At 40.6% G+C, this 288358-nt stretch overlaps 10 protein-coding genes, 1 long non-coding RNA gene and 1 other non-coding gene across 32 annotated transcripts in view; 5 read left to right on the forward strand and 7 right to left on the reverse strand.

Annotated features, from left to right (window-relative positions):
- Positions 1-193, forward strand: part of LOC123760044 (collagen alpha-1(II) chain) — a 37487-nt gene extending 37294 nt beyond the window's left edge. For all 3 annotated transcript variants that reach the window (XM_045745440.2, XM_045745439.2, XM_045745441.2), the window contains one exon: positions 1-193. This exon is cut by the window's left edge and continues 620 nt beyond it. The gene's annotated coding sequence lies outside the window, so the exon portion shown is untranslated.
- A 1266-nt stretch (positions 194-1459) lies between these two features.
- On the reverse strand, positions 1460-109807 carry LOC123759902 (uncharacterized). Its single transcript, XM_069325315.1, is given in 9 exon segments — positions 1460-7350; positions 9821-9932; positions 10282-10410; positions 10829-11010; positions 11518-11704; positions 12221-12349; positions 12552-15827; positions 15829-16250; positions 109371-109807. Coding segments are annotated over 9 exon segments (4797 nt in total). The 5' UTR covers positions 109456-109807; the 3' UTR covers positions 1460-7075.
- Positions 25885-25956, reverse strand: TRNAE-UUC (transfer RNA glutamic acid (anticodon UUC)). Its single transcript has one exon. It is a non-coding gene; the product is annotated as a tRNA-Glu (tRNA).
- A 3555-nt stretch (positions 109808-113362) lies between the features above and the next one.
- On the forward strand, positions 113363-118415 carry LOC123760043 (collagen, type I, alpha 1b). Of its 2 annotated transcripts, XM_045745435.2 has the most exons (9): positions 113389-113625; positions 114996-115122; positions 115357-115439; positions 115520-115667; positions 115744-115823; positions 115906-115998; positions 116220-116348; positions 116523-116678; positions 116994-118415. In XM_045745435.2, the coding sequence occupies exons 1-9, from the start codon at positions 113524-113526 to the stop codon at positions 118128-118130; spliced, it is 2055 nt and encodes a 684-aa protein (XP_045601391.2). In that variant the 5' UTR covers positions 113389-113523; the 3' UTR covers positions 118131-118415. The 2 variants fall into 2 exon arrangements, with proteins under 2 accessions (XP_045601394.2, XP_045601391.2); XM_045745438.2 differs by lacking the exon at positions 116220-116348 and having other exon boundaries at positions 113363-113625.
- An 18409-nt stretch (positions 118416-136824) lies between these two features.
- LOC123760041 (OTU domain-containing protein 7B) lies at positions 136825-157264 on the reverse strand. Its single transcript, XM_069325316.1, is given in 12 exon segments — positions 136825-140250; positions 140914-141089; positions 142139-142313; positions 144499-144625; positions 145254-145443; positions 146621-146752; positions 149328-149495; positions 150093-150266; positions 152477-153215; positions 153217-153800; positions 154679-154761; positions 157142-157264. Coding segments are annotated over 11 exon segments (3774 nt in total). The 5' UTR covers positions 154755-154761; positions 157142-157264; the 3' UTR covers positions 136825-139017.
- Positions 157265-159711: 2447 nt separating this feature from the next.
- Positions 159712-184526, forward strand: LOC123760042 (protein ABHD18). Its single transcript, XM_045745428.2, is given in 12 exon segments — positions 159712-159854; positions 162631-162838; positions 164325-164387; positions 164389-164505; positions 165937-166049; positions 167743-167881; positions 171931-172020; positions 172499-172588; positions 174977-175081; positions 177221-177882; positions 180229-180342; positions 181933-184526. Coding segments are annotated over 11 exon segments (1719 nt in total). The 5' UTR covers positions 159712-159854; positions 162631-162664; the 3' UTR covers positions 181985-184526.
- Positions 184527-185938: 1412 nt separating this feature from the next.
- LOC123760040 (merozoite surface protein 9-like) lies at positions 185939-213729 on the forward strand. 3 transcript variants are annotated; one of them, XM_045745421.2, is made up of 6 exons: positions 185939-186212; positions 188770-188962; positions 196637-196785; positions 199703-199936; positions 211421-211510; positions 212660-213729. In XM_045745421.2, the coding sequence occupies exons 1-6, from the start codon at positions 186162-186164 to the stop codon at positions 212771-212773; spliced, it is 831 nt and encodes a 276-aa protein (XP_045601377.2). In that variant the 5' UTR covers positions 185939-186161; the 3' UTR covers positions 212774-213729. The 3 variants fall into 3 exon arrangements, with proteins under 3 accessions (XP_045601377.2, XP_045601380.2, XP_069181419.1); XM_045745424.2 differs by having other exon boundaries at positions 185940-186212; positions 199706-199936; XM_069325318.1 differs by lacking the exon at positions 185939-186212 and adding an exon at positions 186450-186589.
- LOC123760039 (oplophorus-luciferin 2-monooxygenase non-catalytic subunit) lies at positions 213668-224416 on the reverse strand. 2 transcript variants are annotated; one of them, XM_045745420.2, is made up of 8 exons: positions 224300-224416; positions 222373-222453; positions 221432-221666; positions 220893-221058; positions 219090-219262; positions 217561-217709; positions 217195-217356; positions 213668-216644 (listed from the first exon to the last, which is right to left on the reverse strand). In XM_045745420.2, exons 1-8 carry the CDS (start codon positions 224316-224318, stop codon positions 216538-216540), a joined length of 1092 nt encoding a protein of 363 aa, XP_045601376.2. In that variant the 5' UTR covers positions 224319-224416; the 3' UTR covers positions 213668-216537. The 2 variants fall into 2 exon arrangements, with proteins under 2 accessions (XP_045601376.2, XP_069181418.1); XM_069325317.1 differs by lacking the exons at positions 222373-222453; positions 224300-224416 and adding an exon at positions 221987-222163.
- A 2874-nt stretch (positions 224417-227290) lies between these two features.
- Positions 227291-243553, reverse strand: LOC123760038 (oplophorus-luciferin 2-monooxygenase non-catalytic subunit). The gene is made up of 8 exons (XM_045745419.2): positions 243466-243553; positions 242258-242326; positions 237813-238047; positions 234875-235043; positions 234326-234498; positions 233114-233259; positions 228826-228987; positions 227291-227508 (listed from the first exon to the last, which is right to left on the reverse strand). The coding sequence occupies exons 1-8, from the start codon at positions 243482-243484 to the stop codon at positions 227387-227389; spliced, it is 1095 nt and encodes a 364-aa protein (XP_045601375.2). The 5' UTR covers positions 243485-243553; the 3' UTR covers positions 227291-227386.
- A 2980-nt stretch (positions 243554-246533) lies between these two features.
- On the reverse strand, positions 246534-254612 carry LOC123760037 (oplophorus-luciferin 2-monooxygenase non-catalytic subunit). The gene is made up of 8 exons (XM_045745418.2): positions 254501-254612; positions 253292-253384; positions 252401-252626; positions 251618-251786; positions 250165-250337; positions 248332-248480; positions 247604-247768; positions 246534-246850 (listed from the first exon to the last, which is right to left on the reverse strand). Exons 1-8 carry the CDS (start codon positions 254517-254519, stop codon positions 246720-246722), a joined length of 1125 nt encoding a protein of 374 aa, XP_045601374.2. The 5' UTR covers positions 254520-254612; the 3' UTR covers positions 246534-246719.
- Positions 254613-257581: 2969 nt separating this feature from the next.
- Positions 257582-288358, forward strand: part of LOC123760036 (uncharacterized) — a 53984-nt gene continuing 23207 nt past the window's right edge. The window contains exons 1-2 of the long non-coding RNA XR_006773095.2: positions 257582-258911; positions 285538-285632. This is a non-coding gene — a long non-coding RNA (uncharacterized lncRNA). The remainder of the gene's footprint in view (positions 258912-285537; positions 285633-288358) is intronic.
- Mhcl (Myosin heavy chain-like) overlaps positions 266789-288358 on the reverse strand; it is a 402915-nt gene continuing 381345 nt past the window's right edge. For 13 of the 15 annotated variants that reach the window (XM_045745416.2, XM_069325323.1, XM_045745415.2 and 10 more), the window contains 9 exons: positions 282559-282708; positions 280571-280736; positions 280054-280301; positions 279232-279399; positions 278967-279098; positions 277199-277351; positions 276684-277006; positions 275904-276020; positions 266789-268803 (listed from right to left, as the gene is read on the reverse strand). In XM_045745416.2, coding sequence (XP_045601372.2) covers positions 268713-268803; positions 275904-276020; positions 276684-277006; positions 277199-277351; positions 278967-279098; positions 279232-279399; positions 280054-280301; positions 280571-280736; positions 282559-282708 — 1548 coding nt within the window. In that variant the 3' untranslated portion in view covers positions 266789-268712. The remainder of the gene's footprint in view (positions 268804-275903; positions 276021-276683; positions 277007-277198; positions 277352-278966; positions 279099-279231; positions 279400-280053; positions 280302-280570; positions 280737-282558; positions 282709-288358) is intronic. The other 2 variants (XM_069325324.1, XM_069325320.1) reach the window with 1 other exon arrangement.

Here is a 288358-nt window from a genome sequence, read left to right on the forward strand (position 1 = left end):
TTATAAGTGAGAACTGTGGTATTACCGAGACAAAAACTCACAACTGTGTACATTTTGTATAATAATAGCAACCCATAGTGAGTGTTTCGGTTAACCCCAGACACACAGTCGGGATAAACAAAAACAAATATTTTTCAACTAGGAAGATTTATAGGTTTTTGTAAATTTACCAAAAATAAAAAAGAAGGGGAAATGATGGTGTCCTTATCCTTATTAGATAACATATGAATGTTGACCGACTACCTACCCGCCGAAGCCGTAACTGCCAAAATTTTGTTTTAAAATATCCCTAGAGAAGATCAAGGCAAATGGGGGGGGGGGGGGTCCCCCATGTGTTTGGCGGCTTGCGGCTTTGGTAAGCCGCCGGATTCCTGTCCTCGTCGAGGCCACTAGGGTTACTGGCCCTCGGGTAAAACCTCCAATGCCACCTGTAGCAATAGTAACACTACACCCTACACCACCCACAGTAATACTAGTCTACAGAACCCACAGTAATACTAGTCTACACCCCCACAGTAATACTAGTCTACACCAACCATAGTAATACTAGTCTACACCACCCACAGTAATACTACAGTCTACACCACCCACAGTAATACAACAATCTACACCCACAGTAATACTACAGTCTACACCACCCACAGTAATACTACAGTCTACACCACCCACAGTAATACTACAGTCTACATCACCCACAGTAATACTACAATCTACACCCACAGTAATACTAGTCTACACCACCCACAGTAATACTAGTCTACACCACCCACAGTAATACTAGTCTACACCACCCAAAGTAATACTAGACTACACCACCCACAGTAATGCTACAGTCTACACCCATAGTAATACTACAGTCCACACCACCCACAGGTTAGGTAATAATTGTAATTATGAAGCAATAAGATGCTTATCTTAACATACTAAGTAGGTTAGGTAAGGCCGGTGTTTTCTATGAATCTTTTTAAGGGTATCTATTATGTTAAGTATGTCACCTATGCACATATTTAATAAGTCAATATTGACTTATTAAATTTGCGAGAACGGGTTGCACAGTAACACTACATCCTACACCACCCACAGTAATACTACATCCTACACCACCCACAGTAACACTACATCCTACACCACCCACAGTAACTACATCCTACACCACCCACAGTAACTACATCCTACACCACCCACAGTAATGCTAGTCTACACCCATAGTAATACTAGAGTCTACACCACCCACAGTAATGCTAGTCTACACCCATAGTAATACTACAGCCTACACCACCCACAGTAACACTACAACCTACACCACCTGGAGGTTCCCACCACCTTCCTATCAAGGGATGAACTACATGTGAACACTGTAGTTCAATGAAGTGTGCAAAGTATAAAAATATGGAATATTTCTCAAAGAAGATTCTGCCGCTGGTGAAAAAAATAGTGGTACAGTATTTAAAATAATACAAAGTGGATAACTATTTATTTAAATATTCAAATACAATATATAAAAAATACTCTGTACATAATAGCTAAAGATAACTTTATTTACATATGACAATGTCATTTCTTTAGATTTTCTTTACAGAACTTTTCAGAGAAGTTTCTCAATGCAATCATAACTATTTAACAGTTAAATTATTAAGCCAAGTATATGAAGTGCAAAATAAATTACTTAAGTAATTACTTTTGAGTAATAAAACTGCCTACCTTCGTGTTGTTGTTGTTGTTGTTTAAAATTCGCTACCTGGAATAAAAAGTTCCAAGTAGCACGGGTTAAGGCGAGCCCAAAGACCTTCATTATGTTCAATACTTATTCAACTTTATACATAGTGTATATGTTGTCATTACCTTCATATTCACATACATGACTATACTGTATATCATGCTACCTTAAGGAATAATATTTTGTCTTCTCTGAAAGTAGCTGCAAATTTGAGCACCCAATCTGGGATGTGTAATGAAAACAGTCGTTATGAAATAGAGTTCTGATTAATCTCCTGAACACTTTTAAAATGAATTAACATTAGTTATTTAGGTAATCAAAACAGATAAACATAACTTTATGGACAAATCTGGATAATTACCACCATTAATTTAAAATATTCCCAAGTTAATGTTCTGAGTACAACCAATGGCAATACAGTATTCAAAAACAGCAATTATTCAACAAATTAATTTCCATGGTATCTAGAATTGTATGCAATAATGCAAGAACTAAGTATTTGCCATACATAGTCTGTAATAGACCAAATATCACGATAATATGCAAAAAAGGTTGACCTGCCATGAATTTAAGTAGCTGGAATTCGAAGTAATCTCAAATTAATGTATATTCCAGTAAAAATAATATATATATTTATATATTAGTAGCAGTCTTTCTTGTAAACATATGTTGTTGATTATGACCGAAAGGGTAAGATTAATAATTCTTACACGAATCTTCTCAATACAGTATTTCTTACGTTCTTCTTCACTGTCGAGGGTAATTGATAAAGTAACTCTCCAAAATTCATTCTTTTTATTCCTGGTCTGACACCTGAATGCGTTTCGTAATTCCTTATTACATTTTCAAAGACTTAGTTTACACACAATATACATTCATACTTATACTCGTTTTGGGCGAGGTGATATGGCACAAATGTTTTGGGTGAGGTGAAACAAAAGTAAGTAGTAAGCAATTATCAAAAGAAGGCACCAAACCGGGAAGGCTATGTAGCACCATCAAATGTGCGGGATAATCAGAGGGCGCTAAATATCACCAAGGATGCCAATTCGAGAACAGAAACGCATAAGGCAAATGATATCAAAAGTATTCGAGTCACCAAGAATACTACTCGTTTTGGGTGAGATGAAACAGAAGACAGAACACTAAACAATGGGTATGAGAACATAAGAATGGAAGTAACTGCAGAAGGCCTATTGGCCCATACTTCCTCTTGTTGCTTCCCTATTGGTTCGGGGTCTTGAAGTGGGTAGAATATAGTTGTGCATTAAATGGCTGGTGTTGACTTTTTGATGTGTAGTGCCTCGCTGATGTCGAGTCTCCTGCTATCGCTGTATTTATTGATAATTTCTGTGATTTCATTTTTATGACGTCATAAAAAGAAAGGTGAAACGCCATGCAACCTCCGAAGAGTCAATTAACACAACACTTATACCCCCTATTAGACTGTTTTACTGGAACTTCTTTTCGACAGCTCATAAAACTGAGGAAAGGGTCCTGAAAGACATTATTGACAGAAACGTTATCCCTGCAGACAAAAATCATAAAATACAATTGACAATTTACTACAAAAACAAAAAAAATGGCCAACTTACTCATGAAAAACTCCCCAGACACCGAGCAGAACGCCTTGAAGGAAACCAACATCGTCTATGCCTTCACATGCCCACTTGGGAAGTGTAAGCCCCAAAGAACTCAGTATATAGACAAGACAACAATGTCTCTTTCTAGGCGATTAACTATGCACAAACAACAGGGCTCCATCAAAGAACATATAATCTCTTCTCACAACCAGACCATCACCAGAGAAACCTTAACAAGCAAAACAGAAATCATCGATAAATACAGCAATAGCAGGAGACTCGACATCAGCGAGGCACTACACATCACTAAGTCAACACCAGCAATCAACAGCCAATTAATGCACAACTATATTCTACCCACTTCAAGACCCCAAACCAATAGGGAAGCAGCAAGAGGAAGTATGGGCCAATAGGCCTTCTGCAGTTACTTCCAGTCTTATGTTCTCATACCCATTGTTTCGTGTTCTGTCTTCTGTTTCACCTCACCCAAAACGAGTATAAGTATGAATGTATTTTGTGTGTAAACTAAGTCTTTAAAAATGTAATAAGGAATTAGGAAACACGTTCAGGCATCAGACCAGGAATAAAAAAAAATGAATTTTGGAGAGTTACTTTATCAATTACCTTCGACAGTGAAGAAGAACGTAAGATATATTGAGAAGAATTGTGTTAGAATTATTAATCTTACCCTTTCGGTCATATTCAACAACATATGTATATATATATATATATATATATATATATTTATACTGTATATATATATTATATATACACACACACACTGTGTATTTTATTTTTTCAGCAGCACTTGTATAGTGTATGAAGCATACAACTTCAAAATCCAACAGAAAATTAATCTGGATTTTCATATTTTTCCATAGCTGGGTTCAAGTATTTTGTATTCATGTGTAAATACTAGTTCAGAAACAAGGTTGTCAATCTATAGAGCAAATTACCAGATAACATAATAGATCTGGGATCGATGGATTGTTTGAAACATAGTTAAGAGAAAATAAATAAATTATTATATATATACATATGGGAATGACTTTGGGTGGATATAGATACTGTATGAGCATCCTCAATTAGGCCAATAGCCCTTCTATAGTTTTATTTATATGTTCTTAAGTCTTAAATATGTATTTTTTTTTTTCATCACCATGTGTACTTAACTATGAAGAGAAAATATAAATGTCATCAAGAGTGTTCAGAGATGCTGTAAGGGTGTTAAATATTAATATCGCTACTCAGACAACAACCGGCAATTATCCTTGCCAATACAGTATATATGAAACATTTTCAACAATATATACAACATATTTACATAATACAATACTTATCTCCAATACTTGAGATGCAGGGACGGATTAAATCTGTTGTTGGGACGGATTACATGTAGCAGGATACTGATCACATGTATTGCAGGGAAAGATCACTTGCTACAGGAATGAATCACATGTTGCAAACACCAGACTGGTATACATACTAATACTAAAAATGTTACTATTCTCCTGATTATATTAAGCTGGTCATTTCTATTCTCATGACATAAAAAATATAATAATAATTCTATACACATCTGAAGTAGTGAATATACCATGAATAAGAGATATAAGAACTTTAAACAAATGTTTGATGTGAATTTTTTAAATATTTTTAAATACATTTTAGTTTATGTTAAGTATTTATGCAACAAGTTTTAAACTGCTTCACATAATGCAGTTCCTCATGCCCTGACATTACAAAGAATATAAATATTTGAAGATGTTGTATTGTAATTCAGACTAAAATATACCAAAAATTTTGGCAAGAAGCCAATAATAAGTCGAGTGAAACTTGTTATGCATCCCAAACCCACCCTGTGCAAGGCAGTGGAAATATTATAGGCACATACTGGGTCCAGGAGCTGGAATTTTTAAACTCAAAAGTCAAAACTGTGTTTGCCATCTTTGGTTAAGCTTAATTAAATTTAATCTGAATTTTATTATAACTATAGGACAGGAGGTAAATGTTTTGTGTCAATAAAACAAGGGCTTGTGGGGGAAGAGGAATGGAACACATCATATTTGTAATACAACAAGATAAAACATTTTGCACCAGTTGTTGAAGCAGACAGTGAATGACAAAATATATTCATTGACTGATGTTGGGCTTAAGGCCTATCAACCTCCTGAGTTACATTAAGACCACCACAATAGTTTACTAACAAACTAGCAAATATACTTTAGTGAGAAAATCCGAAGGAGCTGTGATGAGGGTTTGAACCTATGTGGTGGGTGTCACCACGCACACGCCCTAGTCAACTAGGCCACAACGTGGTCAAAAGGATATGCATGTTATTTTTATATGGATGTTATTTATATATAGATTTTGTGTGAAAATCGTGGTCTGGCTTCAGTGGAAGCCTCAGAAAACCCTTGTGAGCTCAGTGGAAATCCAGGTTACAATCCTTTTGACCATGTCGTTCTGAATGTGTTTCATCAGGTGGGGTGGCATACTCCAGGCTGGTCTCATTTGGGCAGTGTAAAGCACTCTAAATGCCTCCTTACTTAGGTTTCTGAATGACATTCTAACTTTTGCTAGTGTAGAGTACACTGCTGTCATTATCCAATTTATATGTGCCTCAGGAGTTAGATTTGGTATTACGTCCCCTCCCAGGTCTGTTTCCTCAACTGTCACAGGTAGGTAGTTTCTTTTCATTATGTACTGTCCCTTTGGTTTCCTGTCACCTAGTCCCATTTCCAACACTTTTTACTTGCTCATGTTGAATGCCAATAGCCATTTCTCTGATCATCTCTGCAAGCTGTTCAAATTCTCTTGGAGGATCCTACAATCCTCATCTGTTACAATTCGTCTCATTAATTTCACGTCATCTGTGAACATCGACATATAGGACTTGATTCCAGTAGACATGTCATTTACGTATACTGTACAGTATTAGAAATAGAATTGGTCCCAGCACTGATCCTTCAGGTACTCCACTCGTTACCGTTTGCCAGTCCAACTTCTCGCCCCTTAATGTGTGTGTGTGTATTTAATATTTGTATTTACTATTTGTGTCTGCTGAATCAATGCCTTCTGCAGTTCCCTCTTATGTTTGTGAACAAAGACATTGTTTTTCACCCCCCACCTCATCTCATTCCTTCCTATATATCTATCACCACTGAATTCTAATTCCATTCTTCCGAAATTGTATTATTGAATACAAAAGTACACAGTACTTAAGGAATTTCCTGTCTTAAGCCTTCCTTCGTGGTCTGACACTGTCATATTATTTTATATATATATACTGTACATATATATATGAAAAAATTAAGAATATTTATCAGCTTCATTTCAGAACTGATAATACAGTAGGTAATTGTTTTTATCTTGCTGTATTTATGATATGTTAATAATAATAGAGATAATGATTGTAAAAGTTTATCCTAAAAATAAGATGAAGATGAAAATACGAACAAGGCCTGCTTGTCGCACCTAGACACAGATACTATTGCTTTGGATACACACAGTGGCAACCAAGGTAAAATGAACACACAGATGGAAGCTTCCCACGCACCATCACAACACTTACCTTTATCGTCAAATATCCTTTGTTAAAATACAGTATTATTTAGAACAAAAACAGGATTTGTTCATTTAAAGAAACAGGGTCTTTTAAATTAAAGTTCAAAGGTGAATAACACCATACTGCTTCTAACGAAAAAAATACATAATTAGTTCAGGAATAATATCACTGGTGGTCATTAAATCATTCCAGTTTATCATTAAATAGTCACAACTTCTCATCATTGTTCTCATGCATGGAGTAGTAACTGCCCTCAGGGAAGTTCTCCAGGTCAATGTAACCCGTCTGTCCATGTTCCAAGAGCTGAGCTAAATCTACAGTAATCTCTGAGAAAGATGGTCTTTTGTTGAGATCCTGGTGCCAGCACTTGGTGACGATGCGATAAAGCTCTGGGTGACAGTGATCTGGCCGGTCCAAGCGGTAACCCTCGCGAACACTCCGCATCACTTCCCGTGCTGTCATTCCAGGGTATGGCGTTGAACCTGGGGGAAGCAGAGCAGTTTAATTATATTTTAATCTTGAAGACTGTATGAAACAGTCTGTAAAATTGTGAAAATATGCATCTGGGAGACATACAACGAGTATTTTTATGCGCTTGAAACACTGGAAGACAGCAGGTATTGTATCAAATTAGGAGTTATAATAAGGTTCTTGGGCAAGTTTTGAACCTCGAGGCGTTTCACCAACACCTTGAGGAGTAGGTCTTCCACCCTACAGAAAAACTCGATAATGATAATACAACACTATCTTAGTGGGAGATGAATTGTTTAAAAACTAAAAGGGGAATCTCATAAACAAGTATGTACAGTAATTACTGTATCAAAATAAGGTGACAAGCCCCGAAGACTTTCTAGCAACATCTATGTCCCAGAATAATTGAAAGTGTCATATCTTTCAGGATGTAAAATGAGGGCAAAAGTCATAAGATATGCAATGCCAAAGGCATGTACCCTGTACTTTCTTTTTGGAGTAGAGATTTTCTGGAGAGGAGATTTGAGAAAACAAGCTATAAAATAAACTTCTTTATAGTTTAAACTAAAATACCTGCCATTCTTGTCATTAACTTGTCATTCCTCTTTATTACTTTGCCTGTGACTGAGGCATCCCATAAAACATTTTACTTAACTGTACTGAGCATCCTTGAAGAAGTTGGAATGCTGGCTGTGCTTTCTACAGTGCACACTGATTTAATTTAGGAGAAACAATGTTTGTAATCAACAAATCTTATTATATGGTTTGTAATATATAATTATATTTTCATAGAATACAGAAGTCTACCTTAAGAAAAGCCATTAAAATTTTATTTCAACTTTGCAATATGATCTGCATGAACTCCATATGTATGACCAAAGAACTGGAAATTTCTCCTAAATTTTGAAAAATACAAGACCTTCAATGTGGAAAATAACACTGCTGCATTTATCATATTGACAACAATGCCTTGTAGTAAGTTTGCTGAAGGTCATGAAAAGATGAATAATCTGAACCAACAATATTAGTAGGAAATATTTGTGCCAGAAGGTTGCCTTGTCTAATTTGAAAATGCATTTACCTGAATTTTTACCTGAGGGCCACCATGTCTACTGGCCTGGATGGGGACAGGAAAGTCCCACAATATTCCCAAGGATTTTTTTCCAGCTGAATTTTAAACGCGAGTACTGTCTTCACATTCATAGCTTGGCAGGTTGGGGATTCCATAGATTTATAGCCCTATCGGTGAAAAGCATCACCTGCATTGTCCTACACTGTGGCTCATTATACAGTAATTATCATTATTTATTGAGTCAGGGGAAAGGAAGCCAGAGTTTATGTATTATTCATGCAAGCTTATATTGAGGTCCCCCTTCCCCCCAGATCAAATTACTGACCCCATCCAGGATGCAACCACACAACAAGCTGACTAACTCTAGGGTTACCTACTTAATTATTGCTAGGTGTAACTCGGAATTCTCGATTACGCATTGAGAACGAACTCGACTTGTTCGACAAGCTCAAGCTTGTTGAGCTTGATGCTTGCTGTTGCCCCATGTGTGCATTAGATGGGACCTTGTAAGGAAGTGATCTGGATTAACATCTTCCAGTTTACTCCACATCTTAGAGATCTCGGTGAAATCAGCCCCGTCATGTCTGGTTTGTAGTGTTGTTAGTCATGAAGTCTTCAACCTTTTACTGGTATGACAGTCGATTCAGTTCTGGGATGATTTTGTTACTCTACACTGAACTTCAAAGCTCATACAGTATATACATTTGAAGGCGAGGTCTTGATGCTTGGATACAGTAGTCAAAATGGGTATGCACTAGAGATAAGTACAGTTGAATAATCAATTTATTTTCTGAGAGATTTGTTTGAATATTCCAATGGTTTGGTTGGCTTATTTTACAGCAGCTTCAACTTGCTGAGCAACTTCTAATGACTGGTGGATCAAGTACAAGTATTTTATGTTAAAAGTACTGTATGTGTAAAACCTTTGTAGATATACAGTATGCCCAAAATACTGCATATGAGTGGCTTTAAGCATTGTATTTGTCTTACCTATGAATCCTACACTGTTATCGTATCCTATGTATAAATGTTTGTACTTTTTGTCTAAATGACATACTATTATTATTACTATTACAAGACACTAATCTGAATGCTTAATTTGTTTAAACCATTAGGAATCTTCTGTATTTGGAATATCTATAGTCCCCCAATGTTAAAAACTATTTTAAGGATAACATACACAATGAAGTACAGTATGTTCTAGCCTAAAATTACAGGAACTGTCAAGCATCTGAACTGACCAAGGTAAATTTATTACTGTATTTAAGAAACTCTAAACAAATCAAACTAAACGGAAGAAATAACAATAGATATTATCTTAAACTCTGAAGGCCTGAAGAAAAGCTAAAATGTAGCAAGAGTAAATAGTCTAATCATTTCTGTGTGAGGAAAAAGATCGAAGGCCTTACCCAGAGTGACAATTTCCCAACAGAGTATACCAAAGCTCCACACATCTGACTTGTGGGTAAAAATGCTCATGTAGAGAGACTCTGGTGCCATCCATCTGATTGGCAGGGCTCCCTGCAAGGACAAATGTATGCTTGAAGCAAAGTCAAATTGAAAAACAAAGATAACAATGTATATCAAATTTCTTGTTTTTTATTACAAAAAAGTTTCATACTTTTGTTCTGTTTTATCTAATAAAATCAGCAACTGCTTATCAATTGAAATAAAACAATTATAATTAGTTGTAAAACCCTTGAAAGGAAAAGAATGAAATGATAATTCCTCAGGTAATCTCAGGAATATTGAAGTTAAAAGTCACTAGATACAATCAACCTTCATGTATTAATGATCCTTAGAAAATACTAAACAAAATCCAGACAAACAATGAATCTGCAAAAGCAGAAAAATCTTGCTAGTGACTGACCCGACTCTTCTGCTCATAAATGTCAGTGCCCAAATCCTTCACATTGCGGGCCAGACCAAAGTCAGCAATTTTGCAGACCTTGTTGTGGTCTACCAAGATGTTGCGAGATGCCAGGTCACGGTGAATGATCTGTGAGAATGTGATTATTACTTTCAATTTAAAAAGTATTTCACTAGGAGGCTTGAATATAAAATCTGAGTACAGTATTAAATACAGTATAGAATATATCTCTATTTATTATTAGTATACAGTACATCATATTTAGGCTACCCATTTCAAATGGAGGTCTACCAAATACTGTATTGGTAAATAAATATACAGTTCAGTATATGAATACCAGTTTGACACAAAAAAAAAATGAAAATCATGCTGAAAATAGTAGTACTGTACAGTCATGAAGTAAACAGAATAATAGGAAGTACGTAGAATATAAGAAAAAAATGAGGATGCATTTTGTGCTCAGGTCATACCAATGATTTGGCTCCACAGATTAAATACCACAATGCAGAGAAAATAGCAAGAACTCTATCAGAGAAGGAGTGCTCACCCCACGGGACTGCAAGTAGTCGCATCCTGTGGCCACTTGACAAGCAAAGCGGGTCAGGTCTCTGGAGGTAAGAGCTTCAGTGTCCGAGGAGAAGTTGTAGTAGTTGTGGCGTGTGCGATGGTCGCGTAGGAACGTTAGTAGCTTCCCAAACATCACGTACTCCATGATCACGTAGTGAGGCTCTGTCTCATACCCCACACAACTCAAAAGGTAAGTGATGAGTACAAGACTCGCAGTTTTGTTATCAACAACAAAATTCTTTACTTGTTATGCATATACTGTACATTTAACAGTCCAATATTATAATTATAATGTACTGGTACTGTATATCTTAAAATATCCTTGATAGGTATTTGGTTCTAAACATGTCGGATAAAATACATATGCAGTACCGATATCAACATTTACATTAAAACAAGGTTATATTAAATACTGAGAGGTGCATAAGCTTCAAGATGCACTCAAGAAATGACAGATTCTGTTGGTGTGATGTTTAATCCAGAACATGGCTCTTTTGATGGCTAACATCATGTTTTGCAAGTTTCCAATGGAATATAGAGCATCCAATAAATTGAGGATTGTTTCTAATGCTTATAAACAAAACCAGGCAATGAATATCAAGATCAAATATTATACAGCTGCTAACACTGTTAGTAACTCATACAAAACAAACAAGAACAAGGTCTCACCCTGTTGTGTACAACAGCCAAGGAGAGTGACTACATTATGGTGCTGTCCTAAGTGCTGCATAATGGCAAGCTCCTTGAGCAAGTCGTGTCGTTCCTTCACCCCAGCACCTTCCTTCACACACTTCACTGCCACCAGTACCGTCGGGCCTCCAGGGGCACCTTCACAAGCACACAGCTCTCGGGCCTCCTGCCTTCCAGACCTGCACAAGCAACAAGCAAATCAGGATACTAATACAACTGTCATTGAGGTGTCAGTTAACTTGTCTCACACAAATGGGACATACAGCATCTCACTGACACTCAAAAGTAAAATAAACACAAGTGGAGGTCAACTTGAAAGAAATATCAAAATGCTTCTAAAATGAGCTTCAGTAATAATATAAAAGTTTAAGAAAATGTAAATTGATGAAATCAATACTGGAATAGGGCACATGAAATAATCTGTATTTCTGTTATCAAATTATGTTTTAAGCTTGCTTGCTGATGAAGGTGGAAATATATCTATAAAGTACTTCACACAAAATACTTACCAGCATGAGCTCCAAGATTATCTTTGAATGAAATAACAGTTTTGATCCAGCATGATGTTCACAACAAAAAAATCACCAGTAAAAAATAAGAGTGAGCAAGGTGCTATTTACTAGAACAGAAAGTTCTGGTTCTATGTACAGTTTAACTAAAAGACTAGACTCCAGTATGGTACTCCTACACTCACCACTCCAAAGTTTCCCTCGCCAAGGACGGACACCAAACGCAACTTAGACCTGGGAAATTCCCATGGTGTGTACTTGGCATGTGGGTTCTTGGCCTCCACTGATGATCCATCAGCCTCCTGATGACATAGAGGATATACTGTTATCAAATATTGAATTAATTAAATATTTGTAAGTTGCAATGCAACTTAGAGTCATTATAAAAAGAAAACTTGGAAATTCGGAACAAGCTATTATCAATGCTAGTTAATTTAAATATCATGGGTGCCAATACCACTGGGGCTATAAAAGTTTGTACCTGAGATGTATAGGTGTACTCACCAAGGTGGTAGAGTGGGAAGGCTTCCTGGAGTGATGAGTAATAGGTGTGAAGCCTTCACCTCGCTCCTCACTCTCAGGTAAAGCCTTTTGTGTCTTCTTCAGAAATTTCTTGGCTAGGAAAGCAGTGAGGGCAGCAGCCGGGATTATTCCTATAACACCTATAATGTAAACAGCAGTGTATGATGATGGCGAAGGCTCCGGCAAGTCTTCACTCTTCATGTTTTCTGAGGCATCAGTGAACTCGGGGACAAAGGGGATGACCTCAATCTTCGTCTTTGTCGTCGTGGTCGTCTTTGCGGTGGAGGCAGAGTCCACATCTGTGCTTTTAGTAGAGGTTGTGTCTTGGGTAACTCCAGAAATGCTTGCATCACTGCCAAAAATTCTGACGGACTCTTGCTTGGGGGGTGGCGGCAAAAGTGAAGGCCGGTGATGTGAGGTCGGGTGTATAGTTGTAGCAGTATGTAGATCCTTGGGCAATATAGAATCATTTCTACTTGTAGAATTTTCAAAGGATGGTTTTGTTATAAAATCACTACCATCAATTTCTGATCTGATGTGGGTAACAGTCTCCTCCCTATTAAAACCCACAGGTCTTAACCTGCCTCTTGGGGTGTGCACAAATGGTCTCGTAGCAGGTCTGTGTGTGGTGATAGGGACTGTGGTGGACCTTGTGCGAGTTGTGACACTGGAAGGTACGGTCGAGGTTGCAAAGATTGCCTTTGACGTTACTCCATCTTCTAACTCAACTTCTTTATCACGGTCACCTCGGGAAATGCTAGTTCGTACGGGAGAGGACGTCTCCTCAACAACTGGAGTTTTGGAGGAGCCATCTAGTCCCGTCACATTTCCTACTTTGTCAGCTTCTGTTTCCTCCGCAAAAGGTAGGATTGAAGAGGAGAGAGCTGGCTTTTGCGATTCCCCTCGACCAGGGCTGGCTGTGAACTTTCTGGTGTCAACCGGCTTCGTGGTGGTAAAGCTCGAGTCGTTGGTGGTACTTTGCACTTCATTTTCATTGTCTGTCACCTCATCTTCAATTGGCTTTGTTGTGTGAAATGAAAAGGAAGATTTGACTGATGTGAACATTTGTTTCTCTGCTTTTTCGTCGATCAAGTAATCTTCAACCATGTGCATTTCTTTTTCTTTCACAGGGGATGCGGTACTCACTAAGGGTCTTTCTGTAGTGAAGTCCGTAAAAGATGACACATTAAAGAATGTTGATGGACGGAATGTTGTTGCAACTGGCTGAAGTATGGGTCGAGTTACTGTGCGATTGTCAAGTTTAATCTTCACTCCATCCACCTCGGCATGGATGATATGGATACCTCGCTCCGCTAGTTGTTTGTTGAGCAGTTCTAGGTTGGTAGCGATGCTCAAAACCTTATCCTTGCTCTTGTTATTATTAGTGGCATCCTTCATAATCTCTGTCAAGCTCTCAATCACAATTTGTTCTGGAGATTTATCAGTAGTCAAAGTTGTTGTGGGTAATGTTGTTGATACTACTATGTCTGGTACAGATGGCGAGGTGGTTGTTACTGTAATCTTTTGCCCTTCTGTCTCTGAACTGAAAGTAAGTGTTTCTTCCGGTGCTATGAAGAAATCCTTAGCATAGGTTATCGGTGGAGGAACTGTAGACCTTTGCCATAATGGTCTTCGTCGCCTGCCTCCAGGCCTTATGACAGGCCGAAAAGTTCTGGCGTATTTTCTTGATCCTGTAACATTATGCTTCTGTTCAGCCCCCTTCGTGGTAGATTCTTCCGTTGCCTCTTCTCTACCAGATGCCAAGAGACGAGTGACTGGTAGACTTCTTTCTCCTTCCTCAGTTCTATTTGTCAAATCTTTGTCCATCTCCAATACAGAACTAGATTCTGATACCACATTCTTTGGTACCTCTTCAGCGTTCGGAGAATTTGTTGTAAAAGGGCTCTGTGATGGATTTTCCATCGAAGTTTCTTCATTTTCTTCGTACTCAGAATTTTCACGTTCCTCAGGAGTCTTAATAGTCGTGCTGACATTACTGACACTAGGCATCACCCTCATTGGTGTGGACCTCTCAGGGCCAACAACTACAACTGGTCTATGGAAGGTAAAAAGTGGTGTTGGTGTTGTTGTTGTTGTTGTGGACAAAGTGTTTGTTGCTGTTGTTTGGTTCATTGTGGGTATAGCTGGTTTCAATGTTGCTCGAAGTGGTCTTCCTGTTGTTGTAGACACTGAAAATGTAGCTTCCATTGTATTCGTTGGCTTTTCAGAGGTAGTGTGATTTAGTCCTTCTGTGGTTGGGTTTAAGGGCCTTTTGGTTGTTGTACTGTGCAGCCTGCTAAACAATGCAAACTTCTCTACTGCTAGAGTTCTCACTGTGGTTGATGATGTAGTTAAGGTTGCTGGAGATTCTGTAGATGTTGGTATCCTGGTTATTGGTGATTTTAACCTGGTATGCCACAGAGGGGGATTCCTTTGGGTAACCGGACTCCTGGTTGTTGCAGTAGTGGTCGTAGAGGGTTGTGTAGTTGTGGTTGTTGAACTTATAATTTTGTTCTTGAGAATGGATTCCACTGGCCGTGGGAAGAGAACTGAGCGACGGTCCCACTTGGTGGTGGGAGGAGAGCTGGTTAAGCTGGAGGATGTGTCGTCCACATCAAGAGACATTTTCTTTGTTGCTTTTTGTGTGGTGGGCCTGACTGTCGTCATTATGGCTTCTGTGGTGGTGGATGTTGTAACTGCTGATGCTACTGTGGTTGGTGACATTGTAGTGGCTGTTGTAGGTGACCCTCTTGTAGTGGTTAATTCAAATGTGGAATTTGGTATTATTGTAGTATGGGGTGTTGTAGTAGACAGCATCGATGCAGTCGTGGCAGTAACAAGCACTGCCGTGGGCGGTAGCGGAGATTGAAATAATTTGCCAACACTGAGGTGTTTCTCACCACTTTGGGTAGTTGTAACAGGTCTCTGGGTGGTGGGTGCCAAGGTTTCTAGTTCTGAGGACGTGTCATGCCCTTCATTTTCTGGAACATCAGTTGTGTGAAACCCTTCTGGGAACTGAGTGTCTTTGCTGAACTCATTCTTCTTGGCTCGCTTGATATTCGTGTCGTCCAGATCGTCGTCATCGTATGGAAGGGACTTTGTGAGTGGCACCCGCCTCACTGCCACTAAAGGAGCGGCATGGGGTCCCGGCAGCCGCTGGCCAAATTCAGCCAGTAGAAATGGCGGAGGTGGGGGCCGGACCACAGGATGATCACCCAGTTGATCTGACCTGCGGATCGGGGTTAGTCTGGTGAGCCTAGGTCCTCTGTGGTGGTCGCCAGCCATTGCGTCTTGTAGGGGGTGCTGGTGTTCCCTGGCTGCCTACAGGTCCTATACGCCGGATGAGAACAGAGTCGGCAGCTGGTGATACCTTCATATTCAACAGTTCCACCATGGGCTCTGGAATGCCAGAACGGGCGATACGTGCCATGTTAATGGGCACAGCCCCCTCAGGGATGTAGAGAGGCACCACCAATGTCTCCGATCCTTCATATTCCGGTTCCTGCTGCTCTCCTTCCGTCACTTCTGCCCGTGCCCCAAAGTTGCCATGGATTCGCTCAAGCAGAGACTCGTAGTCGAGGGGTGAGGGGTGGTTCACCTCGGCCAGAGTGTTGGTGCTGAAGAACTCACCGCCGTCAGCCACACTCGGCGCCCCGAGCACCTGGTTTCCCACGCACACTTCTGCAAGAAACGTCACATTTAGTATCCTGCCAATGACACAGAGTATTTTGTGCTCGGTTTAGGACACAAAATACTCAGTTTAAAAACTTAGTCAACTTAGCAAAAACGAAATCTAATTAGATATGGAACTATTCAGTATGAAAGAACATCCCCTGTACCTGTGGTTATACCTTTGTCTTATGTTCTTTGTATGCACATTCTTACGAATGAAATAATAATAATACTAATTATTATTATTTTACTGAAATGAAAGATATCGTAGGAAGTGCAAATTAAAACTAATAAAAATCGGAGTGCCATAAACACAATTTGAGAACACACTCTAAATGCCAGAGCCCCACGACTCTTCCATCTCCTGCCAACATAATTTAAGAAATGTAGCTGGTAAAATAGTCGAAGCTTTCAAGAGAGAACTGGTTGAGTTTCTGCTGGAGTTTCCATATCAGCCTCGCCATGATACCTATGCGAGTCTTCGGCCTACAAATACAAACAGCCTCACAGACCAGGCTAATGACCAGATAAGGCTGCAAGAGTAGAAGAGCTATCGAAAAAGTTAACGGGTAATCAACGAGCTAAAATATAATGGGATGCGAGGCCAACTTCCCACAATGTCTTCCGTTGCTTCTTTATCAGATGTCAAAAGACGAAGACAACCTTCTTCTTTTGAAGAAGGTTTCGAAGGTTGAAAAGACAACCTTCCCCTCCCCCCCCCCTCACCCCCCCCCCTTACCTCAGTCCCATTTTTTAGTTTCCCTTCTCGGGGACAGGAAGGCTGTACTTAGGGTTATCGAGGTCACCCTTTGACCAGTGGAGCGCCCTTACTAGTGGAGAATTCATGCCCCTCACACTCTGGTTACAAGCATTATGTTCAAGGTCCTTCACCTGATAAAAGGTAAACCTGAGTTTACCAGGTAAACTCAATTAAATCTACAATTGTATTATGACTGACTAAATTCAGCGTATTTACCTCAGCATTGCATAATGCACCATGCATACTGCGGTACAGGTTTACTTTCTCTTTTCTTGTGTGTGTAATATTTAAGTTTTATCAAATGAATGTTTACAGGTTGGTACCATGGAGACAATGGTCACATGGTCTGACACACACTGTCACGTGTTGCTGTCGTCACTCTACCATGGTGTTGTTGACAAAACCACTCTCAAAGTCACACACAAGAAGCGTGTTGTTGTTGCCTCAAGTTGTGTGCTTACCTAACTGAAATCTCATAATTGTGCTTGTATTGGTTGAACTTCGGCTCTTTGGTCCCGCCTATCAACCCTCAACCAAGTGGCATGCACTGGTTTCCAAAATTATTATATTGCATACCTACATTAGAACTATGTATGTGATGTTATATCTACATTAAAAGCTGTGCATAAAGTGTTCCTCCACGATTTCAATTTTTAGCACATTCCAGTTGTTTTTTTTCACCACGACTGATATTTTTTCTTCTAATAACTCTATGGTTCATTTGGGAACTTAGTTTACATTTGGGTCCCAATCTTCGTGTACCAACCACATCACACCATCTGATTTGGTCAGTCGTGAGAATTTTGTATATATGGTAATTATGTCATGGCAAATCGTTGTGTCTTTTAGTGATAAGTTGTAGATGTTGTACGGAACGCTGTGGTGTGTGTGTGTGTGTGTGTGTGTGTGTGTGTGTGTGTGTGTGTGTGTGTGTGTGTGTGTGTGTGTGTGTGTGTGTGTGTGTGTGTGCTGGCAGCGTGACACAGCGTGGATCATCAGACACTTTTGGTAGGACGGGGCCCAGGAGGTGGAGCTCGGTGCTTGCTACATTGACTGTGTTAGGTATCATCAGGGAGACCCATCATCTCAAACATCCGGGCTACGCGTGCTGAGCCAAGATGACCATGACCTACTCACCCAGGGAGCTTCATCAGCTATTGTGTGTTGAGAACTCTCTACATCTTCACTCACACGCGCATAGTGGCTGCTGACCCCCCTCCCCTCCAACATCATCCCCCCTAACCCCAACCCCATTTTTGGGGGTTTCCCTTCACGGGGACAGGAAGCCTGTACTTAGGGTTATTGAGGTTACCCTAGGGCCACCTATGATGACCTTCCTCAGGATGCGAGCCACAACTATTGCTCAGCTACCAGGTACCTTCATACTGCTTACCTTCATACTGCTATGTCAACACAAACGTGAAAGGTGAACAGAGCTAGGTTCAAGGAAACGTGCCCAACCGTCTCTGTCCTACCAGGGGAAGCTAATCTGGGTCCCTGTGAGCCGGGGACCACCACAGCGGATTGGAGATGAGGAAGCGATGTATTTATCATGTTTCCAACAACCTAACAAGTCCCACTTTTACGACTTGTTAGCTTGTTAGGCTGAATTCGATATTTTAACGAATTCAGCTTCGACGAAATCGTTAAAAAATGCCAAGTATGTTACAATTAACGCGCCGTAATATTAACACTTACTAGGCATGAGCTTCGATAGGCTCGGTACATGAGTCTGAACGTTTCTGGCTCAGGGGAAGACAGTTGCATTTGTTACGGAGTGTTCCAATCGGGAGGTCACGCTGCTGAGCCTCTCACGGATCAGTGTTGCCAACCAGCACTAATTGCCATGACTCCCCCCCCCTCCCCCTGGTGGCTCCAGTGACGTCATCTCCAGCATGGAAATTACCAGTGTTTTGATGAAATTCTAGAGCGAGTCTCGCGTATACGTGTCCGCTCCCACTCGTGTGGGTCCCCAGAAAACTTGTAAGGTTCTACCAACAAGGTATTGAATGAAAGAAACATACTTGGCTATCAGAACTTGCATATCATGGTCTGAGAGGGAGTGAGGTTTAGCTCGTTATGTCCCGCCGACTATTCGACTATTCTTGTTGTATCTGTGGCGTTAATTGTAATTTAACCGTTCGAATTCTTTGGCTGCCGTTCGAATTCTTTGTCGAATCTGGCCTTCAAATTCCGGATGGAGATGGATGGCTTCCACAACTTCTTTCGGTTCATTCCACTTGTTAATCACCAGTACTGGGTACAAATACCTAGTGGTTCAAGTACCAAGTACTGGGTCAATTGCATTCAGTATCTTGTATGTTGTGATGATATCGCCTTTGTTTCTCCTATCGTCCAGGATGGTGAGATTTAGTTCCATTAGCCTATCCACATAACTTCCCTCTCTCCTCACCCAGGCACCAATATTAATCATTCTTGTAAATACTATATTTTTAAATATTGATATTTTATATATATATATATATATATATATATATATATATATATATATATATATATATATATATATATATATATATATATATATTATATATATATATATATATATATATATATATAATATATATATATAATATATATATATATATATATAATATATATATATATAATATATATATATATAATATATATATATATATATATATATATATATATATATATATATATATATATATATATATTCAATCTCACCTTGAAAACGTGGGTGTTGAGATTAAATAAAAAAGAAAACCACTTGGTAATATATGGCGTCACGTAACTTGGCCGCCATACTGGTGGCCAAGATGGCGGTGGTTGTCAAGAGGGCAAGAGAGAATAAAGGTCCGTCAACACAGCCTTTAAGGGAGTGTCTGAAGATGCCAGTCATCATGTGAAACCTCACCAGGAGAATACCGAGTGACTGCCGCAACGTGCTGGAATATTACTAATTATTAATATTAATTCTTCTCACACCGGCTATCCAGGATGAGGAAGAAGATGTGACAGAGGAGAACATATGAGAAAAAAAAAGGAAAGGAGATAAAAGGAAGACATTAATACAACGGGACCATTTCGACAACAAGAAGGGAAAGTGTTCCCTTCTTGTTGGAGAAGCTAATTTCCAGGATAAAGTTACTGCGGAGTGCCTTATGCCAGGGAGGGTGGCCGGAGAGGCGTTACACACATACACACACACACACACACACACACACACACACACACACACACACACACACACACACACACACACACACGGAAGACGGGACACCACGAGCGTAGCTCTCATCCTGTAACTACACTTAGGTAATTACACACACACACCACAATAATTAACGGATATATTATAACCGTAATGGACATTTCAGTGGAGCATAATAAACAATGCAGAGAGTATTGTTGTCAACAGCACGTGGATCAGGTGATTATAATAACCCGGGTAGTTGACATGCCTGTTACGGGGGGGGGGGGGGGCCATCAGCATACAATAGGAAGTGTTTTTTAAGTGTTACTCAAGGTTGCCCCCTCCCCCCCTCCCCCCCTCCCCCCCCCCTCCGTCTCCCACCTTCCAGGGGTGCTCATTAGCATGTCCTGAGCTTGAGCAGAATGTGGTGTATCTGTTGTGATACAAGCCAAATACACGCAGACATGCACACTTTTACCAAGAGCCAGAGCTCAACCCCCGCAAACACAACTAGGCGAGTACAACTAGGTGAGTACTTAGCGAAGCTGGTTCCCTCATATACATTCTTGTAAAGACTGATGAAAGTAATCAGAATATAAGAGTGCAGAATGCCCCAGTAGAACCTGAAAAAAAATTAAGAGTTCTGATGCGAAAAAAGGGTTACTTGATTTAATTCAAGCACTCCAAGATTTAATCTTCGTGCATTTGACTACTGTTTATGAACTGAGCCGAGTGATTACAATGAGTGAACCTTTATCTTAAACACACAGTATTCTCATGTCATTCATGTATGTTATTTTACACCCAGACTTTAAAATAGAAGCCCGTCCTCAAGTTAGTTCGTAAATTAAAGAACCGAGTACACAGTACATTATGGAACTATTTATGTAACCTAACATGGTATTATGTAACCTAACATGGTTAGGACATAACCTGTCCTAACCAATCATAACCAAACAAAACCTAACCTAACTGCTTAGTTTGTTAACCAATATCTGGAAGTGCTCTGAAGCCCTAATTAAACATAATGCGTTTTGAAACTATCAAGACAATGAAAAACTAAACCTGAACTAAAACTAACAAACCTGAACTAACAAAAACTAAGTGATTACCCCACAGGCACACACACACCCATTGAAAACGGATTGGATTTGTGAGTGCATGACGAGCGCCACAGGGTGATTGGGGTGGACTTCAGTGCCCCTCTTTAAGACGCCCCGGCTCCTATTCCAATCCCAGACGCTCCTATTAAGTATGAAATGTAGGCTTAATTGTCCATTGAGTGGTCAAACTAATTGTATGGCTGTTATCGACGTTCATTCAATGTCGATAACGTTGGTGATGTTTCTTGATGCTTCAGCTTCATTCCGATAAGCTCAGAGACATTAGGGTCATGGGTTAAAAATCCACTCAAGTTCTAGAATGATCTGGGTCATAAACTTACTATGGAAACGAAGTACTCAAAAGCAAAAAGAAATTCGATTCCAGCTCCTCAGCATTACGATGCAGCGAAAAAATGATGGCTGCCTCCTAGTATATTATATTATATTATATTATATTATATATATATATATATATATATATATATATATATATATATATATATATATATATATATATATAATATATATACTATATATAAAATGATGTAATCCAACTCTTCACAATATTTCTTCGGATATCACGTAAAACGACACTTAAGTTTCCTTCTGTACGTTATCTTAGCTGCGAGAGCGTGTAGGCACGCTAAGTACCACCACACGGATGTATATATATATATTTTTCCATTTTAGTTTCTAAAAATAATAAAAATGTTATATTTTGAATAGCAGGTTTTCGTGAAAGTTTTACAATTCTGTGTTTGCAGCATAATTCTCACGTCTCCACATCTCCATTAACGAGGCGGAGTTGCTGAACCAATGGCCAACTTTCACATTCGGTAACATCAAAGAGCCTCCACAATAACAAACTGATGTTCAGCGACCAGTGTATGTCTAGCTTCAGATATGCGACACCACCACAATAGGTACTTGTGTAAAGGAGGAAATGTATATGTTTATCTCTCAGAATGTTTGGTAATATGTTTATAGTTTGTGATGTGTGTCTATGTATGTATTAACACGATGTACTGAACGGGGTGAGAATAGCTTGAGTTACCTCACCCCTTTGTGTGTATTTTATCTCAATAAACTTATTTCAATTTCAATTCAACCACAATAGTGAGCAGTGGCTTAGCAGTGTGACGTAACCACCTCACGCGCGTGTGAAAGAAGCCAATGTCACGCACACTATACGGGCTTCTATGGTACGCAAGTCTATGGGCCAGAGGATGGTTATCTTGAGGTTATCTTGAGATGATTTCGGGGCTTAACGTCCCTGCTTCCCGGTCCTTCGACCAGGCCTCCTTTTTGTTACACACCCGCAGGAAGCAGCTCGTAGCAGCTGTCTAACTCCCAGGTACCTATTTACTGCTAGGTGAATCGGCGCACCAGGGTGAAAGAAGCCTTGTCCATTGTGTTTCCGCCTCCACCGGGGGGATCGAACCCAGAACCTCAGGACTACGAATTCGAAGCGCTGTCCACTCAGCTCTCAGGCCCCAATGACGCCTCAGGTTGTCATTGAGTTTCGTAAAATATGACTGAGTGTGTGTGACGCCATATGAATATATGTTAAAGGTACTGGCGTAATGCCACGAAGCGACTAGAAGACGAAGAAGAGAATAAGATAAAGAATAATAATTAAATGGTAAAGAAAACGAAGAAAGTGCCGTCCTCGGATGTGACGGGGGAATGTTTGTGTATTGTGGGGTGATGGTGGGTACCTGTGTACCCTCCAGCGGGGTGATGGTGGGCACCTGTGTACCCTCCAGCGGGGTGATGGTGGGCACCAGTGTACCCTCCAGGACTCGTCTGCTAGGATGGCCTTCCACAGGAGTCGCCTCCACGATACGGACACACTGCCTGCTGGCAGCTTCCCATCGCCTCCCCCCTTTTTCGTTTGCAACACAATAATAAGGTTGAAAAGGCAAGGGGGGAAATTACCAGGAATAAGCGCTAAATTCATATAACTATATAACATTCGGAAGGTCACTGATGGCGTAGTGGGGGTTCGAGTCCAACCCACGGAGTGATCTAATCGGGCACCAATCAATACCCAACAGTAATTGGGTACCTGTGATTGGTGACCCGGGTCGTGTTTTAGGGATAACAGGTGAGTGAGGCGCACTATGGGACGGCGCAGCTCCAACACCAGTCAAACAGTCGTCTGTTCGTATTAAATAAAAGGGATACGAGGGGAGAGAGAAGGGATACGAGGGGAGAGAGAAGGGATACGAGGGGAGAGAGAAGGAAGGAAGTAAGGGAGGAAGTGCAATCGGCGGACTCAGTTTGGTTTCTACTGCCAACATTACAAGTAGCTGTTCTATCGACCAGTCCATTGCATGGCCAATAAGACTGGTCAATTACTGATCACAATTCCTGTTCAGAACTACGAATTATTATTATTATTAATTACTCTGCTGTATATATTTTCATCAAGTGATTCTTCCAACCCTACAGGAAGACCTGGGGGTTGAAGACTCCTCTTCCCCCCCCCCCTACACTTCCTTCTCTGGTTGACGTGTCCACTTTTACTGTCCTTGTCGATTTGTTTTGTCGCGTGTTGTTCTTCCTTGTCTTTGTTTTCTTCTTCTTACTCAAGACAACAATTACCTTGGGAGGGTGGTGCTGTGGGAGGAGTCCTTCAGATGGGGGGTGTGGGGGGGGTATGGTGGGGCGAAGGGGTAGTTTGTGAAGGGGGATTACCGCTGTGTGTGTGTGTGTGTGTGAGTGTGTGAGTGTGTGTGAGTGTGTGTGTGAGTGTGTGTGTGTGTGTGTGTGTGTTGTGGTAGGAGCGTGTTTGTGTAAGACTGGACATATTAAAAGACAATAATTCATGGAGAAACTTATTCAGGCACTACGGCATTGTAGTGAAGATGAAGAAAGATCCAATATATATGTACAAGTTTATTAAACCCCAAATTTTGAGATGACACCTACAACCTTTCCCACGGTGTTGTATATACAATGTTCTGACTGTATATATACACCATCTTGAGAAAAACTGAACTGAACATAAACTGGATCTTTCCTTCACCTTTACAATAATTCATGCTAATATTAGAGGAAACATCATTCCCATACACATGTAATAAGTTTGATTTTGAGCGACCAGACGCACACCCTTTAAGTGTCAGCATGATCCGTGGGAATGTTGTTTTAGATTTAGATACTCAGAACGAAGTGTCCGTGTAGCACGGGCTATGGTGAGCCCGTAAATGAGCCATGGGAATTAAGAACCTTTGGGGGCAGGTTTATAATGCTGGAACTGTGAGGACAGCCAGCGCAGGGTATCATTATACACTCAAAAGTGCCCGAAATGTTATGCGTACTAGTGGCTTTAGGTATTGTATGTACTATATCTTTAAATCCATCATTACGTAAGTAACTCAATGGATGTACCTTTACCTGAATAAAAAAAAATCTAAAATCTAAATAAGAAAACTAGCACTGTATATTTGTTATAAAACAAATCCACATCGATTAAGGCAGCGTCTGGGATGCTCTCGGACGCAGGTTCGAATCCTCGTCACGGCCCTTGTGGATTTGTTCATTTGATGCATCACGCTATTGTGATTTGTGTGTGTAACGTAGCCCACATCTTTGGACTCTCCAGACACGTTCTTATTTATTTATTTGTTTACATACAAGAAGATACATTGGGTTTATGAGAATACATACAGCATAGCGTGTCTTGTCATGGCACTGTGCACAGCTGTTTTGTTAGCGCCCACATGAAAATGTTGACATTTTAGTAAATATCATTTTTATTTATATGAAATACACTAGCAACATGATACAGTGAAGTATCCATAGGTATTCGTCAGGCAATTTATATAAGGCCACTAATACGCAGAGAGCTTCGGGAATATATACTTTAAAAATAAGGTGTATTACACTCATTAACTGACGAGCCGTGAGCAGGAATATAAAGCGAGGTTCACAAGAGCTTGAAATTAACATTCGTCGCAGGTGACAAACTTCCAACCCTATTATAATAGTTTCCCACCCATATAAAATCATTTTCTTTGGTTTTTGTAGGTTTTCTTTTCTTTTGTTTATGGTTAACTTAAAAAAATATACTTCTATTATTTGTGAGTGCTTTAAGTCTAACACGTCACAATGTACCTTGAATCACACGTAAATGATAAAATACTACATTTGGGAATAAAATAAATTGTGTAAGTTCTGCACCCCAGAATTAAAACTAAATTAATTAGTGTTCTGCAAAGTGATCTATCATTTGTCAGTGTTGGGTGTTCGAGTACGGGAAAAGTGGAGCAGCGTGGGCGAGGCTGCGCTCATCTCTACTTTCTCCCGTTGATGATTTTCACCAACTTCTTTTAATAAATGTTGCTCTGTGTGTGTGTGTGTGTGTGTGTGTGTGTGTGTGTGTGTGTGTGTGTGTGTGTGTGTGTGTGTGTATACTCACCTAATTGTGCTTGAGGGGGTTGAGCTCTGGCTCTTTGGTCCCGCCTCTCAACTGTCAATCAACTGATGTACAGATTCCCGAGTCTACTGGGCTCTATCATATCTACATTTGAAACTGTGTATGTATTGTGTGTGTGCGTGTGTGTGTATGCCTCCACCACATCACTAAAACTATTCCCATGCCGGGAATCGAACCCGGGCCTCCTGGGTGAAAGCCAGGTATCCTAGCCACTAGACCACATGGGACTACCTATATACAATTCACTATGCAAATACATAGAAATGTAAACACTAGCTGCTGAAATTTTAATATTCTTAAAAACTTAAGACAACCCAGAATCAAGAATCATCTTGCTGTGTAATTATAATGTAGAAAACCTTCACTGTACAACTGTGGATAACACACAGGTAACCAAGAGTCCGAGAAAGCACAACGAATGAACAAGTCACAGGAAGGAGAACAAATGAACAAAACTCAGGACGCAGAAAACATTAAATCCCAGAACGCACAAATGAACACATTCCAGAAAGCACAACAAATGAACGAGTCGCAGGAAGTAGAACAAACGAACAAGGTCACATGAAGCAGAACAAATGAACACTCACATAATAACAATCCCTGAACAATCTGAAAATGTGCCATAAATCAAGTAGATCAACTAATCAGACGACAAACACACATGGGACATTATTTTCACATTGAGAGAAATATTTGGACAAATAAGTTTTAAATTAATTTTTCTCGTACCAAAACCTAATTATAATATTATATTATATATATATATATATATATATATATATATATATATATATATATATATATATATATATATATATATATATAAACTGAAAACTCACACACCAGAAGTGACTCGAACCCATACTGCCAGAAGCAATGCATCTGATGTACAGGAATGAGGTGATTTGATAAAATACCATGCCCAAGATTACCAACAGAGTGCCGGCGGGGGGATGGGGAATTAGCCTCGGCTACTATCCTCTTTTGTCCGGTCGTGTTGATCGAGTGGTTAAGGGATCCTGTACATCAGATGCATTGCTTCTGGCAGTATGTGTTCGAGTCACTTCTGGGGTGTGAGTTTTCAGTTGCATATATGCCTGGAGACCGTTCAGGCTTGTTCGCATTTGTGTTCCTCACGTGTGCCCCAAAGAATGAGGTGATTTGATAAAATACCATGCCCAAGATTACCACCAGAGAGCCATACCAACAGCAGTAAATAAGTACCCGGGAGTTAGGCGACTGTTGTGGGTTGCATCCAGGGGAAGGTCAGTAGTACGACCTGACCTCCATACAAGCAGGCTTTCTGTCCCCGAAAATAGGAACTATACAGCGTTATGTATATCTGCTTCTCTGTGTATAGATACTCGAGTTTACTTCAGTCCAGAGCAGTCCATAGTTGATGACTAAAGTAAACTAGCAGGTTGGTCAGTAGGGTAATGTAGTGGCCTTAATAACCCTCCAGAGGCTGATAGTCTTGGGAGACTTCTCATTCATAACGACTGAATTTTGTAACTAGCTCATCAAGATTGTAACTTGCTTAGCTAAATGAATTATAGGGTTCAGTCCCTGAGCCCATTATGTGCCTCTGTAACCCTTTCCACTACCGCCCACAAGATGGGTATGGGGTGCATAAGAAATGAACTAAACTAAAAAAAAATATAACGACTAGATTTGGAGGAGGATTGTTCACGCGTGTCGTGACCGCTGTAACGTGACTAGGGCGGCATATATACATAATGTATATATGCCGCTCAAGTCTCTTCATGTGTACCAAAATGAATGCATTAATTATGCCACCTATTATTCTTAAGCCCCTCCCCCCCTGTAAACAATCTCAAGGTTCCCATTTTCTCTCATCCTTCACGTTTTCTGTGAAACGCTTAAAAAACACTTTCAAAGAATTACAGAGGTCATTTAAGACGGAATACATCACTCGTTACATACAAACATTAATGACTGTTTTAAGATGTGGTGGCGCTGTGCTCTGCCCCGCACGTGTAGGATGTCGCAAGAGGATCATTGATAATTTGAGTCGTAATGGTGAGGAAGGTGAGTGTATGGGAATGGGGAAGGTGTTAGCCATTATAAATACCATTGGTCATAGTTCACACAACACCAGGTGGCCTCACGCGCCACCACCTTCACCAACCCTTCACACAAAATCAGAGACGAGAGAATCCAATTTGGAGTTTTCATAAAATTCTGCATTTATATTAAGCCCTGGAAACAGGGTGGCAGACAAGTTGAATATATGAGAGAGAGAGAGAGAGAGAGAGAGAGAGAGAGAGAGAGAGAGAGAGAGAGAGAGAGAGAGAGAGAGAGAGAGAGAGAGAGAGAGAGAGAGAGAGAGAGAGGAGGGTAGGTAGGTATGACCTCTAGTATGAGTCAAGAGCCTCGCTGAAGCGACCCCGGCTTGTGTTTTTACCATCCCTGAGTGCTTATGGCAGTGAAGGGAGGAGGTGAAGGTAAGAGGAGGGGGAGGAGGCAGATGACACTAGTGAAGAAGGTTAGGTGGGAAAAGAAAGGCAGGCAGGGAGGGGGAAATAGAGGGAGGGGAAAACCTTTTTGTTGGGGGGAGGGGAGCTGAGGGGTGAGGAAGGAACAGGTGAAGTAAAGTTGGAGACATTTGGGCTCCAGCATGTGTGTGTGTACTCACCTAGTTGTGTCTACAGGATCGAGCATCAACTCTTGGCTCCCGCCTTTCCAGCCATCGGTTGTTTACAGCAATGACTCCTGTCACATTTCCCTATCATATCTAGTTTTAAAATTATGAATAGTTTGCTTCCACAACCTGCTCCATAAGTGCATCCATTTTCCACTACTCTCACGCTAAAAGAAAACTTCCAAACATCTCTATGACTCATCTGAGTTTCAGTGTGTGTGTGTGTGTGTGTGTGTGTGTGTGTGTGTGTGTGTGTGTGTGTGTGTGTGTGTGTGTGTGTGTGTGTGTGTGTGTGTGGAACATAAGCCTGCACCTTTCACGAAGTTGCTTTAGCCAGTTTATAAAGTTCTCAAGTGTATTTCAACCTTATTCCTGTATTTTCAATGGTGAGCATTGATGAATGCTTTGCTATATATTCTTTATAGCGTCCTATACTATTATTCTTTTATTATAGGTGTTTTCTGGAAGAGTTCTGTGAGATGATCATATGTCGAAGAGGATGGACCTAACGGGACGGAGAAATGCCCCAGGGAGAGGGAGACATGCCCCAGGGGCAGGTAGAGATGCCCCAGTGGGAGAAAAATGCCCAAGGGAGAGGCGGCCACGAGTGAAGAATATATAGCCCTGGGGGATGAGAAGGGCGGACCTCTGGAAAGGGAGTCCATTGGAAAGCCACGTGGCCTTCCAATCCAGTAGTTCCCCCTCCTTCATTTCTGGGTTAATTACGATACAAAATAGCTAGTGTGTGTGTGTGTGTGTGTGTGTGTGTGTGTGTGTGTGTGTGTGTGTGTGTGTGTGTGTGTGTGTGTGTGTGTGTGTGTGTGTGTGTGTGTGTGTGAGACGCCAGGATGCGCGAGGCAGCCATCTTGGGTTGCGCGCGCATTCTCACGGTCTTCCCACCTCCACATATGCGTTTAACGAGCACCTGAGGTACACACAGCAATGTGCTGCTCTTCTATATGAGGGATTACACAGTACAGGTCAAAGAGTCAGTTACGAGTTTACCTAACTGAAGGAATGAGCTTACTGGCCTCCTGACAGGATCAAGTAATTGGTCTCGGGCAGTGTTGGAGATGCTGAACTTCTCATGATTTTAATGTAGAAAGCTGTGTATAATTGTTAAAAAAATCCGATTACAACCCATGTGCATGCTACAACCCATTCTCCAAACATGATAGTTCTCGTAGCAACTATTGGTCCAGGGTACAAAAATGACCGTGTACCAAAGAAAGTTCGAGTTCTGTACATTTGCAAATATACCAATTGGCATTTTTGTGAGGCTCTACTTTTCATAATACGTTGCATTCAGTACGATGGTTACCAACACACGCCATAACATCGAGTTAGTTGAGAGCTCACCCAACCAAACCGCAGCCATGCTCTCTTCAGCTTAACCCTGCTCTGGGGGTTCAAGAGCAGGAACCCCCTTAGAAAACGGGTATTTGGCGGGAACAATTGAAGGAGCACGGGTACGACCCCGCAGAGAACGGGGTCAGGTACACGCAACAAGGGGGTGACTATTTCACTGCCAAGCCACTTGACACCTACGAACAAGAGAGGCATCGCTCTCATGAACCTCCCATTACGACTCACCTTGATGCTTCGCTCCCAGGGTTGTCTGTAAGTTTAATGCAAGACTAAAGGGAGGCTGAGGAGGCCAGGAAAGAATGATAGTGGCAGTGAATACCAGCAGTATCCTCAGTGCCCGAAACGCTTTGCGTAATAGTGACTTTAGGCATTGTATGTACCAGCTCTATCTATAAACCTAGCAATTTTTGTAAAAATCTCTTGTATGTATGTACCTTACCTGAATAAACATTTATTTATTTATTTATTTATTTATTTATTTATTTACTTTAGTAAGACTTAATCGAAATCCTCAGATTAGGCAAAACTGTAATTAATTTTGTCAATAAAGATGTTAATAATAATAATAAGTGACGGATGATGAAAATGATGAATATTTTTTGTCAGTTACAATGCTAATCAGCGTATATACCTCCATTAACAGGTCTATAGAACTTAATAGATAAGATGATAGTGAAGTTAAGCCCCTCAACCTCTGAAGTAGATTTAAGTGGGTTTACAAGTTCAAGATATGATAAACACAAAAATTTGGTGTTTAGAAGAATGTGGGAAGGGGGGGAGGAGACTGGGATAGGGACAGATGGAAGGGGGAGAAGACGAGGACCGAAAGTGTAGGAAAGAGGAAGGACGGTGAGGAGAGAAGGAACGGATGCGAGTTGTGGAGGGAGGAGGGATGGAAAGGAAGGGTTAGGATGTGCTGGAAGAGAGGAGGGGGTTGGAGTGAGGGGGGGGCCGAGAGGTAACGAACAATGGGTGACGAAAGGAAGAATTACATACATTTATATGCTATTAACAGCTTTCAAAGACACGGAGTTGTGCCTGTGGTTCTTACTGGCACTAGGGGTCAAGAACACACACACGCACGCACGCACGCGCACACGCACACACACACACACACACACACACACACACACACACACACAGTACTTTCAAAGCGTTATATGACAAAGAGTGCTGGGAAGACGGGACACCACGAGCCTAGCTCTCATCCTGTAACTACACTTAGGTAATTACACACACACACACACACACACACACACACACACACACACACACACACACACACACACACACACACACACTCAATGTTTGCTGATGATTCAAAAATTATGAGAAGAATCAAGACAGATGAAGATAGACAGAGACTACAAGATGACCTGGACAAACTGGAGGAATGGTCTAGGAAATGGCTGCTAAAGTTCAACTCAAGAAAGTGTAAAGTAATGAAATTAAGCGAAGGGAGCAGAAGGCTGAACACAAGGTACCATCTGGGAGGTGAAATCCTCCAAGAGTCAAATAGAGAGAAAGATCTGGCTGTTGATCTGGTGATCTGAACACAACATCTTTGAAAAGCTTGAAAAATATAAGCAAATATATGAGATACTTGAAGTAATGAAACAAATAACATGTAATAAATAATTTTATATATACAATTTATATACAATTTATATACAATTATACAATTTTATATATACAAATAACATCTGCCCGAAACGCTTTGCGTAATAGTGGCTTTAGGCATTGTATGTACTAGCTCTATCTATAAAGCCAACAAACTTTGTAAAATCTCTTTATGTATGTACCTTTACCTAAATAAAAATTATTATTATTATTATTATAAAAGGAGGAACATTTATAAAAGCCTTTCCCATAGAAAACGGGACTCGACCAAGACTGTGCCAGTCACGTTCTGCGACTGGAGGAGGACAATACAATTCGTCTGGTCAAGAATGGTACAGTCAACGTACGTTTTATATATATTTTTAAAGCCCAGTGCTGGTTTATATCTAAATCACTGTGTCACGGTGAATGATCTGTCAATATTTAATTTATTTGTTTTTGAAATTTTGCACAGATGAGAATCGTTTGGAGTGCGTTGAGCGTTAGTTCCTTTGTGTAGGAATGGGAATTGACAACTTTTTATTCTTTCAATTGAGGTCAATGACTTTAACGCAAGAAAAAAAACTATTATTCCCCTACACTGTTCGCTGATTATGACTTATAATAAAGTAAATATAAATGGTGATGATAATGATTGATTATACATGAATATTGATTTATGAGCTTTAATAAAACAATAACAAAAAATTAGGAACAGTCAAACGAACCTTTGACTTGAAGAAAAAGAAAGTGGTTATTTAGCTGTACAAGTCCCTGGTGCTAGGTACACTTGGAACACTGTATCCAAGCAGGCTACAAAAAGAACATGTCTGCTTTGGTGAAAATTAAGCAAGTCCCAGCTGTGTCTGGGTACAAGTGACTGGATGAACAACCCAGCGGGTTTTCTTCCTATTGGGGAGTGTTGTACATGCTGCTACGGCGGTGTGTCCACTCACAAGATGAGTGGCGCTGCCCAATAAACTCGGCCCTCGGGGCAAAATTTAAATTTAGATTTCAACACAGAACGACAAAACAACCATCCCAAAACAAAGTCAACTCTCATACCAGAACTCTTGGGAGCCTTGGGACTAAGAACACAACAAACCAGACACGATAGGGCTGATCTTATTAATACATTTAAAGCACAAATGAACGAGTTGGAAGTTATTAGTTCAGACCACTGCTTTAGAAGGTCTAATTTACAGCATACGAAGATTAGCAGCTGCAAGTGCAAGCTAGGGGAATAAACCCATGGCATCACCTGGCCACCAAACCAGTAAATGAGGTGATTTACCTCATTCAGGTGAAAAAAATCCTCAGAAATAATGGAGGACATTTAACAAGCCGCCGGTTTCCTGTCCCCGTCGAGGCCACTAGATATGGTGGTCCTCTGGTAAATGATTATGATAAATATATAATAGATATAATTTATGTAATATGTTATACATAATGTATAAATTATAGACCAACAAATTCCCATTAAAACAGTTTTGACAATGGCTGCTTTTTTGTTGAAAGTCATGTCTTTACACGTTTCTAAAACCCATAACAAAACAATAGTCTGAAAGCATAAAAATATTATCAGACTAGCCGTTAAGTGACTTGAAACACCACCACTATGTTGATCTTTCCCCGCAGACAATACACGCCAGTGTTAGACCACCACAGCCCAGAGCAACACGCCTGTGTTGAGCGTCAATACTCTCAGTGTTACTCCACGGCTGGTGTTACCCTAGCGATAAAGGCCTTCACGCTCGCTTGCCTTTCTGACTAGTTTTCTGGTGCATAGGTACAGCGTGCGGCTAATAGATGGCGCGCGCGTTTGTTTACCGGGTTAAAGGGGGGGCGTGTACTCACCTAATTGTTCTTGTATTATCCTGTGTTGTGAGGATTACTCCCTTTACTTATTCCTCGTAAAAACAGACCTATCACAGCTCTCTAGTCTGGAGACACAACTTTGACATTCCCAGCTTTGTTCGTTGCGTGTTTGACGAGAGATTTACAGTCTCCGTGGTGTAGTGGTAAGACACTCGCCTGGCGTTCCGCGAGCGCTATGTCATGGGTTCGTATCCTGGCCGGGGAGGATTTACTGGGCGCAAATCCTTAACTGTAGCCTCTGTTTAACGCAACAGTAAAATGTGTACTTGGATGAAAAAACGATTCTTCGCGGCAGGGGATCGTATTCCAGGGACCATAGGATTAAGGACCTGCCCGAAACGCTACACGTACTAGTGGCTGTACAAGAATGTAACAACTCTTGTATATATCTAAACAAAAAAAAAAGATGAGCGTGGATGCTACATCTCCAGGATATACATGGGGTGTTAGGCCCTGAATAATTATTTACTGTTATTTCTAAAATGCAGCGGGGAAGGGGGGGGGGGAGTTGTCTATCTGGAAATATGTAGTCTGTCTATCCTTCTGTCTTGTTTTATTGTCGTCTATTTGTCGTATAACTCTTGTACGTTTGTTAGGCATCAACTCCCTTCCCTAAAGCTCTATTGCTGCTATTTTTACAAACGTAATTGTGCTTAAATGTTTTTTTCTAAGCTTATCCTAATTATTAATTTTATAATTGTATAGCAGATGTTTAACAGACGCAAGTCTGTAGTTTAGCGGGACTCGTCTAGTCTCCTTTCTTGTATATTGGTACCACATTTACTGTCTTCCAGCTGTTAGGCAACTCTAGCAAGTGAATAATTAAATATCAATACCAGATGTATGCTCACGCCCTGTACAGCAGCTTATTTCAACATCCATTGTGTGAGTGTGTGTGTGGAGGAGTGTGTGTGTGGGGGAGTGTGTGTGTGGGGGAGTGTGTGTGTGAGGGAGTGTGAGTGTGGGGGGGGGATAGGGGGTTGGCATGAGGGCCTGGCACCCAGCACCTCGGAGGCTGGTATTGGCTGAAAGAAGGAAAGCCTGGTGCTTAATCAGGCCATATTTGTTGTTCGTGCTTGAAGGTGCCGTCAGCTAGTGCGTCTGACTCCTCCAATACACCAGCGACACCAGATTATCTTGCTATAAAAAAGGTGAATTGTCAGTTCTTAAGACATTCCTGTGTATTACCAGCCCTTGACAGACTGGTCTTTAAACAACAATAATCACTGCCCTTTCATCATCGTCGAAGCACACACACTCCAACACTGAGCAACACAATCAGTACACCCTCCCTCCCTCCTCCTACTCCAGCCTACAGCTGGTTGACATTTACACCCGCAGAGCACCAGACCAAATGTAGAGAGCAAGCACATGTGTGCGTGTGGCAGCTGCCACCTTGGTGTTGATGGAGTCGCTGGTGTGAAGGTCCAGCTCGCTGGGCGGGCCAAGTGTCACGGTAACGAACTCTATCGTACTTGATCTCTCCCACAGCATTACTTTCCCACTCTCTCTCCCACAGCGTTACCTTCCCACTCTCTCTCCCACAGCGTTACCTTCCCACTCTCTCTCCCACACTCTCCCCCACAGCGTTACCTTCCCACACTCTCCCCCACAGCGTTACCTTCCCACTCTCTCTCCCACAGCGTTACCTTCCCACACTCCCTCCCACAGCGTTACCTTCCCACTCTCTCTCCCACAGCATTACCTTCCCACACTCTCCCCCACAGCGAGGTCCTCGTCTATATATCACGTGCATATTTGAGTCATTCACATATATATCCAGATGACCTATATATTACTCATGCGTATACTGGTGGAAGCCGTGTACACACGCACGCGCATGTACGCAGGAATGTCCGATGACAGCCGAGCGTGGACATCGATGTCACTAATGTACACGTGACTGTCCATTGGGTGTCATGCGTGCCTTGAATTTCCCGCATACAGGAAGTCTCGACCCAGAAACGCAAGACCGGCTCAGCGTGACAGCCTGGTGGTCACGCTTACCTCCCGACGACCATACTACAGCGCTCGGTGCTGGTAAAAGCCTCAGGGGCTATTCATGCCCGTGCCACCTCTTGGGTGGCTTAATTTTCATCAATCAAATCTGGTAAAACCCTGTATACCCCTTTCTTGCACTTCTTACACACACACATACACAAAATAATGGGCAGAGTTTCTTTCACCCTGATGCTCTTGTTACCATGCAGTAAATAGGTACCTGGGGAGTACCACATGACAGTTGTTACGGGCTGCTTCCTGGGTGTGTGTGAAAAAGTTAGTAACAGTTGATTGATTGACAGTTGAGAGGCGGGCCGAAAGAGCAGAGCTCAACCATCGCAAGCACAACTAGGTGAATACACACACACACACACACACACACACTTCTTGGTATTATGTTGCTGAGACTACAGATATACGCAGGATACTCAAATAGATATTTTTTTTTTTTTTTTTTTTGAGATATATACAAGAGTTGTTACATTCTTGTACAGCCACTAGTACGCGTAGCGTTTCGGGCAAGTCCTTAATTCTATGGTCCCTGGAATACGATCCCCTGCCGCGAAGAATCGTTTTTTCATCCAAGTACACATTTTACTGTTGCGTTAAACAGAGGCTACAGTTAAGGAATTGCGCCCAGTAATTCCTCCCCGGCCAGGATACGAACCCATGACATAGCGCTCGCGGAACGCCAGGCGAGTGTCTTACCACTACACCACGGAGACTGTAGATTATTAACATACTTCGGCAGAAATTGTGGTTTTTGTCTTATGGAACTACACTTACCTAGTGTGTTCAATAATTATACGCCTCTTGGAAGCACCCTTCATCCAGTCTTCATTTAAGAGGCAACATTATAACTCGAAGGATTAATTTATTAATAAATCCAGTACGCATGCCCTTCAGAATAATATAGTGTTTACTCAGATTAAAAGTCTTTTAACCAAGAAAGTACATGTAACAATAAGTGGGAATGAAACATCTCACATGAACAGAAGTCAACTGTTGCCCCCATAAAGAGTATATTTATTGATCTGTTATGAGTTGGCACCGTTAATCTGTCTGTATACATACCATGTATGTATACATACCATGTATGTACACCGATATTTCACTACCACTATTCACTACAACGTCACTATTTGTGACGCTGGTTACCGAAACATACAATAATCTCTCTTTATTAGTAGAGAGAACGGGTTGGGATTATAATGAAAGAAAATGACACAAATCAGGTCAATTAAGGTAAACTAAAATATTTTGGAAGGGGCAGGCGTAGCCCACCCAGAAAACCAACCTCAGTTTCTATTACATACTATTAGGTTCAGTACCCCCCCCCCCCTCCTTCCTCCTCCTCAAAATACAGGTGAGGAGGCTAATCACTGACCTTCCTATCATTAGTGATAACACGAGGAAAGAAAAAAAAAGGGAAAGCCGCGTGAGAAAACTTGGTTATGAATGCAAAATCATGTTAGAAAACGTAAAATTACAGTGAAAATGAATGACCGAAAGTGGGAAATCACGAAATGTCAGGACGCGCCCTCGTGCATCACGGGAAATTCGATAGAGAAATTCTTAAATTATAGTAATGCGGCCTGGTGTAGGACCGGGCCCCGGTGACGTTGAGACCCGAAATCATCTCAAGGCATGTGCTTATGTTCGGGTGAATTGGCGTATAATTATAAATACAGTACTTCGGAGACACAATGCAAGTATTTTCCCCAAAATACACCACAACTGCCATATAACTCTCCATATAGGCCTGAAGCTCAACAACAAACCACAATCCATATTTTGAGGGATTTTTTTTAACATACTTAAAGCCCTAGCCAGCACGTGACCGCATGGCACCAGGGAAGCACGAGGAAACATAATTTAATTAAAGCAAGTTAACATAATTTAATTAAAGCAAGTTAACCCTCGACCACATAAACATATGTTAAAGCATGGGCCTTAAATACAAGAAAGCGCGCGCAAACATCACGACTTTACAAAGCCAGTCTTATCTGGCAGTATGTCACGTGGTTTTTGTTGTTGTTGCTGTGGGAGGGGAGGGGGTGGGGGTAATGACGTAGCTATCGGTATGTACTCACCAAGTTGTGCTTGCAGGGGTTGAGCTCTGGCTCTTTGGTCCCGTCTCTCAACTGTCAATCAACTGGTGTACAGATACAGCCTATACTGGGCTCTATCATATCTACATTTGAAACTGTGTATGGAGTCCACTTCCACCACATCACTGCCTAATGCATTCCATCTGTTAACTACTCTGACACTGAAAAAGTTCTTTCTAGCGTCTCTGCGGCTCATTTGGGTACTCAGTTTCCACCTGTGTTCCCTTGTTCGTGCACCAGAGCTGACGGAGCTCTGGGGTCGTCATCTTTCGATTAGATTCCCGGTCGAGGCAGAAACAAATGGCCAATTTCTTTCACCTGATGCTCTGTTCACCTAGCAGTAAACAGGTCCCTGGATGCTAAACGGCTGCTGCGGGCTGCATCCTAGAGCATGTGTGTGAGAGTGACGGAGAAAAATTTGTAGTAGATATAATAGAAAAACTGGTCGGGATTCGGTTAGCTTTCGGTTAGCTAGCTGTTAGCTTAAAACTAACAGTTAGAAAGGCAGGGCCCAAGAGCTAACAGCCCCATCCTGTAAAGCTCAAATCGCAAACACACACACAAGTACACACACACGAGTCATTAAGACGTGAGAAAGCATTATTTTAATGTAGAATAAAAAAAAAATTACGAATAATACGAGAAGGAACCCGCTCCAGCCTGAACTTCAAGGTACGATAAATTTTGGCGGTTAGAAAGGTTGGGCCCAGGAGCAGAAGGTCAATCTTGCAAGCATACATCCAAGCACAAACAGGCAGACAAAACCAATATAGCATATTGTTATCTTATAGAGCTTATCTGAGAGAAAGACTTCAAGTGGCAACTCAACGAGGCGTGGGAACACTGTGATCTTAACTGTGGGGTCATGACCTCTCACCCGGCACTCTCACCTCTCACCCGGCACTCTCACCCGGCACTCTCACCTCTCACCCGGCTCTCTCCCCTGGCAGTCACCTCTCAAATCCCTGTCACCTTTACATACATGTAAATACACACACACACACACACACACAACACATTTATTCGTGCATAAACACAAACAGACATTTGTGGCCAGGCTGACACACACGACTTTCTGTTCGTTCGTGTTGATGAGCGGGATGCCAGGCTTTCTCTAGTGTGGAGGACACTCTTCCACTGGTCTGGAGAGGCAACAGGTGGTGGAGGACACTCTTCCACTGGTCTGGGAAGGGAACAGGCGGTGGAGGACACTCTTCCATTGGTCTGGAGAGGCAACAGGTGGTGGAGGACACTCTTCCACTGGTCTTCCTCGGCTACCATCCTCTTTTGTCCGGTCGTGTTGGTCGAGCGGTTAAGGGATCCTGTACGCCAGCAGAGTGCTCCTGGCAGTATGGGTTCGATTCACTTCTGGGGTGTGAGTTTTCAGTTATATTTTATATTATATATATATATATATATATATATATATATATATATATATATATATATATATATATATATATATATATATATATATATATGTCGTACCTAGTAGCCAGAACGCACTTCTCAGCCTACTATGCAAGGCCCGATTTGCCTAATAAGCCAAGTTTTCATGAAATAATGTTTTTTCGACTACCTAACCTACCTAACCTAACCTAACCTAACTTTTTCGGCTACCAAACCTAACCTATCCTATAAAGATAGGTTAGGTTAGGTTAGGTAGGGTTGGTTAGGTTCGGTCATATATCTATGTTAATTTTAACTACAATAAAAAAAAAATTGACCTCATACATAATGAAATGGGTAGCTTTATCATTTCATAAGAAAAAAATTAAAGAAAATATATTAATTCAAGAAAACTTGGCTTATTAGGCAAATCGGGCCCTGCATAGTAGGCTGAGAAGTGCGTTCTGGCTACTAGGTACGACATATATATATATATATATATATATATATATATATATATATATATATATATATATATATATATATGTCGTACCTAGTAGCCAGAACTCACTTCTCAGCCTATTATGCAAGGCCCGATTTGCCTAATAAGCCAAGTTTTCATGAATTAATTGTTTTTCGACTACCTAACCTACCTAACCTAACCTAACCTACCTTTTTGGGCTACCTAACCAAACCTAACCTATAAAGATAGGCTAGGTTAGGTTAGGTAGGGTTGGTTAGGTTCGGTCATATATCTACGTTAATTTTAACTCCAATAAAAAAAAATTGACCTCATACATAATGAAATGGGTAGCTTTATCATTTCATAAGAAAAAAATTAGAAAAAAATATATTAATTCATGAAAACTTGGCTTATTAGGCAAATCGGGCCCTGCATAGTAGGCCAAAAAGTGAGTTCTGGCTACTAGGTACGACATATATATATATATATATATATATATATATATATATATATATATATATATATATATATATATATATATATATATATATATATATACACCGTGTTCAGACGAGGAGTCACAATAACGTGGCTGAAATATGTTGACCAAACCACTGAAGAATGGTCCAGGACGGACAGAAACGTCGTCGTCCCTTCACTTTCTAGTATGTGTGTGTTTGGTCAACACACATATATATACAGTACCGTATTCGGCAGCGTAGAACAACACAAAATGAATGGAAACTTTAGGCATAGACGAGTCAATGGAATGTTAGAAATGCCTTTTTCAGCCAAAGAGTCGTGAATAAATGGAATGGATTGAAAGGAGATACAGTTGAAATTAGAATATAATTTTCAACATTAAGGTCAGAAATCAAAGCAACACACACACACCCGCCCGGATGATGATGCTGTTTTAGCAGCTACTGGGGACAAAAGGCTGCAAGCAGCACGGGCTATGGTGATCCCGTCGTACTCACCTGGCACAGATCTACCCCCGATCGGAGTTAGTGCTCGACCGTACAACTAGATTTAGTTGAATATAATATGACAAGTATGCACGCACGCGCGCGCACAAAAATTAGATATGTGCTCTTTGGTGAGGCGGGACCAAAGAGCCGCAGCTCAACCCCAGCAAGCACAACTAGGAGAGTACACACACACGCCACATAAAAAATAGCCAGGATGCGCAACATTGACGTAATTCAATGAATATTACAAAAAAAGAAATTACCATTAGCATCCCAATTGCTTCCTAATTACTTAGTACACAGCCATTGTTAGCCTGAACAAGGACATCCAGTCAGTCGTTACAAAACCAATGATAACATCTATTCTCGCTAATTATTTAATGAATAAATGTGTGTTTTTCACCGTGTATGTTAACCTAATTGTGCTCACCTATAAGTGCCCACTGGTGCCAGCATTAGACAATGAGAGTAATGTCATGACTCATTAAATTTTTAAATTTTGCCCCGAGGGGCGAGTTTATTGGGCAGCGCCACTCATCTTGTGAGTGGACACACCGCCATAGCAGCATGTACAACACTCCCCAATAGGAAGAAAACCCGCTGGGTTGTTCATCACTGCTCATTGTACACCTTACTCGTCAACTCATCCTCCTCTTTAGATAGTACTTTTTGTAACCATGTGCTATATAGTACAAACATTGACGTACTAACCCATTAGTAAAACTTTATACTATTCACTTTAGAGGCCGAAAAAAATGTTAAAAAACAAACTTAAATATTCTTAGGCCTAGTACCTTACCTTGAGGTGTTTTCGGGGCTTAGCAACCCCGCGGCCCGGTCGTCGACCAGGCCTCCTGGTTGCTGGACTGGTCAACCAAGCTGTTGGATGCGGCTGCTCGCAGCCTGGTTGATCAGGTATCTTTTGAATGTGTTTATCAAGTTCTCTCTTTAACACTGTGAGAGGGGAGTAGGCCAGTTATGCCCCTTATGTGTAGTGGAAGGGTGTTAAACAGCCTCGGACCTCTGATGTTGATAAAGTTCTCTCTCAGAGTACCTGTTGCACCTCTGCTCTTCAACAAGGGTATTCTGCACATCCTGCCATGCCTTCTGGTCTCATGTGATGTTATTTGTGTGTGCACGTGCAAATTATTATGTATCTCTCCCGCATGCGCTCAAGAGAATACAGATTTAGGCTCTTTAGTCGGTTCCAATAGTTTAGATACTTTACTGAGTGGATTTACTGAGTGGAGTGACTTCAAGTGGAGTTCCTTATTTTATTCACCTTGACAATGCTAACTCCTTCTCGCAGCCTTTTATATGTCCGTCTGCTCCTCTGTAGCGCCTTCGAGGGGCGCTGTAGCGTCTTCCTAGCACAAAGAGTGCTGGGAAGACGGGACACCACGAGAGTAGCTCTCATCCTGTAACTACACTTAGGTAATTACACTTAGGCAATTACACACACACACATTAATTGACGGTTGAGAGGCGGGACCAAAGCGCCAAAGCTCAACCTCAGCAACCACAACTAGGTGAGTACACCCCCCCCCCTCTCATGATGCAGCACGTAGCGCCTGCCAAACTCCCAGGTACCTATTTACTGCTAGGTGAACAGGCCCATTCGATGAAAGAAACTCTTCCCGTTTTGTTTCTGCCTCGGCCGGGAATCAAATCAGGGCCCATTAGGACTACGACCCCCAAGCCGCGCCGCTGTCCACTCGACCGGGAGAACCTGCCGACCTCGGCCCCAAGGACGTACACGTACACCCACACGCGCGTGTGCATGAGTGTGGGTGTGTGACACAAGGAGAGTACACACATGCCACGTGACGTGTCACACAGGAAGTCTAGCCAAGCTCGGGCGCCTTGACACCTGTCACTCTCCACTCTCACCTATTACAGCCCGCTCTCACTCTTATTTTATATTCACTCTCAACCTCCTAATAGAACGTCGCATTTTGATGTAGACTTTATACCTCATACCTCATTAGCCGCATAAGGCCAAAATTTGTCGTACTAGAAAATGGTAGCGACTCGCGAAATTGACACACGCTGTCCCGTTTTCTGTTTTGGGTCCTCTGGTAGGGTAGGGTAGGGTAGGGTAGGGTAGGGTAAGGGCACTCTAGTACGACAGTTTCTTGACGTTGGAGACGCTTAGGAGGATGAGCTGCACCGTCACAACGCCATGCCCAACGCATCATAAAGCTCCAACATAGACCCAGGCCCTCAAGGTCCGTCACACAACACTTACAAATTCTGTCACATAGTCACACAATTCCCCTCCACAAGATGTGCTACATTCTCTCTCTCTGTGTCTATGTGTCTCTCTCTGTCTCTCGGTCTCTCTCTCTGTGTCTCTCTCTGTCTCTCGGTCTCTCTCTCTGTGTCTCTCTCTGTGTCTCTCTCTGTGTGTCTCTCTCTCTCTGTCTCTTTCTCTCTCTGTCTCTTTCTCTCTCTGTCTCTCTCTGTGTCTCTCTCTCTCTCTGTCTCTCTCTCTCTCTCTGTCTCTGTCTGTCTCTCTGTCTCTGTCTCTCTCTCTGTCTCTCTCTCTACAGGTGCCGTACATTTACTACAGGTTTGTTACATAAACAAGCGGTGTATCATATGTACAGGTGTACATTAATTACAGGTGTGTCACAAGCTACAGGTGTACCACATTAGCTACAGGTGTGTGTGCAACATTAACTAAAAGGTGTGCCAAAGTTGTATAAATGTGCCGCTGCAGTAATAACCAGCTGGGTAGCGGGTCCCGTTAGTGAGCGAGGCCAGACAGTCACCAAGGTTACGGGGTGGGGGGTTGTGAGCCCTCCACGCCCCCCCTCTCTCTCTCCCTCTCCCCCCCTCTCTCCCTCTCCCTCTCCCCCTCCCTTTCCCAAATAGTTGTTACAGGGGTCAAGAATGAGCTACTTAGCCCCACAATTCCAGCTTCCGGTCAATTATCACAATGTCATTCTTCCTGCTTCTTTCCATAATTCCGGTTAAAGCTGCTTACTGAATTTGTCCCAATAACCCCTTTTTTTTATAGATCACTCCAATTACAGGCCAGATAAGACTGAAACTGACCTAACTACAGCTGTATGTAAGACCTATATACACCCTTGTCCCAATTATGTTAAACGCCTGTAAGAAAGTTAATAAAATTAGCGTTATGATAGTCCCTTTAACATATTCTCTGGCAAAATATATATATATATATATATATATATATATATATATATATATATATATATATATATATATATATATATATATATATATATTAGTATATTTTGGTAGCAGTCTTTCTTGTAAACATATATTATTAAATATGACCGAAAAAGTAAGATTAATAATTCTAACACGAATTTTCTCGATATTTCTTATGCTTCTTTTCACTGTCGATGGTAACTGAAAAATCAATTCACCAAAATTCATTTTTATTTCTAGTCTGACGCGACACTTGAACGCGTTTCGTAATAACTTATTACATTTTCAAAGACTTTAGTTTACACACACACAACTATAACCTGCAAACACTAAACAAAGTTCCACTATGCTATAATTGATATGGCTTATAATTTAAATTATAGCATAGTGGAACTCTGTTTAGTGTTTGCAGGTTATATTTGTGTGTGTGTAAACTAAAGTCTTTGAAAATATAATAAGTTATTACGAAACGCGTTCCAGTGTCGCGTCAAACTAGAAATAAAAATGAATTTTGGAGAATTGATTTTTCAATTACCATCGACAGTGAAAAGAAACATAAGAAATAATGAGAAAATTCGTGTTAGAATTATTAATCTTACTTCTTCGGTCATATTTAATAATATATATATATATATATATATATATATATATATATATATATATATATATATATATATATATATATATATATATATATATATATATATAGGGGGGTACCACCACTGGTGTAATTATAGGGACCCACAGCCTCAGAGAAGGGAACACAGAGCACTCAGGGAAAAACTTGACATTTAACTCTGAATACGAAAGAGTGTTCACTTCTCCTACCACCCCCTTTATATATATATATTATATATATAATATATATATATATATATATATATATATATATATATATATATATATATATATATATATATATGACAATGTCAGACCACGGAGGAAAAATGAAACAGGAATTTCCTTAAGTACTTTCGTATATTAATACATCTTCAGAAGGAGACACTCCTTCTGAAGATGTATTAATATACGAAAGTACTTAAGGAAATTCCTGTTTCATTTTTCCTCCGTGGTCTGACATTGTCACATTTTTAATCACGTGTTTATTTTCGTGATATACACACATATATATATATATTATATATATATATAATTGTGTGTGTGTGTGTGTGTGTGTGTGTGTGTGTGTGTGTGTGTGTGTGTGTGCGGGTCTCTCTCTCTCTCTCTCTCTCTCTCTCTGTATGTAATATAATTAAAAACCCAAGCGGTCGGTAATTATACTTGTATTTTCATATTAAAAAAAATAGCCTTTATGGCATAAACTTTATAGTAAAGAAACCGCGGGCAGAGCGGCCCACACTGAACAGTCGGGTGTGGAGGGAGGTGGGGAGGGGGGGGGGAAAGAGTCAGCTACGGATGAAAGTTAGGCTAATCTGAGGAGGCCATCTTGCCCGCCCATTGACTTGACATAAACAACACGCCGAAACATTTGCCACACTCTCCCTTCCACCACAACCACCACCACCAGCGTCACCAGCGTTACCACCATCACCACCACCCCCACCACCACCAGCGTCACCAGCGTTACCACCATCACCACCACCACGTCTTCTCTGACTACTTAAAACAAAGCTTTTAAAAGTTCTCGATATTTGTCACCGATACTTTTTACTCATATTCCGTACACTGTTACCGAGTTTCAGTTTTGAGGGACGCTCTTCCATTCCAACGATAGCAATGGAACGCCCACTGTCAGACTGATTACCGAGTCAGACTGATTACGATTAATTTGCCGTCAACAAATTAATCGTTGTGGTCAGTGATTTGACATTTAGCGAATCGCTCACTTATCCTGTTTGTGGAGAAGGGCCTCGTGTCTCCTACCTCTCTCTCGTTGGTTCCAGGAGCCTGGTTGATACCTGGTTGATGGGGTTCTGGGAGTTCTTCTACTCTCCAAGCCCGGCCCGAGGCCAGGCTTGACTTGTGAGAGTTTGGTCCACCAGGCTGTTGCTTGGAGCGGCCCGCAGGCCCACATACCCACCACAGCCCGGTTGGTCCGGCACTCCTTGGAGGAGTGCCGGCACGAGCCAATGTGGTCGTGGGGACAAGTCTCACTGTTTTAAACTATCCAATCAGGCTGTTTGGAGTCTAACGTATGAATCACAGCCCGCTTGATTAGGTATCCTTTGGAGGTGTTCACAGGTGTGCTTTAAAGACTGAGGTCGGCTAGATATGCCCCTTATGTTTAGAGGGAAAATGCTGAAAAGTCTTGAGCCCTTAAATTTGATATAAGTGTCTTATCATACCCATTATACCTCTGGTCCCGAGATAGTTGTTACCGTGAGCACGTCTGGCACCAGTCCACCTAATATTTTCCAGGTGTTAAGTATTATATCTCTCTCGTCTGCGCTTTACAACATACGAGTTTACACATTTAAACCTTCCCAGTATTTTCTTCCAATTGTGTACCTTACTTGTGGCGATGGCGACAAGCAGTGCCCACTGGACACCACACAGACTGTACAGTGTGCGTGCTGGCACCCATAGCTTGCTCGCTCACCACAAGTTCAATATAAGAGAGAGAGAGACAGACATAATGGCTGGACTTGACTAGCGCCGTCGGAAGACAAACCCCGGTAGTGGGCACACGAAGTCCCCGAGACGTTATAAGACATCAAATGGGCTTCTGGTAAGGCACAGGCTATAATGCCTTCTCTCAACAGATGGCGATAAAGAGTTGTAGAACGAAATAAAGGGAGGGAAGGGGGGTGCTAGGGAGGGAAGGAGGGTGCTAGGGAGGGAAGGGGGGTGCTAGGGAGGGAAGGGGGGGTGCTAGGGAGGGAAGGGGGGTGCTAGGGAGGGAAGGAGGGTGCTAGGGAGGGAAGGGGGGTGCTAGGGAGGGAAGGGGGGGTGCTAGGGAGGGAAAGGGGGGTGCTAGGGAGGGAAGGGGGGTGCTAGGGAGGGAAGGAGGGTGCTAGGGAGGGAAGGGGGGTGGTAGGGAGGGAAGGGGGGTGGTAGGGAGGGAAGGGGGGGTGCTAGGGAGGGAAGGGGGGGTGCTAGGGAGGGAAGGGGGGTGCTAGGGAGGGAAGGGGGGTGCTAGGGAGGGAAGGGGGGTGCTAGGGAGGGAAGGGGGGTGCTAGGGAGGGAAGGAGGGTGCTAGGGAGGGAAGGAGGGTGCTAGGGAGGGAAGGGGGGTGCTAGGGAGGGAAGGGGGGTGCTAGGGAGGGAAGGGGGGTGCTAGGGAGGGAAGGAGGGTGCTAGGGAGGGAAGGGGGGTGCTAGGGAGGGAAGGGGGGGTGCTAGGGAGGGAAGGAGGGTGCTAGGGAGGGAAGGAGGGTGCTAGGGAGGGAAGGGGGGGTGCTAGGGAGGGAAGGGAGGGTGCTAGGGAGGGAAGGGGGGTGCTAGGGAGGGAAGGGGGGGTGCTAGGGAGGGAAGGGGGGGTGCTAGGGAGGGAAGGGGGGTGCTAGGGAGGGAAGGGGGGTGCTAGGGAGGGAAGGAGGGTGCTAGGGAGGGAAGGGGGGTGCTAGGGAGGGAAGGGGGGTGGTAGGGAGGGAAGGAGGGTGCTAGGGAGGGAAGGGGGGTGCTAGGGAGGGAAGGAGGGTGCTAGGGAGGGAAGGAGGGTGCTAGGGAGGGAAGGGGGGTGCTAGGAAGGGAAGGGGGGTGCTAGGGAGGGAAGGAGGGTGCTAGGGAGGGAAGGGGGTGCTAGGGAGGGAAGGGGGGTGCTAGGGAGGGAAGGGGGGTGCTAGGGAGGGAAGGGGGGTGCTAGGGAGGGAAGGAGGGTGCTAGGGAGGGAAGGGGGGTGCTAGGAAGGGAAGGGGGGTGCTAGGGAGGGAAGGAGGGTGCTAGGGAGGGAAGGGGGGGTGCTAGGGAGGGAAGGGGGGTGCTAGGGAGGGAAGGGGGGTGCTAGGGAGGGAAGGGGGTGCTAGGGAGGGAAGGAGGGTGCTAGGGAGGGAAGGGGGGGTGCTAGGGAGGGAAGGGGGGTGCTAGGGAGGGAAGGAGGGTGCTAGGGAGGGAAGGGGGTGCTAGGAAGGGAAAGGGGATGCTAGGGAGGGAAGGAGGGTGCTAGGGAGGGAAGGAGGGTGCTAGGGAGGGAAGGGGGGTGCTAGGGAGGGAAGGGGAGTGCTTGGGAGGGAAGGGAGGGCGTGGAGGGGAATACTGGTGTGTACTTAACAAGCGACAGCGTACCTGGCCGCCCAAATAGTCTTTTTATGCAAAACAAAGTAGAAAGCTCAGCACGTAGTAAAACCTTGACAAATTGCTGTAATTGCAATGTACGACTGAACGAAAACATGTGATCTTTATCTCTAATGATGTGGTTTTAATAAGGTGTGTAATAACACACACACTAAACATATCAAGAGGATAACATCAGCGGCATATGCCAGGTTCGCAAACATAAGAACGGTCTTTAGAAATTTGTGTAAGGAATCATTCCAGACTTTGTATACCACATATGTCAGACCAATCCTGGAGTATGCGGCTCCAGCATGAAGTCCATATCTAGTCAAGCATAAGACTAAACTGGAAAAGGTTCAAAGGTTTGTCACTAGACTAGTACCCGAACTGAGGGGGTATGAGCTACGAGGAGAGACTACGTAAATTCAACCTCACGTTACTGAAAGACAGAAGAGTTACGGAGGACATGATCACCACATACAAGAGTCTCAAAGGAATTGACATGGTAGATAAAGACAGACTATTTAACACAAGGGGCACACGCACTAGGGGACACAGGACGAAATTGAGTGCCCAAATGAGCCACAGAGATATTTGAAAGAATGTTTTCAGTGTCAGAGCAGTTGACAAATGGAATGCATTAGGAAGTGATGTGGTGGAGGCTGACTCCATACACAGTTTCAAGTGTAGCTGTGATAAGAGCCCAGTAGGCTCAGGAACCTGTACACCTGTTGATTGACACTTGAGAGGCGGGACCAGAGAGCCAGAGCTCAACCCCCGCAAGCACAACATAAGTACACACACGCACACACACACACACACACACACACACACACACACACACACACACACACACACACACACACACACACACACACACACAGGTGAAGGTGTGGCAGGAGCGGAGAGCCCGGTACGTGTTCTCTAAACTCCGGTTCTCCTGGTACGTGTTTTTTTTTTCCATAAACAATAGCAGACCCCAATACAAATTATAACGCAACAGGTGCAAAACGTTAAGACGAGGTGGCATTAAGAGCTAGACCTCACGTCCCCATAATCAACAATAGGTTAAAACAAAACAAAACACACAGCTACATGCTCGAAAGAGTGAATACCGACGGACATGGAAAATGTCGGATCCCATTAAACCATCATTTGCATATGCAGCAACGTTAACTATGATGATAAAACTCCCCCTTTGTTGTTGTCGTGAAGAGTGATAGAGAGACCAACGGAGACAAGTGGGAGGGAGCAACAATTACAGGATGACTGTAGTGGTTACAGTACATATTGGATCAAGGTAAGTCTGGTCACATGGAGAGGTCAGACTGGGGTCAGGACCACCTCACCCTCCCCCTCCCCCCAATAAAGCAAACACACCCGACAACGCTACCGCCTCCCTTCCCTCTCCCACGCTATTCCCTCTAAACTCCCACACAGCAAGAACTGACCCTCGCTCGCTTAGGCCTACCTGGATTGCTAGCCTCCTAGGATTACCTCACTCGCCGAGGCCTATCACGGCCTATCACGGCAACTGGAAATAGCTGGATCGCCAGCTATTCAACAGGAAAATATTTCCTATTGTCCATGGGAAATATTTCCTGTTGTCCATGGGAAATATTTCCTGTTGTCTATGACGGCTCATCTCACCACACAAGCAACATTACGACATATTCTTAACAGTGTAGAGGCATCCTACATATACGATAAACATATGCATGTATATATAATTGCAGGGATGGTCGTGTTTACAAATGTAGGTGTTATGCAACCGTCCTCGGTCGGAACAGGTTGTGAATGTGTGTGTGTGTGTGTGTGTGTGTGTGTGTGTGTGTGTGTGTGTGTGTGTGTGTGTGTGTGTGTGTGTGTGTGTGTGTGTACTCACCTAGTTGTGCTTGCGGCGGGTTGAGCTTTGTCTCTTGGGTCCCGCCTCTCAACCGTCAGTCAACTAGTGTAGGGTGTGTTTGTGTGTGTATTTACTATTTGTTTACTATTTGTGCCTGCAGTATCGAGCTATTAGCTCTTGGACCCCGCCTTTCTAACCAATTTATTTTTTATCTATTATGTCTATTACGTATGCTTCTCTCTAACACACACATACACACACACACACGTATAGAGGCGGGACCAAAGAGCCAGAGCTCAACCCCCGCAAACACAACTAGGTGAGTACACATGAAGTAGCTGTAACTCCCAGGTACCTATTTACTACTAGGTGAACAGGTGCATCAGGGTGAAAGAAACTCTGCCCATTTGTTTCCACCACCGCCGGGAATCGAACCTGGGCCATTTGAACTACGACCCTCGAGTGCTGTTCACTCAGCCGTGAGGCCCCACGTGTGTGTGTGTGTGTGTGCTTTCACCTATTTGTGCTTGCAGAGTGCATGATGCAGCCCACAGGTGAACTGCTAGTTGAACAGGTGCATCAGATGAAAGGAAGCGATGCCCAACCGTTTCTGTCCTCCGGGAATTAAAACTCGGGTCCCTTCATTGGGCCGAGGACGTGTGTTAATCGTCATGTTGTCCCTGCAACTGTGAAGCAACAGTCACTATGAATGTTGTGTCCTTCCTGTTGGATCAGGCTGCGAGCAGCCGCGTCCAACAGCCTGGTTGATCAGTCCAGCAACCAGGAGGCCTGGTCGACGACCGGGCCGCGGGGGACGCTAAGCCCCGGAAGCGCCTCAAGGTAACCTCAAGGTAAGGTAAGGTAGCCCCCCTCTCCCCCCTCCTCTCTCTCTCTCTCTCTCCCACCTACATGTCCACGCCCTCCCTCTCCCCTATCACCAGTAGCCCCCCCCCCTCCCTCCCACCATGCCAGCCCCACCCAGGGTGCCGGGGTGAAGGGCGAGACGCTGAACCTTGGTCCCTTACGGGGTCACCATAGCCCGTGCTACATGGACACTGTGTTCTGAGTAGCTAAATCTGAAACAACAACAACAAGCTGAACCTTGGAGTATACCCCCACTCCCCCCCCCCCACCCCCACACACACACACATTTACCAACACAAATATATCACATATATAAAATAGTGAGAATATTCCAAAGGATGGAACTACAAAATAAGTATAATACTAATAAACTCTAATATTTAATTACTATAGCACGTAATTGAGAATAATCAAATGACATTACACAAGGTGAGCGAGATCAAGGGAATCGAACCTCAAGCGACAGAAAGCTCTAACATCTTCAGAACACCTGCAGGGCAGACGGCGAACACTTTCACTAACATCTGCAGGACAGGCAATATATGAGCTGTGCATGACCCATGTACGTCAATATAAACCCAAGTTGGAAGGTGAACAGCAACATGTATACCAACAACAACATGCGAACAAGCCTGAACGGTCTCCAGGCATATATGCAACTGAAAATTCACACCCCAGATGTGACTCGAACCCATACTGCCAGAAGGAATGCAACTGATGTACAGGATCCCTTAACCAACCAACCAACAACATGTATACCAACAACAACATGTATACCAACAACAACATGTATACCAACAACAACATGTATACCAACAGCAACAAAGTGAGAGTCGGCGACCACTGTAGAGCTGGACTCTGCGGCGAAGCAAGAGGGCTGGTACCTTGGTGGATAAGACCAGTAACCACTGCGTTAGACCAGCAGCCTCGCCCCCATCAGGGACATTAACCGAGACAACAGCATCAGAGTACAGTGTTGAGTACACCCGGCCTCCAATCACTGCAACACCGAAAGTCGGGGTCCCAGAGAGAGAGTTATTGCACCAGTTTCTGCTGGAGTTACCGGATCAGCCTGGCTATGATGGCTACATGAACCAGCGAGCTACAAACAACGCATATGCACATACATACATATAACCAGGTAATCACCAAGGAAGGATGGTCCCCCAAGCCCGACTGCGACAAGAGAGCCATCAAAACCGTCAACAGATAGGAGCATTCTACCTGAGCTTCAGGGCATCTCTGATCTTGCTACAGAGTTGCAAAACTCAGTCTCTCAAGGCGGCCCGCTTGTACCCACAGTACATTAGCAGTCAGGGAGAGATCCACCCTCCACCCCCCTGGCTCCCCACTCTCCCAGGGGGGCACCCCAACATACCCCAGTGTTTGGTATGAATGACCACTCTTCCCTCGGTAAAGCGTCCGCACGCCAACTCGGACCGCTGGGTACTACCATCCTCCACCACTGCCTCAAACACCTTGAGAGTGTGTACCTGTGTGTATTACGTGTGAAGTTTGATCATTTCTAGGGGGGCTTGAAAATTAAATAAGTTATGATATAAAAACACTAAAAAAAATGTTGGGGTGGTTCAAACTATTCTCACCCCCGTCCAAGATAACTTGTTCGGATATTTACACATCCAACCCGCCCTCATAAATTGGTTAATGTTAATTAACCACGCAAACCACAAGCGACTATTGCACAGATCCCCCCCCCTTAATAATAGACTAACAATTTGTAATTATGAATCACGTAATTCGTAACTCTTTACGTAAAGCATTTACAAAAAGACACTCCGCACCACTGTGTGTACAACTGGGGCAGTCAGACCACACATGGACTTCAATAACCAATTATACAACTCAACATTACACAGAGTTAATGTATCATAAACACGTGTAAGCTTTCCCAGATTTCCTCCCAACACATACATACATGCATTCATGCATTACATACATACATACATACACACACGAAGACGAATGTGAGCCCTTAAGTGGGAACTATGTTCCCAAATGAGCAACAGTCATTAGAAAGTGTTTTTTTGTGCATGTTTTGTTAGTGAAATGATATGAGCAAGTTAGCCAAGGGGTGAGGACAGACTCGATACACAGATTCAGACGGACATATGCAACAGTCCTCTCACGGCACCTAATGCGCTGCATTTTTAACAGAACTGGCCAATCCGTTAGTAAAAATGAATACCCTATATTTCTGACGTTTTCTATGCAGCGGGCTCGATAGGTCAGCTGGGTTGCATGAGTTAGTACGTTCCTGACTAGGCAAAAAATAATATTTTTTTTACGGTGACAAATCAAGAAAACGAGCTAAGATATGACAGGCCAGAGCGTTCGAAAACTAGTCCAACAACCAATTGAAGATTGAAAGACGTGACCCAAAGAGCTGAAGCTCAATTGACAAGCACATCTCTGTGAACACAGTTTATGGTCTTTTTCTCATTTTATATATGTACACCAAGAGGTGCCAGTGTCCAACCCGTTCTCGCACTTTCTTATAGTCAATATTGACTTATTATATATGTGACATACTAAACATACTAGTTTACCTTGAAAAGCTTCATAGAAAACACCGACCTTACCTAACCTTCTTAGTATGTTAAGATAAGCCTCTTATTGCTTCGTAATTAGAAGGTTAGGTAAGGTCGGTGTTTTCTATGAAGCTTTTCAAGGTAAACTAGTATGTTTAGTATGTCACATATGCACGTATATAATAAGTCAATATTGACTATACGATAGTGCGAGAACGAGTTGCAGCGTCCAGGCCTCGACCCCTGGGCCCCCCACCACAAACTCGGGTACTCAACCCACGTACACCAAACACACCCCAAGTTGGAACGCCGAGTGAGAGTGAGGGAGGAGAGGGCGTTACCAAGCGGGTCTCAAGGATCATGCAGTATTCTTTATCTTAATTACAATATTCTCGTACTTACGTGACGGAGATCCTTAGATTTGGAATACTGCCCTCACCCCTCAAAAATTAAACACACACACACACACACACTCACACACGCACACAGAGGAGGCCAGACACAGGGTACTGAATGGGAGATGAAGTCCTTAATGAAACGGACAGAGAGAAAGATCTAGGAGTTGATATCACCCCAAACCTGTCTCCTGAAGCCTACATCAAAAGAATAACATCTGCGGCATATGCGAGGCTGGCTAACATCAGAACTGCCTTCAGGAACCTGTGTAAGGAATCATTCAGAACCTTGTATACCACATATGTAAGACCAATCCTGGAGTATGCAGCCCCAGCATGGAGCCCGTACCTTGTCAAGCACAAGAGGAAGCTTGAAAAAGTTCAGAGGTATGCCACTAGGCTAGTCCCAGAACTAAGAGGCATGAGTTACGAGGACAGAATGGCGTAAAATGCACCTCACGACACTGGAAGACAGAAGAATAGAGGGAGACATGATCACTACCTACAAAATTCTCAGAGGAATTGACAGGGTAGATAATGATAAACTGTAACACGGGTGGTACGCGAACAAGGGGACAAAGGTGGAGACTGAGCACCCAAATGAGCCACAGAGACGTTAGAACGAACTTTTTCAGTGTCAGAGTAGTTAACAGATGGAATGCTTAGGCAGTAATGTGGTGGAGGCTGACTCCATACACAGTTTCTATGGAGTTTCAGGTTCGGGGTCTTAAAGTGGGCAGAATGTAATTATGTGTTAATTGGCTGATGATCCAGCTATCAACAGCCAATTAACACATAATTACATTCTACCCACTTCAAGACCCCGAACCAACACAGAATCAAGAAGAGAAAACATGCAATGTACCCATTGATTCGTGTTCTCTTTACCCATTGATTTGTGTCCTGTTACCTCACCCAAAAACATTTATGTCCTATAACCTCATCGAAAAACAAATATAAGCATGAAACAGATTATGTAAAATTGTCTTTAAAAATGTAAGAAGTGTCTTGCGAAACGCTTCTAGGCGTCAGACCATAAATAAAGTGTGAAAATGAACTTTGGTGAGTTAATTTTTCAACTTCCGTCGACAGTTAAGAAAAACATAAGAAATATTGAGAAGATTCGTGTTAATCTTACCCTTTCGGTCATATTCAACATATATTTAAAAGAATGACTGCTACCAAAATATACTATTATATATATATATATATATATATATATATATATATATATATATATATATATATATATATATATATATATATATATATATGGGGGGGTACCACCACTGGTGCAATTATAGGGACCCACAGGCTCAGAGAAGGGAACACAGAGCACTCAGGGAAAAACTCATATTATATATATATATATATATATATTATATACATATATATATATATATATATATATATATATATATATATATATATATATATATATATATATGTGTGTGTGAGAAAGTTGCATGAACGCGCAAGACATGGATCATTACGAACTCTATTTGACCAGGCCGGGATTTGAACCCACGCCGTCCAGGACTGGCACCAGGACTGACCAATCTTTATAGACTGGTGCGGTGGTCACGGTACTGTGTACGTTTAGGGGTGATCCTGGACGGCATGGGTTCGAATCGTGGCCGGGTCAAATAAGAGTTCTTAGTGATATATGGATATAAATCAGGGTGGGTGTCAATAGGGGCTGCCTCATATGGGCCAATAGACGCTCTACAGTTTCCTATATTTGTACGTTATTACGTTACTTCTGGACGCGTCAGAAAAGACGCACTACCCACTGGACCATGATGGCCTTTTAATTGCATCAAATTATTGTAAAACATTTAATTTTAATTTAAATACTTGCGATGGCATTTATTTGTATTTTTAAGGCCCTGAGGTGAAGAAGTGTAAAAAGTGCGCCTCGAAGGCAAGAACTGAAGCACTTTTTCCACGAAAATTTGGAACAGAATCATTTAGGGGTCATTTGGGAGCGAGTTCTCTCGGGGAATCAGGAATCCAGAACTGGGTTCATTGTTGGGGTTTTCTGATATGATCACTATCATAACGCATACATTTCAATTCTTCGCAACACGATAACAAGCTTGTAATATCTGGTGAATATATTCTCTTGGTTAGCAGAATATATCCTCTTGGTTAGCAGAATATATTCTCTTGGTTAGCAGAATATATTCTCTTGGTTAGCAGAATATATCCTCTTGGTTAGCAGAATATATTCTCTTGGTTAGCAGAATATATTCTCTTGGTTAGCAGAATATATTCTCTTGGTTAGCAGAATATATTATCTTGGTTAGCAGAATATATTATCTTGGTTAGCAGAATATATTATCTTGGTTAGCAGAATATATTATCTTGGTTAGCAGAATATACTCCTTAGTTGGCATAATCCTCGCTCATTGGTTATATTATGCTCGAGGTAACCCGTGGGACGTAAATACCTACAAGCAGATATTAAGTGAAGACTGGTCGACGGGACGCCCCGGGCTTGCTGTCTCCCTCTGGCGGGTACAAGTCCTCACCAGCTGCTGGGACCGGCACCCCTCACAAGAGCATTGAAACCCATTATTGAAATAAAAAGTTGCAAATACACGCAACTTTACACGTCACAAAACTCGACAGCCAGCTAAATGGCAGCTACTCTGCAAACTAGTCAGATTGCAGAGAGAGAGAGAGAGAGAGAGAGAGAGAGAGAGAGAGAGAGAGAGAGAGAGAGAGAGAGAGAGAGAGAGAGAGAGAGAGAGAGAGAGAGAGAGAGAGAGAGAGAGAGAGAGAGAGAGAGAGAGAGAGAGAGAGAGAGAGAGAGAGAGAGAGAGAGAGAGAGAGAGAGAGAGAGAGAGAGAGAGAGAGAGAGAGACAGAGACAGAGACAGAGAGACAGACAGAGAGACAAAGACAGAGAGACAGAGACAGAGACAGAGACAGAGAGACAGAGACAGAGACAGAGACAGAGAGACAGAGACAGAGACAGAGAGACAGAGAGAGACACCTACCAGAGACAGCCAGCCAGCCAGCCAGCCAGCCAGTCAGCCAGCCAGCCAGCCAGCCAGTCATCCACTCCGCCACTTAGCCATTCAGACACAACTAGTTATCTAGTCAAACACCTACAGCGTGCACCTGTGCAACTTTTCCCACCCACTGAGAGACCAATTTGAATTTCTCTCGTAATTTCCCTGGTGTAGGTGACCGTCAGTGGCAGGAAACACAGCATGTTTGTCGAGGAGAGAAGTGGAGAGTGGGAGGGGTGGAGTGGGAGGGGGAGGAGTGGAGGGAGTGGGAGGGGAGGAGTGGAGGGAGTGGGAGGGGAGGAGTGGAGGGAGTGGGAGGGGGAGTGGGGGTGTGAGGGAGCCGGAAGAGAAATGGGATTGAGGGCTCGGAATACGAGGGATTGGTACAAGGGTGAACGGAAAACCCTTGGGACAGGGTTTATGTGAAGGGACAGAAGAATAAAAGACAGAAGGAAGGGAAGGAGGGGGAAGAATATGATAGGGAGGCTAGGAGAGGAGATGAGGGTGGGAGAGGAGGGAGGAAAACGAATAGGAAGAAAAAGGGCTGGATGGGAAGGAAGGGAGAGAAGGATAGGAGAAAAAGAAGGGATAACAAAAAAGAAACGAAGTAAAGAAGAGAAGGACAGGAGGGGTAAGAAGGGAGGGGAAGCAATGAAGGGGAGGAGGAAAAGAAGGGATTGGAAGAGAAAGCATGGGATTTCTCATTGCTTACATGGTTGTGCATGATGAGGCAGGCATCAGGTGAGGTGTGAGGGGTGAGGAGGGAGGGAGGGAGGAAAGAGGGGTGAGGAGGGAGGAGAGAAGCGGCAGGAGGGAGGGGGAAGGGGAGGGGGTTAAGCCACCAATCAGTGTAAATGATATTGCAATGTAGCTCAAGCATGTTCGTCCGTGTTTACATGATTTTGTGTACTAATCGCTGTCTCGGGCTCTCTCGCACTCTCCCCTCTCTCACTCTCTCTCCCTCCCCACTTCTCTCACCCCCTCCCCTCTCTCTTTAAAGGCTAACTTTTTAATGGCTATGGTAGCGGTTTATTCACAACCACACTGAACTGCGGTGGTTGAGTGTGGTAGCGGCTGGGTGTGCTGGTTAGCTGCGGTGTTTAACTCCGGTAAACGTACATTTTAAATTCATAAACTGTCGTCGATTTTAATTTCAAAGCCCTTTGACTTTTGCCCATCCCTGAGTGAGTGAGTGAGTGAGGGAGGGAGCGAGCAAGTGAGAGAGAGTATGCATGTGTGGCAGAACATAACCTCGACTATAATCCTTCGCCTTGATAATTATCAACTGTCATTTCACCGATCCGTCCTTCTTAACTCGTCCTACAAACTTTCCATGTCCGCTGTGGACAGCAATAGCTTCAGGGGAAATTTCCATAATTCAGTAGACGCGCACGCACACGCACACGCACACACACACACACACACACACACACACACACACACACACACACACACACACACACACACACACACCAACGCTAACCAATACCCCCACAACCTCACCTCTACACCCCACACCAACAACCCTTCATCCCATACATTACAATCTACAAACATCCCCCACCCCTCCCCTGCTAACAGGAACCGATGATTGATTGATGAAGATTAAGCCACCCAAGATTAAGCACGGGCATGAATAGCCCGTAAGGTGGACAGGAACTTCTAACCCCTACCTCATATACCTCACAACCTAACCCGCCCCTCTTCAACCCGCGCGTGCTCCACCCCAACCTAACGAAACACCTCACCCCAACACCTATCATAAAACAAATCAACCAAAACAGTTTATATAAATTTATATAATGGTTAAAAATTACAATAATTATAATTAATTATATGGTTAAAAATTACAATAATTATAATTAATTATAATGCGTACATTTCTCAAATGAATTATTCATCTATTGCCACAACATTGCCTGAACATTCACAGTACTAATCGTACTACAAGTACACACACACAGTACTTAGCGAGGACACGAGGTACTCGTTATTTTGAGATGATTTTGGGGCTTTAGTGTCCCCGCGGCCCGGTCCTCGACCAGGCCTCCACCCCCAGGAAGCAGCCCGTGACAGCTGACTAACACCCAGACACTTATTTTACTGCTACGTAACAGGGGCATAGGGTGAAAGAAACTCTGCCCATTATTTCTCACCGGCGCCCGGGATCGAACCCGGGACCACAGGTTCACAAGCCCAGCGTGCTGTCCGCTCGGCCGACCGGCTCCCTATATCTCGTATATACGATTTCAAAATTAAATCCACACGCGCTGTTTGTGGATATTGAAATACAAAAAAATCCGCTGTTTTGTATGGTATTCGAGTCATACAGGAAGCTTCTAAAAAAATTATTCTACAATTATGGAACATGTTAATTAGCGACGGGTTTGGGACTTTATAGGCTTGTATGAGGCAGCAGCTTCTTCTTCTTGTTGAAGGACGACCAGGAACTAATTAGGATAGGATGGGCTCCGCCAATCAGACATCGGGATGAGGTGTAGCTTGTCATGTAATACGTGTTTCCCTTCCTGTTTTTGTTATTTCTTATTTTAAGCTTAGTTTAATGATGGGAGTGGTCTATATATTATATGTGGGCCAAAAAAATGGGAGTGATCAATATGTATGTCGGTCAGAAATTTAATGCTTCGGCACGGTTGTCTACTCGTAGCCAGAGCCGTGAGATAGCCTTCGGACGCACACCACACCCCACTGGTTCCTCAAAGCGGCTTCACACAGTTTTCACCCCTCAAGGGAGTGTGGTAGGAGGACATTATTCCTCACTGGGGGGAGCCTGACAAGTGCCTTATATGAATACAACGCATGAATGCAGCATAAGGCTTAACTTTTACACGCATCGACGCGGTGGAGGGAGGGCGCTCGCGTCCGGACGCATGACTTCTCTGATGCCTGTTTTGATATGTACTTAGGCAACAGTTGAAATCTCTGGAGAGAGCGAGCTTAAGTTGTTTTTATATATATCTATCTCATCTCTCGATGGAGAACACGTCTGCCATGTGACAAATTCATGAAAACATAAGTTTCCTGACAAAGAAAAACAATTCAATCGCGTGTAGGAAGTCACACATCAGGAGATCCGGACACGCCAACTTTCTCCTCGTGTTTACCTGCTGTTCCTAAAAATGGCGGGACCTTGTACGAAACCTCCAAACACGAAAGGCTATTTAATTTTCGGTAGATCTTATTTGCGACATTCTTATTTTTCCACGTATTTCACCGCCTTCCACTTGTTTGCGTCTCGCCACAATGGAGTTTACTTGGTGATTAAAAATCCACTGCGGCTTGTACACATCGATGGGGTAACGGCGGAGTCATCCTTCATGGTTCCATGACTAGCTAGAAAGAATGTCACGCCAAGACCTTTTTATTTGTTTATTTAGTAATGTTAACACGCTTGTGCAACGTGCATGTATATGCAATATTTGTTATCGTGCACTGAGGAGATCCAGGCGTGTTATAACGAATTGTAATAGATTTCAAGTACTTGAGTTCTAGGATATGGGAGCCGATATTATGACATGGACTATTCTGGGGCAAAGACACTGGCTCTCAATGCAAGGCTACAACCGCGCGCACGAGCAAGTGCTTGAACGTATGCACGTCTTCCCCCCCCCCCCCCACCTCACAGGCACACCCCCCCACACACATACACACACTTACACATACAATTGAAGGGACAAAGGCTGTAAAGATCATCATGGGTGCTAAATAATTATGTACAAATGTTAAGCAAACTTCTCGCCAGGATATACAATAGGTCGCCGGAGGTGGGTAGGGAGGGGCCAAGCACAAGTACAGCACAACGTTACCGTGGTGCCAATATTGACAAGCACTCCCTGGCAGGTAGTAAAATAATATAATAAGAAAGCTATTCGTGGAGCACCTAGAGAATAGGATTCGTAAACAAACAACAGCAGGACATCCCTGAAGGAATCCCTACGTGACGAAATTTGGAGTTTCGTGTTAAAATGATGGCGGCAAGACAGGGAATAAAGGTACATTTATCTTTCTCTTTTTCTCTTTCCTTTTCTTTCTCTCTTCTTCCTTTTTCTGTGCATTGTCTTCTCCTACGCTCCCTTGCTATCCTCTTCTTTTTCCTATTACTTCCCCTTCGGTGGTTATAATAGGAGCTGCCTCGTATGGGCCAATAGGCCTTCTGCATTTCTCATTATTACTACTATCCCCTACACCTTACTTTCCTCCTCAGCTCTCTCTTGCCTATTTATTGCCTGTCCCTACCTGTCCTCATCACAATCGACTTGAGAATGGTCCAGGACGGACCGAAACGTCGTCGTCCCTTCAACTTCTAGTGTGTGGTCTGGTCAACAGGGAATAAAGGGTCTGTATGGGGCAGTCACGTGGCCTTCTTTGCTAAAGAGCTGTACCAGATGCTACTATTGAAGTCGGAAAGGTAAGCTGGCATTGTATTGGGGTAATTACTACCTAACGGGTAAAGAAGAGTGACCGTGAGAGAGGCATCAAGGTGGATATAGTGCGTAGTGTTCCATAAAGGTCAGTTGAGCCCTACAAACTTATTTATGGAATAGGACGTACTACTGATTTTTGGATCCAAGCTCGAAATATCTGGCAATGAAGCGTATTATTCTACTGACCTTCTTGACATCCTCAATACAGCGGGTATTGTAAATAAGTTCAGTAGCCACTATAAGGCCCAGGTGTTTCTTTCCAATTACTTGACACAGACAGAAGACAAACGCAGCTTTCACCAATTACAACCACCTCTTCTGGCTGCCCGTTTGTCGACTACAAAAAACAACACGGCGATCATCCCCGCCTACTCTACCACCTGCCTCATCCAGGTAATTTACATGCTAGTCCATCGCTCTCCCTAACCCTTCTTTACCATCCGTCTCTCATCCACCGCCCTACACACCCCCCCCCCTTACCTTGCGTCCACTCACCCCCGTTCCCATGCCACCAAGTTCGCGCCATCTCCCGGCGGGAAACTGAAGATCAGGTTAACATCCTGAACTGCAGAGAAAGAGAAAGTGATGCTTTTTCTGCTCTCTGTATTCCATCAGCCAGCCAGCCGCTCCCTCCTTGTCTTCCCCCTTGCTCACTCTCACCCCATGTGACTGTCTCGCTCTCTATTCCAGCTCTGTCTTATCTTCTCTTGTCTACACTTGCCCTCTACCCTCACTCAGTCAAGACTCCCTCTCTCCGACCTTCCTCACCCTGCCTATGCACACATCTTTCTCGAAAGTGATCTACCACTCTCTATGCAAGGGTTCGAGAGCCGGATAGCCTCAGATTGAATACTACAAAGGCGGTCCTAAAAGAAAGATTTCTTCAGCTTGTATCCAACGACGGTCACTGGAGAATGACCTGCCTCACCCCTAATTAGACGCAAGTTGTTATAGCTAGCACGCAGCAACACCAAACTCTCAGCAGGTCTAAGTTGCTTCTTGCTTTGCAAGAGAAATTGTTGAATATGGTGAATATTTAAGCGGGTTCCACGAGACGTGTTCATTACCTTACGGGCTCACCATAGCCCGTGCTACATGGACACTTCGTCCTGAGCAGGTAAATCTTTAACAACAACAACAGACGTGTTCAGTTGTTGCGGAGAGTTGGCTGCAGGAAGCTGACGAAGCATATTGTTAAAACATGACATTTATTTTCAGCACAAGGTTCCCTGACGTTCTCAGTCCAGGTGAAAATTTATCATTTTCCATATGATAAATTTTAGCACACATTTGTCCAAATGATTGAAGATACCACGAGTGTCCCGGCTACTCTAGTGAAGGCGGAAACAACTTTATAATGTAGAGAATAATGAGGTTATTAAGATAGTGTTATGAAATTAAGCGGCTTCTTTCATTAACAACAAATAACTCAACACACGCATGAAACTTATGTGACGTGTCCTGGACCCTTAGACGACGTGTCGGTCCGTCCTGGACCCTTATGTGACGACGTGTCGGTCTGTTCTGGACCCGTTTCAAGTCGCCACTTTCACTTTATGAATGTGGGTTGTGTTATTAATTTCCAGCCGCGTTATTCCGACTTATTTTGGAAGGAAACAATAAATAATTAGTTGTTAAAGTTGAGAGTACTCAGAAGCCCATGTGAACAACGAGTAAACTGTTCTTATTGTTCACCACATCCACATGTTCATTCCGGTGTCTACACTGGCATTCACGCGTCTCTTGTGGTTACTAACCACGTCCTTATAAATCAAAATATGGAAAATCTGGACTGTTGGAGCACTGGAGCAACAGGTGACTGGTGTGTTGTGGTACACCGTCACCACAACAACCAGGGGTCAAGCCGCCGCTGCCCCACAGGACCACGCGCCAGGTCACTACGGGGGAAAGACGAAAAAATCAGGGCGGGTGATCTGCCTTGAACTGGGGAGTTTCCTTCCTGGGTCTGCACGCCGCCGCCGTCACTCTGTAAACCCATGTTTATCCAGCCCTTCCCCAAGCCTTTCTTAGCCGCCCCATTTCTCAGCAAGGGTACTAGATAAGAGGAGAAACACGAGGTGTAGTAATTAGGGTGAGGAGGGTAGAGGTGTGTCTACCACGGCAGAGACACGGCTCCCCCTGGCGGACAGTCCCTCCTGCCTCGGGCTTCACCACCACTTGCTTACCACAATACTCCCTCAGACCCCAGACCCCCAGACGTTGGGGTCTGGGGTCCGGGGTCTCTTCCACGCTCTCCTGGGAGTCTGGCCATGACATTTGTCTTAATGTGACCAAAGAAATCTTAAAATATGACAACAAGACTATATAAACTCAATGATTCAGAGGGTAACATGACAGGCGAGGGATTGTTCCAAGCCTAACAGACAAATATATATATATGATTTTCGATGGATATTAATATAAGTCTCACATGGGCCATAAAATTTTCTGCACTTGTATAAATATTATGTTTTTAAATAAAAAAAATGTCAAAAACGTATTTTCGAAGAGATTAGCAACTATGTAGATCTATGGGGACACACGTGGCAACGATGAAGGGTGCACTAGGACACGTGGCAACGATGAAGGGTGCACTAGGACACGTGGCAACGATGAAGGGTGCACTAGGACACGTGGCAACGATGAAGGGTGCACTAGGACACGTGGCAACGATGAAGGGTGCACTAGGACACGTGGCAACGATGAAGGGTGCACTAGGACACGTGGCAACAATGAAGGGTGCACTAGGACACGTGGCAAGGATGAAGGGTGCACCAGGACACGTGGCAAGGATGAAGGGTGCACCAGGACACGTGGCAACGATGAAGGGTGCACTAGGACACGTGGCAACAAGGCAGGTTAGGGTAAGATGAGAGAGCATGACGATAAAGCGGGAGGAAATGTGTGGCAACGTCGCATGGCGAGAGGCGACATGTGGCACCATCGTCATAATTACATTAGGAAGAAATAATAATCATTGTCACTGACGGCGACGCCCTTCTCCCCCCTCCCCTCCCTCCCCCCTTCCCCCGTCCCCCGTCCCCCCTCCCTCCGTCCCTCCTTCCCCCGCCCCCCCTCCCTCTGTGTATTTACCTAATTGTGCTTGCGGGGGTTGAGCTCTGCTCTTTCGGCCCGCCTCTTAACCGTCAATCAATTGGTAACAACTACTACTACTAACAACCCCCCCCCCCCCCAGGAAGCAGCCCGTAACAGCTGTCTAACTTCCAGGTACCTATTTACTGCTAGGTAACAGGGACATCAGGGTGGAAGAAACTCTGCTCATTTTGTTTCTACCATCACCGGGGATTGAACCCGGACCCTAGGATTACGAGTCCAGAGCGCTGTCCACTCAGCTATCAGGCCCCAGTATGTGTGTGTGTGTGTGTGTGTGTGTGTGTGTGTGTGTGTGTGTGTGTGTGTGTGTGTGTGTGTGTGTGTGTGTGTGTGTGTGTGTATATATTATACATACATACACAAATGTAACCAATATATCTAGGCAGGGCCCTCAGCACAACCGCCAACATCCCGTGTCTAAACCACAAAGTTCAAACACATAACCAAAGGTGACTCCAGCGCTTGGCATTAGCCCTAAATAAAATTGAACACAACCCGGGTGACCTGTAGCATGACTACCAGGAGACAACAGGTGGAGAGACACACACCAGTCTGGTAACGTCTGGCTGCGTGAGTGGTGAGAGAGACTGGCCGTGGCTCCTGCACACACTCCTCAAGGTCCCCCTTACTTTCCCACAATAGCAATGTCTTGTATATTTACAACTTTAGACTGGACAAACCTCGCTGCTAGCACCCCGAGATCTGACGGATTAAATGAACAAATCCACAAGGGCCGTGGCGAGGATTCGAACCTGCGTCCGTTCGAGAGTATCCCAGACGCTGCCTTAATCGACTGAGCTACGACATGGTCAAGAGGAGTTGAAACCGAAGTTCTACTCAACTCACTGGATCCTGCAGCCTCTCCGAGGCACAAACCAGGGTTTTACACAAGGTTTTTACACAACAAAACCAGGGTTTTGTTCATTTGATGCATCACGCAATTGTGATTTCTGTGTGATCTGCCGGATTAGTTAGTAAAGTTGATCTCAGTGTATATCCACCTATACCATGCCGCTTACACCTTGCTTAAATTAACTTCAGTCTCTTACCTTGAAAGAAAAGTCTCCACATTAACATTATTTTGGCAAAGAATCAAGGACAGTGGCAGTAATGTATATTTGGCTGGCTAATATGTCTGGCTCTGTAGTTACAAGGCCGCTGGTTCCGTACAAATACGACAGAATATCGCACACAATAAACACTTGGTAACCAGCCACGAGAGCGTAAATCGTAATTAACAATTATTTTTTTTCGGGAACAAGCATCCTGTGTATACATATCGAGGCTTATATCGGGGTATAAGCCTGAGGTATAATCGACAAATGAGCAAAAACCGACATAATTTTAAGAGGACGGGTTGAATACAGAGACGCCTAAATATATTAGACCAGTCTGGGCTTGGCACCCCAACATGAAGGCTCAAGCAGGGACTGAGATCCACCATACAACAGCACCACAAGGCTCATCCCTGGCAAGAGTTCCATAAAATTTACAGGCATGGAACACCATCTTTCCTGAAGCTAAACTTATCCGTTCTTTCGTGTTCTATTTCCCGTTGATATATTATGCACCCAGTTAATATCCCTTTATTATATTATATATGCACACATCCTTCCCGCAATGAAGGATATTACTCTGATGGGGGAAGAGATTGGCAGTGCGCTTGAAGTTACTTCTTATGTCTTACAAGTCCTTGGTAAGACATTTCGAGAGTTCAAGTCCTTGGCAGGACATTACAATTGTGTACAAGCCGTCGGAAAGACCTTACAATTGTGTACAAGCCGTCGGAAAGACCTTACAATTGTGTACCAGCCGTCGGAAAGACCTTACAATTGTGTACCAGCCGTCGGAAAGACCTTACAATTGTGTACCAGCCGTCGGAAAGACCTTACAATTGTGTACCAGCCGTCGGAAAGACCTTACAATTGTGTACCAGCCGTCGGAAAGACCTTACAATTGTGTACCAGCCGTCGGAAAGACCTTACAATTGTGTACAAGCCGTCGGAAAGACCTTACAATTGTGTACCAGCCGTCGGAAAGACCTTACAATTGTGTACCAGCCGTCGGAAAGACCTTACAATTGTGTACCAGACCTTAACATCATCATAAATGTGACGGCAAGCCGTTGACAATCACGTAACCGTTACCAAAGGTACTCAACTAAACATTGATATGACCAGGAGCTTGATATTTGCTCCATGACCTTCAGTGTGGCTCCAGACCCTTGATAAGCATCTGCAAGCTACTCCTGTTGTTTGAAAGAACCGTCATACTTGACAAGGAATGTTGAAGAGTGATAGTCATTGCAGGATCTTGAAGTAGTTCAGCTGAGCTACATTCAACCCCTTCAGAAAGCTCAGTTGAATTACTTCAAATCTTCGAGAGACCATTCAGAAGCGGTTTGTCAGGCTTAGCCGAGCTCCCGACCACAGCCGCCGATAGAGAGTTCTAATGGCAGGAATGTGAGATTGTAATAAAAACTTTTAGAAAGACAAATTTAACTGCAATTCAGAACACGTTAAAAAAAGCGCGTTTCTCTGCGAACTCAAGCATTTACTTTTTTTGTATAACTGTGGTAGAGAAATTTGAAGGAAAAGATTAAAGAACACAGCGATATTACCAGTGTCAGTTTCTACAAATATCTTCCTTAACCACTAATACTGACAGTACTACTGTTGGTGGTGGTAGGTGGGAATGGTTGTTGGTGGTGGTGGTGATGGTGGTACTACTGATGCTTCAGCAACTACTGAACTATTATAACGAAATATTGCATGCTTAAGGTGAGAACTGTGTGTAATTACCTAAGTGTAGTTACAGGATGAGAGCTACGCTCGTGGTGTCCCGTCTACCCAGCACTCTTTGTCATATAACGCTTTGCAACTACTGACGGTCTTGGCCTCCACCACCAGCACCACCTCACCTAACTTGTTCCAACCGTCTACCACTCTGTTTGCGAAAGGGAATTTTCTTATATTTCTGTGTGTGTGTGTGTGTGTGTGTGTGTGTGTGTGTGTGTGTATTCACCTAGTTTGTGCTTGCGGGTGATGAGCTCTGGCTCTTTGGTCCCGCCTCTCAACTGTCAATCAACTGATGTACAGGTTCCTGAGCCTATTGGGCTCTATCATATCTACATTTGAAACTGTGTATGGAGTCAGCCTCCACCACATCACTTCCTTAATGCATTCCATTTGTCAACTACTATGACACTAAAAAAGTTCTGTCTGATGTCTCTATGGCTCATTTGGACACTCAATTTCCACCTGTGTCCCCTTGTTAGTGTGCTTCTTGTGTTGAATAGCCTATCTTTATCTATCCTATCAATTCCTTTGAGAATCTTGTATGTGGTGATCATGTTCCCTCCCCTAACTCTTCTGTCCTCCAGCGACGTGAGGATAAATTCCCGTACTCTCTCCCCGTAGCTCATACCTCTTAGCTCGGGTACTAGTCTGGTGGCAAACCTTTGAACCTTTTCCCGTTTAGTCTTATGCTTGACAAGATGTAGGTTCAATGCTGGAGCTGCATACTCCAGGATTAGTCTGACATATGTGGTATACGAAGTTCTGAATGATTCCTTATACAAGTTTCTAAATGCCGTTCTTATGTTGGCCAGCCTGGCATATGCCGCTGATGTTATCCTCTTGATATGGGCTTCAGGGGACAGGATTTGTGTGATATCAACCCCCAGGTCTTTCTCTCTGACTCTTGAAGAATTTCATCTCCCAAATGATTCCTTGTATCTGGCCTCCTGCTCCCTACACCTATCTTCATTACATTACATTTGCTTGAGTTAAACTCTACAACCATTTGTTCGACCATTCCTTCAGTTTGTCTAGATCTTCTTGAAGCCTCAAGCAGTCCTCCTTTGTCTTAATCCTTCTCATAATTGTGTGCGTACGTGTGCGTACGTGTGCGTGCGTGTGCGTGTGGTGTGTGTGTTGTGTGGCTTTTACGGTGAAATCAACTAGGAAACAAACATGGACCAGATGTAAGTGAAATAAAACACGTACACAAGGAGGGTGGCCAACAAGCAGAATGAGCAGAAAGCAGCAAAAGACACGTTCATCTACAGCTTCACCAACAAAGAATTAGAAAGTTCAGAAGTTCAAACACAGCATGCACACACAACACACACACACACACACACACACAGGTGGAGGAGATCAAACTCCCCCGCTAGATAGTAATAGGCAAGCACCGATAGGTAAGTACCCCCTATTCTCAAACACTTTTATTCGATGCCAGTCCTTCCCCCACTCACATACAGCCCCACTCCTCCCACCATCATAAAACCCCATTCCTCCCACAGTCATAAAACCCCATTCCTCCCACGGCCATCCTTCCTCAAGCATCCCATGCCAATCCCCTCCTCAGCCCCTTCAAGGTAATACACTCCCCTACTCCCCCCAACCCATTCCAGAGTGCTCTCTTCCACCAGCTCTTCCCTCACCACCCACCCTGCCCTTCCCATACTCTGTTCCCCACCCATCACCCCCCCCCCTCCCCAAACCACAGCACAACGTGGGTTTAGTGGACTATCAATGTTGCCATAGAATTGTTTCACTATCGCTTAATGACAATGGCTAGCAAGACTCTGGGAGCCCAGGTCAATTATATTTTTTCCAACTCACCTTATTATGAAGATATACTAAGAGAGAGAAAGAGGGGGGAGGTGAGGGAGGTGAGAGAGGGGGGAGAGAGGGGGAGAGAGGGGAAAGAAAGGGTCCAGAGGGAAGGGGAATAGTCCTGGATAACCACATCACGCCTCACCTGTAAAGGGAAATACAATTTAGCATGTACGTATAATAAATGTTATAATATATGTTATAATATATGTAAATTAAATAAACAAATATAGGAACCTCCAACCCCCCCCCCTCCCCACACATACACAACCCCCGCCCTTACAGCAACGCTGCATTACACCCCCCCTCCCCACACATACACAACCCCCGCCCTTACAGCAACGCTGCATTACACCCCCCCTCCCCACACATACACAACCCCCGCCCTTACAGCAACGCTGCATTACACCCCCCCTCCCCACACATACACAACCCCCGCCCTTACAGCAACGATGCATTACACCCCCCCTCCCCACACATACACAACCCCCGCCCTTACAGCAACGCTGCATTACACCCCCCTCCCCACACATACACAACCCCCGCCCTTACAGCAACGCTGCATTACACCCCCCCTCCCCACACATACACAACCCCCGCCCTTACAGCAACGCTGCATTACACCCCCCCTCCCCACACATACACAACCCCCGCCCTTACAGCAACGCTGCATTACAGTTACACAACAAGTAAAAGTGTCGCCGGAAGGTATTTTCGACCCAGCGACTCGTGACATTGTAATTAAAAATATCTTCCCTCGTATATCATACCTAACCTAACCAGGTACACGCATCGCTTTAGTGGCCACCTAGTGGGTGTAACTATACGGCTTCAGTGCCCCCTAACTGTAATCACTATGTTAACTACAAACCGACAGGCTTGTAGTTAATGGCAAATTGAAACAGACAAGAAAATGAAAAATGAAGCACAGTTTTTTTTCTAAAGCCTACAGAGCCTAAGGCCACACACACAGCTCAGGCCTGGAAACTGAGTGCCCAAATGAGCCACAGAGATATTAGAAAGATTTTTTTTTAGTGTCAGAGTGGTTGACAAATGGAATGCATTAGGAAGTGATGTGGTGGAAGGCTGACTCCATACACAGTTTAAAGTATCGATATGATAGAGCCCAATAGGCTCAGGAACCTGTACACCTGTTGATTGACGGTTAAGAGGCGGGAACTAGATACCTGGCAGTTAGGCAACAGCTGCACTGTTGGGGAGAGTCAGTAGTTCGACAATGGAGGGACTTCGATACAAGCCTAGAGCATATATATACACAAGCTTCCTGACCCTGACAAAACGAACAATTATATAATAAATTCAACAACAAAAAAATAATTGTGAAATTAAAACAAATCTAACTCGGGTTGTAGTGCTGAACTGGGAGCCCATGGCCTCGGTATATTCAAGACACACTTAGTCCTGGCGGTCAGAATTTTAATATATCCCTCTGATGTCTCCAAGGGCCAGAATGTTAACTCAGTCGCCACTGCCTTCTGGTGGTTGGCAGGGGGAACTACACCTATAGATGCCTCTCCTGGTGGTCAGTAGGGGAACTACACCTATAGATGCCTCTCCTGGTGGTCGGTAGGGGAACTACGCCTATAGACTCCTCTCCTGGTGGTCGGTAGGGGAAACTACACCTATAGGTGCCTCTCCTGGTGGTCGGTAGGGGAACTACACCTATAGGTGCCTCTCCTGGTGGTCGGTAGGGGAACTACACCTATAGCTGCCTCTCCTGGTGGTCAGTAGGAGAACTACACCTATAGATGCCTCTCCTGGTGGTCGGTAGGGAAACTACACCTATAGCTGCCTCTCCTGGTGGTCAGTAGGAGAACTACACCTATAGATGCCTCTCCTGGTGGTCGGTAGGGGAACTACACCTATAGTTGCCTCTCCTGGTGGTCAGACTTTGGACTAGTGCCACTATTGCCATTCTTGGTAAAAAGAAGTAAACACCATCCGCAGGTTGGTAGTATGCGTGTGTACCACAGTTCCGGCAGTGGCCCTCTTGGTGCTGAGAATATACTAGAATCCCAACGGCCGCTCCCGAGGGCAAAGATTGAACCACAACCCCAATAGCCTCAACTGGGGGTCAAAAAGTAAACTATAACCCCAGTGGCCCTCCTGAGAAATACAACAGCATGTATATATGAAACTGTGCAATAAACGTCGTCGGTTCTTTGTAATTTGCGGTCCGTTGTAATAGCCTCATGTTGACCCATGTGTCGTGCCCCACTTGAAATTACGACGTGACAGCCTCGGGCGCTGCACTGCATCACGCTCTGCCAATGAGGTTATGGAATTTGTTGGGTCCAGACAAGCTCCACCAATCAAGTTTAAGGGATTCGTTGGGTCGAGATTGCTTAGGTTACAGCAGCTCCACGAGACTAGATGCGCCTCCCCAGTTTAAGTTAAAACGGTAAAGCTGCCTAATGAAATTAGGGCAAGCAGGAGGATTCTGTCAACTGCAAAAATGTATAACAAAAACAATAATAATACAACTTAATAATAATACCATTCCTCATATAAGCTGATATAAAATATCTACCACCAATAGCTACTAATCAAGGAGAAAGACCACACCATAAGGCTGGATCCAGCTATATAAACATTAAATTATAACAAAGGACGAATAATACTGGTCATTGCTAATAATGCAAACAGCAACAATGATCCTATTAATGACCACAACATATACATTTAAACTTAGTTCATATAAGTTATTGAGATGATAAAATACATCTCAAAAGGATAAAGTAGCTTTAGATATTTCTACCCTGGTAACATTAACATGACAGCATGCTGTCTGGCACTTTATTAACTGATCAAATAATACAAATATAAATTTAATCCCTCAATAGGCTTAGCGTCACAAAATTGGTTTAGATATAATATTATCCCTTAAATTTAGGGGGTCACAAAATTGGTTTAAGATATAATATTATCCCTTAAATTTAGGGGGTCACAAAATTGGTTTAAGATATAATATTATCCCTTAAATTTAGGGGTCACAAAATTGGTTTAAGATATAATATTATCCCTTAAATTTAGGGGGTCACAAAATTGGGTTAGATACAATATTATCCCCGAAAAAGTTTATTGTCATACAACTGAGTTAAGCTAAATAAATATATACATTGAAACAAATAACTATCTACGGGCTCACCATAGCCCGTGTTACTTGGAACTTTTTGTTCCATGTAGCGAATCTTTAACAACAACAACAACATTGAAACAAATCGTGAGTCCTTTCATTGCTGGTGTATAATTAAAAATTTTATTTTTTGTAACGTTATATTAATACGAATTTAGAGGTTAATTTTACATAGTAAAATTATTGGGATTTAAAAAATATCCAAATTAAATTTTTGCACAGAATTGCCACCTTGTATCAGGCTAGAAAAACAATTACAGTACAGATTTTTTTTTAAATTCTTAAAAATTAATGTATTTAATACAAATAAAATCTACTTAATATTTACAGGGTTACTCAAAGCCTGTTAATATCTCATATTTGCACTATATTCACGAATTGGCATTTTCTGGACTCACTGTGCAACGAACATTCAGTTAATAGCTAAACACGGCAGGGTTTGTGTGGCAAAGGGAATTGTTATAGGTAATGGCATAACCGTTGAAAGTCTTACAATGGTATTGCTCGAAAATAACGTCCTTTTGTCAAATGCCATTAAGCGGTAAAATCTCCCGCCAATTTCTCCAACATGTGGCAACACTGCACACCTTGACCCTAAATATGGTGTGCTAATTGAAAATCGCTTAAAAACTTTAACTGTGGTGCTGTATTTCCTAGTTACTTTTAACTAAATTATCATACAGTATAACTAACGCTTTCACTATAACATACACAAATTATATCTATTGAGAATTATCAAGTATTGGCAAGCTGCCACATGAGCTCTTATTCAGAAAAGGAAATCTTATAAAATTACTGATGAATTGTGTGATTGTATTGTAAGAGTGTATTATAAATGTATTGTAGAACAGGTTGGTTGCGCACAGCCTGAAGTATGAATCACAGTCTGGTTGATCAGGTATATATCCTTAGAAGGAGTTTATCAAGTTCTCTCTCTTGGACACCGTACGAGGCCGGCCAATTATGCCCCTTATGTGTTGCTGGAGTGATATAATGTCCTTGACCTTTGATGTTGTTCCCTCTAAGCATACTTATTGCACCTCTGCATTTCAGTGGGGCTATTTTGCTCATCTTAACATGCCTACTGGTTTCATGTGATGATATTTCTGTGTGCAGATTCAGAACCAGTCCCTCTAATATTTTCCACGCGTATATTATTGTTTATCTTTCTCGCCTGCGCTCTACAGAATACATATATAGAGCTTTGAATCGGTCACAATATGTTAGATGATTTATAGAGTCGATTCTAGGTAATAATAAAAAAAACTTGGTTAATATACACCTTGACCAATATCAGTCTAGGCCAACTAAAACTAATGTAGGCTAATTTTAGACTTGAGACACGTTAACTTTTCCCCCACACAAAACTAGAAAGTTTATGCTACGACATTTTAAACAATGCTACAATATCTATCTTCATGTACGTGTATAATGTAGTCGAAGTTACCAACATCCCGGAAGTTGACAACAAGATATACTGGCCCTGTTCCACCTCCCCTCCCCCTCCACTCCACTATTGATGTGGTGACTGGAAAGTGGCTCCTCGGGGCTTGCCAGGGGTATAATAATTGACACAACAACAATAATAATAAATCAAAGAATAAATTAGAAGTAAACAAACATTAGATACACGATTTTTTTTTAAAGCATTAACGAATGAAAGCGTCGAAAGTGAATGTGAAAAATAATTAAAGGGCTAATAAACAAATAGAATTAGAAGCGGCAGTAATGAGACTAACACAAAGAGCGGATACGAACATGACAGACAACGTTGCTAAACGGGGAGGTGGTGGGGGAGGAAAAAAAAAGGCTGACACACAAAGTATTGACATAAGAATAAGAGCGAGAATGGAAGGGAATGTACGAGAATAGACGAAAAAGTCTATTGAAAAGAAGACGATGACCAAACAGAAACGGAAGGGAAGTGGTGATTAAGGGGGCATGTGAAAGTCAGGGTGGTTGAGCTGGGGGAGTAAGGTGGAGAGGAGAAAGGAGGAGGAGGAGAGGAGAAAGGAGAGGAGAAAACAAGAGTAAGAAGGTGGCGTAAGAGAAAGAATATGGGGTAAGGAGTAAGAGGGTAAGGAGGAGCAGGGAGTAAAAAAAAATAGACAACAGGAGTAAGGAGTAATAAGAAAGATCAATGTAGAAGGATGAGAAAGAAGGAGCAAAGAGGAGTAAGAAGGAAAAAGTAGTAGTAGCAGTAGTTAGAAGGTGTAAGAAAAACGAGCAAGAGGATAAAAAGAGTAGAAGATGACAAAGACAAAACGATAAAGGAGACACGAAGAAGAAAAAACGAAAGAGCAAGAAGAAGTCAAAGAGCACAAACAAAGAAATAGAAAGGGAGGGGAGGGAGGTAAATAAATGTTGGTGAGTGGTGTGTACAAGACGAACCCCGGGTCGAGGAGCCGCGGGGACGTTGATCCTCGAAATGACTACAAGGTAAGGCAAGGTAACCCACACACCCATGTCATTATAACCACCCACTCGTCATTTACACACACACACACACACATTGGAAACTGAGTACCCACATGAGCCACAGGGACGTTAGAAGGAACTTTTTCAGTGTCAGTTAACGGATGGAGTAGTTAACGGATGGAATGCATTAGGCAGTGATGTGGTGGAGGCTGACTCCATACACAGTTTCAATGTAGATATGATAGAGCCCAGTAGGCTCAGGAATCTGTACACCAGTTGAGAGGCGGGACCTAAGAGCCAAAGCTCAAGCCCCGCAAGCACAATTAGATGAGTACACACTAGCCTTTCCTCTTACCCCAGAAAGGGGACGTTCCGGCATAATTATTAACAATATGTCACGAAAAAAATGCCTGATTACTTTTTATATGCCACTCCCTTAACGTCAAGTCAAGAAAAAGTCAAGAAATCCGTTGTCAGAAAACGACGTCAAAAAACAAACATTCTATTAACGAACCACAAAAAAATAGTTCTATGTTACTTTTCTGAAAACATATTTTATGACGAATGCACATTAAATTAATTGTATTATTATTATTTTGTTCTATATAATATTAGAAACGATTAATTAGCTTATTATGGATTCAATTTTCATCAATGTGGGCGGTTGTGGAGAGGTTGAAATCAATAGATTTAAAAACGAAAACAAATGTTTTTTAAGGTACACAATTTACAATTGTATTGAACTAGTTTTTAATTAGGATTTGCTTATCATGCACCTGACACCCATCCATCCATAAGGACTCCAACCACTTCGACCGGTCGGTAAAGCCTCGCTTCTTGTAGGTCGGCGTTTGATTCCCGATAGTTCAAGTGATTGGGCACCATTCCTCACCTCCGTCCTAATCCACATACTTGTCCTAGTATTCCTTCCAAGTCTTTCAGTCTATATAGCGCTATCTCCTGATGAACTTACCATCCCTTCACAAGTAAACCTAAGCCTGAACACACCAGCATGTCGATATCTGGGGGATGCCGTTCGGTCTGGGTCTCGCACTCTCTTTTTGTACGTGAACAACAATTGCTTCACTTCTAAATGGAGTATCGAGGAAGGAGTCAGAACAAACACTTATCTCGCTTTCACAACCAACTCAATGCATCCTTCCTGCCCCGTTAACGTCTACCACAAGCCCTCTTCCATGCCCCACAACTCACCACAACCGCTTCCCCCTTTCCTGCCCCTCACCAACCACACACCACAACTACGCGCCTTCCCTGCCCCACCAACCACCACCACCACTACCACCTCCCCCCTTTCCACATCCCACCAAGAATCACCGCCCCCCTCCCTCCTCTCCTCTCCACGCGCCACTTACACCAACTATCTCTTCACCAGTTATTAACTACCAATTAAGCACAAAGATCTATATTTGAAGTGTCTGTGATGTTACGAAACCCCACAGTGAACTCTCTCTCTCTCTAAAAGTAACATTTAGCCACCCATACTCATCATTATTTTAGATTATATCACTATCAACAGTACTGATATGCGAGGCTTGGGTAAAACCTTTCTCGCTTGCCAAAACACAACAAATCTCTGGAGAGACATGGTGGCAATGATTTAGTTATTTTACAGATTTAGTTATTTTAAAGATTTAGTTATTTTACAGATTTAGTTATTTTAAAGATTTAGTTATTTTACAGATTTAGTTATTTTAAAGATTTAGTTATTTTACAGATTTAGTTATTTTACAGATTTAGTTATTTTAAAGATTGTTATTTTACAGGTTTAGTTATTTTACAGATTTAGTTATTTTACAGATTTAGTTATTTTAAAGATTTAGTTATTTTACAGATTTAGTTATTTTACAGATTTAGTTATTTTACAGATGTAGTTATTTTACAGATTTAGTTATTTTACAGATTTAGTTATTTTACAGATTTAGTTATTTTACATTTCTGCTGTTTAAAACGACAATTTGACTATCCCTCTCAGGATACATTTATAAGTGTATCTTGCTTCTTGGTGTCTATGTACTAAGTATAATTTACTTCTGGACTAAGTTCAGGACTATAGTTAACTTGATGGCCAGAAAACTACTATTATGGCGGCCTTAATAACCTACCAGAGATTGGTAGGCCTAAAATCCAACACACCCTAAAAACTTCCTTTCTCCAAAACCATTTTACAATCCTTCAGCAGTAAGATCACGGTATTCATTAATGCTCCTCCACGAAAACACATACAAATAAGATTTATCAAATTAATTACTAAAAATACGATAAAAAAAAGCCTGAAGATGAGGCTTTTTTTTCAGGCTGAGGCGATGACAACGGAGAAGACGAAGAAATAAATATTGACGATGACGCGAGGAAGGGAAAGAGGGCGACCACACGGCGAGAGGTAAGGTAGGAGGTGTCTTCCGGGTTGGTCGCGTGTGACTGGCAGGATTTCCACATGGAACCTCCGGTTCTTGCTCCACCAGAACCGCCCGCCACCCCTCCCTTCCCTGCCTGCACCCGCCGCTCCGACGTCGGACACATCGTCGGCGTAGTCTGCGTCCACACAAGCACCCGCGGACGCGCACCAACACACCACCACCCACCATCTTCCATGTCAGATGTAGGAAACTTTGAAGCTAATTCGATTCAAATGTAAATATGATAAAACGCGTGGAGAAATGAGTCGTGGTATTAATCTACGAACGTTGGGAAGGGAAGGCGAGGCTAGGAGGTCAGCTCGACTCTGCAAGCACATCTTGGCGAGTACAGTTGCTGGCGAACGCACGCGCGCGCGCGCACATACACACACACACACACACACACACACACACACACACACACACACACACACACACACACACACACACAGGGGCCTCGTAGCCTGGTGGATAGCGCGCAGGACTCGTAATTCTGTGGCGCGGGTGCGATTCCCGCACGAGGCAGAAACAAATGGGCAAAGTTTCTTTCACCCTAAGTGCCCCTGTTACCTAGCAGTAAATAGGTACCTGGGAGTTAGTCAGCTGTCACGGGCTGCTTCCTGGCGTGTGTGTGTGTGTGTGGTGTGGAAAAAAAAAAAAGTAGTTAGTAAACAGTTGATTGACAGTTGAGAGGCGGGCCGAAAGAGCAAAGCTCAACCCCCGCAAAAACACAACTAGCAAACACACACACACACACACACACACACACACACACACACACACGGGTCACTGGCCAAACACTGGTCCACCAAACCAAGGATTACCACATTTCTCATACTCTCAAACCACACACTTCAACTTTATTATCATTTTAATTATTATTATTGTGGTGGTTTTCGCTGTCTATAATACTATAATTATTATAGTCATCAGTATCTCTGTTGTTATATTACCATCATCGAATTATACCTTACATTGTTTTATATTTGGTATGGAATTATTAATACATATTTTTATATTCTGAACAATTACACAAGTTTCCACCACCAAGATGGTGTATAATAAGACGGTGATGGCGGATACTTGACCGTCTTGGGTCACTACTTGACATTTGTGAGCCTCGGTGTTGGGTGAGGAGTTTTTATGAGAGAGAAAGTAGTCGTATCAGTGCTTGGGTAATGTGATATTTTTACGGGGTGGGGTTGGAAGGTAGGGGGTGAGGAGGAAGGTAAGGGGGGGTGGGGGAGAAAGAAGGTAAGGGGGGGGGAGAAAGAAGGTAAGGGGGGTGGGGGAGAAAGAAGGTAAGGGGGGGAGAAAGAAGGTAAGGGGTGGGTAGTGAGTGAGGTTCAGTAGGTAAACACTGACTGGTACTTCCACTTTCTCCACCACCGTCCGGTACTCCCACTTTCTTCACCACCGTCCGGGAGTACCAGGAAGCAAATTCTTTACCTTCATATATTTCCTTTGTTTTACGAGGAGTTGAGATGGACAAGTTTTTCTGGTGGCCAAGTTTCAGTATTGCACAATCACCTCGCCTTATTCCCCAGGTGTTTTGTGTTGTTAAGCCTGGGGGCCAGGTACTGGGACTGGTTAGGTTACTCGGCACCGTGTGTGTACTCACCCATTTGTGCTTGCGGGGGTTGAGCTCTGGCTCTTTGGTCCCGCCTCTCAACTGTCAATCAACTGATGTACAGATTCCTGCGCCTACTGGGCTCTGTCATATCTACATTTGAAACTGTGTATGGAGTCAGCCTCCACCACATCACTGTCTAATGCATTCCATCTGTTAACTACTCTGGCACTGAAAAAGTTCTTTCTAACGTCCCTGTGGCTCATTTGGGTACTCAGTTTCCACCTGTGTCCCCTTGTTCGCGTCCCGCCAGTGTTGAATAGTTTATCCTTGTTTACCCGGTCGATTCCCCTGAGGATTTTGTAGGTTGTGATCATGTCCCCCTTACTCTTCTGTCTTCCAGTGTCGTAAGGTGAATTTCCCGCAGCCTTTCCTCATAACTCATGCCTCTTAGTTCTGGGACTAGTGGCATACCTTTGGACTTTTTCAAGCTTTGTCTTGTGCTTGACAAGGTACGGGCTCCATGCTGGGGGCCGCATACTCCAGGATTGGTCTTACATATGTGGTATACAAGGTTCTGAATATTTCCTTACACAGGTTCCTGAAGGTGTGTGTGTGTGTGTGTGTGTGTGTGTGTGTGTGTGTGTGTGTGTGTGTGTGTGTGTGTGTGTGTGTGTGTGTGTGTGTGTGTGTGCGTGTGCATGCATGCGCATGCGTGTGTGAGATGTTATTGTGTTACCTGGGAGAAAGAACCCCGAGGTAACGGTCGGAGTTGCTGCCCTTCACCTGTGTGTGTGTGTGTGTGTGTGTGTGTGTGTGTGTGTGTGTGTGTGTGTGTGTGTGTGTGTGTGTGTGTGTGTGTGTGTGTGTGTGTGTATTCACCTAGTTGTGCTTGCGGGGGTTGAGCTCTGGCTCTTTCGCCTCGCCTCTCAACTATCAATCAATCAACTGTTACTAACTACTAATTTACATTTGTGTTAACACAAATGTAAACAAGAATATTTCCTCCAATCAAAGTGTTAAAGTAGAGATAACCCTCCCCCCCCCCCCCGTCACTGACTAGCACGAATTCTTAAACTGCGAGCCAAGACTGGATGCTTTTTTGTCAACTCTATCCACAACCCAGTTCTTGTTCCCGTGACGCCCGTGGCTCAGAGTCCCGCACTCGGGCTAGCTTCATGCAGGTCGGCGTTCAATCCCCGACCGTCTAAGTGCTTGGGCACTATTCCTTTTCCCTCCATCCCATCTCAAATCCCTATCCTGACCCCTTCCAAGTGCTATATAGTCATAATGGCTTGGTGCTTTCTCCTGTTGTTGTTGTTGTTGTTATAGATTCAGCTACTCGGAACAAGTTTCAAGTAGCACGGGCTATGGTGAGCCCGTAGTGGACTTACCTGGCACAGGAGGGGTGCCGTCTGGTTGCTTTCTCCTGATCTCTTCCCTTCCTCTCACAGGTGTATATAAGGGGGTTCATCACTAGCAAATACAATATAAATATACAACCCGTTCTATCACCTATTAGCACACAATTAACTACTTTTTATCAGTGCGTAATAGCTTCTGGATCTTTCGCTCTCTCTCTTATGTTTTCTATCTACCCTCTTTCTCCATTATCTTTATCATCTTTCTTTCCCTAAGTCACTCATCATTTGGAGAGGCGGAAGGCGCCTGTGAAAGGAGGTTTCCAAGACACCTTCCGCCTCTGACTTACGCAAGTGGCCCCCCTACCGTGGCCGTTATTACCCGCCAACGTCAGCTGAGCGTCGCCTTCCCGCCACTCGCCCCTACACCAATACTGCCAGTGACTAACACTGCCCCTACTGTGTGTGTGTGTGTGTGTGTGTGTGTGTGTGTGTGTGTGTGTGTGTGTGTGTGTGTGTGTGTGTGTGTGTGTGTGTGTGTGTGTGTGTGTGTTGGGCTCTCCTACGATTACTAACCATAACCTATCAACTAGCATTAAGCCATAACTGTTACTAAGGGGTTTATTGAAGAGAAAGATTGCGGATTTGAAACTGTCATTTGCATGTAAGAGGTCCGTCAGATGGCAGGCACTGATTGTGGGGTGGCGGAAGCAACCAATCAGTGACTAAGTTGCGGCGCTGCAGGCAGGAAGTGCTGTGATTGGGCTGATTGCTTCACTCAGGCACTCATCGAATTCCACCGTTGGCCTATAAAGGCAATTCAGTTTTCCTGTATGCCCTCGACGAAAGCTTTAAATGACCCACTTATCAAACAAAATGCAGACACGTTTTAAAAAAATATTTTATATTTTTAAAATATAAAATATTTGATCACTCTTCCCAACAGCTTTGAGGCCTGAGTTACAAGTACAACGACGGAACTGATCCATGACGAGACTTGCTCTCGTAAAAGTCACAGGTAAGAGAGCTTGCCCAACTGTGTGTGTGTGTAGGGACCCATAAAATGTCTTATAGTTATAAGACCAAGATATATAAGAGAAGCGCCACCGTGACCTGGTGAAAGGGAGACTAAGGGGAAAGTAAGGGGGGGGGGGGGAAGGCTTTATATATGTTCTCGAAGTTTACAACACTAAGATCTGTAGCAATCTTCCACTCTTCTCGGATGATATGATGCAGTTTCTTGACTGCTTGAACTCAAGAGTTCTTGCTTTATATAAGCCTATTTTTAGTGCATGTGCAAACAAATCACATTAACGTTATGAGAAAAATCAGTTGGCGATGTAAGGAGAATGTGCTTGTGAGTATGCCGAGCACAGGCTCGAATCCTCCTCATTTCTACTGATTTAATCAGTATTTTTAACACAAATCACGCTCTTTAGTTATGTAGACCTTGTCTTCACCTGTGCTTTATTTTTGACAAGTTGAGGTTATAGCATTCAGTTTTTAATAAATATAATTTGTCATTAATCAATAAATTACGAATGTTTGAATTGCTGAAGAACAGCTATGTTTTGGCTGTCAGCCTGATGCCATAACGAGTTCCATAATATTTAGGATGATCCGAGCATTGATATTACTGTGCAAAGATAATTTCTCAATAATAGTCACCTGTGGCACCCCTCGTCTGACAGGTTACTTATGAGGGAGGTACAGCGAAGTGCTTACTTACTAACTTACTAACTTACTTACCGAGTGCTTACTAAAGGCCCAGCTCAGTCTGGGATTTTATCTCTCAACTTCTGATAAGACAGCTGATAGAAGCTCCAAACTGAAGTCGAATTCTCCATGCTGGATGTAATGGGAGTTGAGTATTGTTCGTCTCATTCACTTCTCGATAACGCGTCATCTTATATCAAAATGTTAATTACTTTATGAGGTAACCTACAGTAATGTTTGAAAATATTGTTGACAATTGCAGGCGATGAGTCACAATAATGTGGCTAAAGTGAGTTGACCAGACCACACACTAGAAGGTGAAGGGACGACGACGTTTCAGTCCGTCCTGGACCATTCTCAAGACAATCGACTTTAGAATGGTCCAGGACGGACCGAAACGTCGTCGTCCCTTCACCTTCTAATTGTTGACAATTGTTGGGTGTTTTGTTTTGCTTGTATTCACAACTATGACAAATGTGGGCTGACAAGGCCATTGTGCACAGCTACGACCCTTATGCTCAGCAACCTTTGTGTACTCTGGTGGAAGTAGCAAGGAGTAACTTTCTAAGCAATATAACAATGTAACCTCCAGTAAGCAACCTGACCCTTCACATAATATATCACACTTAACAGCATCGACCAGTCCGTCATAATTGTTAGGTTTTAGGCAGCATTAAAGCGTCTTAATACTGACGTTTGCTGAACACGGGCCTCGATAGGTTAGGTGGGTTCCTTAGCTTTGAACGTTCTTGGTCAGGCAAAGCCAAAACTGTTTTGTTATGAAATGTCAAAATCGTGAGAACCGGCTGAAGAATGGCAGGTAATGATGAAACAGCCAGAGGTGACCTGATGATCACTCTGAACGAGCATGACATATCAGAATGAAACTTTTGAAGCTCTTTGTGAAGAATGATCCATCACTGTGTACTGGGCATACGATAACCTGGTGGAAATAGGAAAGATATATTCAGGGAGGTATACCTGGAGTATATCTGGAGAGGGTTTCGGGAGGTTTTCTTCTGACGGTCTCGCTACATGCAGGTCGGTGTTCAATCCCCGACCGTCCAAGTGGTTGGGTACCATTCCTTTCCCCCGTCCTATCCCAAATCCTTATCCTGACCCCTTCCCAGTGCTATATAGTCGTAATGGCTTGGCCCTTCCTCCTCATAGTTCCCTTCCCTTCCCCGAGCCCGGCCTGAAGCCAGGCTCGACTTGTGATAACTTGGTCCAACAGGCTGTTTCTTGGGGCGGCCCGCTGGCCCACACGATAGGGTAAACCAGTGTAACCAACAAGTGGTGGAAGTCAGGTATCTACATACACAGCTTTAAGAGTAAACTAACACTGCCCGCAAACACCATACAGGTAGAGGTGTGTGTGTGTGTGTGTGTGTGTGTGTGTGTGTGTGTGTGTGTGTGTGTGTGTGTGTGTGTGTGTGTGTGTGTGTGTGTGTGTGTATGTGACTTCATTAGACAACCGGCTAAAGCTCAATCTGGCGAACACAAAGAGGCGAGCACACACACACACACATAACAACACACACAACACTTCATGAGTAACACTGTAGAACATCAGTGTTGTATCACCAGACTCTGGCACCTGTACACAGTTGCGCCCACAGAGTAACCGTGTTGATAAAAATAACTCCGTAACATCACTTACCCAACCCAACTTACTCTTCCACCAGGCTAATTAAACAGTATTAAGCTCCCGAAGTCCCACACATTCTTCAGCACCGCTCCTGTGCCAGGTAAGTCCACTACGGGCTCACCATAGCCCGTGCTACTTGGAACTTGTTCCGAGTAGAGGAAACTATAACAACAACATCCCAAAGTCCGTATAAATACCCTCCTTAAATTGACAAAGAAACCAAAATAATCACTATCGTGAGATTTGAGTAACGTGTGTGTGCTGATGAAATGGGTACGGATACATTTGGATACATCTGGAGGTTATCTTGAGATGATTTCGGGGCTTAGTGTCCCCGCGGCCCGGTCCTCGACCAGGCCTCCACCCCCAGGAAGCAGACTGGGGGTGGAGGTAGCAGCAGCGGTCTAACTCCCAGGTACCTATTTACTGCTAGGTAACTCCTCATAGTTACCTTCCCTTCCGCCTTCACCGGGGATCGAACCTGGAACCTCAGGACTACGAATCCGAAGCGCTGTCCACTCAGATGTCAGGCGCCAGCTACATACGGATTGGGTTTGGATACATTTTATAATTATAACTTTAATCATTTTGTTTACATAAAATACACTTGAAACATGACACGGTAGAATATTCGTAAGTATTCGTAGGTGCACAATACAGGAACTAATACTTCAGAGCGTTTCGGGCCTATCTTGAGGTTATCTTGAGATGATTTCGGGGTTTTTAGTGTCCCCGCGGCCCGGTCCTCGACCAGGCCTCCACCCCCAGGAAGCAGCCTGTGACAGCTGACTAACACCCAGGTACCTATTTTACTGCTAGGTAACAGGGGCATAGGGTGAAAGAAACTCTGTCCATTGTTTCTCGCCGGCGCCTGGGATCGAACCAGGACCACAGGATCACAAGCCCAGCGTGCTGTCCGCTCGGCCGACCGGCTCCCTAGCCTAAGACAAGAGCCTTCAGCAGCTGATAGCGTGAGAGACACGTTTAAAGTGAATCACGAGATGTGTGTGGCAAGAGGATATCTTAAGATACTAACAAGGTTAGGAAAGGTCGTTGTTTTCTATGAATCTTTTTAAGGGTATCTATTATGTTTAGTATATCACCTATGCACGTAGTTAATAAGTCAATATTGACTTTACGAATTTGCGAGAACGGGTTGGAGGGGAGGGGGGAGGTGGAAATAGGAGATTTAGGTACTATAGGCGAGGACGCTGTGAGCAGTGAAGCAGGATGGGGTTAGGGTGTCTCACGCTGGCGGTCAGTCAGCCAGTCAGTGAGTATGTGGGCCACTGCTCGCAGTGACCAGAGAGCCAGATTCACGAAGCAGTTACGCAAGTACTTACGAACGTGTACATCTTTTCTCAATCTTTGGCGGGTTTGGTTACATATATTAAACAGTTTATAAGAATAAAATCTTCCCAATCAACTGTTGTTATTGTTATAAACAGCCTCCTGGTGCTTCGGAGCTCATTAACTGTTGAATAATTGGAAACAAAGCCGCCAAAGATTGAGAAAAGATGTACAGGTTCGTAAGTGTTAGCGTAACTTCTTCGTGAATCTAGTCCCAGGCTGCTGGCTCGCCCATCAACACATGTACACACACACACACGCACGCACGCACGCAAACCATCCCCCTACACATGGACACACACACACATGCACGCATATGATCTCTCACGCACCTACAAATTTAGAAGATTCAGCAGTATGCCACCAGACTAGTTCCAGAACTGAGAGGTATGAGCTACGAGTGTTGGGGGGGGGGGAAGGCAGAGTGGGGGGGGGGAAGACAGAGGGTGGGGGGGGGAAGGCAGAGTGGGGGGGGGAAGACAGAGGGTGGGGGGGGGGAAGGCAGAGTGGGGGGGGTGAGGAAGGCAGGGCAGAAAAGTGCTGCCCAGCAGGATAACAATAAAAATATAAAAAGTGTCTGGTCAGACAGGTGACCAGTTTAGAAAGTGCCCTCCTCCCCCCCCCTACCCCATCCCACACCAGGCTCTATACACGGTGTTCTGGGTCTGCCCTCTCCACCCCTCCCATCCTTAGCTTCCTCTTCCCCACCTTCCCGTCTCTCATCCTCACCTCCTCCTGGCCCCCTTTTCCACCTTCGCGTCCTCATGCTGCAATAACCAGTTTTTCTTCTCCAGATCCTTTGTGTTTACCTCTCACCAACACCTCTCCTCTACTCCTCTCCCTGTGTGCTCTAAACACAGGAAGCTGTAAGCTATTAAACACTTAAGACAGACAGAGTAGACAGGCAGGCATATTAAACACTTAAGCTATAAACTATTATATTAATGGTTGCCATGTTATTCCTATCGAACTCCTGTCTAGGTCTTCTGTCATTTAGTGGAGGGTTGTAAATGACTGCTACTATTATCTTAGGTTCACCCATAGTCATAGTTCCTGTTATGTAGTCTCTGAAACCACCACAGCCCGGAATTTTCATTTCTTCAAAACTCCAGTCCTTTCTTATCGGCAGGGCCACTCCTCCTCCCCCTCTCCATTCCCTCTCTTTCCTTAATATATAGTAGTCCTGTGGAAACACTGCATTTGTTATGACGCCTGACAATTTTGTTTCTGCGAGTCCTGTTACATCTGGGTTTTCTTCCTGCACCCTTTCGACCAGTTCACTTGCTTTATTAGTAATCCCATCAACGTTTGAGTACATTACCTTGAAGCTCACTTTTTTTAAATAAATTTAAATAAAAAAAGTTAATTTCCCCACTGGTGTTGAAAGCCGTTCCATGGGCAGGGGTTTGGAGGGAGGTGAGGTGGGGGATGGAGGGCTTAGATCTTGCCTAGGCCTGCTTGGGACAGGAAGACCAGGGGATGGGGAGGTTGGGGGTGCTTGGGGTGAAGGAGGATGTGGGTGGTATGGTGGGCATTGTGTTGGGGAAAGGGAGGGTTTGGGATTTGGGTGGGGTGGTACACCTAAGGGGTGGCAGGTGGGGGTGTTGCAGTCCCCCTCTGGGGTTCCTGAATTGCTGGTTTGTGGTTCCACACTCCTCTCTGGGATTGTTGGGTTGGAGGCTGAGGTTCCCTGGCTCCCTTCTCTCTCCCTGCACCTTTTCCTTGCATCTGCTGCCTGCGTTATCTTGACTTTGGTCATGTTCCTCTGAAGGAATACCTCTCTGTATTCCCTTACACATTGCAGTTGGCCTTTCTTTACTAGAATGTCCTCTTTGGTGGCCTCGTTCCTAAATACTACCTTTATCAATCGATTTTTGTCTTTGTTGTACTAGCCAAGCCAGAAAACCTTCTCTATACATAGCTCAGCCCCTTCCATTTGTATCTCCTTCAGTTTTCCTAACACTGCAGCTTTGTCCTTAGCCCTCCACTCTTCCTGTCTGGAACCTTCTTGTTGGTTGCCTGGGCCCGAGTCTGAGGAGAGCATCTTTTTAGGGGTTTTATCTCCCGTGCTGCACTCAGTTACATTTGTAGTTTAATTATCGTTTCCCTCAATTCCCCACTGATTTCCCCTCCATGCCCGAGCGATCATCTGCATGTGTAACTCGCTCTGTCCCTCTCCTCCACCTGTGTTCTGTCCTACCATCATGCTTGATTTCTTATTTGGTACGTAGGGTTAGCGTTAGTCTATAACGGTCAGAGAGACGAAGGTAGAGTGTGTGAGTGAGATGTATATCTCCACAACGCTTCTTGAAGAACCAGACTAATGGTATACAGCAAGACATTAAAGGGTAAGAAAATATCGAGGCTGTACCGATGGAATCGGTACAGCCTCGGATGGGTTCGAAACCGAACCCAGAATCGGATGGGTTCGATTCTATTGTACAGCCTTGAAACTTTTCTCATTAATACATCACGTTGTTGTGGTTTGAACTGTACATAGAATGGTAGTCTGCTATAAACTATGGCTGGCAAGTATAAAAAATGAACAAGAATAGAAAGAAATTAAGAGAGCGACAGATACACGTAAGTTCTATACAAGTTCTGACTGCGATCTTGACGTAAATATGATGAGGTACCAAGATATCTCCAGGCCTAATCAACTCGAGTTAGCCCTAATCTAGCACCCGCAGGCTAGTAATCCCTCCCACCCACAGAGCGCCCTCTCCATCACAACAACCTTATCCCCCATCAGTATCTTCGAGGGAGAGAGTGAATCAGTAAGAAAAACTGGTCTATCCTCTCCCCACCCCACCCCACCAACATCCCCCATCAACCACATTCTTTCCTAAACTTCACTGTCTCGCTTGTTATTATATTTTATGATTGTTTCGACGAGTTTTATACATATTCTACTCGGCTTCTTTCCACATTCCTTTCCCTCTACGAATTCACACCATCCCCGTGTGGTTCCTTCACCATCCCTATACACCGACAACTGTCCACCTATCACATTATCCCATATGGCAACTTTCTGCCTTTATCCACTGCCCGGCTACCTCGTCCCAGCCGCCCACTCTCTCTTTCTCTCACTCTCTCTCACCCCCTACGTGTGTATCTCTATAATGACGGTGCGTGTGGCAGTCTACTGACCCTCCACCGTCCACAAGCGGCCCGTCCCAGGTAACTTCATCCCAGCCAGCGGGTTCCCTGCAGACGAAGGCCGCAGCGCCGGCGAGATAGCAGAACAGCTCAACAATATATTGTGTCGCAGGCTCGCTGAGGAGGGGAATTACATCATGGAAGATAATATGAAAAAGGGAAATGTTGGCAAGTGAGCAACGAGGGGGTGGGAGATACTGGTAGAGAGAGAGAGAGAGAGAGAGAGAGAGAGAGAGAGAGAGAGAGAGAGAGAGAGAGAGAGAGAGAGAGAGAGAGAGAGAGAGAGAGAGAGAGAGAGAGAGAGAGACATGGGTGTGGGGTGTGGAGGGGGGAACAGGTAACTGAGAGGAGAGATAAATGACCCGCCTACCATATAAGATCCATCCATTATTTTTTATTTGCCCTTTCATGCGACATTCCAAGTAAAGGTGCACTTCTCTACCCTTTCCTGATGTGTACAGCAATATTACCAGCTGTCACACGGGTGAAATTATTAAGACAAAGAGAGAGAGAGAAAATAACGTAACAAAAAATGGACAAGACTAAGGGAATAATACGACGCAGGCAGGCAACAAGACGCAGCCTGGACCAGTTACTGCTCTCGTTCACCTCCAGTCGCCCCAAGGCCCACACCAAGAGGGCTGAGTGGGGCTACATGTGCGCACAGGTCTACACGTTTACTGAGTGTGCATCATGTGCATCATGTGCAAACTCCATGTTAGTGGTTGTACAAGAATGTGAGAACTCTTGTATATATAAATCAATAAATTTATTTTAGATTTGACTTTAAAGTCAACTCTCCCCCCATCCTGAGACTACGATTATCCCGTATTAGTGCCTGTGTGGAATGTGTAAATTTACTTAAATGGCAGGTAGTGACAGTGGAGGGCACATCTCCTGTGCCTGGTAAGTCCACTACGGGCTCACCATAGCCCGTGCTGCTAGGAACTGTTTGTTCCCAGTAGCTGAATCTAAAAACAACAACACCAAAAGGCAGTGTAGCTCGCTAGCGGGTGGTGGTGGTGTGTGATCATTCCTATTAGCCAAGACGACCAATAAGAATGCAGAGCAAAAATACACTGTTGAGTTGACTTGAGAAAACTTGCCCTGTATGGAATATATCTCCCGCTGCATCTGCTCATTTTCTTTCACTTTCCATGTCTACGAAGATGCTTAGGTGTGCTTTATCGAACTGCGTCCTTTTGGGACATGAAAATTGTAAACTTTATCAACTTAATTTCTCAAGTTCCTTCCTAAGTGAGGAGCATAATAAAATACAGTAAAGCTCTGTCCGAGGATCAATTATATGACCCATGCACTCAAATTCAATAACATTGTATTTATTTATTATACGTATGTACAAATCGTCATGCAAACATTAATTTTCAAAACTGTATAAATACACTAAAAACACGTATATATATATATATATATATATATATATATATATATATATATATATATATATATATATATATATATATATATATATATATACATATATATATATATATACATATATATATATATATATACATATATATATATATATATATATACATATATATATATATATACATATATATATATATACATATATATATATATATATATATATATATATATATATATATATATATATATATATATATATATATATATATATCGTACCTAGTAGCCAGAACGCACTTCTCAGCCTACTATGCAAGGCCCGATTTGCCTAATAAGCCAAGTTTTCCTGAATAAATATATTTTCTCTAATTTTTTTCCTTTGAAATGATAAAGTTACCCATTTCATTATATATGAGGTCAATTTTTTTTTATTGGAGTTAAAATTAACGTAGATATATGACCGAACCTAACCAACCCTACCTAACCTAACCTAACCTATCTTTATAGGTTAGGTTAGGTTAGGTAGCCGAAAAAGTTAGGTTAGGTTAGGTTAGGTAGGTTAGGTAGTCGAAAAACAATTAATTCATGAAAACTTGGCTTATTAGGCAAATTGGGCCTTGCATAGTAGGCTGAGAAGTGCGTTCTGGCTACTAGGTACGACATATATATATATATATATATATATATATATATATATATATATATATATATATATATATATATATATATATATATATATATATATTTAACCCTTCTGAAGATGTATTATTAAATACGAAAGTACTTAAGGAAATTCCTGTTTCAATTCTTCCTCCGTGGTCTGACACTGCCATATATATATATATATATATATTTAAATATATAGGTCAATTCACAGTAAATCAAGGGGACGTGACTGTACATTAGCACGCTCGAGAGGGGCCCGGTACTCGCCTGAGGATGAAAGAAAGAGGAAATAAACAATCTACCCAAGGCAGCTTTAATTATGCAATAGCGTGCCTGTGTTATAAATGCTTCCAGTTGATAAGTTGTTACGGCATATGGTAAGCGTCGTATATACAGGGTAGAGGTAGAGCACAGGAAGAGGAGTGTAGCAACACCAGGAGAGGTGTGGTACACTCACTTATCGCCAGGTGAATACCAGGAGATCCCGACGCGTCAGTAAGATGTGAGCCAAGCAGTGTTTAATTTACTATTTTCAGGATCGATCTGTTATCTTTTGGACCCCCCCATTCTAACTGTCGGATGTCTTATATATATATATATATATATATATATATATATATATATATATATATATATATATATATATATATATATATGCGAACAAGCCTGAATGGTCCCCAGGACAATATGCAACTGAAAACTCATTCAGGCTTGTTCGCATTTGTGTTCCTCACGTATGCCCCAAAGAATGAGGTGATTTGGTAAAATGCTATGCCCAAGATTACTATCCGAGTGCCGGCGGTGGGGTGGTTCAAATAGCCTCGGCTATCACCTCATTATGTCCGGTCGTGATGGTCAAGTGGATTAAGGCGTCTTGTACATACCAGTTGCGTTGCTCCTGGGAGTATGGGTTCGAGTCACTTCTGGGGTGTGAGTTTTCAGTTGCATATTGTCCTGGGGACCATTCAGGCTTGTTCGCATTTGTGTTCCTCACGTGTGCCCCAAAGAATGAGGTGATTTGGTAAAATGCTATGCCCAAGATTACTATCCGAGTGCCGGCGGTGGGGTGGTTCAAATAGCCTCGGCTATCACCTCATTATGTCCGGTCGTGATGGTCAAGTGGATTAAGGCGTCTTGTACATACCAGTTGCGTTGCTCCTGGGAGTATGGGTTCGAGTCACTTCTGGGGTGTGAGTTTTCAGTTATATATATATATATATATATATATATATATATATATATATATATATATATATATATATATATATATATATATATATATATATATATTATATATAAATATATATTATATATATATATATATATATATATATATAATATATATATATATATATATATATATATATATATATATATATATATATATATATATATATATATATAATTGTGTGTAATGTGTGTGTAATTACCTAAGTGTAGTTACAGGATGAGAACTACGCTCGTGATGTCCCGTCTTCCCATCACTCTTTTGTCATATAACGCATTGAAACAACTGACGGTCTTGGCCTCCACCACCTTCTCACTTAACTTGTTCCAACCGTCTACCACTCTGTTTGCGAAAGTGAATTTTCTTATATTTCTTCGGCATCTTTGTTTAGTTGGTCTAAATCTATGACCTCTTGTTCTTGAAGTTCCAGGTCTCAGGAAATCTTCCCTATCGATTTTATCAATTCCAGTTACTATTTTGTACGTAGTGATCATATCACCTCTTTTTCTTCTGTCTTCTAGTTTTGGCATATTTGATGCCTCTAACCTCTCCTCATAGCTCTTGCCCTTCAGTTCTGGGAGCCACTTAGTAGCATGTCTTTGCACCTTTTCCAGTTTGTTGATGTGCCTCTTAAGATATGGGCACCACACAACCGCTGTATATTCTAGCTTTGGCCTTACAAAAGTCGTAAACAATTTCTTTAGTATTTCGCCATCCATGTATTTAAAAGCAATTCTGAAGTTAGAAAGCGTGGCATAGGCTCCTCGCACGACGTTCTTTATTTGGTCCTCAGGTGATAGTTCTCTATCTAGAACTACCCCTAGATCTCTTTCTTTATCAGACTTCTTTAAAGATTTCTCACATAATTTATAGGTTGTGTGGGGTCTATGTTCTCCTATTCCACATTCCATAACATGTCATTTATTCACATTAAATTCCATTTGCCAAGTGGTGTTCCATATCATATGTGCGAACAAGCTTGAATGGACCCCAAGCCAATATGTAACAGAAAACTCCTCACCCCAGAAGAATTCGAACCCAGACAGCCAAGGCTCCATGCACCTCGGCGTATCCAATACTTTAACCGCTAGACCACACTGATTGTTCAAAGGAAGCTTGTGGAATTGTCACACAGTTGGAACTGGTGACCGCGTGAACACCGGGTCCCACCACCTAAACTGTACACACACACACACACACACAGTTGGTGTGTGTGTGTGTGTGTGTGTGTGTGTGTGTGTGTGTGTGTGTGTGTGTGTGTGTGTGTGTGTGTGTGTGTACTCACCTATTTGTGCTTGCGGGGGTTGAGCTCTGGCTCTTTGGTCCCGCCTCTCAACTGTCAATCAACAACCGTTCCACGCATTTACGCCTCGGACCGAACAACTGCTTCCTGACAACAGACTCGTCTGCCTCCAGTTCCCAATGTTGTCCTCTCATTTTACTGCTTCTGAGTGCATGTGTGTGTTCATCATGAGTGCCTCACGGGTTGTTCATCATGAGTGCCTCACGGGTTGTTCATCATGAGCTATACTGCTCCCCCTCTCCACTAGGCTCTTGCTACTTGTATCTGACAGCAAATAGATCAATAACCAACCATACCATTACCATCACTACTATCACCAAACTAACCACAATCAACGTCAACACACCCACGACTCGCCAGTACAACTACCATCGCTATCTAACAACAACAACCACCACCACCACCACTATCACCATCCCCCCAATACCGCCAACGCCACAACTACCAACCTCCAACACAACCACCACCACTATCACCATCCCCCCAATACCGCCAACGCCACAACTACCAACCTCCAGCACAACCACCACCACCACCACCACTATCACCATCCCCCCAATACCGCCAACGCCACAACTACCAACCTCCAACACAACCACCACCACTACCACCACTATCACCATCCCCCCAATACCGCCAACGCCACAACTACCAACCTCCAACACAACCACCACCACCACCACCACTATCACCATCCCCCCAATACCGCCAACGCCACAACTACCAACCTCCAACACAACCACCACCACTACCACCACTATCACCATCCCCCCAATACCGCCAACGCCACAACTACCAACCTCCAACACAACCACCACCACCACCACCACTATCACCATCCCCCCAATACCGCCAACGCCACAACTACCAACCTCCAACACAACCACCACCACCACCACCACTATCACCATCCCCCCAATACCGCCAACGCCACAACTACCAACCTCCAACACAACCACCACCACTACCACCACTATCACCATCCCCCCAATACCGCCAACGCCACAACTACCAACCTCCAACACAACCACCACCACTACCACCACTATCACCATCCCCCCAATACCGCCAACGCCACAACTACCAACCTCCAACACAACCACCACCACTACCACCACTATCACCATCCCCCCAATACCGCCAACGCCACAACTACCAACCTCCAACACAACCACCACCACTACCACCACTATCACCATCCCCCCCCAATACCGCCAACGCCACAACTACCAACCTCCAACACAACCACCACCACTACCACCACTATCACCATCCCCCCAATACCGCCAACGCCACAGCTACCAACCCCACCACCACCACCACAGCTACTAATAATAGACATGAAGCGGCTGGCTACCATATAAGCATAAGAGCGTTGATGACTATGAAGACTTTCACCTGGTCCAGCAGTGTTGTGGTGTACCGGCAACACCGCACTCAAACATAATGTGATGATGGTGATGATGATGGTGATGATGATGGAGTAGCGGTGTTGATGGTATAGTGTTACTGATGGTGGTAATGTGTTTATTCAGGGATATTCCTGCTCCAGGGGTCAGATTCACGAAAGCACTTACGCAAACACTTACGAACCTGTACATCTTTTCTCAATCTTTGGCGGCTTTGTTTCCAATTATTAAACAGTTAATGAGCTCCGAACCACCAGGAGGCTGTTTATAACAATAACAACAGTTGACTGGCAAGTTTTCATGTTTGTAAACTGTTTAATAAATGTAACGAAAGCCGTCAAAGATTGAGGAAAGATGTACACGTTCGTAAGTGCTTGCGTAAGTGCTTTCATGAATCTGGCCCCAGAGCCCTAACTTACTCTGGCAGGCGACATTAAAGTGTTGTCGTTTCAGTCTTAGAAAGCGATTGAGTATTTATGACTTACGTTGGCCTCAGGAAGGTTACGTCCAATGTGTTTAACAATAACTTTTTGCCTTGTTAAATATCAGTGGTCTGTTTGGTCTGTAACTCTGCACTGTGTTAGGATAATGTTCCGGTGGTCTGTTTAGCATTTCTGCACAAGACTGACATTTCGTCTCTTCTAGCGGATCCTGTTAGCCTATTTCCCCATGCACATGGGTATCCAAGCCTGATGGGGGTGAAAGTACACTTACAACTGTTCTTCCAATGGTGGTAGTGTTGATGTAGGCAGTTGTGATGGTGATGTAGGTGGTAGCGATGCGTAGTGGTGGTGGTAGAGTGATGGTAGTGGTGGTGGTAGTTTAAGCACCATCATCGCCGCAACCAACGACAGACCAACCACCATTAACACGCTAACCGTTACAACCTTGCTGGTTACACTCTCGCGCGCGTCCACACACACACACACACACACACACACACACACACACACACACACACACACACACGCCCACCCACCTGTTGATTGACGGTTGAGAGGCGGGATCAAAGAGCCAGAGCTCAACCCCCGCAAACACAACTAGGTGAGTACAACTAGGTGAGTACACACACACACACACACACACACACACACACACACACACACACACACACACACACACACACACACACAACCTTACTCACAAGCCGCCGCATTAAACATCATTACAAGACCCAAAACTTGAACCCAAACACGCGGGTAACCCAAAGAGTCGTGCCGTGCTGAGCGGGTCGTACTGCACTTGGTCAGCCTTCGGTACACAGGCAACACGTCTGCTCATCTCTACCAGACGTATGACTTCGGTCAATAAAACATTTAATTTTCTCTCGTTTCTACATCATATATTTTTATTAAAGTAACCTGTCCCCATGTAGTTCCTGGTAGCCTATGATGGCGCCCAGCGACCTCTAATGACCCTTGAAAACTCCTCTTGACCTTTATAGTGACTTTTGATGGGTTATGACTCTTCCTAGCGACCTCTGGTGTCCTATTCGCGATAACTAATTATATCCCCTAATAACTTATATTAATATGTGATGGACCTAACAACTCCCAATTACTTTTAATATCCCGCTAATTACTCCAGGGTAGTTTTAATAACATCTAACAACCTCCAGAAGAATTTTGATGGCCCATAACAACTAACGATCTTTAATGATTCCCCAAATCTATTATGATCCAAGATAGGGTAATCATCAGGAGAAAGCGGTAAGCCAGTATGATTACAACACCCGGTGACCTCAAATTGGTCCTTGGGCCAATGACCGACAGTGACCTATGATAACTGTACTTTATAATCCTCGATAACCACTTCTTAACTCTCGTGTTTCAGTTATAATTGTTCACTAAACTCTGATTATAATGACCCCTGATAACTACTACCAGTGACCTCTGGTTACCAGCGACATCTTTTGATGATGACTGATGGCCCAGAACCATTGGTGGCGCCTATCCCTTATTCCCCGATTAGTTAGGAACGTCGGGGTGAACCCTTAATATAACATTCCCCTGTTGTTTGGTGGTCATCTGTGTACCCCAGCGAGCCTTGGGGTACACAGCCTTGTTTAACCTTGTCATGGTGCTCTCTACACTCTCTCCCTCTGCCTGACTGAGGATGATGACCCCAGGAAGGGGTAAATGTACCCCCTTCCTCCTCCTTTTCCTTCTCTCCCTCCCCCATCCCTCCAGACGAGGATCATATTGCATTCAAGATTTCTGTCACGTTTTCAACCTTGTTTATCTACCCTTCAACCTCCATCCTGATACCTAGAAATAGTGTTGATCGAACAATATACTTCTGAAATTTTGGGTCAGCTATAGAGGGATGTATTAAGTGGTTGCTAAATGAACGACCTCCCCCGGACGAAGAGTTATGATGCAGGGGCGAGCTGCAGCGGGAACTATGCAGTGAGGGTCGTTCACCTCCCTGGCTGTGCACAGTCTCGAACTAGTGACTCGGAATGGTACACTGTGGCCGACAAGAGCAGCAGCAGCAGTGCCTGCACCACCACCATAAAACAGCCACAACAACAACAACAATTCAAACCAACAACAACAACAGCCCCACGTTCACCAACAGCATCAATATGGTGGTGAATATAATATAGCATCATACTACTATTATGGTGGTGTTAGCTAGTATCTTGTGGCATTATGGTGGTGCTAGCATTATCCTAAAATTGGCATTGCACTATTTATAATGATGGCGTTTATCATCCCCCTCTCTCCCCCCCCCCCTCTCTCTCTCTCTCTCTCTCTCTCTCTCTCTCTCTCTCTCTCTCTCTCTCTCTCTCTCTCTCTCTCTCTCTCGGATGGGAAGTGTGAACAGTTCCACACACAGAACAAGAGTAGGAGAGGAATGAGAGCAGGGAGAGCGGGAGAGGAGAAAAGTGTGGGTGGAAGGGGTCAACCTCACAGGCCGCCGTCAGAACGAAATGGGAGAAGAAAGACAAGAATTACGAGGAGGACGAAGGGGTCAACCAAAAAAAAAAATAAATGGGAAATATAATCCCAGGAAAATATTTACCTGAAATAGAATATAATAGTAAAATAGAAGGAAGAACAGAAGAGTGTAATACGCGCGATCGCGACACCCGCGGCAGACACACCGACGATCGCGACACCCGCGGCAAACACACCGACGATCGCGACACCCGCGGCAGACACACCGACGATCGCGACACCCGCGGCAGACACACCGACGATCGCGACACCCGCGGCAGACACACCGACGATCGCGACACCCGCGGCAGACACACCGACGATCGCGACACCCGCGGCAGACACACCGACGATCGCGACACCCGCGGCAGACACACCGACGATCGCGACACCCGCGGCAGACACACCGACGATCGCGACACCCGCGGCAGACACACCGACGATCGCGACACCCGCGGCAGACACACCGACGATCGCGACACCCGCGGCAGACACACCGACGATCGCGACACCCGCGGCAGACACACCGACGATCGCGACACCCGCGGCAGACACACCGACGATCGCGACACCCGCGGCAGACACCGACGATCGCGACACCCGCGGCAGACACACCGACGATCGCGACACCCGCGGCAGACCCCCCCCCCCACCCCCCACTTGACCACGCGGCACCATGATACCTGGTTACCTGGTTGATGGGGTTCTGGGAGTTCTTCTACTCCCCAAGCCCGGCCCGAGGCCAGGCTCGACTTGTGAGAGTTTGGTCCACCAGGCTGTTGCTTGGAGCGGCCCGCAGGCCCACATACCCACCACAGCCCGGTTGGTCCGGCACTCCTTGGAGGAATAAATCTAGTTTCCTCTTGAAAATGTCCACGGTTGTTCCGGCAATATTTTTGGCCATGGGGTGTAGGGGTGACCGTGACAGCAGCGTGTGACCATGATGGTGGGGGGGGGAGGAGGGGTGTAGCGTGCCGTGACTCCCGGCCACCAGAGGGGGGAGGGGGGGGTGTGATACTTTACGTCACCGCCGCTGGCACAACGTTCACGCCACCTAACTGCAACCCAACACTTTTTGGTCAGCCTGTCGGCCTCACACTTTTCGCAAGTGCATGATAACTGTTTTTGTGTCAAACTTAAAAGAAACGTTCACGTTTCGTTTATATCACTAAGAACTCTTTGACCCGGCCAGGATTCGAACCCATGCCGTACACAGTACCGCGACCACCGCACCAATGATCGTCTACGATCATTGGTGCTACGACAGAGACGGGGCAACAGTTACGACAAAGACTGACCAAAAGAGCCAGCGAGGCAGGTTCAGTAATCTGCTTCAGTACCCCCCTAAAGTCTGAGCGACAGTTCTCAAGACACCAGTAGGACACGGGATAATTACAGCGTCATCAGTCGTGCCATATAACTGCCACCAGTTGAGGCACTCTTGACACACCAGGGGAAGAGTGTGGTTCATATGGGGGGGGGGGGTTCAAACCTGGGTGGCAACAGTGATCGCTTGAGCGGCGGTGCGCAGTGCAGGACTTTGAACGCTGGCTGGCTGGCTGGCTCACTCAGTGTTTCTGGGTTGCATAAGAGTGTAGTGTAAGGGGGTGATGCACCAGCGAGGGTTACGAAATAGCTCAATGTTTTGTCTGTGTGTACTCATCTAAATGTGCCTAAGGGTCGTGCGAGTAGGTGTGAACTCGCCTTGGCTATATTACCTTCGCGTCCCGTCTCCCCTCTTTCTTTTGCCCCTCACAATTTACCTGAAGGATCCATTACCTGAACCAGTTATTGCAATTTACATCAGATACTCAAACGTCATTCCTTGAACGCTCATTCCCAGTGGACCTTTAAAGTTTACTTCCTGATGAATACGGATTAACTATTCGGTCAGGTCTAGCTCATTCATCGTCCAACCTGTTCTCCCGTCGCTAAATTGCTGTACTAAATTTGCCTGAATCCCAGGACCCACGGACGAAAAACGGCACTAAATAAATTTTGCGAGCCGCTATCATATTTAGTACATAAGGTTTTGGCCTTAAGGGGGGAATTATACGTCAAAATACGATGTGCTATTAGGGAGAACGGGTTACACCGTTGCTCTTCATTCTTGTGGCTCCCATAACATAGGAGAATTTATCGGGTCTGTGTCCATTAGTTTTTCTCTCCATGTATAAGTTTCTCTGTGGGGTGTCCGTTCTCGTCGTGTGTACTCGCCTAGTTGTGCTTGCGGGGGGTTGAGCTTTGGTTCTTTGGTCCTGCCTCTCAACTATCAATCAGCTGTGTGTGTGTGTGTATGTGTGTGTGTATGTGTGTGTGTGTGTGTGTGTGTGTGTGTGTGTGTGTGTGTGTGTGTGTGTGTGTGTGTGTGTGTGTGTGTGTGTGTGTGTGTAAGATATTATCACGTCTGAAGGAAGAGGAACACACATGTGTATGTATAAACTAGGAGCTGCGAGTCAGTATGTGTATAGATCCTTGCTACATTTTCCCAGGCGAGAAAATACAAGAGAAAGATCTGCGTCAGTGACTGCACAGATCAATGTCCGTAAAGGTGACGAAAACCGGATACCTGCGTATATAAAACTGAGACGTGTGTGTGTGTGTGTGTGTGTCGATGCGTACGGCTGCCGTCAAACTCTATGCGGAAAGGAAGGCTTTGCGTAAAACGGATGATGTACACATGGATATCAGAGCTCGGAGTGTTGCGTAATGCTTATGAGGAAGTGCTGTCGCTGCCGGCCATTTGCATACACATACACACACACACACACACACACACACACACACACACACACACACACACACTTTCATTCTGGAAAGTGTGTGCAGAGGCACTTTGCTTGCCACTCTCTATAGTGTATAGTAGGTCACTGGAGACGGGAGACCTACCAGAAATATGGAAGACGGCTAATGTGGTCCCAATATACAAAAAGGGCGACAGACAAGAGGCACTGAACTACAGGCCAGTGTCCTTGACTTGTATACCATGCAAGGTGATGGAGAAGATCGTGAGGGAAAAACTTAATAATAAAATATCTGGAGAAAAGGGACTTCGTGACAAATCGCCAACATGGGTTCAGGGAGGGTAAATCTTGCCTTAAAGGCTTAATAGAGTTCTACGACCAGGTGACAAAGATTAAGCAAGAGAAGGCTGGGCGGACTGCATTTTCTTGGACTGTCGGAAAGCCTTTGACATAGTACCCCATAAGAGGCCTACCTTACCTTGAGGTGATTTCAGGGCTCAGCGACCCCGCGGCCCGGTCGTCGACCAGGCCTCCTCGTTTGTGGACTGGTCAACCAGGCTGTTGGGCGCGGCTGCTCGCAGCCTGACGTATGAGTCACAGCCTGGTTGATCAGGTATCCTTTGGAGGTGTTTGTCAAGTTCTCTCTTGAACACTGTGAGGGGGTGGGCCAGTTATGCCCCTTATGTGTAGCGGAAGCGTGTTGAACAGTCCCAATATAGCAGCATATATATATATGGTATATATATATATATATATATATATATATATATATATATATATATATATATATATATATATATATATATATATATATATATATATATGTGTGTGTGTATATCACGAAAATAAACACGTGATTAAGAATGTGACAATGTCAGACCACGAAGGAAAAATGAAACAGGAAATTTCCTGTTTCATTTTTCCTTCGTGGTCTGACATTGCCACATATATATATATATATATATATATATATATATATATATATATATATATATATATATATATATATATATATAATATATATATATATATATATATATATATATATACATAATATATATATATATATATATATATATATATATATATATATATATATATATATATATATATATATATATGGTATATATATATACCAGCCTGAACAGGTTGGTACATAAGCTGGAGAGACAGGCAGGTGTAGCTGATAAGGTGCTCCAGTGGATAAGGGAGTACCTAAACAATAGGAAGCAGAGAGTTACAGTGAGGGATGAGACCTCAGATTGGCGTAAAGTCACCAGTGGAGTCCCACAGAGCTCTGTACTCGGTCCTATCTTGTTTCTGATATACGTAAATGATCTCCTGGAGGGTATAGACTCATTCATCTCAATGTTTGCTGACGATGCCAAAATTATGAGAAAGATTAAGACAGAGAAGGACTGCTTGAGGCTTCAAGAAGACCTAGACAAACTGAAGGAATGGTCGAACAAGAGGTTGTTACAGTCTAACCCAAGCAAATGTAATGTAATGAAGATAGGTGTAGGAAGCAGGAGACCAGATACAAGGTATTATTTGGGAGATGAAAATCTTCAAGAGTCAGAGAGAAAGACTTGGGGATTGATATCACGCCAGACCTGTCCCCTGAAGCCAATATCAAGAGCATAACATCAGCGGCATACGCAAGGTTGGCCAACATGAGAACGGCATTTAGAAACTTGTGTAAGGAATCATTCAGAACATTGCATACCGCATATATCAGACCAATCCTGGAGGTATGCAGCTCCAGAATGGAGTCCATATCTATTCAAGCATAAGACTAAACTGGAGACGGTTCAAAGGTTTGCCACCAGACTAGTACCGAAGCTGAGAGGTATGAACTACGAGGAGAGACTACGGAGTTAAACCTCACGTCGCTGGAAGACAAAAGAGTTAAAGGGGACATGATCACCACATACAAGATTCTCAAAGGAATTGATAGGGTAGATAAGGACATGCTATTTAACACAAGGGGCACACGCACTAGGGGACACAGGTGAAAACTGAGTGCCCAAATGAACCACAGAGATATTAGTAAGAACTTTTTTAGTGTCAGAGTGGTTGACAAATGGAATGCATTAGGAAGTGATGTGGTGGAGGTTGACTCCATACACAGCTTCAAGTGTAGATATGATAGAGCCCAATAGGCTCAGGAACCTGTACACCTGTTGAGCAGTCGTGTGAGTGTGAGCTCCCCATAGTGCGCATCCCTGGAAACACAAACCGAAACTGTCTCTATTTTCCGCTTGTTACAACCTGTAATAAAGTAGTTACATCTTGGCTTAACGTGTTTATGACGTATTAGAACGTTGTTACAACTTGCTATATTGGTTGTCATAACTGGTTAGGTGTTAAAACTTGTTCGAACGTAGTACCAACGTCGTAGTTTCGGTGTGTGTTTGGCGGGATCTCTCTCCTGTGTGCTGATTGTGGTTATGAAGCCGTTCACAGATGGCGCCCTGTTCCCACCACTGGCTGCGTGCTACAACCCGGCTTCTCACCAAATATATCCGATTTTTTACAGATTCTGTCAATCCGTTACAAATGTGGCGTATTTGTAACAATGAAAGCAAAGTAATATTTACGTTTTTTGTGCATAAGCCTCGATAGGTCGGGCGAGTTGCTTGGGTTGGCGAGATCCAGAGCCAGGATTCATCAAGGAATTGGTTATCCACTTACGAAACTCATACATCTTTCCTCAACCATTGCATCATCGTTTATATTTAATAACCGGCTTGTGAGCTCCGAAGCTCTATGGGTTTCATAAGTGTATATGTAAAAGCTTGATGAAACCGAGCAGACAGCACACTGGACTTGTGATCCTTTGGTCCCGGGTTCGATCCTGGGCGCCGGCGAGAAACAATGGGCAGAGTTTCTTTCACCCTATGCCCCTGTTACCTAGCAGTAAAATAGGTACCTGGGTGTTAGCCAGCTGTCACGGGCTGCTTCCTGGGGGTGGAGGCCTGGTCGAGGACCGGGCCGCGGGGACACTAAAAAAAAGCCCTGAAATCAAATCATCTCAAGATAGGCCAGGTTAGACAACACAGTTGCAATTTTAACGGAGTGGCAATTCCAGATATCGGATGGAAGGTGTGCCGAGAAGGGGGGGGGGGGGTTGCAGAAGCAGGATTCCAGATCTCTTTTCATCCCTTCACTTGCAATACCCGTTTATTTTAGCTGATATGTATGCGTCTTGGTCACTCGCTGTGGGATTGGAAAACTTTCATGAACTTAGTATTGTTGATCTTACCCATATGGCTGAGCCCCACTAGGCCAGCTGGTCCTAAAATATTGAGCACGAACCGATGGATTAAACTGAGAAATTTGGCTTCAGAAAAGAAATAGGTAAATAATGATTTGTAAATAGGCTTTCAGAGAAGATAACAAATATCATTATGTAAACACAAATAAGGATTGAATAAATCCACAATTTGTTGGTTGTTATAAATTAGAGCAACCTTACATGAGCTGGTAGGCTTTCTGCAGTCTTTCTTCTTATGATCAGTTCACTGTAATTCTCTCATATCGTTAAGACATTATTTATGGAACGTCTTTCAACAAGGTGCATCCACACTAACCCATATTGAATGTTGAAATTTATTGTATCACTAACTCATATTCTACAACCTTTCTATAGCACAGCCTTCACTTATGAAAAATAAAACCATCATTCAGTTTCTTCAACAAATTACTTACATATTGATCTAAATTACTTTTACTATTGCTTGTGTACTAAATTGCTTAATATCATATTTTAAATCTTGACAATTAATTTTGGCAATTAACTTATTTAATTTTGCAATATCATTTACAGGGTACGAATCTCAAGCTAAAATAACATTAAAGGTGCAAACAAAAGAGCACAAACAATAAAACAATGAAAACATTATCCAAACAAGACTTCAAAATATTTAATGAAGAAATAAAATACAAGTTTCGTGGATATAAATATTTTGTAAGAGGAGAGTTCAACGCTTCAGTAAGTAGTGTCCTCCTCACTTCCACACTCCCGCCGCTGCCAACCCCTACCACCATCTTGAGGTTATCTTGAGATGATTTCGGGGCTTTAGTGTCCCCGCGGCCCGGTCCTCGACCAGGCCTCCACCCCCAGGAAGCAGCCCGTGACAGCTGACTAACTCCCAGGTACCTATTTACTGCTAGGTAACAGGGGCATTCAGGGTGAAAGAAACTTTGCCCATTTGTTTCTGCCTCGTGCGGGAATCGAACCCGCGCCACAGAATTACGAGTCCTGCGCGCTATCCACCAGGCTACGAGGCCCCCAAGACCATACCTGGAGATCAGCACACATTGAGAAGATTTCGCGAATACTCCTCGAGCCCGGCCTGGTGCTAGGCTCCATGCCAATCTATCCACCCCTGCCCCATCTCCAGCCATGCATAATTTTATCCCTCCATACCTCTCTCCCTGCCTTAAACCCTACACGACTGGCTCCATACCTTCATACCTCTATCCACACATGAATACGTCCCTGCCTTCCACCCTCCAAATCTCCGTCCTCCCCACCTTACCTATTTCCTCCCTAATTCCTTACCTCTGCCATTTCTTGTCCCTAGTTAAATATATTTAAAATAAAGCCACAACATGACCTGGAAAGGTGAACGGATAACTTATATGGCAATAAAATATTCTGGAAATATTTCTTTGGGATATTTATTAAATAATTCTGTATAATTATTATTATACCCACATAGAAGTAACTTATTTTGCACTCCCATTGTGTTCATTCGTGTATATTTTCATCCATTCTCTCCCTCTCCTTCATTGCCACTCAATCACGCTGGATTTGATGGATTGTGGATAAAGGGTATGGTTGGTACACGGAGGGGCGCCTATTAAAGATAATGATGTCGTTAATATCGCTCAGGTAAGGGGCTGTTTCATCTCCTGACCACCAAGCCTCTGCCAGCCTCCCCATCTTGGATCACTGTATAGGGCATCTTCAGATTCGCTTTTGTACAGCCGCTGATACTTGCATGATAGGTCAAACTCCTTCGTAGTATTTGCTAGTTTCGTAGTAAATACATATTTTACAAATTAACTATTACACGTATGCCCTTAAAATCTGCTCTGCTTTACTGCGCCTTGCGTGGCGAGGCAGATGTAATAATAATGTGCGAACATTTCACAGCTACTATAAGAGAAATCTTAAACAATAAAACAAGCTCGAGAGAACTGGTCACGTGTTGCACTTCAGAAGAAATACCTAACCAATTATACTCGACTGATTTTTCGCTGACATTTAGCAGTGCAAACTGCACACAGTAAACATTACAATTCTAAGATAACCTTCAGTTTACAGTATTGAGTTGCTACTTGCGTATTTTGCTGCACACGTAACTCAACAAATGAACGTACAACAGAGTGCAGTCGAGTAATTTGGAGATCATAAAACTAATAAGAAAATAAAACTTTTCCTACATAGTAAATTAATTAAACTTTCAAGTACAAGACTAAGATACACTAAATCTAGAAGTCGATACTATGCTATTCTATGAACACTAACGAAGAGTGCGCGTAGTAGGCTACTCTATGCGCTACAGGTTAGTTAAAAACACTCAAGTCCACTAATGCTGCACTGTAACCAAAGCAGAACAAAGTTCGATGGAGCATGCATGCCAGAGTGTGGACCTAACAATCAGTGACGCCTAAGCAGAATGGACAAGCCGTGGACAACACAAGCTAGGCTAGACAACCGGTCACCTAGATCTTATGAGGGCGCTGGGCAGAAATTCGGATGAAGCATTTTCCCCCTTTCGCTGGCTCACCTAGGGTATGACCTTATCGTTGAACACCCAGACCTTACGCAGCTTCACCCCCTTAACTAATGGTCACGTTTAGCCAACCAAGGCGATATTTTATGGCCCGTTTCCGCAATAAAGCCCCAATCGTGAATTTATATGAGTAGGTTTTTAACACTGAGGATCGTATACTCAAATTACTGTATACACATGAGGGAGAAAGCGAAGTAACTAAGAGAACCATGTGGTTACACAAGACTGATAAATCCTATGATGATGCCTGCAAGGTTCTCTCGGCCACTGACTTTGAGCTTGCATGCTTCAGGTGATTTGAAGAAATTGCCATCAGAATATCCGAGGAAGTCTTAAAACAGGCATTCTCAAGTATTTAAGTCACATGACAATGATATATGACTATATATATATATATATATATATATATATATATATATATATATATATATATATATATATATATATATATATATATATATATGTGTGTGTGTGTGTGTGTGTGTTAATCACGAAAATTAACGTGATGAAAAATGTGACAGTGTCAGACCACGGAGGAAGAACTGAAACAGGAATTTCCTTAAGTACTTTCGTATATTAATACATCTTCAGAAGGAATGATACTATACTCTACTATGTATATATCTTACTATACATGCATGAAAGCTATGAGCATATATATGCTCATATAGGGGGGGGTTCCACCTCTGTTTGTAGGGACCCTTAAGCCTCGAAGAAGACGATATGCAGCACCCGGCAGAGCCTTGTCAGGTTCTCGTGCACTGGTACATATCGTCTTCTACCACCCCGTATATATTTGTATATATAGGGAAATTTATTGTACAAGATTACATGATTACCAAATGTAGCCTTAACACATACACAACACAACCAATACAAGTAAAATTAAAAACACGCCAAAGGAAACACTGATAAATGTCACGGACAGATTCGATCATTGTTGCAAGTCGAACACTTCTTCGAATTCCTCCGAAGTTGGACTCGTGCCCAAGATGCAATAGGCATTCCCCCTCTGAATGGCGACACTGAGGCGCTGGAACAAAAAACTTTTCGCCCTCTGGTCTTTTGTAGCGCCGATCAATTTGTCCACCAATTCCTTCAGGAACTTCAATGCACATTTTCCCCACGAACCGAGGGGTCTCCGAACCGATCGGAACAAAGCTGTAGCAGTGTGCCAGACCTCTGTATTTGATGGTTTTTCTGCGATTCCCTGAAAGAAGCAGCGACGCCCCCTTCGCTTGCGCTGTGGGGGAGGTATTACTGGCCAGTGTGGCAGCACATGTGTAGTCCCACACCACTTGCTTACCATCCTTCCCAGGAAACAAGGTGACCCCGTCTGGGCGCTTCAGAGGTTCGTTGGTCTGAATAAGTGTGGTTCTCTTTGTGCTGGGCAGCGGGCCGTGGCGAGGCTCCTCTTGATGATGTCGTTGACGTCTTCATGTCTTGTAATCTTATCCTGTGATTTACGACATACCAGACCATGACAACCATATTAAGATATTATATATATATTTCCCCGGTTGCAATTCTTATACCATGTCGTAGCTCAGTCGATTAAGGCAACGTCTGAGATGCTCTTGGACGTAGGTTCGAATCCTCGTCACGGCCCTTGTGGATTTGTTCATTTGGGCACCATTCCTTCCCTTCCTCTCTGTCCCATCCCAAATCCTTATCCTGATCCCTTCCCAGTGTTATATAGTCGTAATGGCTTGGCGCTTTCCCCTGATAATCATCTACTTAGTTCCTTCAGTGTAGACTAAGAACACGCCAAACGAGTGCAGAGAACATGAGGGAATAAAAGTTTCTTCCTTTCATAGTGTCAAAATCAGAAACGTGGTGCCCCCCTAAGAGCTGAAGCTCGTGAACAAATCCACAAGGGCCGTGACGAGGATTCGAACCTGCGTCCATTTGATGCATCACGTTAGTGTGATTTCTGTGTGTAAGCTGAAGCTCGGTTTAGTAAAGTTTTTATAAAAGTACTATTTGGCAAGTACTTCAGTAAGTCATCATACAAAATCCCCACATACAATACTTCCGAAAGTCATCATACGAAAGTTACCACATACAATGTCACCATATACAACGTTTCTGCAAGTCATCATACAGTCACCCCCACACACACACACACAACACTTCAGCAAGTCATTCAGCGTCACCTAACCTCTATCCACTCTTGACTACGAGCGGTAGCCTACTACCTCCACAGCCCCGCTCCTGTGCCAGGTAAGTCCCCTACGGGCTCACCATAGCCCGTGCTACTTGGAACTTTTGTTCTGAGTAGCTGAATCTAAAACAACAACAACTACTACCTCATTACGGGCTATTCATGCCCGTTCCACCTCTTGGGTGGCTTAATCTTCATCAATCAATAAATCTAAATCACCATTCTTCCAGCCGAAAAACAAAACAAAAGAATGGCTCATCGCGAAGAGTACTAACTTGAAGTACTTGAAGTTAGTACTTCAGTAGAGTACTAACTACTGAAAGTGTGAAACTTTCAGTAGTTTCACATTGAAACTACCTCCCGGAAGTAGGCAGAGGAGTCTGTTCCAAATATGTCAACGATCTAAGAGGAAATAAGCTCCATTGTATCATGTTCTCTAATGGTGCAAAATTAATGAGATGAATTAGGCTAGAGTACTGCCCGACAGTCCACTGAAGCATTATCTAACTCAGAGCAGAATTACAAACCAAATAAAAGACTTTTATATTGCAAAATGACCTAGGCACTATAAAAATGGTCTGAAAAATTTGGAAACTTGCTAAATTTAACCCAAACATATGCAAAGTTATAAGGCTTGGAAATAAAAAAAAAAGACCCAAAATACAGTATACACTGAGGGACAGGCAGCCTCATACATAAAAAAAAGTATAACGACTTCGGAAGTAGACATAGCTCTAAACCTAACACCAGAGGCGAAAATTTGCAGGATAAATTTGGAAAGAAAGCCTAAGCTTACACCAATCTGGCCAACGATCACAACATATACCAACATCAGTTAAACATGCACCATACTTCGTTTTTACACAGTCTTAACATGCACCATACTTCGGCAAATCATCATACAAAGTCGCCACAAACATCACTTTTCAGTAGGTTATCATAGTGACCAGATGCATAACACTGAAGCAACTGTCAACACATTTCAGCAAGTAGTCATCATTGTTGACATAATCAAGTCATTTCTTAAAACATCACCAACCCAACCTCCTGTTTAGTTAGTACTTATTATAACTACGTGGACCATCGTACATACACAGAGGGTTAAGTTTTCTTTGCAACATAGTACAAGAACCTTTCCGATTTGTCCAAATTCAATAGTACCGATTTCTACTTTCTAATTGCCTTTTACGTCAATATGTGTATGACGGTCCTCATCGTTACTATATGTACTACTTAAACAGGAGGATGGGCTGAATATTGACTTAAAATCAAGCCATAAACGTCGTCATTGTGTTCAGCTACAAAATCAGGATCTGCGGATTGGTAATAGAATTCAATCAATTACGAATCACTTATTTTGATGAAAGGGAGCAACAGAAAAACAGAAGGGTATTTCCATCGCACCAGGCTTGGATACCCCATGTGCATGGAAATAGGCTTCCAGAGGATGAGAGGAAATGTCAGTACAAAAATATGAAGAAATGCCCGACCACTGAGGCATTATCTAACTCGGTGCAGAGTTAGAAACCTAATATGATTTCAGCCGAGATTTAACATAGCAGAAGTTGTTAAACACACTGGACAATCATACTGAAGCGAACATACGAGTCCTAATACACATACTCCACCCAAGACAAACGTCAAAAGAGTAATCCTTGGCAGGCCAGTCAGAGGCCCGCGCAGGAATATCACTGAAAAAGTAGTCATTGTGTGATATACTAAGATCTATATATATAAGAGACAAGTGTTGACATACAAGATTTGTCCTTAGAATATTATCGTCTCTTAACCATTAAGCACATATCAAAATGCCTTTCGCTAGTTTTAGTCTGCATTTCGGAGAATATTTTTTTTGTGACTGCTCACCGATGGTGTTCTCGACACGTAAAACTTTGGACTTGCAATTACTCGTATAATAATAATCATTTACTTGGAAAACACAGAAGAATATGATACAGTGATTAATTAGTTGTGACAGGATGTATACGGGTCCCGTTATTACAATCGGGTCTGTTCTCGACTCGCAATCCAGAATTCTGGGTTCAAATCTCGGACGGGACAGAAATGATTGGGCGCATTTCCTATCACCTAATGATGCTCCTGTTCACCTACCAGTAAATAGGTAACCAGGAGTTATCTTGTTGAAGGGAAGCATCCTTGGGAGGAACAGTAATGCGACCCTGGGGGGGGGGCTTGATATAAGCCTAACATACACAAATTAATATGAAAGGTTTCGTACATTATTATACCTATTACGTAACTCAATTTAAAGTGTCAATTTTTAGAGGCATCTTAAATTATTTCTGCACCGTTTCATTTATGGAAAAAGACACATTATAACTAGATAAAATAATGATACATAGTATAGAGAAAATAAATTAACCCCAGAATTTTGCTTAACACAAAACATTTCCGTTGTGATCCTGAAATATAGGCCTACATGCAGGCAGTGGAGTTTACATATATACTATTTCTGACGTTACAATAGAATGGGCAGACCCCACCCTCCCCCCACCCCCATACAAACACTTTCTTACCTGAAGTTGTGAAGATCAACAATAACATTAGTAATAGGAAAATCCTGCAGGTCCCTGGCAGCCCGAGGCGGGCGTGGGCACTCATGCTGGCCGACTAGTCCACACTGGCACACACTGCTGACATGCTTGTCACATTCCAGCCACCTCAAGGGTCACATTAAGGACCACCACCCTCAGGCAAACCTTTCCCATCGGTAAACAATCTTGTAAATTTCCTTTCCTGAAATGCTGTGTTCAGCGGCTTTGCTAGCACTGTAGGGTAACTCCACTGCTGGGGAACGAGGTCACTCGAAGTGGGCGTATTATTTCACTGCACATTCGAAGCACTAAGAAAAAGGTTATAATTTGAGGGCACAATCAGGAGAGTCAGAGCGAAGACCCTCACGCCTGAGATGCTCCATCGGCACTGACGTCAAGGCGGCCCCCAGGACCAACACTGGGGTTGCCAGCGCTCACAAGTCGCATATTTTAAGAGATTAGAAAGTGAGATCTGCGCCATTCTGTAAATTGATGGAAACTGCGTCGATAGAAATATTATATGTACTCACACACTTTGATTTAAGTAATTATGCAGGCGATGAGTCACAATAACGTGGCTGAAGTATGTTGACCAATCCACATACTAGAAAATGAAGGGACGACGACGTTTCGGTCCGTCCTGGACCATTCTCAAGTCGATCCCACAATTGACTTGAGAATGGTCCAGGACGGACCGAAACGTCGTCGTCCCTTCATTTTCTAGTGTGTGGATTGGTCAACATAGGGTGAGTAATTATTACTATAAGAAAAATGCTTTAGCAACTAGAGCAATATATTACAATGCAATTGACAAATTAATCAGCCGTCCTCCGTACTTATTACACTTTGTATTAAAACGTACTGTCAATTTGGAGGATGGGTTGCAGCAATTACAATTACCTGTAGATCTCTTAAGAAGCCTATAGGCTGCGAGCAACAGTAAAAACGTTATAAATGTTTTTATATTTAAGGAGTCTGATTCACCGATTACCTTATCTACCTATAATTAGTACTAGTGCTAGTACTAGTATATGCCTGTCATCATTATCACCTTTATATTGTATATCATGCCTTATATTTCTTGAACATAATCAATTATGTTAGTTTACTACTCTTTTAGTGTTAATTAAATGTTTACCCTTTATACCATTAAATAATTGTTTCTAATTTTTTCCAAATCTTGTCCGAAACGCTTTGTGTATTAGTGGCTTCATTTGTATGGCTCCTTTTCTTACAATAGTGCCTTTCTCTTATGCTCTTTGTGTGCATTTTCTTTTGGATACAATTACTGTATATACATTTTCTCAAATCATATAATATAGCATTGTTCTGATGTAAACAAAAGTTTGAATGAGGGAAGATAACACACCATTATATCTGGGAAACTGAAGGAAAGACTTCCCCCGTCTGTAACTTTAAATTTCTATACGATTACCGGTACAGACAACCAATGTTAATTAACAAATCCACAAGGGCCGTGACGAAGATTCGAACCTACATCCAAGATCATCCCAGACGCTGCCTTAATCGACTGAGCTACGACATGGTAAAAGAGTTGAAACCAGAAGTTGTACCTAACTTATTAGGATCCTGCAGCCTCTCCGAGACACAAACCAGGGTTTACACAACTCACTGATACATTTTTTTCATTTCACAACTCATTTTGTTCATTGATGGATCACGCTATTGTGATTTCTGTGTGTAATGTTAATTAACATGTTAAATAAAGTTTACTCTAGTATAGCGTACTGGGAAGGGTAATGAGTCAATGGTTTGCAATTTTTACCATGAGAAAGTTTTTTCAATGTGCCCTCGATGTGGTATGCGATAATACATTTAGTTAGTTAATTAATGACCTGAATTGGTGTATTCATTTTTCAAGTGATATATATTGTGCTATCCAAGAATAATGTGAGTTGAATATTACCTAATAGTTATGTATATATATATATATATATATATATATATATATATATATATATAAAATATATATATATATATATATATATATATATATATATATATATATATATATATATATATATATATATATATATTTTTACTCTAGGCCAGATCAAACTGTTTCGGCCCCTAGATCAAAAGTACAACTAAATGGGGACCTCACCATCCGGTCAATGTAATTAGCGTGGCCATTGAATGGTTAAGCACATACATAGACAACTCATATCATAATAATATATAATGATTAATCATCAGTTATATAATGCATAGTTTTGCAGAGGAATCTAAATACTATATGATATTTGTCCATTTTTATAGTATACAAAAAAGTGATGGTGGGCCCCCTGTTGATTGTGGGCCCCCTGTTGATTGTGGGGGCCCCCCTGGTGATTGTGCTTCCCCCCCCCCCCCCTGGTGCTGGTTACCCCTATAGGCTATGGTCGATATTTGGTAATCTTGCCGTGCTGTAACTACCATAAAGTTGTAATGAAAGGCGATGACAGTATGCTTGCTGGTAAATTTCATATGTTATATAGCGGGTAAGAATGTACAATCATGCTTGCATGCCCAGGTTGATGCACTATTTCTAGCGGTTTAGAGTTTTCGCTGTAAATACATAAAATGATCACCGTCGTAGCCTATGGTTAGGTCAGCAACATATAAATGCGCATATATCGTACCTGGAATGGAGAATTCGATACCGTTAATAGCAATTATGAAGACACTAGTGATTAAAACACTTTCTTGCAGGACGTCCTTTCTCATAACAAAAGCATGCCAAACCCCCTGTTTATGAATGAAAAGTGGTTCACGCATGACTCACAACTGATGACGTCCCATCACTTCCGGAACAAGTGCTTCACTGACAAATTTTGTTCGAACCAACGTCTGTAGCCAGATTACCAGTCTCCGTTGTGTAGTGATAAGACACTCGTCTGGCGTTTCGCGATCGCTTTGTCATGGGTTCGTACCCTGGCCGAGGCGGATTTACTGGGCGCAAATCCTTAACTGTAGCCTCTGTTTAACTCAACAGTAAAATGAGTACTTGGTTGTAAAAACGATTCTTCGTGGGGATCGTATTCCAGGGGCCTGCCCGAAACGCTACGCGTACTAGTGGTTGTACAAGAATGTAACAACTCTTGTATATATCTAAAAAAAAAACAACAACAACGCGGTAAATGCTCAGCCCGTCCTCCAAGCAAATCCCAAAAGTGATTCCATGCACCCGCCAAACCCCCTGTTTTTGAATGAAAAGCGGTTTACACACGACTCACAACTGCTGACGTTCGAACATATCCGGAACAAGTGCTTCACTGACAAATTTTGTTCGAATCACAACGCTATAAATGCTTCACCCACGTGCTACAAATACTAATAATCCCCCAACAGAATTTAAACACCTAACCTAGCCTATCCTATGCCTATATATACACAATATGTTAATATATTATAATATTAATTTATACTTGAGAAAATTCCCGTTTTGAATGAACAGCATGTTAAAATTTATGAATGCGTCTGTGGGGTTGACCGCTGAATGTAATGGACTTGAGTCGAGGACGGGTTGTTGAACCACAACGCTGTAAATGCTTCACCCACGTACTACAAATACAAATAATCGCCAACAGAACCTAAACACCTAACCTACGCCTAACTATACATAGAATTTCAATGTATAATACTATTTTTTTATATATAAGAACAAAGCAATTTTTAATACGCAGTATGTTACAATTGATAAATGCGTCTGGGAAGGACGGCCATTGCTTTAAGCAGCCTAGTGTGAGGACGGGTAGTCAGGACATGTAACCAGAGAAAATTATTTACATGCATAACTTAATCAAACTGTCTATCATGTAAAAAAAATTTACCATTGAATTTAAACTGGATTTTGGAAAATGAGCTTAAAGGTGAGGATGATTATCTAATAAATGTTATCTGGTGCGACAATTTATACTTGAAATATTTATATTTTATATATGAGCATGTTCCAAATACCGCGTCTTTCGCAGTAGACCATTAGGATTGTTACCACTGCGGCACGGAAGGATGTGATTGGTGAAGCCATCAGGGGAAATAGCCAATGGCTGTGGTTCCCTGGAGAGGGATATGAGGCAGTTGGGACAGGCGTCATTGTTGGAGGTGAGGGCTGAGCTGTCAGAGAGAGGTAGCAATGATGGCTGAACCCTATAAGCTCGCTGCAGGAGCAGCTGACAATGGAGTATTTCTACAGGAATTATGTAATATTCCTGTCATAGCTTCTGCTGCCCAAAAGGTGATTCGCTCTCTGTATATATATTTGTTGTGTATAGATAAAGTATGTAAGTGTTAGTTGTGCTTTTATAGTGTCTTTATTATAGTACATGGGTTCTTCGTCTATCAAAATAAATTAACATTGTTGAAGTACTAATATTTATTAAAAAAAAAGGGCTGTAAGCCTTTCAGGTTGCTTGGCTTGTTAATTGCGTAACACCATTTGACTTATCTGACTGCCGTTTCGTATAGATTTGTTTTTGTTTTTCAAATTTTAAGTATCTTTTTATGCGTGTGGTTTACTCTCCCCCCCCCCCTTCCCCTCCCACCTTCACTAATTTACGACCTTGTTTCACTTGTTACCCCTTAACTATACTAAAATAAAGGTGACGTTAATAGATGCTCGTGGAAAAAAATGGATCTGTTTCTCAATTTGTCTTCCGTCTGCTTTGATAATTAGATTATCGGAATTGATCACTTCTACACTTGACGATATATGATCTATGCAGCAAGACTCCTGTGGTTCACCTTTTCAATTTTTTTCTAACTGGAACGTTTGATGCTTTTAAAAATCCTGACTATCCTTTTAGGTCGTGATATCTTTAAATTTAACCTTGGACACTTGAATTTTAAGGAATGATAGTGGAAAAAACTTAAGTTCCCAAGTTTTTCAGCTCTGTCGTCGCACAAAATCTTCCGTTAATAAACCTATACTTGGATACGCCCAAGTTTTTCTTATAATCGGTACGCAAGTATTATCCAACGTTATATTTTCGGGACGAGACTAGTACAAAGTTTTATTATTGGATTTAATAAAAAAAATTTGAACCACTGATCCTATATATAGTTGTTAAAGTGGGGGAATGGTGGGTGACCATCAATGTTTTGCTGCATGCAGTCAGACTTGGTTAAGTTCACTGCCTAAAAATATTAAATTTAGGTTTACTTCACTAGTGGCCTTATTAACAGAATAATTCCTGTTGACTTTGTTCTATAAGACGTGCCCTAATTGCTTGTAACGTTGTTCTAAAGTGTTTTTAAAATAAACCCAATGTCGCCTAGCTATTGATCCTATAGATGTGTAATCTTGCTGAGCTTGATAGTTTACTTTAACGATTATAATGCCTATCTAATGCTGCTGAAATAAAGTTAGTGAAGTTTTAATTGCAACTAATCTTGTCCCTCCCCACCCCCTCTGATGCGCCATTGAAAATCTCGCTGCTGATGTGTGTACATAATGGAATTTAATTTTATTTTTCCTAGTAAGGAAAGGTTATTCCCCGGTAATAGTGTAATCGGTAACCCGACTGTCGGGACGGCAGACAAATCCATAAAGACTTACCTTTACCCATATTCTTTAATCCTTGACACCCGTTAATGTTTCCGGCCCAGGTAACGACTGCCCACAAGTCACTCTGCACGACGGTACCTCTTTATGGGCAGGTCTCCTCGGCCGCAATTTCCTTCACCCTCTCCTTTGTTCACACGGCCCACCAGTACAACCTGGTGAAGGCGTCGGGTGAGTTGCCTTCCTAATTCGTTAAGACTAGTCAGCAATGTGCTATACGGGGTGAGAATAGCTGGAGCTACCTCGTCCCCTTGTTTATTTATACCTCAAACTTGTTTGAATTTGAGCCTTGCTAGGCTATCTTAGTATCTAAGCTAGTTGCCCCGTCTCTTAGAAAATAAATTTTGGACTATAAATTTTGGCTATTATATTGGGAGGAGGTTAACTTATAAATTGCTTTTACAGTGAAAAAGGCTGAAGGCCTGGGTCTACATGTAATAACCACGTTGAGAAAAGATTACCCAATCGTTGAGAAACCTACCGAGGAGGTAGGTACTAAATTTTAGTTTGCAAGAAAGTGTTATTCTCTAGCACATTTCTATAACTAAATATAATTACATTGTTGCAGGTGGTGGAGGCAGTGAGCAAGAGTGCACGTAAGGTTACACTGCTTGGTGCCTCTTGTGCTGTGACTACGGTCGTTAACCAGTCATGCTGGTTAACAGAAGCCTTTATAAGTACGGTAGAGAAGACATGCGCTGCCATAATTCGTAAAGGTTTGTAAAATTAAAGGTTTAAAAACATAAGCGGAAGCTATTGATATGAATATTATCCTCGAATTTTTCCTTCCAGAGGAGGAAGTGAGCGCGCGGCTGGTACAGGAAGCACAACGACTGAAGTGCCTCTCGCCTATACACTTTCTCATTTACGTTGTGAGTAATCTCTTGTTTATAATTTGACAAATTATTAAGTGTAATAAAGAAATTTAATCTTTTTTTTTTGACGTACTTTCAGGAACGATGCCTTAGGAGCTCCAGACTGGCGGTGCAAGCGTGGCGGTGTTCTGGTACTTCCTCTAACATAGCTACGAACTTGAAGCCCAGGAAGGTTCGTTTTTTTCTATACTCATTAAACGGTATTAACTATGGCCGACAGTCTTTCTAGTTTGATAACTTGAAAATTTGATGTCATGCAGTCTAAAAATGCCAGTACTAAGTATTCGCTCAACGAATATTGAACTGTTGCCGAGGAATACCAAATACGGCAAGATGTACTAATAATACAAATGTATTAAGACATTTATTTTACTTAATGTTTCCTATAATTAGGTCACGCGCCGCAAAAGCGTGTCGACAAAGAACAAATGCAAGTGGACGATTATGATACGCAGGGCGATCTCCTGGTTGAACAAATTTAGTCTAGGCACATTTATTCATCCTGAAAATGAACATTCCAAGGTAGGAATAAATAGCTGTGGCAGGGGATGTAGCAGGACGGGTAGTACGGGCACATACAAACTGCTTGACGAATTATTCTGGGTGAACGCTTCCAAACTTACTAAATATGAAGGCTTTCTTGTGCTTTATATAATAATTACAAAATTATGAATAAGACTTGTAAGGTTCTCCCAGGGGACAAGGCAAGAGCCTGCTGAAGAATCTTCGGAGGAGTCGACTGAAGAAGAGTATTACCGCAGTATGTTTAGTAGAGAGCAGCTGAACCGCCCTTTAGAAGACTACTTTAACAGCGAGGACGACGAAGACTCCAGTGATGATCCAGACTACACGGTAAGGGAAGGTTGTGTACACGGTTGTTGACCCCTTTTTATTATAATTATACTCTAAAATTGTCTATGCAAATTTACAATAACGCAAAAGATGAACACTTACATTTACAACTGGATATTGGCGGAAGTTTACTTGATTAACTGTTTAAAATTTACGGTTCAAATTTTTAAGTTTTAAATTTCCTGAGTCCTGTCAGCTAGGTAATATAAACTAATTGAGCCCCCGTTTGGTTTTTGTGCAAATGTTGATATATACTTTTATGTACTTTTAATGTTAAAAATTTTTTAAAGTACTAAAACACGGTTCTGCCAGCAGACAGGGACTTCGGCAGGAAGCACGACAGATAGCTTGGAATACCGCTCAACTGTGCACGAGGAAAGTGAAAACTCGTTCATCGAGGAACTCATTGGAACACACAAAGCATTTAAAGAAAAATATTTGGAGGAATCGGCTGTCGGCGAGGTGGTGCCGGACGGAATGGCTGTCGGCGAGGTGGTGCCGGACGGAATGGCTGTCGGCGAGGTGGTGCCGGACGGAATGGCTGTCGGCGAGGTGGTGCCGGACGGAATGGCTGTCGGCGAGGTGGTGCCGGACGGAATGGCTGTCGGCGAGGTGGTGCCGGACGGAATGGCTGTCGGCGAGGTGGTGCCGGACGGAATGGCTGTCGGCGAGGTGGTGCCGGACGGAATGGCTGTCGGCGAGGTGGTGCCGGACGGAATGGCTGTCGGCGAGGTGGTGCCGGAGGGTTCGGCTGGTGGCGAGGTGGCGCCGGAGGGTTCGGCTGGCGGCGAGGTGGTGCCGGACGGAATGACTGGCGGCGAGGTGGTGCCGGACGGAATGACTGGCGGCGAGGTGGTGCCGGACGGAATGACTGGCGGCGAGGTGGTGCCGGACGGAATGACTGGCGGCGAGGTGGTGCCGGACGGAATGACTGGCGGCGAGGTGGTGCCGGACGGAATGACTGGCGGCGAGGTGGTGCCGGACGGAATGACTGGCGGCGAGGTGGCGCAGGAGGGTGCGGCTGGCGGCGAGGCGGCGCCGGAGGGTTCGGCTGGTGGAGAGGCGGCGCCGGAGGGTTCGGCTGGCGGTGAGGCGGCGCCGGAGGGTTCGGCTGGCGGCGAGGTGGCGCCGGAGGGTTCGGCTGGCGGCGAGGTGGCGCCGGACGGAATGGCTGGCGGCGAGGTGGCGCCGGACGGAATGGCTGGCGGCGAGGTGGCGCCGGAGGGTTCGGCTGGCGGCGAGGTGGCGCCGGAGGGTTCGGCTGGCGGCGAGGTGGCGCCGGAGGGTTCGGCTGGCGGCGAGGTGACGCCGGACGGTGCGGCTGGCGGCGAGGTGGCGCCGGACGGTGCGGCTGGCGGCGAGGTGGCGCCGGACGGTGCGGCTGGCGGCGAGGTGGCGCAGGAGGGTTCAGCTGGCGGCGAGGCGGCGCCGGAGGGTTCTGGACAAGACTAATGTACCAGATGCAATATGAGAACTAAAGGTCACAGCACATACTTTAAATCTATTTAAAAAGTTTGTAGTTTTGTTTATAAAAAGTATCTACAGCTCCAGAATTTGAGCCAATAACTCATTTGTAAACTAAGTTTGTACATTGAGCGATAATAAGAGTTAACTTGGTTGTTTGAACGATAAAATGTAATTGGTGTAACTACTCTTACAGGTTAATGTAAGAGATGTGCCATTAAGATAATTTACGTGTAAGTTCAATGCATATTAAAAATTATGATGGCTGTAATAGTTGGGTTCGTTCTGATTTACCTGAGGGCCACTACTCTAGTAACCTCGACGAGGACAGAAAGCTGGCGGCTTGTCGAAGCTATAAGCCACCCCTCCCCCACACCCCTTCCATTTGCCTTTAATCTTTTCCAGATTTTAAAACTTTACAGTTAAAGTTCAAGTATGTTTGTTGAGACAAGAAATACATCTCAAAGGAATAGAGTAGCTTAGGCTATTTCTACCCTCCAACTTTAGTCTTGTCATTTACGGCTTCGGCGGGTAGGCGGTTCCATGGGTTTATAATCCTGTGGAGGGGGGGGGGGGAGCATCTGTTCTCAACCCTGAACTGTGGCTCGAGCTTGACACAATTACTCCTTGTTACAACTTACTTTTTGAAGAAAGTGTCTACTCACAATAGAGAATTCTGGGTTCGAATCCCAGGCGGGACAGAAATGGTTGGGCACATTTCATATCGCCTAGCAGTAAGTAGGCACTCCGGAGTTCAGCTTGTGGGGTTGCATCCTGGGCGGGGTCAGTAATTCGACCTTGGGAGGCGGGGGACCCTCGATATAATCATACCGTGTGAATACACACACTGGTTGCCTGTACTCCTGCACAATGAATTATAATTTAACAATACTTACATAAACTAAGACATAAAACCATAACTTAAAGTAACTCGTGAGGAACGTAAACTGGTGGTGTACCAGTCTTGTAGCCTAGGCCTTGGTGACAATATACGGATATACTTAAGTGATCACATTTCCTAGACTGAAATACCGAACTTACTAGTAGGAACGGCCCGATCATAGCCTAAATGACCATGGATTAATTACCAAAGTTTGCGGAGAGTGTATCTGGACAAATAAAGCGGCTGGACATGCTCCCAGCGGTCGTAAAGCATTAGCATCACCCAGACTGAACCTTGAACAGATTGACAAAAAGGATAGTTACCAGAGGAAGCGGTCTGTAACCACCAGTCAGTCATGTTTGTACCTCGCAGCACTTTATCTAGTCTTCGCAATGCAATAGCTAGTCAATCCTGATCACGTGCCTGTGTAGGGAAGCGCTGGCATGGTTTTGCAACGCTGGATAAGATTTCGGTTGTCAGGGTCGGGAAGTCCTTATTGTGTTATAATTATACACCTACGTATTTCAGGGTCTTCACCTCTTCCCCCCCCCCTAAAGTCTAACTATTGACCTTTCCCGGGATCAACACACACCAGTTGCCAGACTCCAGGGTGCCTATTTACTGCTAGGTGAACAGAGGCATCGGGTGAAAGGAAATTTATTAAATTTCTGCCATACGAGAGAATCGAACCCAGGATCGTCGACCAAGTTGAAAACGTGGTCACTGTACTAAGCTGTTCCTGATGTGCTCATCCATGGTCAGCACGTAACTTCAGCAATGTTAATTTTTTGCCGTTATGTGAAGAATAACATGACAATAACATGAATACCATAACAATGAGGATAATTCCTAAACAAATTCAAATGGACTTTATCTATAAATTACTGTGATCGGCCTGATCTTTTTAAATTATGATACAGTACAATTACCAGTAAACATGATTCTCCATTTAATTGGAGTTTACACTTGATCAATAGTTGGTTTCCAAATGATGAATTTAGAGCATCGATATTAGATTGTACAGATCATGGCCGATTTTGAGACTTCCTCAAAGGCTGAGGAAGACAAAGACCGATGAGAGATGATTGTCTGGTTTTTGGACATTGTTTACCTTTGTTTCTGCTGATATAGCATTTAATGCATGTGGCTCCATAGTTCGGAAAAGGGAATGTTGCACTCGAGGAAGAGGTTTAAGAGAGACCAGGGAAAGCGTGGAGGTCAGTTAGCAGAGTCCATACCTTACCAGGGTGTCCATAAGAGTTAGTCAGCTGGGAGGAGGGGGAGGAGAAAGTGGGTTGAGACTTCCAGATGGGAAAAATATCCATACAATAAAGTTAATATGGTTCGACCCAAGGGTCACGGGACTTCACTTGCCAGGGCAACTGAGGGGGCAGCCCGTCAACGCATACAAAGATCCAAGCTCGTTAATCAAGCCGCCATACCCTGTTTGTGAATGAAAAGTGGTTTACACACGCCTCGACTGATGACGTTCGAACACTTAAGGAATAAGTGTTTCGCTAACGTCTGTTCGGACCACAATTCTATAAATGCTTCGCCCACGTACTTCAAATATAAATAATTGCCAACAGAACTTAACCTAACCTATGCCTAACTATACATAGAATTTCGATGTATAATATTAATCTATATACGAACAAACCAATTTTTAATGAACTTAAACTTGATGAACGCGTCTGGGGAGGGGACGGCCGCTACTTTAAACAGCATAGTATGAGGACGGATTGGAGGGGTAAGGGGTTGAATGAGGTACTGTTCCTAGAAGATAAACCTGTTTTTAACTGGTTGAACAATGCTATGAGAGTTTGCCCAAACTGGTGTAGACTCTCTTCTAGGCCTGGACACCAACCTGTCAGAATTGGCGACATGGGTTACACACGCTGTCCCCTTGGACATGGGAGGAGGGGAAAGGATGCTTCAAATAGCGCACATTGCTGTTCTCAGGGATAGCAAGGAGAGGAACTCCACCAGCCCCACTCTTGTTATCTGAAATGGTTTATGCATGTGACACCTGTGCATGTGAAGGGGTCCACCACAAGGAACCCATTGTGGTACAAAAGTAGGTCTATGAACTAGTCAATGATACAAGGATACAACATTTGGTTACCTATAGCAAATCTTAATGTGTGCACTTGTCCTCCATTAACATGCTTAATACAGTGTGTGCACGAATTCTGCAGTCTCTTCTAAGCTTAAAACCCTAAACAATTGTCTTGTGCGCCAAGCACTATAGTCAGCCCCTACACAGTCATAATTGTTGCTGTGCCTCTGAAGCAAAAACAATATCTTGCCCCCAAAATTAAACTAACAATAGTGACATTTTTCACCCTACATTTCCTGCCTTCCCTCCCCCCCCCCCCCCTCATGTTGGATACTCAAAGGGGATGGAAATTAAATCAATTAACATAATTTGCCATTTATTGAAGAAAATGGCTACACTTTCCAGCTCTTGTAGCCAAACAACAAAACATTAAATAAACCGACTATGAATACTGGCAAAACACGTGCTATCAGTATTTCATGCATTAGGTACATAATCTTAATAAATTTACAAATTGCATAAAAAATTTACAATATAAAATTTTAAAATGTGAAAGATAACTCAAAATTGAAATGTTAATAAATTAAATAGTGTTTGTGGGCACTTTAATCAGGGTTAAGTAGTTATCGACATGCAGTATTGTTTCCCCCCCCACGTACCTCTGTGCTGTGTGTGTACCTGCATGTGTATTAGTGTTCTAAATTCATGCTAGTGATATATAAATAATGCCATGCACTTAAGTGTGCTTCTACAGGTGTGCACATATATAAAGAACTAACAGGTGTTCTGGCACAAGCAAAATTATTATTGATGGCTGTAGAGTTGTGCACAATTGAGTATTCATAAAAACTCTACAATAGTGATAAGTGCAACAATGTATAGTGGAGTTTTTTTTAACACTAAGGCTACAAGGCATGATGTGGCTCATATTTAATCCCTTGGAGGACACATTGTAGTGCGGGACCCCTCATATCAATCACAATGGAGGCTATGAAGCATGATCCAACACCCCCCAACCCCCATGGTGTGAAGACACAACCCGACCCTTAAAAGGATGGCCAGTATTCAAGATACAAGCTTTCCTAAAATAAATTAAAAACAAGTAAAAGGTGGACAGACAGTTGGAAGACAACATAATTACATGTACATGACTAGGTGGTCCATGGGTCAAGGACTAATTTACAAAACAGCTTCCTTGGAGGAAAAACTGTAAATTAACATCTACAGTACAGTATTACTTTTCTAATTGATTGAAATTCAATTTATATTTTGTTTTATAAAAAAAAGATAAGGTTTGCCATGTTATTTGGTTCATTAATAAATATAAGGCATAAATGATTATTTATTTCTGGAATAAAGATATACTGTACAGATATACTGTACTGTACAACAATTTACCTATGTTGAGTAAATTTTGTACTCTTAATACCAAATTGAATATAAGAATTATAAGCATCTTCCAATTTTAAATCCTTGAGGATATTTTGAATAAACAATTCATATAAATTAAAACATCAATGTTTTAGTTCACATGAGAATAAATGTAACGAGAGCACAAAATGACTGACCGTGAACAATCAGTCCGTCGCTGGCCCGACTACAAAACCAAACATTACTCACAATAAATAAAAGCATATAACTTTGTATACAATTTACATTACAGTATTATAATTGGTTACACAACACAAGAACAGATCTATTTTTTTGGAGATTCATTTAAGTCGCTAATTATATAGAACACAACTGCTGGCTTATCTGCAGTACTTTTAACTAGTCATCACAATTAATGCATATATGATACCCTGAAATCAGCTAAAATAAGAAAAAACTTCATACACAAAAAGTTTTCATATACAAAATTTTGTTCTTTAGGATATTGTAAAGTTCTCAATGGGTTAAACATGTGGACTAATTCTCCTTACAAGGCGTTGTAACTGTTTATTCAAGGTTGTAACTGATTAAATTAACAGCCAAGACTTGTCATTAATGATGGTCTTTTACTAAATAAAATTCTATTAGGAAAAGCATTATTCATAACACACTCAAGAAATAAGCTCAATCATCTATGCTCCTTACAATTATATTTGACTGCAAATCTACCCTGTGGCACCTTCAAATAACCTCTTTTACAGACATCTGACTAGTGCTAAGAATTAATAATAATAAAAAAAAGTGGGTATTAAAAGTCCTTTTTGAGCTATTCCCTTGGATGATCCAAGAGTCTGTATGATCCACCATGGACTTGATCACTTACCAGGTATTGTTGACCTGGTCCCCATCATGACAAGGGTCTTTCCAAATTTTTTAAGTTAATTAGGGATGACAGTGGTGAGTCAAGTGATACTCAAACAAAATATGCCTATTAATTCTTTTATGGCTTCTAATTAATAAACAAAATTACCCCTGCTGCTGACAGGTTGCAACATCTATTACCATTTTGAGGCTTGGTGTTGGACTAAGGTTTACTGTTACCAGGGTTAAGGTCAGGGTTACCAGAGTCCAGAGTTAAGGTCAGGGAGCCACTGGGTGGTCCCTTCTAGAAAAGAAGCCACACAACACCCAGAAACAAATTTCACAAGAGCCGAGTCACATTGCAGAGTAGAGAACTGTAAACAATTCTCCAAGTGAACGTAAACAATTTTCTCCATAGGAAAGCCCAGCACCAAGGTTAAAGTCCAAAACAAAAAGTCCAAAAGCACAACTAGGATAGTTGTGCAACTGAATTACACTAAAATGCATCACTAAAAAAAGTTCAGAAAAGTAATCTTTGGAGGCGAGGGTCTTTGTCAAACAGCACTAGTGAAAGTAACCTCAAACTGCAGCCATAGCAGATATAAATAGTGCATACAAATGACTAGTATACATGCGGAGGCAAAAAATAGTACATTTATTTGCAACCACAGAGCTAAAGACAGTGATAGGTGGGCACCAGGCACAACATGACAGTTGCTGACTCTAGTGACACTTATAATAATGAGTGCTGCCTCCTGGTGGTAACAGGGATGACTTAATTTTTTAATTAGTAGTCAGCAGAACAATAACTGGCATGCCTTGTGTTTCAGATTATCATTTGCAGGAGGGCATTGAGGGTATTGTTCGCTCTCTCTCTTTGCTACCCCACCGAGCTGGTCCCTTGGTGATGGCTTACCAATATCTTAGACTTACCACTGTTTATTTTTCCTAATTTGTCAAAACAATTTGCAAAGATCCATACCACAGTGGGAGAGAGCAAGGTTGATGAAACTGACACGGGCGAATTGAATGCTGGCTCAGGAAGCATCAAAGTCCAGGCCTTGGCTCAGAGAAGTAAATAAATATTTTCATAGCAAAGCTACGAATTTATTATATTTAACTTTACTAAGAGCACAACTAGTTTCCCATGTGCATTAGCTAATATTCAAGAGAAAAATTTACACGAAAAAAAGCAACAATTATCATTAACGTAAAAACTTATAAAAAAAGATCCATATAACCATATATCAAAATTTTACTTTGAAATACTAATTATGATCAGATATAAAAAAATATAAATGTAATACATTACATGATATTTTGCAATTTATATATTGCACTTGTAAACAAAATATATATTTCTAAAGATGTTTATTTCATGTCTATAAATGAGATTAAATGAAATTCTTAAATTCAACAGGTCTATTGCTGCAGATGATACAATGAAATACTGTACATGGAAATCTTGAATAGTGGAAAAATTTTCAACACACACAATACAATTTCTGCCCTGTGGGCCACAATGCAACACCCAACATTGATTAGGTGATCTTGTGCATTGATCCAAACTTTAATTAGTAAATTGAGTTGGTAAAATGCCAGCAGTTAAAATATGGATAGATCCTGTAAGTTTTTATTAAAATAAATAATTTTAATAACATTTCAACATAATTAAAATACTACAACAAAAATTAAGTGCTGACTGTATTGAAACACCCTTTTCAGGAGCCTTTAGTAGCTCCTTGGAGCTTACACATTAGTACTCGCAAAGTCTTGGAATTGCACCAGGCCTGTTGAGTCCCTCACTGACGAATTGTGAGCTAGAATCAGGATTCTGGTTTTCCTATGAAGCAAGGTGAGCTCGAGCATCAGAGATCTACTCAAAATCGAAAAAAACACCAGAAATGTTAGACAAAACAAATCATGTAAGGTATTAAGGCCTACCAAGTCAGTTCATACTGCTGCCTCGAGGAGATGATGCGAACATGAATACCAACAGGCCTGCCATGTGACTCTCATAACCAATGGTACACAAGGCCTAAAATCTCCATGTGCAAAGATCAACAGAAAGCTTCAGATCATCCAGACAGATCATGCTGTCAATCCTCTGACAGGGGTGGAGCCTCAAGAAAGAAGGGGCATGGGAAGAGAGGGGGGTGGGAATCAGTACATGGGACCCAGAAGGATGCTGCCTACAAAGGTCTCCAGCCTGGCAAGCACAGGAATGAAGCAGCTGAACTGGAAGGAAAGGGTAAATGCAAGACCACTGACCCTAGCTCAGGTGAAACATGTCCACTGAGAAAGCCTTGCAATTTGGAAACTGAGCTAATTGGTCCAGTAGCTGCCATTTTCATGTGGAGGCAATTAGATCCACCTGTGCAGACGATGGGTCACAATAACATAGCTGAAGATATGATGATCAAACCACACATCAGGAAAGCGAGAAAATGACGCCATTTCTTCAGTTTCCTGATGTGTGGTTTGGTCATCAGATCCACCTGTGGATATTGATGGCTGAAGTCTTGCAAAGACAGAAGGAAGCAGCTCTGTTCACTGCCCATTCTGTCGAACTCAAGAGAAAATGGGGGAAGCCATCCACTAGAATGTTCAATGTGCCTACAATATGGATCTCACTGCACATTATAAATATTCTGAGAAGCCAGAAGTAAGGCTATCTTCAGAATCCATTGTCCATTGAGACAATGGACCACTGGGTGGGGAAGGAGGGGGGCAGCCCTCTGAAGGCAAGGAGACAAACTGAGGTTTGATTCCTTTGAACAGCTCGAGTGACGGAGGAGGGCAGTATGGAACAGAACCCTAAAAAACCTGAAGAGGAAAATTACTCAAAATCCACCCCAGGTGAAAAAAGATGTACACTGTATGGTCTCTGCATTGGTGAATAGATACCCCAGTGAATGAAGCAGTAAAGTGCAGCATTAAAAGAGGCCATCCAGGTATATCAGACCTGGGAGCCAGGTTCAGACCATAGAGCAAAGTTCAAAAGTGGTATGAGTGCTCCACTCTGAACCCAATTCCTAAAAATTAGTGGGTGCTGAGGTTTATGGGTGAAACATGCCAATGGGTGCTTAGAAGTTCCAATGAAATGAGCCAAGAGTCACTCAAAATCACCTGGCAAACCTAGAATAAAGTGGTCATCTGGAATCTGTGACAAGATATGTAGTGGTTGAGAGCAGACAGTTTCAGACTATCAGGGTGCCCAGGATATCTTTCTCATAGGAATAAAAAGCAAGACACTCCACAAGAATGGAGTCACCACAAGCACACCATTGTGCAACAAACTGTGAATGACATTGAGTAGTAGAGCAACCCATCCTTTTAAAAATTACTTCACCTTTCGCTCATATGCACGCTATGGCCAAAAATGGACGTACTGTACTGTAATTTGAAATGAAATGAGCTCATGAGAGTGATGTACTGTCCCGTTTTCTGTCTGAGTCTTCCGGCTTACTTGGTCAGGTTAGAAGAGAAAGCAAATTATAATCTTCCAACAATGCTGCAGCCTGATAAGCTGCTGCCAGAGAGGACGGTTCAGTCAGTTTAGTCCATCACTGACAAACAGCACACTAAATGGTAAAAAAAGTTCCTAAATACATAAGACATAATTACTGAGGCAACACAAATGTTCAAAAACATTAAAAAACAAAGTCACATCTTGGAAACCTGCAAGCACCAAAGTGCAGCACTGAATCAATTGGGGAGGCTATCGGTAAAGATGAGGTAAACAGACCTCATGGAGGCAATGGATACTAGCAAGCAAGTCCCATATGCTAACCAGAAGCAAGACAGCTCAAGAGGAACTGACTCAGACAGGACTCTGAAACCCCCTCAGAGTAGAAATCTTAGATGGAGTAAGGAAAAAGAATCGTGGCTCATATGCATAGCAAATCACAAGTTTGGAAACATGCAATGTGGATGGTACAAAACACAATTGTGAAACAAAGGGAGCAAAAACAGACCAATGATCCCTTGTACAACTGATGTTCCAGGGGATAGCCACCATGCAGGCAAGTATCAAGGTTAGGGCTGTTCACCAACTGCAATGATCATTTTCCTTGTTTGTTTCAAGGCTGGCGTCTTTTCTTTAAACATTAGATTGTTCTGTTTCACCTATCTTTCTGGTAGGTTTTCCTTGATTTGGGAAAATCTCTGATGCTCAAGCTCTCCTTGCCTTGTAGAACCAGATTCTGATCCTGGCTACTAGGGTTCTGAGGCCAGCTGTGATTCAAATATTTGGCTATTCCAATACATAAGCTTTGGGGGAACTAGTAAGGGGTTCCTATCACAAAATAATTAAATAACATTTTCTCTAAACTTTTTACCCAATTTTAGTTTTACTTTTCCTTGCCAATCCAGAGAGGATCCAAGTCTCTCATTGAATTTGGAGTTTATTCATTTGTATTCATGACAGAATTCTCATGGTGTCTAATTCAGAACAGTTTCAAAAGTTCTCATAACAAAAGAATTTATAAATATGTGTTAAAACTTTTCTACACAGTATATTTAATATACATAATTTATACATAACCTACACTCCAAGACATACGAGCTTCACAATACTGTATTTCATTAGCCCCTAACACAGCTTGACTTTTCACCACATCAACACAACCACAAAGGGAATGTACACACCATATATAAGGTGGGTAAAACATTATGAAGCTATGATTAAATCCTATTAGTCTCATAAATGAATAAGAAATTATGACATTGAACATGATTTTAATTCTAATATCACATATCTAATACTAAAGCTCCTTCATATTTCTTGAACCTTATTTTAAACAAGGAATCTGATACTCCTAATATACATCACAAATGAAGACAAATATTTGTTACAAAGAAAACGAAAATAACTCTTTTACAATTTTGATTGAAAACAGTTATCAAATACAAAACAAAAATGTACCTGTAATCTCTCATCAATTGTTGAAAAATTACAATTTAAAGTGACATTTTATCTTTGTTGCCCATTCAAGAGTAATTAATTATCAAAATAAAGTGCCAAGCCTGGAAGACCATTTAGCTCCACCTGTCACAGAATATTACAAAATTCCTAAATATCATTCAGGATGCCAGTACAAGAACAAGACATAAGGTGAGTATTGTCAAAGGAATCAGATTCTCCAAGGATTTTCATAAGACATATGACTTAAAAGAACACTGGTGAACTTACTGAATATAAACTAAAGGAAGCCATCCAAACCATGATTGGTGGCCTGATAATTAACAAAGCTGGCCCATACTGACAAATTCTGGTTCTGATGCCAAATGCTAGGGTAATGTTGCTAGTCTTTGGACTGCCAAGAAATCATTGTCAACTTTTGGATAAAACTATGTTATGACTGGAAAGAGATGTTTATCTATAATGACCAAACCACACATCAGAAGATTAAGAAACGACGACATTTTGGTCCGTCCTGGATTATTATTGAGTGTAACATGACAATGGTCCAGGATGGACCAAAATGTTGTCATTTCTTCATTTTCTGATATGTGGTTTGGTCATCATGTCTTCAGCCATGTTATTGTGACTCATCATGTTCATGTTTATCTATAAAATGAAATCATAATGTAATTTACAATTGTGAAACCTACTGAGATATTAACCAAAATATTTAGGTAGCTGCAGTGAAGATGCTAATCAGGTTTGTATACCATCCATTTGTAATGAACTTTCACCGTTATAAACACGTATAGTATATTATTTTAAACATTACAGTATATCCATCTTCATTGAAACACCACTACACAATACATGTACTCCGATAACAACATACAGTACTGTACTTGGTACCCGTCGATCTAAAATCCAAATGCACGACCCCTAGTGTGATCAAGCTTATTGTTTGCTTACTCTAACTTACAACTATAAAGTTGTATAAGTACCAACTTATTCTGTAAGTTGATACTTATAGAGTACCAACAACTGAGCAATAAGATCTGAAATTAATGAACACGGTAGAATGCTGTATTCTTTAATGATGTTTCACCTTTGTAAAATAGAACTGGATTGTTTTCCTTATTGCCAAAGACTGGCACAGACTATCCCTCTATTTCTTGGGAACCATTAAGCATTAACATCCAATATTAATATGCAAGGTACTGTAGTATCCTGTTTTGGTACGCTTATTCTTATTAGTTTAAAAATATTTTGGGGGTAACTGGCAGTGCTTGGCTTCCCATGGCACCTGTTGTCAGGCACTTAATTTTTTTACCCATAATGCATCTTTCTCTGCATATACCCTTGCAATATTTTATAGTTTAAACACCATACACACACTGTACCTGAAAACATAAAACAATAAAATATAACATTTAGAACCTTATATTTAATGATAAATATTTTCCTGCCATTTTTCTAAGATGCATGCACACACAAGAAAAGTTATGATTATTATTAAATTTCATCTTAAGATATCTTTCAGATTTTAACTTATAATACATTTGAAAAGTTGCAGACTTTTAGTCTAACCTTATGATGTTGGCATCAAAAAGTTTTTGTCACAGGTAGCAGACTACTAGTCAAGAACGTGCATCCTTATTCTTATTACAGTCCCGTGGCACAGTGGTAAAGCACTCGCCCAGCGCTTCGCGAACACTTTGGCCTGGGTTTGTATCCTGGTCGGGGAGGATTGACTGGGAGCCAATCTTTAACTGTAGCCTCTGTTCACCCAGCAGTGAATGTACCTGGTTATTAAACGATTTGGCAAGTCGTATTCTGGGGAAAATTAGGATTAGGAACTTGCCCGAAATGCTATGCATGCTAGTGGCTTTACAAGATGTATAAATAAAAAATAAAAAAATAAAAAAATTAAAAAAACAGCTTGCTTTTCTAATTTATTTATTTATTTACATACTGTGTTTATGTATGCATACATACATACATACATACACACACACACACACACACACACACACAAAGAAGGTACACTGTGTTTATGAAAGTACAAAGCATTGATATTTATACATTCTTGTAAAGCCACTAACACGCATAGAATTTTGGGTAGGTTCTTAATCTAATAGTTAATTTTAAGTAGGTAATTTAAAATAAGTTGGTGATCTGTGATGCATTAATGTTTAGCAAAGTAAAAATACTTATAATTTAAACTGCCAATTATTGTACCATTTTGATATTATTAACAGTAGAAATTGACCCTCATGAAAGTAGGAAACAGGGTAATGATATTGTATGAGGCACCATAGCTACTTTAATAGCTCTTTCTTCATGAAAGAATAAATATCCATGCACTTTTGACACCATCATTTATTTAGTACTCATCAACATCAAACACACTCATCAGCATTCGATACCACTATCAATATCCAATATCGTCAATATCGAATATTCTCGTCAACACTCGATACAGTATTCTCGTCGTCATTTAAATTCCCCCTAACTTATTTACATTCTTCATTTTATAGTCATATACACTTCTGAGTCGATGAGTTAAATCCTCTGAGTCAGAGGATTTCTGTCTGGCTTCTGATAAGCCTAGGAACAAAACAATTTACCACACAGCTCATCTTAAAAATACACACTACTAAACAATTTATATTGTTCATGATGTGGCAATCCAATTACAGATTCTAATAAAAAAAATTCCATGACATTTGATATTATATACAGTAATTTTGTAAATATATAAAAAAATATATAGTAAGCACAAAAATTATTATGTACTCTTTTTAGATACTTCAAATACAAAAATAATAATTTAATTTGCCAACTAATTAGTAACTACAGATTAGGATAATCATGATGGCTTAGCTCCTACTCGGTAAAGGGCAACTGTTTGTTAAATTTTAGCTGTACTGGCAGTCCCATCAAAATTTCAGGGGCAACTCTAAATTTTACAATTTCATTTTTTGCTTTGAAAATGACAAGAAATAAAACAATCGGACTATATCTCAGTACTTTAAATTCCTTTCAGTTTCACCTACACTCTATTGTAGAGTGTATATATACAATATGTATGTATTGTTATGTTAGATTACGGACCTGCCCGAAATGCTGCGCGTACTAGTGACTTTACAAGAATGTTAACACCATGCTATGTATCTTCACAAACCCAATGTACCTTCTTGTATATAAATAAATAAATTGTATATGTTGATCATATCTATAGCAGCCACAATTTTTTACTAAATGCTGGTAATTGATAAATCTCAATGCCAACTGATAATCTTTAACCTAAATATCAAAATTCAATATCAGCAGCTGAAAGCAAAAATGTGAGAAAGAAAACCTATTCTTGATTTATGTAGAATATTAAAAAAAGTTACAAGGTTCTAGTTATCAATGAATTGCCACCTACATGTACAAAATACAAACAATAAGGAAGTACCATACTGTAATAACAACAGGTAAAGCCATCAGTTTACAAGGAGTAAAATATATCTTATGTACAGCATACTCCCGGTTGTTTGTGGATGTAAATAATGCGTGCCAGGGCTAAGAACATTGTACTTACGAAAATTATAATACGATACGTTGTGTACAATAAAGTAAATAACACTATGTAACAAAATAGGTAGCAAGTGTTATTTTCTAACTGCTTATGCCTCCAACGTAAAGAAAAGTGTTATTATTTCCCTCAAACTTTGCTTTGAATGTTACATTAGGCAGATTAGGGAAGATGTCTGTGGTAGATCTTATCTAGAGCTGTGACAATTCATCATAGCTCTAGATAAATACCAGTAAGTTAATCATGTGTGTGGTCAATATGTAATCCATCTAACCACCTCACCATCTCTCTCTAATAGTTACGGAATGTGTTATGACTTGGCAGAAATATGAGAAAGGAATCAACGTCTAGAAGATGATACAGGCACAAGCAGTCTCTTTAGCGGTAGAATCCGCAAAGCCATTAGAGGACTAAAATAGCTGAGAACCTAGCAGAATTTTTGTCTTGTATGTGCTAAAGATAAGAAACAGCCAATGTTGGATTTCAATCACCATGGGATGTGAAGGGTTAAAACATTCCAGGGTCATTAGAGAACAGTCAGTCAGCCACAATAGCAAACGAATGTTGGCGCATGGAAAATAATTGTCTTAAGAGCACATAAAATGGCATAATGATAAACCATAAAAATAGTCATCTTTGGGACAGGAAATCCACATAAAGGCTTAATCTAAAAAAAAAAAAAAAAAAAAATAGAGAAGCCAACATCAGCATATCTTGACCCATTTGCAAACAAAACAGTAGCACATGATTTGCAGTCAAAATGTTTAAGGATTTCAGTTGATTTTGTATGGCCTTCACCATACAGGTTAGGCTTTAACAAAATTTAACAAGTGGAATCTCTATGAGGTAAGGTAGGCACAATACAAAGGAACACATTGCAGGTGTGCACAGAGAGAAAAGCCTGTGCATAAAAGAGGAACATAAGAATGTAAGAATAAAGGTAACTGCAGAAGGCCTACTGGCCCATACGAGGTGGCTCCTATTTATAACTATCCACTCCCTCTCATATACATGTCCAACCCACGTTTGAAACAATCATGAGACCACCTCCAGCACGTTACGCGGTAATTGGTTCCACAAAACAGCCCTGTTACCGATCCAGGCCTTTCCTAAATTTAAACTTATACAATTTATACCCATTGTTTTGTGTTCTGTCTTGTGTTCATACTTTTAATACCCTATTAGTATCCCCTTTATTATGTCCATTCATCCACTTGTACACCTCTATCATGTCACCCCTAATTCTTCGCCTTTCTAGAAAATGTAATTAAAGCTTTGTTAATCTTTCTTCACATGACAGGTTTCTAATTTGGGGGGATTAACTTTTTCATCCTATGCTGGATGCATTCTAGTGAATTTATATCCTTTCTATAGTATGGCGACCAAAACTGAACTGCATAATTTAAATGGGGCCTAACCAGAGCAAGTAAGTAATTATCAAAAGAAGGCACCAAACTGGGAAGGCTATGTAGCACCATCAAATGTGCGGGATAATCAGAGGGCGCTAAATATCACCAAGGATGCCAATATGAGAACAGAAACGCACAAGGCGAACGATATCTAAAGTATCCGAGTCACCAAGAATACTATCGAGACAAGCGACCGCGGGGGACGGTCGGAAAACAAGACACACGCTCGTCCCGGAAGTCAGAACATTCAACAAGGATATGCACGACCGTAAGAGGGACAATGCAATTAGGACAATAAGGAGCAGGGTGGCGCTCCATCAAGTGACCATGAGTTAAGTGAGTATGGCCAATACACAAACTCACCAGAGCCGTTTCCCACCGCCAATTACGGTGGTAGGAGGACAGCCACGAGGACACACAACTTTTAAGAGTATGCAGTTTGTTACCAGTAACAGACGACCAACAAGCCTGCCAACGGGTAAGGATGGAGGAATGGATAACCGGGTAAGTCGGAATAAGGAATACCTTAATGAGAGATGGGACACTAACCAGAGCAAGACATAGCTGGAGAACAACACTACCTGTAAGTGTCTTATTACTAATGCTTTGATTAATAAATCCCAGTGTCCTATTTGCCTTAGTATCAACATTTATGCATTGATTTTTGTTTTTGTTTTAAATTCTTACTAATCGTGCCTTCCAGATCTCTTTCCCAATCTCAACACCATCTAGCTCATATCTTTTAACTCTAATATCATTATCTAGCCTCAAAACCTTACATTTGTCAGCATTAAACTGCATCTGCTAATCTTTTGACCATTTCAAAACCTTATTTAGATCGTCTTAAAGTGATAGGGAGTCTTTTTCCGTGTTTATTACTCTCTCGATTTTTGTATCATCGGCAAATTTGCAAATATTGCTGCTCAAACCTGAATCTAAATTTAACTTGATAGACACACTGATGCATAAGAAAAAGGAGAGAAAATGCTGAATCATTCCTGTTACATATAGTACGTGTATGCATTTTACCTTGAGGGTTACCTAGAGGCACTTTTGAGGAACATATGCCCCCTGAGCCTAGTCTCTGACCAAGAGATAAACAGAAAGATCACCAGATTGTTTCAAAAGAAGGTTAGATATATACTGTACATGAGGAAGCTTTGTCTGCCAAACATGGGCCAACAGACCTTCTACAGTTACATTTACTATAATGTATTTCCTTATGTTTACGTTCAAAGCATACAAGTATTGATCACTGTATTAATTCACACATGATAAATTCTTCTCAATTATCGTCTTCCTCACAGCATGTTCCAGTTTCTTGATAGTCTCAATAATAACTCATTGCCTAGGAACAATGACTGACTGGCTCTCATCCTTCTTGATAATCTAGCATATAGCCAGCTTATCCTTTTAATAAAGAGAACTCTTTGTTGGTGGCCTCCTGGCAATTGAGAATACTGCTCAGGAACTTTTATGTATTAAATATGTTCACAGAACACCAAGGAAGGCAAGATAATGCACTTAGTATACCCTTCTAAGATCAAAAGCACAGACTAATTGGTAACTCCAAAATTGAATATTCAGTTGTTATTTTATGAATATGGTTAAATTACTGCTAATTAATAAGCATTCAGGTTTAAGCTTTAAATTAAAATCAACATACATTACAATTTATACATTTAAAGCCCAGAGCAGCACAAGGGTTAAAGCATTTGTAATGATTTTTTTTAAACATGATATTTTTTGTACAAACAAATCAGATTGCTATGTAAACTTACATACAACTGATCACGATCACGGTCAACATATAAATGGTCTAAATTTTTACCTCGCATAGATGTGGTCCATATTAGATCCCTTTGTGTACAACCGGGAGTGTACTTTTATGTAACTGATATCTAGACACCTCTTAATTACCAAACCTAGTAGTTGTGGGCAATGAGTACACTATTCCCTTCAGTTTCTTTGTTTAGCTACAATGTTTTCCCTATTAATCAGATGCATTGCCTCCACAGAAATATTGACACACAATGCGGTGCATGTAACTAAAACTACATAGCTTTCATATTGTTGGATGATCACCTTAACAGAAGGACATTTGTACAAATTCTACTTATTCAAAGTAAGAAGTTATTTACATGACATAAATCCGTGCTTTACAGGTGAAAATAAATACTTTGTACAAAAATGAGCTGTACACTCCTTCTATTTAAAAATATTTACCAGGTTTATGAAATGGAAGAAAGCTGTATTTGAAAATACAGTTACCTGCGATATCAAAACTAACCTACATACAATTGCTAATGAATGAAATACAAACTCGACAAATGGGCTGCCACAGAAAATGTTACCGTGACAGTCAGGCAGTCAGCATTGAGTGCATAAAACCTTTGCTAAAAATACAGTACTGTACAGTACATCATTCTGCACAGATCAGGGCAGAAATTATTCTTAACTGCCACATCAGGGTTCAGGAGTTACATAGGCTAGAATGTTCACCTGCACCTTCAAATAGTATAAATCATTATATACAATGACATCAAATACAGTATATGTATGTATATATGCACACAGAACAAATTAAATTAATCTGAGCACTTTCATGATTCAATACATTTTATTTGAAAATGTATTTAATTACAAAAGTGCTTGAATTAATTTTGTTTAATTTTCCTATGCAGAGACTTATGCATAACTGAATCACATGTTTTGTGATTATTCTGGCATGTATATACCAGTACTTGAATATGTACATGCATGAATATATGCACATGTATGTATGTAGTTCCTAATAGCCAGAAGTGCACTAATCAAGGTCCATTTTACCTTTAAAATAAACCATTTTTTATATCTTTGCAAAAATAGTCAGATTTTAAGTAAGCAGAGTACTGTATATTGGCAACATTAATAACTAACTTTATAGGTTGCTAAGTTACTTTTGGCACAAATACAAAAAATTACATATCATGTACGTAAGTTAAAATTTAAAGCTCTATCAATATAAACGCTAACTTTTTTTTTAAATGGAAATATTTATGGAAATTTGGCTTGTTAGGCAACTTAGGCTATTATGTTCAATTTTATTATATATATATATATATATATATATATATATATGTCGTACCTAGTAGCCAGAACTCACTTTTCAGCCTACTATTCAAGGCCCGATTTGCCTAATAAGCCAAGTTTTCCTGAATTAATATATTTACTATAATTTTTTTCTTATGAAATGATAAAGCAACCCTTTTCTCTATGTATGAGGTCAATTTTTTTTATTGGAGTTAAAATTAACGTAGATATATGACCAAACCTAACCAACCCTACCTAACCTAACCTAACCTATATTTATAGGTAAGGTTAGGTTAGGTAGCCAAAAAAAGCTAGGTTAGGTTAGGTTAGGTTGGTTAGGTAGTCGAAAAACAATTAATTCATGAAAACTTGGCTTATTAGGCAAATCGGGCCTTGCATAGTAGGCTGAGAAGTGCGTTCTGGCTACTAGGTACGACACATATATATATATATATATATATATATATATATATATATATATATATATATATATATATATATATATATATATATTATATATATATATATATATATATATACACATACGTACATACACACACACACACACACTTACACACTGAAGGACAAGAGCTACGAGGAGAGGCATTAAATATGCCAAAACTAGAGGATAGAAGAAAAAGAGGCGAAATGATCATTACGTACAAAGTATTAACAGGAATTGATAAAATTGATAGGTAAGATTTCCTGAGACCTGGAACTTCAAGAACAAGAGGTCATAGAATTAAACTAACTAAACAAAGATGCCGAAGAAATATAAGAAAATTCACTTTCGCAAACAAAGTGGTAGACGGTTAAAACAAGTTGGGTGAGAATGTGGTGGAGGCCAAAACCGTCAGAAATGTCAAAGCGTTATATGACAGAGTGCTGGGAAGATGGGACACCATGAGCATAGCTCTCATCTTGTAACTACACATGCATATATTTATATACACACACATACGGTATTGTATCATATAATGAAAGATTGCTTGGGCATTTGCTAAAATTCTCTCAAAGAATCTACATGGTGAAGAAAATTAGTGAGACAAGATGCAATAGTCCATTACATGTATGCCTACCAATTGCAATTGCATACATCTAAGCTACTGAGATGCCTGCCTTAATATTATATTCACTTTAGGCAGCACAATACAGTAAGAAAATATATATATATATATTTTACACTCACATCACCAAATCCAAAGGACTGTAATACCAATCATTAACAATTGAAAATATGCACACACACACACACATAATTCTTGATATGCAAACTAATTCTTTAAAAAACCACAGTTGATAATCAATGTTAATACAAAATATACCTTTATAAACCTAAATGACATTCAACTGGAGGTAGTAATAGTGCACCAGATTAATTTGCATCAACCCATTCCTCTCTTGGTTAGGATCCTCTCGTCCCAAACGCCTGCCTTTGCTGCCGTTAAGCCCATTAATGACCATTTGTAGTGTTCCTCACTATCTCAAGATATTAATAACTGGACATGATTTCATGCTGTCCTGTAAAATATAATAGCAGTTATATTTGACAGTCAAAATTCATCAAATGCAATCAATGTTTTTAGCTGTCACTTGAGAATTTGCTAGTGTTATTACAGCACTTGTTGGTGAAATGTATAAATGTATGTATACCCTTGTAAAATACACAACAATAATGGATGTCATGCAGGTTACACAAATTCAAATGAGACTTCACCAACAACTGTGGATATGCCTTCTCATTTTACCATGCTATCTTAATTACATATCTTAAATTATTAACATTTTCAAGTAGGTTAGGGTGTATATCCTTAACATAAAATAGAGAGAGGAATGGGTATGGTAAATGGGTTGCAAGAAGATTAACATATTTAAGAAAATTAATAATATAACATATATACGTAGTACCTTACTGAAAAGATAAATTTCTTTTTCAAATGGTCATTTAACAAATTAAGAATTTTCCATTTATTGATAATAAATCAATACTCATAACCTTATTTTAAAAGTAAAATGCAAATAAAATGAAATGTTGGAAAAAATAATATGCTGTCAAAATGTAATATGTAGAGTATATAAAGTACTAAAACTCATGTTAAACATGAGCTGCTGCTTCTAGCGAATAATTCCAATTACTACTAATCTTATGTAGAGATGAAATTTAATGCAGAATTAACATACCTTTGTATATGCACATTTACAATACCATACCAGTATGGCAATTCATTTTAATTTGCTACCTGATGAAAACAAAATGTTGTAACAATGCACAACACATTCAATCCCAAATGAGATAATTATTTTTGCTCAACTTTCTAAAAATCACAATACAGTATCCATCTATGATGGGCTTCTTCTTTAAGATTTCAGTACCACTGAAACTAGGCACCTTGACCCAATTACCACTGTTCTGTACACTATTTTCCTTTTTATTACCACAAGAACCTTGGTATTTTCTATCATTCCACACTCCCTGCTAATCTGAGGAAATTGTTACTGCATCTTTATGTATCAAAGGCACATCTATCCTCAACAAATGTTAAGGTAAGTGCATTTTCACTTTTACTAAAAACATCACTGGGTTAAACATTTAACAGAACTCTCAATAATTATGGCACTATGACTAGATAAAATATACCTAAACAATTCTATAAATGGGGGTTAAACACCAAAACTGTCAAAACAATAAACATTCAATGTTAAATTAAAGCACACGACATTAAGTGGCGAAAGCCTATAGTTGGACAGACTTTATCTGCTGCACCATCACATTTTTGTGACCTTTGCTGTTATTTTCCTGGTAACACCGAGAGCAATATCCACCGGTTGAACAACTTCCATAAAACTTACAGTCTCGTGTTAGACAAGGCTGTGATGGACTGTCAGACCTGTCCTCTCCTCGGACACTGACATTCACATCATCTATAGCAACAGGTGTAAAGGTTTCTGAGCTCTGGCAGCCCATTGTGGTTGTTATGACAGTAGCAGGTGAAAGCTGCAAGGGCAAATCTGGTTCCACTGAATGAGTATTGGTGCATACAGAGCTAACATTGGTTGGACCAGCAGACTGAGATTTAGCAATGTTATAGCTAGGAACTGTAGAACTATCACTGTAGAAAGTAGAATTAGATAAATATAATGTACCATCTTTTTTAGAGGACAAAGGTTGGATAACTGGAATTTTTGATGCATCTGATGCTGATGCAGCATCCAGCTCAGCATAAAATTTGGACTTCCCAGCCCCATACTGTGGCCCATCAGCCCGGAAATGTGTTGATTTGGGGGAATTTAGATTGCCTGTTGTCTGTCGCTTGTACTTTTGCTCTTGCTCTTTTTGCTTGGAAAAGCACGATGAGCACATGTAAGATGTAAGTGCTGTGCCATACATGTTGCAGCCAGGATTAATACACTGCACAGGGCCTTCCATTTCAGATTGATGCTCCAACTGTTCTAGTTTTAATTGCTTTATCTCCTCCTCTTGTCTCTTCTTCAATTCTGCATCCTTTTCAAACCTACGACGTGCAGTATTGAGATAGTTGCGCACCATTTCTTCTTGGTATGCATGGCGCTTTTCAGTGTGAATCATAGCTGCTAAAATGTAATTCTGATGTGTGGAAACTTTCAGCATGCGGCCATTTTTTGTCACACTGCAAGTTTTTATATATTCGTCTTTTTTCTTAAATGACCCAGTCCGACCCAGTTTTGACAAAGTACCAAAATTCTTTTTAATCTTTTTTGACATTGTCTTACCAATACTTCCAAATTGCTTTGCAACCGTTTGTAGCTGCTTAGAGGCCTTGCTTTTACTTGCAAAAATCCCACTTGCTCCATCTATGAATGGAGGGCCTTCATCAGAGTCAAAACTTGACTCTGAAGATTTTTTCTCAATCTCTGGGTGATAATTCTCAGGTGAGTCGGCTTCGTCCACTGCCTGACAAGCCTCAAGATAACCTGGTGGGATTGGCACCTGCCAAGGAAAAGTGACCAATGCTTGAAAGTGCAAGTTAAAATATTTATTATTAATGATATTTAAATTGATATGTAACGTATTGTATATATTGCAACATTAACTGAAGTGCACACAGCCATGCTCAGGTACCTCTTCTCCAATCCCTCCTCTCTATTCCCCATCACCATCATCTCCATCCACCTCTCTCCACATTCCCCCTTCTCTCCTTTGCTTCCCCCCCCCCCCTTCCTAATCTATAGTTGTTAATCTATAAACTATTTTTTAAAACTTGTTTCTGTATGACTTAACAAAACTTGTATGGTTTGTGTAACTCTGGCCCTATGTATGTATGACTTGTATAACACTGGCCCCTAACACTGAGAAGGACGAGTTTCTTGTCAAGGTGTCTTTTGAGGTGAAATGTTAGTATAAATGTACTATTATAGTTTATTGCAATACCTCAGAGGACTCACCATTTTCATAAAGAATCTATATTTATATTCTATGCAGTTTCATTAGTGCCCAAGGAAGAGCTAAACACTTGCCTAAACAAACACTTGAGTTTAAGCTCAGAAAAAAAAAAAAAAAAAAAAAATATATTATATATATATATATATATATTAGTTAATAGTTATAGTAAAACTGTAAGGTATCCTTACTGGGTATACCAAAAAATCTAACCTGGGTTACATCAAGATATTCATTGAGGAGTCCAACTTGATCATGATTAGTTATGGTGAGCTTCTGTACAATTATTGGGTTTTGGTCATCTTGTCCCCACACAAAGTCTTCCCCTGGGTCAATCACAAATTGGATAGGTAGCAGCTCATGGCAACAGTCAGTCAAGGGAACCACAGCTGTAGCATAAAAAAAATACCTTTAAAAGGCTTAGCTTAAAAAACATAAAAGATATTCTTAACATAACTAGAAAGGTAGCTTGCTCAGCAAGTTGCAAAATAATAAGCCTGTAGATAACACACAGTTTTATACCCCCACTGATAACAGGATGGCATACTGACAATATTAACCTAAGTACTCTGTCATTAACATTTTCATATTTCAAACCTGTTTATAGGGCAAGAATATCAATCTTTATAAATAAAAATTACTAGAAACTAAGTTTCTTTAGTACGACACAAAAAGAAAATGCTGTTGATGAATAATGTCGGTGTTTAGAGACACAACTAAACTTACCAAAATTTGTAAAAGATTTATAATCCTTTTCAGTTTGTAAAACTATTTATAGACTAAGAAGATTAATTTTCACACAACCATATTCAGACATTAGTGGTCTTGTGAATACAGTAGTTAAAAAAAAAATTATAACCATTATCTTGTGTGTGATATATACCATCAACACACACAAATAGTAGTTAGTAAATCGATTTGAAAACATTTTGGACTGATTAATGCACTAATGAGCTATTGTAACACAAAGATGTGTGTAGCTGATGACTCGTCAATGAATCATGAATGAAAAATGCCAGGGGGGGGGGGGGGAGCAGTAATGAAAATGGGTACACCTGTTTCATCAGTCCGTGAGATAAGTCTGATCCTAAAGCCAGGCAAAAATGTGGATCTTTCAAAGCAGAGACAAAATATTCCAATTTAAATTCTTTATTTGGCTTGGAAAGAGAATAGTAAATAGATGATTACATGAAGGGCAAAGTGACACATAGCAGATACCTGAATAAAACTGCTAAAACAAAAACAGTGTACTGTAATACATATGATTTCTGAAAAATGTATGAATATACTTAAAGTATGATATATAGTCTCTAAGACAGATGAAGTGATGATATTTAAAAGACAAATTGTCATTTCAACATCCTGCTCAGGTTGCAATCCTGAAAGAAATTAGCAAATATGAGAGGGGAAAATTAAAAATCTATTTAATGAATCTTACCAGGAAGCTGAGAGGCACTACATTCTGCCTGTGTTTCCATAACAACCAGAGCAGAGAAATGAGCAGCGTCATACGTCAAAAGCAGCGGAGAGCGTTGACACTCGCGTGGAGGACACTCCAAGGGAAGGTATACCCCACCAAAAGGGATGGGAGCTAATGGTTCACCACTGACATCCTAATAAAGACATACATGTGTCTGAAAATTTTACAAGCATATCAAAAACACAAGTTAGAAGACAAAAAAAAATTCACTTGTTGCTATGTTGAGCATTTGGGTGAACCTAATGACAAGTCAAACAAGGTTCAGTCATTTTTTTTGCCAATAAGAAAAAATAAATGAAGGGCATTAATGATATAAATACAACCAAAATCTAAACATTTGCTTTAAATCGAAAAAATTGCTGCTTATGATATTCATTGTCAATTCTCTTGTTCCAGTTGCCACCTAACCTAAACTAACTCAGCATTAACCTAACCAAACATAACTTAATGTAGCTTAACTTATACATTAAAGCATAACTAATTGGAAGGAGCAAGTAAAAATTTGATAACTCTACCTGATACTGTAACTAAATCATGTTAGATTAGGATGATTTATCATGGTTGGAAGCAAGTTACTCCATTTGAACAAATGTTCACATCTGTAATCTTACTACCTGTATCATATCAGACAATTAATTCCAAGTGCTCTTAAAAAGCATCTTTTTGAGCAGGTCACAAAGTTGTTACCTTAGTAATGGTACCAAGATGCTAGTACAGTATGTGGTTCATTCCCAAAATCCCCCTGAACCCACATGTATGCATAATACACTGCAGAGAAGAATGCTATGTGGATATCTACATGGCTGACGAAATTTAACTACTGCACTCTGCAATGCAACCGAGACAAGTGTGCCTTACTGCAACTAATTACAGTAAGGAGGTTGAACCTCCTTACTGGCAAGGTAGTGAACCTTGGCAGTCTTCAATATCATAGGTATTCAACACTAGACTGCCAGTAGACAAAGATCATGACGAATAAAAGCCTGACAACAAAAATATATACACAAAGATTAGGCCCCTCTAGAAGAAGCATATTTCATTCTTGGCCAAGAAAAAAAATTGAAGCAGATGCATTCAAAATGCAACCCCCAACTCAACAGTAAATGAGACAAAACCAATAAAGTGAAAGAGCATGGAACTTAACCAAACGATTATTTACAGCAATGGCTAATAAAACAAAACCTTACAAGTCAGATGCAACGTAAGGTGTTCATCTCCTAGCTACTCTGTTGACATATGCTGGCTGACATCTAAAAGATGTGGGAGGCAATGGCCAGGCAAGCAGGCTAACTAACAGTTAGCAGTGTGCTACATGCTGTCTCTCTGAGATTGAGTAGTACTCAGAAGGGAGATATAAACATAGGTGAATGAACCTTCTGGAGGCGTTTCCAGGATGGATAGTCTTCTTCAGTGTTTCCCTTGCCCCAGTATAACCTGGTGGGAATGTTTAAAAGACCCTACAATACACTAAGGTGAAAAGTTGACCTGTCTGGATGGTCAATTCTGTTCAGATGAGTCTGCCTCCTACTTAATCAAGATCTTCATACCTATATACTTCTCAGATTAAGAGCTTTTTTGCCATCAGCCACTTCTACCCAAATAGTTTCTAAATGGTCATCAGTCTTTCTCTTGCTTTTGTTTAATGCTGCATTTCTGATCCTACCTCACAAATATTACCACTTCTGTACCTTTCCTATCTGTTCTATCTACATGGAAATGTTTGTAACCCCCTAATCCAACATTCAACCATATAGCCTACGGTATTGAGTATGTTAAAGTCATGTCTGCTATTAGATCAACCTACTTTACACACGAGTGCTTTAAGATCATTAAATTGAAATTATTTATTAGTTCCTCATACTAACCCATACCAACATAATTTCATACAACTGAGAGCCAGACAAAAAGCTTATTCCCATTACTGGAAAAAGTGTTGTCCATCCTGTCTACTATGTTACCAATACCAGCCCTAATCCTATTATGTGCATCATTTTCAACAACAGGTGGCTCTGTCTACATATATTGCATAATATTCACCAGCAACTATGATTTTCCTATAAAAAACTAATATATTGGATTTCATATAAACCATAGCAATAATGACCCAATTTTCAAAACAACATAAGGACAATTGGTTATAAGGTATGCAGCTCCAAATACTACTTGCTCTTCCTGCAAACAAAATATATGGAGCATACAAGCCTATCCTTGTACTGGAGAATACCACCTCAGTGGGCTACTACAAAATACACAAAATGAAAACTTCTAAAAAAGATGGACATACAAAATACTGTCTTGCAATATTGTATATTAATTACCTTCAGGGTTATGTCAGCTACCACAATAATAGGTCGTCGAAGGACATGGGCCAAAGCCAATACATGTATCTCTTCTAAGCTCTCATAAACATGTCCTGTGCATTCTTCACTTTGGCTTGTTTGAAATCTGAAACAATATATTACAGTACAGTCTTGCTCAAATGTTCATTGGTACATATCTCTGATTACATCAAATACAGTACGTACTAGGCCAGCCCAAAAACTGGCTGCAACACAAACATGTTTGTTACTGGATATGAACGTTCAGGAGACAGGAGCTACCACTGAAGTAGTCGATTCAGAAAAGGTCCCTAAGGTAGTAGCACTATATTATATGCAAAGAATTGTATATCCACCATAATTCTGTGGACACAAAATAAATAAGTAACAAGCCATCACTTCATAAGTAAACACTCAACATTAAATACTATCTCAACAGTACTTGACCTCAAAGTCAAAATTTGTCATATTTTTTTATTATAGTTTACCAACTAGTTCAACAACACATTTGGGTGACACAGAGAATCAGGCCTCACATTGAGTTCCCACTCTCAACCTCCATCCAGCAATTGCTAATGAATAATGAGATTCAAACTTTTCCTCAGTGTACAAAAAATGACACTTGACACACAGTACAGTAATGCAATATTTGTAAATAATTTATTTATAAATGATAAGTGTATTAGATATTTGTAACATGTAAAATCACACGTGTACTAAAGCCCAAAATTCTTAAGAAATATTAAAGTCCTTACCCATTACTTAATCTCTTGCATGCAGGGGGAGAATCAGCCTTAGAACATGTGTTGGTTTGCCCTTTTGTTTTCTGACTGCTGTCAGAGCTGCCCTCTCCACCACTGTCTTGGCTGCCACGCGGAGCACTAGAGGCCAACCGAAGAACATTTGCCCATTCTGTTTCCCACTCTTCATTACTATACACCAAACCTGTGAAAATACCTGATAACAGCAAAGTTTGCAGATGAATAGTAAACATTAAAATTCTTGAACCATATAACCTCTTGCAGTGCAAGAGGTGCTCTGTATACTCAATAATGTATTTATGCAAGAAATTGTTTTTGTTAAAGACATATTTATGGCACTCAAAATTACTAAAGGCAATGTAGGAAAGGTTATATAGAGTTGATTTCTGTTTGGATAGAACAGAAAATAATTGATTCCAGACACTATAGTTTATAAAATTTTATGTTGCATTTTATGCTCTAAAGAATTATTTTATATGTGCCTTAGATAAGTAAATTGTCAATATGTGCATCCAATATTTGGTAAAATTTTGTGTGTATACATTAAAAGGCTGCTAATCTTGTTATTTTCACACTACCAAAGAAATTAACAAACTAATACAGTAGTAAGCCAACGGTGACGAAGTAAACAAATATAAAACTAAAATCAAACCAACCCACAGATCCCAATAAAGATTGTGCTCAGTTCTTAAAAAAATGTAAAGAGGAACTTATTTAACCCTTGTCAAGTATATTTCATAAATCATTAGAGCTGGGCAATGTACCATAATTCTTTCAATCATTCTCTCTCCCTCTCAGATAAATTATATAACAAAAAGCTGATGTAAGTCTACAACAGCACAACCAATATTTCAGGCTGGACTTCATGAAAATTGGGTTAGATGCCAATATTTCCTAAAAGTATGGTACAGGAGCTGACTCCAACTGGTCTGTGAGACTCCATACCCCCACTAAATTCGTGTGTGAAAATTGAGTGGGATTAGCACCAAGCATCTGGCCTCCAACCTTGGACAAAGACAAACATCAGCCATTCTCTCTCATACGTATACATAGATGACAAACTAGAATACATTAATGATAAAAATACATTTAAAATCCACACTTTTTTTTTTTAAATGGTATATAGTTTGAGAGTGCCTTGCAGGTCAGCAGCTGTGTTGTAGTATTAATGTAGTCAATGACATGGGCCATATGTGAGTAATATAAGTAAAAGAAGAAACAGCTTCCTTTTTACAGCCCTTTACTTCTCTACTTTATCTAATTTTATAGATAATGAAGGGTGACTCATTAACAAACCTGCAGACCCGGTCAAAAAATCAAAACAAGGACTACTTCATTAATTCTAAAGTTACAGTCCTTACCTGTCTCCCTGTTCTGCTGTGCAACTTGCCACCGCCATCGCCGCCACAGTGGACGACTAAATTGACTTCGGGTTAAAAATTCATGTAAAGCTTTGCGAAGGGTTAGCAAACGGTCATGAAACCCCCACATTCCTAAAATGAATAAAGGTTAGAGATTATTAACCAACACTATTGCAGTTCATCCTCAAGCCACACTAAGAAAATGCATACTTCACATTTTATCTAAATCTTAAATAAGCAGTTTTGTACATATTGAAAGATGTACAGGTATTACCAATCATACTGATGTAAGAGAGAGACCCTTGTGAAGGGTACAACTCAGTAGAGAGACACAGAAACAACAGTGTTAAATGTTGAAAAACAATCTAGAACTCTTGTTGAACTCTTGCATCTAGAATCCCTGCCCGTACAATAGTCAGTTCTGCAAATGTGCAGAGCATTGTCACAGAAGGAAAGTGTTATCCCCAGAACAGTGTAAACAGCAAAGAAAATACATGTTTAAAAAGTATATTCAGTGCTGGAAAATATATAGAAACAATAGTGTTAAATGTTGAGACATACAAATGAACTATTTTAGGGACACAAGTGTATATGAAACATTATTGGAACCATGCGGTTAGACACAGATGCGCTAGCAGTCTCATGAACTCTGTTGTGGGCAGGACGAAGGGTAGGCGCGTCGTCACTTGTGTGATGTGCGATGGTCTCCTACAATAACGATAAGTGCATTGTATCTCTTATGTGCTATAGCGATGCTCCTTCTCTGCATTAGTGATAGGCAGTTTTAAAACTAAGTTTATTTATAGAACCTTGTGTGTAAGTGGTGTTTTGAGTTATTTTGATTCATTCCCTCAGATTTCTTTAACACCTGGTCTATAACCCACCAACCTTGGTCCCCATGTGTAAAGTGTTTAAGTGCCAGGACCTTGTATTGTTAAAGCCCATGCTACCTTTATAGTTCACCAGGGAAGTGTAGGATAACATGGCAACCTTAAGTCCCAGTTTGTGTGGATCAAATAGTCAATTCACCCCAAAAGCTTATGTTTGCTGAAAAGCATCCCTCTTAATCTCAACAATACATACACACACATATACATCCCTTCCATTATTTATAAGGAAGTAAGAACGGGATTTGCTAGTCTGTACTCACAGGTACGGCTTCCAATCTCATACCCTTACACTGAGCATACTGCTCAATATATCTTATCAATACTTTTGTATATTATGCATATTAACTAAACTAAACCTAACTAAAGCACCTAGTCTATGTACAAAATTGTACTTACACTATTCAGCACAGAGAGTGTTAAAAAATCTGAACCTCAAAACAGATGATGATATTTCACAAGCCTTGTAGACAAAACATTAGAAAAGAATATCTGACCAGCCCAGAGGACAAATAGTAGAAGAGAATCTCTGACCAGCCCGGAGGACAAATAGTAGAAGAGAATCTCTGACCAGCCCAGAGGACAAATAGTAGAAGAGAATATTTGACCAGCCTGGAGAACATATAGTAGAATAGAATATTTGACCAGCCTTGAGGACAAATAGTAGAAGAGAATATCTGACCAGCCCGGAGGACAAATAGTAGAAGAGAATATTTGACCAGCCCGGAGGACAAACAGTAGAAGAGAATATCTGACCAGCCCGGAGGACAAACAGTAGAAGAGAATATCTGACCAGCCTGGAGGACAAATAGTAGAAGAGAATATCTGACCAGCCCGGAGGACAAATAGTAGAAGAGAATATCTGACCAGCCTGGAGGACAAATAGTAGAAGAGAATATCTGACCAGCCCGGAGGACAAATAGTAGAAGAGAATATCTGACCAGCCTGGAGGACAAATAGTAGAAGAGAATATCTGACCAGCCTGGAGAACAAATGGTTAGAAGAGCCTGAATAGGCCCACTGAAAGAGACAAGAGTATCCAGAAAGCCACATCAAATAACTAAGTAGTTAAATGACAACTGAATATTTTCTGAAACTCATGTATATCAGTAAATTAACCCATTCAAATACAATAAGGTACCATGCTCATAATCCAATATAAATTAACCACAGGCAGAATTACAAAGAAAACCATTTTCTTTTATTTACACTACAGTAAATGACAATTTTTTTTTATGAGATTCTAATGCTTATCAATCTGTTTACTAGGTCATTAATGTCTGAAATTGAGAATGGACATTAGTTAAAAAGAGAATAATAACATGTAGAGGAACAATACCTCACATTTATATATAATTATTTGACAATGCTGTGGCACAGATTTTCCATAATGCTACTACTGGTGCACAAAGTGTTATGAAAGAAGCTGTCATTATAAATACACTACCTTTAACTCTTCTGCAATACTTTTCCAACTTTACAAAGCAGATGCCTTAACCAACCTAATAAAGGTGGTGAAAAGAGCAGAAATATGTGGAGCGGGAGCCGGTGGCTGAGCGGACAGAACACTGGGCGCGTGATCCTGTGGTCCCGGGTTCGATCCCGGGCGCCGGCGAGAAACGATGGGCAGAGTTTCTTTCACCCTGATGCCCCTGTTACCTAGCAGTAAATAGGTACCTGGGAGTTAGTCAGCTGTCACGGGCTGCTTCCTGGGGATGGAGGCCTGGTCAAGGACCGGGCTGCGGGGACACTAAAAAGCCCCGAAATCATCTCAAGATAACCTCAAGATGATGATGTAAACAAATATGGCATTATCTTACCAAGTGATGCAGCATGCAGGAGACAGTTGCCATCACCAGTAGTTGCCAAAGGCCACAACCTTTGGGAAGCGCCAATTAGAGCCCACCAATTTAGGCGTCCAGCACCCTCCAGGGATACCAAGGTTGATGTCTCAATCAGATCTCTCTCCAAAAACAAGCGAAATTCATCTGCAAGACATAATATTCTGTAAATACAAATTTAGAGTGTGAATGCAGCACATATTTCTTACCCCATTTTAAACAGTTACATTTTAGTACAGTATGATGAATTTTCACACTAGCTGTAACTGAATCTTAGGAAAATAAGGTATATACATATAGCCTTCTAGTATCTTATGTCTACCCAAATAACACTTCAATACAGCAATCAAGGGCAGATGTGCATACAGTATGTTGATTTGAAAAGGAACAAAACAAAAAATTTACTCTATATATACTTTCTGATTCCATCTTCAATTGTGTACAGTGACACAAATTTTAGCAGGTAACTTCCTCCTCCACAGTGCCTTCAGCAAAACAATTAGCTTTTATTTGATAAAAAGATACACTTTCAATATAGGTCAGTAACCCCCATTGACAGTCATGCTATAGTACTGTTTTGCATAAATATTGACATATAATAGTGCTAAATATTTCATATATACTGTAGATCAAATTAAGATGAAATTTTGATGCTAAAATTTTGAGAGCAGCAACTTTACTAAGAAATTTACAAAAACCATTTGGAGAGTTTACACAGGTTGACAAAAATAATCTTGAACTTACCTGAATATATGCTAAGGTCTGGTAATGTAAAAGTGAAAATAGGAGTTTCTATGAAAAATGGAGTACGGCTGGAATCTATTGCTTCCCAGATCTCTTGTGCAAATTCAGACCGAGCCTTAGATACAATATTTACATTGTCAGTAGCCTTAGATATCCCTCGGCTCAATTTTTTGTCTGAAAAACAGACAAATTAAGTATTATACACTGAGCTGGACTCATTCTTACTTTGGCATAATGGGTATAGCATAAATTAATAGTAGCTACAGTACACACAGTGTACAACAAAGAAGTGCTTCTCTTATTTAGAGCAGAAGTTATTATAGAATGAACCTTTATACACAACTGAACCTCCATAATGAGCGACTATTTCTAAAGTGCAAAATGGAAATGTTCATGTGATCCTTTCAAATTATTTTGTTTAATATCTGTATCTCTTTTAAACTTGTATGCAAAATTTAGGTTCCATTAGTCTCAGTTGAAGTCCTGTTTTGCATATCTTTGTGCTAGAACATCTAAAAGGTAGAAAAATGGAACAAGTTATGACATTTGTGAAGCAACATAATAAAACAGTGATTTTAAAATGAAAATGAGCTAGACACATGCAGTTTTTCCTGAAACTATATGAGAATGTATTCCCCCACACCTTATGAGCATTCAGATCAGATATTTGTTAAATATATTATAGGGGGGAAAAATATAGGTGTTACAAGAAAAAATTGTTACAGCAAAAAAATGTAATACTACATGAACATGTGTGCAGCTGTATTGTCAAATGTTAAGATCCCCCCATGGTGGATATCCATTACTGCATATGAGTGGTCGGCAATTTAAAATATTCTTGATCGATGCATTCAAGGTGAGGGGAAATTAAACAATTATGTAATATATTTTCTTTAACTTGCTGTATGTTTGAAATACAGGGTAAAAATAAATCGGGCTTTGAGATATAAGAAAAGCACCTTTCTGTGTAGATTATTTTGCTGCTCCTCAAGGGGCAGCAAAATGATTTGCTTTGTCCATTGCACAAGATTTTATGGTCAGGGAAATTTTGTAGCTCTCCATGTAGGGTCTTTAATGTGCTCAGGAATCACTGGATATACAGTAATTTATTCAAGTACAAAATGACAGACAGAATTTCACTCATAAGACTTAAAAGTCCTACAAACCTTCTCTTAACCACAAAGATGACTGCCAAAGATGCATCCTGATATACTACCAGGTATCCAAGTCTGCTTGGATACCTTCTACAACTCCAAATCAGATCTATAATGGAGTACTCACCCGTAATTTGTGATTTCTGTCCAATGTTGTCTTATGAGGAAGACAAAATTTAAGGTAGGGCTGCACATCTAATGAGAAGTAAAGTTAATGCACTTGACCCAATGACATGACATAAGCAGACTTTCTAACACAGAGGCTACCAAAATAAGCCCAGAGTCCAAATAGCAGCCAAGCAGCCAGGATAGACACAAGAGCATGGACACACAGTACCAACACCTCACTGAAACCTAAAGGTCCAAAGTGATACCAGGAAACCAACTGGCAGGAAACCCAGGTATGGGGAATCATGAAATGAGATCTTTGCCTGTGAGCAGAATATGGAAAACAAAGCTGAACCATGCAGGGAAAGGAGAAACCCTAGGAACTAAGGTTTCCACTAGACATCAGGCCACTAAGAACCCTAAAATCCTTGAAACTGGGAAGCTGAAAGGTTAGTCACTGCCAGAAGCACCCAAAAAGATTGAACCCAAAAAGATGCACGAACAAGATCTGAAGCTGACCCTGTTGACTGAAAAGTAGCAGGGAAGTAAAACCATGGAAATCTGCTATGGGATGGAATTGAGCCACAACCAAGGAACCCAGAAACACACTCAAGGATATGGGCAGAATTAAAATAAAGCTGCAATTAAACAATGGCTGGCCTACAGAAGAACTAACATTCCAGGGATAGCCACCATCACATAGCTAAAGCATGAAGCAGAGTATGTGCCCATTAAAGGTTTTGAGCTTCTGAGTTACAGCAAGGTGAATTAGTGAGGGCTAAGGCTGCCTGAAACTCCAGGTGAAATGGGGTACCACCTGTGGTAGTCAGGTGCATTATAGTTAGAGAGTTTAAACTGTGGCAAAGATCGTTGGCCTGATGATATCTCATTTTTTTTCAGATAGTGACTTGTTTAGTTGCATGCTTTCTGGTAGGTTTTTTCTCAGTTTTGGATTGACCTCTGATTCCCAAGCGCCCCTTCAACTTGCGGAGAGCTGTCTACCTCAGGCTTAGCTTGACCAGCACTTAACTCAGACAGCTCTTTATAGAGCCCTTCCTAAAATTAAAGCCTATAAAAGAAATGTTATGAATACACAAAATTACATAAATAGAAAATACTTACAATAATCATACTCCTCCAAATCTACAGCTTCTGTTTTCCGCAGCAATGGTTTGGCTGGTGAACATGGGGCAGAGAGTGAAGGTCCCGACCCTGAGCTAACAAGATTGGACACCTCAGGCCGCAACACACAATCAGTTTCATCACTTGAAAACCTCTCCCCATCTATAATTTTATTAGTTACATTTTCAGTCAATGGAAGGTCTTTATGATTAGTATTTTTCTCTGGCAAGCGAGATTCCTGACAGTCACATACACAATTAGCTTCTCGGTCACTTCTATCCTTAAAGCCAGGAGGACACAGGTAGTCTTTTGAGGAATCTACATTTATAATTCGCACTAACTTGGAGTCTCTTGTATTTGTATCAATACTACTAGTGATTGAGGAGATAATCACACTTGACGGACCAGTGACAAAAGGCACAGCTGATGATGAATATGGCGAGTCTTTGGAAGCAGCCTGCATAGAATATGACAAAGGTGATGAGTGAGATGAAGCATTGTAAACACTGTTCGTTGTCTGGCTTGCAGTGGAAAGGGTTCCTGAGTCATTCACAGATGGTGAAAAGTCATTTAAATATATATTATTGTTTTTATTGGTATTATTATTGGGATTGTTGACACTTATTATACAGCTACTATTAACAGTTATTTGCGAAGGAATTGTCGAGCTATGTGGTACGGAGGAAGATCTGGAAGTGCCATCATGTACAGAGTTCCTTTGGCTTTCTAGGAAGCTTGCAGGATGTGCCACGAACTTTTTCTTTAAGAAGCGCATTCTTTGCACTTCCACTTTGAGGTTTTGACGGATATTTATTTATACTAGGCACTGAAGAAGTTGCCACTGGGGTTGTACAAGAAGAAAAATCCGGCCCTTGACAGAAGTTCACAGAACGGTTCACACTGCCGCAGCATTTTTGTAAGGGTGGTAAACTATTGACTCGTGTAGTGTTAATGCTCTTACTGTATGGCTCAACTAAAATATTTGCTACAGGAAGAACATCTGGGCCCACTGAAGGCAAAACATGTGTTAACATTGGTACCCCAGACTGTCCTTCATGATAGAGCTTGGGCAGGGCTCCCACCTTTCTCACTCTTGGCGGTGGGAGAGGTGCCAATTTGGAGCCACTAGATGATCTTCCTTCAGCTAAATGTCTGGTGTCATAAGTGGGCTTATGCTCATAGATGGGTTTAGGAGCTACTGGAGGTTTAACTGAAGAACTGAAGTTGGGTGGAGATGATCGCACTGGCCCTGAGTGATGAAAGGGACTGGCCCCTCTTAGCACCGAAAATAACCGTACAGCAGCCTTAACATCCCAGTTCTCGCCTGTAAATAAATTTATATTGAGTTATGTAAAAAAAAAAAAAAAAAAAAAAAAAAAAAAAAAAAAAAAAACTTTTAAATGTTAATTAGATAGAAAAGTTAAAAATAGCTTTAACTAAAATACCAGTCTCATAACTAGACAAGATTAAAAACATATGCATGTAAAATTAAATATTTAGATATGACAATCAAAATATACACAACTCAGAATTTCTCAGGATACAAAAAAGGTAGTTAATAAATGAGTACAAAGGGTGTGATGAGTACATGTACATGGACAGCAACTAGGTACTATATGTTTTGACCATAGCCAACCCAGGGAATTAAGTCTTGTTTCCAGTGCAAATCATCTTTCACAGTACAAACAATATTATGAATATTCTTAATGAAGTACAGTACATACATTAAATTGTAAAGAAATATGTTGTCCCAAAGATAGTTTTCAGAGGTAGGTGAGTAGTTTCAAAGTGGGCAGTTTCCCTCAGTGGTGGTTTGAGGTGAACTTTCTACTAGTTTCCCCATCCCAAGACTACAGAACAAAATCATTTGGAAAATTACTTCTCTTGTAGAGTCAAATGTTGCCCAGAGCCTGGCATGCTAGTATTAATTTGGGTAGACCCAAAGCTGTAGCTAGGGGAGCAATTGAGAAAGCCAAGCTCAGAAAAGATACTGAAAACTCCCAACAAAGTGAATAACAAAGTGTTGATCACCCTGTAAAAAGAGGAAGGCCATAAAATCATTTAGTGTAGAGCCTGTAGTTTACCCATACTTGTAGTTATAACTGAGAGTTTACTATATACTGCATATATTGTAAGGAGAAAACATGTTTTGGCAAAAAGTGAAATACTGTGTCCAGTAATGAAGAAATCAACAAAGCTTACTCTGCAGAATTTGTCGAGCGAGGACTGGGTCAGCTTGTGTGTAGGAAATGAACTCAGTCACTTTCTCTGCCTCCATCCCGCACCTACAGAATAATTCAAAATATAATTTTATCATTGCTAACAAACATCCCGATGCACAAGTACAATTTCACATACAACACACTGGATGTCATGTAACATGCAAAATATTGTACCACAAAACTGTGGCAACTTTTGGGATCATGATGAAAATGTTGCAGGGGTTCAATCTGATAACAATATACAGTACATTATATTTTTATTATGCAATGGAATGGATATGGTTGATAATATGATATAGAGGCATTCATGTTTAAACTTATGTATTGATGTTGGGAAATGAGTGAAATGCCAATATGTTCAAATATCGGCGCTTCATTAAGTGTCCAATGGCTGACAACTTTACCATACAATGCAACACACTGGACATCCCCATTCACACATGTATAATCTCTCACACAACATACTGGACATCACCATGCAAACATGTACAAATCATCTCACATCACATATCACTTGACATAACAAAACAGAGTGTAGGGATGACGCAAGCTTTCACACATATTGCTCTTATTCTGTAACTACACTTTGGTAATATTACATAATTACACAACACATTCGACATCCTTGTGCACAGGTTCAATCTCAACACGTTAAACTTTTTATTACAGCTTTAGTGTTCACATGCAACATTAAATGTACATAATGAACTGTAATACAGTACTAACAAAAGTAGACAATTGAGTCGAGAGAAAAAAAAAAGTTTATATGCAGTGTTAATTCAAAAGTGCAATAGAGCAACTTCATTCTCACAATGCAACACTGTAAAAAAAATGCATTTAATTTGACAAATCAGAAATGTTCAAGCCCAAGCAACCCACCTAATCTACTGAGGTTGAAGTTTGGCAAAACATCAATATTACGGTGCTTTAATTTTACTAAAGCTCTCAAGTTTGATGGTTTGGAGAAATCAATTTAAAATGCTTTGTATTAGGTGAGAAAACAGGATGTAGAGAAACCGAACAGCGAGATATAAATACAACTGATACCAATAGCAAGGAAGTGGGTCAACGAGCCAGATCTCTATCTCTCTCTCTCTCTCTCAGACCGGAAGGTACTTAACCTGAGGTCCATAGACCCCAGATTAACTAGGGGTTCTGCAAGATATAGTGATAAATAGGCTAATTCTAATCATATGTAAATATATTTTTTAGTCACTTTTGTGTTTATCTTATTTTACCAGCATCAAGAGCAAAGATTAAAATCACTTCCTTTCATTGACAATGAAATCCATGTGTGTTTATCTAATGTATGACCCATAATTATTTTAATGGTAAAAAGGTTAAGAAGAGCTGAGAAAAAACTTGATGATAATTAAATGAATGACCTAAAGTAAAATTCAACAAGAGTTTTTCTACCATGAGAAGTGCAGTCACCAATGATTGCTACATTAAAGCTAGTAATGAACATCAAGCTGGTCCACACAACCACAGACAGAGTGAAGTAGGTGTTGCACCCTCTTAACACGATGGCACTCACGTCAACAAACACATCCTGCCCTTGGTCGAAGTGACATTGAAAACGAAAATACATGGCCAACACACTCCTATCAGAGCCTTAAGTACAGTACCTAAGTGTACACCTGTGACTCATGACAGCTCATGCCCCAGCCTGATCGCGAGGCTCACCAATTACGGCTGCCACACGGATGATAGCACCCTAGGTGTCGTCCCCTGGGGGTGTGCCACCCAGACGGACAGCCCATCTAGTCTTACACCAGGTATCGTCCTCTGGGGGGTGTGTCGCCCAGAGGGACGGTCTATCTAGTCTTACACCAGGTGTCCCCTGGGGGTGTGTCGCCCAGAGGGACGGTCTATCTAGTCTTACGCCAGGTGTCGTCCCCTGGGAGTGTGCCGCCCAGAGGGACAGTCTATCTAGTCTTACACCAGGTGTCCCCTGGGGGTGTGTCGCCCAGAGGGACGGTCTATCTAGTCTTACGCCAGGTGTCGTCCCCTGGGAGTGTGTCGCCCAGAGGGACGGTCTATCTAGTCTTACGCCAGGTGTCGTCCCCTGGGGGTGTGTCGCCCAGAGGGACGGTCTATCTAGTCTTACACCAGGTGTCCCCTGGGGGTGTGTCGCCCAGAGGGACGGTCTATCTAGTCTTACACCAGTTGTCGTCCCCTGGGAGTGTCGCCCAGAGGGACAGTCTATCTAGTCTTACACCAGTTGTCCTCCCCTGGGGGTGTGTCGCCCAGAAGGACGGTCTATCTAGTCTTACACCAGTTGTCGTCACTTGGGGAATGTGTTGCCTAGAGGGATAGCCAATCTAGAGTTACACCAGTTATCGTCCCCTGGGGGTGTGTCACCCAGAGGGACGGTCTATCTAGTCTTACGCCAGTTGTCGTCCCGTGGTATTGGGTCACCATGAGGGCCAACCCACCTAACCTTTCACTAGCGTAGTTCCCTGGTGGTAGATAGTCTCGGGGAACAGTCCGCCTAACCTTACACCAGTACAACTTGCTGCCAATAATGCGCGTCACAGACTAGTAAAGGAGGCATAATGGCACTCTACCTTCACTTATGAGTAAGGTAAGGCTTGGAGCACCCAGTGAAGATGATCTAGGTCATTATTGCAGCAGGCAGACTGGGTAGACGCCGCTGTCGCATCCATCAGCTGATTCGCGTCTGTCAGCCATATTATTGTTCCCAAACATGTTTGTGTTTTACTAGTTTCGTTGTGCCTAAATTTAGTTTTGGATATAACATTTATATTTACATATCGTGAATATATTATGAGGGGTAAAATAAACTTAATTTTCAATACACTAGACGTAAAGATTTACTTAAAAGAACGCGTTGGATGTCAGTTGTAGATAATTGGGTTGGTTCCAATAATACAATTACTTCACAAGGTTATGTTGAAAAATAGGTCATGTATGACGGAATGAGGCAATAAACATACAAACACAGTATATGTTTAAATACATTATATATACATATATACGTGGCGCACTGGATAAATGCGCACCACTCGGTCATTTAGGTTAAGCGCTATATTGAGTCTATACCGGTTATGTACCTGAATGGAATAATTAACACGCGGCTATATCTTGCCTCGATTTATATCAGAGAATGTATATTTCTTTATCTTCCTGTTTGTTTGTCTGTATAATGTTAAAGGTCAGACGTTTAATGAGCCTAGCCTCATTAAACTTGGCAGAGTAGTAGTAGTGGAATGGAAATTCCACTCCAGTGGAAATTCCCAGAATGTGGAATGACCTTCCCAATCATGTTAAAGACTGTACCTCTCTCAACCAGTTTAAGATAAAAACTAAACACTACCTAATTAACTCCCTGTAACCTACCTTACCCTTATAATGTCAACCCATGTCTGTTATTTTTAAACAATGCTGTTTGTCACCCAAATTGTATTTTTGCTGTTTTTCTGTCATGTTCCCCCCTGTTTTATTTTTATATTTTCTCAACACATTTTATACTTTAATCTCAATTAGTATTAAGTCTTTAGGTCTTTATTAAGGTCTTTAGTCTTTTTCCTGCCCGAAACGCTTTGCGTAACAGTGACTTTAGGCATTGTATGTATTAACTCTATAAATTCATAAATATTTGTATCACCTCTTGTTTGTATGTACTTTACCTAAATAAACATTTGAATTTTGAATTTGAATTTGAATTTAGTAGTAAGCATCCATCAGTCTCAGGAGACTATAGTTGCGCTCAGGTTGTCGTCTGGAGTGACCTCTCCAGGGCGCAAAGCCAGGGTAGGTTGATAAGAGGGAAGGAGCTGTCACGCATGCAGCAGGCCCCACCTCTCCACGGTGTCAAACGTGTCCAATGGAAAGGCAAACGCTAATATGATTGGATGGCAGGAACTGTCAGAACGAGGCTGAAGGCAACAAGATCTGCCCTAGGGGTTCCAGCTCCGGAGTTTACCTCGAGGTTGGTAAATGAAGGCACAGGGACTCCAAACCCCGAGACCGACGTGGTTGTGGCCGGAGAAAAACGACCATAGCAAGGGCAGGAACGACCCCAGCCTCGTGAAGCAGAGCTTGGGCAGCACGAGCCCCAGGAGGTAAACTTCAGATTCCCGCACCTTCAGGTTCCAGACATAGATCGTCACAGCCCCCCTTTCACCCGAGGCCGGCTTCCTTCATGACCTAGCAAATGGAAGAGTAATAATTATTAATTATATTACACCAGGGTTGGCCCCCATAATTTACCTGAATTTACCTGAGGGACACTATCACTAATGGCCTCGACGAGGTCAGGAAGCTGGCGGCTTGACTAATGTCCTCCCATTTGTCCTGATGATTTTGCCGAGCTAGATTTTGAAACTCAAAAGGATTTGGGATTTGGGGGGGGGGGGGAGGGAAGAGATGGTGCCCAACCAATTGGATGGTCGGGGATTGAACGCCGACCTGCATGAAGCGAGACCGTCACTCTACTTTCCAACTCAAGTGGTAGGACAAAATTAGATTGATAAGCTACCACAAGATGTAAAGTAAAGTAAATTTTATTCAGGGAAGTACATACATAGTTGTTTTACAAACATAATGTTGGATTTATAGATAGAGCTAGTACGTACAATACCTAAAGCTACAAATACGCATAGCGTTTCGGGCAAATGTGGTACGGGCATGAATAGCCCTGTAGATGTGAGATGTTTGGAGTGCATGTGCCCTTTGAGTGTGTAACATCTTGAAGTGTCTCTGGGCCTGACTTAAGGGGAACTTCGATAATCTTAAGTACAGGATTCCTGTCCCCCGACAACAGGGGGACGGGAATTATATCAGTGTACGTGACAATCTGAACGTTGCTGCCCCCCAGGCTCTACCATCCAGACATCACATGCTCAAATATAGATCTTATTTGTTCAAAGTTCTTTACATATAGCTAATTAATTTGTATGCCTTATATCACATTAAATACAACAAACAAAACATAATATATATTCATAATTTGATATATTTTTGTAAGATATTATTATGCTCTTGAGGTACCACAAATTATTTTAAGCCAGGAGTGTCTGAAGTAAACACATCTAGAAAGGTTCTCACCGGCGTCTCTATTTTGGGTAATATTTAGTTGTATGAAGTGTAATAGCTACATTCTCACAGCCTAGCGTGTAAAGGGCTTATTGGTAAGTGCTTATACAAGTGTTGTGCTTAAATCTTAAGATGCAAGTTGACAAATTAACCACATTAAGATTGCGGACATTATCTGTTTGAGTTGGACTATTCAATAATGATCTGTTGGTCGAGTCCATTGATGATGTGACGATGTGCATTGAATTTTGTAACTAGCTCATCAAGATTGTAACTTGCATAGTTAAATGAATTGTGGGGTTCAGTCCCTGAGCCCATTATGTGCTACAACCCTTTCCACTACCGCCCACAAAATGGGTATGGGGTGCATAATGAATGAACTAAATTAAACTAGGTTGTCACAGCTATATTACTTATGTCACTTACTAGGCACTATATACTGACAGGTGTATTTTTTCTTATTACTTATTCTCCAGTTGCTTTGTTGTTTGTCAAGATAATAATATTCTGTTACGGGTCAGGATAATGTTACTTCATGGCTGATCATGATAATGTTAAATTTTTTGTTTAGTCCTGTCCATAATGTTAGTTACAAGTCACAATCGTGTTACTCTTCTGTGTTGCTGATAACAATTTTGGGTTAGGAACAGTACAACATTAGAACTGCTTTATTTAAATATTCATTTTGATATATACAAGAATGTACAATGGGGTGTGAATATTATATGTAATATATATACAGGTATTTGTGTTGGTGATTAAGTGGGACATTCTTGCAAAGCCACTAACATGCATAGGGTTCAGGTTTAGTCTGACACAATGACTGTAGGATAAAGAATTGTTTGGTATAATATTCAAACTGGAAAGCTTAGATGAAATGGCATGTAAATGTTCTTGATTGGCTGAGGATAAATAAACAATTAGGCTAAATAATTGGGAATCCACAAGTGATTGGAAGATTAGCAGATGCTTTTTAATATAAAAAAATGCAAGACCTTATATGTGGAGCATAACAGCACACATTACAACTACCAAATCAGCAGCATTCTCTTACAAAAAGATTGATGAAGAAAAAGGACCTTGAAGTCGGAATCCACAAATCACTGAAAGTTTTACAACAAGTGGGAGCTGCAGTAAAATAAGAAGTCTTCCAAATCCTAGGAATAGTCAGACATAACTTTGATTTAAGGGGAAAAAAAGGTAGTTATTCAATTATATAAATCTCTAGTGGATCCCTACTTGGATTTGTTATCCAAGTGTGGAGACTTCATCTTCAGAAAGACATAGATATCTGCTTTGGAGAAAGTTCAACACTGGGCAACAAAAATCATTCCTGAACTAATTCGACTCACATACCAGGAATAGTCGAGGGCCATAGGGCTAACAATAGTGCAAACCAGACATGACAGGGCTGATCTCATCAAAATTCTTAAAACATTAAACAACTTGGAGGACATTGATCCAGACCACTTCTTCATAGGTTTAGATGAAACACGAGCAAGGAACAACAGTTTCAAGCTCAACAAGCCTCAATGTAGGACAGAAAACAAGAAATGCTTTTTCACCCTTAGGGTTATAAACCCATGGAACTGCTTACTCATCGAAGCTGTGAATGCTAAAACATTGCTGGGAAGTAAGATCCAAATAGATGAAATCATTAGGACAAATTGGGGGACCTTTGACAAGCCCCTGGCTTTCTGTCCTCGTCGAGGTCTCTAGAGAGAAAGTGACTCTTGGATAAATTTAGGTAAATAAGAGTTATATACAGTTATAAACTACATGTACTGTATTGTGTAACTGGGTCACATTACAGCCTGTATTTAACCTAAAAGTAATTTTTATTTTTTATTTAAATTTTGAAAGAAGCCTACCCATACATAGTTACTTAAAGAGGGACAGCATTTAAATATTGTATATTATCACTTACATCTACACCTCAGAAGGCATTTCCTTTGGATAAGGATAATTCATATGCCGTATTTGCCGGTATATAAGATGTCCTTTATTTATTTTTAAATGTATAAAAAAATTGCCTTGCATCTAATGCGGCTGTATTATGGATGTGAGACCAAACGCCGTAGGCTATGAAGCCGGATGAGAATACTGTACTGGGTAAGTTCACTAGGCACAGAAAGTGTTGCTAATAATAAAATACATATTGAAAAGAAGCCAAGTATTAAAGTAAATTTTGTTACTAATAATAAAATATTGAAAACAAGCCGAGTTATCACAGTCTGTTACGAAAAATTGCTTACGATACATTGGCAGTTATGAGGGAAGCTCACATCATCTCGCCACCATACCCAGCATACATAACCCACACCTGATATATTTCATACATTATTTAACAATTATGTTACCTTTAAGAAACATTATCTAAATGTAAAATGAAATTTGAAAGTAATGTTAAACTTTCATCTGCCTGTCAGCCTTTTGCAATGAGTGAATGACAACAAAATCAGGGTGCTGCGATGGTGCGTCACCACCAGGTGCGCCGCCCTGGTGGCCTGATGCGGCAACACCAAACATCACATCCAAAAATACAAGTTTCATGTCCTATATAACAATTCTCTTGCTCAAAATATAAACAACTATACAGCTGATCTTAAAGGTGGTAAGAGTTTGGGTACAAAAACCACTTTAAAATATCTTTCAATAAGTGTATGATGAAACATACTAAAATAGTTTTTTTCCACAAAATATCCTTGTAAAATAGGGGCGTGTCTTTTATGCTGGCAAGTACAGTACTGTACTGTAGTTCTAGATACAGTATTCTGTAATATTTATTATTAAAGCAATTTGCAGCAAAATACTAGCAATAGCCCAGCTTGTCTAATTATATGCTGAAAACATTGTGCCTGTGTTTACCAGATTGTAGGTATATGGTGGAGTGAGCGCATTGGATATGGTGAGCCGGGTGGATCAGATCTATCGTAGCATTCTCCTAACAAAATTTTTTGTGCGTGGCTGGGGCAAACCAGAAAATCTTCGCAGACTTTTCGCTTTCCGGAAGATCATTTCTAATCGTGAAAAATGTCAACAGCTTGTAGACAAGAATTATCCAGTTACTATAACAAAGGTGAGGCTGCTCTTACTGTTTTATGGATTAAGGAGATGTACAGGCTTAAATTAGCATTATTGTCAAAAGTCCTATTCTCGTTGCCCTAAACTATTGTACTTAATACAAAACCAATGTCTGTCTTTAAATGAAATCCTAAAATTCTATTTAGGAAAGTTCTTGTTATAATCCATCAACAATGTTCATTACAAAGCTGTATGGGCTTCAACCTGATGAGTCAGATTTCTCTTCCAGTCCACTTCCTCCAAATGCTTTGTTCCTTGTTCAGTTTTTGTTTTTATTCTGTAATCTGTGATGCTCGATATTGATAAAATTCAAATGATCATCCCTTTCCAGTCTCAAATTGTTCAGACCAGGTGCCGTAATCAGTGATTGTTGTTAACACACCATACATTCAAATGTGCTCTTCCCACTCGTCTGTTCGTTAATTCTTTATTCATTTAATATAAAAAAAAATTTCTTTCTCCACACACATGTAAGTCTTTAAATGTAGGCAATGTGGAACGTTCTCAGCATCCTTTGCTGAGAATGGTCATTCTTATTTGGTTATATCCTTAATTTGTATTAAAAAATAATGATTAACCTGAGCAGGAAATATGATTGTTGATGCAAAGTAAATGTAGTCTAAAAAATTGTACTCGACAAACATCATTGGAGAGCCTAGTACTGTACAGTACAGTACTGTACAGTATTAACATAAGAGGACCAAATTATTTTAGCATATTATCCGCATATTATTATCCCAATATGTGCGGTGATATGTGCGGTCTAAGGGTTAAAATGTCATGAGTCTCACAAGCTGTGTCTGATGGTGTGTGCTTGTGGGATGCAGTCATAATACTCCCAGCTGATAGTCACTGTTGAAGCCTGGCCTTTGCCTAGGCTGTGACAGTAGGAGACATCTCAAAATTGTGTACAGGTAATGAATAAGTATGTGTATTATATTTTGTAGTGTTATTTTTGCATTGGTTTAGTTATATGTAAAAAGCTGTCTCCCACTATCCGTCTTTGTTGGATAGTGGATAATAAACAAGGTAGTAAAACACCTTCCAGGTGTTCAGAAGAATGGAAAGATTTAGTTTCTTTTTCACTTTCTTGTCCTTGTTCTTGTTCATGCATTTCTCTTTCCAACATTATCCTTACCCATATGTCTGTCTTGGGCTCACTCCTTGTTCCCTCTATTTCTTAAATTTATTTACTTTCACTCAGTATTTACTATAATCATATAATTTTAAAATTCCCTCCCTCTATTTCTCTGCTACATTTTGTAACCTAGCTGCCTTGTCTTATCACTCCAATTTTTCTAATTTTGCTTTTTATACTACATTTTCTCTGGTATATCAACTAAAGCAGGACCCTGTCTTAATGTTTTCTGTTGGTAGTACAAGCTGTAATACTTAGGTTGAGCAGTGTACTGCTCAGCTACTAATTAATACTTAAGCTTAATTAAAATCTATAATTTTAAAACTGTTATGTTTTCCAACAGGAAGTTACAAGTGGGGACCATATAGTTTGGGAAGCTGAATTTATCTCACCATTTGTGGATCATCCTACCAGGTCTACTGCCTAAAGAATCAGAGAAAGCCACCTTTCAGCTAGTGTTCCCTAAAGTATGGCGCACCCACCTGAAGCCCACCTGCCTGCATTTGGCAGGCACTGGAGACCATGTAAGCAGCCAGCTGTTTTATATTTTTACAAACTCTTTCTCTTGCTTTATGAAGGATTGAATGCACTATGTCCATAATTTTTGTGTGGAAGGCTTACCATTTCCTTATGTGTATTCATCAGTGTCATTGATCTTGAATTTTCATCAAGAAATAGATTCAAACACTGGCAGGAAAGACCAAATTGGGATTTGACACTAATCATAGGCCACTAGTACATGATAACCTCATCACGTAGTAAGCAGTTAAAAACAATAGAATTTTTTTCATGGCTCATGGTTAACTCCATTACATCCATATTGTATTACCATATTTACATTATTTGTATAAAAACTGGGCCCCCCAAAAAGGCAAATAACAAGAACTGCATTGTCCCCAGGAATCACCATATGACAATAACTGAATATTTAGGGTTAAAATTCTTATGATTTTGATTCAGGAATAGTTTACAAAATTCCAGAACACAGAACCATAATACTGAACACATTATTGAAATCCAGACTGACTCTGCATCTTAATTTCTAGCTGCTTATAATTGCTTTCAGTGTTTTGCTATTCTTATGTCTATATTTTTAAATACTGTATCATTTGACAAATACAGTACAGAGTTAAGGCTCCTCAGTTGCTCAGTTGCTCCTCATAATTCAGAGACATTATGGTCCATCTAAGACTTCATACACCTACTAGACTCTCGATAACCTGTTCCTCAGAATGACAGGATGACAGGTATTTTTGCAAATGGTCCTGTCAAGGAAATTTGGGAAATTAGTGGCAATTCTACCTCAAGCACTGTTACACAAGAGATGGTTATACAGGACTGCATTTAGACACCATCAGTGTCTCTCTTCCTCCTGTTATGGGCTAGCAGGGCATTTATAAAAGATCTCAGCTGTGTCAGGAGATGTGAAGTCACTGGTTCACTCTGCAGCCAGTTCTTTTGATTTGCCACTAAAAAAAAAAGGCAACTGTTTTGCCTACCCAGAAAGATTCTAACCCAAGGCGATGCAGAGATAATGTCAATATTATGGTCGTCAGGTTTTACTAATAAGTCTCATTTTTGGTGGATGGTTCGATTCCATATATGTGATGTATTAGGTGAGAGGGTGAGTTGCATGCTAGAGTTCATAATATTCAATAGGGAGCAGGAGAACAACTAAGAGTCTATTGGCTAAGAGAACAACTGTGTGGCCAACGCTCAGAAATATGGTCTTCTCTTTAGTACTGATATCTTGGATCAAAATAGCTTCTTCCATAAAACTAATCAGTATAGTAGTATGATATTGATTCTGTATTAAATTGTTATTATTAATTTTACATAGTGTATTTCAATCCCTACACTAATTTTAATGAAAAGTATTTAGACATGCAGCCCTTTATTTTATAATGTTCCATACACTGGCTCAAATCTTTTAAAGTAATATTTTTTTTTCCCAGGGGTTTTGGAGGAGGAAAATGCTTATGGGTAAACCACTCCTTGATGACTCAGGAATAGCATCGGCCATCCTCGAGAACCCATTTTACGGTTGTCGGAAACCTAAGGACCAACTGTAAATTTTCAACTTGCTACTTTCCTAGTTTTCATCTTTTGTTTATGCTTGATTTTATCATAAGTTATATATTTAAATATTATGTGGTGTCATCAATGTTTTCCCGAGCACTTGTAATCCTCGGTGCCTTCTGCTTTCCTGTCTTTCATAATTTCATTACTTTTAAGTTAAATTTGCATATTATATTAAGTCATTCTCTGAATTTTAATATAAAAAAATATATTTTGTTTGACTTTGTTGGAATTTTTATTGCTACTAAAATTTTTGTTGTATTGATACATGTACTTATGTACTTATACACACACAAATCACAATAGCATGATATATCAAATGAACAAATCCAGAAGGGCTGTGATGAGGGTTCGAACTTATTCTTTTGCAATTCCTTTACCATGTCATGGCGGAGTTGACTAAGGCAGCGTCTGAGATCATCCTGGGCGTAAGTTCGAACCCTCATCACGGTCCTTGTGGATTTGTTTACTTATGTACATGTTATACACAAGTACCTCTCTAAAGTACTTATGAAATTTGATCATTGGGTCCATGACATATCCAGACTACAGTTAAATTGTGCTAGTTCTTCAGATTTCAGTTTATTGCATGTTATAATTTATGTCATTCTTCCAATTCCTCATAGTGTTATTCTAAATATTATTGGTATACCTTTGGTTTCTTTGTGTTCATTTCTCAGAAAATCCTTCGTTATTTTCAACATGTCTTGTGTATATATACAATATTCATTAAGCTAATAACTCCTAAGTTATTTAAAGAAAGTAAAATGGTATGGTTAGATGAATGTTGTAAAATGTGGAAGGTTGTTATAGAAGCCTTTCTGAGCTATCACATTTGGTTGCTTCCTAAGGTAAGATCTTCTCCAGATAGTCACTGGAGTATATGTCTATCATGATTGATATAGACCAATTGATAAAAAATCATATGCTAGGTGAAAAAAAAATTCTTAATCAGGGGTTCATGTGGAATTTGGCTGGTGGTCTTTGTTTTGATGATGATGCTACCATATAATGATATTTGGAGTAACAACTTAGTTTTCTGTTTATTAGTTAGCTAGAAGCAGTTTGTGGCCCACTTATATGCCAAGTTGCATCTGGCAAGACTTGAATTTATGTAATGTATTTTACTGCCTACATTAAGGGCATTCAGAAAAATTCCCTGATGCATTGGTGAGGAATGTTGAACTGCCTTTACTGTACCAGATCCTAATCAGTGGTCAGTAGGAAATTGCTTTAGGGAACAACCAAGTATACTGCTCAGAAAAATGTACCCACTTCATTTCTCTTTCTCCACTACACGTGATCATTCTGTTGTAATAGTGATGATGACAATAGCTAGTTATTGAAGAGATGGCAAAAGATAAGGATAATTTGCAAGTAAGATAATTATTATGAGAAATAATCTTGATGTGAATTTGGCATGGTTATAAGAAAAGTTAAAATAGGTCCATAATTCTTGTTTAAGCTTTCATTAAAGTATACACTAAGATGCCGATTTGCTGGAGGGGACACTTATAATTTACATAATGGAAGTCCTGGAATTAAATTGTTCAAATATTGAAAATTAAGTAATTGTTACATAGTCTGTTTCATGCAAATTATATGTAATCTACATTTCTGTAAAATGCAGCGCATCATTGTGGTAATAGTTACGTAGGATAACCACATCAATTACCTTACAGCCGTTCAAGCCTCCACAACGTTTCTGACTTATTTGTGATGGGTGGCTGCCTAATTTTGGAGTCCCTGGCCATATTCCACTGGCTTGAACGAATGGGCTTTGGACCACTTGGAATTACTGGAATATCCATGGGTGGTCATGTAAGTCTTTAAGATTCTCCTGATATAATATTCTGCATCTTAATGTTTGAAGAAGGCAAGTTGGAATAGATTTAAAAATATATTGGAGATGAAGGTGATATCCAGTGAATTTGGTACCTTGATGAAGCAGTCCATCTTCTTGAGTTGCCACAATGGACAAAATAAGGGCTAGTAAAATATGCAAAACCAAGATACCGACATGACCTAACATAAACAACATAAAGAAAATGTGGTTGTTTATGAGCTGTTACTTTTCATAATACTGTATCCCTTATTTTGTCTCTTGAGGATTATAGCATCAAAATGCAACATATTATTTAAGAGAATTGGTTGGCTGGAGATAGCAAATGCAAATCTCAGGAGGAGGTAAAAAAGAAAAGATTAGCATGGAAGTGTATGATGTAAACAATAAATACTGTACTGTATATTTAAAAAAAATGGTTTACAAAAGTATTTTTGCACATTTTTTCAAATCCATATTCACATGTATTCTCTCTGAAAGGCTTTCACTCATTTATTGTTGTATCAGCTTTCCAGCAGTGTATTCAACTCTCTACAGTCCAATGAAGTCCCACTGAAATGGATCGATATGAACCAACAAAAACTGTGTTGACCAGACCACACACTAGAAGGTGAAGGGACGACTACGTTTCGGTCCGTCCTGGACCATTCTCAAGTCTAATGATTCGTAGTCGTCCCTTCACCTTCTAGTGTGTGGTCTGGTCAACATACTTTAACCATGTTATTGTGACTCATTGCCCGCAACAAAAACTATTCTGTACCTTTACCATATTTGTATGAATATAAGCCACTACCCCTGCAATTCTAAGCCATTGATTAAGCTTTAAACATATTTCATATAGAAAATCTTGGACTTCAATTCTGATTAGAAGGTAAGCCATCACTTAAAAGTTCCACATGAAAATTAAATTCACCTTCAGAATTGCTCTTAATCCTTAGGTCATGGTTGCTACTTACGGCCATTTAATGAGTTTTCCATTCGAAGTGGAATAACAAATATAAATATTACCTTAATAGTGAAAATCTATGGTATCATTTACAAGAAATGTTGACACCATAATGTAGAGCAGTGGTTCCCAAACTCATTATGGTTACTACCCATTTTTCATAAAGTGTCCATATTAATGCCCCCCCCCCCCCAACACCCAGTACATGTATTAAATTTTGTTTAGCAATACTCCACTAGCTGGTTATTTTTCCCTTACTGTCTGATATCTTAACCTGTACACTACCTCAACTTATGGCCCCCTACATATTGCAAAAAAGGCTCCCAGAGGGCCATGTTCCCCCAGTTTGGGTATCTGTGATGTAGAGAGATTGCTCGCTAATTTGAATCGCATGTGGCAAACCCCTTATCAAAATTACGCTGAGATCAAGGTTATATGAAGTTCTTACAGTGGACAATATTATTTTTTTACTGCAACTAATTGAATTTACTGTGTATTGATAACAAAATTGCACTGTTTTGACAGCATCTTCATAGAATTAAATAAATTTAACTTACAGTAATTTTAACTTTCCTTGGTGGAGTCAAAACTGTCATGGTCACCCTTAGATTGGAATACTGTAGTGTATTGTACTTTACAATGCAATACTGCACAGGTATTTGTACAGCATTTCTAAAAATAAAAATTTTGTTGTAATATTTTATATAGTTTTATAAGAAAAATTATTAAAGCGATATTTTAATGTGATTTTTATTTGTAAACAAAGACTGCCTTGAATCAGTCTAGTAACGTGATAGCTAAGTTTTATAACTTAGAAATTGCCGAGTTGTAGAATTATTTTGACTGATTTACCCAGGATTTAAGGTTTTCAAGGTCTGAATTAGTAATTGTAAACATTAACCAAAATACATTGCAGGCTGGAATTATGATGCGTGCCTGGTAGCCGGCTCTCGGTGATAGACTCTCTTCCCCAGCCAGTGGCTGACCCTGTGTCTTAAACTAATACTGGCAACAATCACCCCCCGTGTTTGGTGGTCTATTACTTGGAAACCACTCGAGTATTAAGATCTGATGTTAATTTGTAAATTAACATGTTGGCCTACTTTGGTAGCATGCATACTGAGCTGTACATACTTAGGTGTGCTGACTATAACTCTAGTACTGTACTTTGGTCATGTCAGTAGTGTTTGGTTATGTAGTTTTTTTTTACCCATATCTCTAGGTGTCTTATCATTATCATTTAGAGTTTAAGGACGGTATGGTTGCCTGAAAAAAGGAAAGAAATTTAATATGATATTTCTAACATTTGATAGCAAATATTTTCTTAACAATGGTTGTAAGAAGTGTGCATAGTCATGTCATACTTACAATAGTTACGTTCATTTCCAATTTTGTTTCAGTGGCTAATTCGAGCTTGGGAGCCATCTATTGATGGCAGAGGTAACACTTGAAAACCTGACTGCTATGTCTTGTCCACCACATGGCAAAATGTAGTACAGTGTTACTATACCTTAAGTCCTCAGACACCAAGAAAAAACTGCATCTTAAGAGCTGGAGCCTGAGGGTTAACTCTAGATGTGTATATTCAGCCTGTCCTCATACAAATTATGTCTGAATTTGGCCGTTTGCCCGTATGGCTGAAAACTGACAGCAATTTGAAAATGAAAAAAATTGAAAATACATTTCGGATTTTTTTTTTCCAAAGCAGTAAGTTAAGGGTCCTCTGGTAGGTTAGGAGGGCAGGAAATTCAACTAAAGTTTCAAAACGTCATGAAAACATTAATTGAAAATGTCCTCTCCTAACCTAACAGACTAAGCCGTAGAACTCGAACAGAAAACGAGACAGTACATCACTTTCGTAAGCCGATTTCATTTCAATTTACATCAGTTTTTGGCCATAGCGCACATACGAGCAAAAAGCGACGTTATTTTGAGAGGACAGGTTGTATATTACTAGCCAACATAAAAAGATATATTTTATTGGTAACTAAATTTCCTTATAAATTTGCCATCTGGAACTTTTGCTTTTCTTAGGATACACATTTCTTTTGAGTCATCACAAGCATCAAATTTTCCGTATCAAACAAGCATCCAAAATCACATTGAAAAAGTGAAATTCATGGCCCATGAGTAATGCCTGCACTACCCTATTCAAAGGCTTCAGTTATCGTTGTATTATGACTGGCCTGTAATATATCGTTAGGTTGGAAAATAAAACTCTTGGATGAATTTCAAACTTTCATAGTGTTTGATGATACAGTATATTAAAATATCTAAAGAGCTTAGCAAGGTGGATAATACATTTTTAACAATTACAAAGTGTTTGCTAATATTTTTCAGTGTGCAATTGTAATATTTTGTTTTTATTGCATTGTTTAGAAAAATTGATTTATGAAACTCTGGCAAGAGGTGAATCATGCCTTCACCTTAATTTTGTATACAAAAAATAATAATAATAATAATAATAATACAGGTATAATGAAAATAGACCTTATTCATGTCGAATGAAGAAATACCTTTGGCAACCTTGCTTTATGTGTTTGCAAAAGGATGACTGTCTTGGTGGTGGTGGTGACTTAGCATAGGATATGGGGTAACAGTAGCACTGTAATGGTAACCTGTGAGGGGGGTAATAGCTGCGATGACCATTAGGAGCTGACTTAGTGATGGGTAACCTCTCGCAAAAAAAGAAGTTCCTTAAAGTTTGTCATTCTTTTTAAAGACACACACACACCTACTTTTGCCATTTGTTTTTCAGAAAAAATGGGGTGGCTTATATTTATGGAAATAGGGTACCAATACTTTCATAGAGATTTTACCATATTTGTTTCAGGATCATTTTAGTTGCTGTAATACTGTACATGTAAAAACACCTTCATTACTGTAGTCTTGTGACAATTCAGTTATTCTATTTTCCATTAACTTATTGTATTTATGCAAATGCATTCCTGATGCTGGAATTTTCAGATTCCTAAACATCATTTTAATATCTTCTAAATTTATTGGATTATTAATTTGATGTAACAAATTTTTGTGCAGGATTTAGAGATTGTAAATTAGTAATAAACATGCTCCTCGCAGATGGCATCTTTAGCAGCAACCAATTGGCCTAAACCTCTGCCGTTGGTGCCTTGCTTGTCTTGGAGCACAGCATCAGGAGTGTTCACTCAGGTCAGTTGTACCCGTAAGGCCACGTTGAAACTGGTGAGGCAATGATATCACAAAATCACTCGAAGGCATTTTGTACGATGAGCCAGGAGCATAATTTTTTCTCAATTGCTGTTTGTCATGTTGCTATTATCTTGGGTAAAGATATGGAAAGAGATCACATTTCTCCCGGTCTTTCATAGCCAGTTTATTTTGTAATCAGTGTACTTGTGACAACAGATTATTGTCATTCATGTAATAATGAGTCAAGAGTTATATGTATGTAAAAGGTTTTTGTGATGTTATGCATGTGTAACATTGCCTCATCTATGTTTGATTTTTCCTGGCTTTGTATGGGGAATTTTACTAATTCTTAGAAAGCTGAGATTTTATGGATGTGTTGCAGTCATGTTTCTTTTTTAACCCCTTCTGCACCTATGATGAACGGTAAGATAGTTGAAGTTTTGTTCATTATAAGTAACTAGACCAGTGGTATCTTCAGATGGCTTCAGCAGCTGCAACCAGTTGGCATAAGCCTCTTGCAGTCGTCCCGTGTCTGTCGTGGACCACCGCATCCCAGTGCTTCACTCAGGTACATTTATTGCTGGTGGATCTTGTTTATCATATAATATTGCCAGCACTAATGTAAAATATAAGTCAACATGTAATGTTGCATTTTAGTCGACATGTAATGTTCCATTTTAGCTAACATGTAATGTTCTATTTTTAAAAACTCTGTGTATGATATTTAACATTCTTAGTATGATAAATTTTGCATGCATTGTCAGAAACGTAGATGTATTTTGTAGACAAATAATTAGATTTATCATTATCAAAAGAAATTTTAAAGTTTGACATTTTTTAAGCTAATCATTTTGCTGCTTGAGCAACTAGAAGGCTCATGGTTAGAATCAGGCAAGCTTGGCATATGGTCACCAGGGCTGGTGCCAAATACTGTGTGAGATATCATGTCCCTGCTGGGCTATATAATGTACTTTGGAGCACTGGAAACAGAATCTGTCCAATCAAATTAAACAAGAAGTTCTCAAATCTGTTCACAAGCAAGTATAATAGATTTCCAGTGATGTTGCTCTCATGACTGCCAGTGGGAACTCTGGACACCTAACAGCTATCAAAAGATCCTGCTAAGTTATACCACCTTACCTGATCATAAAGTGCAGCCACTCATACCAACTCACATCCTTAGGAGTTATTATGCACTAGTCATTGAAAGTTACACAAGTGAAAGCTGCAGTAAAAAAATAAAAATAAACCTTAGGAACAGTCAAATGAACCTTTGATTTCAAGGAAAATTAAGTGGCTATTCAACTGTACAAACCTCTGGTGTTCTGGTGCAACCCCATAATGTAGCTAAGCATAGAAACCTCACCTTCAAAAGGACATATTTGCTTCGGAGAAGGTTTAACACAGAGTAACAAAAATCACCCCAGAACCAAATGATACCAGAACTAACACCACTGCAAACCAAACATGAAAGGACCTGACTTCAAGATCTTTAAAATATTAAATAAGTTGGAAAAATATTAATCCAGATCACTTTGAAAGTTCATATGTAATGCCTGCAAGGAACAGCTTCAAACTCAACAAGCCATAAGACAGAAATGGGATGCTTTGTCACCCATAGGGTGAAAAGCATTTCTTTAAAAGTTCCAATGTAACTCACAAAGTGTAACAGCTTTAAACTCAACAGGCACAATGCAAAATAGACAACAGGAGCTGTTTTTTTTAACCATAGGGTAATAAACATCTGTAATTTTGTACCCAGTGAAGCTGTAAATGCCAAAAAGTTACTCCTGTTCAAAATCCACTGAAAAAAGTCTCGGGCCACTAAAATAATGACCCCCTCAGATAAATTCAGGTTTAACAGAGTTTGAGATTGGTTGCATCATTGCTGAATAGATCATCCCCATGCAGCTCCTGAGCTGCCTGCCACTGTATCTTAAAGTTGGAGAAATGACCGTGCTTGACTGTCATCCTGCCTGATTTCTTAATGTGCACCCCTTGCCCATTCTGTGAGTGGTGGCACAAAAGGATTACAGAGGAAACAGAAGATCTTAATCAGATCCTTCTTGAGGTTATCTTGAGATGATTTCCTCCCTGCAGCCCAGTCCTCGATCAGGCCTCCTTTTTGTTACACACCCCCAGGAAGCAGCCCATAGCAGCTGTCTAACTCCCAGGTACCTATTTACTACTAGGTGAACAGTGCATCAGGGTGAAAGAAACTCTGCCCATTTGTTTCCACCTCCACCAGGGATCGAACCTGGAACCTCTGGACTACGAATCCAAAGCACTGTCCACTCCACTGTCAGGCCTTCCCCTATCCTAGTGGATCCTAGTGGATGTTATTTGACATTAGTGTTTACAATGAATGTATACCCCTTTATATTTAATTACTGTATAACCAGTAACAGAACACTACTTACACTACAACTACTGTGTATGATAATATGGCAGTGCACTTTGGGAATAAGTTATTTAGGTAATACAGTACTTAACCTAATTTTCAATATTGGATATTATAGGGTAATAGTAGTGTCGCTGTTTACGGCTATAATTTACACAGATTATACTTTCATTACATTTTAATTTATCTATAGGAGAAAAATGTGGATCAGTTACCTTGAGGTGTTTCCAGGGCTTAGCATCCCCGCGGCCTGGTCATCGACCAGGCCTTCCTCATTATTATTGTGCAGGAATGCAAGATATTTCAACATTAACAATAGTTATTTCCCATTTCATGCAACTAATATTAGCTCTATCTTAAAATTACAAAATTTTCACAATAGAAGATGTAATGCTTAAAGGTGTGCCCTTGTCTTGGGGCACACTTGTTACATTTCATGTCCTCTTGAACCCCATGCAAGCTCAACTACCAGGGGTTCGGCCTCACCCCTGGTAATTGACTCTTATTCAGATAGATGCTTTTCAAATTGGCTAATTACGTTATTTTTACCTATAGGGTGTGCTCAGTGGATCTATCAACTGGGAGATGCTCAAAAACCAGTATTTTTCCAATGAAGTATTCAGAGAGGAGCTGTTTAATATGATTCAGTCACCAGAAGGGGTAAGTTAGTGAAATTAGGGGTTTCATATATTGTAAGGTTAGGCTGGAGGAAGGGCAAGATAAATGGTTTGAACAAGTGTATTATTATTGACTATGAACAGATGACACTCATAGAGGCTTTCATACATATAGTGTATTATTATTAAGTAGATATCACAAATCACTTAAGGTTCCCCTCCCCCCCCAAAAAAAAAATTATGGTGCTGTTTAATATCTGGAGAATATCTTTGCATATTAGTTTCAAAATTTGTGGAAGAGATCTGGGGAAATCTAAAAATAAATAAGTGCAGCTATGCCAAAATGTTTACATATTCGCATTAAAACTGAAGGATACTCCCACTACTCTTGGTTGCAATTGATACCTTAAGAATTTATGAAATTGAGACAAGTATGTTTTCTGTAAAATATTGCAAGAATTTTTAAACAGTTTAATTTAAATTTTACACAATATATGTTCTAGAATCATTCCATTTAATATGTACATGCTTATCAAAATAATCCTAATTTTAAGTTGGATTTGTTTTTTTATTGCAGTGGTTGAAAATCATGTCAGCCTTTGGTCAATATTTCAGAATCTTAACTTGCTAAATTCTTTATAAAAAATTATGTTTTTTCTTAGTGTTACATAATGATATTTATTATGACTAATGTTCCTTACAAGTGATGTGCAAAACAGAGAGAACCAGGGATAACTGGGTAAGAGAGTACTAAATGGATACAAAACTCAGGGCCATAGTCAAAGAGGATGTGTCAAGTTGGAAGTATAATACCACTGGGCTCATTCCAAGAACTGCTACTATTCCTTGCCTCTAAAAAGGGCCTAATGAGAGTGTGAGCCCTTACAGATCAGTGTTTGAAGGTGACACAGGTAATGAGGATGAGAACTGGAGAGGAGTGTAGAGTGTTGCAAGAAGACATTGGCAAACTCCAAAAGAGAGAGAGAGAGAGAGAGAACAGACAAATGGCTATTGGAATTCAACCTAGTCATGTTGAGAAGGGGCGGTAGAAACTAAATTACTGTGCACCATAAGGTGAAGGAAACTACTAGAATGAAGAGGAAATAAAACTTGTTGTGGATATAATTTCAACACTAACACCTGAGGCAAAGAGGATATTGTCAGCAGCATATGGGCAGTTAACAAATATAATAACAACACTTATAAATCAAAATAAGGATTCTTTCAAGTCATACACAACCTATGTGAATCCATTTCTGGATTTTTCAACACTGGAATGGAATTAGAACCTTATGAAACACAAAGAGAGTGCAAAGGTTTGTGACTAGACTGGTACCAGAATTGAGAGGACTAAGCTATGAGGACAGACTAAGGAAACTTGAACTCTCAATGCTAGAAGAGGGAAAAAACAGAATGGATATGATTACTGAATACAATGTTCTATATACTAAGAGGAATAAACACAGTGAACAAAGACAGTCTTTTTAAAGTGAGAGGGAGCTGTAAATACAATTAAGTCATAGAAATGGAAGGAAACTTTTGTACCCTTTATGGGTGGTCAGCTAGTAATGTATAAAAAAAAATTGTCGAAAGCATTTCCATCCACAACTTTTGAACAATTACAGCACAGCACTCGAATGTCTAGAATTGTAAAATGTGAACCAGGTTCAAGTGGCTAACTGGGGCATAAAGAGCTAGATCTCATTCTCACATAGTCACATATAGATAAGAATAGTAATGTCAATTCTCCAATTCCACTAACATCACCCCCTTCACCAAAGACTAGCCTGAACTTAATATACTCCCTAACTCCTATTATACTAACAGAACTAATGTCGATATGCTTCTTGGGCTCAATACAGTACCCTATATTCAGTACAACACACTGTATCCTCAAATATGCTGGGTCAGTTATACTATTCTCGATGTCTACGTTTGATTAAAACTGGTCTAGCTCAGGTCATTTTCTATTGGTTCTTGATTATTAATTACAAAAAAATACCTAGATGTCAATACCAGTTGAGTATACTGTATTTTGTTGAGAGCTTCATGTACCATGCTTTGTTGTCATCTTTAGGTAGAATTAGGAATTGGTATATGTTTGGCTGGTGATTGTTTTATTATGGGATAATTAGAAAAATGGAATTGAAACATTATTATTATTATTAAATTTTTCTTACAGCATTTCCCAGTTTACCATGAAGTGGGATTGAAATTTGCCCGGGACTTCCCAGGCAGTTTGTCCCACGTGGAACGTCTGATGGAAGATCAGGGGCAAGAACAGAGAAGTGGCAATGTTTGGGATACTGGCAGTGACAAAAATATTAGAAATGAGTGCAATTTAAAACATGATACAAAAAGTACTCCAAGAATAATAAACAGTAGCAAAATGCAGAGTACAAGTACAAACACAGTGTCTCAGTACTATACAGACACAGTTCACAGTGTGGCTTCCAGTGGAGGCGGTGGTCCACTGGGTATCAGCCTTTCTCTCCCGAGATTTAACATTTTGCAAAGTTTTGGTTTTTCAAAGTCAAAAATCAATAAGGATCAGTCATCACAAAATAAGGATGTTACCTCAAACAATATGGTTATTGGTTCTAGAAAAAACAAATCTAAAATATCTACACCAATTCATGAACTCTCACCTGTAGGGATCAGACCCAAGAAATCTGTGAACACAAAGACGGTAAAATTTGAGCCCTATGTGCGAGTGAAAGACACCCTAACGTGGGAGGCAGTGCAGTTCATGCGTGGGGTCATGGATGAGTGTACACATTTGGGTAACTTCAGCGTGCCAGTGGACCCCTCACTGGTGATTATTGTTGCTGCTGAAAATGATGGGTAAATATATTTTGTTGCGTATATCTTTTTAATCTTTTTTTCTTTTCTCTTATTTGTTAGCAAGTTTTATGCAAACTTCCTAAGTATTTATGTTATTGTTTATATACTTTCTAGAAAGTAAATAGTAGTGTTGAAAAATAGTAAGTACAGGGTACTGTAAGAGAAGTTATGGCCACCCCTCAAACAGGCATACAAGGAGCTTGGTCACTGGACTTTCAGCCCCTTGAAAAACGTATATCAAGTCATATTTTACAGGCTAAGTTGACCTGTCACAGCAGTGTGGTAGTTACTACGAATCATGTGCTAAACGATTGAACAGATCACAAAGGGCTCTTAACAACGTAGAGAGAGAACAAATAGATAACACGCCTAATTTATTTAAAATATTATTTTACTGTAAGGTTTTTGTTATCATAAGATTTGATTAATCCCTGATAGGTGAAGGGTTGTATACAAAAAGTCTATTCACGAGTCAGAAACTGTATGCTGTATGTTCAAATACATTTTACATTTTTTCTTGTAATAGGAGTGCTTATATATTTGTATTTTTTCTAATCCTTGTACTGTTCCTCAGTAGTTTAATTTGTTTTTAAACTTTTCCTGACCTGTACCATTTAGTTGCTTCCTTGGGCAAGGTCATGCCATTTCCATTGATATGGCTATTTGTAGTCAGGTCAAGTCAACATTTCACACCCATACATCAGACATTTTCAAATATGTCTGTTGGGTTATGCTGATGCAAGGAAATCATTCAAAATTACTCTGTCTAGTCTTGAGTGACTTCAAGTATGCTCATCTAGTGACTGTACACTCAGACCCTTTCTAGACACTTCTTAGCCTCAGAGACTTCCAAGGAGTGCTCTGCTAAATGCTAGTTGATCTGCCAAGCCGCTGCCTCCAACCACCACCACGTGGCATCACCTACATATCATCAGGGTACTCTCACTCTGTCCATCTCACATATCGCCAGACTGCATCCAAATGCACCTCAGGCTGTCAGAGACAATAATAATTCAAGTGAATTGTTCTTTCTTATAAACTTAGCCTAATTGCACAATGTGCTCATGCTATTATTGGATGTTTTTAATGTGTGTATGCACTTTTGGTTGGTGTCTCTGGATTCTGTAATCGACTGGGTTTCCTGAGTCGTCTTCTGTGTTTTGGTTTGCCTAGTGCCATAGTAGTAGATTCTATTCTTGAGTTTCTCACTATGTGATTTCTTTAGTTTTTTCTTGAGTGTGTGCATTAGTGCTGGGCATACTTATTAGGAATATGTTTGGTTGCTACATTATCTATACGTATTTAATCATGTAATATGTTCTGTTTACACCAGATTGCATTTGATTGTTATTTGTGTATGTATAGTATATATTTTGTTAATTTGAAATCTTATTGTATCTACATTTGAATCTGTTTATAGAACTCAAATGCTCTAAAAAAAATTAAGTGGTGAAGGCAGTCATTCGTATTCTTTGGTGATAAGTAACACTTGAGAGGGGGGTTCAATTGTGAATGACAAAAGTCTTCTTAAGGTCATTCCTTGCTCATTGGCTATTCTGTAGTGCCTCCCTTGCAGAAGTGTAACCCAATACAAATGTTAAATAAGATCCCTGTTTCTTTGGTGTTCCTTGTCCATGGCAACAGGACCACCTTGCCTAAGAGACTAATTGTGAAAGGAGTTTTTCCATCGACACTCAATGTTGCATTTTTTAATTTCTACCTATAATTATCTGTAATCTGTAACAATTCATCAAATATCGCTTTACTGCTCCTAATGGAAGCATTCTAATATGATAGCTCAGCTTACATCTATAATTTTTAAGCAAATATTATAAATGTAGGCACAGTATAGTACAGTATTTGCTATTTGACATTCAAATTGTAGATATAGTACACAATTTAAATGCCTAAGGATGATGAAATGTTGGGTATAAAAATCAATATGCAGCAGTTCATTTGTGTAAGTTGGGCAGTGCCAGTGGTTAATGTAAATTGAGGAGTACGTGCCACCCTAAAATATTAAATAGATCAGATTGCTCCCAGTCTTTGTAACATTATTCACATTGCAAGGTATAACATCTCCATAAGATTTTATAAGAATTAATCAAGGTATTAAAAGTTTATACAGTTTAGAAAATATTTTATAACATCATTAAAAGTTTTTGCATGAACAGTCATACTTTTTGGCCTCTTAAGTTAATTGGAATATGGGCACACACTATCTTATACAATTAAACACTTGTTAAATTGATAAGCATTGTAACTGCTCTGAATGAAAGTTGTTTACATTGAGCATTTTGATCAGACAATAAATAGACGAAACAGTAACTTGCCAACATTCTTCAGGTACATGCCTCGTGATGGAATAATACCTCTCACAGAAATCTGGCCTGGAAGTGAGGTTAGAACTCTTCGCACTGGTCATGTTACTGCCTATCTTTTTAATCATCAAGTATTTCGGTAAGTGAAGGTTATATACTGTTTGAGTTTCCTTGAGAATGAACTAAAGTGCACCCTCTTTATCATTCCGAGATATACATTAGACTTGCAGGTCCTGTAACCTCTCTCTTTATATGTTTATGGCTAAATTCTATATATAGTACAGTACACAAGAATGAGATAAACAGTGAATGTATTTTGTTACTGAAATTCCTCTGTGCCATCTGTTGCCCAGAGTAAGATAAAGTTGTAAAGTGGAATTCTGTTGCTGGATTTTAATGTATGTATTAGCGCTTTATAAACCATTTGTGTTAACAATATTTCAAGGAAGCGTGTGCACTCAAAATATTTGTATTAATGTTTCTTGCAAAGAACTTCACAAGAAGCACTGTATAGCTGCTCTTGTGAAGTGGTGTAGTGCTGTTGTGGGTGACTGCTGAAGTGTAGTGGTGCGTGTTTGTCCATCATTTTGCTTACTGTAGTGTGAATCATATAACAAATGAGTGAGTGGTACAGTATTATATTTATTATATATAACCTTTCACTATACTGTACTGAATTATTAAACAATATTTTTTATTTAGGCTGATACCTTGCCACACCATGAAAGTGGAAAATGGTGGAATGATGGTGAATGCATGGATGGTTGTTGCATCCATTAAGTATTTACAACAATTGTCCCTTTGGCATTATGTTAACAAGAGTGTATTACTCTTGCCCTGGAATGTTGAAACCCACCGAGTCTCTTGATGTTCTTCAGTTTTATTTTTAATATTTTGAGTGTCATGGTCTTTTAGTTGGCTATGGGTACGTAGATGTAGAGCTTCTTGCTCTTCTTTGTCATTCTGCATTTCTCTCTTAAATTTTTTTCCAGGGAGAGAACCCCACTTTTTACCACTCAAATTTTCAGTCTTAACCAAGATTGAGACTATTTATTTTGGTTGAGCTCCATTTTTGCAGAGGCTTGGTTTGTTCAGCTGCTGGTAATTGACAAAGGTGGTTTGCCTCTTTACTGAGTAGCACTTGGAAGGGTTTCGAGTGTATATGAATGAACTTTCTGGAGGCCATTCTGGGCTAGATAGTCTTATTCACTATCTCCCTTGTCCAAGTATGACCTGGCAAGGACATTTCAAAGGTCTCTCCACACTGGAGTGAAATGTTGATAGGACTTCCGTCTTGCTCGTATCTTTGAGAAGAACAGAACATTACCTAAGGGAACAGTTCAGTGCATTGAAGAGAAAGAAGCTCTACATTTTCATTCATGTTTTGGCCACTGTATTTTGATGTAGTGAATACATGGACTCAGTCCACTGTAAAATATTCTGTTACTTTTTATTGTAAACAATCACAACGATCTTACGACTGGAACAGAATTCTTCAGTTGCTGCCAAACATCTGGTTCACCAGGTTACATTTAAGTAGGACTCCATGGTAGCTTGAATATAATTTTTTACTTATAAAAGATCAAATTATTGATTTACAGTATTTATATGCATATTCATATGTAATTTTCCAGCAGGTATCAAATGGACATTTTTCTTTCTCTATAATGTTAGAAAAGATTATGCAATCAATCACCCTGTGTGCTAATATCTATTTTTTAATTTTCAGACAAGCTATCAAAGATTCATTTGATCGGGTTATAGCAAAGTACTACAGTTGAAGACTACAGCATCACCTGCATTAATTATGGGATTTACTCTTGTTAAATAACTTGTATTTCATGTCTAAGAAAACTCATTTTTATAAAATCACTTCACTGCCATTTTGTCTTGAAAGACAAACATTTTTATACTTGTAAAGACTCGGTAAATTTCTGTGTATATAACAGTTAGTAATTGCCTTCTTGGCAGCCAAAAATAGCCATCTCATTTTTAAGTACAGTAAGTATAGACTATGATCCATGCTTCATGTCATGGGGCTGTAGTATGGCATCTGAAGATGAAAACAGTCCTATGTGTGGGGTATGGTAAAAAGCTTTTAAATCTAGTGAAACTAACTGCCTTTGAGATAACACACATAAACCCTGATTGTTAATTTGATATTAATTTCCTATCTGTTATTTATCACTCAAAGTTGTTTTTAAAATGTCGCTATCAGTGAAATGATTGTACTGTATCTCTTTACATTTGTTTTCTTCAGACTATTCCTATGTAATATCAGTTAGTAGATTAAAATGCTGAAATGTCAAGTGTTGAGTGGGATCTATAGTTCATAGAAAGTACTGTAATTCTTTGAGTTACTAATGCAATTGTAGTTTTGCTACTTTTATACAAAAACCTAACTTTGAGCATCCACAGTCACATTGTCATATTTAGGAAGATGCTCATTGAGCAAACTAACCCTTAAGAGATTTTGGGTCACTTTTTATTAATACCAAGCCTAGGATAATATATATCCATAGGTTGGAGAACTGGTAAGAGTATGATGGTTTTAGGTGATGACAAAAGTTACCTGACTGGCTCATTGATTATTACAGGAAATTTATACAAATTTGTATTTACAGCACAATGACCAAATGGCTTTGTTTTTAAAGCTTTATTATTTATGCAGCTTTCCTAAAGGTGGTTAATACAGTACTGTATGAGGTAATGTAGAGCTATGAATTTAAATGCTTTTTTTATAAGTATTTACCAAATCTCTGATTAAAATTTATTAAGAGATTTTAAATGTGTGCTCTGTGTTATTGAATTGTTGTACTGTTTAATGGTTTTAAGTACAGCATAACCAAGGGTGTAGTATATGGATATTTGTGGAAAGAATGTATTGGATGCATTAACAAACTTTTTTTCACCTAGTCAAATTTTCAGTAATGTGAGTAGGCTGGTTCAAAATATCAGTTTCAATTGTATCCAGATGTTTGAAAAATAATTGAAATACTTAATAATATAGGTGCAATAACTACTCTGTTTTTACACTGAGCTTCTGACTTTAATTCTAATGTTAACTTCTTAAATAATTGAAGCATTTAAAAAGACTGAATGATGAGTGATGGGTTGGTAAACCATTATTTTGCTCAATCAAAGTGTTACTTGTAAATCCAGTTGTCATCATTATCATTCATCATCATTATTTCATCATAATCATTATTATTTCAACATAATCATTATTATTTCATCATCATCATTATTATTTCATCATCATTATTTTTTCAGCATTATTATTTCATCTTCATTATTATTTCCCCAATTCCCACTTTCATGGGGTTGGATCCCAATGAGTATAACGCAAACTATGAATGTTTTGTTTTAATTTGTAATACCCTACAGTCTACATTAATACACTTATACGAGTTACAAGCCACAGGCATGAGCCTTGTTGTGTTCAAAGACTGTAGACATGAGACAAAAATAAATCATTCAAGTATGTCTGTGAACGTGTGTGGTGTATATGAAGTGAAAGGCAAGAAGACACGTAACATACACTGGGTGTTGTGAGATATTATAAAACATTCTTTCTTGAATGTTACTTTGTGATCTTTGTATTCTAGATACTAACCAAAACATGTATGCTTTGTGAAACAATGAAATTTTGTTTTCCATGCAAATATATTGTGTATATGAAAAATTTGCATATATTTTATACCTGTTAATTACCCATTATTCATCCAATGGCAATAATTATAAATTAGTTTTTAATGAACTAGACCAAGGTAAGTGCAAAGTTGCTTACTCTTGATGAAAGATGAGAATATATGTAAAAGCACATCGTCAAATATGCAGATGACACTGAAGCTCTATGAATAAACTAGGAAGTAAAAATGATATTGAGACCTTGCAAAAAAATAGATCTACATGAACTCCACAAATGATTTGAAGACTGACAAATACTTATCAATATTGAAAATGCAAGACTTTGCATGTGGGAAATAACAATGTAAATCATGGCATTGAATTTCTTCAAAATCCCCTTAAATACTGATGTGCTTATTATAGTGTACAGTATTGTGCTAGAATTAGGTATCTGGAGCTTTGCAGTTACCTTACCCACTCTTGATGATGTCATCATAATGCATCCAAAATTTGCCAATGCAAGCTAATGATCATATACCCCTGAATGACTAACTGCTCTGCGAGATGAATTTTAGTATCTTTAGCTAGTACTGTAGTTTTTTGCTCACTTTATCATTAAGAATTATATATATGGTAATTCTTTGTATATATTTTTAATGATAAAAAAATGGAATAAAACTTTAATAAATACTTCCTGTTTGTATAATTAACCTCCTTTCTCTTCGTCTATATTTATACCTATAAAGTGGAAATGTCTGTATTAGGCTGGAGGCCAGATGCTTGGGGTTAGCTATAGTAAAAAATTTCCTAATAATTGCTGTTGGGTACATGCCAAGCATGGGCAGATTGGGATTGGCATCAAATAAAGAGTGCCACATGACACTGTCCCAATGTGGCCCTCACAAAATATCTCTGATTAGCATTATGACTCAATTCCGAATATTAATATTTTGTATTTTGTTTTCTTTGCATCACATTGTAAACTTTAGCCACAGATCATGCTAAAATTAAAAACAAAAACATTAATCATAATACTTGCGCTTTAAACTAAAAAAACTTTGATGAGATTGTGTGACAATGTCTGATTCATAAACTGACTGAAGTGTTCTCATAGTGTAGGAAGGAAGGGAACAGGCAGACCCAGGCACTGCCAGATACCCCTTCTAGTGTGGGTTTATTTAGGTCTATCTATAGATAAATAGACAACTTGCAAATATTGCACCAAGTAATGGTAATGGAAAAACTTTATACATTTGTAATTAATAATGGGTGAATGGTAATAAATTGATATTCATTTGTGTGTGTATACCAGACAAGAGAGTCCGTTTAATGGTAGAATTTACCCATTTTGTGTAAGCTTTTATATCGTATTCTTATTTGTCATAGTAATCAAAAAATTAATTTTTGGTGGGCAAATTAAACTCATGCTAGGCTAAATATTTATTTTATATAAATTAAAGTAAATTTTAGTAATGTAATTGAAAGTAAATAATAAGTAAATTATAGGGCGATTTATAAATGGCTTAATTGAAGTAAATAATAAGTATATTATAAAGCTTACAATAAGTGGCATTATAATTGAATTAACTTTGCTAAATGGTAATGTATAACCAAATATATATTTCATATAACTATTGAATTACAAGTAAAAGTAAAATTTAGTAATATAACTGAAAGTAGATAATAAGTAAATTATAAGGCTTACAATAAGTGGCATTATAATTGAAATAACCGTACTAAATGATAATGCATAACTAAGTAAATTCAGCAAATGATGCATAGATTTAATTACTTTTTTCATCTTAGTAATTCAAACACGCTATGGCGACAAAAGTTTCTTTTAAATAATTATATTTTATTTTATTTAATATAAAATAACTGATAACAATAACGTTGTAAGTTAACAATGCACTGTACTAGAATTAAAAATGACTTGAAGTTTAAACATAGTGAGATTAACCTTGTATTTTAAACTTGGTAAGTGTAACAAAGGTATATTTAATAACGTGTTCGTATATTTAATAAAGGGATTCGTAAATACAAAAGGGCCAATTCAATTTCTTTCTTTATTATGCACCCCATACCCATCCCGTGGGCGGTGGTGTAAAGGATTACAGAGGCACATAATCGGTTCAGGGAACTGAACCCTCTAGTTCGTTTAGCTAAGCAAATAACAATTTTTGACGCTAGTTACAAAACTATTAATGTTATATATACACAAAAGGGCCAGTGAACGAATTATTTTTTTTGGGGCGAGGGCGAGGCAGAGTGAGGCGGGCGAGGTACCTGGGCGGCTGCTGCTGTGTCTGTCTCGTGTCTCCTGCAGTCATGTCTTGTCCCTCGCAACGCTTCCTTGAGCGGCAACGTAGAGACCCTACGGTGAGTACTACCTACGGTGATGGAAGGGGGGGATGATAAGAGAAGATAGCATCGAAGTACTTCGAGTTCAGCAGGATTAAGGACCTGCCCGAAACGCTGCGCGTACTAGTAGCTTTACAAGATTGTAAATACTATGCTATGTATTCTCAAAAACCCAATGTACCTTCATGTATATAAATAAATAAATACATAAAGCAGCCCCCCGCCCCCGTGTAGAAGTGGTAACCCACTCGTCCCCGGCGATTGACTGGGCGCCAGTCCTTAAATGTTGTCTCTGTTTTGGCGGGTCGTATTCCCAGGAAAATTAGGATTAAGGAACTTCCCCCAAACGCTATGTGTGCTAGTGGCTGTACAAGACTGAGAAGTCTTGTATATGTGTATGTATTCACCCGCTTGGGGGATGAGCTCTACTCTTTCGGCCCGCCATATGTACTCACCTATTAGTGCTTGCAGGATCGAACATTGACTCTTGGATCCCGCCTTTCCAGATGTATGTATATATATGTATATATATATATGTATATGTATATATATGTATATATATGTATATAATATATATGTATATATATATAGATTACATCATTATGAGGTCAGAGGTCACTCCCTCCAATACCTTCAGTCTTACTCTAATGACAGGCTCCAGTATGTTTTTGTTAATGATTGCATTTCTCCCACCCTACCCATCAATACTGGTGTTCCACAGGGCAGTATACTTGGCCCTCTCCTTTTTCTCATCTACATTTTCTCAACCCAATTTTATTTGCTGATGACACAACCTTTATTTTCCCCAGTCCTAACCCTCTTGCTCTGAATGTTACAGTGAATACTGAATTAAATAAAGTTCATCTTTGGCTAACTGCTAACAAACTCGCCCTTAACATTAATGAAACCTTCTATATATTTTTTGGTAATAAATCCTCAGATCAAATTAATCCAAGAATAAACAATATCCAAATTAGTAATAAAGAGTGGCGCCTCGGTTAACAAGTTTAATCCGTTCTGGCACCGAACTCATGTGGAAAACTCATCTTGCAAAACAACAACAAAACTGTTGTCGGAGGTGTCCGAGAACCAGCGAGAACACTCGTTAATCGAGCGAAAGCTCTTCAGTCCAGACATTTTCTGCGAGTGGCTTGCTCGTAACTGGAGCAGCTCGTCACTCAAGGTTCCACTGTAGATGGTAAATTCCTTGGTGTACTTATAGATAACAAGCTGAATTTCCAGGGCCACATTCAAAATACAGGTACTGTATAGCAAAAAGTTTCTAAAACTGTTGGCATTCTTTCTAGGATTAGATATTATGTACCTCGCCCCAGCCCTGGTAACGCTCTCATCTATCCTTATCTCAATTATGGTATTTGTGATTGGGGTTCTACTACTCAAAATCATTTAAGTCCTCTAATTACTCAACACATATCTGCTATTAGAACAATAACAAACTCTGGCCTCAGAGAGCACTTGGCTACCCCTACTTAAATCTTGGAATATGTTAGATATTAAGTCACTGCACATCCTCTCAAGTGTTCTCTATACAGTACAGTATTTAAAACTCTGAACTGTAATGCTTATCCTGACCTTAAACGCTTCCTAGAAGGTTGTAACAGAACCCATGGGCACCACACCAGAAACAAATACTGTACTTATTTGATATTCCAAGAGTGCGTCTGAACCAAACTAGAAATGCGCTGCAAATCAAGGGACCCCAGAATGTGGAATGACCTTCCCAATCACGGCAAAAGCTGCATCTCTCTCAACCAGTTTCAGAGGAAGACTAAGTACTGTACTACCTAATAAAATCCATGTAACCCTACTTTACCCCTAAATGTCAACCCATGTCTTACTATTTTCAGTCAATACTGTTTGTAGACCAACTTGAATAACTGCTGATTTCAACCATTTTTTTTTCAATTTATGCTTTGATCTCAATTAGTATTAATTTTTAGATGAAAATGGTTCCAATACAACATTAATGTGTTGATAAAAATTAATGTGTTTTCATCAAAATTCTCTGTAATGTTCCTGATTTGTCCTTAATTTTACTGAAAGAGGATGTACAGGGAAAACAGCTCCATTCCGGTTGAAACACATATTTTTTTCTCCACACCTTGCCCGAAATGCTGTGTGTATTAGTGGCTTTAGGCATTGTATGTACTAGCTCTATCTATAAATCCAACTTTGTAACTCATCTTGTATGTATGCACTTTTACCTGAATAAACATTTGATTTGATACTGAAGTGGTCACTATATTAAACTGAGCCAAAATGTTTGCAACCGAACATATTTTGATTAATACTGTACAGTACCGTACAGTATTTCAATTGATATTGCATGTAGAGACTTGATTGTGGTGTATTTTGTTTTTGATAAACGTGTTTTTAAAGTTGTATCATGTTTCTCAAAAATGATTATTTTTATTTTATTTGCAGATACTGTATAGTAGGATACTGTAAATGGTTGAGGATCTTCAACCTTACTCTGTTTACCATTGCATATTGATATTTGTTGGGAGGATAAGTGCAGATATGAGTAGCTGTTAATTTCGGTACTTAATTGCAGTACCGATTTGTCAGGAGGGTAATGAAGAAAGTTATTAATGGCATGTTTGAAGAATTCGTTGACGAGCAGTTTGATAAGATAGTTCTCATAGAGCTAAAGCAATTATGGAAAGAGAAGTATGCAGCTGAGGCGAACATGAATAATTCGAAGTCTGAAACTAATGCATCAACTAATTGTCTACAGCTGGAGCCTAGTATGTATTGTGTGTTATTTGCATCTCTTTGGCTTTATTGTTATATATTTAAGAAATGTGTTTTAAAATAAGTAGCTAGTTTCCTATCATCTTAAACAAAAAAAATGCTGACCATAGTGTTTTCTTTAAATATTCTCTAATATTACAACTATGTCTTCTCTCAAAACAATATAAAACAATTTTCCAACTGCCAACTTTATTTTGAACACTATACCACCTCCTTCCCCTCTCCTCACAATCTTCCATATGCCAACAACAGTCATCAATTAAGGTAAACTATAACTTGTACATATTATATTACTAAATATTTGTGTGAAATAGGTATGAAATGTACTTTGAAGTTAATATTTTGGGGAGTGTGGAACGGATTAATTCAATTTACATTATTTCTTATGGGAAAATTTGCTTCGGGTTAAAAATTTTCGGGTTACGAACTATCTCTGGGAATGCATTAAATTTATAAATGGAGGTGCCTCTGTGTAATTACCTAAGTGTAGTTACAGGATGAGAGCTACACTCGTGGTGTCCCGTCTCTCCAGCACTCTTTGTCATATAACGCTTTGAAATTACTGACGGTTTTGGCCTCCCCACCTTCTCACCTAACTTGTTCCAACCGTCTACCACTCTGTTTACAAAAGGGAATTTTCTTATATTTCTCCAGCAGCTTTGTTTCTTGAGTTTAACTCTATGACCTCTTGTTCTTGAAGTTCCGGGTCTCGGGATTTCTTCCCTATCAATTTTATCGATTCCTGTTACTATTTTGTACGCAGTGATCATATCGCCTCTTTTTCTTCTATTTTCTAGTTTTTGCATATACTGTATATAGATATATATATATAATATAATATATATATATATGTGTGTGTATGTATGTATATACTGTATATACTGTATGTATGTATGTATGTATGTATGTATGTATGTATGTATGTATATATATATATATATATATATATATATATATATATATATATATATATATATATATATATATATATATATTATATATATATATATATTATATATATATATATATATATATATATATTATATATATATATATATATATATATATATATATATATATATATATATATATATATATATATATATATATATATATATATATATATATATATATATATATTATTAAATATGACCGAAAAAGTAAGATTAATAATTCTAACACGAATTTTCTCAATCTTTCGTACATTACGCTTCACTGTTGGAGGTAAATCAAAAATCACTTCTCCAAAATTCATTTTTATTTCTAGTCTGACGCGACACGGGCGCGTTTCGTAAAACTTATTACATTTTCAAAGACTTCACAAATACACAACTGATTAGAACTTGCGTTTCCCTGATTTTATATCTACATTTGAGTGAGGTGGGAAGGGTGATGTGGCATTATATTTGAGTGAGGTGGGAAGGGTGATGTGGCATTAACACAAGACAGAACACTAGGGGATATTAATAGGGTATTAAAAGTATCAACACAAGACAGAACAGAAACAATGGGTATTGAATAGAAGTGTTTGTAGAAAGCCTATTGGTCCATATTTCTTGATGCTTCTATATTGGAGCGGAGTCTTGAGGTGGGTAGAATATAGTTGTGCAATAATTGGCTGTTGATTGCTGGTGTTGACTTCTTGATGTGTAGTGCCTCGCAAACGTCAAGCCGCCTGCTATCGCTGTATCTATCGATGATTTCTGTGTTGTTTACTAGGATTTCTCTGGCGATGGTTTGGTTATGGGAAGAGATTATATGTTCCTTAATGGAGCCCTGTTGTTTATGCATCGTTAAACGCCTAGAAAGAGATGTTGTTGTCTTGCCTATATACTGGGTTTTTTGGAGCTTACAGTCCCCAAGTGGGCATTTGAAGGCATAGACGACGTTAGTCTCTTTTAAAGCGTTCTGTTTTGTGTCTGGAGAGTTTCTCATGAGTAGGCTGGCCGTTTTTCTGGTTTTATAGTAAATCGTCAGTTGTATCCTCTGATTTTTGTCTGTAGGGATAACGTTTCTATTAACAATATCTTTCAGGACCCTTTCCTCTGTTTTATGAGCTGTGGAAAAGAAGTTCCTGTAAAATAGTCTAATAGGGGGTATAGGTGTTGTGTTAGTTGTCTCTTCGGAGGTTGCATGGCTTTTCACTTTCCTTCTTATGATGTCTTCGATGAAACCATTGGAGAAGCCGTTATTGACTAGGACCTGCCTTACCCTACAGAGTTCTTCGTCGACTTGCTTCCATTCTGAGCTGTGGCTGAGAGCACGGTCGACGTATGCGTTAACAACACTCCTCTTGTACCTGTCTGGGCAGTCGCTGTTGGCATTTAGGCACATTCCTATGTTTGTTTCCTTTGTGTAGACTGCAGTGTGGAAACCTCCGCCCTTTTCCATGACTGTTACATCTAGAAAAGGCAGCTTCCCATCCTTTTCCGTCTCGTAAGTGAAACGCAGCACGGAACTCTGCTCAAATGCCTCCTTCAGCTCCTGCAGATGTCTGACATCAGGTACCTGTGTAAAAATGTCGTCAACATACCTGCAGTATATGGCCGGTTTCAAGTTCATGTCGACTAAGACTTTTTGCTCGATGGTACCCATGTAGAAGTTTGCAAACAGGACACCTAGGGGAGAACCCATGGCGACCCCATCTACTTGCTTATACATGTGCCCATCCGGGCTCAAGAAGGGTGCCTCTTTAGTACAAGCTTGGAGTAGTTTCCTCAGAATACTTTCTGGCATGTCAAGAGGAGTACAGGCTGGATCACGATACACTCTGTCGGCTATCATTCCGATTGTCTCGTCCACAGGTACGTTGGTAAACAGCGATTCTACGTCCAACGAGGCTCTTATCCCTGTGGCCCGTGCGCCCCGCAGTAAGTCCACAAATTCCTTTGGAGACTTCAGGCAGGTCCTAGTCAATAACGGCTTCTCCAATGGTTTCATCGAAGACATCATAAGAAGGAAAGTGAAAAGCCATGCAACCTCCGAAGAGACAACTAACACAACACCTATACCCCCTATTAGACTATTTTACAGGAACTTCTTTTCCACAGCTCATAAAACAGAGGAAAGGGTCCTGAAAGATATTGTTAATAGAAACGTTATCCCTACAGACAAAAATCAGAGGATACAACTGACGATTTACTATAAAACCAGAAAAACGGCCAGCCTACTCATGAGAAACTCTCCAGACACAAAACAGAACGCTTTAAAAGAGACTAACGTCGTCTATGCCTTCAAATGCCCACTTGGGGACTGTAAGCTCCAAAAAACCCAGTATATAGGCAAGACAACAACATCTCTTTCTAGGCGTTTAACGATGCATAAACAACAGGGCTCCATTAAGGAACATATAATCTCTTCCCATAACCAAACCATCGCCAGAGAAATCCTAGTAAACAACACAGAAATCATCGATAGATACAGCGATAGCAGGCGGCTTGACGTTTGCGAGGCACTACACATCAAGAAGTCAACACCAGCAATCAACAGCCAATTATTGCACAACTATATTCTACCCACCTCAAGACTCCGCTCCAATATAGAAGCATCAAGAAATATGGACCAATAGGCTTTCTACAAACACTTCTATTCAATACCCATTGTTTCTGTTCTGTCTTGTGTTGATACTTTTAATACCCTATTAATATCCCCTAGTGTTCTGTCTTGTGTTAATGCCACATCACCCTTCCCACCTCACTCAAATATAATGCCACATCACCCTTCCCACCTCACTCAAATGTAGATATAAAATCAGGGAAACGCAAGTTCTAATCAGTTGTGTATTTGTGAAGTCTTTGAAAATGTAATAAGTTTTACGAAACGCGCCCGTGTCGCGTCAGACTAGAAATAAAAATGAATTTTGGAGAAGTGATTTTTGATTTACCTCCAACAGTGAAGCGTAATGTACGAAAGATTGAGAAAATTCGTGTTAGAATTATTAATCTTACTTTTTCGGTCATATTTAATAATATATGTCTACAGGAAAGACTGCTACCAAAATACACTAATGTTAAAGTGCACGACCCAGCAGCAAGGAATCAAGCCTTCACGATAAAATATCGCCAGGATCTGATTCGTGATCAGATATACAAGACAGAGAATGAAATCAAAGACAACAAAACGCAACTACTTCAGGCTACAAACGAGTGGAGAAATAGCAACATCGACCATAGTATCCGTACCCGCATTGAACAACACCTCGACATCCTCACAGACCAACATCACCTCAGCACTGAAACAAGGATTATCAAGAAACTAACAACATTATATGGAGGACCTATGGCAATTCCACGACCAAGAGATGGCTTCCTGAACCTTGCAGGAATTTACCTCACTGAGGACCAAGTCACTCTCCTAAATCTGGGCATAAACTGTCATGTTATGTCCAGACCGAGTGAAATGGCCCGGAAAGTAGAGTTGGAAATTCTGTTGGACGACATATTCGACCTCGAGACACAAAAGAAGGTCACTACCAAAGATACCTTACAAGCAGAACTTATTGCAGAAGGAGGAAAGAATCGAGGCAACTACAGAAGCACCATACTGTCCCCCGAGCTTAAAGTGGCAGCTAAAAGCCTTCGTGAGAACAAGGAGATAGTTGTCAGGAGAGGTGACAAGTCGCCAATATATGTCATTCTTAAAAAAGACGAATATCTGGCGAAAATGAACATCATACTCTCTGACCAAACTAAGTTCCAAAGGGTAACGAAGGACACTACAGCCGAATTAAAAGCAAAGGTCAACAAACTGATCGAAACTGTGAACGCCAAGTAATCCGGACTCCACCTGCCAAAGATCATTGGGGAATATAAACCTGGATATGCGTATGGAAATGTCAAGACGCACAAGCCTGGAAACCCACTTCGGCCAATCATTAGCCAGATACCCACACCCACGTACAGACTGGCGAAGCGACTCAACGGCCTGCTGACTCCTTATGTTCCTTGCGCCTTCAGCCTGAAGTCTCCAAAGGAATTTGTGGACTTACTGCGGGGCGCACGGGCCACAGGGATAAGAGCCTCGTTGGACGTAGAATCGCTGTTTACCAACGTACCTGTGGACGAGACAATCGGAATGATAGCCGACAGAGTGTATCGTGATCCAGCCTGTACTCCTCTTGACATGCCAGAAAGTATTCTGAGGAAACTACTCCAAGCTTGTACTAAAGAGGCACCCTTCTTGAGCCCGGATGGGCACATGTATAAGCAAGTAGATGGGGTCGCCATGGGTTCTCCCCTAGGTGTCCTGTTTGCAAACTTCTACATGGGTACCATCGAGCAAAAAGTCTTAGTCGACATGAACTTGAAACCGGCCATATACTGCAGGTATGTTGACGACATTTTTACACAGGTACCTGATGTCAGACATCTGCAGGAGCTGAAGGAGGCATTTGAGCAGAGTTCCGTGCTGCGTTTCACTTACGAGACGGAAAAGGATGGGAAGCTGCCTTTTCTAGATGTAACAGTCATGGAAAAGGGCGGAGGTTTCCACACTGCAGTCTACACAAAGGAAACAAACATAGGAATGTGCCTTAATGCCAACAGCGACTGCCCAGACAGGTACAAGAGGAGTGTTGTTAACGCATACGTCGACCGTGCTCTCAGCCACAGCTCAGAATGGAAGCAAGTCGACGAAGAACTCTGTAGGGTAAGGCAGGTCCTAGTCAATAACGGCTTCTCCAATGGTTTCATCGAAGACATCATAAGAAGGAAAGTGAAAAGCCATGCAACCTCCGAAGAGACAACTAACACAACACCTATACCCCCTATTAGACTATTTTACAGGAACTTCTTTTCCACAGCTCATAAAACAGAGGAAAGGGTCCTGAAAGATATTGTTAATAGAAACGTTATCCCTACAGACAAAAATCAGAGGATACAACTGACGATTTACTATAAAACCAGAAAAACGGCCAGCCTACTCATGAGAAACTCTCCAGACACAAAACAGAACGCTTTAAAAGAGACTAACGTCGTCTATGCCTTCAAATGCCCACTTGGGGACTGTAAGCTCCAAAAAACCCAGTATATAGGCAAGACAACAACATCTCTTTCTAGGCGTTTAACGATGCATAAACAACAGGGCTCCATTAAGGAACATATAATCTCTTCCCATAACCAAACCATCGCCAGAGAAATCCTAGTAAACAACACAGAAATCATCGATAGATACAGCGATAGCAGGCGGCTTGACGTTTGCGAGGCACTACACATCAAGAAGTCAACACCAGCAATCAACAGCCAATTATTGCATAACTATATTCTACCCACCTCAAGACTCCGCTCCAATATAGAAGCATCAAGAAATATGGACCAATAGGCTTTCTACAAACACTTCTATTCAATACCCATTGTTTCTGTTCTGTCTTGTGTTGATACTTTTAATACCCTATTAATATCCCCTAGTGTTCTGTCTTGTGTTAATGCCACATCACCCTTCCCACCTCACTCAAATATAATGCCACATCACCCTTCCCACCTCACTCAAATGTAGATATAAAATCAGGGAAACGCAAGTTCTAATCAGTTGTGTATTTGTGAAGTCTTTGAAAATGTAATAAGTTTTACGAAACGCGCCCGTGTCGCGTCAGACTAGAAATAAAAATGAATTTTGGAGAAGTGATTTTTTATTTACCTCCAACAGTGAAGCGTAATGTACGAAAGATTGAGAAAATTCGTGTTAGAATTATTAATCTTACTTTTTCGGTCATATTTAATAATATATGTCTACAGGAAAGACTGCTACCAAAATACACTAATATATATATATATATATATATATATATATATATATATATATATATATATATATATATATATATATATATATATATATATATATATATATATATATATATATATATATATATATATATATATATATATATATATATATATATATATATATATATATATATATATATATATATATATATATATATATATATATATATATATATATATATATATATATATATATATATATATATATATATATATATATATATATATATATATACACACACACACACACACACACACACACACACACACACACACACACACACACACACACACACACACACACACACACACACACACACACACACACACACACACACACACACACACACACACACACACACACACACACACATATACACAGTATATATAATTATTTTTATTATTATTATGTATATATATACAAGAGTTCTTACATTCTTGTAATGCAACCAGCATGCATAGCATTTCGGGCAGGTACTTAATCCTAATTTTTTCCCGGAATATGACCTGCCAAATCATTTAACAACCAGGTACCCATTCACTGCTGGGTGAACAGAAGCTACAGTTAAGGATTGGCGCCCATTCAATCCTCCCTGGCCAGGATACGAACCCAGGCCAAAGCGCTTGCCAAGCACTGGACGAGTGTTTTACCACTGTGCCACGGAGATTGCAATAATTACACAATACATTCATAATTAACAAATACAATACATAATTAACAATTTACAATACATAATTAATTATTTGCAATACATAATTAATGCTCTTGCGCAACAAATAATTTTTCAAATGCATTTCAACAAGATTTTTCAAATGCACAAGAAATGTGTTTTCATACAGGGTAACTAACCTCCCAGTGTAACAATAGATATTTGTGTTTTTTAGTAGGTGCAGAGTTTCTCACGCCAGTGCAGGTAATGCCAGCTGAAGGTGCCACGGTGCCCATTATAACCAATGAAAATGTGCTGGAATCACGAATTATGAAATATGCAATGAGGCTAATGAACAGACTTCTTGATACTGATATGATTGAGGTAACATATGACCTACTCGGATTTTAAATAGGTTTTTCCTGTACCGTAGAACAATCATTTAGTTTTCATTGGAATATTTATTTTTGGTTTCAATGGTGTCTGCAATATCTTTGAAGCCTTTGGGTATTGACTTGAAATTTAATTTTTACATATGATGGAAAACCTTTTTTACATTTCTGTGGGGGGAGCCCCGTTGGCTCCCTGGAGCTATTGGTTTGATATTAGCTAATATTAGTACTTACTGTGCTGTGTCTTATGGAGTTGTTATGCCTACTGGGGACCACTAGCATGGTCCCCTCAAAGAGGACTATGGGAGCAATGGCATATGAAACTCTGATGTATAAAGGTATTCATGTCTGCCATCGACTGGGGTTGAGCACCCAGAAAGGTAGGCGCTTCAAAGTACCCCACCTGGTAGAAATATTGCAACCTGAGACCAAACAGAGGCAAGAAACTCCCCCAAAGAAAAACTAACTAACAAGCAACATATCACACTGCGCACCGCTTGTTCGCACTGACCCCCCCCCCCCCTCCCCTGGGAGGGGGAGGGGGTTTGCCCATGTATTACGGGGATGCAACTGGCTTTAGCGGTCCACCGCCTGGGCTTCCTGTTAGGAATCATTCCCCACGGGCCCTGGAAAATCCTGTTGGAGTTTAGTTGTCAATGATGATGAGTCTTCTGAGCCCCATTTCGCCTTGTACGAGTTTGCGGTTTGCTCATTGCCCTTGTCTCAGGGTGATCATCACCTGTACAGCCTCCGTCATGCTGCTTGTTGGATCGACGACACCTGCGACCTGGAGTCTTGAGACTTGCTCTCTACTTGTACTCCAATTTATCCATACTGTTATAGCTGAGGTTAGGATTCAAGCAGGTCGCACGTTGCATGCTAGGTTTACGTTGCTGCAACGCACCTGGTTGGTTGCCCGCCCAGATGCACCATGGCTGTCCCGTTTTGGTTATAGGGTCTTGGACTGAGAGGCGTTGGTCACTTTGTTCTTAGTTCTGTCTAAGTTCTTAGTTCACCATTCTCCTTCTCCACTGCTTCCGGCTCCCAAATGTCCAAAGGTTTCGGGGTGGGAGTAGGGTGTAGCTGGGAATGAGGCTTGGGCGGCTCCGGGGGTTGCCTTATTTGAGGCATGGACGGAGGTATTTGAGCTAGTTCCTCCCGCCGAGGCTCCTGGGTCCTTCCAGCAGGGCCCTTTCTTGGATGCTCTTCCCTTGGGCTCTGCATTTTCTTCAAAGAGTGGAGGGCGTTGAGAACGACTGCCCCGGAACCTAGTTTGGTCGATTCTGGGCCTGGGGGAAGGCGGCTTGGGGCGCTTGGGCCCCTTTTGACCCTGCCTGGGTTTTGGCTCCTTCTGGATAGGGTCTGCTGTTGCAAGGTTTGGGGTTTTTGTACTCCACTTCCTTGTACAAATTTGATATGGAGTCAGCGGAGCTGATTTGTTTTGCGGAGGTTTGGGAGACCCCAGGTGCATACCTCCTGTGAGACCCTGCTTCATCCTCGACCAACCACCAAGCTTGACCCGGTTTCTCTCTTGATTTTGGGTCTAATTTGCCACATTGGATACGTTACGAGTTGCTGGCGTCTTCCTGGCTTGCGAACTGCCCTTTCTTTTCGTTGGGGGCATGGCATACGTTCCTGCACACTTGAGTGGTGGGAGCTCACTATGGTGATGCAAGTGTACTTAGGGGGGCAGAGGTCTTGGCAGTCTATCAGGGTTCAGGCATCCCAATATTTACTGGTAGTTAATATTCCTGGGTCTTGTCATGCCTGTCACTTTGGGTCGTATCCCTTGGCCTGGTGTCTCGCCTTCATTCTAACTGCATGCAGTCTCTCTTCCTCGCTCTCCCTGGGGAGTCCCTCTCTTTCTTCTCCATGGGTAGGTACCTTCAGGGAGCCACAGGGGGCTCTTCCCCCGGAAACCAGCATTGAATGTAAAGGAATGCCCCTTTCTGGGTGAACCCTGGTGGCTCCCTGATTCCATGCCTCCTTTCCAGGTCATTAGTTGGGGGGGTTTGCTTGCCCATCTGTTTCAGAACTGAAGTAATAAACAAAAGGTCACCAGGAGCTCTGCCCCTTCCTACTAATGGGGTAGTGCTAACAAACTTGTTTTTGTTTCAAGAAATTCAATTTTTTGTTTACATTGTTAGGCGAGATCGTTAAGCAGTTTCAAGGCTTTGGTCTCTGAACCCAGCTGTTGTCTATTGGTTCACTGACTTTGGACGTTTTCCATGTGGGGGTGGCAGAGTCTCACCTGCTCTCTGTTTCTGTGAGAGGGGGACCAGACTTTTGGCTCTGATCTTCAGTAGGCAAAACAGAACTTCACAGCTAATGTGTCCTAGTAGTCAGGAGCCAACTTGGCGAGAGAGCTTCAGGGAGCCATCAGGGCTCATCCAGAAAGAGGCATTTCATTACATTCAACATGGGTTTTTTTGAATGTCAGATGTCAGTGCTTGAATGCAGTAGTCCAAATGGATTCATTAGATATTTGCAAATGGATTCTATACATGTAGGGTCAGCATAAAACATCCACCAGAAATTTACCTTGTACAGTAACTGCCAGAATTAGGCTGGGATATTAAGTATGGCAGGTAATGAATCTCCCAACAGGGAGCATTCCAGTTGTAAACTGTGAACTAGAGTTAGAACTTTCTTCAATGCTATATTAATGAATGACCAGTTATCAATGATTGTGGACCAAATGGCATGAGATACTTGAAACTTTGTAACTTTTTAATTCACTCATGGATATTGGAAGATATTCTCATATGTCCTTATTTATGTGTCAGCAAAGGCATAATGCTTTGCTTGTGATGGCCAGATCTGCAGTTTTACAGGTACAATATCTGTAACTTTCAGTAAAGCTGGAAAGATAAATACCTTGTACAGTATATTCAAGAATTTCTTTTTAGCAGGATGATAAACATGAAGACACCATCTTGAACTTTGAAGATATTAAGGAACTTGATGGCATCACCGAGAATATTGATTCAAGTGAAGATGACAGCACATCTCAGGAGGAGGAAGAGGAGGAGGAAGAGGAGAAGAAAGAGGAGGAGGAAGAGGAGAAGAAAGAGGAGAAGAAAGAGGAGGAAGAGGAGAAGAAAGAGGAGGAGGAAGAAGAGGAGGAGGAGGAGGAGGTGGAGGTAAGAATACTACTGTAGATAAAGTCTCTCCTAAAAGTATGCTGCAGTTACATTAGCTCTTGCAAAGGAATTACTTGGGTAAAGTTTTACCCAATTTATTTTGAATGAAGTGGTGAATAGGTCTGTTGCACTGCATTAATACTTTGTAACAAGTTATGTTGCTTGTGAGTCTTGGCAGTCACATTTTGTCGTTTAGTGATTTGATATTTATTGTGACATGTCAGACTACATTTCAGGGTAATTTCAATGTTTAATAAGTTATATATTGTGGTTGATACATTTTCTGTGGGGAACCCCACAGGCTCCCCAGAGTTATACCGGGCTGATATCTATGTATTAGACCTGTGGCATCAGTCAGTTTGAATGGAGTTCTAGCCTACCAGGGACCACGAGCCAGAACCTGGCCCCCTCAGAGAGACACGAGGAGCATTGGCCTATAGAAACCTCCATGTGGTTGGAAGCATTCTATGTCTACCGTCTACTGAGTTAGGCACCCAGAAAGGTAGGCATTCCAAAGCAGACCCCAACTTGTGAAACAGTGCTACCTAAAACCGAACTGCTAAACAGAACTTCCCAATCTGAAAACAAGCAAACACGCATGACGTCACACCCAATGTCGCGCCGCCTGTCTGCGCAGCTTCCCTTTCCCCAGGAGGGGAAGGAGGATGCTGGCTATCCACCCTCAGTTCTGAGGTGGATGTGTTGCATGGCAGTCGTTCAATTCTGCCTCTTGTCTCTGTGCAGTGCTGTGCCCTGGCGGTGTTGTTCTGCTGTGTTGTGGCGTGCGAGCCAAGAGTAATTTCAGAAGTACTGGGGCTGCATGCGCCTAGGGCTATCTTCCCTAGGTACCCTGTTCCCCCTGCCGAGGCTTCTGGGTCTTACCAGCGGACCCCCTTCTTTCCTGCCTTTCCGCTGAACTCTGTCTTTTCTCCTGGGGCAGAAGGTGTGTAGGACAGCTCTGCCCCGTGGCTCCTGTCAGAGGTTTCTCGGGGCTTTGGGGAGAGCCTGCTCACAGTGTTGGGCCATTGTGCCTTCTGGGTGGGGTGTTCGTCCCCTCCTTCCCGGCTGTGGGGGCTTTCCCACATTTGTGGGTGTTTTGGTGCGTTTGTGCCAGGCACGTTACCATTTAGTTGCTTTCTTTTGGGCGACCATTTTCCTGTGAGCGTTTTCCCGGTTTGCCACCAGGGCGCGCTGCATTTTTGTTTCCTTGAGGCTGTGTGTGTTGGCTCACTTTTTGGGGGACATTTGTCGCCTCCTACTGGAGGTTTTATTCTCCTGCTGCCATTTCTCTGTATGTAGGTATGATTGTGTGTATGTTTGTGTTGATGTATGTGTACTTGTGTGGCTCTCTCTGTTTTCTGGCTGCCTGTTGCCATTTTTCTTCCACCAGCGTGTTTGGTAGCTCAGGCTCCCCCCTAGGTGCATTTCTGGGTTCCCTTGGTTTCTTTGGATTCATTTTCAGAAGTTTTCCTCCGAATTTCCCTAGGGAGAGGTTTGGGGGATCCTTGGTGGCTCTTTCCTGTGTGCACAGGCCTTGGCCTCTCCTCAGGCCCTAGCCTCTAATGAGTGTGGTTCCCTGTAACTCCATCCTGGGAATCTTTGGTGGTTCCTGGGACTTCCTGGCTTGCAGACAGCTCTGCTTAGGCCTGGGGCCCTGGCTTTTTGTTTTTCCATATTTGAAAATGTCTGTTTTGGTTGGCATTGTGTTTTCTGCTGCCTTGCGGGAGGCTTCTTCTTGTTGCCTTCCTCTTGCTGCTTTTTGCTGGTTCAGGGAGGGCGTTTCTCGTGCTCCCAGGCTGGTCATGTCGGGGTTCAGGGAGGGCGTTTCTCGTGCTCCCAGGCTGGTCATGCCGGGGTTCAGGTCTCTGCTTGTCGAGGTGGGCCTTGGTGCCACCTTCTGTGCTGGTGCCTCCTCCGGTTCTGTCTGAATTTGTGCTCGCTCTGGTCATACATCAGTTTCTGGGGAAAGGGGTGGCTGGCACTGTTTGCTCTCACCTGGTCCTGCGTTTGGTTGGCATTTCTGGTTGTCTTCTTCAGCCTATGGTGGTGTTAGGTGGCTCCTCTTTCGGGGGTTTTGGGGCTTGCGGGGCTGGTCTCTTTCCCTGCGTTTCATCGAGTCGTCTTGAAGTGGGTGCGCTTGGGCGTGGTCGTTCCACCTCGTACCTCTGGTGGGTTTCCGCTGCTTTTCAGTACTGGAACAGGTCTGTGCGGTTCTGTGATTTATTCTGGACTTGTCCAGTCTGAACCGTCTGAACTTCTGAATCCTTACCCCTCCTTTTTGGATGACCTCTCTCCCATGTACAGCTTCTTTTGGAGCTGTACATGGGAGAGACGTCCCCGTACAATGGCCGGGGACGTGCTTTGGGCTGTCCCAGTTTTCCTTCTTCCCTGTTCTAGGACTTGGGTCTTCCAAGTTGTCCGCAGGGTTATTCAGTCCAGCCACCCTGCGGTCTTTCCTTGCGCCCATGACATTTGCCAATTTGCTGCTTTAGTTGCCGTTTTTTGGTAATGTGTCTTGGGCTGACATTCGGGCAGGAGGATTTTGGGGGTTGAACAGGGTTCTGGCTGCCTGTTACCTCGTTATTCCTGGTCCTAGTTGGGCAGGTGTTGCTTTGGGTCGCAGGCTACAGCCAGTTGTCCTGACTTCGATTTGAGGTGCAAGTGGCAGCTGGTTCCTAGGTAAGTCCCTCTTTTACTTGTCTTTGGTTAGGTATCTCTGGAGAGCCAGAGGAGCTCTCCACAGAAAACCAGCGTTGAATGTAATGAAATGCCATTTTCTGGGCGAGTCCCAGAGGCTCCCTGGCAACCTTCCCTCCTTCCGTTTTCTTTTTTTTTTTTTTTTTTTACATTCAGCCTCTGAACTGAGGGTGGATAACTGGCGCATGTTTTGGCTTCCACGTTACCCTCCCGGGAAGGGGGGAGCTGCACAGACAGGCAGTGTGGCAGTGAGTGTGACTTCATGCTTGTTTGATTGTTTTCAGATTGGGGAGTTCTGTTTAGCAGTTTGGTTTTAGGTAGCACTGTTTCACCAGTTGGGGTCTGTTTTAGGATGCCTACCTTTCTGAGTGCCTAACTCAGTAGATGGCAGACATGGTATTCTTCCAACCACATGGAGGTTTCTATAGGAAATTGCTCCCTGTGCCTCTCTGAGGGGACAAGGTTCTGGCTCGTGGTCCCCGGTAGGCTAGCACTCCATTCGAATTGACTGATGCCACAGTCTTGTACACACATCAGCCTGGTATAGCTCCAGGGAGCCTCCGGGACTCACCCAGAAAATGGCGTGTCATTATTTTCAACGCTAATTTTTTTTTATATTCAGTTTTTTAGCAATTTGAACTTTGCATTTTGAGGAAACATTTTATCTGGCAGCTAATAAGAGCAATGCAAGACCGTAAATATATTCCAATTGCTGTCAACCTGTGGTGACCATTCCCAAGTTTGTTCTATGAAAAACATGTTTATCAACCCTTCTATTAGAGATGGTTTAATAGATCCGGTATCCACATGGTATTGTTTTGCTCTCTCTAATCATATAATAATATAGAGGATCCATTAAATCTCCTTTCGCAGTCCATAAAGTTAATTTACACTTTTGTATAATGCTTGCCATACACAATCTGTGTAATGATTATGGACACATACCATACACAATTGTTATATAGATGCCAGACATGTGCCATGTGCATACACAAACATCCCTTCTCACATGTGTTATAGCATTATAACACATGATGCAACTTATCACTACACACTGTACATTAATCACCCTACACAAAACTATTGGACAGAATAAAAAATTGACATGATCACCATGTACAAAAGTGTAACAAGAATCGACAATACTGATAAGAAAGAATTTTTTAAATCTGCAGCAAAGATGCTGAAAATGTGTGTTAATACGCTTTTGCAACGAGAGTGGTACCCACCAATCCTGTTTATAAAGACAATAATCAGCTAATCAGAAAGTGCATGTAACAAAAATATTTTGGCCTGTATAGTGACATTTCAAGTGACTTAATCAAAAAAAGACTGCAACTACTAAAAACACTCACTGGTAAGCACATTGTTATCAATGTCAAATATGTCAGATTGTCCATTACATGCCAAATTAATACTAGGCCCTACATCTTAAAAATCACCCCCAGCACTTGGCTGAAATCATTAGAAACAAAAACAAATATATATATATATATAGCTGTGAGGATAATTCTTTGGTGCCCCCCGATGCACAGAAATCTGCACGAGGGAGAAGCTGATACTACCTGTCTTATACGAAATAATTTATATAAGGCAGGGAACTTAACATGACATGTATCAAAGTAATGAGAGATTCAACATTACTAGCACTGCTTAGACCCAAATTGCCTTTGCTGTTGGCAGGCAAGTAAGTGCTACCAAAAAATATCTAGACTGTAGGCATACTCTCTAAACTCAAATATTATGTACCTTGCTCTACCCTGATTGCATTATATTATTCACTCGTATAATCATATCTCACTTAGAGTATATGCTAAAGAATCTACAAATTAAAACTACCTCAAAACAAATAATTACCCAACATTATCATCTGTAAGTACAATTATACATGCTTGATACCTGATACCTGCTTGATGGGGTTCTGGGAGTTGTTCTACTCCCCAAGCCCGGCCCAAGGCCAGACTTGACTTGTGAGAGTGTGGTCCACTAGGCTGTTGCTTGGAGCGGACCACAGGGCCGCTCCAAGTTTACTTGCAATTATGTAGCAAACTTAAGCTGCAGACACCCCCTCCCCGCTCAGCTCGTTGTCGCCGTCTGGGGGCTTAGTGGGCGGCTGCCGGAGTGTGATGCTCCTTGGGACAGTCCTCTGTCCTTTTCTAGCCTTGTGCTCCTGCTGCCGTCCTCTCCAATTCTGCTGGGCATCTTTTCCTTTTCCTTCTGTTTCGTTTTTCTCCCCCCTCTTCTCCTATCTGCTTGCCGTTTCCTGCCGACCTTTTGCTCGTTCTGGTTCTTCCCTTGGACTTCTTCTACTTTGACGCCCGGGTGCTTGAGGAGGCATACTCTTGCACCCGTAGAACTGCAGTACCCGACGTCGAGAGCGAGGGGAACCTTTTATTGTCAATCCCCACTTCGTCACTGAACCCGATCTCGACGGACTGTCGGTTTCTTAAGGTGGCGTTTGTGGGGCGTATACTCACGACGCACCCCTAGGAGGCCCCGACAAGATCGGCGATAGCTTCTTGTTGGGTGTCCTGCCTCTAATTGTGGCTCCATGGTGGGTGTGGGGGCACATTCGTGAGTGAATTCGTAACTTCGTCAAGATGATAACCCCTGTTTCGGCTGCTTCTGGCTTACCTTTTCAGGCTCGTGGGGTGGGCGACCAAGCCCCCGAGTCGGTCCGTATTGGAAGACCGGGCTCTGTAGCCTCCGCTGCATTGGGCCCCGACCTTGCTCCTCCTTTGGCCTCTCTGACTCCTTCCCCTGGCTCCCCTCCCTCCTCTGTGGTTGGGTCGAGCCCCAAGCCCCCAGTGGTGACTACCTCGTCCCCTGGCGCGGCTCCTTCTCTAGTTGTTACTACTGCGCCTTTTAACCCCTCTCTCTCTGGGGGTTCTCACCGCCGTTCTCGTCACGGCCGCCCTCGCTCGATTCCTTCCAGTTCTGCTACCTATCAGGCCTTGTTTGGTCCCGCTTCGTGGGCCAAATATTTTGATCTCCTCCCTCTTGATTCTGCGCCTCCTGACGATTTCTCCCTTCATCGACATCTCATTGATTCCGTGGATGCCTCCATTACTTTTAACCCCACTCGTCTCGGTACGCGTGTCGTTGCTGCTCCTTCTCAGGATGCTGCTTCCCGCTTGGCTGCCTTATCCTGCCTTGGCGAGACCCCCGTTCGGGTCTCGAAGAACGTCCAGTTGAATGCCAGTGTTGGCACTATTTTGCTCCCGCCCCATGTTGCGACCGGTGTTCGGGACCTACGCGACTGCCACGACGATATTCGACATATCCTCGCTGCCCAGGGCCATTCTATTCTCCAGGTGGACACGTTTACTCGTCCCCCTCGTGGTAGTCGCCGTCAACCCCTCCGGGTTGTGAAGATTACCTTTGATGGTAGGACCCTTCCACCCTCTGTCATTCTTGCTGGTGCCAGGTGCTCTGTCCAGGAGTACATTCCTTCTCCTCGGCTCTGCAACAAGTGCTGGAGGTTTGGGCATGGTGCCCTCCGCTGCTCCGGGACTGTCTCTCTCTGTCCTTTGTGTGGTGGCGAAGGTCACTCTAGGTCGGAGTGCGCTTCTCCCCAGGCTCGTTGCCTCAACTGCGGTGAGGCCCATCCTACCTTTTCCCGTGTGTGTGTCCATTACAAGCTTGAGGCAGCCGTCCTCAACTTGAAGCACCGGGAGCGTTTATCTTTTCCTGAGGCGAGGCGCCAGGTTCGCCGGCTCCCGCCTTATGCTAATATCTCTTATGCTCGCGTGTTGCGCTCTTCCTCTCCTCGTCCTTCCCGCCTTCCTCAGACTCACAACCGTTTCCAGGCCTTGGACCCTGATGCGCCCACTGCCCCCTCCTCTGTCCCTTTGGGTTCTCTCCCGAAGGATCCTCCTCCTGGTCCTCTGTCTGGGGTTCCCCTTCCTTCTACCCGGTCTGTCGTGTCTTCTGTGTCTCCTTCCTCGTCCCCCTCCGATCCTCCTTCCCATCCTCTTCCTCCATCTATCGGCTCTCCCCGCCGCCTGTCGGTGCGGGCGGATGTCCATCGCTCTCCTAACGGCCGTCGTGTGTGCTCTCGTTCGGCTTCTCCTGTTGAGACACTGGAATCCGTTGCCCGGTACGTAGTTGCTGGGACACCGGTCTCTTTAAGTCAGAAGCGTAAGCCTGGCTCCTCTCCTTCCTCTTCCCCGGCGGGTAAGAAGGCTTCGCTTTCTTCCTCAGCTCCTCCTTCTGGCTCTGTTGCTCCTTCCACTCCCGTTTCAGTGCTTGCGCCCCCTGTTCCTGCTATGGAGGTTTCTTTGGCCCCTGCTTCCCTTTCGGTTGCTGCTCTTGCTGGGGTGCGCTCCTCTCTTTCTACTCCCCCTCTTCCTGCTGCTGTCCTTGACTGCTCCTCTCCGTTGTCTCCTCCTCCTCCTCCTCCTCCGGACCCTGCCCGCCCACCTCTGATCTGTTCTCCCGTTTCCTTCCCTCCGTCTTTGCTCAGTTTACCCATGCCCCCTAACCCTGACTTTGCTGACCCTGATCCCGACCCTGATATTCTTTAACGTGCTCTGTTGGTCTTTCGCCTTTGTTTCTTCCTTGTTCTCTGTTTTTGTCCTTTCTCTTCTCGTCGTTGTCCATTCTTCAATGGAACGTTCGAGGTTATTACGCCAATTTCCTCGAACTCCAACTTCTGGTTTCGCGGTTTTCGCCCCTTTGTGTCTGTCTCCAGGAGCCGATGCTTGGTGCTCGTCCTGGTCGTTTTCGTGGCTATTCCTTTCTCTCCCCCCCCCCAGCCATTGCTGGGGCTTCTAATTCTTCTGCTCTCTTGATTCGGGCTGATGTTCCCTTTGTTCCTTTACTTTTTCCTTCGCCTCTCCATTGTTCTGCTGCTCGTATCTTTGTGGGGAAATGGTACACAGTTTGTTCCATTTATCTCCCCCCGAGTGTCCCGCTCTCTCTTCCTGATTTGAAACACCTCCTAGACTCCTTGCCGGAGCCTGTGCTCCTGCTGGGTGACTTCAATTGTCGTCATTCTCTTTGGGGTGACGTTCTGACGAATACCCGGGGTCGCCTCCTTGAGCCGTTTCTCCTCTCTTCTTCCCTGTCTCTTCTGAATTCTGGTGAGCCCACTCATTTGGACTCTCGAACTCGCACCCTTTCTTGTCTTGATCTTTCTCTCTGCTTTTCTTCTCTTTACTTAGATTTCACATGGCAGGTTCTTGATGACCTCCATGGAAGTGATCATTTCCCCATCCTTGTTTCCTTTTTCTCTTTTCGCCCTTCCCTCTCTTTCCCTAGGTGGCAGTTTGCTAAGGCGGACTGGACCCTGTTTTCCCTCAGTGCTACTCTCTCTGACCTCTCCCTTCTGCCCCTCTCTCGCGCTCTCCTCCTTTTTCATGACACTGTCTTCGACGCTGCCCTCCGCTCTATTCCTCGCTCTTCCTCTCGGGGTCCACGGAAGTGCGTTCCCTGGTGGAATGCGGACTGTGCTCGGGCTGTCCGCTGTAAGCGTGCAGCCTGGAAGAAGCACCGCCGTAGGCAGACGACCGATTCTTTTCTTTTCTTTCAGAAAGCGAGTGCGGTGGCCCTACGGGCCATCCGTACGGCTAAACGTGAATGTTGGGCATCTTTTGTCTCGACAATTACGTCCGAAACCCCTCTGGCCCAGATCTGGAAGCGTATCCGCAAGATAGCGGGTAAGTTCGTTCCCGATGTTTCACCGGTCCTTCACCTCCATGATACTCTTGTGGCGGACCCGTTGCAGGTCGCTTCCGAACTGGGTTCCCACTTTTCTTCTGTTAGCTCTGGTCTTCATCTTCCCCAATCTTTCCTTCTTCGTAAACCTGTCCTTGAGTCTCGTCCTTTAGATTTCTGCACTCATCTTCAGCTTCCCTATAATGATCCCTTCTCTCTCTCTGAACTTCGTTCTGCCCTGGCCCTCTGCGGTTCTACGGCGGCGGGCTCCGATGGTATTCATTATGAGATGCTTCGCCATCTCCCTCCGAGCACGTCTCAGTATTTACTGAGTCTGTATAATCGGATCTGGGAGTCGTCGTCAGTCCCTGAGGACTGGCTCGATGCCGTTGTCCTCCCTGTTCGCAAACCAGGGTCTCTGGGTACTTCCCCTAAGGACTTTCGCCCTATTGCTCTCACAAGTTGTGTCTGCAAACTCTTTGAACGTATGGTTAACGTTCGTCTGATGTGGTTCCTGGAACACCATCACCTCCTCTCCCCTTCTCAATTTGGTTTCCGCAAGTGCCGCAGCACGACAGATGTCCTGGTGAACTTGGAGGTCTATATACGTACTGCTTTTGCTGCGAAGACCTCCGTTGTTGCCGTCCTTTTTGACCTAGAAAAGGCTTACGACACCACTTGGCGTTATCATATCCTATCTCAACTTCATTCTTTTGGCCTTCGTGGTCATCTCCCTCTCTTTCTCCGCAGCTTCCTCTCTCGTCGTTCCTTTCGGGTGCGCCTTGGTACCGCTCTCTCTCCCCCTTTTCAGCAATACGAAGGTGTGCCCCAGGGTAGTGTTCTGAGCACTACTCTTTTTCTGGTTGCCCTCAATGGTCTTCTTTCCTCTCTTCCTTCTGGTGTCTTCTCCGCTCTCTATGTCGATGATCTTACCCTTTGTTGTCAGGGTGATGATTCGCCTCTCCTTCAACGCCGGCTTCAACTTGCGATTGATGCCGTGTCGTCTTGGGCCACAGGTCATGGCTTCAAGTTCTCTACTTCTAAGACTTGTGCCATGACTTTTACGCGGAAACGGGTTGTTCTTCGTCCCTCTTTGTCACTTTATGGTCATCCCCTTGAATACAAAGATTCCGCGAAGCTTTTGGGGTTATTCCTTGACACTCGTTTGTCTTGGTCTCCCCATATCTCTTACCTCCGTGTTGAGTGCTCTAAGTCCCTTACCCTCCTTCGGGTCTTGTCCCATACTTCTTGGGGGGCAGATAGGCGCACTCTCCTTGCTTTACATTCCTCTCTCGTCCTGTCTAAGCTCGATTATGGTTGCCCTGCTTACTCGTCTGCTTCTCCTTCTACTCTTCGCCGTCTTGATGCTTTGCACCATACTGGGTTGCGCCTCAGTTCTGGTGCCTTTCGTTCGACTCCCGTCCTTAGCTTGTATGTTGACACTGGCTTCCTGTCTCTCCAGGACCGCCGTGATCGCTACTGTCTTCGCTATCTTGCGCGGTCCTTGCAACATCCTTCCTCTCGTCTCTGTCGTGCTTTAACTTTTACCCCTCCTGCGGTTCCTGTTCCTCTTCACCACCTCCCTCTTTCTGTCCGGTTATCTCGCCTGCAGGATTCTCTTTCCGTTCGTATTTCTGATGTTTCTCCTCGTGTTGTTCCTTCTTTGCCCCCGTGGAGGGTCCCTCTTCCGCGGTTTTGTACATCCTTGACTCGTATCACTAAAGCTTTTACCCCTCCTACAGTTCTAAAACGCCTTTTCCTCGAGCACTTTTCTTCTCACTCCCGCTCCGTTTCTGTCTTCACCGATGGGTCTAAGTCAGCGGACGGTGTTGGCTACTCTGTTGTTTTTCCTGATCGCACTTATATGTGTCGCTTGCCTCCGGAGACTAGCATCTTTACAGCGGAACTTTATGCTATTCTCTATGCTCTTCGTCTCCTGCTTTCTCGTTGTCAGTCTTCCTTTGTGGTTGTTGTTGACTCTCGTAGTGCCCTCATGGCTCTCGAGTGCTTTAATCCAGTTCATCCGGTAGTTGTCGAGATCCAGCATTGGCTGTTTCTCGTTCACAGTAAATTTAAGTCGGTTGAGTTTTGTTGGGTTCCCAGCCATATTGGCGTGTCTTTAAATGAGCGTGCGGATGCTGCCGCTAAGGAAGCTGTCCGCTCTTGTCCCGTCTCTCGTAAAGGCATTCCGTATTCCGACTTTTACCCGGTTATCCATTCCTCAGTCCTTACCCGTTGGCAGGCTTCTTGGTTGTCTGTTACTGGTAACAAGCTACGTACTCTTAAATGTTGTGTTTCCTCGTGGCCGTCCTCCTTCCACCGTAACCGGCGGTGGGAAACAGCTCTAGCGAGGTTGCGTATTGGCCATACTCGCTTAACCCATGGTCACTTGATGGAGCGCCGCCCTGCTCCTTATTGTCCTAGTTGCATTGTCCCTCTTACGGTCGTGCATGTCCTTCTTGAATGTCCTGACTTCCAGGACGAGCGTGTGTCTTGCTTTCCGACCGCCCCTCGCGGTCACCTGTCCCTCGATAGAATTCTTGGTGACTCGGATACTTTTGATATCGTTCGCCTTATGCGTTTTTGTTCTCGTATTGGCATCCTTGGTGATATTTAGCGCCCTCTGATTATTTTGCGTATTTGATGGTGCTACATAGCCTTCCCGGTTTGGTGCCTTCTTTTGATAATTACTTACTTACTTAAGCTGCAGACAGCATCCAGCACCCTTAAATCCTTGAATACACAGTATATACTAGTATATTTACAGTACAGTATATACTAGTATATTTACAGTACATACTAGTATATTTACAGTATATACTAGTCTATATACAGTATATACTAATATATATATACATTATATACAAACACACACACACACACACGCAAGTATACTCTATATCTATAAAAAACTAAATTGTAATACTAATCCTGACCTCGATAGGATTCATTGGGTTGCTTGGCCTAGTAAGTTTCTCTTTTTAGCTTGTGTAAGTTTGTCGGTTATTAATCTATGCATCATCGTGAAAAGGTGTTAGTTTTTGGTTGAGGCATCAAATTTTACTTGAAAGATTATATTGTATATTTTTATTTAATTTTTAATAAGTATGATTGAATATTGTCTTTCAGAGGTCAATTTGTAGTGACGACGATGAGACTGAGGATGAAGTACCACGCATGTTTGATACTGATAATATAGTTTTTTGCCAAATTAAAAAGGTAAGTTTTGTCATATGTTTAAATAGTATATTACTTTAACAAGAAAATAAATATTACTTAAGTTTGTAAGCAGGTATCACAGTATTGATTGCCTTAACTTAAGTAAGGCATTTTGAAGCTAGGATTGACAAACTAATGTACAGTGGTACATTAGTTTGTACCGAAATTAGTTTGTACATTCCGAAATCGGAATGTATCATTCTAGACCCAATCTGGGTTCATGATAAATCTGGAGTTCCAAAACATTGCTATTCAAGTTAAAGGGCTCAAAGCACTGTGTTTGGGGTTAATTTGGATGCCTTGGCATTGGCCCCTCTGGGGTTTTGGAATCTGAATTTGGAGGTGTTGAATCATACCTGGCCTAAGTCTGCATCTCCACTTCCTTTCCTTAGCAGGTGTGCTTTACCCTGCTTCTGATCTAAGATACGTACTATTTATTTTATCTGGTCTTAGATAAGTTCTATATTTTTTAAAGTTAACTGGAGCTTTTATAATCTTGGAATTTTTTTTTAAATATTCTCATTTTTTTATTTTTCTGTTAACTTTAGAGTTATGATGCTGTAACTTGCCCTGGCCAGGGTGTATCATTCATTTTGTCTGGTGCCAACAGTTTGCCATTACCTGCACACTTCCCATTTTTCTTCAGTGAAAGCTTTGTTGGTTGATCCCGTTTCGTTGGTCCCCTGTTCCATGGTTTGTGTATCATAGCATCTTTAAAGCTAGCCAGCCTGTGGTCTACCTTCAGACCCATAAAGTTTTCAGATTTGCAGCTTTGGCTGCCTTTGTCAGTCATGGGGCTGGATTTTGGGTTCAGGGGTTTGGGAGGTTGTCTGTATTGCTTTGTTGACTTTCTGGATGCTTTGCGGTGTGGGTGATTGTAACAATCCCCAGCGCCTTGTATCTCTGTGATAGGGGGCCAGATCTGGCTCTGGTTCCTGGTAGGCCAAACAGGACTGTTGTGACCCAGTAGTGGAAAGCCATCTCAGCAAGATAATTTCAGGGAAGTACCAGGGCTCTACCTGAAGGTGGTATTTGCATCACATTCAAAACTGGGTTTTTCTTATTTTGTAATGTGATTACTTTTTCATTTGTCAAAGCATTACATTTGGAGGTCAGGTTCTCCTCATTTAGAATTTTTTTAATTTACAGATACGTCGAATGAAAACTAGATGGACTATTTTTTTGGAAAATTGTATCGCATCAGTGAATGGGAAAGAATATTTCTTCAAAAAAGGAATAGCAAATGGGCGTTTTTTAAATTAGACATGTTTTGTAAGTTTTTGTATATTTAACTATATTTTGATGGAAATAAATTTTATTTGAACTGAAGGCATTGTTTATTTCATTAAGGTCGGCAATAGAGTTCAATGATTGTAAAGTCTTATTTTGTACGGTTTTGCCATTAAGTTAGCCATTTGTCATAGTGTGATCAGTTAGCCATTTGTCATAGTGTGATCAGTGCTAGAGTGGTGGCAGACATAATACTTGATAGCGGTAGCTGTTGACATCTACTGAGTACAAAACACTGAAGTAAATTGAATTATGTTGAAGAATGAAACATTATTTCGGTGTTCGGTACTCCTCATGCCTCTTTGAGAGCGGCAGGTTCTGACCCATGGTCTCTGGTAGGCTAAAACTCCATCGATTGACTGTTGACACGGTCTAATATATACACATCAGCCCAGTATAGCTCGAGGGAGCCTCTGGGTCTCGCCCAGAAAATGGCGTTTTCTTACATTCAATGCTGGTTTTTTGTAACTAGAAATAAGAGATTTATTAAAAAATCCAGAGATGTTTTTAGTAAAGTAGTATTTTTAACATACAAAGTTCATTTTTGGCCAATATTTGTTTATTTTACAATATTGAATTATAAATTAACATTGCTAGTTATAGTATTGCAACTCGGTGATACACTCAGGAATTTTCTTATGAGGGATGGGGGGGATAAGGCAAATATATTGTATTTATTTATTTATTTGTGTTTATATTTATGCAAAAAACGAACAATGGATTTGGTATATAACTTCTTAAGTGCTAGGCATAAACATTTCTATAAAAGCAAAATAGTTGATGCAGACTTCTGTAAATGGTTGAACATGTGCACATAAACTACAAGCTTTTAATTAGATTACCGGTATTTTGATTTATACAGTATTACATTAACAAAATTTATGTATTAATATTTATGTAAAAAGTATTACAAAAATTTAAGTTAATAATTTTTTTTTATTCAATCCTAATGTTTTGATATGTGATTGCACAATTACCAGCTTTGTTAAATTTATGCATTTTATTCCAGATTCATTTTACCAAACACACTATGGGAAGGTATTAACAGTAATTTCAAATGCAGGATTCAAGTTGATCCAACCAGTATGGTCTCTCGTCAGAGGCAGGAAGCCTGTACGTAGACTTGTCAAGGTCTTCCCATGCCAACTGCTGACTTCGCAGTTTCCATGGGTGCAGAGCATTTTTTTTTTATCTTGACGCTCAACCAACTTGTCTCTGGCATTCATTTTACTACATGTCAGATCATTTTTTTTATTGTCAAACATACACACACACAGACACATGTACCCTTGAGTACCTAAATGAACCAGAGAGACATTAGAGAGAACTTTTTTAGTGTCAGAGTAGTTAACAAATGGAATGCACTAGGCAGTGATGTGGTGGAGGTAGACTGCATACACAGTTTCAAATGTAGATATGATAAAGCCCAAAAGGCTTAGGAATCTGCTCACCAGCTGATTGATAGTTGAGAGGTAGAACCAAAGAGCCGAAGCTCAACCCCCACAATCACAATTAGGCAAGTACTATATACACAAATACATGGGATGTGCAAGTCAGTCCTGCTGGACTGCTACTTGTGTCATTCATTATTATGTGGCTTAGTTGTGGGCTCATGCACTCAAGCTTAGGAGGTATGTCACCTAGTTGTGTTTGCTGGGGTTGAGCTCTGGCTCTTTGGTCCCACCTCTCATCTGTCAATCAACTGGTGTAGATTCCTGAGTTGATTGCCTGTGTTGGTTGAAGAGGGCCTTCAGCTGTGCCTCCCTTTCTCCCTTTTGGAAGAGGATGTTGAGGAGGTACTATGACTTATCATCATCCATTTTATATGGTCACTATACATATGATCCATCAATGATGACACTGACCTTATATGTAGGACAGAAGTGACCATCTTTGGCTACATGGCACTCAACATGTTAATAATAATAATAATAATAACAGCAATAATAATAATTTATTTGTAAGATATACAATGGATCAGTTTACAGTGGTTACTTAGTCGGTACAGTACTGTACTGTATTTCTCTGTTTTATAAAGCCACTAATATGAGCATAGCTTTAGCTATCTTTTTGTATTGAGGTTTAATTTTTTGGGTAACTACTAAATACAGTACAACATTGCTGTAGATATAAGCTAAAATATACTGTATACAGTGGCACCTCAACTTACGACTTTGCTTCGACTAGCGACTTTGTTGATACACGTTTAGGTCGACCGAGTGTGTGGTTCCTGGTGGCACGGGTAACCCTGCCTCAGTTTACCAGAGCTGCCCGCTTAGTGACGATCGCGCTTGTAAAGAATTTCATTGTTTTGTGCTTTTTTGTTTTTTGAATATAAAAGTAATTATTATGTATCATGCCATGGGTCCCAAGAAAGTCAGTGGTAAGGTTCAACCTCAGAAAATAGTTGAGTAGAGGATGTCCCTTCCTCATTAAGAAAATGTGTGAAGTATGGGAAGAAAGGCAAAGTTTTGTTGAAAAAACTCACCCAGATAAAGCTGTAGCAGGCTGTTGCATTGATTTTTTTAAATACAATGTGATGTCTCACTACAGACAAGTGTTAAAATGTAGGGAAAAACAAGTGTCTTTAGACAGATTCTTAGTAAGACAAGCAAGCAGTGAGCCACAACCAGGCCTTAGTGGTATGCCTGCAAAACGTAGGAGAGAGAGAGAGAGTACCGCAGAGAAGTCATCACTGCCTGATGCTATAATGGAAGGGGACTCCCCTTCCAAACAGTAACACCTCTCCTCCCCCAACCCCCCCCTCACTGTCTTCCATATGCCAACCAGAGTCCTCAATAAAGGTAAGATAAACATATTGTGTTGGAGCTAGAAAAAAAGTGGTATTCAGTATAAAATGTATTTTTAAGTTAATATTTTTGGGGGTGTGGAACGGATTCAATTTACATTATTTCTTATGAGAAAATTTGTTTTGACTTGCAGCCTGTCTCTGGGAACAGATTAAATTCGTAAGTCGAGCCCCCACTGTATAACAAAAATTAATAGAAAATACTGCTTTAGTTAATAGTAATTATTCCTTAATGAGCACATTGTCTATTCTATTTTTGGCTTATATGAACTTTAACCCTTCCAGATCGTCCAAACATTCATAAAATGGCATCCGAACAAGTAAGTCTCTCTGGTATTGAAACAAGGGTGCTGGCATCCATTTCTCTTACTGCCTTAGAAGCAAATCTTCACTATGAATTTCTTTTTGATTCGTGAAATTTTAGTGCTATTCACTCTATTCACTAGTAGCATTCACCAGTTGATTGTGATTATTTTCTCCCTCACTGAAATCATTAGAATGTTACTAAAGTCTTGGCTCTGATGCAGTGCCCAGTGATCCTTCTGCCCTCCCTTGAAGTGTTGAGAATCCTCAGCAGCGAACCTTGCAGTCCTTCAAGAACTTGGTTGCATTATAACTAATGCTTCCATGAGTATATTCAGGCTCCTACACAATGTACATAGTCCTGATGCCTGCTTCGAACATTGCTTGTGTTTCTTTTTGGCTTAGCTAGGCTATTTCATGGAAGAGATTTGTGTCTAGTATAGAGGACAGGCTATACTGCGTGGTGTACCTTTAAGAGTTCATTTGTTTGCTTTTCTGTTCAAAGGGCTTCATTCGCTTTACTTTTCTATTTCAATCTTTCCCAATGGCACGCTTCAGATGTAAGGCCAAAGCTGATTGAACATGTGTAATATTGGGAGGCTAATAATGAAGGTAATCATGCTGTTCATGAACATTGATACTTCATAAAGTCCACAAGTGTGTCTCTGTCGTAAACACCATTTTCGATTGCGCAAGAAGGTAATAGACCTTTAAGGCGATTAAGATCCGCATCTGAAATAGTAATTAATATACTAAGCATGAATTATATATATTAAAATAACCTAACCTAATCCACACATATTGGAATGAAAGTGATGTTTTGGTCTGTCCTCAACCCCTATCATGTAATTCTAGGGTGGGAAAAGCAGTCAACATTAGGCAAGACGGAAAGGGAAGGCAAAAGGATTTTAGGGGGTAATGGAGAAGTAAAGCATGAAAACAGAGCATACATAGGAACCTAAAGAAAACTGCATAAGGACTATTTCCCACCTATATTCCTATATGAACTCAATTTTATGCATCTTCACATTCCCCCCCACCAATGCAAGTGTTACATGTGGTTCGACAATACGGTAAAAATGTGTTCAAGTGTGGTCTGACAAGTAAATATAAGCGTGTTTATATGTGGTTTGATGGGTCAGTCCAATTGTGTTAACGTATAGTTTGACAATTCGGTAAAAGTTTTTGAACTATGGTGTCAACAAGCCAGTACAAGTGTGTGTCTGTGGTGCTGATGAGGTAATAAAAGTTTGTTTAACTGTATTATTGAGAGAATGTTTACCTGTGATGTTGATGAGCCAATATAAATCACACCCGCAAAGAAGAGGGTTATTTGACACATCGATGGTTTCTGTTGTGTTTTTTAGCAGCTCTGAGAAAACATTTTCTGTCAGTTGTTCCAATAAATTGTGAGAAACATTAACCGTCACTGACCCAGACAGACCTAGGAGAATAGAGGAATACAGTATAATATCACACAATGTAATGCAGTAATATATATATATATATATATATATATATATATATATATATTAAAAAGCATATATATTAAAAAGCATATATATATATAGGCAAGTAATTAATAATAAATTATTTGCAAAAAGAATTGGGAAAAACACATGTGGTATACTCAACATATAAGACTAACCTTGGAATGCTCCAGCCTCAATAGTTTCTATTGGGTTGGAAATAATGTTAATGTATTCCATATCAGGGGAACCAAATGCAAGAGAAGCCTCAGTCAAGGAGGCTAAGCCACTCCTGGTTATCTCAATCTTCTTTAATGATGAAAGCAACCTTAAAAATATTAGCATATATTGTAATGTGGTCAATAGTTACACAAACATTATTGATATTAGCATCCTGATCTTCAGACCATGTTTAAATGACCTATTTCAAAAACTCTGCATATTCTATGAGTTACAAATGCTATAAATTAATAAATGTAATTTTCATAAACCTGACACTATTTTTGTTGAAAGCTTTCAATGCAGCAGCCTTATTTTAGTCATAATTAATGTTGTTGGGGACATGCAGCCTGTTATGTACGTCAAACTTATATCGAGGCCCCCCCCCCTGCCCAGAATGCAACTCTACAACAGTTAATTAGCTCCAAAGTACCTATTTACTGCTAGGTGGACAGAGGCATTATTGATAAGAAATGTGCCCAACCATTTCCATTCCGCCTGAGAGTCAAACTGGGTTTCCCAGTTTGAGAACAGGAAAATCTAACAAATGGTTAAATTTGTTAAGTTTGCAGGCAGAGTTGTAGAAAAAGTTTGGAGAGAAAAAATTATAAGGAAGTCAAGGATTTTTTCATTGATATATATGAAGCTAGTGTGATTTCAGTGCATGTAATTGATATTGGTGTGTACGGAGTTGACTACCCACACCCAGGTGTTTGGGCCTTGTATATAAAATTTAGCATGGCTTCAGGAGAGGCCTCCAGACTTCCTGTTGATTCGGTAGAATCCAAGGTTTTATAGCTTTTTCTAGGTCAGGGTGGTATAGTGGTAGATGTTGTGGCTGGCAGTACGCTGGTTGGGGTTCGAGTCACTTAAGAGCTCTAGTCGATTTTCTCATTTATATATATCACATTAGTGTGATTTCTCTGTGTAATAATAATAATATTATTATTATTCTAAAGTACTAATTGGGAGGAGAAACCCTCCCAAAATTGGACACGAAACATTCTAGGGATATATATATTACACTGAACTTATGTCCTAATCATGTTTAAATCAGAAAGTGTCCGATGCAAATATAGGGTTGCCCAATAAAAGGATTGTTCAGAAAACTGAACAAGGAGTCATTAATGACTGTACATTGTGCATGTAATACCAGTTCTCAAATAAGTGCCACCAGCATGTATAGACCATATATAATTTCACCAAATACAAAATGTGTCTTGAGAAATATGAAAAGGCATATCATTACACTAGTCATTGAGTAGAGAGGTATGAGTTATGAGGCAAGATTAAAGGAATTCATCTTCACATCACTGATTAAGAAAATAATTCATATGTAGAATTCAAATGTTTTGGGAACTTGCTCACACGTCAGCTGACAGTTTAATTAAAAACAAGACCCCCTAAGGCTGTAAAAAAAAAATACATTGTGTATGTGTCATGTATGTATGTATATATATATGACTATTATAGCAACAATTATACTCACTTAAAAGTGTTCCCTTGAATACTGTTTAGGTTGGTTTCTTGGAAGGTGATGAATTGTAGGTTTGGGGTTGAAGTGAAAAGGTTGTCTGGTAAGGATACAAGTTTTCTCATGCCCAGGAAGACAGAGGTAAGGGACGAGGACTCCAGCACAGGCAGTGTCTCATATGGCCCATTCTATAGATAAACATAGTAAAGATTTAAGCTACATTTTATAGGATATTCTATAGTTGATCAAAAGTTATTAAATATTTTTACAGCATGCAAACACAGGAAGCGGATTAGAAGTCTTAATCCTATCATTAAATTTTTTTTTTTTTTACACAAATTTTCTTGGATTTAAATTTTTTAATAAACTCAGTTTGCCATGATGATTTCATTTAAAGAAAGAAACTTTTATTTAGCTATAATTAAAAGTAACAATACTTCTGTATCTTATATAAATAAAAATGAAAATGTTCATTTCTTCAAAATTGCTAATCTCCAAAAGTTCTTCATTGATTGTTTTGAAATTTTCAAAGAACGTTCCGAGTGTGTTTTTATATACATTCTATATAGATGTCATGTCTGTGATGGCAGAAAACTGCTTTTTTTTGGAAAACTGTGTTTTCGTGTGTTTTTCATGAGGGGAAATCTTCGAAACATGCATATTTTTATATACCTGCTATATAGATGCCACACCTGTGACAGGTAAAAATTTTTTTTTTTTTTTAACAAGGCCATCTGTTGCACGTAATAGCAATACACACTAAAATAAATGTTACAATTCCATTTCAATATTTCCAATTGCATTGATAAATTGAATTTTCATATACTGTATTATTGCATTGGAATTGAGCTGTGTTGTTTACCATACCGTTCATTTCGTGAGTATAGCTTATTTTGTTAGTTTTTTACTGTTTTTCATTTTTTTTTTTTTAACTGTTCTTCAAATTTTTCAGTGATGGGAACATTAGATCATTTGATGTTCCCATTTTTCTGATGGGAACATCAGATCATTTGGGAATGCATTGGAAGAGGGAGTGGGGAGGACAATGGGACAGGGGAGGGGGGGTAATGGTGAGGGGAACGGGAGAGGGGGTAATGGTGGGGAGGATGAGGTGACAGAATAAGGGTGGAGTTGGGGATGGTGGGGAGGATTAGGGGATGGGGGAGTGGGGGATGGTGGGAAGGACAATGGGAACAGGAGAGTGGAAAATGATGGGAGGAACAAGGGGACAGGGGAGTGGGGGGAGGACAAGGAGACAGTGCAGGGGGGAATGGTGGGGACACAAGACAGGCGAAGGTTGCTGTGGCTAAGCAACGAGTGCACGCATTGCTGAGCCACAGCAACACGTGGCTGGGTACAGCTAATATTTAAATATATATTTAAATTTAGTAAATTGTTAAATTTAAATTATGAAAACAATTACACCAAGTCTGAGTATGTGGTTAGGACGAGACTTTCATCTCGACGACTAATGAGGTCATTGAGTTGTCATTAGTCGTTGAGATGTAAGTCTCATCCTAACCATACACTCAGACCTTGACAAAGCACTCAGGAGAGTGCGAAAGACTTGGTATAATTATTTACATAAATTTCACAAATACATAAGTGTGGGTTTTTATCCTACATAACATCTCACAAGTGACTACAGTACTTGCAAGCAAGCAGACTGCTTTGGGATGAGGCATGGTTTTAGCGGACATTGCTTTGATTGCTTAAATAAGATTTTATGATGAAATTGAGGGATGTAGTGTGTGTGTGTGTGTGTGTGTGTGTGTGTGTGTGTGTGAGATGGGATAAAATTTCAGGAGGATCACTTACAATACCAATCTCAATAAGGCTGGTGAACTTAGCTAGGTCTGGAAGTGGCCACTGGTAGTCCCCATCGTATATCTCAGAGATGTGGAAATACTCTAGTGAGTTGTACATAGTTTCCAGCGTTCCTTCCTCTATCAGTGTAATGTTGTTGAATATCAGTACCATCCGGCTGGAATATTATTACATATTAGCTTCAAAGGAAATATACGAGGTCAACAAAGTTACCTGTATATTTTGAGTATACTCTCCTTTCTCTTCTATCCCTCGTCTCTCTCTCTCATATACATATATAATATATAATATATAATATGTGTGTGTGACCTGCTCATTGTATTCACTAATTTCACAAAAAATTTCACACTTGGAAACCTGAATTAAAGGTCCCAGCCAAAGTTATGGAAAATCTTCAGTTTCATAGCCCGCACTATAAACCAGCATATATGACGATTTTTCATTATTTAAATATCTAACAATCCTGCGGGTTCATCTTCATGAAAATTTATAAACATAGCAACCCTGCAACGGAAAATCATATCACAAACCTGAAATATACATCTCGAAATAGGCCCTTTTTAAGTGAGGTTACGTTGGAATTTTGAAGTTGAAACCAATTAAATTTGGTGAAGGGGAAATCTGCTGCAAAAATGTTATCAAGCTGCTCGTAGCTGGCGAGGTTGCTGCAGGTGAGGTTAAGGGTGCCTGAGGGCGAGTCATACAAACACAAGCAGGGATGGATAGCCGTACTCTCTGGGCACGGGAATGATGGCGCACTTTCCTCTGCAACATTAAACAACAACACTATATTAGGTTACTGCTATATCAATGTTGGAAACTTGTTTACAAGCACAGAACATTATAGTAGCACATTTCGAAGACCAACCATTTCCTTCACTATCGAGCCCTGAGGAGGAAGGGGGCTACCCAGTGGGCACAATACCCAAGAGTATATATATATATGTTCAACGTTGATTCAATGCTGAATTAACGTTATTCTTGAATGATGTGCCCACTGGGGATTAGGCACCGATCCTATACCGTATGCTCCATGTTAGTCTAGTAGTCATAGAGCACTTAGTGTCCCTTTACCGGATCTGTACCTCTTGTCTCGATCACGGCCCATGCCTGTGTTAGTATGTAGTGAACAGTTAGAGGGATGGGGTGTGGCTCAGAGAGGGGCATGGAGAATAGAGAGAGGTACTGAGGGGGCCAAAGAAGGTGTACGTAGGTGGACTAAGACGGGTACAGATAAGGGTGAGAGGTGGCACAGAGGGGTGGGGAGAGGCACGGAAAATGATGAGGGGAAACAGAGAGGGGGGGGGTGATGAGAGGCACTGCGAGATATTGGAAGAGGTATAGAGGACTAAGGATATGCACAGAAAGGGCCGAGAGGGAAGAGAGTTGAAGCTGTTCTTCACCCGAGAGTCGCCGGCTGAAAGCCCTAGTCTAGCTTATAAATATAGTGAAGTAATGTTTGAAGACTTACCCTGGTGGAGGGTATGTAGCAGTGCAGGCCGCGGGGGACAGATGGCGACCATCATCAACACGCACACCAATCCTCTCACTCCTGTAACAAGAGTTATTCTCTTAGATGTCAGTTCTCTGAGCAAATGTTACTATAACAGTCGGCTCGCAACTGATTGGAACCAGAGTTCGATTTTCGGAAATGACTAGCCATTTGGGTATGTTTCTTTATTAAAGGCTCGCTATAGGTCCTTACCATAGGCTCGCCATAGGTCCTTACCATAGGCTCGCCATAGGTCCTTACCATAGGCTCGCCATAGGTCCTTACCATAGGCTCGCCATAGGTCCTTACCATAGGCTCGCCATAGGTCCACGTGGCTTGTCATCTAAATAATGATAATGCCTCTTATTTGTACATAGGCACTGTACCGCGAGAAAGATTTTGTCATCCCGTGTGTATATATTGATAATATTAGGGCTATCATTCTGTGAGAGGGTGTGGAATGACACACACAGTATTGGTCTCATTCAGTGCATTGCATTTGGCGTCTGGCGAGTTTTCTCATGAGTGTTGGCGGTCTTCATACTTGTGTAGTAAATGATCAGTCGGATCTTCTGCTCAGGTTTGTTAATTATGTGTACACAGAACTTTTTTTCCCCTCTATTTTGTGACCCGTGGAAAATTAATTTCTAATAAAACTTTCAAGTGTGTGTGGTTTAACGTTGCCTTCATCAATAGCAGTTTACCTTCCTCTGGATGACCTCATCCATATACACATTTAGACAACCCGTTCTCGCAAATTTAATAAGTCAATATTGACTTATTAAATATGTGCATAGGTGACATACTTAACATAATAGATACCCTTAAAAAGATTCATACCTTACCTTACCTAACCTTGTTAGTATCTTAAGATAAGCATCTTATTGCTTCGTAATTACAATTATTACCTAACCTATAATAGGTATAGGTTAAGTAATAATTGTAATTACGAAGCAATAAGATGCTTATCTTAAGATACTAACAAGGTTAGGTAAGGTCGGTGTTTTCTATGAATCTTTTTAAGGGTATCTATTATGTTTAGTATATCACCTATGCACGTAGTTAATAAGTCAATATTGACTTTACGAATTTGCGAGAACGGGTTGCATTTAGAGTATCCCTTGTTGCCAGTGACTGGCCTCACTGTAGTAATTTCACCATGACACTTAGGCGAACACTTCGGTGCACCTGACATGAGCAAAGCTATTTTGAAGCTAGTGCCTGGCATCTCTACAAAAGTATAGGCTAACCTCAAAGTAAAATACAATATTTGTAATAGAGTTCTTATCACAAATATCTTCCTTGTCCATAAAAGTCCTTGACATTTTACAAAGCGTCAATGTTATATAGGCGTCAGTAAACCACTAGAATTATGTTAGGCATCAATAAATAGATGGTGATGCACCTGGAATGGTGCCTTTTTTTTATAATACCCATGAAGGTAGCTATATAATGCTTTTAGAATTGTTCCCGATATGGTAAACGATTGCTAGAGGTCTGTAGAATCGAATGGCATCGAAATTGAATATTTAAGAGCTTTAAATGTTAAAAAGAGGCAAAATAAATCATTCACAGACGATTAGAGCAGCAAGGTCAATCGGTTGAGAATGACAGGAGCAGTTTAAGGATTAATAAAAAGTCTCCAACTCTTGGAACAAACTGAAATTATTTAAGACCTGAAAATTTTTAGTAATTAGTTGTAGCTCACTTGGAGGTGTGCTACAACTGCCCCTATTGTTCTAGCTGGAGTAGTTTGAACCTTGTAAATATTAGCAATTATCTGTAGATGTTTAAACTAGCCTGGAGATATTATTGCTCACGTGGAGACATCATAGCTCTCTTGGAGACATATCTCCTGGTGATGCCAAAGCTCACCAGATGTTATTACTCAGATGTCACAGCTTACCTGGAGACAAGATAGCCATGGTTGATGGTTAGCGAGACAAAGATTGAGCCAAGTAAAACAGGCAGCGTCCCATATATGAGGACTGGACACTCGTCACACCTCGCTAGATAACACCGCCACTAACAGCTCGGGCTTGTAGGTAATCAGTGACCTTGTTCCCAGTACCTATGTAGGTTTTACGTTCAATTGTCCCTCTGGTTAAAACTTATATTTCAATCCTCTAGTAAGATACAGTAGTTTAGGTTAGTTCATTTATTATGCACCCCATACCCATCTTGAGGGCGGTAGTGGAAAGGGTTACAGAGGCACATAATGGGCTCAGGGACTGAACCTCACAATTCATTTAGCTAAGCAAGTTACAATCTTGATGAGCTAGTTACAAAATTCAATATAAGTCGTCACATCAACAATACAGTACATGGACAAGTATGTACTTTCACTTTTATCAGTCCACATTTTTCTTTTGAAAATGAGGTAAAATGGAGGGAATATTTGAAGGAAAAAAATGTAGGGCACGTAATATATCCAAGGCCTAAATAGATACAATTCTACATTATATAAATTTGTTTTAATTTTTCAACAACTTGACCTAACCTATGATTACCTAGGGAGAGATTAGGGAGGCGGTCGGCCGAGCGGACAGCACGCTGGACTTGTGATCCTGTGGTCCCGGGTTCGATCCCGGGCGCCGGCGAGAAACAATGGGCAGAGTTTCTTTCACCCTATGCCCCTATTACCTAGCAGTAAAATAGGTACCTGGGTGCTAGTCAGCTGTCACGGGCTGCTTCTGGGGGTGGAGGCCTGGTCGAGGACCGGGCCGCGGGGGACACTAAAGCCCCGAAATCATCTCAAGATAACCTATTTTAGGCTTCGGACAGCTTACGTTGTCCTTTTTTTTCTTGGCTTCCCTTTCACTTTACCTCATTTTCAATGGGACTAAATGTGGACTTGTATTTGTGCAAAACTTTATATTTTATCCATATGCCTCCCTGTCACTAAATACTACCTTACTAAAGGAAGGGTTCCGTACGCGTCTTAGTCCTCCACTGTGGTATGGCATCCCGCCTGTAGGTAGATTATACATAGCGATTGCGATATTAACCTGCCCGGGCTACGCAGTATACTTACTGCCATTTCAGCTGTTTAACTCTTGAAATATTTCAAAACCTTTTCACCGTATCACTCCACAAGAATGGTAAGGGTGGAGCAGGACAGGGTAAAAGGAACTTCCTTACCATGGATAAAAAAGGCAGAGTTATTAATGCTTTGGTTTTATTAATAACTCTTGCCTTTTTATCCAAGGTAAGGAAGTTCCTTACCATGGATAAGTCTGGCGGGCAAACATTTGGCAGAGGAGGGTAGTTACAGCCCCGCTCCTGTGCCAGGTAAGTCCACTACGGGCTCACCATAGCCCGTGCTACTTGGAACTTTTTGTTCCCAGTAGCAGAATCTTAAACAACAACAACATTTGGCAGAGGAGTGTGGAATTGGTACTAGTGTTTTGGAAGGAGTAATGATGGAAAACGTTGCGACTAAGTAAATATGACCAGCTGGACGATGCTGTTTGTGTGGGGTTAATCGTGTGCTGTTACAGCACAGTGTGAGAGGCACTCTCAGTTGGCCTCAGCACTAGTATTGCCTCTCCTGCCTCAAGAGAGGCATTATTGCACTGTAAATACTGTTCAGTAAAAAAAAAAAAAACATTTTTTTGTACATTTATACATTGCAAATAATACTTATACCTCACCAGATTCATTGTTTATATAGTATGTGTGTCTAAAAACACATAAACATGTAATGTATCATTTGATATAAGAAAAATGCAGTGAATTTGGTGGTATAATGTCAAAAAGGGGACATATTTTGGAAAAATTGGATTTCCAATAAATTTTCCAATACATTACAATTAAAGATGTTTAAGGTTTGCCTGTACTTTGAAAATGAGCACAAATTAGGTTTGGCGATGAAATGAACATTCCCTTACAAGTTCCAGCATAGGGAAACCATCTACATTCTACAAAATGAAACTACTGGTTTGCTGACAGATACAGTCAAAGCTCTCGCATAAAGACAGTTCAACTCGATTAGCACTAAATCCTGTGATATAAGAAAAAATATATATATACAAACAAAAACAAATGTGAAAAGAAATATATTTTACTTTTTGAAGTACAAACAAAATTCCCATGGGACTGAGGAAGGACTTGTACTACCCCTGCTCGCCCCAGTTATCACTGACCTTGCTGATAACTAATTATTGTAACTTTCTTCTCTTGTCATAGGTCCAAGGTTGGGTGGGGGTGTGGGGTCACTATTTGTTATTGCTCTATCTCTGTCACCTGTTGGCATGCATGAGTTTTCTCATGGCCTCTGCGATGAAAAACACCGTGTAATTTAATTAACACCGTGTAACACCTTCAATGTTCCTGCGCAAAATGAGGGTAGTGTAATTATTAATTCTGTCCTTAGTGATCAGCTAGCAGCTGATGAGAGTACCACCTATCGAACTACCCAACATCATTGAAGCCGTTGAGCTCGCTATTTCTCCTTCATAAGTTATACCCTATAACTTATCAATTTACGACCTCTGGCTACCAACTTAAACCATTAACTTACTCCAGCGATCTTACCCAAACTCTATATTCCCGCACAAATAATATTAAGAAATGTAGGACAGCAATAAAGACTCACTGACTTCGTGCTTCTCAGGGAATATGAAAACATCAAGTTGTTAATCTCGGCCTTGAGCAAAGGTAGAGTTGCAGCCTCCGATGAGGATGAGAACATAAAGAAGGAACTTTAGGAGGTCTATATTGGCCCCTTCGAAGCGAATTTATATCCACCCTAACTCACTCATATATCTAATTACTATTTGTTGCAACTCTCTGAAGCCTTCTTGTTGGCAATGCATTAGAAATCTGAGGATAACAAGACGCTATAATAAGACTGGTACTTACACAGTCGTAAATGGTGGATATTGAAAGTGCTCTGTATAGAAATGGATATTTATTAACATACTTTATTTTTAAAGCCATATGGGACGAACAGATACAAATATGCCCACGTATAAGATGGCTGACGCCTGCATCAGGAAGACGGGACTGGAGTGCTACACTGGTACTCCAGGAAGTCCAGTAGTGTGTCTTTGTCGTAAGTCCCATCAATGTCACAAGCTGAGTTAAGTCCCACTAGTCGAGCCCAATCAAGATCTGAACGCAAATAAAAATAGGTAAAGACACAAAGGTTATTATTACATTGTTACTATTAATAATGGTCATAAATGTTATAGTTAATAACAATCATTGAGACAAAAACACTGTTGGAACAAAAGTTTTATATCTTCCACATAATCTTTTGAATTTGAATTAATTCTTATAAACGAGGAGGTTTTCATGGTGGAGGGGAACGTCGAGGTGCTGGTGGTAGAGGTGATGGTTGTGGAATATGAGGAGTTGGTGGTTGAGTGAGGTGCTGGTGGTGGTAGAGGATAAGGTATTAATTAATCAGGTACTGTACCTGATAGTGACTGTGGGGAAGTAGGGTTTATTTATTTATGCCCCTGCCTACTTTAGTCTTTGTTAAACCTCTTGCAGTATAATTAATTCTCCTGCCGTTCAGATTTCTTGTCGTATCTGTCCTTAAGATTATGGATGGAGGCGGCTTCCACAACTTATTTTAGTGCATGCTACTTGTTCACCACCCATACAAGGTAAGAGCATTTCCTTCGTCTTATTTACGTTTCCAGGTTCCATCTATGTTCTCTTATCCTACTTTCTCTCAATTTAAATAGTTTTCTTTGTCCACCGTGGTTATTCTCAGTATCTTGTATGTTGTGATCATATCCCTTCAGTTTTTTCTTCTTGAGGGTTGTGATAGTTCCTTGACCTATCCTCGTAACTTAACCCTTATAGTTCTGACATTATTCTTGTTGTGAATCTTTAATTTTTTAAATTTTAGTTTTGTGTTTTATATATTCCAATATCGGTTTAACGTAGACTGTGTATATTGACTAAAAATAGTCCTTAAACTTTTTAAATGACACACTAATGATTTCCAGCTTCGCATATACTGCTGATCTTATCCTGTTGATGTGTGCCTCTGGTGATAGTTATGAAATTATATCCACGCAAGTTAGATGAAGATAGCCTCTTTAAATTGAGTCAAAGTAGGACAAGAGGAATTTGATGAAAGCTGGAATCGTAAATAAGTCGAAGAAATGTAAGGACATTCTCATATCCTATATGGATGGTCAACAAGTGTAGTGCACTGAAAGAAGAAATTGTAGAAGCCACCTCTGTACACAACTTTAGGGCAAGATTTGACAAAAAAATTGAACGTCAGGCGTGTTAAATTATAACTCAACAGGTACAAGAAAGCTACTAAGCAGGGAATAAAGTCTAGATCTTACTTCCCTGCAGTCACTGATAGGTAAGCATTAGGTAACTCCACCACCACCACAAAGAGGTGGTGGTGGTCGTAGATGAGGAGGGGGGCGGGGTGGTGGAGAATGAGGTGGCAGTTGGTACCTGTGAGGCTGACGAGCCATCTGAGGTCACAGCCACATGTTAGTGGGTTGTCTGACACGTCGATGCTTCCTGTTGTGTTCTTCAGCAGCTCTAAGAAAGGTTGCTCCGTCAACTCTACGAGGCTATTTTTGTTTAGCTTGATATTCACGTTTCCTGATATTCCTGTGAGAAATGATAGAAAGTGTGAAAACCTTCATAAACTTATAAATCTTAGTACAGTAGAAGTAAGGAAATTTGGAATTAATAGTCAGTAAATAAATCTTCATATCAGATGTAAAAAATATTGGGCATATATGTTAAATTCGTCATTGACAAATTTTTTTTATATCGACTAAAACACTTGATAGGTTGGTATATCCATTAAAGGATAAATTTGCTAGTCATCGTACAATATCTTCATAATTATAATAATATATTTTCATTGCACACTTTTGTTTTCTAATACCTGTTTTCTCACCAACAAACAGTTACTGATGTAAATTACTGATATAATCCATTTTCTGTTTTCTGTCCTACATTGTGGTTTATTGAGTATGAAACTGTTTCCCCTGTACGTGTGAGTTACTCTGGATCTTTTAATTAAAAATGAGGTCTGAATTAATATTTTATAATTTGTCTAGTATTTTAAAGGTCTCGATGAGATCAACCCTGTTGTGTGTATAGTGTTGTTAGTCTTGAGGCCCTCGACCATTCCTGTGTGAGAGTTAGTTGGCTTAGATCTGGGATGATTTTTTGTCGCTATGCATAGAATTTTTTTCCAGAACAGATATGTCCTTTGAAAGATGAACTCTGTATGTTTGGATACAGTAGTCCAGATGTGAGGGGGAGGGGAAGCGCACCAAAGATAAAGATACAGAACCAGTACAAAATTACAGATAAAGAACCATTTTATTTTTCTTAAAGTAAAAAATCGTTTGGTTATTCCTAACAGATATGGTAGGCCTTTTCATGCTATTCCTACTAGCTGAGCAATGATTAGTGGATCATAACTTCTAGGTCCTTTTCTTGTCACTCTACTGCATGGTCGTGGTGTAGTAGTTATGATGTGTTTTGCTAAGTTAATAATGTAAGGCATTAAATGTTTTGCAAGTTTCCCGACCATTTTGTGGAGTTAAAATAGTTCACTTTGCAAGGCTTCAGTACAGTTTTTGCTTCCCACTTTACCATAGATCTTAGTGTCATTTGCAAATCTGATGATTTAGTTTGGAATTTTCTAATTTACATCGTATATAAGGGTTGGGTCCAAGACGGAATCTTATGGTGTTCGACTCAACATTTCTGAGAGGGTGCCAATTCAATCCACGCCAGGCCCTTGCAAGTCAATGTAACCCTACCGGGGACCAGAGACTAAAATACGTCCACCTCCAAACAATCGGCTAAACTTAACATTTCTGTATGCTCATCTCATAGTGCACAATATGTCCACCTCTGAACAAAATGTTCAGAGGCGCAAGGAGTAGGAGATATTTGATCATCTTGACCAAGAAAAGGCCGCCAGAATGGTAGGAGAGGTAAAACAATCAGCAAGGTAAAGAAAGCATAGGCAATGAGACAACGAATAACTCAAATTAATGAATCACCGGGTCATGAGGCTGTTCACGTGTTAGTCAGCCAATCATCTTCAACAAAAGTTGAAGGCTGGTTAATTCAGCTGCTAAACCCATCATTAGTGAATAAAAAGCACTTTACCCATGACTTGCAAATTGATGACGTTTGACCATTCCTCGAGCAGTATTCGCTTACATCGTGTTCGAATTGCAATTCTGTAAATGCTTCACCCACGTAATTCAAATACAAATAATTGTCAACAGAACCTAAACACCTAACCTAACCTATGCCTAACTATACATAGAACTAATATATAATAATATTAATTCGTATGATAAGAAATCTATTTTTAATACATAATACGTTAAAATTGATGAATGCGTCTTGGGGATTGGCCTCCGCTTAACGAGCCTTCAGGCCGAGTTGCGTCAGAACACCACCTGGGTACCGGAGCCTCGAAAGAGGCTCAACATGGCGACGGCGTAGGGGGCACGCGCAGCGCCTCTCCGATTGAAAACCACGCTACCGCTGAGGATTCAAAGAAACCACCGATACATTGCACGCATTCGGATACTGGTGGTCTTCTGCATTCTCAGGAGGATGAAGGAGGCGATTTCCTGAAGAGCAAAGAGATTAGAAGCGAAGCGCCGCTAGTGTCTGAAGGTAAACAGAGACCATCCTGGCCCCTCGCGGCCCGAGTACCAACATCCATCGCTCAACCAAGGTAGGCTAAATTATCTTGTTTTGAAAACCTTCATTATTTCCTTTGATGGAAATGCATCTACAGATAAGAGTGTTTTTGATAATAGGACACAAAGCTTCATATACAATGAAATTCCTAAGATACCCCTTAAATTCCTAAGACCGAAGTGCACGATATAAAACTCAACAAGCCAAAGAACTTAATCGCAGTGGCCCACAACCACATCGAGGAACTATAGAGCTTTCTGGTATTACTGAAATCCGTGGATACAAAGTGCGATGCTACAAACCATTAGGCGACAGATTACGAAAATATATAACCAGATATGTTCTAGACATTAGTGGAGACATCAGAGCACAACTTCAAGCAGATGACATTCAAATGTACGGAGTTAACAGATTTATGCGTAAAGCAGACGTAGAAATGAGTGATAGTCACAGTCCTATACTTCCCTTTCTAGTCTACTTTTCACCTGATCAGGTTCATTAACTAGAAGTATACATACCACGTCCAGCTCAGTGCTTTAGATGTAAAGAATTTGACCATACCTCTAAAGGATGCGCAAAAAGACATTAAATGTGGAAATTAAATCTGAACAATGTCCTTAATACATAGCAGCTAAAATTACTATTAGGACTCCAACACCAACATGGAATACAGTATCGCACTGAAGCAACACTACTTAGTCCTTAACCAATCACCACTAATCACCTAGCAACTAAGTTTGCACATACCAAATGTCACTAACTATCCTACACCCCTAGACGACAATTCACAAAAATGCAATCTCATCCAAACTGGCATTGAAAATACAATAGAAAAGACACTGGACAGTTTCCTAACTAAATTCTTAACACAACAAATCAAACCCACCTCCGAGACTGATCCAACACGTACCCCATCCACATCTACAGAAAGTGCAATCCGACCAAATACAACTACCATTTGCATAAACAACACAATAGAACTGATACTGGAGAAACAACTAAATAAATACTTAGCAGACTTTACCCAAACCATCACCCTACAGCTTGCCACAAAATACAACCACCAGCTCAGGCAGATTCCCCCCCCCCCCCAAACCATTCTTAGATACTAAACACCGCTGCACTGCTGTAGTGCCAAGAAAAAACAGATGTAGTCGCCTTTTCTTGATTAAGGTGATCTAGTATTCCCTACTATATGATTGTATACTGTATGATTCCCTATTGTAAGAGTTGGCCAAGTTTTGGCCTCTACTCCTCTAGATTTACAATGACTCACAAGTGCCTGTCTTAGATTGAATTGGGTGGAGCAGTACAGGTAACTGCATAGCTCGAGCCATCATGGACCCATCAGTAAAAGGCGTTTTATGTTTTTTTCAGTAAGGTTAATTTCCATTTGGACGACCGTTCGCTCTCTTAGTTTTAACCATTGTTTTATCTATTCTAGTATTTTTCGTTTATTGCATGTGCTTGCAGTTTCTCTGGTAGTCTTTCACGTGGTACATAATCAGATCTTTAGAGAAGTTCACGTACACTACGTCTATTTTTTTTCTTGTATAAAACTTCAAAATTATATGAACTACGTCTACTGAAAGTCCTTGGTTCTCATTTTCAAAAATGTTAGCGGGTTAGTTAGGCGGGAATTTTTTGTTTACAAAACCGTGTTGTATTGGTTTAACAAGATTCTGCACTGTGAGATGAGTATACGGAAATGTAAAGTTTGGCTGATTGGTCTGCAGTTTTTTGCTAAACCTTTACTGCCTTTCTTGATGACAGGAAGGCCATTTCCACATTTCCATTCTAAGGGGGAACTTTTTCCAGAGATTGTCTTATTGTAAGTTTCAGTGGCAGAAACAATTCATCGGTCAGTTCCTTTACGATTTTGAATCATTCTATCCACACCTGGAGCTTTTGATTCCTCTGTATACAGAAATAGAACATTAATGGTTATAACTTCACTCTAAATTAGAATTAAACAACATTCACCCGGTATTAAGATCACTGACAACAATAGTGTACACAAAATTAAATATTCTTATACAGTGAAATATACCTTGGAATGCTGTTTCCTCGATAGTTTTTATGTTGTTCAAATGAAGGTCTAGAAGCGTGAGGCTAGAACTGAAGGCCATGGAAGACGCTGTCAGGGTGTTTATGTTGGCGCCGGTTAATGTTAAGTTTTTCAGTGATTTGAGTGACCTGCAAATTTTACAAGATTTTTTTTTATATGATTCAGATGTCCACGGACAAACCATGTTTAGTCGTTGCTGTCAAGAATTCGCATATTTCTGACAAAAGACTATTTCGAAATTATAAATTACTGTGCACACGAGACAACCCGTTCTCGCACTTTCTTATAGTCAATATTGACTTATTAAATACGTGCATATGTGACATACTAAACATACTAGTTTACCTTGAAAAGCTTCATAGAAAACACCGACCTTACCTAACCTTCTTAGTATGTTAAGATAAGCAACTTATTGCTTCGTAATTACAATTATTACTTAACCTATATCTATAATAGGATAACCTATATCTATAATAGGATAACCTATATCTATAATAGGATAAGTAATAATTGTAATTACGAAGCATTAAGATGCTTATCTTAACATACTAAGAAGGTTAGGTAAGGTCGGTGTTTTCTATGAAGCTTTTCAAGGTAAACTAGTATGTTTAGTATGTCACATATGCACGTATTTTATAAGTCAATATTGACTGCACGAAAGTGCGAGAACGGGTTGCACGAGATATACCATTGCCATTTCACAAATAGATTTCAATAAATGCTGTATATTAAATATTTATTTAGCAGATAAGGGTCACATATTTTCAAGAAACTGGCTTTAAATAATGAACTTATGCAACCTGAGAAAGAGTTAAATTTTGCCATTGAAATAGAATTTTGAAGATCATAAATTCTCCAGTAGAACAACAAAATGTTTGAGTCAAAATCAGTCCTGAGGACACTTATGAATGATTTTCCCTGGTAACTAATGATGAATACCCTGATGAATGCTCTTTATTGGTGTGTAATGCTGAAATTTGTGATGAATAATCTTAACTGGTGAATAGTGCAGAAAATTATATTGATCTTCACTGGTGAATAATGCTGAAAAATGTATTGACCTTTACTGGGAAATAATTCTGAAAATTGTACTTATCTTTACTGGTAAATAAAGCTCATAACTATAATGAATAATCTGCAATGGTGTGTAGCGGTAGCAGTGATGATCAAGTCCAACACCGAGCTTTTACTCACGAGAAGGTGTCTTTCTGAATTGTGTCTAATTTGGTGTCTTCCATTATGATTGTTTCGAGGGCTGTAGCAGCGGTGAACGTTTCCGGTGGCAGCTCCGTCAACTCGTACACATTAAGGATGGCAGTTGTGAGTGTGGCGGACGTCAGGGTGGGTACGTTATTATACGGGCCAGCCTGATTATGGATAGAAAGACGAATATTATATTTCAATGTCTACCATTTTAAATCGCGGGTGACGGGAGAGGGGGGAGAATATTTGAGGAGGCTATGTCCTTTGAATATTTTGCTGTTTATTTTAAAATATGAGTGAAAAGTATGTATTAGGTCGTATTTTTAAATTATTAAGAGATGAATGTATGATATTTACCATAATTTTGGTAGTTTTGTGATATTCGTTTTATCTAAACAATAATCATATCTGTAGAATTTGGATGTGAACAGATAAACAAAATTGTTTATCAGTTTACAGTTATTATTTTCGTAATGTATACCCGTGTAAATGTTGCGTGAACCGAACTTTTATTTGCGCGAAAGGTACTACAGTACTTACAATGTAAATAGTAGTTAGAATCTTGAACTGCTGAAGGTCATCATTAATAGTCAACGATAATGTCTCGCCACCTATTTGGGTGAGGAAGAAGCTCTGAAGGGTACTGTAGGAGGAACTCAGTGCCTTGGAGTCCACTGTCTCCAGTTGGTTGTTGATCAACATTATTACCCTGTTGAATATGACATGTAGTTGCTGGGTATTTTCCACAAGTACATGATGGTAGATAATAAGATGACGGTCACAGACGAATATACACACACACATACACTTTGAGTTGACATAGATGGAAACTGGGGACAAATTAGTCACAGGGATGTCAAAAAGAATAGGAGTCGCAAAAAGGCGTTAGTCGCAAATAAGTGGAGTGGATAAAATAAAGAAATTGCTGAGTCTAATCACAATACACAGTTTTGAATGTAAATAAGATAAGAAAGGCAAGTGAATAGTCATTGCATCAAACAACACATGACAGTAGATCTTAACTATTAATTGTTACCAATTCATCTATAATCAAAATATTAAAACGGTACCAAAATACATTAGGCTGTCACAATACAGATGCCCTACACATACAAAACACATTTCCTATTATAAACCATCAGATGGCCAGGCAGGCTCGTACACTGAAATTCTTCTCAAAATGTCTTCTCAACGATCTAATTTAGCCATATAAGTCCCAATATCTGGCAAGAGGAGTGTGTTTTACCATTGGGGCGATAAGACACTCTTCCTGCCACTATATGGCGTTCACACAGTTGTCATTGCTGTCATTACACATGCTCCTGAGTTTTCTACTGGGGGTTGGATATGACCACTGCCATTATATCTTGTTATCTATAGTTAGTATACCTATTATATAGTATTGTGTATCTATATTTGTTATATGTATTTTCTCAGAAACTCCACAGTAACTGTCGTAAGTGCCACTCTGTCCACTTCATTATATTTCTTTCCTGACTATCTGGTAGTTGGGAGGGATTGAAGTATGAGTTGGTCTACCCTGTGAATCATTCCAGTTCAAACCATTGGAGGATTAGGTGAAATAGGCTGCTGAGGTTGGGACAAGCGTGTTGCTGTAGGGAAAGGAAGATTTTTATTGAAAGAGACCTGCTTGCATTCTCAGATTTTCATCTCTTGCTTTGTCTTTTTTTTCTCCATACTCTAGGAGTTATCTTCAAGATCTCTTTCTTTCTTAATCTCTCTCTTCCTTTAACATGTCCTTATTTATATATACTTCTTTGTATTTGTGTGGCCTCCAACTTATCATTTTGGGCTCGACCAATATGAATGTTATCATTGCGCTAGTCTGAGACACTACCTGAACTGGGTGTGCATATCCTTTCTGATACTATAATGATTTTCTATTTCAGGGTAAGCATTATTTACCCAGAGTCCCTTCAAGATCTTGTTTTCTTCTTCTTCCTATAATGCCTCTCATACCTAAGAACATACGTTCCTTCGCCTCTTTCAGTATTTAAATAATAATAGATATATGCCTCTTCATATTATATAATTATAATTGTATCTGATCTAATGCATAGTACAGCCTGCTTAATCTTAGCAGCTTCAAACACAACTGAATTGATTACCCTCCCTACCTCTAGTTCTAAAGCTTCTCCCTTCATCAGCTGTCAGGAGCGCCTGATAGCTGAGTGGACAGCGCTTCGGATTCGTAGTCCTGAGGTTCCGAGTTGTTTATTTCACCCTGATGCCCCTGTTACCTAGCAGTAAATAGGTACCTTGGAGTTAGACAGCTGATACAGGCTGCTTTCTGGGGGTGTGAAACAAAAAGGAGGCCTGGTCGAGGACCGGGCCGCGGGGAAGCTAAGCCCCGAAATCATCTCAAGATAACCTTCATGGGCTTGCCAGTTTCTCCGCCTAGCCACTTGGGGTGGACGGTAGAGCGACGGTCTCGGTTCCTGCAGGTTGGCGTTCAGTCCCCGACCGTGCAAGTGGTTGGGCACCATTCCTTCCCCTCCGTCCCATCCCAAATCCTTATCCTGACCCCTTCCCAGTGCTATAAAATCGTAATGGCTTGGCGCTTTCCCCTGATAAATAAAAAAAAATAATTGCCAGTTTCTCCGCCTGCCTTCACTCACATTTGCTTCCTCTTCCCTTATCTGTTATTTTCCAATTGTTTTCTGAATTTTCTGATTTCTCACCGCTATATGCTTGTCCATCTGCCCTACTGTTGTGTTTTCCTTTCTTGGATCTCCACAATAACATACCTTAATTGCCCCAGGAGCCTCTCAATTACCTCAGAGCTGCGACTTCTCTCCTTCCTCACATCATCTCAGTTTTTAGAGTTCAATTTGTAGATGTACTCTCCGAGCCCAATAATAGTTTTTTTTTTAAGTTTGTTTCGTTCCTTTTCTTTATATTACATCGCAGAGGTGTGAAACACAGCTCAACTAAAACTCAGAATAGTTGAAGCTGATTCTGACAAAAAATGAACCAAATTTTTGAAGCAGCTATACTGTATAAGATGCAATCCACAATAGCGTTTGTTATTGCACTTCATTCACTTGGATCATCGGATACCAGTTAGTTACTTCTGAGATGCTTGTTTATTGCGAGCACCCGTGGTCTGGTTGGTAGGACAACCATCTCGTACATTTGAGGCCCGAGTTCGAATCTCTAATAATCCAACTTATACTGTATAGCGGAAAACACCACGTGATGGATAATGTGACAAAGGACAACACCACAACAGTAATTTAAATATTAGTTGGTGTATTCTATATGTAAATGCACGTGTGTGTATAATATGCCTTAAAGATGTACAGTTGTAGAGAAGGAATTTTGTAAAGATGGTTCGATCCTCGCTTGTCTACTCATGGAAAACAATCTGAATGTGAATCAATATGCCAAGCATCTGACAATTAATCAAACAACCAAGTATCAACAAAAGCAGTCTTACAGGTTCAACTGGACTTACTCGAAACTGATGGTATGAAACACATTTTCTTTGAGCTTAGATATATTGGAGTTTGTGAGGGTGAGCATAGTGAACGCTCTGACGGGGAAAGCAGAGGAGAAGATTTGATCAAGCTGATCTTCGTCCGTCAGCCCATCGCAAGTTAGGTCGAGGCTGAAGGTGGTACCATTGTAGGTACACTTACAAGGATCGATGTCACCATCATTTGGACAAGGGAAAGCTCTCCCTTTCTCGCCTGTGGGGAAATATACAGACTAGGTTGTTATTGATATTATTACGTCACGTATATTAATATTATTTAGATTTTTGTATTATTATTACTAATTCACATATTAAATATATTTTTATGTGGTTGTGATGATAAACGAGTTACAAGAGCAGCCCGTCCTCTTACAAATTATGTCGCTTTTCGCTCGTATGTATTACGGCCAGAAATCGCCGTATTGAAATTTAAAAAAAAAAAAAATTAATTTTCCAAATGAAATGGACCCAAAGCAGCAAGTTCTCCTAAGGTTTCAAAACGTCATGGAAACCGTTAAAGTGTCCTCTCCTAACCTAACCGACTAAGCCAGAGGACCCAATACAGAAAACGGGACAGTATGTCACTTTTGCGAGCCGCTTTCATTTTCTAGTAGGGCGATTTTTAGCCTTAGTGCGCATACGAGCGAAAAGCGACGTAATTAGAGGACGGGTCCCTAAACCTCATTACATGTCATCTTATACTGATGAGAGGGCTGGGAGTAGCTGTTGATGAGAGTATTAGGAAATTTACGGCACAGGAAAAACGAAAACAATCACAGATCACGAGATCAAGATCAGGATCACGATCGCCCTCAGCGATCGTGAGGGCAATCGTGCCCTCAGCGATCGAGGGTGGGCGGCGCGGCGAGAGGTGTGAGCGGCACGTCGAGAGCAGACGTGCCGCTCTGGTAGCGATCGCTGCCTGCCCATCACCACTGCGACCCGTTGAGGGAATGGCTACAACGCGTCACAAACGCTCCAAAGTCAGGAATACCCCCATGGGCGACCACTCATTCTCCAAGACCGACCTCCTGAAGCTCCTCAAAGACGTCGCGGGCGTTACACCTATTGACATTGGTCATGATGGAGAAAGTGCTCTATTGTGCTCTACCTCTCAAGCGAGGAAGACCTAAAAAAAACTGCTGAAGTACGACTGAGCTTCGCCAAGCACACCTCCCTCTCAACTTCCCACGCCAGTACCTTGCTGCGCGAACTGCCTTTGTCAGCGAGATCGGCCATTGGATCGCGGATCGAAATATAGTAGATATTCTAGAAAACGTCGACGTAGAAAACGAGCACATGCTAGTATTCGAATGCGACTTCTGCGGCAGGCGCACTGACAGCAAGAAACCAACCTTGAAGCTAATCCTCACCACCTTAGCCGCGGCTACGCAGGCTACCACGCATGGTTACTGCTTTGGCATCCAGATTCTACCATACCGAGTGAATATGTAGTTCTTCTACAAGATAAACCAGTGCTTTAGATGCTACAAGTATTCCCATCCCACCAACCCGTCCAGAAGGGTTGGTTGGATCCTCGCCTTTGCGCCGAGGACCACCACTACTCCATCTGCAAGTCAGAAAACCTCTGATGCCTACTCTGCACGCGATCACCCTGCAGTCTCTCACCGCTGCCCAGACAAGAAATCAAGATCCAAGAACTTATTTACTGCTAGATGGACGGAGGTATCAGGTGAGAGTATTACTGTTGAGAATATTACTATTCATGCCCGTGCCACCTCTTGGGTGGCTTAATCTTCATCAATCAGTCAGGTGAAAATAAACGTGATCATCCATATCTGTCCCATCAAGAAGTCGAACCCGGGATCCTCGATTGCGAGTTGAAAATTTAAACTATATACTGCAGGACCATTTGGAAGAATTCATTAATAATATCGTGTCCAGATACAAATTTTGCCGACGGAGGATTTACATTAAATCAGTGAAAGGTAATAAATTAAAATGTACAATAAATATTGAAGGTGTGCGTGAGCCAGGGCGGTGTATACCAGTACCAGAGCTGGTATCATGGCTGTAGCCTAGTTACTATGGCAGGTAGGAGGCTCATCTGTAGTCTAATGAAAAAGAACTAAGAACATTGTACAGTAACACCAGGTTCAGAGTATATTGACGTTATTACAAGCTACACAAACTCCATTATAGTGTCTACTGAATTTACTATTTCTCTAGCAGCCTCGACGGAGACAGGAAGTCGGCGGCTTGCCAAATTCTCCCCGTTTTCCTAATAAGATCTCATAGTACAATTGGCTTCGTTCTTGACTCGCACTTAGGGATCCCGAATTTGATTCCTGGACGGGACAGAAACGATTGAGCACGTTTCCTTTCACTTAATGTCTTTGCTCCCCTAGCGGCAAAAAGGTATTTGATAGGTAACTGTTGTTACCTAACTACTGATGGGGGGGGGGGGGACCTCAATACACTACAACATAAATTATATATATATATATATATATATATATATATATATATATATATATATATATATGTATATATATATTAGTATATTTTGGTAGCAGTCTTTCCTGTAGACATATATTATTAAATATGACCGAAAAAGTAAGATTAATAATTCTAACACGAATTTTCTCAATCTTTCGTACATTACGCTTCACTGTTGGAGGTAAATCAAAAATCACTTCTCCAAAATTCATTTTTATTTCTAGTCTGACGCGACACGGGCGCGTTTCGTAAAACTTATTACATTTTCAAAGACTTCACAAATACACAACTGATTAGAACTGTTTGCAAACTTCTACATGGGTACCATCGAGCAAAAAGTCTTAGTCGACATGAATTTGAAACCGGCCATATACTGCAGGTATGTTGACGACATTTTTACACAGGTACCTGATGTCAGACATCTGCAGGAGCTGAAGGAGGCATTTGAGCAGAGTTCCATGCTGCGTTTTACTTACGAGACGGAAAAGGATGGGAAGCTGCCTTTTCTAGATGTAACAGTCATGGAAAAGGGCGGAGGTTTCCACACTGCAGTCTACACTAAGGAAACAAACATAGGAATGTGCCTAAATGCCAACAGCGACTGCCCCGACAGGTACAAGAGGAGTGTTGTTAACGCATACGTCGACCGTGCTCTCAGCCACAGCTCAGAATGGAAGCAAGTCGACGAAGAACTCTGTAGGGTAAGGCAGGTCCTAGTCAATAACGGCTTCTCCAATGGTTTCATCGAAGACATCATAAGAAGGAAAGTGAAAAGCCATGCAACCTCTGAAGAGACAACTAACACAACACCTATACCCCCTATTAGACTATTTTACATAAACTTCTTTCCCACAGCTCATAAAACGGAGGAAAGGGTCCTGAAAGATATTGTTAATAGAAACGTTATCCCTACAGACAAAAATCAGAGGATACAACTGACGATTTACTATAAAACCAGAAAAACGGCCAGCCTACTCATGAGAAACTCTCCAGACACAAAACAGAACGCTTTAAAAGAGACTAACGTCGTCTATGCCTTCAAATGCCCACTTGGGGACTGTAAGCTCCAAAAAACCCAGTATATAGGCAAGACAACAACATCTCTTTCTAGGCGTTTAACGATGCATAAGCAACAGGGCTCCATTAAGGAACATATAATCTCTTCCCATAACCAAACCATCGCCAGAGAAATCCTAGTAAACAACACAGAAATCATCGATAGATACAGCGATAGCAGGCGGCTTGACGTTTGCGAGGCACTACACATCAAGAAGTCAACACCAGCAATCAACAGCCAATTATTGCACAACTATATTCTACCCACCTCAAGACTCCGCTCCAATATAGAAGCATCAAGAAATATGGACCAATAGGCTTTCTACAAACACTTCTATTCAATACCCATTGTTTCTGTTCTGTCTTGTGTTGATACTTTTAATACCCTATTAATATCCCCTCCTGTTCTGTCTTGTGTTAATGCCACATCACCCTTCCCACCTCACTCAAATGTAGATATAATATCAGAGAGACGTAAGTTCTAATCAGTTGTGTATTTGTGAAGTCTTTGAAAATGTAATAAGTTTTACGAAACGCGCCCGTGTCGCGTCAGACTAGAAATAAAAATGAATTTTGGAGAAGTGATTTTTGATTTACCTCCAACAGTGAAGCGTAATGTACGAAAGATTGAGAAAATTCGTGTTAGAATTATTAATCTTACTTTTTCGGTCATATTTAATAATATATATATATATATATATATATATAAATAGGCTTCCTGTCCCCCATAAAATGAATTAATTATTAAACGATTATCAACTTGGCATTTCTCTACTTCGAGATATATTTAAACAAATCTTAATTATTATAATAATGGTAAATTCGAGGAGGGGAGGTTTTATGCATGCCTAGCTAAAAAGGCGGTAAACTCTGCCTTTTTCACAGAGGATAGGAAAGTTAGGTCTTACCATTGTAGTCCGGATAGGCTGCGACCAAGACAGCCACCATCGCCACGCACGCCAGTCCTCTCCTCACACCTGCAACAATCATTAGAAGCTGTTACACTCTCTATTTTTGTAACTGTACTACGAACTAAATAATTTCTTTGAGCTGCTTCGAAAATCACCGAGAATGAGCAGACATTAATAATGGTAAAACATATGCAAAAAGAAATCATTAAATTTATTAATGTGATAATTCTCGCATTATATAATGTGATAATTCTCGTAATGAGAAAATCAGTAGGAGCCATGAGAAGGATTCGAACCTATTGAAACGACACATTTCCCATTACGGGCCGGTATTTGTTTTCAGCTCATCCTCATACAAAGGTCGTGTTTCTTGTTTTTCGGGCAAACAGTCAGCCATTTTTTCTAACATTAATTTGTGTTATAAGTTTCTCACTGGGGTACAATAAGCACGATATCCAAGAGCAACGTTGATTATACTGGGTGGAGTATATTCCTGCACACGTTTTATTAATACGTCCAACCTAGGACACTGTATGTCGGCAGGTGATCACAATGGTAGTGAGACACGTGAACAATACTGACGATGACTCCTGACATGCACTGCGTCCTTAGTGGTGGTACTGTGTATATCAGGGAAGTCATTCGTCATCAGAGTGGGTTGCTGACACTGCCTTCACATGATCCAATATTGAGGAAGGCTCACCTCAGGGCACACAATGCCCTTCAAACCACATGAAGATCACTTCTGCCGCAGCCATACTTACCCACCGCTAGTGTGGCCTTCACTCGTCCATTGCACACTTTTTGATGAACTGCTGCTGCATTATTATCTGGGCGGATACGAACAATTTTCGTCTCAGTTGGGTGATGGTACTCTGAAATGAGCACTTAACTTTCTCATATAAGAGGTATACGGGCTCGCTTGGAATAGGCTAGGTTCGTAACCCATCATGCAAATAATGTTCGAATAATGTTTAATCGACGTTAATTGCGTTTAATTAACTTTATTAACGTTGATTCGTTGCTAATAGCACACTGGTGCTACATAGCCTTCCCGGCTTGGAGCCTTCTTTTGATAATTACTTATTCATTGTTATGACAACGTCGTTTACTTAGATTTGCCGGTGGGATGGTAATGGACATGCCGGTCAGTAATTATAAACGACTTAATTGGACGCATTTTCAACCACTGAAGAATGGCTTACCTGAAGACAAATTGATCATTTCAACGTGTTGGTGAGGCAGTGTTTACGTGGAACGCGACTGTCTGCTTGTTTATATCTGAGTGTCGGTAAATGCCACAGTTCACAAGACAGCAGCAGTCAGCCGACCCCACGTCACTGGGATTCACTCACACCTTTCTCCCATGACTTCTAAGTTGATCTCACTCTTGCATACCGACCTTCCAAGCTTATCTCGCTTACCGTATTTCCAAGTTGGGCTCACTCTTGGATACCGTACTTCCAAGCTTATCTCGCTTACCATACTTCAACGTTGGGCTCACTCTTGCATACCGTACGTCTGCATACGGTATACCATACATACCATACTGTGAGCCGTCTGCTTATGATACTTTTTTTTTGAACCAAATGACCGGCTCAGGTAGGATATTGAAAATACCCTACCTCAGGTAGGATATTTACCTCAACAAGATTAATGCAACGGATTTTATATAAAAATATTACATAGGAACATAATATTGGATCTTAACTAGGCTGTTTGTTAATATATAACTTGTGGTAATGGCAAGCTATCGAAAGCCTCTGAACCCATTATGTTAAACTCTGCAACAAGCTCATCATGCCTTAACTTCCTTACCTAAACTAATTTTGGTGTTCAGTTCTTGAACCTATCCATGTGCCCCTCTGCAACTTTTTCCTGTACCACTCACTGGAAGGATATTGAGTGCATAATGAATGAAGTAAACTAAACCAAGTCCACTAACATTTAATTGAAAATTTTTAGGTAAATTGTCGCATATGTTTGTCACTGCAGATTAAAACAAAGTTGTTATTACTTCAGCTGGAAGATATTTACTGGCTTGAAGCCAACCAGGCGGGTGATAGGAGCAAGTAGGCAATCAGGTCAATACCATTGATATTGGTATTGGTACCATTGATAATTGGTATTGGTTGATAATATGGTGGTGGATTTATGGAATAAATTACCAAACAACGTAATGGACGTGGGATCGCTTGCTTTATTCAAGCGTAGGTTGGACATATATATAAGTCAACCTAGAATTTGAATCTGATTGTGTCAAGAACGAACCCGACCCTATAATTTAAATAAGAACGGCTTCATAGCCAATATGCCGCAATGTACCTTTATTCTCATGTTCTTGTGATAATGAGATTAAAAGGATGGAAAGTTCCCCGGAACAGAGTGTTGTGGTTCACAGGGCTGTTAGTAGACATGACCAGCATCATGTATACTCTCGCATTGCTTCACCTTGTCGCGGACGGCAGGCGGCAGCAGGCTGGGACCGCCGCCACCTGCACCGCTGATAACCCTAACAACCTCATGCATCATTACTTTTCCCTGGGGTTGCGGGTTGTGCCTCACTCCTCAACCCTATGTTATGGGAGAAGTTTTAGTCTAGGGTTTTGGATGTCAGTAACAGTATAGTGGTTGTGGTCGTATTGCCAGACGTAGTTGTGATAGCAGTAAAGGTTGTATTTTTAGTAGTTGTAATACTAATAGTGTTTGCAGTAGTAATAAAAGAATATATAATAGAAGCAGGAGGAAGCGAAAGAAAGGTAGCGCGACAATTCTGTATATCAGTATGGGTTCACAGGCCGTACCCGAGGTGGACCAGCAGACTCTTAAGTCTCCTGGTGAGGAGTCTATGGGACTCCTCACACCTGCTACCTTCCACTCACGCCATAGGCCATGGTGAATGGACCATGGAAAGGTATCGGTAAAAGGGAAAACAAAACATTACCTGAGGCCTGTCATCTGCAGTGGCATCGATGGGAACAGAAAGCCGGCGACTTGTCAAAGGTTCACCCCCCCCCCCCCTGCCCTTATTATTCCTGAGGATTTTCTTCAGTTGAATTCCGTGCCTTTTCAAATGATGAATTTGCTTCCTAGAGTAAATATTTTTCTTGAAAAACGCGTCAGTAGGATCTTTATATATTTGTCAGTGAACAACAGATGCAATTTATGAATCATTAAATGAACTGCATTTTGAAGAATAAATGTTCAAAGCTGCTTAAGAGATAAGCACATCAATACGTTAAAATTGGATAACAGGTTTCTATTCAACTGTTCACGACAGGTTTTCCCTCTGTTTTTTTAGATTTCAAAACAGGGTTTCCCTCTGGTTCTCGTCTCGTCACGATGAGTTTCCCTCTGGTTCTCGTCTGGGGAGTAAACGATGAGTTTCCCTCTGGTTCTCGTCTGGGGAGTAAACGATGAGTTTCCCTCTAATTCTCGTCTGGGGAGTAAACGATGAGCTTCCTTCTGGTTCTCGTCTGGGGGAGTCCACAATGAGTTTCCTTCTGGTTCTCGTCTGGGGAGTCCACAATGAGTTTCCTTCTGGTTCTCGTCTATGGAATCCACAACAGGTTTTGCTTCTGACTCGTGTCCGGAATGGACGACAGGTTACTACACTATGGATGGCGTCATGACGAGTGTTGACACGCACGCCGGGTCCCGCTGACGTCAACAAGGCGTCTCAGGTACTCTAATGTAATCACTTCATTCTTTGTCATAAACAGGAAATTTCAAAATTGCTACCCATTGAGGATTTTGCATAATTATGAATGTTGAAATTCATGGACTGATGCTATACGTTTAATTACGTTAAAATGTACATTAAATGGATGAAACTTCCACGTTACAGCCGAGAAGCTTACACGAACAATAGTTTTTGCCAGTTTTCTATTATATGGAGTGGGATTATTGCTATTATTATTATTATTATTGAGAAAATCCGCTGGGGCTGTGAGGCGACGCAAAAACCCCAGTGGATTTTATCAATTATATATATCACGTTAGTGTGATTTTCTGTGTAATACTAATAATATTATTATTATTATTATTCGATATCTTAGTTCCCTACTCAAATACTAATAGACTCAAATGTTCCGCCCGGCAACTAGTGCAGTTCCTGTACGGCAAGATGTAGAGGCATCTCACTACCGTTGGAGATGTATGCCCCTGCTGCCGTGCCCTTCACCAACACATGTTAATAGCGCCGCGATATTAACGCTTCTGTAGACTATTTAAGTGTGCTCTCGACAGGGATGACGTGTATAAGAAAGTGCCGTTGTTTTATGAAGTCGACTTTATTGGAAGTATTTGTTCCTATAACATTCACAGTGAGTTACATAAGTATGACTTTACTTTGTCAAAAAACAGGTGAGAAACAAATATTTTTCACAATCACGATACAAATATTGTTCACAATAAGACAGCAAGCTTCTTCCCCCCACCTTTACTTCATGTAAGGAATTTAGTCTTCTAGGGGAGTTACAGTTGTTACAGAACACTGGTACTTCAGGAAGTCTATCAGGGTGTCGAGATCGATGTTTGTGCCGATGTTGCATGATGACACCACTCCCCTCGTGCGATTCCTCTCTTCCTCTGGAAATATATCGCGAGAGATAGTTATATGGAGTGGTATAGCCGTGGACACGTTATGGGTCCTGGTGACTCGCGGGGTACCTGCTCGAGCTCGAGTCGCTAGCATCGTTGCTCCCTGTCATTGTACGTCTTACATGATGTATTTTTAATGCAAATGATTATTTGATTTATATTATACAACACAAATTAGAGATAACATTTGTACAGATTTCCTCCGTAGTGTTTACAGTTAGTTCACTTCGTAGACATATAAGATGGGGAATTTTAAAACATACCCAACTCAACCCAAAATAAAGTAATGAAACCGCAGCCTATCCTAACCAAACATACAGTTTGTCAGAAAACGTGCTATGAAATATTTTCCCCGTTTAAATATATTAATAAAGTGAAATCATATGTTGAGAGGGCGGGCTTGTGGAGTGTCGGTAATCACGAGTTGTGTCGCTGAGAGTTGAACACCTAGTGAGGCATTTGCTAAACAAGAGTTTATTTTGTTAATCCATGATATGAAGTTGATAACCAAGACATGATGCTGATACAGTAACACTCCAGCCGCTCCCCCCCCCCCAGATCTTTAGTTCCCCCCCCCCAGATCTTAAGTTAAACCATACAATACCACCAGGCAAATTTGAGCAAATAACGTTAATGTAACACGGAATCAACGTTGATCCTATGCTAACTTTACATTACTCTTCTCCATATTTTGCCTGCTGGGATCTTCACTATGACATTATAACGACGTTGATAATATACCCGGGAGAGAGGCGAGCCAGAAGAGGTCGCAGCCACACGACAGAGGATTGTCGCTCAGATCAAAGAATCCGTCGGTGAGCTCCTCGATGACCGGATAGTAGACGTCTTTGTCGACCGTTGTGAGGAGGTTATTGGAGAGATTGACCTGCACCTCCTCATATATACCTGCAGTCAGACGACACCTCGAGTTAAATTCACTTGTCCCTTTCATAAAATTTATATCCTTATCACTATGAAAATATATAATAATAATGTAATTGAAACATAATAATAATATAATAATCCTCATTTATAATTAAATTTAGATATAAAACTAATAGGTAAATCACAAATACGACACCTCGAGTTAAATTCACTTGTCTCTTTCATAAAATTTATATCCTTATCACTATGAAAATAAATAATAATAATATAATTGAAACATAATAATATAATAATCCCCATTTATAAATAAATTTAGATATAAAACTAACAGGTAAATCACAAATACATATGTAAATAGCTATATATCTTCTTAAAGCAATTGCCAATCGTTTCCACAAGTAATATAATGTTCCAAATACGATCATAAGCATGAGGTTCAACAGTGCTCTGGACAAGTCAGTCAGCGCGAGCATATATAAAATATTCAAAACTTTCAATTATAAATTTGTTTCTACTGCAGCACATTGAGACTGGTAATCTTTATATCATTGTCTTGATTATTAAAACAATGATAGGTTTCGTACCTGAGAATGCTCCCACAGAGATGGTTTTAATATTGTTTCCTGACAGACCCACATATGTCAAGTTCTCAGCATCAAAGGCAAAGGAAGATTCAGCCAGAGTTTCTATATTGGCATCTGATATCTCCACATTTTCCAGATATTTAAGTGCCCTGAAAAATACAGTAAAGATATGCTGAATTAATTTATTAAAACAAATTTCAAATGGGAGTCGCATATCATGGTGGAATAAATTGATATAAAATAAGTAACGTTATAAATACTAAATACATTTAATACTTTAGTAAAATGTCACGTGTAAACATGTATACGTAAAGTGGTTTTGCCTTTATGGTTTTGCTTTTAGGCTCAGTAAAGTACAATTGAGCTTCAAAAAAGTTTGGGCATCTTGATTTTGACTGTTGCCGCCGGAGGCGGCTAGTTTATTGTGCACCCCATACTCATCCTGTGAGCGGTAGCGCAAAAAGCATTGCAAAGGGCACAAAAGGTCTTTATCAGACCTCATCTTAAAATATTACATAAACAATTTCATCTATCCTTCACACCTTATAGTTACATATCAGCTAGTTACAGAGAATGTTCTATATCAAGAGCTATATATTTACAGTAAGTCATTATACATTAATGGTAGGTCTTATCGATAATACATAATTGTTTGAACAATGGAGATATTACAGTCATTGGGGAGCTGCTGTTTATTATTAGTCTTCACAATACACTACTTGTTTCTTAATCTCATATGTCGTTTATCTACTGGAAGCGAAATATGGATACAGTGCAAGGATTTCAGGTATTTTAACCTTGGTAATAAGATGGGTTGCCATATCATACAGAGTGAGCTTAGATTTATCTCTAAATGACTCAAATTTACTACAATCCAATATATAGTGTTCGAGTGTGTATGTGTCCCTGTCTTTGTCCACACACTTTACACTTTACTTCATCTAGATCCCTATACAAGCCGAACTGTCAGAGATACTTGTAGCCAAGTCTTATTCGAGCTGTGACAACATCTGTTAGTCTACTGACTTTGTTACTTACCCCATACACATGTTTTACTTCACACATTTCATGTGATAAACATGATAAACAATGGACCTGCGAGTTCCAGTTTGCACTGTTCTACTTTCTTCAAATCCATGCAGGAGTTCTCATCTAATGACACTTTTAAGGGATCTATTTGATAACTCAAGATTCCGTTCAATACTGTCTTCTCTTGCTAAAAATACGGCATAGTCACCATGCACATGTGTGGGGATCAAGCTGCTTCCTCCCTGCAGTGCTTATCATGTAAGGTGGAATACAAAGGCTCTTCCCCACACGAATGCACCCACAGAACATTAAGTGTCTCTCTTGTTGTATATCATACTGGCATGCCACATTTATGTCTTGCTTTTAATCCATTATCATGAAAACATCATTGGGCTTCTATGTTCAGTTCGGCTTTGTCTGAGCACAGTGGCATTCTACCCACCATACAGAGCTCCATAGACACGACTTCTACTACTTCCGTCATATTAGCCTAGCAGTTTGATGTTTTAGTTAATATAATCGATTTATTTAGCATTTGCCTTATAAGCAAAATGGCAGCTCACCCATCCTTCTAAAATGTTCCATAGCTTACTACCTGACTGAAAAACTAATCAAGAAAGAGTGACACTTTGAGAGTATTTCAATGTGATATCAGAGATGTGCTAGTGACCCTCACACAGTCAACTAATCAAGAGGCTACCGACCATCTCTGAAATGTATGTACGTTCCTTATTTCTCCTACACAGACCGTGATCTACATAACTAAATTGAATATTTTGAACAGAACTAACAAATTCTACTTACAGGAAGATGTTTCCCGGGATAGTTTTCAGCGGAGTGTTTGTAAGACCGATGTTGACAAGGTTAGGAGCTCCGGAGAACATGTCCTCCGCGAGGGAGGTGAGGTAGTAGAGGCTCAGTGTGGCCGAGGTGAGCGTCTTCGACGTTAGAACACTTACAGTGTCATAGGGGCCACTCTGTTTGAAATAATAATAATAATAATAATAATAATAATAATAATAATAATAATAATAATAATAATAATATATTTAGGAAAAGTACATACATAGATGCAGAGTTACAAACATTCCGATTGATTTATAGATAGAGATAGTACATACAATACCTAAGCCACTAGACCGAAACGCATAGATAAATGCTATTTATTTTAAACCAAGTGGTGCACAATGTTTATTCTAACGTCACCTTATATTAAACTAGTTGGGCTACGACGTTTGTCTTAACATCCCACGTCTTAATACGTTTGTTTTAACATCCCACGCCATAATACGTCAAACCAGAAGCATATAACGTCTGTTTTTAATATCACTCGTCATAATGGTAAACAAATTGGCATATAACGACATCTGTTTTCAAGTGATCAGATCTCACGCGTGTACACAATGTCTGGTCGTCATAATTAGTCATTTTTTAATGCAAACCACGAACTAGAACTGACAAACTAGACTTACTATCAGTACTTCCACACCTACTACACCTCTACTACTACTACTACTACTTACACTTACACTACTTCTACTACTCCTAGTGTTTGCACTTCTACTAACACCACAATAGTACCACTGCTACTTCCCTTACTATTAAAACTGGAATAATACTACTACACTTAATACTTTCACTACCACTATTAATAGTAGTACTTCCACTTCTGTGTAGTACAGTGATCTACGGCCTTGACTCTTATTCGACTATCCTGGGTTCGATACCCGGACGGGATAGAAATGCTAAAGTATGTTTTTATTCACCTGGTGCTTCTGTTCGCCTAGCAGTAAATAGATAGCCCGGAACTGGGCAACGGTTGTGGGTTGCATTCTGGGAAAGGCCAGTAGTTGGCCTTGGAGGACATCGATAAGCCTATATGTATACATACAGGCCTCCTGTCCCCGACAACGGGAATTATTATTATTATTATTGTAACCGTAATACAAGTACAACTACAAATGCTATTACTGCTACTGCTAATGTACATCTAGCCTGTGTACATCTAGCTTGTCTGTGCAGCAGGCTTGTCTGTACACCCTTTCCTATCAGTACAACGGCCTGTCTATATTCAACCTGTCTGTATCAATTAGTATGTCACATATGCACTTATTAAATAAGCCAATATTGACTATAAGCAAGTGCGAGAACGGGAACCCTAGTACACCAGGCAATTCTGTACTCCTGATCTGCCGGTCCATCCGAACACAACGGTGAGTACAACTGCAGGACACAACTCAAGGTTCTTGATACTTACAACGTCGATTGTTTTCATTTTGATGAAACTTTCAATATTACCCAGGGGCCAGTCATACATCACATCACTATCCTCCTCGTACATGTAAAATTCCTCCATGAAATTATACGAGTTCTTGAACACGTCTGACCCCACTGTCGTTAGGTTGTTGCTGTCAAGCCTCACTGAGCTGGGGAAGGTGAAGACGAAGGGTTAGTGTCATGTTTACCGTGCCGGGGTAGTTTATTTTTAACTTGTAGAGGTATGAAGTGTGTTCAGTGTTCAGAGGTTTAAATGCAAGTTTTCACGAAGACAAAACAAAAACAACAAAAAACATAAGACCAGCTTATAAACCTAAATCTAGCTTGGAACAAAAACTTCCTTGTTTGGATTCTTAATTGTTAAGGCGATTTGTTTTTAGTATTGTTTAAAGCTAGTTTCTGGAGTATAAGCTTTTCTAAATCATCTTGTTAAGCCCCCAACTGGAAGACAATCAGATGACCTGGATGTGCTCTCCTACCTCACTTGGTCTACGGTGGGACTCCTCATCCAGGAGTGTTTCCAGGTTTCCAGGGAGCTACTCCCTGATCCCTGTGTCAGGCATCACCCGCAATACAAATTTTTGCTACGAATATTCTTTTCTAGTTTTTAAATGGACGCATTTCGTATTTTTTATCCGCGTTTTGCGAATAAAATCCGCAATTTTGCGTTTATAAGAAGCGAGTGATCGTGTATTCATGCAGTATTTTTAAATATTTCATTTGACCAAGTTAGACAAAAATATGTTTTCACTGAAGTACTCACCCGAAAGCTAAGTCCCCAAACACGTCATCACTGAGCACGCTGATGTTGGAGTATTCAAGGACAAATGAATTGACTCTGTTGATGGGGAAGGACGCTTGGAACGCTGAGGCCAGTTCCTCCTCGCTGGTCAAATTACTGCACCGGAGGTCAATAGTTATGTTGTAGGTACACGTGCAGGGAGAAATTTCGTCGTCATCTGGACACGGGAACTTCCTCACCTTGTCATCTGTAAGAGTCGCAGATAGGTCTAAATTAACTCCTGTCTTCAGATTTTAATTAAGCTTGCCCTGGACGGTTAGTTTAAGGCATGTTAATATTTGAGTATAAAAGTGTTTAACATAAATTACTGTAAATCCACGTTGTCGGGGACAGGAAGCCTGTATATTTAGGTTTATCGAGGTCCCCCCCCCCCCCCTCCTTAGAGCAACGACTGATCCCTCCCCGGTATGCAATCCGCAACAATTGCCTAACTCCCAGATACGTATATTACTGCTAGACGAACAGAGGCATAAAGTGAAAGAACAGCACATCTCCTGTGCCAGGTGAGTACGACGGGCTCACCATGTGTTGCTTAGAACTTTTTGTTCCCAGTAGCTGAATCTTAAACAACAAGAACGGTTAAATTGTTTACGGGCTATTCATGCCCGTGCCACCTCTGGGGTAAATTGTTCTCATTGAATATGGTGTTGTTATGCTGCGAACTGCAGAATGTTTAAATTAGAGAGGTGAATGCTTAAAAAGAACGCCATCCACTGGTCTATATGAGCAAAGTAGTTAATGTAACATTGAATTAACGTTATCTGCGTTGATTTAACGTTAATTTACTGTTGAAGATTAAATGTTACGCGAGCACATATTATTCCCGATGAGCAGAGCATCAGAGGGACTCACCTTGGATGAAATTTAGATGCTGCTTGAGACGCGGGAAGCAGGCGGTGACGATGGAGGCCATCACCACCACACCCATCACCACTCCTCTCACACCTGCAACATCAGTTCTCTTTAACCCTCTCTCCTCACACCTGCAACATCAGTTCTCTTTAACCCTCTCTCCTCACACCTGCAACACCACGACTCATTCACTGTCTCCCTAAAACGATCTAGAAATCATGATTAGTAGGGATCTTAAGCTTCATCTCTTACGAACCCATACATGCCCTTGTGTGCCAGTGCACAAGGGATCCTGACGGTCGAGTGGACATATTCGTACACTGAAACGTGTATACAGTCTAATGTAGTTGATTGTAACCATGATTATATATATATATATATATATATATATATATATATATATATATATATATATATATATATATATATATATATATATATATATATATATATATATATATATATATATATAATGTGTGTGTGTGAGTGTGCGTCAGCCTACAGTTTACACCTATTGTCTTGAGTATGATCCTTTGTCGTGAGTGACAGTGAGTACCAGCATTATCCTCACTCTAATAAGACCTAATTGAATTCCTCAGCCCCCCATCCCAGCTGGGATTGCTTGTGGGCTTTTGATAGTGGTGGCTGGGGTGCTGGGGCTGTGAGAGAGACCCACTTAGTGGCACAGTGTATAAAGTTGAGACCATGTACCTCTGCCAGTTGGCCAAGGCAGTCACAAAAACACGTGATTCGGTTTTTCTCCACGTAGGAGAAATAGAACAAAAATAATCCTAACACTCGTGATTTAACACATTTTCAAGAAGTACAGTAGGTATAATACTGGGCTTGAGCTTACATAACCCTTACACCTGAGTAGATCAAGAAACAAAAACATAATTTGATATCACTCATCTTACCAATTTTAAAACTAATTTATAAGACGTACAAATTTAGTTTATAGCTTAGATGGTTTTATAATTGGTAAGAGTTATGATGGGTATAAAAGTATGTAAAGAATGGATATAGCTGCAGATGTCTGATTCCCAGAAGTGTGAGGGGGAAACTGCAGTTGGATTATTCCCATTGTGTCACGTCTAGCTTACCAAGAGACTGACCTGGTCAGTCCGGTCCTGATCTGACCTGGTCTCTTTTTCCAGGAGACTGTTCAACTTACCAGGAGACAGACTAGCTTACGACGCAGTAGCTTACCTGTAAAGCAACTCGTCATCGCTGCGCGTTGTGAAGCGTATTAACCGTAGGCATCAGGCGGTGGTTTTAATATACCGGAGACTTGAACACCTGCCACGGTTCTCCAGATAACACCAGGAGAACAGAGTACATTATTGTGATGAGGCAATTACCGTGGACCCATACATATGTGCAAGCTTTCCTCGAACCATGGTAGTGCCTATAGCAACTGTGGATAGTGTACAAAAAAAAAAAAATATGCTGTAGCACGCAAAAATATTCCATGTTTTGTTCTACTGATATGTAGAGGGTCCGACAAAGAAGGCAACAATCAAATCTAACTTTCCCTAAGTTTTGTGTGTTATATATACCTGTATGTGCATAATTAGGCCTAAGACTGCATAAATTAATCCGGGTTAACGTTTTGCTTATTTAGGCCTAGGACAGGTTAGGTTAGGTTTTTGCAGATTTAGTTATGCTCTTTTGTATTCCTGTACTGTAGTACAAAATGTGGTGTTGACCAGACCACACACTAGAAGGTGAAGGGACGACGACGTTTCGGTCCGTCCTGGACCATTCTCAAGTCGATTGCTTACCTGGTCAATCAACTTGAGAATGGTCCAGGACGGACCGAAACGTCGTCGTCCCTTCACCTTCTAGTGTGTGGTCTGGTCAACTTACTTTAGCCACGTTATTGTGACTCATCGCCTGCATACAAAACGTGGTATTTGTTACGGAACAGTCCATATTTTATCCTTTTCATCCACAATCATTATATCGTAGTACAGTTGGGTTTGTTCTCAAATCACAATCGGGGATTCCAAGTTCGATTCTCGGACGGGACAGAAATGGTTGGGCACGTTTCTTTTCACCTAGTACCTCCATTCACCTGGCAGTAAATAGGTACCCGGGAGTTAGGCAGCTGTTGTGGGGGTTGCATCCTGGGGGAAGGTCTGTAGTTTTACCTTGAGGGAACCTCGATTCCAGCCTAACGTATATACATACACAAGCTGCCTGTCCCCCGACAAAACTAATTATTCTAAAAGTATATTTGTGCTATACTTGGTTTGGTAATGTTGAAGTTTGTTTTTAAGCTTCTTATTTTCTTGCTATTTTTGTACGTTCGACCAAATTAAAATAGGTATTAATATTAATTATTATTAACACTATCATTTTAGGAGAATAGATTGAGTGCATCAACTCATACTGCAAAAATTGTAGTACGCCAAGTATATTTGATAGTATATTTTAATATTAGAAGGCATTTGCCAATCTTCCGACCATTTGTTGAGTTCATGTAGATCTGAATATCTTTTCCCCTAGTCTACTTTACCATAAATATTAAGTGTCACCTGCAAATTAGATGCTGTGATTTGTAATATTCTCATCTATGCCACTGATGTACAAGATAAAAAGGCTTGGCCCAAGATGGAACCTGCAGCACTCCTTTCGCCGCATTTCCCCAGTCGACCCTTTGCTTTTTTTCCTTCTTTTAATCATTGTTTTATCCTTTCTTGTATTCCACGTTTTTAGTTAGTTAGTTAGTTTAGTTCATTTATTATGCACCCCATACCCATCTTGTGGGCGGTAGTGGAAATGGTTACAGAGGCACATAATGGGCTCAGGGACTGAACCCCACAATTCATTTAGCTAAGCAAGTTACAAAATTCAATATAAGTCGTCACATCAACAATGGGTTCGAGATCGACCTCAAGTACAGGTTCTAAATTAAGCAACTGACATATGTGTCACAATTTATATGTTTGTGCTGCACACCGCCCCCCATCCAGTTGGCAGCGGTGGATAGGTTACAGTCACTCAGTTACTACCTACATTTAGCAAACTGGGGATATTTGGCTAAAATTTCTGGTAGCAGATCATTTTGAATGAAATATTTACACATCGCTGTAAATTCCACGTGTTTGCAGTTTCCTTGCTAGTCTTTTGATTTTCCTAAGGTATGGATTTTTTTTATACTGCAGCCCGGTTCTCGACCAGGCCTCCACCCCCAGGAAGCAGCCCATGACAGCTGACTAACTCCCAGGTACCTATTTACTGCTAGGTAACAGGGGCATAGAGTGTCAATGATTGGCAGATTCTAACTCTTATAGGCCCTTTTCTTCATCAGTCTGTTGCATGCTAGTATTGCTTATATTGTTGTGCATTGTTATACTCTAAATGCAAGGTCTTGCATTTTTCAATGCTGATTACATTTGCAACTCTTCTAACCAATATGTGATCAGAAGATTATGACCATTATGTGGCTTTTAACTTTATGTTGTTGTTGATTCGTCAAACTTAATCTGTGTAAACACTCTATGCAAATAAAGGGACCTGGTCTATGGAACTCACTCCCTAAGGAATTGAAAAGCTGTCAAATTTTTGCTTTATTCAAAAATAAAACCAAAAAGTACCTAATTTCATCTTCATAGTTTCCTACCTAGTACTTGAAACTCGCACTGTATCTAGTGCTACCCAATTCCCCAAAATATGTACCTATGCATACAACTTTACCTTTGTAATCATTGCTGTAGTCTTATATCATGCTATACACATAGTTTGCTACATTATATCTTGCAATAATCCTCAAATTATGCTAAAATGTACCTGTGGATAACCCTTAAATTTACTTTATTATACCTACTTTTTTCTGTCAAATTTCTTGTACATTGTATTTTTTTATACTTCCATTTTTATATCTTCTTACAGTGTATTTTTGTACTTTCTTAATGTATTTTTATACTTTCTTTCAATGTACCTGTAAATATTTTTAATTTTACTAGAAATTACCTCCTTAAAACTGTTAGATTAAGGATCTGCCCGAAACGCTATGCGTGCTAGTGGCTTTACAAGAATGTAAAACTTCAAGTCTCTGTACTTTAATAAACCCAATGTACCTTCTTGTATATAAATAAATAAATAAATAAATAAATAAATAAATAAATAAATAAATAAATAAATAAATAAATATATAGGGGCGACGATCGTGGGATCAGATGCGACCCGGCGTACCCGTAAAGGGTTGATCGCGAAGCCCGGAAAGGTGAAACGCCAAGCCTAATTGCGAAACGATTAACTCCAAGTTGTTGTTGTTATAGATTCAGCTACTCGGAACAAGTTCCAAGTAGCACGGGCTATGGTGAGCCCGTAACTTACCTGGCACAGGAGCGGGGCAAGTAGCACGGGCTATGGTGAGCCCGTAGTGGACTTACCTGGCACAGGAGCGGTGCCTGTGGATTAACTCCAATAACTGGAAACTAATAAGCCTGGCGGCAAAGAAACGCACACAGGCAGATGATTGGGGAGCCCCAGGAGTCCCTCTGGGTGACAAGCGCCGGTCCCGCCCCAAACAGAGAACCCACCAACTCCCGGCACCTCTCTGCCAAGCCGGCGCCGGACACCGTTACCCTGCCGGGAGAACCAGCCAGAACACGTAATAAAAAATCTATTAACAATCCAAGACCCAAGACGATATGTGCGCGCCAGGCGTCGTATAAAAGGACTGTTGAATAGAGATGCCAATTTACGGGCTCACCGTAGCCCGTTCTATATGGACACTTCGTTCTGAGTAGCTAAATCTGAAACAAGAACAGGGATGCCAATTTACGGGCTCACCATAGCCCGTTCTATATGGACACTTCGTTCTGAGTAGCTAAATCTGAAACAAGAACAGGGATGCCAATTTACGGGCTCACCATAGCCCGTTCTATATGGACACTTCGTTCTGAGTAGCTAAATCTGAAACAACAGGGATGCCAAACGGCTGTATCAAATCCAAATCGCAAGCAAAACGTGATCCGGCGGCTCCCATGCGTAGGAGGCTCGGCGTCAAGGTTGAACGAGGTGACATCTAGCAGTAAATATATCTACGGGAGTTAGGTAATTGCTGTAGGTTGCATCCCAGGTAGAAAGTTAATAATTAATATAGGTGAACGTGCATTGGGGGATAGGAAACGGGCCCAACCATTTCAATCACGTCATGGGTTTGAACACGGAATTCTTGATTGTAAGTCGAGAACAAACCAGACTGTACTACCGGGACCTAGGACTTCGACAAGTTAAATCTTTAAGTATTCTTGTGTGCCTCCGACAATGGGAATTATAGTTCTACCTTTAGGCTGTTGTTCAAAGGCAATCCAAGATGGTGTTAAAACATTATTTTAATGTTAACGTTAATTTTAATGTTTATTTCATAATAAAATTTTACATCTTAAATAATGTTGTATTTAAAAATGTTCTCTTTTCAGTTGATATGAGAATAGATTGTTTTTTTTTCTTTTAATATTATCATTTGATAAGTGTACAGTCTCTCTGATTCCCTCAGCGGCACACTTGCGTGCTGTAGCTGCCCCAACTCACTATAACAACAAAAAGAAGCAGCATTTTCACAAACGACACTCGCTATCTCATTAGACCTTCGCCCTTCAATTAGGTAAGTGTATATGCGTTTTTAAATACTCACCTAGTTGTGCTTGGGGGGGGTTGAGCTCTGGTTCTTTGGTCCCGCCTCAACTGTCAATCAACTGGTGTACAGATTCCTGAGCCTACTGGGCTCTACATTTGAAACTGTGTATGGAGTCAGCCTCCACCACATCACTGCCTAATGCATTTCACCTGTTAACTACTCTGACACTGAAAAAGTTCTTTCTAATGTCTCTGTGGCTCATTTGGGTACTCAGTCTCCACCTGTGTCCCCTTGTTCGCGTACCACTCGTGTTAAAGAATTCATCTGTAGTGAGTAGATTATCCCAATAATATACTCGCTCCAAATGCATTGTTAATATTCCTGTCAACCTTTGGAGATGAATGAGGTGAGGCGTTGCCCGGGCAACACGGCGAGGTGTTGCCCGAGCATATAAGCAGCAGAATAGCAAACATTAACCAGAGTCTACTTTCAAGTGTGGTCTAGAGCAGACACTTGCGAGATACTGTACCGACGCTCAGTGCGCCCAACTCACACCAAAGTATCACCTGTGTACTTCTGTATATTCGACCAAATATAAAAGCGAGTATTGAGCAGTACTCAAGACACGACAGCACAAGTGATTTGAATATTATTCCTGGATTTGAAAGTTTTTATAATCCATCCTATCATTTTTCGGGCTAATACAATATTTGCTTGGTTATGCTCCCTAAACGTTAGGTTGTCAGACATCATTATTCCCAGATCCTTTACATGCTGCTTTCCTACTATGGGCAGATTTTGTCTTCTGTGGATTCCTTCCCATATTGGTCTCTGAATGCATGACAGAACTGATGAGCTAGCCAAGACTTTTGCTCGTAAAGAGGGAATTGATTACCAACTTGGACTGCCTTTGAGCAGCTTAGATGTGTATGTATATGTGTATACGTATATATATATATATATATATATATATATATATATATATATATATATATATATATATATATATATATATATATATAATGTGTACATGTATGTATGAGGGTGTGTACATGTGTATACAACATTGATAATTTTGTAACTAGCGTCAAACATTGTTATTTGCTTAGCTAAACAAACTAGAGGGTTCAGTTCCTGAACTGATTATGTGCCTCTGTAATCCTTTACACCACTGCCCACGGGATGGGTATGGGGTGCATAATAAAGAAAGAAATTGAATTGAATTGTTTTGTACCTTGTATTTTGTTTAAGGTCCTCATTTTTATTGTACCTGAGTACCTGGAATTTATCACTGTTAAATATGTTATTTTCTGCTGCCTAGTCAAAAACTTCATTAATATCTTCTTGTAGTTTTTAAATGTCTTCAGCAGAGGTAATTTTCATGCTGATTTTTGTCATCTGCAAAGGATGATATGAAGCTGTGACTTGTATTTTTGTCTATATCTGATATTAGAATAAGGTAAAGCAGTGGTGCAAGGACTGTATGCTGAGGTTGGAGATGAAGCTTTTAACTGCACTTGGACTCAGTTTTATTTGGTTGACTGTTACTCTTTGTGTTCTGTTTGACAGGAAATTGAGTATCCACCATCGTACTATACCAGTTATTCCTATTGACCTCATTTTGTATGCCATCACTCCATGGTCACATTTATCGAATGCCTTTACAAAGTTCGTGTATACAAAACATCTGCATTCTGTTTTTCTTTCAATTTCTCTGTGATTTTGTGATAGTGATAGTGGTCAAGTAGCTGTGAGAGGCATGCTCTTGCCTCTCCGTGTTGGCATGGGATGTGGAGGTCATTGGTCTCCATGAAACTGGTGACCTGGTGAAACTGTGAAACTGACCAATGTTGTTGCAGAATATATTGCAGAATACTGTACATTGAATTTACTGGCAACTGCTTTGCTACACCCCTGACTTATGGTCCACTTAAAATAGATCCTTCTCATTGTCCTCAAAAGATAAGAATGTCTGTTCTTGCCCTAACCATTTCACACACCTTAGTTTCTCTGTCTGCTACCATCCCTTTCAGTGTTGACCTTGGTCCAGAGGTTGCCAACATCTTTGCTCTTTCATCTGGTGCCTTCACTCTTGAACCCACTAATAATTCTGTACTTGACTGGTCCAGCTTGCTCAAGTCTTCTCTGCTTTCACCTTGTCACTTCCCTGCATCTGTATAAGCAAACTTTCTTACCCTTTTTGAGTCACTCTTTGTTGATAGATTTACCCATGCCCCTTAACCATGATTCTCTGATCCCAGCCTTAATAACCTTTAGTATTTTGTACAGTATCTTTACCATGTCCCTCTTTTCTTTTTCATGATGACTATAGTTCAGTAGAATGCATGCAGCTCTTATGACAATTTTAATGAACTGAAACTTTTAATTTTTAATGGTGTGTGTTTCTGGAAATAGATGCTCACCCTGGTTGCTTCTGTGGTCCCCTTACTCTTTCAAAGTTGCTAATACTCTAGTTCTGCTTTTAATCTGATAATTCATTTAATCAGGGACAGGCGGCTTGTGTATGCATACTTCTTAGGTTTACAGTATATTGAGGCCCCCCTTTCCCAAAGGTTCCCTCCCCAGGATGCAGCTCAACAGTTGACTAACTCGTTGGTACCTATTTACTGCTAGGTGAACAGGCATTAGGTGAGAGGAAACATGTCCAATCATTTCTGTCCTACCTGGTATTCCCAATTGCAAGTTGAGGATGAACTCAACTGTACTACCAAGACCCTGGAATGATTTTTCCTTTTTCAGTTGAATATCCATTTCACTTTCTATTGAATATTGGTAAATAAGTGGTATATTGTTCTATTTATCTCCCTTCATGTCTTCCAATCTCTGTTAGCACCTTTTAATATTTTTGTAGGACTCTGTCCTCCTTTTAAGTGATTTTAACTGTAGACATGCCCTCTGGGTCGATAGTCTTACTAGTGCCTGAGGCTGTATTCATTCCTGTTTGAATCAAGCCGTAAAAAATCTTTCTCTTTGGTCTTCCATATATCTAGACTTAGACTGGTGGGTCCTTGATGACTTCTATAACAGCGAACATTTTCTAATTCTTTATCTCTATTTCCCATCCCCCACACACACTCATTACCCTGATGGCAGTTTGATAAGGCTGATTGGAACCTCTTCCATTTCTTGCTCATCCAGTTTTTTTTTTTTTCAACTTGACTTACTGGATGTTGCCCTTCATTCCTATGCCTTATGTAGACCAAGGAAGTGCATTCATTACAGTTTTGATTTTGAGTTGTTCATCATTAGATGCCTGTAAAAGGCACTAACAAATATGTTTTTGTTTAAGAAGGCCAGTGCATAAGGCCATAGGGATATCCATCCAGCTAAACAGAGTTGGAGATGTTTTTTAATCTTGACTGGTAAAGTAAACACACTTTAACTGGAAGAGTCATAATATTGCAGGCAAATTTCCTCCTGATGTGGTGTCCATTCTTCATCTAATCTTTCTTGGTTTTGGTTGTAAATGAATAGTAGGTTTCCATCTAACCTCTTGACTTCCTTTCTCGTAAGTCTTGTGCTATTCTTGCCCAATGAGTTTTCACACTTGTCTGCAGTAACCTTACATCAATTTCTTCACACCAGTCTGCTGGTCCCTTTGCAAATCCACAGAACCGGTTTCCAACAGAATTCACTACAAAATTCTCACCATCTCCTTTTGTGCACCTTATAATCTGCCATATACAATAATATATGTATAATATTATAGAGCACATATGTACATAAATGTAGGCTGTATCTGTCCATGAGGCTTGGCTCAAGGTGGTGGTGGTCATGTTAAGTAACCCATTATGCAGTGCACCTCACTTAGGAATTTTTTACACCATTATCAAAACAAGCCTAAGCTTTTCAAATGTGTGAGAAATGTATGCTTTTTTAGTTTTAAGAACATGTATCATATCTTCCAATTTGGCTTTTGCAAGTGTCACAACATGACTGAAATCCTGGTAGATTTGGAGGTTTATATGGACCCTTTTCTACCAGTGCCTCAGTTGTAGCTACAATATTCTCTTTTAACTGGAAAAGGCTTGACATTATCTGAAAATATAGTATTTAACCACAACTTGACATTTGAGACAAATTACAGCTTTTCCTTCAAAGCTTCATCTTTGGTTGTAGTGCATAGTATGGCTCGACTGCTTTCACTTCCTCTGAACACCAATAGGAGGGCAATTCCCAGGGTAGTGTTTTGACCCTTTGACTACAGCAAAAAACAGCAGTTGATTGATTAAAATACTGTACACCCTAGAATGCAATAATCTGAACTAGGTCCATGTACCTAAAAAAATATCCAAATCATATAATGTTCAATTAGAACATTTTTGTTCTAATTGATAGGGCCCCTGACATGTGCCCTATCGACTTATCCGTGACGAGCCAAAAATATTACAGCCAGATGTTCTACTGAACTTGAATGGTACTGTAATTAGAAGGCACCTATCTGGAACCCACAGTCAGAGAGTTAGTGGGTATAATGTAAAACTTAAAGTATGCACCAATGTTCATTTGTTGTTATAGTTTGTGCTAGCAGTGCCCGTGACTCAAGTCTTTTTAACCCTTTCCATCCTGTGGTGACCTAAATCTAATACAGTACTGGGTATTCCTCATTCTTAGCAGATATAAGACACAAATTTTGCTTGGTACTCAACCACGTTAGAGGGATAGATGATCGGGTATTATGAATAATAAATTGCGTACTATTTAGTGTGACCTATTCTCCATGACCTTTCTTCTATTACTGTAACAGGTAGGAAACGCCTAGTAAAGTTATGCATACACCACATCATTTTCTCTTGGGCATGTAATGGAAGAAAGACCTGCACCTTACTGTTGATACTGCATTGCTAAAACATAGTCTTGCACCTTGCAGAGTGTACTGATTTTCAGGATGGTTAGAAGTCTTGCTTTCCCACAATTGCTCCAACATTTGACCCTTCATAAATTAGTGTCGAATCTGATACTTTTGGCATTGATCATCTTGTGTCTTTTTCCCTTGTATTGGCATCTTTAATGTTTGTGAATTTTGTACCATTCTAAGACAGATTGAGCTAAATAATCTCCTAGGCTAGGTACCCTCTTTTGATAATTACTTGTGTTCGAGATGCAGAATGGGCTGCTCCATTTTAAGAGAGCACAGGACCGTGAAAACTCAGGGTGGCCACCACAGTAATTAATGCAGCAAACCGGTAAGGTCACACAAGTACACTTTATATAGTCAGACTTACCACAAGTGAATAAAAGAACATTACATTTTTGCAAGCTGAACATCCAACAAGTTAGGGGGTAAGAACACATCCTAGGATAGGACAAGTTGAGAGAAAGCGTGTTTCAAAAGTAAATTTAAGAGTTAGGTTGTATGCCTAACATTGGAACAGGTAAATGGGTACACCTCAACAATGAAGTGCCCCTGGCAGTCTAAGTTAATATAGCAGTCTTAGAGATCCCTACCTCCAGTGGAAAGATGGGGGGGGGGGGTTGAAAAATAGTGGTACCCACACTTGCATTCAACTGGACATTTCTTGCGATAACCAGAATCTCACCAACATGGTGCAAGGCATTCTCCCTATTCCTTAGTCCAACTTTAACAATGCATGTCCCATACAATTGGGAGGGAATTAATAGAACTGTCAGGAAAAAGTGCCAAGCTACTAAGATTATATAGCACTGGGAAGGGAATGGGATAAGGATTTGGGATAGGACGAGGGGAAGGAATCAACCTTGCCCAACCACTTGGACAGTCGGGGATTGAATGCCGACCGGCATAAAGCAAGAACGTCACTCTACCGTCCAGCCCAAGTGGTTGGGTTTATCAAGGGAAAGCGCCAAGCCATTACGACTATATAGCACTTGGAAGGGGTCAGGGTAAGGATTTGGGCAGGGATGGGGGGATAAGGAATGGTGTCAAACCATTTGGACAGGCGGGGATTGAACGCTGACCTGCATGAAGTGAGACCGTCGCTCTACCATCCAGCCCGAGTGGTTTGTCCAGACAATTAAGGGAGGGGAATTGTCAGACGAGTGAGAGCGTGGGACAGTGTGCGCGCGTTGGTACAGAATACCTTGTCTCATAATGGCTTTCCCTTTTTGTTACGGACCCGAGCCCAGCGTCCGAGCACGGAGCAGTGACGACCGCGCCATCTGTGGGTCAGCTCCCGAAACCCCCTCCAAATGGACGACGCCATCTAGTGAGGACGAGATATACTGGCCACAAGGGCTAGTTTCCCGTCCTGATCAGCTCATAACACAGCCGCTGCTGACCTCTGGTGAGGTGACGCTTAGACAGCAACGCCATCTATGGAGTGGATAGGTGGGCGTTTGTGTCTAAGCCTGTAAATGAGGTGCCCTAGAGTGTAACTAGTACTGATGACGTGTCTGATTACAGAGTCGACCTGGGACTGCTGTAATGAACGTTGGATCAGTCTACTCAAGGCAGCCAAAGACTCCACGTGTTTGCTGCAGCAGCTGTGAGTCACCCCCCCCGGATGAACACTGTGGTGTTAGCCTGCCTGTGACGTGGCAGTTGAGGAATTGTTGTACCCGGGACTGACTGGTGGAGAAGACTAACCACTGGGGTGTTGTGGTGAGGAGAGTGATCTGTGTTATCATACGAGGCTCCTGCCTAGGGCTCGCAACCCTAGTATCGGTCGTGGAGTGGCCTACGCAGCGTTGCTGATTGGAACCTGCCGGCTATAGGCTGGATTCGTGGTTGACGGCCTCCACGACGGTGCACCCAGTGGGACTGTGATTTGGCTGGCCTGTGGCCGGAGTAGACTCGTCGAGGGAATCAAAGGATTCATCGTGAGGCCACAAGAGAACCAGGACCACTCGTCTTGAGCACCGTGAACGTCCAGAAGTCTTCAGAGGAAGACCACGTTGTACATAATAGTGTTTATACCTCCCCCGTGTGATAATCTATATATTATTTATGGTGATGGTGATAATTATATTATTAAGTTTTTGCCTTTGTCTTCCTTCCCCTTTAATTTACTTGCGTTACGGAGCACACCCCTTGAAAGCCACTACTAGCTTGGGGCCGGATACCCAAACTCTACTATCAGAGAAAGAACCCAGTTGCGACCCGAGAGGGCCGTAACACTTTTTAATAAGGAAGACCTCCCATTCTAATAGGAAATTGCATTTGCTTACACTGGTGCCACCCTGCCTCCCCTTCCTTGGCACACTGTCCAAATTCATACTGCCAACCACACAGGGCAGCCCCTCTAGAAGCAGTCCAGTTACCCAAACAAGAATCCTAAGTCTGGCACCCTTAGTTGCCACAGAGGAAAACAGACCCTGTCTTCTTACAAATTACGTCTGAATTTGGCCGTTTGCCCGTATGGTCGAAAATAGACGTAATTTAAAATAATAAATTGAAAATTTATATTTTTATATTTTTCCAAAACAGTAAGTGAAGGGTCCTCTGGTAGGTTAGGGCAGGAAATTCTCCTAAAGTTTCAAAATGTCATGAAAACGTTAATTAAAAGTTTCCTTTACTAACCCTACCGAGTAAGCCAGACGACTCTCAGAAAATGGGACAGTACATCACTTTTATGAGCCGATTTTATTTCAAATTACTGTTTGTCCATTTTTGGCCACAGCGCATACAAGCGAAAAGTGACATTATTTTGACAGGACGGGTTGAACAGAAGACCCTGTAAATGGCCTGGAAATTGTGTGCAAGTGACCCCTCCCCAAGGTGGAACTTTTGGCAAGAGGGGAGGGATATGGTTTGGCAATAAAGCATACTAGCAGTTTTTAACAATTCTTTCACTCAAATGTTAATAATGTACACGAGTGGAATGGCAGGCTGTATGCAACTCAAAAACTATTTTACATACTGGAAGAGCAATAATATAAAGCAAATAGGGAAGTAAAATAAAAAATAAGTGATACTCGCGTTAGTCTTATCGTAAACTGTACATATCTATAATGTAAATTCCGTACAAATCATTACAAACCATCACGTCACGATCCACATAATTATGATTCACTATTAGAAGTCACAGATGAGCTTTGCTAGTTGAGGAAGTGGGGCCTAAAAATCTAAATGGCAGAACTATATAAATAATAAATAGTAGAAGGAATAAGATTTGACATTCTTGTTACAATAATACAGTTCCTAAAAGCAAACCAGAGATGGTGGTAATTAGCACATCCAAAGGGTTACACACTGGTATTAGCATCACATATTAATATAATCATAAAATGCTAGTAGAATACATTAATGGTGTCTTAACATTTCTTATGGGTGATATAAACTCATCATGCATAAGCCAAAGCAAAATGAGTGACAGACTGTAAGAACAGTCATTAGAACATTGTTGCACTCTACTTTACATAAAATATATTAACTAGATAAATTTATTATCTTCAATAAAAGATAATGCAACTCTTTGTTATGGTTTAGCAATGCACAATAAGGTAACCTAATATTTTCTACTGCAAAATTTAACTCGATAATATAATTAAAGAGGCACATTTTAAGTGAAGAGAATATTATGCTTGTAAAGTGTCTAGCTAATTAAGTACTTTCCAGAACATCACCATTTCCATATATGTACTTGAGAATTTGAAGATCATCACCTCTGGTAAGTCCATTGTAATAAGTAGGAAGGTACAGTGCTGGGCTGTCTCCACTCTTCTAACATGGAAGAGATGGGAAGCAGGTCGTGGGGGACATCCTCAGTGGTAAGATGATCCAAGTCTTGTTACAAGACAGAATCAGATCATATGAATACTGCACTATACATCTTATTAGTAAATTATAAGGCAAGCCAAGGTATTATTTTGCATATGCTGTTCAATAAAATGAGGGCAGGAACAGTACGGATACTTTGCCACTGAGGACTGTACAGTTTCAATACAAGATATGACTTCTAAATGGAAGGTCTCACAGTAGTGTAAGAAAAAGTACTCAAATAGATGGGAATGTGCAGCAGATACTTCAAAAGACATTTCTTTTTGTAAACCTGACATGTTTCACCATTTTCCTTGGATAATGCCATGAGCTATTAATGACCAGGAATATAACTACACTGTACTACAAATTATATTATGCTTTCCCATCATATGTCATAACTTTGGAAAATCATATAATCTAAGCTCATGTCAATTCTTTTCATATGTAATTACATATCCAAGGAAACGGTGTTTGAAAAACAGAGACAGAAAGCTAAATCAAAGAATGGGAACTGTAATACTGTAATTGTATTATGAATACAAGGAATTAGCACTGATGGATAATCTGAAGCCAGAAAGTATTACCCTATGTTCATACTAGAATTAAATTATGATATGGATTTCATAAGCCTCAGGTAAACAGAACATGCCACAGACTTAGTATATATATCACTTTATAGTAACACACTGGATATACATTTCCTGCCAATGGATCATCCATATAAAAAAATTAAGGTGGCTCCAAAGTTGCACTCTAGAAGAACACATTAGGAATGTCACTGTTAGAAAGTGATTACAGAGGAGATGCAAAGGAAAACTATAATCAATCTCTTTAGAATTCTTTTTGTTTTGCTTCGTAAGTTGAGCACCATTCAGAGACAGGTCAAAAGAAAAGATTTCTTTAATGAACATATTAAGTTCCTGTACATATTTACAAAACCTATTTAAAGCTCGGTCACTTTTCCAGTAATTTTGATCACTAATCACTGGATCAGTCACAATCAGGGATCTCACAATCAAGCAAGAATTACAGCAGTACTAAGATACTATTTACTTTCCACGCATTATAAAATTCTGTATAATATAATAAAATAATAATAAATCCATAGGTATAATAAGTACGAACTATCACGCATAGGATTCTTTGTGTGAAACATCGTCAAGGTCTTCACTGATGGCCGACATTGCTTCGCTGCAAGGAGAATTAGGTTGCTCCATTCTGAAAGGAATTAAAATTTTCTTATAATAATGAGTAAAACAAATTTAAATATTATTTGCTTATTATAAATTATTCATAAACTACTATTAAACTGATTTTTTTGTAGGTGGTAATACATGGGCTTTAAAATTTGTAACTTGAGAATTGAAAGAAATGACAAGACTATCAAATTGGAGTAGTATACTGTCCTACCATATTACAATTTGAAATATTCAAGGCTGGTTCAACTTTTGTAGCAGATACAAGATAGTTAAATTATTGCCTCGACCCCTAGCCACATTATGTTGCCTCCAATAACCTTACAGATGCCGCTGCTAAAGAGGCTATTTGTTGGTGTCCCAGCTCCCTGAAACAGATTCCATAGTTTGATTTTTCCCAGCCATTCATAATGCAGTCCTCAACAATTTGAGAGATGGTTAGGCATTGGAAATGGGAAATCATGCCTTTACTGTTTTTTTGCCACAGACCTAAATAGTTTTCCAGGCTTGGCACACACTTTTGAAGCTTACAAAATTTAACATAATACCTGATGTCAGCATATTCAGATTTTATAGTAAATATTTTAGTTCATGCCACACCCAAGATGGCAGTAGGAAAGTTTGGAGACTAAATATATATATATGGGGGGGGGGGGGGAAGGGTACAGGGGCTAGATTCACGAAAGCACTTACGCAAGTACTTACGAACGTGTACATCTTTCCTCAATTTTTGACGGCTTTGTTTACATTTATTAAACAGTTTACAAGCATGAAAACTTCCCAGTCAACTGTTGTTATTGTTATAAACAGCCTCCTGGTGCTTCGGAGCTCATTAACTGTGTAACAATTGTAAACAAAGCCGACAAAGATTGAGAAAAGATGTACAGGTTCGTAAGTGCTTGCGTAAATGTTTTCGTGAATCTGGCCCCAGATGTTCATTTTGTTTAAAACAAATAGTTGTATTATAATACAACATTAAAATGTTTTTAGCTCCATTAATTAGTCTAGCCACTCAATGTTTTTTTTTTTTAGTTCTGGAAGCCATTTTGCAGCATGCCTTAGCATCTTTTCCAGTTTATTGATGTGCTTCTTAAGATATGGGCACCATACAATTGCTGCAGTTATATTGTGCAGGGAGATTTATGATAGGGCATGCCTTATTACAAAGTGGCTAAATATTTTTGTTTTGCGAATATTTTGGTAAAATCAGCAATTCGAATTGTCTGTTAGGCTGATCCTTTGCTTTGTCAGGTACCATCTACATCTGGCGAGTATATATTCACCTAGTTGTGTTGACCAAACCACACACTAGAAATTGAAGAGACGACGATGTTTCGTTGAGCTTTCTTGACAAAGCTTGCTTTTCGACAAACTAACACTCTTCGTAGTAATCTGGTTCACACTTCTGCTTCTAATGCTGCTGGTGTCTACTCTATTTCCTGTTCATCTTGTCCTCTCCAATACTTTGGTGAAACGGGCTGTACGCTAAATGACAGACTTGAGGAACACAAAAGTGTTAAATTTGCGAACACAAACAATGCTCTCCTCTGTCATATTAGGGATTCTAAGTAGCCTATTGATTGGTTTTCCTCTAAAATAATCTTTCCTGCCTCTACACAGACGCCATCTTGTCGAATCGGCTCTGATACACAACCTACTCAACATGAACCCGAGTTCTGGCATTGTGGCTGTGGACTCTTCCCTTTCTCTGTATATACCCAACTGTTCAAAATTTTTTAACAAACGTGACCTAACATAAGCCTACCCTTTTCTTTTTCTTGTTTTCTCTTACGATCCCTTTCTTATTCCTTTTATTACACCTTACCTTCCGTACCTATAGCCTTGCTCTTATCTTCTAAGATTTCCATCTCCTCGCCTCTCTTGTCTACTTAATGCCCTAGCCTCCCTCGTCTCATCATAATCATTTGATAATGGTCCATGACAGACCGAAACGTCGTCTCAAATTTTTAGTGTGTGGTTTGGTCATCATTTTTCAGCCACGTTATTGTGACTCATCATCTGCACCAAGTTGTGCTTGCGGGGTTTAAGGTCTGCTCTTTTGGCCCACCTCTCAACTGTCAATTAATCAACAGATATATATATATATTTTTTTTCTCTCTCTCTCTCTCTCTCTCACACACACACGCACGCGAAACAGCCCGTAACAGCTCTCTAACTCCCAGGTACCTATTTACTGCTAGGTAACAGGGCATCAGGGTGAAAGAAACTCTGCCCATTTGTTTCTGCCACTGCCAGGGATCGAACCAGAACCCTGGGATTACGAGTCCCAAGCGCTGTCCACTCAGCCACAGGCTTCCATGTGTGTGTGGCTATTCTTTGTGTGAATCAATGGTTATAAGGTTAACACTCCAGAACTGCTTAGTGGTTCACAGTGGAGCATAAACATGATAGCTACCATATATATAAAAATGTGAATAGTGTGATATAAAAAACATGTTTTATTGTTCTAATGTTACATTGTGGTACACATTAGTTACAACACTATATCTGAGCATAGCAATGTCCTACACGTTCTGTGTTATAAATATCATTGACAGCCCAACACATAGCACTTGAAAAACCCCAGTATAAACATTAAATACACACACAAAAGAAAATCATGAATTGGTAACATGAGTTTTCATCTCCACAGCTAAGAAGCAAGCTACATATTTTTTGTTTTAACTTTCCTGTGATCAGGGAATGCATTTTAACAATACCAGTACAATATTAGATTTTTTTTGTGTGTGTGTGATCATGGAGTTGTCACTTTAAATAGGTACAAGGAGTTAAAAAATATTAGCAATAAATGAGTTTATCCAAGCACAAATAAAGAATGCAATAATTGAAATTAACACGCAAATACATAAACAATGTAAGGAAATTTAATGAACAAAATCCTGAACAAAACCCTAACTGGATTTTGTAGGTGGGGCATCGGGTGCTGTTGTTCACAGTGAGTGAGCAATTCATATGTATTAGTGCCATCTTGGATGGAGTGGAGGTGGTATAGGATGAGGGGATTGAATGGAGTAAGGAAAAGGGTGCATGAGGAAGAATAGCTGTAGGCAGTTTCAGTGTTTATTAAGCAGTATTGCACCCTTCCACCCACCTGAACCCAAAAATCACATCCACCTAATCTCTCCTGCTTGCCCACTATATCTTTAATCTCTTCTGCCTGCTTAATCCTCACTTGCCTGCTAAATCTCTCTAGCCCAGTTTCTCAATAATCCCTGATCCCTCAATGTCATCTGCTAACCTATCCATCTGATTCCTCCAACCCAGTTCAGTATTTCAAGATCCCCCTTGCCCAAAAACACAATCTTGGTACTCAACTATATTCATTGTATGGCACTATAGCCATACAGTATTGTGCTACCACTGCATAAGATCAGCTTGTGTGCTCCAAAAGCATACATAAACAAAAATTGTACATTTATGCAATACAAATAATTTAACCCACCAAAATCTGTTTATAAATTATTTGTGCATCTAAATATGCATAAGCACACATTCGTATTACTTGTTATAAGAAAAAATTGAAACAATTTGGCAGTAAATAGCTGAAAAATAACAAATTTATAGATATCCAGATATCATGATAGGTTCTGGAATGATATAACCCCTTTTTTTTTTTTTTAGGTTCCCCTGTACGTATATGTGAAATGTAACTACAAACAGTTCTGATATATATAGTATTGCATGTTCACTAATACAGTTTATGGTAATCACTTTTATATCATGTTTCAAAGACCACTTGTGAATTGTGACATTAGGATTAGTACTATTTTTGCATTCTCGAGTCTACCACAATGCCAGGAACTTCACATATACTGTAATTACAAACTTTTATTATATTCTTGCATCAGTGCATCCTTGCCCAAGCATTTTGGATATTATATACTGCATTTGTGGCTAGAAATTGGAAGAGAAATTTAATAATTATGTTCAAGGTGGCATTTTATTGAATAGTTAAAAAATTTACTTTTAAGTTATTTTAAATATACTTTAAATACACTGAAAAAATCTCTGGAGCAGGATGGTAGGATCAAACAAGCGTCCTTGGTAACCAGGCTGTCCTGCTCCATAGATTTTCCTCAAGATATATTACGCTATTGTGGTTTCATTGTGCATAAATTAATTGTATATGGTAAAAATAGGGTTAAAACAAATAGTATTGTTTTTGCTTTGCACACGTTTTATACTGGAACATAACCCATATGCAAGTCGAGGACTTGCTGTATACTTCCTTAGTATGTTCTAACTTATCTAAAATGTCTACACTAACCATTACTGTCTAACTGGACATTTGCGTGTCCAATTATTTAATTTATTAGATTTCCATGATTGCCATTTGAGACTCTGAAACTTTTGTACTATTATTTTCAGCTATTAATTTAATATTGTACTTTATAGTGAATAACAAAAAAAAATTGTATATAGAAAGATTGGGTGTATTATTCAACAATACATGTACCTTATAAAAATACAAATTCTCATTAATAAAGCCATTTATAACTGAACAATATCAAAAGTAAAAAATTATTATAATTTACTGTTTTGTCCTGCCTACTTAAAAATCAATACTTTTGACTAAATATATGAAAGAAAAATCATGTATGCCTTATTTTACCATCATATTACAGGCTCTGCAAAATTACTTTCCTTCAGTTATAATAAAGTTTACCTATTAACTACTACTTAACAGCCAATTCATGAATCCTAATACCTTCCCTTGCACTGTAAGCTTAGTGACAACATTTAATCAACTACTGTAATGTGCTTAAGGAACTTACAAACATGGGAGAATTATTGTTTTAATGTGTATACCATAACTGTTATACAATCAGTATTCATACTGATTGGACTAGAACAGGTAGAGATGTTTGTTACTTGGTTGTATTAAAATAAATACACAAAATGTTTGCATTACCATAACAAGATAAAATAAATTAACAAAGTAAATAATAATATAGTAAAATTTAACAAGGTTAAGAAAAAAAAAAGGCAAAAATAAAAGGAATGCCATAATTAGGGGCAAAATAAGAATACAAAATTTGATCCACAATCTCAGGAATGCATTATAGCAGTGTAAACACAGTCACAAGATAAGGATTCTCAGAGATAAAGGATAAGCCCTTACTTTTTGCAGATTAGTGCTTCCACAGTTGAGTTTACAACTTACTTACAGATATAGTTATCAAAGTTATATTTATATTACATATACAGTGGCCCCCTTACATAAGGCATTTTTATAGAGCATGTTTTTGACAATGTGGTTTTCACAACCAAAACTTAAACTACATGTCAGGATATTAGTTTGAATTTTCACCATTTCACCCCACACCAACCCATCCCAACATTTACTTTACACTCACTTCCACCCATCTACACACTCACGATTATCCACTCACATGCTCACAACCACTTCCACCTCCCACTTAGAAGAGCATGAAAAACTAAAAGAACAGCTGAGAATTTGAAAAGGGTAACAGAGGGTCAGAAATGAGTACATCAGAGTGATAAGGGAAGTAGAAAAGAAATTTAAAAATAATACTGCAGGTACAACAAAGATCAAACCCAAGTTTCTTCAGAGCCACATCAGAAGGAAAAAAATTAGCGAACAAAGGATTGAATAGGGATACAGGAGGACTGAGAATGACAGCAGTGCATGAGAAATTCGTCAGGAGAATCCAGGTAATCTTTACAATAGCTCAAGATGTTCGAGCTGAGAGGGATAGAATCGAACAAAGCTGCACCGAATCTCCAAGATAACCGGAGATGAAGAAAGAAGACACCTGCTGGAGCTGGACATGACTAAAGCAGTCTGTCCACATATCACTGTAGATACTAAATGTAAGGAAGACCAGAAGAGCTATGAGCTTGCCACCTACTATGATATACAAGAAGTCACTGGAAACAGAACTGAGTTTTGGAAGACAGGTCAATGCACTGCCTATATACACCCCCCCCCCCAAAAAAAAATGGCAATAAATGACAAGCCAGTACCCCTTACTTGTTATGTAAATTAATGAAAAAACTAAGGAGGTTAGTAGAACATCTGGGATGGCAAATCCTTCTTAACAAACTTGTTAGACCAAAACTCCCAAAGTTTTATGATTTGGGAGACTGAAATTTGGGGATAAAGATGGGTAAACTGAACTGTTTTGGATTGTCAGAAATCCTTCAACAAAGTGTCCACTTAGAAAATACTGCACAAAATAGAGAAACAAGCAGGAATGACAGGGAAGGTGCTCCAATGAATAAAGGAATACCTTCGCAACAAAAGTATGTTACAGTGAGATGAAACCTCAGAGTGGTTGGATGTTACCAGTGGCATTCCACAGGGAGTCAGTACTGGGCCCAATCCTATACCTAATCTCTGGAATGACTTACCAAAGTTGATAGATTCCTCCTCAATGTTCACTGATGATGAAAAATTAGGATAAATATAATGGGAGACCAAGAAACTAAAGGATGACTGGGACAAAATGAAAGAATGTGTCTATTAGAGCTTATCTTGAGCAAGTGCTAAGTAATGATGCTGGGAACATGAGGCCAGATGTTTAGCCATCTTTCAGAAACATAACACATTACATAAGGGTCCACTGTACTGTACTCAAGATGTTCCCTTCCCTCTTTTTAAAATTTTGTCCTGAAATTTAAAACTCATTATAAAATCAATGTACTGTACTTAAAAAGATAATGTGAATTAATATACAAGTTGGCACAACTTGCTACTGTGTTTAGAGGACCTGATAATGGGAAAAACATAAAAGAGGTTATTTTAGTTCAGAATAAATCCATATTAACACAGGCTCAACTTGCCAAGAAAAAAGAAAAAAGTGAAATTGTTATGTAAATTGAAAAGAAAATTATTTACACTTGTTAGATATGAAATATCATTTTTATAAAAAGCATTGTTAAGCAAATAAACAAGCATTAGATTTGCATCATACCACAACAGTTCTCCTTAGTTATTACAGTATAAATAATACTACTAATAATAAATAAAAAAATAACTTACTATATATAGACTATTAATTAGGAAACTATTGTGGTGCCAAAAATCAAATATTTACAAATCATCACAGATTATGCACTGAACACACCAACAATTACCTGTCAAGCTGCTGCACTTCAGAAGGAGGAGTGCGAAGCGTGGAATTTGAGGAGGACCTCTGATGCCTCAAGGACGCAGTCAGATAAGAACTCAAGCTGCCGTCGCTGTCGCTGTCACTAGAAACAGATAAGTATGGTCCAGGAAGGTACACACACAAGAAGCCCAAGCCCGGCACCAGACACAAGCCGCATGGCACGTAAGGCACACAAGCTTTGTTAATTCACGCAAAAGCTATTCACTCTATTCCCAGCCAAGGTAAACTGTGAAACATGCTTTAGCTAAAAATCATCTTGGATGAGAACAGGTGATGTTATGGTTGTGTTTGTTTTAAATTTTGTGCAATAATCACTGACATTACAAGCAGTTTGTACATAGCAAAAATTAGTTTTATCATTGTTACTCTTCATACAGTAGTAACAAATCATTCTTAATACATGCTACATTATGTATATATGCATGTGACTTGGAATGTAGTTAGACTGCAAGCTTTTGCAACATTATGATCATAGTACTCAGTTAAAATATAACATGCAGGACATACATGGGCAGTGAGTTAGACAGAGGTAAAGGCTAAGAGTCAATATTAATAGGTTGAATTAAAGATGACTGCCCACAGGTATAAGGATTTAGGTTTTAACGACAGTAGAGTCTAGCTTCTATGATGACGAAAAAGTTGCCGAGTAGAAACTTGCAGTCAAGATTCTGTGTAGGAAGATGCCATAACCCGCACATCTGGAGTCATAACTGAGCACAACCTCAATGGTTGGCTAGCTATTTACCTGTCGGATATGTCGGAGTCCGAGTCATTAATGTCACCCTGGATAGCCTGCTGGAGATCCTCAATTCTCTTGAAAGCCAGTTTAAGGTCACTTTTGAGAGTGATAACCTCAGAATCTGCAAGCTCAAGCTGCTTTTCAAGCTCGCCTTTCTTGTTTACTGCATCAGTGTGCCGTTGTTGTAAGGCTGATAAGTCTTCCTTCGCTTCACGCAACTGACGCCCAATCTTCTTGCTCTGTTCCAGAGCTTGTGCCTCTTTTTGTCGTGCTGCATCACAGTCACCTGACATTCGCTCAATTTGGTCTTTCAACCTACCAATTTGACTCTGAAAACAAAATACAAGTATTAATACTACAAATACAACTACTGTATAACATACAAAATTGAACAAAAACATTTATTTGCAGTAATGAAAGATAGATAAAAATCTCAAGTCAATTACGACTAGAACTGGCAAAATTGGTTTATACAAATTTTTAATTTTCCTCAATTAGTTTCCTCTACATATTGAGCTTACCTCTAATCTTTGCCTAGTAGTCTGTTCCAACTCTAACTTCGATTCTATTTCTTTAATCTTCATCTCAAGGCGACGTTGAGTGTGGATATTAGCAGTCTCGCCTTCAAGGACCTCCACCTTGCTACTCAGCTCCAACATCCGCTCTTGTAGAACCTATCAAGGATGAATGATGAAGATCTAAAGATTGTACAGTACAGTATTGTATATAAAAATAACTTACTGAAAATATGCAATATGCAATTTATTCAATTTAAATAATTTTAAAACCCTGAATCTATTACCGTAAGTGGTCTAGTCAAACCTTCCATAAATATAATCAGTAAAGTAACACTTTTGTGTTTTACTTCTTAATGCCTGTAAGTGATTGATCTATCATTTTGGTAAAGTATAATCATATTGAAAGATGTTATTTGCATGCTGAGCTGCATTTAAGCAACTCTTTAAATGTTTATAGAACCATTGTCTTATTTTATATTTTAGAGAGATATACAGTACTAGTAAATTATTGTGCTCATATAGGTGGGGGACAAAATTAATAATTATCGTATTCCTGGTATGTATGTGTTCCTCACACAAGGGTTGAAATGGGTGAGGTAGGACGAGCATTAAATGTAAATGTTTATCAGTTTCACATTTATTCATCAGTACACTGTATATATAGTCTCATTTTAATTTAATGTAAATATTACCAAATGTATTGTATTACCTCTATTGTACTGTATACTGTAAAACAAATTATTCATATTATAATTTTTGGAAAGAATGAAATCAAGAGTAAAGGACAAAGATCATAGATTTCAGGTCATCTTTAAGATTGAACCATTGTTTAGGGTTGGTACAAGTGATGGAACTATGGAAAATATTATGAAGGATATTCTAGTAGCTGAGGAGAAGGCAAAAAAACACCTGAAAGAATTAGATGTAAGTAAAAGCAATAGGACCAAACCAAATTTCACCATTAATGTTGAAAGTGGCAGTTGAGATACTGTGTGATCCTCATATGTCTATAATGTGCCCTTAGCTAACAGGCAACTCCCCAAAATCTAGAAGATATATATAAACTGCTGAATAACCTAAAATAAAGTAGAATATCTGGAGGAAAAACATTTGTAACTGAGAAATTGCAGGGTTTCAGAAGGACAAATGCATGCCTGACATACATGATTGAGTTCTGCAATAATGTCAACAACATATGATAAAAGAGAAAGAAAGATGGGTTGATCTTTCTAGATTACCAAAAACTGGACATTATGCCATACTGAAGGCTGATTCTCAAACTGGAAAATAAGGCTGCATGTATATTTGTAAATCAGTAAATATAAGTGTATATTTGTAAATCATATTTACACTATTTTCTAATACTGTACTATATTATACTTAATTATAATACTTGATTACTATTTATTAAAATAACACTGGGGTTAGGAAGGAAAGATTGACAACGATTATTTTTTTTAAGCATTTTACAAGTAATCCAATATCTTTTCCAAATAAAAGAAAATGGGATTTGAGTAGTTATGTGAGTTTAAGGGCTATCAATTGACGGCAGAGGAGAGACTTCATAGCTTGACTGTAGTATGCTGCCTGCCAAATGTTAAAATGTAATACAATCCACCAGACACCCCATACAAAAGTTATACATGACAATCATCAGTGCCTAAAGGTTATTCAAGGGAGTTGCATATTCTCAAAAGTTAATACATATAGGACTCTAATATGCAAGTATATCCAAGAAAGCATTGAGAGGTGAAATGAGACGTATTCACACCTGTTTTTCATGCTCCAGCTCGGCAATTTGTTGTGACTGCTCAGATAAAGTAATTTGGTCAACAGAAAGCTGTGAAACACACGACTTGTACTTCTTCATCACCTCAGCCACTTCCTCTTCACTTTCTTCTAGCTGAAATGAACAAATTTCTTTGAGTTTAGAAAAATATTTAATTTAAAATTAAATAATCCAATACCGGTACTGTATTTAATTTTTTTTTTTAACTTTGAATACTATAATATACTGCTCACATTATAAGTATTACCTGTGTTTGTATTTCAGCTCTATCCTTGGCAACTCTAGCACATCTGTCTTCTGCTTCCTTTTTGGCACGTTGAGCTTCTTCCAGCTGAGTGGCCAACTCTTGAATATCTGCCTCTGCACACTGTCTGGCCTTAATAGCTGCTGTCTTTGCAAATTCTGCATCTTCCAACTGTGTAGAAATAATAGCTTAATAATTTAGTAGCAGCACTGTTTACTGGTTATTAATATAGTATTTATTATTTGTGCTTGCAGACTCAAACTATTAGCTCTTGAACCCCACCTTTCTAACCAATCTATATTTCCTCTATTATGCTTTCCGTACTACATATATTTCTCTCTTAACACATGCCAACACACACACACACATCCCCAGGAAGCAGCCTGTAGCAGCTGTCTAACTCCCAGGTACCTATTCACTACCAGGTGAACAGGGGCACCAAGGTGAAAGAAACTGACCATTTATTCCTGCCTCAGCTGGGAATCGAACCTGGGTTCTTATGACTACGACCCCCAAGCACTGTCCACTCAGCTGCGAGGCACCCCCTCCCCATAGTGTATTTGTACCTTGCATTTGAAGATTATGCAGGGAAAATATTTATTGATATTTTGAGGCACTTCAATTATATGTACATCAATGCTAATAAAAAAAAAAGGATTTTCAAGTACAGGTACAATATTAACACTTTTAGTGGTCGCTATTGTTTAAGTTCTGCTAACTCATATGCCTTAATCAGCAGACATAGCCTAGTGTAAGATGAAGTACACAAAACTATTAAAGTATCTTACACACAGGAAAGAGAGAGAGAGATAACATGCCAAATACCTGCGTCTTTAGCTGTCTGACTAATAGTTTATGGCCACCTTCAGACTGAGACTTCTCCAACATAGTTTGTGTGTCACGTAAGAGCGCTTTAGTTTTCTTTAGCTCCTTCTTCAGCTTGTGTATGTAGTCTTCGTCAACATGAGTGATTGTTCTATCTTGCAATTCATTTATTCGCCTCTCTTGTTCGTGTTTCTCACGGACAAGTAGAGTTCTTTCCTCATGCTCATTTTCAAGCTGTGCTTCCAAGGCTGTTATTTACAGAAATAAATATAAACCTTAAGTTTTATTTAATTCCTATGGAATATATTGCTGCATATACAGTACTTTTTATTTTTTCAAAAACTTAATTCAAGGTAATTAAACTGAGTACTCAAAACAAAATTTAGGATTCACTATATATTCACAATTACTCAAAAATACTGTATATGGATATAATTTGCAACTTATAAAATATAAAACCATAATGACTATCTTCAAGACAGATAAACATATGGTTCTTAAAAAATGGAAAGCTTACCTTTAATCTTTTTCTGAGCAGAAATTCTAACTTCCTCAAGCTCCTCCTCACGCTGTGAAATCTCACGACGATTCTCTTTCCGCATCTGCTCAATACTCATTTCCAAACGAACTTTTGCCCCTTCCAGCATCTGAACTTGTCCTGCCAAGTCATCCAACTCTTCCTCCTTAGAGAAAGAAAAAACAAATCTTAAGCATCTATAGAGTTCTTAGCAAGTTAATCCAATAACAGTACAAAATTAACAAAAGATATAGAGAGTATAATAAAAGAATATTCAAAATTTGCTCCCTATCAGTAATATAGCAAGCCAGAGGTATGAACTGGAGTTGAAAGAAATTGAGATGCTACACACACACACACACACACACACACACACACACAATTAGGTGAGTACAATTAGGTGAGTACACACACACACACACACACACACAGGGCTACAACTGATGATGACTAATTTTCAATTTTTTTTACCCTCTTTTTCAAGTTTGAGATACATTCTTCAATGATATACAGTATACGATAATGAATATGAAGGAACCGGGTCATTGCACTGAGCTACAAAGTACTATATAATGATAAAAGTAGGCAGAGAGAAGATAAGTTAAGGCAAAGAGAAAAGGTGAGAGAAAAGGACAGGAAATTCTAGAAGGAAGGAAATGAGATGGAGTTAAATATTGAGGTAATTGGTCAAATTCCAGCAGGAATTAGATGGATTCTAATGTATGTGTGGGCCTGTAGGGCTGCTGCAAGCTACAGCCTGACCAAGTTATAATCAAACAGGTTTGCCCAGGCTGGCCTTGGTAAGTAGTAAACTCTTAAAACTAACTAACTGGTAAATTATAGGCAAGGAGAAGAGTGAAGGTGGACAAGGGGAAGGAAAAGAGAAGGCTGAAAGGGAAGGCCAAGCGAGAAGGACGAGAGAAGGCCTAGAGGGAAGGAAGAGAGAGAAGGCCGAGAGGTAAGGAAGAGAGAGAAGGCCGAGAGGTAAGGAAATGAGAAGGCGGAGAAATGGTTGGAAGATCGCAGAAAGGGGAAGAAAGGAAGAGGGGAGAACTAGAGAAGTTAGAGAGGACTAGAAAAGGTAGAGGACAGGAGAAGATAGAAAGTACAAAAGATGATAGAGGGGGTAGGAAAAGAATTTGGAAGGGGCAAAGGGAATGGGGTGAAGGGATGTGGGGAAGAGAATAGAGAGGGAGGGAAGAAGAAAGAGGAGAGAAGAGGAGGGAATTGGAGGTAGATGGGAAAAAGAGGGGAGAGAGGTAGAGGAGTAGGAGAAAAGGAACAGGGAGGGAGGAGGGAGAATACAGGGGGTGGGAGATGGAAGGAGTACCAGAGGAAAGGGGTTTGAAAATGAGGGGAAGAGGAGAAAATATGAAGGTAGGAAAGGCATAACAAAGGAAAGAATGGGAAGGTAAAGTAATTGAGGAACTGAGAGGAGGATGAGAGAACAAGAGAGGGGAATAATAACCTTGAAAAGGAAAGTAGATGGAAAGGAGAGGGAGGAAGATGGTAAAAGGAAGGGTCGATTTGAGATGGGACAGGGGAAAGGAACGGTGCCCAATTACTTGGATGGTCAGGGATTGAACGCAGACCTGCATGAAGTGAGACCGTCACTCTACCGTCCAGCCCAAGGGGTTGGACATGGAAAGGAAGGAGAAAGAGCAGAGGAAGGAAGGGGGTAGGGGGGGGGTTGGAAGGGAGAATTATTAAGAGGAGATTGGGATCTGCAGACACTTTTGTAATCATGATATCTCTTACATGATCTTTGTACGTATCCGCTCATTTCTTTGTCTCAACCTTTTTTGTTCATTTTTATGACCCTCAGGTTAATATTTTCCTTCGAGTTATATATCATTATGAATCTCTCTGCTACATTTATTCTTTATTTCTACTCGCATCTAAATATCAATATGCATCTTGAAATACTGTATTCTAAACTTCCCAATTTCTTGGAAATGATACTGGAACTACTGGAACTGTAGTGGTACCTGGTCTTTGACCCGTAGCTCAAGGTCATGCTTTGCCTTCTTTAGGGTAGCAACTTCTTCTTCAACTTTCCCAGTGAAGCTAAGGTCTTCCAGCTCACGGCTGAGAGATGATATTTTCTCATCCTTTAACTCCAATTCCAGCTTCAAGGTCTGCAACAAAGAGCCAGTTAGTTGTAAATTTTCCCCTTTACAATTTCTAGGATAATTAAAACAAAAAATTAAACTGCAATATGTAGTGTCCAAAGAGGCATCAATCATTCCTTCATCTCCCCAAATTCGGTTCATGGAGCAACAACTGTATGAAATAAAATAGAAATGTGTTATATAAACTCGTCTAACACATTATGACAAGTTCTGTAACAAAATTTTGTTGAAATGTAGTAACACATCTTACTGAAGCTACACTACCAGTTAAGAAGTGTAAAGAATGGATGGATTTATGATAGTGTAATTTTTAGGCCATACCGTACTGTGTATGTTACTCAACCCGAAATATAGACCAGTATCACTAACTGGATTGTCAGTGTTATAGAGGGTCGTAAAATACTAAGGTGAAATTTGTCTGTACTCACACACATACCCCCCCCCCACCCGGACATAGTATATTTTGTCAAAGTAATGCGTATTATGGTGTGGTCAGACAGGCCTAATATTGAACTATAAGTCAAATACACCGACATTATAGATGGTAAGTACTATACCCATAACAGATGGTGAAAAATTAAGTCTACAATGTGAATTTTGTTACTATATTGAGTAGTACAAACAAGTATTGTACATCTCAGTGTGGAGTGTGATAGGGATGGTACAATAATACTAGTTAGCAAGCAGGCAATTTGCATAACGTTTACTTAATCACAGCATCTTTAAATAATATACTACAAAATTGTGAAATACACTGAAATAGGTAAAATAAGAGTCATCAGGTCACCGAAAAAATATTTAGCATTACATTAAATGGCGAGTTGCGATATACAAATAATGAAATGACTGGTAAAAGACATTTTATATTACAGAATAAAGCCTGAACAAAGCTAATAAAAAGCCACAAGTCCTGAACTAGTATAATCTTTGTGGTCAAGTTTAAGACTACTCGATTCTCCAACAGGAAGAGCAAAACTTAATGGCAATAGGTATCTGTGACTCAACTGGACCACAAGGTTTATCCCATAATTTGCTCTGATATCCTTTGGCCGGAAGAGGGGGGGGGGGGGCTTCACACACCCTACAATAGACAGTACAATGCTTGGTCTCTGCAATGTCGGAAAACACAACATGCCCTTCCTTCTCATCACAAAACACCGCGAAATATAGTGTTTTATGTGAATAACTATGAAATTAAGTTGTCCAAGCTATGCTCTTAACACCCATGTGCTGTATGCATAGCTGTCGATGTTAGTTATGCAAATAATAATAATAATAATAATAATAATAATCACAAAGAAATTACATTAATGTGATATATATCAATGAGAAAATCTACTAAGACTAAGTGGGCGCAGGCTTAAGACCCCAGCATTGCCAGTCGCGTACTCTACCACTAGACCACCGCCTTGATTGATGAGGTGGTCCTCATCAAGTTCAAGTTTGTTTATTGAAACAAGAAAGAAATACATCTCAAGTGTATCTCAAGCATAACTGGGTGAATACAACTAGGTGAATACACAGAGGGGGGCCTCGTAGCCTGGTGGATAGCGCGCAGGACTCGTAATTCTGTGGCGCGGGTTCGATTCCCGCATGAGGAAGAAACAAATGGGCAAAGTTTCTTTCACCCTAAGTGCCCCTGTTACCTAGCAGTAAATAGGTACCTGGGAGTTAGTCAGCTGTCATGGGCTGCTTCCTGGGGTGTGTGTGTGGTGTAAAAAAAAAAAAAAAAAAAAAAAAAAAAAAAAAAAAAAAAAAAAAAAAAAAAAAAAAAAAGGTAGTTAGTAAACAGTTGATTGACAGTTGAGAGGCGGGCCGAAAGAGCAAAGCTCAACCCCCGCAAAAACACAACTAGTAAACACAGACCCACACCCACCCACCCACCCAGGAAGCAGCCTGTAACAGCTGTCTAACTCCCAGGTACTATTTTCTGCTAAGTAACAGGGGCATCAGGAAAAACTTTGCTCATTTGTTTCCGTCATCGCCGGGAATCGAACCCAGGATAACAAGTCCTGAGTACTGTCCACTCAGCCATCAGGTGCCTGTGTATTGAAAGGGGAGCATCAGAGGTAGAATTACTGGTTGACAATGCCCTCCCGTATCTATCACATGCTAAGCGAGCTCTCTACCATCTGAGGTACATCCCATAGTTCTGGAGGTGCCGGGGATTGAACCCAGGGCCTTTCACACAAGAGCCTAAGTGCATAGGGGGGAATTATGAAAAACCCTGGTTAGGCTTCAGTGGAAGCCTCGGGATCCTTGTGGGTGCAGTAGTACTCCAGGTTGCAATTTTTTTTACCATGTTATGGTGCAGTCAACTACAGTGCGCCTGGGAACACCCAGCACATTGTTTCGAACCCTCATCAAGGCTCCTGTTGGATTTGTTCACTGATATATCACGTTAATGTGATTTCTCTGTGTAATAATAATAATAGCCCTATTAATATTATGTCACAGATTCTCAACCAAATTCGACTGTAATGCATTGCCATAACAAAGAATAAATTTCCGGGTGTCTAGGGACTGTTGAGGGACCAAGAAAATAGGTAAATAAACTTTGTTAACCGTCTCTTGTAACATTAATTCTGACATTCACATGGGAGGTCAAGTAAATACCTGGCGTGAGGCAACTCGATTGTTAGACAATTATCATTAACGCCGCCTGCTGACGCGTTACTTAACACTATATATTTTTATTCAACACGGTTGTCTACATGGCTGAAGAGTGTGTAGAACATTTACATTCTTAAGTCATTAGGGTTTAAATGATAGTTTAAATATACACTAGAAATAAGGAAGTATTGTCTTCATTAAATATACTTTTACTGATTACAGGAGATGCTACGTACTCATTAATACGGGACGCTAAAACTAGTTACAGGAAGGGATAATGGAGGATAACATTACTCGCAAATCTAAATGGACAATAGGTAAGTCTACAATAAAGTGTAATTGGGTCAGAGTCATTGTTCTAGATAACCGATACTGTAGTTAAAAGGCTGGGCCCAGGAGCGGAAGTAATTCCAGTCACAAATTCCGATAAATAAGCACAATGGGAAAGGGTTTGTAAAATTTTTTTTTTTTTACAATATTTGACCAATCGTAAAAAAAACCTCCAGGTAAAACTTAAATCTTGACCAATTCTCCTGCAAGACAATGTACGTACATGTGACTGTTTTGGCTTTCGCCACGCCACTGTATATATAGTGACTTGTCTCATGCCAATACCAAGAATTGTTAAAGTTGCGTCCCAAGCTATCACGCGAACGTTAGTATGCTCAGATGCTGCATCTCCGGTCAAAATTGTAAGTAACGTCAGCCTAATTAAAGCTCACCCGCCCTTCAGCCATTCGAAAGGCCTAAAGTCCTCGCAATCTATCATTTAGGCTTAGCCAAAGCTCATTTAGGCTTAGCCAAAGCAATCGGGAAAACATGTTTTGTTACTTTGTCCGCAGTTGATCAAATGAGGATTTCCTAAGACAATTTATTAAGGGTGTGCGTTCGTTTCCCTGCACAATGAAACCAATCTCTCACAACAATGGTAAATTTATACATTTTTAGTTATTTGTCCGTACAGTGATGATTGGTTTACGGAAGAAAAAAACTGGTTGTGTGAACTAAAAAGTAAACAGTATTTCGTTAATAATAAAAAGATAATGATCGACAGTCTTATGATCAATAGTACGGTTAGGGTGTTGTAGACTTAAAAAAAAAAAAAAAAAACAATTTTGTTAGTGTGGAATTGCAAATTTGTCAAACGTACCAGTAAATTAAAAGATGTTTTCAAGGAAGCCGAAAACAATAGGCAGGCGTATCTCAGATATGAACATTGTAATGAGTACCGAGGGTTCAATAGCTACAGCCTACTGTAACGAGTTCAGGTAATATGTTAGGTTGATTTAATGAATACAAAGTGATGTAACGGGGGAGAGGGTTCAGTGATGGTAATGGTCATGATAATGATGGCTGTAACTAATTTTCCAGCAGTTTCGCTTCGTTTTCATATACTCAGAGTATACCGGTCAGCAAGGTGGCCTGCTATCATAACTCGCATTATATTCCCTATTTCTAAACTTACCCTTTACCTGTCTTTCCATCCTCTTTGCTCCCGAAAACAAAAAAGTATACCCCTCTCCCTGCGACGATCTATAAAACATTAAAATCTACCAGGGAACTTCCTTGCACCACCATACACAATTCTACAAAAAGTTTCAAACCTATACGCTAATGCATTTGTCCAAATATCCAACCACACCATATTATAAAAAAAAAGTTTAATCACATCTGACCGCGTAGATAAACTGTTACGACCACCTTTGACCATAAAATCATTAAAGATAAAAGTGCAGCTCTGAGCGGCAATACTGCTACTTATTTTTTTCGAAAGAAAACCGCGTGGCTACCACATTCTTAGGAAACACACCACACAAGAAAATGTGCACACACTGATAGATGTAAAGGATGTAAATAAGGATATCTGCCACAGCAGGATACTGCCACTAAATAAGAGACGAATGTGCACACCTGTTGCTGCCAGAATCTCCTGACGGCGGCGTTCCTGACAGGCGTAGTCAGCTTGAGCGAGGTTGTCTCCAGCAGAAGGGGGTCCTCGAGCTCGTTGTTACCATTTTCCTCCCGCAGCGAGGAAGTAGACGATTCCGGGGAGGTGGGAGATAGGGAGAGCGTGGGCGTAACGTTATCATGCACACACACATTGAGGGGCTGTGACATGGTATGGCATATCGAGGTCCCGTTGTGAGTCTCCTCTGAGAATAGCGGCTCGGCGGGCAGCCCTTGTTGGCCTACCACAGGTGATGGAGGGTGCTCGCTGGGCGGCTCTTCTGGATCCTTAGTGTGGCTGCCGCCCCAGCCCTCCCACTGAGCGATACGCTGCCGTACCTCCACACTTGCTCGCTTCTCCTTCATGTCTGGCTTCACGCGTGCTAGATGTCACACACACAAGTCTTAAGCAACACCACCTCTAATGTCCCAATTGTACCCTGCCCTCTGTATCAAAAACCATTTTAGGCACTAGACAACAAATTTCAGTAGGCCGATGTGGTTTTTCAAGTGACAACTTTTGTGTGAGCCGTACTTAAAAGACTTCTTCAAACAAATAGGTAAAAATAACTTACATTACCGAATGCGCACAATGCAAATTAGGTACACCTTAATTCTAAAGGGGAACTATACGTGCCTTAATTTGGTACTATGACCATCATATTTACGGTCGCACCTTAATTTCGGGACAAACTAAGAGCAGATAATTTTTTTTGTCATTTTTATTTAAAATGATCCTGATCGTGGGTTGCAGATCTGTATCAGCTAAGGAATGCTACTGCCGCGTACGACAAACTTTTTCCTCATATCAGCTTGGAGAACTGCAAGTGTCTTATGACTCCTTAAATAGTCTCATGAAAAATAGGTAATATGAAAAAATTACAGCCAATTTTTTTATATTCTATAAATCCATAACCAATGACGATAAATAAATTAACTTACAGTACATACACTATCAGCGCAATCAGTATTCCTTGTGCTGTCACACTGCAACGTGAGCGGTCAAGATAAACTGGAATATTTTATGTAGTAATAAAAAGAGTACTCGTTTACTTAATTTGCTCTGAATACAACTGTCATACTACAACATACAGCG

Source organism: Procambarus clarkii, chromosome 16, assembly GCF_040958095.1.
Source record: "Procambarus clarkii isolate CNS0578487 chromosome 16, FALCON_Pclarkii_2.0, whole genome shotgun sequence".
NCBI classification, from domain to species: domain Eukaryota; kingdom Metazoa; phylum Arthropoda; class Malacostraca; order Decapoda; family Cambaridae; genus Procambarus; species Procambarus clarkii.

What these genes read in the sequence shown, in the direction of transcription:
- LOC123760040 (XM_045745421.2), top strand. Translation starts at nt 186,162, where the DNA reads ATGTCTTGTCCCTCGCAACGCTTCCTTGAGCGGCAACGTAGAGACCCT. An exon ending in GGCAACGTAGAGACCCTACG is followed by an intron (nt 186,213 to 188,769) that starts GTGAGTACTACC and finishes ACTTAATTGCAG; the next exon opens with TACCGATTTGTCAGGAGGGT. An exon ending in AGGAGGAGGAGGAGGTGGAG is followed by an intron (nt 199,937 to 211,420) that starts GTAAGAATACTA and finishes ATTGTCTTTCAG; the next exon opens with AGGTCAATTTGTAGTGACGA.
- LOC123760043 (XM_045745435.2), top strand. Translation starts at nt 113,524, where the DNA reads ATGATGGCTGAACCCTATAAGCTCGCTGCAGGAGCAGCTGACAATGGA. An exon ending in CGAACTTGAAGCCCAGGAAG is followed by an intron (nt 115,999 to 116,219) that starts GTTCGTTTTTTT and finishes TCCTATAATTAG; the next exon opens with GTCACGCGCCGCAAAAGCGT. An exon ending in GTGATGATCCAGACTACACG is followed by an intron (nt 116,679 to 116,993) that starts GTAAGGGAAGGT and finishes TTCTGCCAGCAG; the next exon opens with ACAGGGACTTCGGCAGGAAG.
- LOC123760038 (XM_045745419.2), bottom strand. An exon ending in ATTCAGAAAGACACCTTCTC is followed by an intron (nt 233,260 to 234,325) that starts GTGAGTAAAAGC and finishes TAAAATTTGCAG; the next exon opens with GTCACTCAAATCACTGAAAA. An exon ending in ATGGCTCGTCAGCCTCACAG is followed by an intron (nt 227,509 to 228,825) that starts GTACCAACTGCC and finishes ATTTGCGTTCAG; the next exon opens with ATCTTGATTGGGCTCGACTA.
- LOC123760037 (XM_045745418.2), bottom strand. An exon ending in TTTGGGGACTTAGCTTTCGG is followed by an intron (nt 251,787 to 252,400) that starts GTGAGTACTTCA and finishes CACCTTCCCCAG; the next exon opens with CTCAGTGAGGCTTGACAGCA. An exon ending in CTGGCTCGCCTCTCTCCCGG is followed by an intron (nt 246,851 to 247,603) that starts GTATATTATCAA and finishes ATATATTTCCAG; the next exon opens with AGGAAGAGAGGAATCGCACG.
- LOC123760039 (XM_045745420.2), bottom strand. An exon ending in TTTCGAGATGTATATTTCAG is followed by an intron (nt 221,059 to 221,431) that starts GTTTGTGATATG and finishes ATAATATTCCAG; the next exon opens with CCGGATGGTACTGATATTCA. An exon ending in ATTCAAGGGAACACTTTTAA is followed by an intron (nt 217,710 to 219,089) that starts GTGAGTATAATT and finishes AATATTTTTAAG; the next exon opens with GTTGCTTTCATCATTAAAGA.